Source organism: Ambystoma mexicanum, chromosome 3p, assembly GCF_040938575.1.
Source record: "Ambystoma mexicanum isolate Mex_15411 chromosome 3p, UKY_AmexF1_1, whole genome shotgun sequence".
Taxonomy (NCBI): Eukaryota; Metazoa; Chordata; class Amphibia; order Caudata; family Ambystomatidae; genus Ambystoma; species Ambystoma mexicanum.
Window position 1 is genome coordinate 195064421 of NC_090925.1, and position 266019 is coordinate 195330439.

The following is a 266019-nucleotide window of genomic DNA, read 5'->3' on the forward strand; positions in this document are numbered from 1 at the left end:
CTGAACTATACTCACTTCACCATGGGCACTGTCACATGTTTGCAGGGTGTTCAGGGGGGAGGGGGAGGGGGGTATTGGGTGTGTTGGAGTGTTCAGGGGGGAGGGGGAGGGGGGTATTGGGTGTGTTGGAGTGTGCAGGGGGGAGGGGGAGGGGGGTATTGGGTGTGTTGGAGTGTGCAGGGGGGAGGGGGAGGGGTACTGTTATACCTATTCAGTAGTACAATACACTTTTTCTTTTCTCACAAACTAAAAGTGTGGACATTGCTCATTGCGTATGTGTGCTTTATTGTTACAGTCCACAGTGTTGACATACCAGACACACACAGTGCCCCAAGTGCCATCCATATGTCACACACTCGCTGTGTGTGCTAGAAGTATCGGTCAATGACATTCTGACGCATAATATGGCCCTCCTGTGCATCGCTGCCTCCCTGAGGTGCTGCCCCATCCCCATCATCATCATCCCCATCATCAGGTGGTTGTGGTTCTGCGTCAGGGGGCAGAGGCACGTTTCGTCTGATGCACATATTGTGTAGCATGACACATGCCATGACGATCTTTGCAACCTTCTCATGGCGGTACAGGAGTGCCCCGCCAGACCTGCTGAGGCAGCGGAAACGTGCCTTCAGTAGGCCAAAAGCATGCTCTATCACCACACGGGTACGTGCATGGTTATGGTTGTAGTCCTCCTCATGCTGGTTCGATGGGTTCCGGACTGGTGTGAGGAGCCACCTCTTCAGGGGATAGCCCGCATCACCTGTAAAATGTGAGAAAAGAATGTGTCAGGAACGAGATTGATATGTGAACATGACGCACAACCATGCCTTGATTCTGACTGTTACTGTGCACCAATTGGAGTTTTGGTTATGGATTTACACTGTGCAACCAGTATGTGTTCATGGCTCTCATGTACTGTTTTGCGTGCTAAAACACAATCCACGGGGGACGATTGCCTTGTGAGTGGCCATCCACTGTGTCCGTTCAGGCCGTCATTCATGTGACCTTGCACGTGTCCTGTGAGCTTGAAGCTCACATGATAGCAACATCGATGTCTGGCTCATTATGACCCCAGTGAGCATTACTGGTGTCAATGGGGACAGTTTGTGGGTCTTGTAGTGGTGCATTGATGTCCCTGTCTGTCATGTGCCTCCTTTGTGCGCAGTTGTGGGGGACAGGCCTTTCAGTAGTTGGTGCATGGTGACGTGCATGTTGGTGTTATTCTTTAGGGTCAATGCAGCCACAATTTCCACAATGCACTTGCAAATGGTTGTGTCGTTTTTGGGATGCACTTTCATTCACATGTTGGGATGATTAGGTCAGGCATGATGTGTACACTTCTCTGTTGACGTCAGTGCTGCCACAGGGAATGATCTGGCTACTGCTAGTTGCACCCACCCCCTGTATCTGCCAGATGTAATATGCATTGGTACGTCATTCAACACCCACTTTGCATTTCCATGCTCATGTCATTAGACTCACCGAGTAGGTAGGTTCTTGGGCCTGCATGTCGCTCCATGTAGCGTGGTATTGTTGAGTTCCGAAGGATCATAGAATCATGGGTTGATCCGGGGAATCTGGCACAACAATGTGTGATGATCCTGTTGGAGTCACAGACCATTTGCACGTTGATTGAGTGGAAATGTTTACGGTTGCGGTACGGTACCTCCATGGCATGTGGGACCACCAATTCAACATGGGTGCAGTCAATGGCACCAATGCAACCAGGTATGCTGGCCAGTGCATGGAAACCCACTTTGGTGTTGGCAATCTCCTGGGCAGACCGTGGTAATGAGATGTGGTCATCTGTGTGCTTGAGGAGGGCATCGAGCACTTGCATCAGTGTACGCGAGAATAATGGTTGTGATATGCCATGCAAGTGCCCCACTGTGTGCTGGTAGGTGCCTGTGGCCAGGAAGTGGAGCACGGACACTACCTTCAGTAGGGGGGGGGTGGCAGTGGGTGTATCAATCATGCTGACGATGTCGTTGTGTATCATGTCCACAATGGTGGTGATGGTGTCCCGGTCCAGTCGGTACAGGGTGTGGATCTGCTCAGCGGTGAGGTTGAATGGGCTGGGTCTGATGCGTGGGATTGGGGGCTGCCTGCGTGGTGGCACTGGCTGTGCTGGTGGGGCTTGCTGGGCCTGCCTTGCCCTCCTTCTCCTCCTGCGTCTCCTCTGTGCAGCCTGTTGTTGTTGTTGTTGTTGTTGTTGTAGTTGTGGTTGTTGTAGTTGCTGTTGTAGCACTCGCATTGCTATCAGGTCCTCCAGCCCCAACATTGCTAGTCCTATTGGTATCATTGTGGAGTGTGACTGGGTGTGGGAAGGGGTGGGGTGTGCTCTTTTTGTACTTCCTGTGTCTGTATTGCCTTCACCTGTGCTGTTTCTGTGCACCTGTGGCAGCTGCATTCACTTTACATGGCCCTTTACGGTTGGTTCGCGATGGCGTAATTTGCACCATGGCGGTAAGGTACTTAACGGCCTGGGTGATGGCGTTAGGGGCATGTCCGCTTGGGTCGGCATTCCCGCACCTTTCCGCCATGGCGCTAAGTACGGTGTGGATGTTCGCGTGCGCGCGCCCTTGGCGCAGTCAGCGGCAGCGTTAGCTACGATGCCGCTAGTGACATCGTAGTTTACGGTCACGGGTCGTAATCGGCCCGAGCGGAAGACGATGGCGGTAATCGTTTACCGCCATCGTTTTTCGCTTTGCGCCAGGGTCGTAATGAGGGCCATTGTCTTTTTGTGCGCCCTGAGGCCCATGGGCATGTGGCGCCATACAAGAAATAAAATAAATAAAGTAATTGTCCACAAGGCTTACTTGTGCCGAGCCCGAACTACATCCAATGCTCTCTTCTTAAATACCTTCCTTCCTGAGCCCTTCGCTCAGCTACCTCCAACTCCCTAAGGGTCAGACGCTTCTCCAGACAGAGTGGATGGTAGATCTCTCTCTTCTATAGGTGCCTCCTTCTGTAATGGCCTCCCTGCCCCTCTCAAACTTGTGCCAGACCACCTGAAGTTCCAGAAGCAGCTCAAAACGTTCATTTTCTCCTCTGCTTTCTCTCTCTCCCTCCCCTGCTGACCTACCTGACAACCTGTCTGCTGCACTGACTGGCTGCTTGGCTAGCCTCAGAGTCTCACTGCGTACCAGGCTCTATCTTGATCAGTCACTCCTGCACCGCCACAAGCCTACCATGCACTTAGGTGCTGTAACTTGCCTCCTTGCACTTACCCAGATCCGCGCAGCACTGGCTGCACAACTCAGGGCACTGCTGCCCTGTTCCCCTTCCCTCTCCCAGGCACTTCCCCCACCCCCTTCCCCTTGCACTTCTCGTTCTCGCATTGGTCAATTGGAAGTTGCCTGACTAGAACAGTCAATGCAAATGTCCCTCCCAAACAAGTAGAGGTATTGCGTGGACAGGCCAGTGCATGTTTCCCTCACAAGTGGGTATAGGTACAGCATGGATAAGTCTATGTATTTTTTTGTAACAAATGGGTACATGGACAGCATGGGTAGGGCAAGGTACGCTCCCCTTACAAACAGATACAGTATGTACAGGGTCACTGCAAGAGTGCCTCACAAACAGGCACAACATGGGCAGGGTCAATACAAGTCCCATGAAAACAAGTACTGTCAGAGCATATCTGAACCAATCTAAGTTTCTCTCACAAACATGCACAAGTACAGTTCAATCAAACTGGTGCGTTTATGGTACAAAACAGTGCAAGCTTGTCTCACACACTGGTACAGGCACAGGTACAGTATGTTCAAGGCCAGTGTGGGTTTCCTCTTATACTAGTACTGGCTCAACATGGTCAGACCCAGAGCAAGCTCCCCCAACAGATAACGTGCACAGCATAGACAGTGACAGTACAGGTTTCACTTGCAAAGAACAGGTACAGCACAAGCTCTAAAGCCCTGCAGCCTGTCACCTCCCATGCATGTGGAGAGCTCTTCTTTCATATGACCCTCTGACCCAATCAGCAACTCTTACCAGTGACTGTGCACTGCAGAGGCACTCCTGTACAGGTGCAAGGAGTGCAGTGTGCAAACTTGACTGCTTTCTGCACTCTGTCTCATCATATGTGGCCATTTGGATCGCAAGTGCACTGCAGGCAAAGTGCCATCAGCGTCCTCTATGTTCAATAAGACCCCCACTGAATTATTAGTTGCTCCGACCTTACTTTTAAGTGCCATTCATTTGTAGGGTCAGACCTTTTTGGCAATCCTCAAATTTCTAGTATGGCCTTCCAAAATAATCAACTTATTTATTACTTTTCACCATAGGTTTAATGTTTGACCAGCAGTCTAACATCAGAAGCCCCACATAAAACCTTGACAGGTTGAGTGCAATGCATTTGCCCTCACTGTGCACATATCTCCAGCGAGCATGCTTATCTTGGATTTATAACCTGCTCTATATGTACATATAGTGGCAATGACAAACCTTGACCTTTACGGTTCAGTTTTGCTTTAAATGTTAGCACAAAAATATGCAAATTCATTGGCCATCTATATTAACTTTCCAAGAAATGCTTCATTATGCTTGCAGCTGTGAATTCACCCAGATAACAAAGATTTTCAACTTTCAAATTAGCATGTGCCCAGAATTAACTATTTATTCATGAACTGCGTTTAAAGTTGGATAGATAAATATACAGTACTTCCGCTGCAGTGGAAATGCTGCAAAAAATCAGTTGTGGGGTCAATACTCAGAGTAAGCACAGCCAGCATTGCCTAAAGTCATATCAGGTTGTTCATGATAATGAACGCATTTCAGAGTAAATGTGCTGCAAGTATATCACACTTTGACCTATTCTAAGATCATGTCTATAAGGCCCTTTCACTCCTTTTAGCTGAACTTGCATGAGGCCCCTACAGGCTTTTAACCTGAGTGTTTACTTAAATGGTGTGAGTCCCCCGATTTCGACCACATTGTTTTATCAACCTTTCTTCCGTCTAGGCCTGTGTGCTTTTATTTGAGCTAGATCATGTACTGTGCTGCTCAAAAACATGTGTCAATAAGCAATAGTGTTGAATACAAAATAATAATACTTCTATTTTCCTTTGAATAACCTCAAGACACCATCAAGCGCTAGGACAGTGTGTTGACTTTAAAAACGATCAGAAAGAGACTGGTTTATTTTAACAGCTGCAGCTTCACTCAGTTGATGTAAAGACACCATGTGAGCCCTCTCTCTCCATCTCCCCTCCTCTTTCATTCATAAAGGGAGTATATATACAATTTACAGCATAGATTACAATACATATAGGAATGGTGTGCCCCCAATGACCTCTGCCTTAATGCCAGTAAGACTGAGATTCTACTCATCGCCACACCCACTCCCTCCTTCCCTGCAGCTCTCTGGCCAGCCTCTCTTGGCCCTCTTCCTGCTCCTACCTGCAAGGCAAAAATCCTCGGGGTCATCTTCGACTCCACACTCTCCCTCTCTCCGCACATATCTGACGTATCTAAGAAGTCACACTACCAGCTGCACCTCCTCAGAGGTATTCTTCCTTTCCTCTCCTTCCCCCAGAAGCTCACTGTCTCCAGAGCTCTGGTTCTCTCGAAGCTGGACTACCCTAACAGCCTCTATCTAAATCTGCCTGCCTCTACTCTCCGCCCTCTGTAACTCATCCAGAACAGGACTGCGAGACTTGTCCTTGGCCTCAAGCCCAGGGACCGTATCTCTCCAGGACTGAAATCTCTACACTGGCTCCCAGTGGCTGCGAGGATTAAGTTCAAAACCCTCTGCATTGTCCACAAGGCCTTCTGGGGCCTGGGGCCTAAATACCTTCAACTCTCTCTTCCTAAATATCTTCCTTCTCGAGCTCTTCACTCATCCGCCTCCAACTCCCTCAGGGTCAGCCGCTTCTCCAAGCAACGAGTTGGGGGTAGATCTCTCTCTGCGGCAGGGGCCTCCCCCTGGAACAGCCTTCATGCCTCCCTGAAACTTGAGGAGAATGATCTCCGGTTCCGGAAGCACCTCAAAACCTTCCTCTTTGCTTCTGCTTTCTCTCCCCCTCTCCCCTGCTAAATTCCTGACTGAAACTGCATTGAATCTGCAACTGGGCCACTCTCACCAATCTCGCTCCTTGGCCCAGCCACTCTCCCCTTGCACTGCCTCCCTGGCAACCCCTGCACTGCGGGACTGTCCCTGTATCCCTACAGCCCCCCTTCCCAGCACTTGTCTGCACTTACCTTGCACTTGCCACCAGCTGGCCCTTATTATTTATCTTGTTATTCTACTAACACCGTATTGCATTTCCCCTCTCCCTTTCCCCTTGCACTTTTCCCTTCCCCTCTAGCCATGCACTTGCGTGATCTGAATGACACCTGGCCTAGTAGAATCGTTGTCTGTCTTCCATTTGTTCCCCCCTCCCTGCCTCGTCGCGCCTTGAAACGCTTGTGTATAGGCGCGTTACAAATGCCATATCATATTATATCATACAACAGCCATTGATTTAGCGCTAAAATTGAACTGCAGCCTGAGTCTCACATTTCCTCCTACAGCTGCTCCTGGCTAATTTAACACTTTTCGTATGTGGTCTCAATGGAGGCCCAACAGCTGTCACCTAGCAAGGATATTCTGGGTTCTTGCAGGCTAAGGCATTTTCTAAAACATGTTTACAGTTAACTGTTGTCAGAGAATTTATGTTAAACACTTGCAAAGCCTACAATTGTAATACATATTGCTAACAATAGCCCTAATACCACTGCCATGTTAGAGAATCGTAGATACGTGAGCATCTTCATTTGCATCAGGGCAAACTGTTGAATCAGAGATGATTCCCCCAGAAAACCAGGCCTGTGACCCTTCTCATGTGCCCAGAAAAGGGCAGACGCTTTCTGATCCCAACCCTGGGGGTGGTATTCTGAGGGAGGATCACATGAGGGGGAAGCAGGTCAGGGAGAAGGGGAAACCCCCTTGTTCAACTTCCCCCGAGGCCCCAACCTTCTAATGGCCAATTGCAAAATAGACGAAGTTACAAAAACTGATTTTTGCAGAATAGACTCCACGTACCATAATTCCCAAGGTACTGGGACGAAGAAGAGCGCGGCAGAGGAAAAAAACTGCAGAGTGTAGCTTGTTAATAGGAATAACTTACACCTGAGGGAGACTGAGAGGCTTAAAAGAACCACTCAGGTGCAGGCCATGAGAAAGCAGAAGGGGTGGAGCAGTAGTCATAGGTGAAGGAGTTGTGAACTCTCCATGTTGCAGCCAAAGCAGAAACTGGAGGGCTGAGAAGCAGCCGGGACCACTGTCAAGTGTCAAGCAGTAACCGGTCCTGAGAGGGTCTTCACCTCCAGAAGCCGTAATTGCAGAGTCGCACAGCGGGAAGCATCAGAGAGCCTTTGGAGCATTCGAAGCTCTGTGTGCGAGTGGCATGGGCAGCAGCATACTGAAAGCAGCAGATTGCCTGACCGCACAGAACAGCTGAGACAGAAGACCTGGGAGCAGCAAGGGAAATGGATGTACACGCCATACCTGGTGAGTTTACCAAGCTATTGTGACAGCAGAGCACTCCGTGACCACTCGCGTGCTCAGCGCAGGTACTCCAATGTAGGAAAACAATCACATAGAAAACAAAACACGAACTGAGGCAATTTTGAATACCGAACTGGCAGAAAGCATAGACAGCTTTATTTTGTGACAACAATTGACTGTAACTTGAAGAATGCAAGTTTGTAAGTTTATTTAAAACCCAACAACAAGATTGGGCAATAATTTCAAAACCTAATGCAAACTACAATTACCCAATCCAAAAGAAAGTGAAAGCAAGGCAATTTAAAACCAACAAACATTGCGAAAGACAGAAGGGATACATGAAGATCCCAGAGTTTGTAAAGCTTATTGCCCATGTTTGAAGAAGTGCATAACAATAGCCCACATTGCCAAAGTAAAGGAAAAAGCAGAATAAGATCATATCACCGCCAGCATTTGGTTGATGAAGAAGTGGGGAACCAAAGTAGCAAGAAGGCTGCCCTTCTGGGAAAGGTTATTCAGAAGTAGAGGAGCATAACATGCAGAGGTGTTTGGAAGTTACAAAAGTGTAATAGAGAACACCAATGTGAATCTTGTCTTCCCTGAAGAATTGCTTAAAACCTGGTGTTGTGAAGCAAGAGACATTATGAAGTTGTTGCAAGCTGATCTCAACCACAGAGGCACTTGTTTTTAATCCACTGACCTGGCAGTCGAGTAGATCAGGTCAGAGGTTGGAATAACATTTCTATGCTGTTCGGACAGGAGAGTATACCCAAACAGTGATCATTGAAGTAGTAAGCCTGGCATGGGAGGAAACCAGGTGGAAGTTGATGAAGTGCTATGAAGTGGTGTTAAAGAATCATCCTGAAAAACTTACATTGTTGAAGAAGTGTTGTATAAACTGCTGCAGAAGTATATAAGTGTTTCTAAACCAATATGCAGTTATAAAACAACCCTGACAAAGACAATCTATGTTGATGCTGACGAACTGAGGAAGTATTCTAGGTTTATGCTAATAAGGTTGTTTGAATTCTTACTAACGGGTCATTCCTCAGATATACTACCATGCAGCCATCTCTCGATAAAGACAGACATTGTGCAAGAAAGAAAACAATATCTGTCTTCCCCATGACTAGCCAGGAGCTCTGTTTAATCAACTGTAATACAGGCTGACCAAAGAAAGTCTCAAAATTCTCTTCCAACCAACATATATGTATGGAAAAAATAAATCACACACCAGTTCTTTTCTAATATCAATCTTACAATATAATTTATCATGTTTCTATAAGCAAAGTGCATTGCCTTTTTTCATTGGACATAAATGCTTCCTGAAACACATCATGATTTCCTGTTGCAATTACCTCATCCTATGCTCATCAGCATAAAACATGTTTTTCCCCTTCTCAATGAATCACCAGACATGTTTCGCAACTTCAAAAACTGGATAAAAGCAGTTATGAGATAACATGAGCCTCCGTCAGCCTGCCAAGGACATGAAAGTCACTGTCGCTTTCTTATTGGATCCCTGTATCTTTTATCTATTTCTTACTTTGTGCCAACCTTTAGTCTCAAACTACCTTTCTTCCATGGCACCGCTAAAATTGTATCTTCCTACCATTTAATACTGCTAAATCACTGCACCTGGCATGAGCCCAGGCCTCCCCCTGTTCCCAATAACTTTGGCTTGAGTTGTTATTTGTCTGAGCTCCACACAGCCCTATATTTCTGTGTTTTCAGCAATTGTAATTTTCATGAGGCTTAAAGCCTGCATTCATTTGTAATGCATGCTATGGCATCCATTTTGGGAAAGATGGATACCTTATGCTACAGCATTTCTATGCTAGGGAGCTATATTCTGAGTTATTTATGGTGTATGCATTGTAGGCATATCTTTATATTTGTGTTTTCCTAAATGAATGTAAGCAGTGTAACCTATTCTTGTCATTTTCAATTTACATTTTGCCTATTTCCTAATGCACCTGCCTGGAATAAGGGCAGAATGGACACCTCAATGGACAATGCTTCTCACTTTTACAATGTTATACACAAGGGTGGGGCACGGGCCCTGAGTGACATGTTTACCTGTCCATCAGCAGAGCAGTTGGGTAGTCAATGTGTGTCTATTCATCTCCCAGTGGAAGACAAAGAACTGAGTTGGAACCTTTGTTATCAAGTTGGAACTTTGTTACAAGACAGGATTGCCTTACTCTTTTGAAACTGTTGAACAGAATCCTGCTTGAATCTGGGGGATGGGAATTTGGACAGATTATTAGCAGAGGCAGTTATCCTATTGTGAACCTAACTGTTATACTTGTTGATTCTGACCTGCCATACGTTACCTTGTTGAATTATTGTTTGTATGAGTGTGAAGGACAGAAACCTTTTGTTAGAATGTTTGCTTTAGTTTATTTTAGACAGAGAACCCCTCATCAGGGTAGAGATAGTGAGGTGTTTATCCAACCTTTTGAGGTAATAAAATGGCATATTTTGAAAAACCTTCACAAAGTTCTTCGCCTCACATTTCTGACCCCTCGCAACACCCTAACTGCATGAGGGCATTTTTCAGCTATGTTAACTAGGTTTGGTTTACACCTTTTTTATACTTCATAAAAGCAGAGGCTGCTCTTTTGCATCTCCTGCTGGCCAGCACTAGTTTGCCTAGTGCTTGCACCAGCCTTGGATGCCCAGTTTTCACAGTGGGCTTGAGGATCACTTATGCATTACCTTTGCCCATTACACTACCTTAAAAAATGCACATATTCGAGAAATGTGCACAGCCCCACCTCAACCAAAAAGGGCATAATATAGTGAGGTTTTTAAATTCAAGATCAGTGCCAGTGAAAAGGGGGGTGCTGCTGCTACAGAGGGGATGATATTATTATGCAGACAAATGTTGGCTGCAGCACAGCATTTAAATAAAAGGTGTTCCTGCTCGGTGCCTTTTTAAGTGTTTAGTGCGGTGGTTGTGAAACTTCCCCTGCTGATGGGTTTTATGCGTCATTTGCAGCCTTGCACGATTTGAATAAGATTGTGGCTCAGGCCCATGAATCGTGGGTCAATTGGCAGCTCTGGTGCTGCAAGTGTTGGGTTTTGTGAATGGTAAAAGGGCATTGCGTTTCAACATGTTGGGATATCCGAATGGGCCCAATGGATGTTCTCTGTCATTTGTATTGAGCAACACGTATCCTGACAGTACTCTGTTGACATTACTCTGTAGACATTCCTTTGGACCCGGTGCCCTCACCTAAAGCAGAGAACATACAAATAAGTTTTAAGTAAAATTGCAGCACTCTCATTTAACCTACTATAATGATATATGATATGATAAAGCATTTATAATGCGCCTATACACAAGTGTTTCAAGGCGCGACGAGGCAAGGGAGGGAAACAGAGGGAAGACAGAGACAATGATCTTACTAGGCCAGGTGACGCTGAGATCGTTCAAGTGCATGGGGGGAGGGGAAAAGTGCGAGGGGGGACGGGAAGTGCAATGCATAGGATAAACAGTAAATAAATAAAAACAATAAATAAGAACAACAATAAATAAGATGTGCGGCCAGCTGGTGGCAGGTACAGGGGTAAGTGACAGCAGGTGTCAACTGCTGGTAGGGGGCTGTAGGGATACAGAAACAGACCCAGAGCGCAAGGGTTGCCAGGGAGGCAGTGCAGGTGTGCAACTGGCAGGGAGGGGACCTGGGTCCAACAACAGAGGGTAGCCAGGTGACCAGTGCAGTGACAGTGTCAGCCGGGAGTTCAGCAGGGGGTTCCATTCCATAGTTACACATCAAAGGCAGTTTCCAAGGCACTTGGGTTCATGTTCAGGCTTCATGTCTCATGCTGAAGTGAAGTCTCAAAAGGACCACCCCTATTTTACATCCTTCTGGGGTTGATACATTGTATGTAATTAAAATGGATAATATTAACACTGGCAATCTGAAGCAGGACAGCAAGCACTATAAACAAACTCTTATACTACGATGTGTGAACGGTGCCTTGCACAATAGCATGTGTAACAGAGAACATTTGTAACTGTTGAAACTGGGCTGCCGTCTCCTACTGGCAGCGCGGGCTGCTGGTGGCATCCCAGGCTTCCCCTGGAGGAACTGAAGCCAATGGCCAGCTTCTTGAGCTAACTGAAGATAACCTGCTTGCGCCAGCCAGGGCCCCTGTAAGGAATAGAGAGCACATTCGGAAAATATTTGCACTTCTCCAGGAAAACACAGCAAACAGTGCAAAAGGGTATTAGAGACAACAAAAAGTACAATAAAGTCGTCTTGAAATATAAGTAGCTAACGAAACACTAGACAAAAAATGTTTATTAATAATTCTAGAGAATATTGCGAGCGTTGCTCTACAAGGAGTCTTCAAAGCAGTATAAAAAAAGTGGTTCCGCCCCAATTAAAAAATGGTAAGATGTGTCATCATCTTGAAAGATGGGTAAATAGTTACTGCCTAACAGTGTACAATGAACTGATTCCTCCTGTAGCCAGCTGAGAAGCTTAGAGCGACAATAACGTGCAAACCAAACACGTGCCAAATTCATGCATGTGCACACAGGCCTTGGAGTCTTGGCTATGGCATGTTCCAGCTTGTTGCTTGACCCTAACCGGTGGCCTGTTCCTGCCTGTGTCGATCTGTGACCATCCTTATGTTGGCTCTTGGCCACCTGGTCCTCCAGACCTAGGCCATGGCCGGCCGCCATTGGAGGATTAATCTTTCAAAAGAAGCAATATGACATTGTGATGGGGAGCCTCATGGGCAGAACAACTGCGCATGCGCACTCAAAGCTTTGGGAGAACATCAGTTCAAAGGCCAACAAAATGTGAGGGAACGCTTACAGGCCTAAGACCCAAGTGTGGCCAGTATGTGCAGGGAGGCTCTGCAGCAGGCCTGCGAGCATAGCGCCTCTGAACTGGAAGTGACAGAGTTCACCCGGATGGAATAAGAAACCGAAGTGAGGATTCACCAGTGTAGTCAGGCCTAGGAAAGGCAAAGGGCCACCGGACAAATGTGCTTAGGACCAGGTCCACTCGGCACCAAGGCAATGCTAGCATGGCCTGTAAACTTACTCTGAATAAAGTGGGCTGTTTTTCTTCCAAAAGAATCAAATTGTCTGTGAGTAAATGATTTGAATAATCACAGAGCAGCGCTATGCTCGGCAGTCGTCATCTCCGCGTCAGGGGCTGCTGGCTACTGCAGTGCCAGTTCTGTTCGTCTGCACTGGAAGCACTGGAACATCCGCTGCTTCCCTGGGGCCTGAAGGGAACCCTGGGCAGACAGAACGATTGCCCAATGTCCTGCTGTGACCCCACGCCAGCGGAATATAACTTCCATCACAGATGCACAACGCTAGGGGTCATGCTCATAAGGGGGGAACCCGGGGGAACGCGAAGCGTTTCCCCCCGGGGAGTTTTTGGCGCTGCACAGGGCCAGCGAGTGGCCGTGGGGGGGGCAGAGCGCCTCCCGTGGGTATTTAAGGGCTCAGGGAAGGTTCGGGAGGCAGGCGACGGTTAGGACTTGGTGCGGTTAGGCCTTGGTGATTGAGAAGTCCTGTTGCCTGCTCCTGAGCCTTCCCTGAATTGGGCCTTTGAGGGGTGTTAGCCGTTGAGGTGAGGAGTAGGGCAGTGTAGCGTAGGATTGTTGGGTAGGTAGTTAGTTATAAAAAAAATAAAAAAAATGTTTTAAAATTTTTATAGCGGAGGTACCGTAAATAAGGTACCTCCATTTTCTTACCTGCTGGGAGGAAAGCGCCGCTGGTGGACTGTTTCGGGAGCCGCTGTATAGCGCAGTTGGTTTGGGGTTAAAGTTTGCAGGTTTTGTGGAGCGGAACGTTTCGGCCGCTGCAAAGGGGGGGAGGGGGTGGTGCCGAGCGCCGGTGACAGGCACGCGTATCCTTGTCAAGTTTAATCATTCGGGGCATTGTAAAAGGTGCCGGCGAGCGTTTCTCTTTGAAGCGTTCGTTTATGGCACGGTAGCTGTCTCTTGACAGAGGGGGCAGTGCGGGTTTCTTAAAGGGCCCGCTTATTAGATAGAGTAGCTACAGTGCGGTTCTCCGGGCACGCTGCTAGAGGGCAGTGTCTACAATGATGTTTTCTTCATCAATTTGGAGCCTGTGCGCCCAGTTTTTGGTTTCTTTTGTGGCGGTGGGCTATTTTTAAATTAAGGAAGGGGTCCATCACAGAAAGGGTCATTTTAGGGGTTGAATAAATAATTATTTTTTTTTGTGAGTGCGGTTAGACTTGCAATCCTCCAGGGGGCAGTGTGATAAGTTCGTTTTTGGGGCCTATTTGAGCCTGGGTTAGTTTTATGGGGTTAATTTTTTCATCTGTAGCAGTTTAGGAGCTAGAAGGGGCCTGTTAGGGCAATTTGGGATTATTAAGAGGGGTTTAAAAATTTTTTAAAAAAAATACATTTTTGTTAGGGTAATGATTATTTATAATACTTATACCTTGTATTTATACAGTATTTGATTTCTCAAAGATATTGGCTTTGTAGTGCAATTTTCTTTATTGGGTGTCCCATTTTCCTAGGATATTGTCCACGGGTAGGTGTTGGCTCGGGGGCTTAGCTAGTTAGCTGCAGGGACATAATCTTAGTGCACACTAAGAGTATTAGTGCACAATGGTGGGACAGGGAGCAAGTAAGAAGGGGCTGGTGGATGCTAGGGCTCTGACGGAGGCCCTGGAAATTATTAGCAGGGCATCTAAGGCCCAATTGGAAGGGGCGGTAGGGGAAGTAACAGGAGAAGGGGAGGTAGGTGGGGATAGGCCGCAGCGCAGAGCAGCAGCAGATGGGGCTCTCGCGGCAGTGGTGGCTTGCACCCCCGCGGCGGGGAGAGGGGTTTGGGAATCCAGGGGCAGGAAGAGGAGGAGGGAGATAGATGGGAGGGTGTCCGGGGGAGAAATGATTTCGGGTGGGGAACCAGAGAGGGAGGGAGGCAATGATAGCCGAGGGGAGGTTAGGAGTGCTCAAAGAGAGGTGGGTCAAGGGAACAACGGTGGGGGCGGTGATGGGGCACATAAGGGGGTGACAGGGAAGTGGGGAAAAGGGGGTAAATACCTGCAGAAGAGTGCAGGTGGGAGAAGGAGAGAGAAGTCCCCATCATTTGAGGAGGTTAGAGAGGGGCGCGGAACGCCCCCCCCACCCGGGTAGGAGGAGTGAGGGCGGAGGGCGCTGCGCAGCCCCCGCTGGTCAGGTGGAGGTAGAGGGTTTCAGTACGGCCCCTCCTCAGTCAGCGCAAGGAGAGCCTAGAGGGCGCAGCACAGCCCCTAGCAATGAGGATTCCAGGGTGGAGGACGGAACGCCTCGCCCGAGAGAAGAGGACCAGGCAGGGGTTTCCACAACCCCGCCGAGAAGACGTCAAAGGAGTGGCAGGGCGGACGCCCCAGGCTCGCAAGAAGATCAACAACTCAACTCGGGCATGAGCTTGCATCCGCAATGTAGGAGCCCTCTAAGAAAGGAGAGGAGGAGCATCGGTGTGGACGCCAGATCACAGGCGGCAGGTGTGGAAAGAGGTGAGCGGGAAAGGGAATGGTCATCTGCATGGCAGAGAGGGATCACAAGAAGGGGGACAGGGGATGAAGGGTCTGGACTGCAAGGTGTAAGGAAAGAAGTTGGTGTGCAGGCCATTGGAGCCGCAGGGGCTGAGAAGAGCATTTGCTCAGTGGAGGTCCAAACGGACACGGTGGTGGAGCCATTGGTGCTCGAAGTGCAAGCTGGAAAAGATAAGGAGGTTGAAGTGAAAGGAAAAGAGAAAAAATTGCCATACATGAGGATAACAAAACCATTGGGGGTGCACTTGATGGCAGCGACCAGGGAGAAGATTCAGGCGGGGGAATTTGTGGATGTCTTTAAATTGCTCCATAGGGAAGTGAGAGCAAAGGAGGGGTCTAAGGAGGAAGAGAGGGAACTGGCTTCACGCCCAAGGGTCCCGGTGACTATTGAGAATTGGACATCAGCGTTTATCATTTATGCCAGTGTGTATTGTGAAAAATTCCCGGAGAGTTGCGTGGCCCTGCTTAAATACATGGATGTAATAAGGAAGGCTTTCACGAGTTTTGGGGGCTTTGCCTGGGTAAGGTATGATGAGGAATTCAGAGCGAGAATGGCAAAGGACAGTCAGGCGGTCTGGGGGGGAGATAGACAAGGACCTCTGGCTGCAATGGATGGCCCCAACGAGGCCTGCCCCGACATTGCACACAGCAAGTGGGCTGCCCGTGCCTTTCCGGCCCTTTCTTGGTCGCCCCGCCCATGAGGGGGCAGGGGGAAGAGGCAGAGGACAGCCCTCGACAGCATGTTGGGCGTTCAATAAAGAAGGCTGCACGAGGTGTATGTGCAAATTTAAACACGAGTGCAGCAGGTGTGCGGGTCGGCATCCGGTTACAGATTGTTTTCAGGCAGGGGACAGTGGGTCAGGGCGAGGAGCGGGGCAAGTAGGTGGGGGGGAAGGACTGCATGCCAGGTAAATTGGGGTGTTCTGGTAGGTCGGGCTCAGTTTATCGTAAAAGGAGGGGGGGGGCGCAAGGTTTGATGAAAGGTTTTTTGGGGCAACTTAAAGGGGTAGGAGAAGGGTGAGGAGGAAGACGCGTAGGTAGGAGAGGGCCGCAGGGGGGATGTAACGGTAGAAATTGTTAAGGGGTGGTAGCTGTCGTTTGGAGGGCATGGACGACGGTGGTGAAGCCCTCACGCTTGCCGCACGACAAGGTGAGTAGGCTTCAGGCTGCATGGACGGAGGTACGGGAGCACCTCTGGTGCAGCAAGGGGAAGTGATGAGATGGGTCTGCATGGACGGGGGGTGCACTAGGGCCCCTGGTGCAGCTGGGGGAAAAAAGTGGAGCAATGAAGCAAGGTGCGGGAAGAGGAATTTATGTGGAATGGACTGCATGGACGGGGGCGCAGGTTTGGCCCCTGGTGCAGCGGTGGAGAGGAGTAAGGCAGAAAAGGGGCCTGCATGGACGGGGGTGCACTAGGGCCCCTGGTGCAGGTGGGAAACAGGTGGTAATGGATGCAAGGAGCTTGAAGATTAGTTATATGGAAGGGACTGCATGGACGGGGGTGCAGGTTTGGCCCCTGGTGCAGTGGCGAGAGGAGTAATAAACTAAACTAAAGGGCCTGTATGGACGGGGGTGCACGTGGGCCCCCGGTGCAGGGGGGGCAACGCAGGACTGTAAAGCAATAAACTGGGCACAACAAGTTGAACAAATGGTTTATTGCTTGTAGGGGAACTGTTTGCGACTTGTTTTACGTGGTTATTCTTTGGGGCTTTCAGTGTTTCTGAGTTGGTCGGGGGAAAAGGGGAGGTAGGGTGACTGCAATGGGAAGGTGTTCAAATTACAGAAGAAGGTTTAGACATCAAGATTAAAAGGTCTAAGACGGATCAGAAGGGAAGGGGCTCTTGGGTTCTGCTGGATCGAGGGAGCAAGGTTTATGCCCAGTTCAGGCAGGCAAGGTGTGGAAGGAGCGCTGTGGGGGTAAGACAGGCTTGGTTTTTCAGCATGCGGATGGATCGCCGGTTTCAGCGGCCCAGGTGCTAGGGGTATTGCGGAAGGCGCTGGTGGCAGTGGGAGAAAAGGCAGAGGATTTTGGGACTCATTCCTTTAGGATGGGTGCAGCATCTGAGGGTACCAGGCTGGGGTTTTTCAGAAGACAAGGGAAAAGATTGGGGTGTTGGAGGTCTGGGAAATACAAGGGGTACGTCAGGGAGTTTGATAAAGGGGAATGTTGAAGAAAGGTGGAGTAGGACTTTGTGGGCCAACTGTTGTTGTTGAAACATTTTTGACTTGTCGGTGATTTTGTAATTTCTTTTTCAGATGCTGCGCGAAAGAAGGGGGAGTTGGCGCAAGTTTGGATTGTTGGCCATTCAATTGTTAAGTGGGCTGGGAAAGAGGCGGAGAAAAGGGTGTTTGGAAGGCAACTGGGGTGCAGTTACAAGGAAGTGGTGGTGAGATGGCATGGGTTGGGGGGCCTGCGGTGGGATCAGCTGCTTCCTATATTGGCAGGGATGAGGGAACGCTATGGGGTTTCAGAGGTGGTGATTATGCATGCAGGGGAGAATGACCTGGTGAGAGATACGGGGGTGGCGCTGCTAAAGAAAATGAAGAGGGACTTAGTGTGGGTGCGGGAAATGTGGCCTCAAGCAGTGGTGGTGTGGACTAAGTTGTTGCCGAGAAGAGTTTGGAGGGGAACGAAAAGTGAGGGAGCAATAGAGCGGGCCAGGAAGGGAATAAACAGAGAAATGGTCAAATTTTGTGCCTCGGTGGCGGTGCAGGTCATGGACCATAAGGCAATAACATATGAGGGTCTCCTTATCTTTAGAGAGGATGGGGTACACTTGCCCGTGTATGAGAACAATCACTACCTGGCGGACTTGGGTTCTTGGCTGGGAGATTGAGTAAAAAGTTGGAGGTAGAAAAAAATTGGGGGGGTGGGGCAGAAAGAACTCCTCGGGGGAGGGTTTTTCTGGTGCCGGGGGCATGGCCCCTTTTGATGTGGGGGGAGGGAAGCACAATGGGGGAATGACACGGGAAAGGATGGGGTGGCGCTGTCTGCACAAACAGGTCACCCCAGGGGAACAGGTATTGAGCCTGGAGGGGCATGGTAGGGTCCAAGAGATAATTAGGGAGGAAATGGGTTATTTAATTATTTAATTGTTGGGGGAAAATGAAAATGAAAATGTTTAATTTATTTAATTGGTTGTTAAAATATTTCTTTTGTTCGTTAGGCCATGGAGCCAGTTAAGCGTTTTGATTGTATGCTTTGGCCTGTCACATTAAAGCGACCTTTTCCACTTTTAAATGAGTCTGGGTTTTTGTGCAGTAAGCCAAAAGGGGGGCCCTAGGGGGAACGCAAAGCGTTTCCCCCCGGGGAGTTTTTGGCGCTGCACACGGCCAGCGAGTGGCCGTGGGGGGGCAGAGCGCCTCCCGGGGGTATTTAAGGGCTCAGGGAAGGTACGGGAGGCAGGCGACGGTTAGGACTTGGTGATTGGCCCGCCCTCCCACCCCTTCATTTTGGTTTTAGGTTGGTGTCTGGTTATGGAATATGGGGGGGTCCATTGTTCATGGGATTATGCGGGGGGTTTTAGATGACATGGCGAGTTTTTTATGAGTTTTGGGGCTGTTAGGATGGTAGGGGTGGGTAGTTTTGTGTGACAGGTCAGGGCATTGTGAACATTTTGTGTGTAATATATGTTGCTGATGTGGCAGGTCAGGCTGGCTGCAGGTCATAGGAAGGGGGAGTTTGGTGTAAAGGGGAGTTTGAAGGGTGTTGAAGTGGGTCGGGGCGCCGGGGGCATGGCCCCTTTTGATGTGGGGGGGAGGGAAGCACAATGGGGGAATGACACGGGAAAGGATGGGGTGGCGCTGTTTGCACAAGCAGGTCACCCCGGGGGAACAGGTATTAAGCCTGGAGGGGCATGGCCCCTGGGAGAAAGCGGGACGCCTGGAAAAGGGGCAAGGAGACGGTAGGGTGCAAGGGATAATTAGGGAGGAAATGGGTTATTTAATTATTTAATTGTTGGGGGAAAATGAAAATGAAAATGTTTAATTTATTTAATTGGTTGTTAAAATATTTCTTTTGTTCGTTAGGCCATGGAGCCAGTTAAGCGTTTGATTGTAAGCTTAGGCCTGTCACATTAAAGCGACCTTTTCCACTTTTAAATGAGTCTGGGTTTTTGTGCAGTAAGCCAAAAAGGCGTCGAGTGAAATTCCTGCAAGAAATGTAAGCTTAAACATTGTACACCAGAAGTTTACTCCGCGTCATATTTTCATTCATTTGTACGCTGGAAAGCGGGCACAGAGTGGAATATCTGTTCCTGCCCCCCCCCCACCCCCCATCCTGTCTGTCTTTCAAATCTGACAGCACTGAGGCACTGGGTTCCATCGGCATCCGTTGCAAACACTATCTGCCATGCATAGATGGCAGGCAGCGTTTACTCAATTTGCACATGCGTAGTCTCGGGATGTAGCTCAGGGGCAACGTGCTCGCCTTGGAAGCAAGACGACGACACAGAGCAACACAGTTCGATCCCAGGGTCCGAGCATAGAAACCTCTGGGTATTAAGCACGTTATAAATAACATATCATACCATACACGCGATTACACCTGCATTTCCACCTTGGTTTTCCACTTTTCTTTGCAAATGAGAAAAATTGCAGGAGGTATTTACACTCTTGCTCGGCATCTTTTTCTATATAGTCTTGGGCGTTACTCTTAGCCTTTACCAAAAATGGTAGGTAGATCCTTTCACGACCTAATCATGTGTTATGGGGAAGTCAACCGAAGGTGGCCTTCTTTCATTTGAAATTGTATTCTGGTGAAGAAGCATAGGCTGCTGCTACTTGCCTAAGCAGTGGCATTTAACCGCAGGGTTCCCTTAGTCAAAGGCTCCTCCATTAAAGCCAAGTAGGATTGTGATGTTGTATTTCAAGCTTAAGACGAGGAAGAAGAGGAGATCATTTCCTGTGCATGGGCCTTCACAATAAGTGATAATAGATTGGTGAGCCGAATGTGGCGCCGGTGGTGGATTGCACCACCGGCGCCATCACTTGACGGTACAAGTGGATTGCATGCCCATGGGCAATTACTTCAGCCAAGAAAGTCAGTAAGAAACAGCAGCTACCAGCTGACAAGTCTGGCACAATTTGTAGAAGAGACGTGGTCCTCTTGGAGAACAGGTGAGCTCAGAACTTCGAATGAATCACCCCATTCTTCTTCTTGTATTTTTCCTACACCTCATCTTTCGAGAGGTGAAAGGTCTTGTACTTGAGCGTGACATGCATTCGTTGGTCACCCATGTAACTGCTTCAAGAGCCGCCCATGTTTTCATGCAGACTCTATGGAAGCAGATCGGGGCTTCCACGTAGATAGGCTGGAAGGCAGAAATACTGCCCCACGCAAAGGAAATGCTGCACATTCTTATATAGTCAAGCTGAAAATACTGCTTTCCCGCGGAATAGATATCACTCTGGGCAGGCAGGCACAACCTGTATAAAAAAGCGAAGAAATATAATATAGTATTTGGACCCGGTCGGACCATTGCCGTAAACAGTGGAAAACTAATCAAGAACACCTTGCACCAGGGGGATAAACCCCACAGTGCCCCCTAATCCCTTGCAACAATGTTTTTTGCTGAGATTAGAACAAATGACATTCAATTCGTTAGTATCTGTAGTTTCAAATGAAAATAGGTTTTACAGACTTTTTTCTTTTCCATAAAAATATGTGGTCTTTAATAAATAGATGGCACGGAGAGCATTCAATGCATTTTGGACTTAATCAAAAAAATTTGATATGTGAGATGTGGGTTTTTGGTAATAGATATAAGCTGAAAGGGAATGGGTGGTTGGGGGGACCACCAACAAAAAAAATTGACATTTAAAGCTAAACATTGTAATGATACCTCAACATAATATAACCTGACATAGCATTACCTAGCCAGCTAGTACAAAAGGAAACCAGCATCATACAAGAGAAACAAACAAACAATTCAACCATGCCTCCCTGCAACCAGAATAGATGCATTCAGCTGCTAGCAGGAACCAGGCCTCCCAGCAAACAGAATGGATGCATAACAGCTTTTAGCGCAGGAACCATGCCTCCCTGCAAACACAATAGATGCATTCCAGCTGTAAGCAGGAACCATGCCTCCCTGCAAACAGAATGGATGCATTCCAGCTGCTAGCAGGAACCATGCCTCCCAGCAAACAGAATATATGCATTCCAGCTGCTAGCAGGGACCATGCCTCCCTGCAAACAGAATAGATGCATTCCAGCTGCTAGCAGGAACCATGCCTCCCTGCAAACAGAATGGGTGCATTTTAGCTGCTAGCAGGAACCATGCCACCCTGCAAACAGGATGGGTGCATTTCAGCTGCTAGCAGGACCCATGCCTCCCTGCAATCAGATAAGATGCATTCCAGCTGGTAGCAGGAACCGTGCCTCCCAGCAAACAGAATGGATGCATTCCAGCTGTTAGCAGGAACCATGCCTCCCTGCGAACAGAATAGGTGCATTTCAGCTGCTAGCAGGAACCATGACACCCCGCCAACAGAATGGGTGCATTTCAGCTGCTAACAGGAACCATGCCTCCCCGCAAACGGAATGGGTGCATTTCAGGTGCTAGCAGTAACCATGCCTCCACGCAAACAGAATGGGTGAATTTCAGCTGCTAGCAGGAACCATGCCTCCCAGCAAACAGAATGGGTGCATTCCAGCTGCTAGCAGGAACCATGCCTCCCAGCAAACAGAATATATGCATTCCAGCTGTAAGCAGGAACCATGCCTCCCTGCAAACAGAATGGATGCATTCCAGCTGCTAGCAGGAACCATGCCTCCCAGCAAACAGAATATATGCATTCCAGCTGCTAGCAGGGACCATGCCTCCCTGCAAACAGAATAGATGCATTCCAGCTGCTAGCAGGAACCATGCCTCCCTGCAAACAGAATGGGTGCATTTTAGCTGCTAGCAGGAACCATGCCACCCTGCAAACAGGATGGGTGCATTTCAGCTGCTAGCAGGACCCATGCCTCCCTGCAATCAGATAAGATGCATTCCAGCTGGTAGCAGGAACCGTGCCTCCCAGCAAACAGAATGGATGCATTCCAGCTGTTAGCAGGAACCATGCCTCCCTGCGAACAGAATAGGTGCATTTCAGCTGCTAGCAGGAACCATGACACCCCGCCAACAGAATGGGTGCATTTCAGCTGCTAACAGGAACCATGCCTCCCCGCAAACGGAATGGGTGCATTTCAGGTGCTAGCAGTAACCATGCCTCCACGCAAACAGAATGGGTGAATTTCAGCTGCTAGCAGGAACCATGCCTCCCAGCAAACAGAATGGGTGCATTTCAGCTACTAGCAGGAACCATACGTCCCAGTAAACAGAAAGGGTGCATTTCAGCTGCTAGCAGGAACCATACCTCCAAGTAAACAGAATGGGTGCATTTCAGCTGCTAGCAGGGTGTGTTATGATTATTAAAGCCATTGTTTTCCATGAATACAGAATCTTAAAAGAGAAAAGTATACTAAAACTCCAGGATTGACAACACCTGCAAAAGACTTGATAACTAGTGACCTTCATCAGGTCCAAAAATGCCAGTTTTGAGGCTTTGAAGGATAACAGGAGGACCTGAAAGTAAGGAAATTGGAATAAAAGAAGGCACTGATGGGGAGGTCAATTGGGAGGAATTCCTTATTGCTTTTTGCAGCACCATCAGCCGAGCGTGGTGTGTTAAGATAATTCCCCACGAACGCAACTATTGCGCCAATTTATAAATAGCATTGGCAAAGCCAGCAGCTTGGGCTTTTGTGTAGGCATGTGTAAGGCACTGGCATAATGGTATCAGCTGGCTATAAGATCACAACAGCTGCACAATGAAGCGATTACCTGGGCATATGATGTCCGTGCCTGGCAAATGCCTTTCTAATACCTCTAGTCAAAACTGCTGGCTTTGTTGTTGCTTCTGTTTAACAGGAGTTCAGTGCATGGAAGAGAGATTGCTTCAGACATTTATATCACACCAGTGGCCATTTACAGTGTCAATGAAGCCATAAACTCTCAGCAGAATGCTTCGAAAAAACACTGGCAGGATAGAGTTTGATGAAACTGCTTGATAAAGCGATCTCAAAGATCTCCCAGGAGGATGTGTTTAAGGCAGGGAGGGGAGGATAATGGGGGGAGGGGAGGAAGGTTTGCCATAGGGATCTGCATGGCCATGGGCTGTCAATGGGTGGGTAAATAACCAAACAACATCCACTTTTTCAGGTGGAGCCGTGTGTTGATCCTGGTGGTAGCATACTTGTGTACATGCACGTTATAAATGCCATATCATATCAAAACATATCATAACAGATGGTGCTTCAGAAAGGGCTGAAGGGCAGTGAATGGAGCAGCGCTTGGGTCCCAATGCTAGCGCAGCAGGGGTGCTTCAAACGAGGCTGGAGGGCAGTGAATGGAGCAGCGCTTGGGTCCCAATGCTAGCGCAGTATGGGGTGATGGAGACGAGTTTGGAGCGCCATGAATGGATCAGCGCATGGAGCCCAATGCTAGCGCAGCGGGGGGTGCTTCAGACGAGGCTGGAGGGCCAGGAATGGAGCAGCGCTTGGGTCGCAATGCTAGCACAGCAGGGGTGTTTCAGACGAGGCTGGAGGGCCAGGAATGGAGCAGTGTTTGAGTCCCAATGCTAGTGCAGCGGGGGTGGTTCAGACGAGCCTGAGGGCCATGAATGGAGCAACGCCTGGGTCCCAATGCTAGCGCAGCGGGGGGTGCTTCAGACGAGGCTGGGGGGCCATGAATGGAGCAGCGCTTGGGTCCCAATGCTAGTGCAGCGGGGGAGGCGTCAGACGAGGCTGGAGGACCAGGAATGGAGCAGCGCTTGGGTCCCAATGCTAGCGCAGCGGGGGCGATTCAGATGAGGCTGGAGGTCCGTGAATGGAGCAGCGCTTGGGTCCCAATGCTAGGGCAGCAGGGGGTCTTTCAGACGGGGCTGGAGGGCCAGGAATGGAGCAGCGCTTGGGTCCCAATGCTACCACAGCGGGGGGGGTGCTTCAGAAAAGGCTGGAGAGCCAGGAATGGAGCAGTGCTTGGGTCCCAATGCTAGCACAGCAAGAGGGGCTTCAGACGGCAGCAGGGGGTGCTTCAGACGAGGCTGGAAGGCCAGGAATAGTGCAGTGCTTGTGTCCCAATGCTAGCGCGGCAGGGGGTGCTTCAGACAAAGCTGGAGGTCCAGGAATGGAGCAGCGCTTGGGTCCCAATGCTAGGGCAGCAGGGGGTCTTTCAGATGGGGCTGGAGGGCCAGAAATGGAGCAGCGCTTGGGTCGCAATGCTAGCGCAGCAGTGGGTGCTTCAGACGAGGCTGGAGAGCCAGGAATGGAGCAGCGCTTGGGACCCAATGCTAGCACAACGGGTGATCCTTCAGACGAGGCAGAGCACTGTGAGTGGAGCAGCGCTTGGGTCTCAATGCTAGCACAGCAGGGGTGCTTCAGACGAGGCTGGAGGGCCAGGAATGGAGCAGTGCTTGGGTCCCAATGCTAGCGCAGCGGGGATGCTTCAGACGAGGAGGGAGGGCCATGAATGGAGCAGTGCTTGCGTCCCAATGCTAGCACAGCAGGGGGTGCTTCAGACAAGGCAGGAGGGCCATAAATGGAGCAGCGCTTAGGTCACAATACTAGCACAGAAGGGGTGATTCAGACGAGGCTGGAGGGCCGTGAAAGGAACAGCGCTTGGGTCTCAATGCTAGCACTGCTGGGGGTGCTTCAGACGAGGCTGGAGGTCCAGGAAGGGAGCAGCGCTTGGGAACCAATGCTAGCGCAGCGGGGATGCTTCAGACGAGGAGGGAGGGCCATGAATGGAGCAGTGCTTGCGTCCCAATGCTAGGGCAGCTGGGGGTCTTTCAGACGGGGCTGGAGGGCCAGGAATGGAGCAGCGCTTGGGTCCCAATGCTAGCGCAGCGGGGGGCGCTTCAGACGAGGCTGGAGGTCCGTGAATGGAGCAGCGCTTGGGTCCCAATGCTAGGGCAGCAGGGGGTCTTTCAGACGGGGCTGGAGGGCCAGGAATGGAGCAGCGCTTGGGTCCCAATGAAAGCACAGCAAGAGGGGCTTCAGACGGCAGCGGGGGTGCTTCAGACGAGGCTGGAAGGCCAGGAATATTGCAGTGCTTGGGTCCCAATGCTAGCACAGCAGGGGTGCTTCAGACGAGGCTGGAGGGCCAGGAATGGAGCAGTGCTTGGGTCCCAATGCTAGCGCAGCAGGGATGCTTCAGACGAGGAGGGAGGGCCATGAATGGAGCAGTGCTTGCGTCCCAATGCTAGGGCAGCTGGGGGTCTTTCAGACGGGGCTGGAGGGCCAGGAATGGAGCAGCGCTTGGGTCCCAATGCTAGCGCAGCAGGGGTGCTTCAGACAAGGCTGGAGGTCTGTGAATGGAGAAGCGCTTGGGTCCCAATGCTAGGGCAGCAGGGGGTCTTTCAGAGGGGCTGGAGGGCCAGAAATGGAGCAGCGCTTGGGTTGCAATGGTAGCGCAGTGGGGGGTGCTTCATGCGAAGCTGGAAGGCCGTGATTGGAGCAGCGCTTGGGTCCCAATGCTAGCGCAGCGGGGGATGCCTCAGACGAGGCTGGAGGACGATGAATAGAGCAGTGCTTTGGTCCCAATGCTAGCGCAGCTGGGGTGCTTGAGATGAGGCTGGAGAGCAGTGAAAGGAGCAGCACTTGGGTCCCAATGCTAGTGTAGAGGAGGTCCCAAATAAATCCTGCACTCCAGTCGCCCATGTTCACACCAAAATATGTGATGTATGATGAGCAAATAAACCAGCAGAGACCTGCAGTAGGGCTATGCCTAGTACCCATCAGAAGAGCAACACCTATTGAAGTACCAATACCCAGACAACCATGGACAGTAAGGTATCCATTGAGAAAACCCTACCAACAAATGAGACGAAATGGAGATTGCCTAAGTACCGTCCCAGAAGAAACCAAAAAGGCCTTAATGGAAGACGAATGGTGACGTCACAAGGACACGGATGCACTCGCAGATAGAAGATATGATGACCCAAGAATGATACAAAGAGACGAAACACCATGAATAAAGATATTGTGAACCCAAAGAAAGAGAACGATGTTGAAACACAAAGAAGCTTAAGCTGTAAGCAGGATGAAGATATTCAACCAGCTAACGCCTGTACATATGCTTGGAACCGCAAGAAAGCTAAGAAAACAGTATGGCTTGCTATGCTAAGTAGAAGAATAGCGCGACAAGCGCCATTATACATAATCTACCTCAAAACGAAGCACAGTATCCTAAGTGTGATTCCACTTTGCATGAAAAGCAGAATCAGCTCAGATTACTAGAGGCCAAACAAGACAAGATTCATATTCTAAGCAAAAGAAGAAAAGACGGCTGAATCGAAACTCAGTAGATGCAATGCATGACAGAAGAGCCAAGGTCATACCAATAGAAAGAACGAACAGTAGCTACATATAATTGAAAGTAAGAACAGAATATCCTGTCTTTGAAAGGTCGAGATAAGGAGGCGTGAGCAGGTGGCAAGCCGAATAAGAATGAAATGCACAAATTGAGAGAAACTAGACAAATTCACGGTGTGGGTAGCACATGACCAGACGAGCAAGAAGGAGCACGGGTTCACACCTACGCGTGGCATCCGCCAGACAGAGATATCACAACTTTTCCAGACTGGGTTGCTGAGGGGGCACCCTGCACCTGGCTGACCGTTGTGCGTGCTGCTAAGCAAAGTCGACATTTATGCATGGGGTTGGTGCCAACCCAATCACAATAGACCAAATAATATAGGGTCCTATAGTTAGTAGAACCAATGGGATGTTGTACTTTTAGTGACGTCTACAGTAGTAATTTTTGAAGGAAGGGCATAGACGCCCACCTGACAGTGATTACCCAATCCCCTTACTCCGTTACTATGTACAGATATAGTAGCTATATTAAAGTTACCTTTTCTTAAACAATAGAATTGCATGTTAAACTCTTGAGGGTTACACGTCGATTATGACGCCTTTTGAGTATAAAAGTTATGTTTTGTATGAAGTTCGTTGGAGTTGAAGCGAGACGGACTATTGCATCACTGCTGATTGCCATGACTCCCCGTTTTTTGTACTTGCCATTAAACGGACTCCCTTTGCCAAACCAATGAGTTGTCCTTATTCATTGGTTTTGGAGTAATAAATCTGCACCCCCATCCATTTCAAGGTGCAGCTATCTCGTCTTAAAGTACTTCATAGCAAACCTCAGCTCTATGGGCCGCCCAGGGGTCTCCTGAGTACACTTGGTAGCAGAGGATGGTTATGAATTATCGATTATTGATTAAAGTAAGACACCTATTGAACGTCGACATAAAGTAACTCTAGGTCTTCGGCAATATCACAAGTCCTTTGCCATTCGGCTGAGTAGACCGTGAAGCTCCCCATAGACAGTGGTAGTTTAGAAAAACTGGCAGAAAGGGTCTGAAGGGACCCGTGTTCCCCACACTTCCCTTTCCATTCCTACGGACAGCTGAGCGGGTGAAAAGCAGAAGAAGGCAGTAACAAAGGCAGTGATCCCGAGGGTCCAGAGAGGAACCATGGGAATGTTGAGTGAAACAAAAAATGTAATGTTTTGGCAAATAGTGCATGCCTTAGAACAAATAAAGGGAAAAGATAACGGAGGGAGGTGGGAAAACAAAATATAGTAGAAGTAGAGAAGACTGTATCTATATATAAGGGGATAATGACTTTTGAATAATTAAATAAATAAGTTACCGGGGAGGACACCCGAGAAGTGAAAGGTTACCGGGGAAGACACCGGAGAAGTTAAAGGATTCGCCTTATTCCTACGCTTTAATATAGCGGCTAGAAGAAACGTGTACCCAGCTAAAGGGGGAACGATTAGACTACCACGACAGTTAAAGACATTGTGAAACGGGTACGTTTAGACTCCATGAAGGGGTAATGATTAGAGGCAGAGATAACTGTGTCCAGCTGGTGTTCGTCTAGTCTGTTAAGCGTCTGTCTTACATTTTTTTCTGTTGTGACGTCATATATATTGAACATTTTTCTTGAGAAAACTGATTTAAAATGTACGCGATTCAACAGCTGAGATAACATTATTTTTTTTAGATAATTAGAAGGTATAAAATGTTGTGAAAAATTTGGATCAGAGCTTGCAGTGTTTGGTGCTCACTCATACTGTTGGAACTGTTTAAGGCACACAAAAGCATTGACCAGTGATATATAAAAGGAGAGGGAATAGATTAAAGCATGGAGGACATAACTCCATTGACACACTTATGCAAACAGTTACCGAAACACGCACCCAAACTGAAGAAATATAGTACAGAGCGGGTTAAAGGGACTGCCCACAAGATGTTTATGCCATGGCCACAAGGTGGGTCCTTATCTAAAGCCGTCTTGTAACATATGACGACATATTTGCATGCCACATACACGGGTAAAAAGCTAGTAAAACGCCTCGCTGTTTTGGAGCTTTGGAAAATGTATGAACAGGGAAAGGAGGAAGAGCTGGCAAAAGATTGGATACTTAATGTATGGGTGAGACGCCTACTCGCCACCTGCCCCAACCGAAACGAAAGTTGAAGAAAGTAAGAATGAGGGATTATACCCACTGAGAGAACCCCAAGCAGCCACGGGGTATAGCAACCCCGCATATGAGTCACCTACACATAGTAGTGATGAAAATCAAGGGAAAGATAAGGATAAGAATATTGCCTCCACAATCCCACGGGACAAACAGAGATGTGATGACGAAAGAAAAGATCAGGCACAGACAAGTGCATCTCCCGACAAGGAAAGAGAAGGGAAACGAAGATGGAACTGATGAGATAGCATTTGCAAAAGACGAATGGATGGGAGGACACATTTATTAAAACTTAATGGCAAAGGCATTGATGACGCGAAACCACAGGAAAGGATAGAGGATGTACAGGGAAAGAGAAAAGAGGAGTTAAGAGACAAAAGAATAAGAAAGAAAGACAGACAAAGGTGAGAACAGCTATATCGCGAAGAGCAAGAAAGACAGCTCGTTCTCAACCCAAGAGCAATTAATAACCAAGACAGACAGGAACAGCAGAGGTTAGAGGAAGAGCAACGAATACGGGAGCAAAGAATAAAGAGACGAAGAGAGGAGGAAATTCGAAGGGCAGATGAACGTAGAGATGAAAAGAGAAAGGAAGAAGATAGGGTCAGAGAAGAGGCGAGGACACGCAAAGAATTCGATGACGATATAGAACGTAAGCGAAGACAGAGAGCATGCGATCTTGAATATCTGGGGAGAGAGGTTAAAAAACCTGATCCAGTAGTAGATTGGGAAGACATAGATGAATGATTTCCTGAGTATGATTCAGTACCAGGCACGTCTAGGGCAAATATGGAAGATGACTTCGACACCAGAAGCATTGGAGTAACGATCGATAAAATATATGATGAAATGGGGCTGGAACAAACACCCCCATGGGGTGGGGGGGAGACGTGTGCCTGGAGAGCACTCAGCTGTACGACACTGAGGATGTCTCCCGATGTAGTGGGAATAGAAACCTATCCCTGGATAGATTAGAAATAAGTAGGAGTGAGGAGGACACAAGGAGAGGCACTAGTTGGGACAGACAATGTCCAACTCGGAAAGGGAAGAGCGCAAGGAAAATGAGGAAGAGAGACAGAGTGAAAGACGACTCCCAAGGGAAAAAGGAATAAGATGGTCAGACACTACCTAGTCTGCACCAAGGGTATCAGAGTCAGCCACACAGTCTGACCGGCATGCATAAATATCTCACGGTCAGAGGGGGGTGTCTTCACCGCCCTACGTAGACAGACTTAGATCCCTACCAGGCAGGCGACGATGCGGGAATATTACCCCTGCCTTAGATAGAAGAACCATGTGGGAAGAAAGAGAGAGCTATGCATCCCAGTTTCCATTACTAGAGAAAGGGTGAGTAAGACCGCAATTTATTCCATGGCCACACATGGATCGAGAAAATCTGAAAAACAAACTTCCAATGCTGACGTCGTGAGCCGGCAAGTGGATACATGAGCTAGAGAAAATAACAGGAGGAAACACACTAGCTATGGGGGACATCAAAGGTCTGCTGATCGCCATACTTGGTGAGAGAGCAGATGATGTGTGGGCACAAGCAGGCTACCCTGGTGTAACCACAATGAATTCCTCGCATGACGTAGCTCCATTTAACAATTGTAGAGCCGCAGTATGGAAAGCGCTACAAGTACTTTACTCATATACTTCCGATTTGGGAGCTATAATGACTTGAAAAATGAAGGATTCCGGGGATCCGTTAATTTATATACAGAATTTCCAAGACGCTTGAGTGCTCGAGACTCATGAATCTTTGACGAGATCTATACCTGTGTTTAACCATATATTGTGCTAATGGCTGCCGGGGCCGGTGCAGAAACTACTCAAGAAATTGCTGGGAATTGAGGCCAAGCCTTGGTCTGAAATACAGTTGACCATCGTACACTATTGTAGATTGCTGCAAGAAAAGAATCGTAAAAAGGAGGCTACATTTAAGGGTGAGGAAGTGAAATTGGTGCAAACGAAACTGTCGAAATGTGCTCTTGAGGGAGCCATGATAACTAGCACAGCTGAATCAAGCATGCAGCAGGTGGCTATTCCACAGCAAAATAATCAGGGCAATACAGGGTTTTATCCCAGGGGAAGAGGATTTAGGGGAAGAGGATGGCAGAGCAATCAGGGAGGTTTCCAAAATAATCAAGGAGGCTTTCAAAATATGCAAAATGGTAATCAAGATATGTCAAATGGGCATATGATCCAACCACTGCCAGTATGTTGGTTCTGTAGAATGACAGGGCATTTGGCGTGCACATGCAGAATCAAGGCATGATGCAGAATGGCCAAGGTGCAGGAGCAGTCATGACAAACCCACCTGCAGTTTTACAACAGGGTGTTGCACAGAATCACACAGTGCAGCAACAAGCGTCAGGAATTCAACAAGCCCTGCAACCTCAGAGCATGGGAAATTTTCCACATGGACAATCCCAACAGGCTCCATTGCAATTATCACAGACGATGAGCACAGGGCAGACTCCAAACCCTGGAATGGGAAGTAACAATGGGAATGGGGGAAATCCACAGGCACACAGTGGGCCAAATTTGTACATAAACTAGGACAGCTCACTGGGAACCCTGATGTGTTCTATCCTATCAGTGACACCAGACCCTCACAGGGAACCTAGGGTGAATGTCGTTATAGGGGATAAAGAATATTACTTTGTAGTAGACACGGGTGCAACACGCTCATGCATACGTGAAGGCAAGTTTTCCTTGTCCGGCGAGGCCATAGATACTCCGAATTTTACAGGGGCTACCAGTCGTGTTCCCTTCACAAATGCACTTCCAGTCTCCATAGGAGACTGTGAAATGAATGTATCTTTATTATATTCTCGGCAGACCCCAGTAAACATTTTGGGTAGAGATTTAATGAGAAAATTGAACATGACAATCTCGTTCACGGGAGAGGGCATACTATGTTCCACTCCAGGAATGCACTACTGAAATGTATGAGAAATGATTAGAGCATACGCAGGACATATAGCCATGAGGTCCATACCATTAGAGCCAGAAATGTTCGCATATGGTATGCGCGTGCTTATGGCAGGATTGCCAGGCCTTGCAGACAAAATAATGAGAACCCCTGATGAGTTCTTATTCAGACCCAGAATACCGATGCATGAGGCAAAGCGGCAAGTATTTCCCTTGATGATACACACGGCTGCAGTGCGAGGGAGACTGGCCTTGATTGATGGTTATGACGAGGAGGGCCAACAAAGGTGCGCAGTAATTGCCATTGAAGAAGGATATCAATTGACTGACATCACCGATGGCGATCTGTTTGAAGAACAAGAACAACCAGATATGGGAGAGACAATAGTGGAAGTGAGTCTCAACTTTTGGGTTAAAATGATTAGGCCTATACAACTACGTTAGGGCATGGGTCTTCGACTACAGCTCTTTCACTAAGCCTTTACTTCAGGCCCTAAAGAAGACCCAAGTGACGAAGGAAAAGATTGAATGGTCTGAAAACATGGAGAAAGGGTTTGCTGAACTCAAAAGAGCTATTTGTACAGCTCCAGTTCTCGGGATTCTCAATTATGCAGAGGAATTCTACCTGTTTTTGCACACAAATGGCAGCGTTATGACAGCAGTACTCACGCAGAGAACCACGCTGGGGTACAAGCCCCTGGCATACTATAGTGGGAATTTGGACTCAGTAATGAGAGATCATTTCCTATGCGAACAAAGTTTAGCTGCTGCAGCGTTCACCATAGAGAAGGCTTCAACCATTGTGATGGGATGCTCCATGACGTTGTACGTCGAGCAGTCACTATTTGCCATTCTAGAGACACCAAAGGGCACATTGACATCTCAGAGAGCTTCTGATTATGAAGTGAACATATCAAATCCATCGATTAAAATAATCTGATGTAAGATAGTAAACCCAGCTATGTTCATAGCAGAGCTAGTCACTGAAGGAGAGCCCAATACATGACTGTGCAAACTATGAAGAATTCTATGATGAAATCCCCAAGGCGAAAGAAAATGCCTTGGCAGAAGGAGAGATCGTCTTTATTGATGGGTCTTTGAGTATCGACCAAAGTGATGGACAAAGATACACAGGCGTTGCTGTGATGAAGCACACAGCAAATGGACAATTCTGAGTGCTTCTTAGTGCACGAATACCATCTCATTATTAAGCATATGCTGCATAATTATTAGCGTTGATACTCGCCATCGAGAATCACGCAGACCAGGAAGTCACGGTGTATAGTGACTCCGCCTATGTGATGTTGACAGTGCACGCAGGCCTAGCGTGCTGGAAAAGGAGGGGCTACCTTAGAGCAGACGGCACACCAGTGCAGCATGAAGCCTTATTGGATAGGCTGATTAAAGCACTACAGCTTCCGGTGGGCATAGCGGTCGTGAAATGCACCGCCCACACAAAGGGGACAGATTTTATCTCACGCGGAAATCAAGCAGCAGACACGGAAGCCAAGCGCATGGCATCCAAAAGTGAAACAATCATGGAAGTGGAAGTTATCCATGCCAACGAGCGAATAATGGTTACACGAACTGCACCTGAAAATTACAGTAATTTGGGACAAACACAGCTAATGGAACTCCAAGGGGAGGCAACACAGGAAGAAAAGAACCCGTGGAAACATGGAGGGTGTTCTTTAAACACCTCTGACAGCTTGTGGCAACAAGAAGGCACTGGTAAACCAGTAATGCCTGTAGCCCTATTAAAAATAGCACTGGAGCAGTTACATTACCCGGCACACATGACAAAAGAGAATCTTGCAGCAAAGTTCGCAGAAGACTGGTTCATACCAAATTTAGCTGAGCACGTTGCATTCTTTATGGTAAACTGTATAATCTGCCAGCAATTCACAGCTGGGCACACATTAAAGGTAGTGATAGGAATGATCCCAAGGCAAAATGGGACTTTTCAGCACTTGCATGTCGACTATGTCGACATGATTCAAGTATGTAACAGGTATTTAATTGTTGTGGTGTGTCCATTCTGTAGATGGATTGAGGCAGGTCCATATACACACCCAGACTCTACCTGTGCGGCCACATTTTTAGTGAGAGAAGTGTTCCCCAGGTGGGGTGTGTGCAAGGTCATGAGATCAGATAATGGCCCTCACTGTCAATGCAGTGTTCGAACAGATTAGCTTGCCGCTTGGTATAAAGCACAAGTTCCCATCGGCGTATCATCCGCAAGGTAATGGACTCTGTGAGAAGCTCAATGGCTTGTTAAAGGAAAGGATAGCCAAGTTGAAACTTACTCTAAAGAAGGGATAGTTGCACTGCCTTCCATTGGCACTGTATGCACTTCGGAACCAACCCTGGTCCGACCATCATCTTACGCCACACGAGATAACGACAGGAATAAGAATGAGAACTCTTCTGACACCCCGAGATAGAACTAGATGTGATGCCCAGTCAACAGGAGAGGTTTTAGGGTCTGAAATGCAAAACTATCTGAACTGCATGACATCTTGCCTTACTGTAATTTCAGACCAGCTGCAGCGACGACGAAAAGGGTGCAGAGCAGCACAGAACACAGAAGGAGACACTACAACAGACCAAGTTCAAGGTCTACGTGTTCCACCCATCTTCCCTGGAGATGCCGTCCTTGTGAAGAATCATACAAGGAAAAGTGGGACGAGCCAAAGTTCAACAGTCCTTTTACAGTGGAGGATTGCACTCCATCCGCAGCGAAACTACAAGGCAAGAGAGCTTGGATTTTTCTCTGTGATATTAAATCCTACATCGGAGAAGGCCCCCTGCCTGCACCCCAATGAGAGGAATCAACAAGCGACGGGGAAGAACCATAGCACGTGCAGACGAGATCCATGACGCAGAAAAGGACGCATGACCAGCCAGACAAAGACAAAGAACCTTTTACAAGTTGTGGCTTAAATTGGACACTTCCTCTAAGCAAAAAGGGGATAAGGACATAAAAACGGACACTCTGTGCATCCTAGTTGCAGGGTGAAGAAGAAAATTGCACGTATAAGCCACAACACAGTCTGTTGACTTTGAACTTTGAATTAAGGCACACTTAAGCCTTAAAGAGAAAAGGATATGCCAAACTTCGACCAAGCACACTTACATTGGAAGCAAATACAGTATTCCGATAAGTTTAATACCGAGACACTATTCAGAATCACTTATGGTGTCCCACAGTAGAGACACCACAAAGGACATAATAACCTATTTTGATCTAGTGCTAAGATCATACCCGTCATTGGTAGGGAGGCTCACCAGTGTCACTGACTTTCTTCAAGATCCTGAAAACGAAAAGACAATAAAACAACTCCTCACTGTCATTGCCAAACAATTTCTCCTACTCCCTGAGTACAATGAGAAAGAATCAAATGCTCCCAACAAAGGCGGAAATAGATGAGCTTATCAACACACTGTTCTTTCGTATAATCGAAGCCTGTCCAACTCTTATCGGGAGAACAACAGACACCCTCACGTTTTTTCAAGACCCAGCAAACACTGAACATTTAAGCCATCTTTTAAATAAGATCATAATTCTAGTCACACTCCAAGTGACCGGACAGTTCAGACATTGTTCACATTTAGGAGAAAACATATAATCCTGAATCTCAGCAAGACAGGACCGATTTCCCTGTAATCAGAAGACAGCAGGTTGGCACACAACGTCCTTTTTTGTCTAGTCACTGACTTTCCAGAGCTAGTGGGGAGACCAATCCATGTTGACGTCCTCACATTCATCAGAGATCCAGCTAATGTCACACAGATGGGAATGCTCCTGCATCGAATCGTGCTTCAAGTGGAACTTTCTAACCATCAGACGAGCTATCTGAGGCGATTCTAAAAATCCTTCAGCCGAGGGACAGATCAAGGAAACAGCATCAAAAACTTCACTTGTTAAACCTGTTGTTATTTTCCCCTATTTCTTCAACTGATCAGTGTCCAAATATGTCCTCAGGACTGAAGCTAATCCGAGGAGTGTATTGGGAGCTTACCTATTTTGAACATGCACAGTAAAGGGACTCACTACAGTGTTATTTTATTTTGATTTTTCCTATAGTCTAGCAAAGGAACTGTATCCTGAAATACACTTGTGGAGCACCTGTCACTCTTAAACTCAGAACTCGGAAGACGATATTGGTTAAGGGACTAATAACATTGACATTTGCCGAATGATCGAGATGGGGGTCCAGAGCAGCAATCTGGTCCTCCCACAAGAAGAGAGGCACCCCCGCTTCTCTGGAAGAAAATGCTGCCGCCTGACCTACAGGGGCATAATGTACCTATGCATCGTATTCATTATTGTTTTACTGTCATTAACAGTCAGAACTTCATTCTTTATTGGTGCACAAAGCGTTCCAATTTCAGTACACCCACCTAATGATGCACGCATAAAACCCAAAAAAGCACCCAGACCTTATATAGTCATTCCAGTCCCTAGAAGATATGATGATGGAGTGAATGAGCTTGAAATGAATGTGATTAGCAATGACACACACAGCTTTGTGGTAACAAACAAAAAGGAAAGCCGAAGACAGGGTCGGCACGGAATGAATGAAGTCAAATCACTGACAACTACACGCACGCAAACACTCAATGCACACGAACAGGCCTGCTGTCATTGACTGCAGAACCACAAACCAAAACAGTAGAAAAGAAGAGACTGCCTGCCATAAGAAACTTCACAGAAGATGTTATGAGAAAACAAGAAGAGTTAAGAGGAAAACCAACAGAAGCATTCATATCAGAAGCCCTCAAGAAAACAAACAAGGGCAACCCCAAAGAAACTCTCTGCACGGACACAACTGATAGTAGACTCATTATTTCTGCACATAGCCAGAGCGAAAAAAACTACAAGAGGAACTGAAGAACAGAACCGCAGAGACTGTATTACCAAGCACATATGTTCCAACGCAAGGGACAAGTACCAGTTCTACAATACAACCATACACCGGACCAGTGTCAGGATGGTTGGCATGGGCATTTGTAACCAGTAGGAGAAATATGTATGAGGAGAGGGAAAGAGCTGCCGACCGCCTGTCCACTCAAATGGTTCAGATGAGGAAGCCTGCACCATGGACCGGGATACCTAAGAATCCTCCAGCAAGAAAATGCCATACAGATGCGTTTAAGGATGTAGTTATAGCAAACTACAGGAAAACCTTAAGAATCAAGAGAAGCATGCATTGAGATGAGAACGAACTCAACGACTACCTGGAAAGCACAGCACATCTGGGAAACAACATTTGGTACCAGCACATGAAGGAAGTTGGAAGATGGAATTCAGAAGGGGAATGCTTTGTTTGTGCACTCCTACCATACGGCATGGGGAAATCCAAGGTCTTCATAGCTGTAGAAATCGATGTCCAGACAGCACACTGTCTCTCACACGTAGCAATGTGCAAGACCAGAGCCCAGTTCATGGGTAATGATGCCTCACTGAAGTGGGAAACTGAGGCAACTGATCTAAATGAAGATGATTATGTCCAGGACATAAAGACAAGAAACAATGGAAAGACGAAACACATTGTGATCAGATATGAGAAGCCTCGAGTTAAAGGAGCAGAGAACAAAAGAGAAGCGAACCAGAAGCTAAATGTCCAAGGAAAAACTCCAGAAGAGGCTCGAAGATGGAAGAATCGAGGCCAAATGCAAATTTGGGGAACAGTGCCTTCACCAGATGGATGGGAAAAAGGAGTAGTGATATGCCGAGCATGGATGGTCTTCGGTCACTACAAGCCCACCATCAACATAATGCTTAACGGATGCAAACCATTATGGCCAAAACTTGCAAAACTGCTGACATGGGTCAAAGACAGAGGAGGACCCTTACAGATAGTGCCACTGGAAAGACAAAACTTCTGCTTAAGGAATAATGGCACTAGGAAGATGGGAGAGAATAAGAACTGTGGACAAGTTTTTGACGCTCCAGGAATGGTACATGGAACTGCAGTGATTATGGATCATTATTGGGCATGCGGATCCAAAGCATACATCAGACTGCCAAAGAACTGAGGAGGCATATGCACGATAGTGTACATCCATGTTCCAGCAATGGTGATCCCGAAAAGTGACCTGAATATTGACAGTTTCCTGAAAGCAGATGCTCACCTGAGAAAGAAGAGATCTGTGGAACTGATAACTCGAATGAAGAGAGAAAATTACTCCTCTGCTAAATCAGAAGAAGCATTTCATGCAATCCCATATGAATACAGGCTGTACAGCCTCACCTCATCAGTGTTCACAACGATTTTTAAGCCAAGAATCCAAGTTGGAGCAAATACTAAATGGTTGCAGTTAACCAGATGGGTGTTACTACAGACCATCAACACAACCATAAAAGGATTCAATGCAATCAAGGAAGAGCTAAGAGCCATCCGACTGATGACTCTCCAGAACAGATATGTCCTTGACATGATCACAGCTATGGATGGAGGAGTTTGTGCAAAAATTGGAGAATCATATTGCACATTTATACCATCTCACGACGAGGAAAATTGAACTTTAACAGAAGCCATAGGTATGTTGACGAACCTACAGAACCAGATGATCGATGAGACTGACAAAGTTGATGATGATAGCTGGTTTGGATCACTATTCCCGTGGGTCCCACAATAGATGGCAGACATTTTCAAGTTCCTAAGAGCCCTGCTAGTGATGACATTATTAGGATTTTGTGTTATCAAGATAATAATCTCTCAGTACCAGAAGACTGCAATGAAAGCCATAGGGATGAAGATCATGATTGATGTCAAGCCAGAATGGAAGCCCAAAGACCTGACTGATGAAGAAATAAGAGACTTTGTGAAGATCAGCAGGCATGCACCTGAGGGAACAAAGATTCTTTATCCCAGGAAATGCAGAAATGATGTGGGAAGATGGATTTACTGGAGCCCAAATGGACAATGTCACCTAATGACATGGAATAAAGACGAACATGTAAGGACAGCAGGAAGCCTGAAAGGAGTTATAAAGATATGGATGCCAAAGAGACACTTCTTCAAACCATCATGTACAGCCCCAGAAGATGAAGAAGGAATGAACCCAGAGGATGAAGTGAAGATGAATACAGAGGAACCAAGTAAGATGAATCCAAAGGAGGAAGTGAAATTGGTTGATGTATTGCCCAGAGGGGAGAGAGTAGAGGAGGTCCCAAATAAAGCCTGCACTCCAGTCGCCCATTTTGAAGTACCAGGAACGTTCACACCAAAATATGTGACGTATGATGAGCAAATAAACCAGCAGAGAGCCACAGTAGGGCTCTGCCCAGTACCCATCAGAAGAGCAACACCTATTGAAGTACCAATACCCAGACAACCATGGACAGTAAGGTATCCATTGAGAAAACCCTACTAACAAATGAGACTAAATGAAGATTGCCTAAGTACCGTCCCGGAAGAAACCAAAAAGGCCTTATTGGAAGACGAATGGTGACGTCACAAGGACTCGGATGGACTCGCAGATAGAAGATATGACGACCCAAGAATGACACAAAGAGACGAAATACCATGAACCATGAATAAAGACATTGTGAACCCAAAGGAAGAGAATGATGTTGAAACACAAAGAAGCTTAAGCTGTAAGCAGGATGAAGATATTCAACCAGCTAACGCCTGTACATATGCTTGGAACCGCAAGAAAGCAAAGAAAACAGTATGGCTTGCTATGCTAAGTAGAAGAATAGCGCGGCAAGCGCCATTATACATAATCTACCTCAAAACGAAGCACAGTGCGATTCCACTTTGCATGAAAAGCAGAATCAACTCAGGTTACTAGAGGCCAAACAAGACAAGATTCATATTCTAAGCAAAAGGAGAAAAGACGGCTGAATCGAAACTCAGCAGATGCAACTCATGCCAAGAGAGACAAGGTCATACCAATAAAAGGAACGAACATTAGCTACATATAATTGAAAGTAAGAACAGAATATCCTGTCTTTGAAAGGTCGAGATAAGGAAGTGTAGGCAGGTGGCAAGCCGAATAAGAATTAAATGCACAAATTGAGAAAAACTAGACAAATTCTCGGTGTGGATAGCACGTGACAAGCCGAACGTAAAGGAGCACGGGATCACACCTACGCTTGGCATCCACCCAGACAGAGATATCAGAACTTTTCCAGACAGAAGATGCAGTTTCAAGGCCAACCACAGTAAAATAATTGACACATAGTTGCTGAAGCGATGATTGATTGTAACCTTAATTGGAGGAAGGCCAGGTAGCTGAGGGGGTACCCTGCACCAGGCTGACCATTCTGCGTGCTGCTAAGCAAAGTGAAAATGTATGCATGCGGTTGGTGCCAACACAATCACAATGGACCAAATAATCTACGGTCCTATAGTTAGTAGAACCAATGGGACGTCGTACTTTTAGTGACGTCTACAGTAGTCATTTTTGAAGGAAGGGCTTAGATGCCCACCTGACAGTGTTTACCCAATCCCCTTACTCTGTTACCATATACAGATATAGTACCTATTGTAAAGTTACCTTTTCTTAACCAATAGCATTGCATGTTAAACTCTTGAGTGTTACACGTTGATTATGATGCGTTTGGAGTATAAAAGTTATGTTTTGTATGAAGTTCATTAGAGTTGAAGCGAGATGGACTATCGCAGCACTGCTGATTGCCATGACTCCCTGTTTTTTGTACTTGTCATTGAACGGAGTCCATTTGCCAAACCATTGAGTTGTCCTTATTGATTGGTGTTGGAGTAATATATCTGCACCCCCATCCATCTCAAGGTGCAGCTATCTCGTCTTAAAGTACTTCAGAGCAAACCTTGGCTCTATGGGCCGGCCGGGGGGGGTCCTGAGTACACCAGCGCAGCACGGGGTGCTTCAGCCGAGGCTGGAGGACGATGGAGCAGTGCTTGGGTCCCAATGCTAGCGCAGCAGGGGGTGCTTCAGACGAGGCTGAAGAGCAGTGAATGGAGCAGCGCTTGGGTCCCAATACCAGCGCAGCAGGGGGTGCTTCAGACGAGGCTGAAGGGCCGTGAATGGAGCAGTGCTTGGGTCCCAATACTAGTGCAGCGGGGTGTGCTTCAGACGAGGCAGGAGAGCCATGAATGGAGCACCGCTTGGGTCCCAATGCTAGCGCAGCAGGGGATGCTTCAGACGAGGCTGGGGGGGGTCATGCATGGAGCAGTGCTTGGGTCCCAGTGTTAGCGCAGCGGGAGGTGCTTCAGACGAGTCTGGAGTGCCATAAATGGAGCAGCGCTTGGGTCCCAATGCTAGCGCACCGGGGATGCTTTAGTCAGGGCTGGTGGGCCAAAAATGGAGCAGCTGCTGGGTCCCAATTCTACCGCTACAGGGGAGGCGTCAGGCGAGGCTGGAGGGCCAGGAACGAAGCAGCGCTTGGGTTCCAATGCTAGCGCAGCAGTGGGTGCTTCAGACAAGGCTGGAGGGCCAGGAATGGAGCAGCGCTTGGGTCCCAATGCTAGCGCAGCAAGAGGTGCTTCAGACGAGGCTGGAGTGCCATGAATGGAGCAGCGCTTGGGTCCCAATGCTAGCGCACCGGGGATGCTTCAGACGGGGCTGGTGGGCCAGGAATGGAGCAGTGCTTGGGTCCCAATGCTAGCGCTACAGGGGAGGCGTCAGGCGAGGCTGGAGGCCCAGGAACGGAGCAGCGCTTGGGTCCCAATGCTAGCGCAGCAGGGAGTGCTTCAGACGAGGCTTGAATGGCATAAATGGAGCAATGCCTGGGTCCCAATGCTAGCGCAGTGGGGGGTGCTTCAGACGAGGCTGGGGGCCGTGAATGGAGCAGTGCTTGGGTCCCAATGCTAGTGCAGCAGAGGGTGCTTCAGAGGAGGCTGGAGGACTGTGAATGGAGCAGCACTTCACTCACAATGCTAGCGCAGCAGGGGGTACTTCAGACGAGGCTGGGGGCCGTGAATGGCGCAGCGCTGGGGTCCCAATGCTAGTGCAGCAGGGGGTGCTTCAGACGAGGCTGGAGGGCCAGGAATGGAGCAGCGCTTGGGTCCCAATGCTAGCGCAGAGGGTGGTGCTTCAGACAAGGCTGGAGGGCTGGGAATAGAGCAGTGCTTGGGTCCCAATGCTAGCGCAGCAGAGGGTTGTTCAAACGGGGCTGGAGGGCCATGAATGGAGCAACTGTACACAAGAGCGCGGGGTCCTCTGATGGGCCCATAGGTCAGAGCACACCCTCTAGTACCTGTAAAACAAGATAGCTGCACCTTGAGGAGGTTGGGGTGCAGGATTAACATTCTCCAACACAATTCAATAAGGACCACTCAATGGATCAACACAGAGACTGTTAAGTTCATAAGGGTTTATTTCATGTCATAGCTGACTCAGAGCAGCCCCTGTTCTGTGGTTGAGCCCCCAGCCTCTACTTCCCCCCAGCATTTACACAGAGCTCATTTTATAGCAAAATGTGAGGGAGCAAAATACCCCCACCTTTCCCTGCACAGTCTTAAGCAACTACACTGTCAAACATTAGCTCATTGGGCAATACATTTTAATAGGACTAACTCTTCAGAATGAAATATGCTCTAGCATGCATTCCTGACTCTTCTTCTTCAATTTATACTTGGTGCAGCTGGATTTTTCAGATACGGTTTCAGACACAGCCTAATTAAAAGTCTAAGTTCTGCCCATCCGTCAAGTTTCTGAAAGCATGGTGTCCTCGAACGTCTCAACTTTAAAATTACCTCATCTTTACACACTTCGAGCACTACCCAGTTTCTTCTTATTTTAGCCACATTTTAAGTACATGTATTTTTATTAAAGGCATTTAGCCCAGGCGATTTTCTGTCTGTGTATAGAATATCTCATTGTGCATTCTGTGCCTTGCCACCTTATTACATCATGGTAATGCCATTTTCGACATTATAAACACGATGCCTTTTGATACTAGTACATTGTAACATTCTAAATACCATTTCACATAATTGCAACACCACATAAGTCCCTTTGAATTTCTCTGCTTAGGTTTAAGTGGGGGGGCCCTCCACTTCATTCAGATGTTGATTCAATATATATATAATTCGGGACCTTCATTACACTCCCCCTTCTTTAAAGTTCATTTGTTTGTAAAACAACAACTTTAAACCATATTTGATATACATTCTCCTTAATATTTATCTAAACACATCTTAACACGATCTTATAATTTGGCATATACTAACGTATTGTCATTCTTAAAATAAACATGTGTGTGTCATCTCCTTCCATGTAAGCCCTACTTCCTGTAATTGTGTGCCTTTAATCTAACTGTATGCCTTGGACGATTCACAGCCATTGTGAATCTCGAGAGGTTTGGTCAAGCTTTGAGGTAACCCATTAGTCCATTGTCTCTTGGTATGTCACACCTTGTCTGCAACTCCCACCAAAACAAAGTACAATTTCTCCTTGAGCATCTTCTCCTGGCCATGAATATTATTTCACTTTGTCCTTCCCTCTTGTCCACACTCTTTCCTTTTCTGTATTTTCCGTTGTAGTTGTCTTTTGTTTGGCGTTAGTGGACCGCCTGCGTCCTGTCGCCTTTTCCTTTTCATTGTGCTGTTTTCACAGTCGGTCTCCCAGATTCTTTTGATGCTTAGACCAGAAGTCCATTGTTTTTTCTTTATCACATGAGGTTCTGTGTTTTTTCCAGAGTGTCTCTCTTTCAAAAGGGTTCATGGTTCAATGAGTCCACAAAAGGGGACGGTTTGGCATGGGATACAGGGTTGGGGGAGTCTTTTTGCAGACATAATTCAGTGTCAGGCTTTTACTGGGTTCCTCTACAACCTTCCTCTCACCTCACGCGGTTCAACGTCAATCTCCCAAGGCATACAGGTCCCTTGACGTATACATGTAATATAAAACGGAATGAGTTTCTTTTGTAAAATAAACAGATCTCTGCTATTTAACACATTTCCTACCAACCCATTTCCTTAAAACCTCTTTTCGCATTGATAATACCTTATACCATATTCCCAGAAATTGAGACATTCCCTTTTATTTGACACCCCTGCCTCCTAGACAAGTTACAAAACATTTTCTCTTAAACATTTCCCTTTTGTGGGTCATTTTCATACCATAACTAAAATACCCTCCATTCCTAGCTCTGTGTCAGCTGGCTTAGAAAATGATTTTTGTTTTCAATAACTCACAATACATCACGTCCCTCATGGGACACATTTTCCCCTTCCGGGTGCCACGGGCAACCCTAAGGAGACAAAACAATTAAAGAAAGATGTCGTCTTCTTTCCTGGCCCTCTAGGCATATCCGTAGTAGATGACAGAAACGTCCTTGGGGATCCCCGTTGTCTGTATAAAGTAAATATAAAGGCAAAAGTCATTCGGGCATTTGCAAGGGGTCAGGTTTTCTTCCCGACTTTAGCCCCCTTCCTCCTTTTCTTCTAGCAAAAAATACTCTCTGGGTCATTCTCTCATATTCATTGGTGCACATAAACAACTCATTCCCAACCACCCTGCGGGGATACTTAATTTCAGCTTGGTTCTTTGCTCAGTTTATCTGTATTCTTCCAGGTTAGCAGGACATTCTTCCTGGTTAGCAGTAAATTCTTCCTGGTTAGCTGCACATACTTCCTCGGCTTAGCAGTACATTCTTCCTGGTTAGCTGCACATACTTCTTCAGCTTAGCAGCCATTCTTCCTATTCTTTTTTTTCTTCGTTAGTTGGACCATGGTCAATGCTTGTGCTTTGTGTTCATCCTAAGGAGATAAAACAGAGGCGTTTTGCTGCACACCGTCCCTGTCTAACTTGATCTAGCCTACCCCTATCTTCTAAGACGATTGCACCAATTCTTACTACGTGCCTCCACCTTTATTGTTCCCATTAATATTTGCCTATTCTAATGCTTGCATACCTCTATCATAACTATCCTTTCGACATTATGAACATGAAAATAATTACTCACCTTCAAGTTTACTTCTGTTTTCTGTGGTTGTCTGGAATGGCCATGCTGTTTATCTATTTCTCTACTCTTTCCGCACCTGATTATACCTATCTTGGGAAAACAGCTAACTTGTGAAGACCTTGTGTCTCTTGCTACCTTTTCCTGTTACTCAGCTGGATCCTCTTACCTTTAGCATTGATCAATTGCGTGTTCACACCCTTTTGGGATGAACTAGTACTTACCCTTTTCTCTTTTCTCCCTAATTTAAGGCCATGCAGACAATTTCTTGTGCTTCCACGCAAGAGGTCCATAGCTTGTCTGTAACTTAAATCAAAACTGTTACTGGCATTCACAAGTTGTTTGGCTTACTTCACCACATTTACTTTAAAATGGTTTGTGCGAGTTTCCTTCGCTTAATTGACCCAATTTTATCAGCCATACTCCTTTTCTTGGTCTTCATGGTCTCCCAATGTTTTTTATTGCCCAATGCTCCTTTTTTCCGTTAGTCAGCAAACCTCATAACTGCTATTTGTTTCCACTTTTTGCTCTTTTTTTCTTTATGCTTTTGAGTGTATCCCTTATCCTTTTATTCATTTCTTATTCAAAATAACCACTCACTTTCAGTATTTCCTGATTTATATATTTATTTATTTAATTGTTTATTAATTTCTGTGACCAATCCTTTTGCGCTTCCTCGCCTCTTCTCTGACCCTATTTTCTTCCTTTTTTTTTCTTATCTCTACATTCATTTTTCCTTTGAATTTCCTCATCCCTTCTTTCACATACCTTTGCTTTTCTTCTAACCTTTGCTGTTTCTATCTGTCACGTTCATAGGCTACTCTCTGGTTTGCGATCAAGCTGCTTTTCTTGCTCTTCACGATAAAGCTGTTCTCGCCTTAGCCTAACTTTCCTTCTTATCCTTCCGTCCCTCAACTCCTCTTTAGGCCTCCCATCATCACTTCCTTTCCCATGGAGTTTCAATGAGATTTGTCCTCCCATCCCTTCGTCCTTTGTAAATGCTATCTCACCAGTTCTGTCTTCACTTTATTTCCTCTTCTTTCCCTCTGTCCCCTTGTTGAGAGATGCCCTTGTCTGTGCTTGATCCCCTCCTTCATTTACGCATCATCATGTCTCCCCTTGTCCCTGGTCTAGGGATGTGAGATTCTTGTCCTTAACCTTCCCTTGATTTTTGCTACCATTGTATGAAGGTGACTCATAAGCAGGGTTACTATACCCTGTGGCTGCTTTTAGCTCTCTTTAATGGTTAAAGTCCCTCAGGCTTACTTCCCTCGGTTCCTGTTTATGGGGGGGGGCAGGCGTTGCTGCAGGTGTCTCACCCCCCCCCCCTCAGTGCATATTTTTTAGCATCCAAGCTGCTGGAGGCTCTTCCTCCTGTCCTTGTTTTTCACAATTTGAGAACAGCATAGCCTTTTCAAACCTCTCTTTTTTTTTTCTTTATTCGGCATGCAAGTAAGTTGCCATGTGTGGTAAAAATGGCTTTAGATTAATACTCAATGTGTGGCTGTGGCATAAACATCTTGTGGGCGGTACCTTTAACCCACTCCTCCAATTGGAGCAATGTTTTCCGGGCTTAACTCCGTATTTTATTGATATCCTTATGTGAGTCCAAAACTCCCATTACAATGAGCAAGCATCAAATGCAGCGAGCTCCAATCCAGTCTCTTCCCGCCAAATTATTTATACCGCCAATGTACTCAAGAATATCAATCTATGTGCGATTCCTTCTCAACTGTAGAATCGCATTAAACCTTTACTTGATTTCAACCAACAAGGAGACACAATTCCTTACATTTGACATACGACAGGACATGTATAACAGACACTTGACAGACTAGACAAACACCAGCTGGACACACATATACCTGCCTTCTAATCAATACCCCGACATGGGGTGTAAACAAACCCCATTAGTGCCATCTTTAATCGTCACTGTAGCCTAGTTGTCCCCTATTATGTGGGCTCTGGATACATGTTTCTTCTGACCACTCTTTAAAGCGCAGGAACAAGGCGAATCCTTACGTTTTTTTTCTCAGTTGCCCCCCTGGTAATCCTTATGTTTTCTCTCGGGTGCCTCCCCGGTAATCCTTACGTTTTCTCTCGGGTCCCCCCCAGAATCCTTACGTTTTCTCTCGGGTGCCCCCCTGGAATCCTTACCTTTTCTATCGGGTGCCCCCCCGGAATCCTTACTTGAACCACTACCGTCCTTCATGATTCTTATTTCATTCTGCTTGCTCTTTTATTTATTTGCCATGTTTCCCTATTTTATGGCTGACTTTATTTTCCTGGAGGCCATCTGTTTCTACCTCATGTCTGCAAATGTTCATAATTCGCAGCCTGCGCCTGAATTTTTAATAATATGTCATTATTTCTCCGCTAGGTCATACCACTGGCTATATTCATTATGCTGCAAAAATACTAAAATCTTTTACTTCTCACTCACCCAATCTCATTGGTCTTCTGCTGCGTTCATGCCTTCAAAATTGCTTGTGTTTAACTAGGGCATGCCCTAAATAATCATGCTTTCCTTGGTAACCCCAACACTGTCATTATGCTTTCACGCTTTGTCATAAAAGCCTTTTTTCATTCATCTAATTCCTACGATACCAGAATCTCAACCGCCCGTCTCAAACCAAAAGTGTATCCCTATTCAATAAAAATGTTCTCCACTCCGACTGACAAGGCCTCAAACTTGTAAACTACCACCCCTGATATGACTCCATGCAGACTGTCCCACCAGTCACGGTGGAGCTCCTAGCAAAAGCCCTTAGGAGCACCCCAAAAATCCCCTTCACTACATGTATGCTATCCCCAAAATTCCCCAAAAGCAGGTCACAGATGATCCAGTAACCTCCTTTAATTTCAGGGGGCATTCTAGGTCAAAAATGATAGAACGCATGAATGGCAATGGACCATTCAGCTGCAGGGCAGTGCCTGCCCCTGTCTACACGTTGATTTAAAACCCCATGCAAAATCACTTGCTCCTCATCTCATGAAGTTTATCACTACCTCTTTTAATTCTAACACTACTTGTGTAGCTGTAAAATAACCCTTGCTCATACCATGCCAGGTTACATGCTACACTCTGTTTGTTGCACTTTATCGTTAGAGTGCCAACGCAGGGACGTCATTTGGGGGTAGCCAGGGGTCGCGGCTGCACCCCCGGGGGTATCCCTTGTTGCCCCGCGGTCCCCTTTGCGACCCTAAAAATAAAAAAATGTTTAAAACCATTCCTATAGTGGTATCATCAGAGGTCAAGGGTCATTGAGATGTCACCTCCGCAACCTCTAGTCTTTTCGGTGGGACGACGTCCCGGTGTCATTACTTTCCTTTCAATATCATATATGCTAATGCCTCTGGCCCTTTCCTTTCCCCGCCATACTTACAGAACAACCTGCTCATTCATTTCTCGTGTCCTTATCAGTGTTAAATTGTATTACTACACTGCCATGCTTGCAGGGATCTCACAAAAATCCTCACAGGCTCTAAAAGTGCCGAGTGCCGCAGTATGCAACTCTCAGTATTCTTTGAAAGTATACACATGACTTTGCGCCAGATGAGCTGCTCACTGGCTATCCATGGAGAAAAGGCTACTCTTTTAAATCACAAATGTAAGGCTTACACAGCGCTGGTACTTTTAACTGATGTTGCTGCTAGGGTCAGTTCAGCCCAGTGGCAGCTGGTGACTTGGAAGTTGGTGGGGCGTACATATCTTGGTGGGAAGTCGGGAACAACCAGGCCACCTCACACCAACCAGTGTGTCGGTGGCTTCTCCCTCTGCAAGGCATTTCGGAAAAATGTCTAAACAGTCAGGAATCCACTGAAATGTCTGCAATGGTTTTTTTCCCAGCTCACAGACCTCTGGACTGGACTAATGTGAAGGCATTAACAAATAATACATACGAATACAATTTTTTAAAATAAAGCACCTATCAATACCCACAAAGGCAGTTCACAAAAACTGGGAACACTGTGCCTCTGCCATACAACGCAGATACACAATAAACTTAACTAAAAGTCCACATATCAGAAATACAAGCAATATCTGAACCAAGGTGTCTGCAAACAAAGGGTATGAAAGCCATGTGTCCAACAGCACACCATTGAGTGACATGTATGAGGCTGGTGGCATTCACAGATATGCACAGACACAGACTCTGCCCTTTAAAGGATCTCTGCCAGCCCAGAAAGGGGTTGAGCCCGAGGAGACAGCTAAATTAGACTATGACCTCCATTCTCTAGCTCCTTCAGAGCCGCGCATACTATAGAAAGCAACATTCATACACTGACTGCCATATTCCATTTTCCTAAGTTGCTGGCAGTCCTGTATGTATGTGCCACTGGGACTGCTGGCGCAATGACCCAGCCAGTATTTTCTGTGATGCTCGGCCAGGGCCAGGTTGCCTACCTGCACCAGGCTGCTTGCCATCCCACAATATAAAGGAACAGAAATGGAGCTAAGACCTGTTTCATTGTCATCACTGGTTCCCCCATTGGGTGCGCAGAATGGTCATACACAGCTTTGAATTCCCCCTTCCCATGCGAGGATTAAAATCCCCATTTAACAATTCAGTTATGCGCGCTCACCCTGCAACCTGTGTTAAAAATCACCACTACTGCTGGCATTCTGTTTCCATAGAGCACTTAACGATACATAAACACATACACACACGTCGCTGCAGGGCCTACCTAGCTGAGAAGCTTTTCCGACATGCAATGCGAGGGGCAAGCATTTCTTAAATCCTGCGCTACTCCCCAGTGCTCTTGCTCATGGACTCCTTGTTACCCACTGCTGTCCCTATTAACCAAAGGGACTAATGCCACAGGGCTAAGCTCCCCCCGTCTTGTCCCCAAATCATGGAATGCTTTTCTAGTGAACTTGGCGCAGAACCCTCCCTTCTTATTTCTCGCAAAATTGTCAACCCTGCTTTGGTTACCTACCTCTATCATTTCCCCCAGCAGTGTCTGTACTTATCCCCCTTTTGCTAAATTAACCACTATGCCGTGTTTTACTTAATATACTCTATCCAGTGTGAGCTTAACATGCAGCTCATTCATAGTAACTACAATATATATCTATTTGTCTCATAACCACAGGTGATGCTTCATCGCGCAGCCCCTAGTGTAGGCCTTTTACTATAATCTGCATGCCCCTTCTTTTTAATAGCACCACAATGCCTACGGGCTTCCGCATGCTACTGGGAATCGCTCATTCCTTGCCACACGACAGTAGACCCCAGAGACGTTTTTATTGGAGGGCTCATGGGGTGGCTGCCCAGGGCCCCCACAATGCTGCCTGGTCTAATAGCAAGATTCCAGTTTACATTGGGCTTAAATAGCACATGCCAGGACAATTTGATTGCTTGCTGCCGAGGCTCCAAACCCATTGCCTGTTGGTTTTGAAAAGTACATTCCGCCTTGATCAATTAAAACGTGCACTACCTTTCGTTTTCATTGTGGAATATATAGTTTGGGCAACACGATCTTTGTGGCGTTACTTTCCCCCTGTGGGAATGTTGCTGATCGTGTGCAATAGCCAAAGTTGGAATCCATATTCATTCACGGGGGTTCAGACGTTGTCTCAGTGTGTTAAAGCACTTATTGTAGGGATATGTGTTCATGTGAAGGATCAGAAGGGCACATCCCAGTGAGACTGGCTGAACCGTTTTTAAATCTGAAGGTCGCAAATATACCTGCACAATTACTTGGGTTTGCAGCACAAGCGGTGCGATTAGCAGCAATGTTCCTGCACCAGATAGGGGTTAAAATTAGTTTGCTCAGCCGGGCATTCTTAAGACCTAAGCAATCCCTTAAAAGATATGCATAGAATATCTGTCCAAGTGGCAAACAAGTATGCAAATTCGAGACTGTGCAGCAAAAGTGTTCATGCTTGTATCCTGGCTATGCCAGCAGACGGCACAGTGATCCTAGTCAAAACATATAGGATCCCTTGCATCACTGTGCTGTTTTCTGCAAGGTTTTACCTATTTGCATTGCTGGAACTCCCCTTGATATTTGAGAACTGACGCTAAAATCATTCCCATGTTGTGTAGTCTGTAATATTTTGGGTTTTAGAATTGTCAGGTTTGGAAATACGGGTTGTGTACTCTTGCAAGTCAGTTTTATAACATTAGATTGTTTTAGTTCATGTTGAGAGCTGGAAGAGAAAGTGCTCAACTGCTTGGAATTGCAATATTGGCACAAATCCCAGCTTCACCCCTTAAACGCTGTGTGATCCTGGGCATCTCATTTAATCTTTTATACATTTTAAATGCTTGTCTTAAATGCTGCACGGCTGCATAGTATGTCTCACTGAGAGTACGGCCTCTAGGCAATACTGAATGTTCCCACACAGATGCCTCTCATAAGCCGGGTGAGGCGCGCGCAGGCTATCAGAAAACTAATGCATTTCTTTGCCAAAACACATTGGCACCACTCAAAAGATGTCTTTTCGTCCGCACTCATTTATACTTATCAGAATGAATCACTCTTGTTAGTTCCCCAGACCCTCCAGGTCACCCCAATAATGTATGTCTATTCTTGAAACTCCACAATGGGGACTAGCTTTAGTCATCCGGCTCCTCCGCTTACCGGTACTAAAATGCAAGAATCGTGCAGTGCTTTCCACAACAGGCCGGATGCATTAATATGCAATCAAGCCCTTTTCCTACAATTGCTGGGGCTGCTCTGCTGTGAGACACATTCATTCTGCATGCAATGCACTCTGTGTTAGAAATTAAATGCAATGTATAAAACACCTGCACTCTGTTTTAGAAATTAAATGCAATGTATAACACACATGCACTCAAACATTCTATAGATCACTGAAATAACCTCACAATTACATCAGCCGTTAGCCTGTCTCTTTTTCCATACAGCTTTGCAAGGCAGGGTCATTTGCCGGGCAGTGTTTTATCTCAAAACTGTCTTTGCACATTCCATCCTTGACAAATCACTGCTCACTTTCGAGGGCCATAAAGCAAGCATGTTTTTATTTCGCTTGTCGCACTCTTAACGCACAAGAACAGCACTTCCCTAATTCACTACAACTCAGCCATTTCAATGCGAAAATCCATCATTCTTAGCACGATTTATCAGTTATCTTGCCTGCTATAAGGAAATACAATTTTAACTCCATAGCTGCTGGTTTGAAACACAATGTGTTTGCTTAAGTATACCAGCATTTTTGCACTTTTGACAGGTTGTCTAACTCTTTTTGGGCTGCAATCACCACGAATTTGTGTGCTTTAAACTATAATATCTGAGCACTTATTTTAATGCATTTTTTTGCAATTTCAAAACCTTGGCTTGACACCAATTTTTTATTAAGCTTAAAATATAATTTTTATACTAGTTCCAATGTTTTAACTGCACACACAGTTATGCCACGAAGTGAGCCACATGAACAGCCACAACATACAAATTTAGAACCATACATAGCGTGACATGTAACAAAGTCAGACACAAACCCCAGCCACCTGCATGCATGTCCCTCATTAATATTTTACTCTTGTTATTGATTTTTAAGTGCAGTTAATGTTTTTGGTTTGTTCACAAATCTTGACTGCCATTATTTTTTTTCCGTGTCCCTGTCTCTATCGGCTGTGGCAGCTTTCATTCACCTTTTGTTCTCCCACAGCCGACCCTTTGCGATCACTGCCTTCTTCAGGTTTTTCATCTGATCCGCTGCCCGTAGAGATGGGAAGAGATATGCCGGGTCCCTTCAGGCCCAGACTGCAGTCTTGATTGCTATCATTGTCTATGAGGAGCTTCACAGTCTACTCAGCCCGAAATGGCGAAGGACTCATGATATTGCCGAGGACCTAGCGTTACTTTGTGTCAACGGCCATTAGGTGATTTATTTTAATCAATAATTGATGGTCAATAACCATCCTCTGCTGCCAAATGTACACAAGGGTGCGGGGTCCTCTGATGGGCCCATTGGTCAGAGCACACCCTCTAATAACTGTATAATAATAATAACAAGATAGCTGCACCTTGAGGAGGTTGGGGTGCAGGATTAACATGCTCCAACACAATTCAATAAGGACCACTCAATGGATCAACACAGAGACTGTTAAGTTCATAAGGGTTTATTTCATGTCTTAGCTGACTCTGAGCAGCCCCTGTTCTGTGGTTGAGCTCCCAGCCTCTACTTCCCCCCCAGCATTTACACAGAGCTCATTTTATAGCAAACTGTGACGGAGCAAAATGCCCCCACCTGTCCCTGCACAGTCTTAAGCAACTACATGGAAAAACATTAGCTCATTGGGCAATTAATTTTAATAGGACTAACCCCTCAGAATGAAATATGCTCTAGCATGCATTCCTGACTCTTCTTCGGTGCGCGGTTCAATTTATAATTGGTGCAGCTGGATTTTTCAGATACGGTTTCAGACAGTTTCTGAAAGCATGGTGTCCTCGAACATCTCAAATTTAAAATTACCTCATCTTTACACACTTCGAGCACTACCCAGTTTCTTCTTATTTTAGCCACATTTTAAGTACATGCATTTTTATTAAAGGCATTTAACCCAGGTGGTTTTCTGTCTGTGTATAGAATATCTCATTGTGCATTCTGTGCCTTGCCACCTTATTACATCATGGCAATGCCATTTTCAACATTATAAACACAATGCCTTTTGAATACTAGTACATTGTAACATTATAAATAAAATTTCACATAATTGCAACACTACGTAAGTCCCTTCGAATTTCTCTGCTTAGGTTTAAGTGGGGGTGGGGCCCTCCACTTCATTCAGCTGTTGATTCAATACACAACGCTTGGGTCCCAATGCTAGCGCAGCGGGGGGTGCTTCGGACGGGGCTGGGGGGCCGTGAATGGAGCAGTGCTTGGGTCCCAATGCTAGCGCAGCGGGGGTGCTTCAGACGAGGCTAGGTGGTCGTGAATGAAGCAGAGCTTGAGTCCCAATGCTAGCGCAGCAGGGGGTGCTTCAGACGAGGCTGGAGGGCCATGAATGGAGCAGCGCTTGAGTCCCAATGCTAATGCAGTAGGGGGTGCTTCAGACAAGGCTGGAGGGCCAGGAATGGAGCACCACTTGCATCCCAATGCTAGCGCAGCGGGGGGTGCTTCAGACGAGGCTGGAGGGCCATAAATGGAGCAGCGCTTGGGTCCCAATGCAGGCGCAGTGGGGGGTGCTTTAGACGAGGCTGGAGGGCCAGGAATGGAGCAGCGCTTGGGACCCAATGCTAGCGCAGCGGCGGGTGCTTCAGACGAGGCTGGAGGGCCATGAGTGGAGCAGCGCTTGGGTCCCAATGCTAGCACAGCGGGGGATCCTTCAGACGAGGTTGGAGGGCCGTGAATGGAGCAGTGCTGGGTCCCAGTGCTAGTGCAGCAGGGGGTGCTTCAGACGAGGCTGGAGGTCCAGGAATGGAGCAGCGCTTGCGTCTCAATCCTAGCGCAGCAAGGGGGGCTTGAGACGGCAGTGGGGTGCTTCAGACAAGGCTGGAAGGCCAGGAATAGTGCAGTGCTTGGGTCCCAATTTTAGCACGGCAGGGGGTGCTTCAGACAAAGCTGGAGGTCCAGGAATGGAGCAGCGCTTGTGTCCCAATGCTAGCGCAGCGGCGGGTGCTTCAGACGAGGCTGGAGGACGATGAATGGAGAAGTGCTTGGGTCCCAATGCTAGCGCAGCAGGGGGTGCTTCAGACGGGGCTGGAGGGCAGTGAATGGAGCAGCGCTTGGGTCCCAATGCCACCGCAGCAGGGGGCACTTCAGACGAGGCTGGAGGGCCGTGTATGGAGCAGCGTTTGGGTCCCAATGCTAGCGCAGCAGGGGTGCTTTAGACGGCAGAGAGGGTGCTTCAGACAAGGCTGGAAGGCCAGGAATACTGCAGTGCTTGGGTCCCAATGCTAGCGCGGCAGGGGGTGCTTCAGACAAAGCTGGAGGTCCAGGAATGGAGCAGCAATTGGGACCCATTGCTAGCACAACGGGTGATCCTTCAGACGAGGCGGAGCGCCGTGAGTGGAGCAGTGCTTGGGTCCCAATGCTAGCGCAGCAGGGGGTGCTTCAGACGAGGCTGGAGGTCCAGGAATGGAGCAGCGCTTGGGTCCCAATGCTAGCGTAGCGGCGGGTTCTTCAGACGAGACTGGAGGACGATGAATGGAGAAGTGCTTGGGTCCCAATGCCAGCGCAGCAGGGGGTGCTTCAGACTAGGCTGGAGGGCCGTGAATGGAGCAGCGCTTGGGTCCGAATGCTAGCACAGCAGGGGGTGCTTCAGACGAGGCTGGAGGGCAGTGAATGGAGCAGTGCTTGGGTCCCAATGCTAGCACAACGGGGGAGGCATCAGACGAGGCTGGAGGGCCGTGAATGGAGCAGCGCTTGGGTCCCAGTGCTAGCGCAGCAGGGGGTGGTTGATACGAGGCTGGAGGGCAATGAATGGAGCAGTGCTTGGGTCCCAATGCTGGCACAGCGGAGACGCTTCGGACGAGGCTGGAGGGCCATGTATGGAGCAGTGCTTGGGTCCCAATGCCAGCACAGCGGGGGGTGCTTCAGACGAGGTTGGAGGGCCATGAATGGAGCAGCGCTTGAATCCCAATGCTAGCGCAGCGGCGGGTTCTTCAGATGAGGCTGGAGGGCGATGAATGGCGAAGTGCTTGAGTCCCAATGCTAGCGCAGCAGGGGGTGCTTCAGACGGGGCTGGAGGGCAGTGAGTGGAGGAGCGCTTGGGTCCCAATGCCAGCGCAGCAGGGGGTGCTTCAGACTAGGCTGGAGGGCCGTGAATGGAGCAGCGCTTGGGTCCGAATGCTAGCGCAGCAGGGGGTGCTTCAGACGAGGCTGGAGGGCAGTGAATGGAGCAGTGCTTATGTCCCAATGCTAGCACAGCGGGGGAGGCATCAGACGAGGCTGGAGGGCCGTGAATGGAGCAGCGCTTGGGTCCCAGTGCTAGCGCAGCAGGGGGTGGTTGAGACGAGGCTGGAGGGCAATGAATGGAGCAGCGCTTGGGTCCAAATGCTAGCGCAGCAGGGGGTGCTTCAAAAGAGGCTGGAGGACGTGAATGGAGCAGTGCTTGGGTCCCAATACTAGCGCAGCAGGTGGTGCTTCAAACGAGGCTGGAGGGCCGTGAATGGAGCAGTGCCTGGGTCCCAATAGTAGTGTATCTGGGGGTTGGTGTGGGCCAGGATAGAAGAGCACTGATAAGCAGTGTGAGTCCAAGCACTGAAACACTGCGGCGCCGAAGGCCAACCCAGCGGTGGAGTACTTCGTACAATCCTGCTATGGTTGTAGTCTGTTAGTGGGTTAGCCTGTTTTTATTGTGCTATAGGAAGCTTTGTTCATTGATTCACTGAGGTTAAGTGGATAGTAACCCAGAAAGTGCAGGTTGGAGTCATTTTCAGTTTCCTAAATGCAGGTACTAGTAGATCCTATGGAAGTTTGCGACCTGTAGCTATTAAGGACATAAGGTTTCCAGCAGCAGCTGGCGGCTACATCACTAGGACTGGCTGACAGGATACTCTGGCCACTTGCAGTCAGAGGAAAGAAGCAGAAAATCCAACCAATGGGAGGTGGGAAGGAAGATGCCAGATGCAGTGGGACTTTCAGGGAAGTCTGGAGAACGTGAGCCAGGTGCGCGCCTCTGCCAGATAGCTTGAGCAGAGTCGCTCCGCCCCAGTCCATTCCTCCAGCTAGATGTGTCGTTAGTAGGCCTGAGTGGATCAGTCTAATAGGCAGGTCTTTGGCACGTTCTAGCAACTGCCATGTGTGTTGGTAGGCCTCAGTGAATGTGTCCTTTCTAACTGTAAATAACTACTCTCTGCTCTATCCATCATTTTGGCCTCTCATTAGATACCTTGCCTCTTTTGGCTTTTCACAAACACCTATTAAGATAGTATAGTTTGATTATAGACTAACCATAAACGTTTAGTTTGGCACAATAACGATTCATGCATGTTCCCCCTGATGCTCTTTTGTGTTCAATCAAGCTGATACTTTTTCTTGCTGCAAATGATCTTAACCCCTTCAGAATCCCTCACGGGCCCATTAGCATCATTCCCAAAGCTTTTCAATTGCACAGCCCGCCACTGCAACCCAGCGAGCGGCAAAAGGGCTTCAGATAATCGAATTCCCCACTCCAGAAGTCGCTTGAGAGGTTTTGGGAAGGGTCCATCATCTTCCGCATCGTATGGGTGCCGGCCTTATCTTTTATGCAACTGCTCACAGTCTCCCTTGTTGGTAATCCGAGTATGGTGTGCATGTCTGGAATGCTGATGTCATGTTGGTCTGGAGGCTCTGCCTGCGTCTGCCAATCACATTTGCTTTCATTCCAGATCCACTCAAGCAGGTGTGCTTGGGTAGATCAAGCATATATATTGCAACCAGAACAAATTCTGAGCCTTTTTCTGCAGCCGGCCATCTGCATCATTAAGTACCTATCACCTTTTTCTGCACAAGCAGCGTAAGGACACAACCACCCTTCTCATTAAACTATACAAGTCCAAATTATTGGCACCGAGGGTCTGAAAAAATTAACGCTGCAGGGTGCAGACGCAACTGCAATGGGCAGCCATCCTTCTGGCATCTGAACACTACAGACAATGGCTGCGGAGTGAGGGAAAGTGCTGGGCGGCGACAGGGATTTTAGTGCTGTCGAAAGAGGAATTCTCCTGGAATCTGGAGTCAGGGGTTCTATAGCTGGCAACTCTCCTGATCCTTCGAGTCCGCCCTTGCATTAGGAATTCCCTCAAGCAGGACTTACTGAGGTGATAAGCGTGCTTCTTAGGTGTCTCGTCATGCTTTGGTCAGGGAGGCATGCTGACCATGCGCTGCCCTCAAGTCCATGAAGATCATGGGATGGGGACCGTGCGTGATAGGTGCAAGTTTCCCTCTACCCAGAATCCTTTGCACTCCGTCAATGCTGCAGCTACTGTTCTGCGCATTTCTTTGAAAAAAGAAATACTTTATAGATTTAAAATGATTGTTTCATAAATCAAGTGTTTTATCGCGACGTTCCAATCTTCAATTATGTGATAATAGGGTTGGCATCCTTTAAGTACAGAAATATGTCGCCCATCTTAGAAATGGGGTAAAATGTGGAGGCCATCTTCGAATGGGACTAAAGATAGAGTCTAAGGAAATAACCCTGCACATAGTTGCCTCTCCCACTGGCAGAAAGAGGAAATGAAACATCCTGTGGTTTGTAGTCAAGCGACTGGCCAGGGAAAAGGGAATGGCAACAAAATCTGACCCACTGAATAGGAAGTCACACTTCACAAAATGTAGAGTTTTCACAATGTATGTGATGCATTAATTAGGGTAGCTGCCAACTCAGAGCCGAAAGGGAGCATCTCTAGCTCACTTCCATGTTCAAAACGCATGCACATTTAGGAAAAGTGGTTAGGCTTAGTTAAAACTCCGGAATAAGGGAATACGAGCAAACATGGACTCCTATTTGGAAGTGGGAGGTGCAGAGCCTTTAGCCATCCGCCTCATCACTCAATCATATGGAAACATGGTAGCCATCTTGAAATGGTAATAGATATCACAGCCATCTTGATAGCTGGACTCTTTTACTATGCCCACAGACTTTCGCATCCCGACACCTTAATTATACCACTACATGGAGGCCTTAAATGGGAAGGATATTTGAATGGAAATAAAATGTGGACACCATCCTGAAAGTGCAGGATCCTGGTCATGAAAAATATGTGACATCAGAATTAGCCGTAATTGTGGAGTCCTTATTGTAGATTTAAATAGCTCACTTTGTCTTTATGAATTTCACTCCATACTCCTTATTTAGGGTTATTTTCTTAATAGGTCGCCTGCCTGTCAATTCAGAGTGCATCACCCAAAAGACGAGGGAAAACAGCTGCTCCAGGTTCAAACTGGCATGACTCGTGGCAGTGGGCACGCAGGGTAGGCAACTGTTTGGTTATGCTGACCCGAGGGTTAGAATGTGGTGGTTCATTGTGACAGCAGTTCTATTTATCCTATTTAGTAACATAAGGCATCTCTCTAAGGACTGGTTGAGATTGTTCCAAAGCTGGCTGCCTTATTCTTTTAATGTCTCTAAACCAGGTACTTGTTAGCAGAATAAGGTTGAACGCCTCGATGTGAAGTTTCTCCTGGGAGAAAAGTATGGCCCCAGTGTTAGTCGTGTTACGTGGCGAGCTTGATTCCTCTGTGCATGAGTAATAAGACTTGGAATCTGATCCTAGGCTCCACTGGGCACGCCTTCAGTGCGGGGGTTGAGTCGTCCCGTTCCTTAGGTTTAAGGCAAGGTTGTAATTATTTGATCTGTAGTCTCTAAATGGACTTCTTTTTCATGGAGAACCCGGTGTGGCATGAAATTAGAACAGAATATCTGGAGGGGTGTGAGGCCCTGAAGAGTTGCCTGTATTTTCAGGTCAGATGGAGCTGCTCATCTATCAGTTTTAAAAAATGCTGATTTGGTAGGAGAGGGAGGGATTGGAATCAAAGAAGACTTCCATGTTTGTAACCTTCTGAGAAGGGTGGGTCCTCAAGAGAAGGCCAAGACTTCCATGTTGCACTAGGAATCAAGGTCAAGAACGCCTTGGGAATGGAACTGTGTCCTTGAGAGATAGAGTCTCCACTAAGAGCTTTTTTTCAATCATATCAACCATTAAAACACCTGGGATCAGCACGACAGAACCTCGTCTACATCTGTCTGACCGGATACAAGAAATCTGGGGTCAATCTCTCCACAACCAGTGCTCCTTACGCATCAATTTCCCCATTAGCTGGAAAGCCTTCCCGTGACTACTCTTGGCACCCCCTTGGCCTGCATGCTTCAGAGCGACTCATCAAATAAATTCAACTACATCACCCCGACTCTCACCGAACTGTACTGGCTCCCACTAGAAGCCTGTATCATCTTCAATTCCTGCTGCATTATCTACAAGACTCTCAATGAGACACTCACCATCTCCGGAGGGCTATGATCCACCAGAAGTAAGGGCATGCACGCCTTCACTGTCTATGCCCCAAGACTCTGGAACCTCCTACCCATCAACATCAGAATCACCACCTTGCTTCTACAGTTCAGGAAGGAGCTAAAGAACCTCCTCATCAAGGAATGGCTCTTCTCTAACACCTAGGTCCACACAACCACCCAACCTGAGACTTGCTGATCTGATCCCCACTGTCTCCTCCCCTGGCTGCTTGAAGATATGTTGCTAACAAATGGCCATCCCCTTCCCTGTTATATCCCAACTCCCCTGTTTCTCTGCTTCCCAAACCATGTTCGTCCATTTTTAATAATAATAAATAATAATAATTAGGCATTTATATAGCGCTACGAACCCTCAGGTTTCTGAGTGCTGCTTACACATGGTGTGTGGTGCTCATTTATCAACCTCGGAAGGATGAAAGGCTGAGTTTTGTGTGTCGGGATTCGAATCTGCGTTAGAAGGCTCTGCACGGATGTCAAAGCGAGTGCTCTACTCGCTGTGCCACTTGACCTTGTGATTGTAAAGCACTCTGTTGCATCCCTGAGCTAAGTCCACACTCAATAAATACTTTAATTATAACCCTAATAATAATTTAAAAACTCACCCTTTGCTGTGTGGCTGCCAAATCAAATTCAGACGAGGCCCACACCACCTTCCACTTGGTCAGTGTGAATGACACTTCTAGGGTTGCCAAACACTTAGATCAATGAGTGCCAGTGTTCCCCCACATGTCTCGGGAGGATAGCTCAGCGGCAACGTGCTCGCCCTGGAAGCAACACAGGTTCAATCCCCGGTCTACGATTAGAAACCTCTGGGTATTAAGCGTGTTATAAATAACCTATCATATCATATCCCTGCCTATTTCAGGTCATGGGCATAAAACAAGCTTCCCTCTCCCGGAATAGTTCCGTCATCACCTTTGGAAACACTCCAGGTGTCTGGTCCTCACTATCTGACTGTTGCCTTTGGCCGGCTGATGACACATTCTGAACTCACAGGACCACATTTACTGGTCCACAATTGTCTCCTCCACAACAGTTCTGAATCTACAGACTGGTGGTGTGTAGTTTAAAACTAAAATCTCCCAAATAAATAAATATTAAGCATATAGGAAAGAACATGGCAACTATCTTAGAGGACCCATGGCTGAGTCTCCCTAAACTATAGTCATAAGAACACAAAAACATGGTGGCCATTTTGGAATGCGGGTTCTTGTGATATACTTCAGAATAAAAATCAAAAACACAGCACTTGTTAAATAAAAATATTTTTACCATTCGAAACGCTTTCAAATAATTTCACAACTACAGTTACAGAGAGTTTGATCACTGATAAGGACCTTCACGAGAGCTGCACTTTTTTTCCATAGAGCTATGCTGCCTCTAGGGAAGGAGTGTGGACTTGAGTCTCATTGTTGCCATGCCATAACAGCCCTGAGTTTGTGATGAAAATGTTAGAAGCTGCACTGGGGAGGTTCAGATGAACACCCTTTGCCGTTTAGGCCCGTGTAGGAATGCATTTGCTGCCTGTCCCCTGACGACAGATGTCTAGGACTGCAGTTGCATGCATGCACAGCTCAACTCTTCAGTCTGCCCTGCTTTCTCTCTTGGGACTAGACCGGGCAGTAGAATGTCTGCTTCTGATACCAAGCATCTGTTGAAGCTCAGGGTAATTGCACCCTCATTTACTGGGAGCGTTTCCCATATTGGATATGAAAACTCTGACGTGGTCTCACATCTCTCGAGAGGAATGTGGCACACCCTTGCTGTGGGCTTGTTTGCGTCCAGCGTGCTTTCTGCAGATGATGATCCTGTCCAGCAGTGCTCGGCGACCACCCTTCCATTGTTCACCACGACTTTGCAAGGTCTTCAGCCCTCACCGCAGTCCATCTTTGGTGGACCTGAGAATGTTCACAGTGACAGCTTCTGGGGTGTCATCAGACACAAAGGGAGCACCCTCCCAACCCTTTCACTTCCTGGTTGACCATTTCCGGCTCGGGCGGGTCACACTTTGCCAGCAATGTGGACAATAAGCTCGTAGGTGGTCATCATGATGGCTGTGTTGGGGATCTGCCGGATCATCTGGGCCTGGAGTCCGCGATAGAATGCTCGAAGGCCCTCTTGCTGGTAGACTAGACGTGTGGTTTGGACTAAAGTCTTGTAGCGGGAGCCTTTCTGACGCAACCGGGTGCGGATCACCTCTGAAAGAGAGAACCAAACTATCAATATACAGAAATCATGAGCATTCAAGAGCACGGGCCACTGTGAACGAAGCCAAAGCCATGCCCAAGTTACATTACCAGCAAACAGTAAGACAATCCAAAAATACGCTCTCGTGTATTATCTAGAACATACTACTTAGCTAAGAAGTCGCTGGGCAATGCAATCTCATTTCTCAGGGACGATAAGCGAATCAGTGAACATTTCAACTGACAAATATTGGCTTTTGAGAACACGGACTTAATGGTTTCGATCAACAGCTGCTGTTTGAAGAAACAGTTCATGATAGGTCCATTTGTATGCAGTAGGGTTGACGGAATCGAGGAGTGGGTTGCATTGATATGATATGATATTTTATTTGTATTGCGCTCATACACAAGTGCTTCAGAGCGTGACAAGGCAAGGGAGGGGACCAGGGGAGAACACAACAACGATCTTACTAGGCCCAGTGACATTGAGAACACGCAAATGCATGGGAAAGGAAAAGGGGAAAAGTGCGTGGAAGGGGGAGAGTGGAAAGTGCGGAGCAGAGGAGAAAAAGATAAATTATAATAAATACAAATAAATAGATAAAGGAGGCAATAAGCAGTGGTAGTGCAGCCAGCAAGTGGCAAGTGCTGTGTTTACGGCGGGAGAACTGGGTAAGTCTGATAAGTGCAGAAAAAGAAGAAAATGGGGGAGTGGGGGACTGTATGGGTACAGTTACAGTTCACAGTGCAAGGGGTGGCCAGGGTGAAGTGCAGGAGGGTGGCAGGGTGAGCAGGTACCTGGGCACAGGGGACAGGGGGTGGCCAGGTGCACAGTGCCAAGAGAGAACAGATCAGCAGGGAAGAGGGGGAGCAAAGGCAGAAGCAAAGAGGAAGGTCTTGAGGTGCTTCCGGAACCAGAGATGGTTCTCCTCAAGTTTTAAAGTGGCAGGGATGCTGTTCCAGAGGGAGGCCTCAGCCAAAGACAGAGATCTACCCCCAGCTTGTTTCTTTGAAAAACGACTGACCCTGAGGGAGTTAGAGGTAGAGGTAGAGGAGCGAAGAGCTCGAGAGGGGAGGTATTTGCAGAGGGATAGCTGAAGGTATTTTGGACCCAGGCCCCAGAAAGCCTTGTGGACAATGCAGAGGGTTTTGAATTTGATCCTTGCATCCACTGGGAGCCAATGGAGAGATTCCAGAGCTGGAGAGATACGATCCCAGGGCTTATGGCCAAGGACAAGTTTTGCAGTCCTGTTCTGGATTAGTTCCAGAGGGCGGAGAGTAGAGGTAGGTAGATTTAGAAAGAAGCTGTTACAATAGCCCAACCTAGAGAGAACCAGAGTTTGGGAGACAGTGAGCTTCTGTGGGAATGGGAGGAAAGGCAGAGTACCTCTGAGGAGGTGTAGTAAGAAGTTTGACTTCTTAGAGACCTCAGATGTGGGCGGAGAAGGAAAGTGTGGAGTCAAAGATGACCCTGAGGTTCTTAGCCTCGCAGGTGGGGGTAGGAGGAGGGCCATGAGAGGCCGGCCACAGAGTGAGGGGAAAGGATGGTGAAAGTTTGCCGATGAGGAGGATCTACGTCTTGCTGGCATTCAGACAAAGATCATTGGTGGCACACCAATCTTGAATGGCAGTTAGGCAATCAGAGATGAGAGAGGGAGAGGAGGTGGCCAAGGGAGCCTGAAAATTAGTTGAGTGTGGAAATATTAGGAGAAAATGGCAATGCAGTGGGCGAGAGTTGCCAGGTATTGGTTGAAAGGCCATGGGGCGAGAGATAGACCCCTGGGGAACACCAGAGGTAGAGGAAGATAGATGATAGGAAGGACTCTACATTACACTACAAACACAATACAACAATACAACTACCCTGCAGCATCGAACTGCTTCAAAAACATGAATTTATAACACAGTTTATGAAGTATAGTTTAGATGCCAACCATGCTGCATGAGAAGTTTGGGGAGTGCTGGGGTGGATTGTGTAGGCAGCATAAAATAACTTGTTTGAGGCAATGCTTGCAGTATTGCGCTACCGGAAAATACCATCCAGGCCCTACCGTCACGCCCGCCCACCACCCCTCCACTTTTCCCTTCCTGGAAACTACCAAACATTGCAAATGAGGGAAGGTCAAAGCCCCAAAATCTGCGTTGGTAGTAGTGATTCGGTCGGGTGTCGCAATGAATCGAAGCAAAAGGGATGCTTCCCGAACATCTCTCAACAATTAATGAACATAGATTAAGTTCTACGCCTCCAATGCATTGTTTCTATTTTCGTTTTGATAAGGCACTGAAACAGTTCAATCAGCTACGGGTCAAATGTTAGTCAAGGATTGGCCGTTAAGCCTTCCTTATGGGTGCGTTTACAAAGAACTGGTCCTTTCTCCATCTGGACCTCTATTCAGTGATTGAGCTGTATCAAAAAGAAGATAGAAACGACACATTGGAGGTTTACAATTCGTGAAATGGATATTACGTTGTACTACAGTTGAATTTCAATTGTACATTTAAATATATAATGTTCTAAGTGCCCTGAAGAAGAGCATAGCTTGAAACACGTGTAAGGCTCATTTGTTATTTTGAATCCTATTTGTAATCCAGGAACTCGAGGCACAATAAACCACAATTGGTAACTCTAAAAAGGGAACTGGCTTTGAATCACAAATTGACCACGAAGTAGAGGTCACTACAACATTTTAGAGCAGGTGCTTTTAGAAAACCAAGCTACCAGTGTATGTTTACCAAACAATGCAGTTGGGCAGCTAAAATGTACTCGTGAGATTCCCTCAAACAATTAAGAAAAATAATGGTGGAGTAGGGCGGGGAGGAGCGGCTGGGGAAAGGTCGTCTGTCAAAGGGCAAGCAGGTATGGTGATATGATATACATCATTTATAAAGCGCCTGTACGCAAGTGTTTCTAGGTGCTGATGAGAAACATAGGGGAGCCAGGGATTCTCCTGAGTTAAACTCAAGCACATTTGCTTAAAAGAAAGTATATTTTTTTCCGAAATGTTTTAAGTCAACGCAACACCATTTCCACCGCAAGGATGACTTTTGATATTTCTGGATCAGTTTTCAAATTAAAATGTTCACCTGAACTGGCCTCAACATTAGCAAAATGTCTACATGCCCCATTGTTTGTACGGTTAATTGGGCACATTAAATCGTGATACATCTTCGACTCCCAGCCGGACTGGTCCCAAGAGGTAATGGCTCTGAGGGGCAGGTGGCCGCGGAAAACAGAGTTACTTCCAAACCCTTTCTCATTCTGGGTGGGCGAGCATTTTGAACTTTTTCCAACTTACTGTGGCAGCCCATGAAAGGGTTAAATGGGCTAATGTGCACCACCGGAGACTGCCAAGACGCCACCGTAATGGCTGCGGCAGAAAGCCTCTCCCAAATCCTACCTAGGCGCCTGCAAAGAACACATGTATTAACTATTCTCAAGGAAACTAGACTGGGCCTCCACAGCCACTCAATGGAAAAGGAAAGTGACATCCGCAAGTACAAACCATGCTGCACCCCCTCTTGCTTTGCATGTTTATTTGTGAGCAAATCCCAACACTTCCATAACCCGGATGCGATTTGCCGAAAAGGATTTCTATTTACGAATGTTCTTTTCCACATTTCCTTGTGACTCACAAGAATCGAAGCAATGCCTATGACTTTGTGTATGATTCCTGAAATGATCATTGCATGTATTTATTTATTTATTGTGCATTTTGTGTTTCAAAGCGCCCCAAATTCAAATCATGATGGGTTCTATTTAGAAAGGATGACCACGTTAAAGGAACATTATTTTCAATCAAGTCTCCACATTCCTCGATTTGAGTTTTAGGACATGACAGACTTTCCATCTCTTACAAAGTGCTGCTGTAGGAAGTTATTAAAGTGAAAGGGAACTTTCCCCATTGAAGATGTACAGGAATGAGTAAAGGGAAGACATGATTTGTGGGCGTGGCACAAACACATGCATTCAGTGGCTGCCCCTATCACTCGAGCTGAAAGTCTGTGCGTAAGTGCGTGACTGGCCGCAGAACAAGCAAGACACGTATTCTGCTTCACTGGAGAGCCGGCAAGGGCTTCCTAGCGCAGGTGTGACTGGTGCACAGGAGCAAACTTGCAACCATGGCAAGGGTAGCTGCAAACCCAAAGGACTAGGCATCTCTCCTGGCTATCTGGTCTTCATGAAGCCGGATTTCATGATCTGACTGCTCCAGGCGCCACCCACGATACAGTCTGTGTTTTCGGCGCAGTCTCTCCCTTCTTCCTCTCGGCTCTATTCCCTCGCGCCACGTGCTTCTACGCTCCATTGCTTTCGGTTCGGGGGTGGGAGGTCACGGTGGGAGGATTGATGTTTCTTGATGATTCGTTGAATTTGTTTGTTATGTTATGTTAAAGGTACTTGTATAGCACACCGTCACCAACGGAACTGGTCCGCAGGCGCTCTGGCGGATCTGTAAACAGGAAGGGTGGGTAGGGTGCAGGAGGGGAGCAGGAGTGTGGGAGAAGTGATGTGCTGTTGGCAGCTTCAGCTCGGTATACACCGAGTGCTGGGCTTTGGTGCTAGTATCGGATCGGGCGAGGCCTCGAGTGCTGTGGGTGAAGTTTATGTGTTGTTGATGCGGTGTGGTAAAGTGCGTGCGGATTGCTGGGAGAGAGGTGGTTGTGTGGCTTTGTGTGGTATAAGTATGCAGAAGATTGAGGGTTGGGTTAGTGGGATCTGTGTCCCGATTCAGGTACTTGCGTTATTGATTCAGTCCAAAACATGAGTGCATATCTTTCCTTTATCTAAAAACAGAAATACAATTATTTCAAAAGAAACTGTATTCAGGATTAGTTGAAAGGGACTACTGAGGTTATGACACTGAGGTATTCTATTAATGTGATGAGAACTGGATTACTTTAAAATACCGGGCAATGACATAGGGGTATCCCCCAGAGCGGCGACTTGTTCATACATACCCGGTACAGATACAAATGGAATATATTCACTTCCCCCTCCCCTTCGAAAGTACTATGTTTAATGCATTGGTGCAAGCATCTATAAATTGTCCTATGAAATGATAGTGGAAAGTTGGCCATTTTAAATGCAGGCCCCCTGAAGGGTTCTGCAAATGGCAGCAGCAGACAATGCACTAATGGCTACCGCAAGGCACGTAGAAAGTCAAAGCAGCCTGTGCCGTGCTGGGACGCATAATCACTGCGCCCGCTGGTCCTCCGCCACGGAGTCGGGTGGGCTTGCTGCACCTGCCAGTCTTGAAAGCAGCCATATGATGGCCGATCAGGGGAGTCAAGGGTCGGGGTGACTGCAGACTGCCTCACGTTGTGACGGCTTTCTACGGGGGTAATGCTTTTTGCAGAAGGGGCCTGTACAAGTTGTTCAAAGCAGCCATACTGATGTGATGAACTGGCTCCCACTAACCATTGTGAGTAGCTAGCACACCTCCTACACCACAGCGCGACCACAATGCACTATTTAGAATAGCCAACGAGGGTGGTGACGAGTGTACTTAAAACAATCGCTTGGGTTGCTCAATGGCTGCTACACAATGGGAAGTATGCATGTTGGGTCAGAGCATACGTGGAATAGAAAAGCTGAGTGGCGGAACGTGCAATGTGTGCTGCTCGCCTGGCATTAAATATGCAAATAGCAAAGTGCAAAGCTGCATAGCTCCCGTCAAGAAACCCTCATTTGAATGTTCTCAAACTTTGCCTGATCCTGGTTTAAAATGGGGCCCTTTTCTTGCACTGACCATGCAAAACATAATTCTTTCCAGCACATTTTTAATAAAAAGTTCTGCTTCAACCGGCATTTAAATTATAGAGGACCACTGTAAGCACATTGCAAGGTTGAAAGCTACGAGTGTTCACTGGAGCATTCTGGAATCGCCAATGTATACGTGCTGGGGCACATGGAATTCAAAACTTACACTGTGCACCACAATAAGTGAGACATTTCAGAAAATTGGGTTTACAGAAGATCAAGGGACTTGGCAAATACAAATGTTGTATTTTGGGAAACTGTCATGTCTGTTTAGTGGAGCATTAAGAAAATTGAAAGGTATAGTGTTAGTATGACATTATTTTGGGAAACAGCGCACCCAAAGGACTATAGCATTGATCTACCATAACGTGGCTCAGATGGAGTGCCACTCCCTGTCCAATGTTCATTTTCTTAGTTAAAAACAATTCCAGTTTCCACTGGTACACTCCAAAACATCCATGCAGCCAGCTAAAAGAAGAAGCTCCTGGCAAAAGAGGGCCTTATTTTCCAGTGTTAGGCAGGATTGTATGCAGTATCCTGCAGGAGACTGCACCAGCCTTGACCTCTCGGCAATAGCTAACCCAACCTTTGGTATAGCCATGTACTACACAAGTTGGTAGAGTGACTGAGCAGCCAGGCTTATCTCAAGAGGGGTCAATGTGAGCTGTAGGGTTATCACACAGAGATTCACAGTGACAGGTATCCAAATAAACACTCAGAGACAAGAAGAAGATTGGACTAGTAGACAAAGAGGATGACAGAATACGGGAGAAGTTTTTTTGTATCAACTTGGATTTACATTTCCAAGACTTTCATTTTATTCAAAAAACCAATTCAAAACAAATATTAAACTCAATTTCAATACAACATTGTGGCTCATTCATTTTCACTCATTCACATTCATACTCTCTTTAACACCCTATCTTGATTGTTTTTTCAGAAAATGGTCTATACATAAACAGTCATATGTCTGTTGCATCTATGAACATACACAATTAGTAAAGAGAACTCCCCATCAATTCGGGGTAACAAAAAGTCTGTGTTATGCTGTTCCTACAGATTCTCACGTCGACACGTGTTTTAGTTGCTCTCAACGAGCAGCCTCAATAGTGCTCTCTTATTATGGCAACCTTCTTCAGGACAAACAACCAATTTTCTCGGACATATATCGGCTTGAGCCACACCATCTCCTGTCCAATGGGCAAAGGAGATGAAAGATGTGATTTTTTCGGTATCAGCACATCTTCAATCAAATTCTTGAGGATAATTAGCCTCAAATTCAGCGCAGGAATAACCACGTCTCACACTGTCAGTCTGACTTCTTCAGTGTGTGGATTTTTCAAGTGCGGGTGTTATATCAAGGGGAGACCCCTCTTTATTCAATAGTCCTTTCAGCTGTTTCTGACCCCTAACAGGCTTGGTTTCCTATAATTGCTAAATATTTACAACACAGCACGACACAATGTCATGTATTCTAGTATGCTTGTCTCTGTAAACAATGATGTCTCTGTAACCAGTTATACACCCCTGTAACAGCGCCACGATGCCTCAGGGCTGCTGTGCGCGATACAAATGCTAATAAAAAAATAACTTTATATTGCTCTTGCCACGTACTGGGACGAGGGAGAGTCGGGATCGCACCAGGCAAATATTTTTAGTACCTGCTCGATCTCTTAAGTATGTTGCTTTTCCTTTCCCGCCAGCTTTGTAACTATCTTTTCAACAACTGTTAAGACAATCTTTCATCTTTCTTTACAGACATAAGAAAAACGTCTTGGTTGTGTCTGTTTGTTTTATTGTTGGGCCAGTGCTGTTCTTCAGGAGTTTTGGGTTTCAATTCCCCTGAGGAATGGACTTGTTTATCTTCCTAAATCCCCCACTTGTATTCTTCTTTGCTGTTGAAGTCTTTTGACGTCCCCTCAGTGATTTTATATACTATATTCAGAGGCCAGCTACCATCCTTCCCAGCCTTTACCTGATATTCTGGCGCAAACTGAAATCCTGGTGACCAGTTAGGATTCGACTCTGCAGGCTTTTACGTGCTTGCCTGGTATCCCAGAGTTTTGCCACAAGGATTCCACAGCTGTCGGAGAACTCTGCTATTCTTTTCCGGAGCTCCTCTTCCCGGCTCTACCATCACGCTCTCACACACTGCTTGTCAACGTTCCGCTCCTTCTGAGAAATCTCTCCTGGCAGGATTCTCTTTAAAAGTAGGTTATGAACGCTGCCCGTGTTCGAGTCCCAGCCCTTTCATGCAAATGATCCCTGGGGTGTGGGGCGGCTGCCTGCAGGGTTGTTGCGAATGCCTGCTGGTCTGTCCTGCTGCTCTCTCTGTGAAGTCACTGTTCAGTATGCGTGATACTATAGCATTGCGGTTCCCACGGTTGCCAACTCCTCAGTAAGGAAAGTAGCTATTGGCTGTCCTAAAAGTAGCTAGAAGTAGCTAAATGACATTGCCTAATTTGCATAGTTGGCCATGTGCATGATGGGTGATTGCTGAGGGCACAGTTGTTATAGCCTCTCATTCCATTTTTCAGCCAGCTAGCTGCCCAATTGTACGTGTGGCGTGGTCTGATGATCTACAGCTTACAGTACATAACATAATGCATAAGTGCAGTACAGCATGCATGTCGATATGTCATCGCCTATCAGAAATTATAATAACTATATTTTGTTTCTTTATGAATTGCCAGAAAAAGGTAACAAAGTGTAAAATTCCTCTGCAGGGCCCTTGTCCGCTTTCAAACCAGGAACTATTTTAGCCCTAAATAGCTGTGCAAGTTTGAACACTATGGGAACCTCGAACCACCCGAAATTTGTATTGAATTTCCCTCAAATTGGTTTGAGACTGAATAATTATAATTATCTTCACAATTCTGTCTAGATGTGACGCAATGCTAATCTTCACAATTCTGCCTAGATGTGACGCAATGCTAATCTTCACAATTCTGTATAGATGTGATGCAATGCTAGTCTTTTACAGTTCTACTAATGTGACGCAATGCTATTCTTCACAATTCTTTCTCGATGTGACGCAATGTTAGTCTTTTACAGTTCTATCTAGATACGACACAATGCTAACCTTCACAATTCTGTCTAGATGTGACGCAATGCTAGTCTTTTACAGTTCTATCTAGATGCGACGCAATGCTAATCTTCACAATTCTGTCTAGATGTGACGCAATGCTAGTCTTTTAAAGTTCTATCTAGATGTGATGCAATGCTAGTCTTTTACAGTTCTATCTAGATGTAGCCCAATGCTAGTCTAATTGACTAAAGTAGCTCGATTTCTCGCTAGCTGCTTTTTCAGTAGAAAGTTGCTAGGAGGGGCGTGATTTCTCACTAAATATAGTGAGAAAGTCGCCAAGTTGGCAACACTGCGGCTTCCTGCCTGCCGGAATAGCACTGGACTTCTTCCACTTGCTCTCCAACACACGCGGTCCTTCCTTCATTTTCCTTGCTCCGTCTTCTTCTTTCCAGCCACTGCTACTACCACTCCAACTACTTCCACGACCACCACTACAACCACTACTTCTATTCCAACAAGAACATGTGTTTGGTCTTTCTTCTGGTATTGATGGAACTGGTATTAAACATAAAGGAAGGACCAATGCATTGTGTATGGTTCTGCACCCCCTTCTGTGGCCTCCTCAGTACTAGTTTTTCCTAATGTTGGTGTTTCTCTAGTGGAATGTATGCCGTGTTGTGTGTCACTAATATCACCAGTAGGGAAAGCAGAAAACATTTTTGGACCGGTCTGGCCAACATGGGAGTAGTGCTCGTTGTCCCAGAGAAAGGGGTGATCACTCTAGGTTCATCACAGTTGCTAATGTGCATACCATAGTTGTTTCACAAATGTTGGTACGTGGAGTATGTGAAGTGTCATGTGCAAACAATGCAACTTCTTAACCACCCGGTATATCACGGTCTACAGTGAAAACGTGTATGCAAATATCCCAAAGCAACTGATGCACAGTGCGTTGCCCAGAGACCCAGCATGTGGATTATTTGGAGGCAAAGGTGTGGTATTTCTACGTTTTCTCTTGTTGCAAAACAATCATTGTTGCACGTCCCATCTTCTGAAAATGGTCAAGTGTGTTAGGATGTAGCTACCGCTCATGTGCCTGTTAGATTTGCAAGACAATTCTGGATCCCGGCTATGTCTTCTACAACCAGAATGACCCCTCTGGTGGGATACCGGTGTCTAATTTGTCAAATTTGTTGTGCTACCTGAAGCAGGTGTTGCGAGTAAATTTCCTGTTATGTGTTAATGTTATATATTGCTGTTACATTGCCTGTCCTAACCAGCATGACTTTCCCCTTCATGTGTTTGACAAACTGCGACATGCTATCATCCTAATCCTAATCTCTAAAAACCTTGTTGTCCGTATCCCATGTTGTTGTGACCATGTTACCTGAGCTGTGATAGAAATGAGACCCTTCCCCGTGCCCATTCTGAGAGCAAGGCTGCGATCACTAGAAACAATTTGGGGTTGGGGATTGCAAAGTGTTGTCATCGCTAAAGATTGTCCTTATTCCAGCATCTCAGCAACTGAACAACCTTTGGAGTTACAAGCACTAGATCCTCCCAATTCCCATTGTACCAGTGACCATTGTGCCCTGAGCCATTCTTGCATCCGTCCCATGTGTAGGCGCGCATATCACACTAGATGAATGCATGATTCCATCATTCCCAAAATGCTCATTACTTCAATGTCTGATACATGGTGTCTGGTAAAGGGGAGCCATTGCCACAAAGGTCTGCACCCTCTCCAGTGAACGACAGGCCAGTGCCTGCTTGCAGCTCCACATGGCTCCAGGGAATCTCTTGTTTAGGGTTGGGGAGATACCAGACGTTCCCACATTGCTCATGAATCCCAAGTGATGTAGGCGGCGCAATCTGGCATTTGGGTGCCCCCTTTCAACGAGTGCCTGGTTATCAGCCATTCTTCTATATAGGAGGATGCATACATTACTTGTCACGGTAGATGCGCTACCACCACCAATAACACCGTTGTGAACACGGTTGGTGCAGATGGTATTCTGAATGGTAGTATCCTAATGAGGTGCACCCATCTTGGACAGAAGGTACATGCAAACGCATTGTTCATGTCAGCTCCCTGTTTTAATAATAGTATGATCTCTTGTAGCGTCACCAACCTCAATGTTTGTGTCATCACAATTCTGTTGAGTGGTCAAACATCCAATATTGGTCATAAAGTTCTGTTTTTGTAGCTATATTGCTCTCCTGCCTGGGTACATCCTCTTTTAACACATCTTCTGTCTTGCCTTGGTGGTAGGTGGCATTTTTTTAAAATCTCTATGCAGTGCCTTAATGTGTCCATCACCCACTTGTCTACAGCGATTTCCTCCAACCTGTAGGAAAAGATGTAATTGTTCAACTGGCTGGGTGTATGGGGGGTCACTGGCATTTTTCAGTCACTAGTTTGGGGAAGGAATTCCCCTGGTTAGGCATCCCGATCCTCTGCATCGTGGTCTTTTTGAGTGCCGCTGTTCCTGTGTGTACTGTTGTCAGTAGTATTGCTATGATAGTGCATGGGCCAGAAAGGGCGTAGCTTGTCGCTGAGGTTAGAGCAGTCTGTGCAGGAAGCTCTCCACCTAGCGTTTTCTGGCTCCATTTTGTATCCAGTCTGCTTTCTACTGCCTTGCTACAGAGTGTGGAAGGACTATAAAGACTGCTGGGAGCCGCGGAGCGGCCGCGGAGCTTGTCGCTGAGGTTGGAGCAGTCTGTGCAGGAAGCTCTCCACCTAGCGTTTTCTGGCTCCATTTTGTATCCAGCCTGCTTTCTACTGCCTTGCTACAGAGTGTGGAAGGACTATAAAGACTGCTGGGAGCCGCGGAGCAGCCGCTGAGCTTGTTGCTGAGGTTGGAGCAGTCTGTGCAGTCCGTGCCAGGAAAGCCTAGACATGCTACAACCTGCGACTTTAAACAACTCCCAAGCTACAGTGACAACAACGGAACTTCAACAAATGGAAGGTGAGACGGACAAACGTTGTCTGAGAAGCTCGAAGGCATCTCTGTCCGCTCACCTAGAGGGCCAGCTAGCCGAGAGAAAACAACTTTTATCAGCACCTTCAAGTTTATCTGTCACAGGTTATCAACGTAAGGGGGAACTGCCACCCCCGGGACTTTCAAAAACAACATCTCTTATTACGGCACAGATAAACGGTGCAAGGCTAGAGGCCCCGGAACAAAGTGAAACTAAGGCACGGAGGCAACAACATGCATGGAAAGTGACCGCGGATTCCGAGCGCCCACCGGAGCAGTTGGCGGTTAGATCCTCCCCGTCGGCGGCCAGAGGTGTGACGACGGGGAGTGATTCCGCAGTTGGGACGCCCGTGGCGCTTGAAATCTCTGTGGACAAAGGACTTGGGTGAAACAGTGCCCCCATGAAGACACCAGTGCTATTATCAACAAACTCTGCGCCTATAGAAGAACAAGTGGAAAAAATCACAGGGTCAGGCGATCCCAATTGCCGAGGTGGGGGCCCACTTGCCTCTGCTGCCGTGCACTAGCTGAGGGGTGGTGGAGCTGGGGGTGAGCGAGGCTGTGCCGCTCCGGGCCCGGAGGGAGGAGCCGGGGAGGGCGGAGCGGGGCCTCCGTCGACGAGGAATGGGTGTGTTGCTGCTCCAGACTCGAGGGTTCTGTGTGACAGCGAGTCGGAGGACGGCATAGGAAACACTCTGGACACCAGCGCCGGTTCGCAGGGCTCGCACATGAAGGAAGGGGCTGCGAGCATAGAACGATTGAAGGACATATGCAACCCCGCCAAGAAAGCCGCAGCGCCCGCTAAAGCAATTCAGGTGGAAAAACAAGAAGGCTCCAAACCCCACTCAAGCACTCAGATGCCAGGGCGTATGAACTCTGCCCATAGACGTATGAATAAATATAAGAAGCCGCAATTATCATCAATCAAAAAGTTCTTTCAAAAGACAGCACTCTGCATCCCTGCAAATTACGTGTCAAACAACCTTGGAAAAAGAAGTCACGACCATTTGGAAGAACTCTCGGATGCGGAGATCCTTGAAGCTTTAAAAGAACCAACTCCAGTATCAAAAGTGAGGAAAACGGGGCCAGCTGCAGGTGGTAATCAACCCACTGTAGATCAAATGCCTAACCCTTTGGTGTCTGAGATGGAATCTCCAGCAAAACAAGAGGCAAACAACAAAAATAAAACATATCCTACGGAATGCTTAACCCCCCTCAGAAAGATTTGGAAAAGAAAACAATAAATAACTACACAAGCCCAAATAACTCGCCTCCGATTAATACCATACCACTTGTTTGTTTGTTTGTTTGTTTGTTTTATTTAGTATAGCGCTCCAGACCCAGGGGTAAATGGGCGCTTAAGGATAGGTTACATAATTACAGTAAATAATCAGTTATACAATTGTGGCGTTAAGATGCCAAATATAGAGTATACAGGCAGGCAGTAGGAGCATTTCAAGGTATGTACAATATATACAGTTGGTGCAGGTCTAAGACAATCATCTATTCAAGGTATGTACAGTAAACGCAAGTGGGACTGAGCTTAATTTATCTGGGGATTTCCTTCTCTAGAAGCCAGCTAATGACTGATCTTCTGAACAGTTGGAAGGATTTGGTCAATTTAATACTCAGTGGCAAGGTGTTCCAGAGTTGAGGGGCAAGGACACTAAAGCTTGAGCCCCCCGCTCTTTTGGCGGAGAATCTGGGCACGGTGAGGCAGAGAGTATTGGATGATCTGGTGAGTCTTGTGTTAGGCTTGAGGGAGAATTTGTTGGTGAGGTACTGGGGGGCAAGGTGATTTAGGGCTTTATAGGTGAGGCAGAGGGTTTTCAAGTCGATTTTTTGTTGGATAGATAACCATTTACAAGCTAGTCTTATGTGTGAGATGTGCTCTCTCCTGGGAATGTTTAGAGCTGCTCTCAGCGCATTATTCTGGAGGATCTGAAGTTTCTTGATTATAGCTTGGTTGGCACCAAGGTAGAGGCTGTTGCAATAATCGAGCTTAGATTGTATGAGGGCCCTCGCCAGAATGAGGCAGCTGTTTGTAGATAGAAAGGGTTTACAAGCCCTAATTAATTTCCCCGTGTAGGCGGTAGCCGAGGCGGTCATATTAACTTGTTTGGAGAGGTTGGTATTGGCGTCTAGGTAGAAGCCTAGGGTTTTCACATGGTTTACAACTGGAATGATGTTGCCATCTATGATGAATTTGGAGTAGTCAGGGCTGAGTTTCTGTAGGTTATTGGGGGAGCCGACCAAGAGGAGCTCGGTCTTCTCATCATTCAGGCAGAGGCCGTGTATGGCCATCCATGCCTGAATGATGGCGAAGATTTCGTTGATCCTGGTGGCGTCAGTGTTGTAGTTGCCAGTGATGGTGAGGAGTATCTGGGTGTCATCCGCGTAGTTAGTGTAGGTGACACCCAGATGGTCCAATTTGTCAAAGAGGGGTTTGGTAAAGATATTGTAGAGGGTAGGGGAGACGCAGGACCCTTGTGGGACACCGCATGTGATGGGGATGGGGTCTGCTGCAGCCAAAGATGAAAAAACCCTCATGGTTCTGTTGGCTAGGAAAGATTGTATCCAAGTGACAGCAGAGTGTGAGAAGTGGGCAGCAGATGAAAGGTGGTTACAGAGTATTTTGTGGTCAACCAGGTCAAAGGCTGCTGAGAGGTCTAGGAGGAGTAGGATGGCTGCTTTGTTGTTGTCCTTGATGCCATCAATCTGGCTTTTGAGGTCAACGAGGGCTGTTTCTGTTCCGTGTTGAGGACGAAAGCCAGATTGACGCAGGCCTAACAGTTGATTGGTCTCCAGGTAATCTTGGATTTGCAGGTAGGCGACTCTGTCGAGGATTTTTAGCAGGAAAGGGACCGTAGTGATGGGTCTGTAATTGGTGGGTATGGCCGGGTCGAGAGATTGTTTTTTTAAGAGGGGCAGAACCCAGGACTGTTTCAGGTTGTTAGGTACAGAATTGGTTGAGAATGAAAGGTTTATTAGTTTGGAGATGAAGGGGGCTAGGTCTCGTGCAGCATCTTTGATGATCTGGGCGGGGCAGCTGTCCCCTTTACAATTAGAAGGTTTGAGGGATGCTATGATTTTTTGGATTTCAGGAATAGTAACCGGTTTGAAAGTGAAGCCAGAGGTGTTATGGGTCGGGGTGGGTGCGCTAGGAGTGAGGGCATTACTGTTGGCGAGTTGTTGTCTTTTGGTTTCAATTTTGTTTTGGAGACCAGTAATTTTATTGGCGAGGGCATTTTGGATACTGGTGCACCAAGGCTTGTCCTTCACGCAGGTATCGGTAGGAGGGTTAGGGTTTTCTAGTTCCTTCAGGATGGTGAAGAGTTCTTTAACCGACGATTGGGCATTATTTATTCTAGTATTGTAGGTTTCCTTTTTAGTGCGGATTATCTCTTTCTTATAGAAGGAAGAGAAGGTTTTGAGATTAGATTTGTTTTCTGCAGTGGGGTTGGATTTCCATAAGGCTTCCATCTTGGCTTTCTTTTTTCTTATGGATTTGAGTTCTGGTGTGAACCAAGGGTTCAAGTGGGCTATGGGTTTACCTTTGCGTTCCTTTAGGGGAGCGACAGTATCAATGGCGCTGGTGAGGGCATCATTGTAGGTGTTGACTAGAAGGTTCAGGTCGGCAGTGGCAGGCAGTGTGTTTAGCGAAGGGAGGATCAGAGGTGTGAGGGTCTCTGCTGAGATATTGCGCTTGTTTCTAGACAGGCAGGCTGGTGCACAGGGGCTCTGTTTGGGGTTGGGATTATTTAGGTTGATTTCAAATGATATGAGGGAGTGGTCAGTCCATGCGAGTGGTTGTGGGGCTTTGCAGGTGATATTACAGTTGTGGGCTGCAATCCAATCTATGGTTCTACCTTTCTGGTGGGTGGGTAGTGTAACGACTTGAGTGAAGTCGTGCTCGGATAAGGCGTTGGCCAGGGAGGCAGCTGGAGAGTCGTTAGGGTCATTAAATCCTAAGTTGAAGTCTCCTAAAATGATATTTTGGGAGTGGGGTTTGGTGTTCTCTGCTATGAGAGTGGTAATGTCTTCCTCAAAGGATCCTGTGGGGCCTGGGGGTCTATATATTAGTTGCACAGTAATGGTGCTCTTGGGGGTAGTTTGTACTTTGTAGGTGAGGTGCTCGCAGGACTTTAGCGGGGGGGAGGTGATGTGTCTGAAGTCGAGTGAGGATTTGAAAATGATAGCTACACCTCCTCCGCGAGCATTAGGTCTGTCTGCTCTGAGGATGGAGTAGTTGTCGGGGAGGGCCAGAGTGAGGTAGGGTCCTGCTGCTTCATGTAACCAAGTTTCTGTAGTGGCAAGGAAGTCGAGGTCTCCTGAGAGGATAATGTCAGCAATTTCGGTGGGGTGGGCTACTAGAGATCTAACATTGAGTAGTGCACCTTTTAGAGCAGTTGCGTTAGTGGTCATGGCACTATCCTTAGTGGTTGAAGTTTTAGTCATAGGTTTGGTAGGCAGTTTGCTAGAAGTGGTGGGGAGTCTAGCGCCAAGTCTATTATTGCGGTCTTGGAAGGTGGGGTAAGTTGTGGGACAGTGATCTAATAGGTTGGGAAGGAGAAGGTTGGAGGCAGTATGGTTGGCATTTGTTGAGTTGGTACTGTTAGGTAGGATGTTGGCTGGTGTGGCCTTACTTTTAGCGAAGAGTTGTTGGTGGGGGGTGTGTGAGAAAGGTGGAAGGGAGGGGAGGAAGGGTGTGGGGCAGGGGATGGGGTGGCGCCTAGGGCAGCCTAGTTTGGCTAGTCCATTGTTGTATGGTATGTAGCTGTTATTGCTACATGGAGTGTTATTGTTTAAGATACAGAAAGGGAACATGGTGAGTATGAGCCAATGGATCATAATTGGAATTGAGGAGAGCGTGGGTAGTTTGGTTGTTGGCGCAGTAGGATAGGCAGGGGCAAGATTTGAACTAGCTGGTGTGGTGCGGAGACGGGCAATTTTAATTAAAGCACAGCCGAGGTTATAGATTGAAGTTGCTGTTATAGTGCAGAAAGGGCAGTTTCAGTAATACCGCTACAGATGGCACAGGCTAAAATCGAAATTGTAGCTAGGGTGCAAAAGGGCAGTTCAAATAAAGCCAACATAGGTAGGCACAGGCTAAATGCGAAGTTGTAGCTAGGGTAGTTCAAATGAAGCAAACACAGGTAGGCACAGGCTAAAATCGAAATTGTTGCTAGGTGCAAAAGGGCAGTTCAAATGAAGCAAACACAGGTAGGCACAAGCTAAAATCGAAATTGTTGCTAGGTGCAAAAGGGCAGTTCAAATGAAGCAAACACAGGTAGGCACAGGCTAAATGCGAAGTTGTAGTTAGGGCAGTTCAAATGAAGCAAACACAGGTAGGCACAGGCTAAAATCGAAATTATTGCTAGGTGCAAAAGGGCAGTTCAAATGAAGCAAACACAGTAGGCAAAGGCTAAATGCGTGGTTGTAGCTAGGGTGCAAAAGGGGACAGGGAGCAGCCAAAGCTCCTGCTCTAAGAAGAGGGTCTGACAATGCCGTGACGTTGGCCTGAGCCGGATATATTGATGGGACAGGTTACCGTATTTACTTTGATGCTGAAAAGATCATAACATATCGTGGTAGAGTCATATTTCACAGCGTGCAGAGGTAGTGCAAACAACAAATGAACTATATGAACTAGCATATAACTGGCTAGGCGCGGCAAGAGGCACCGGCCTGATCACCGGTGAGTAGCTATTTGGCGCGACACAATTCAGATGTGGTCTGAAAGCGACCATAAGGCTCAGCATCAATATGGACAAGTGTGAGTGACAGAAATTACGGGTGAATTGACCAGGCAAGTCTCCTGGCTCCGAGATCAGTAATGCTGTTCATGTCCACAGAGTGACGGTAGTCAGGATGGCGTGTAAACCGAAGGATAGTACCTGAGGTGTGCCGCAGGGACGTGCAGGCTGGATAGGGCAAGGCAGGGCCAGTTGTGTCCGTGTTGGTGCGTGAGGCCAATAAGGACAGTCCCGTGCAGAACTCGCCAGAAGGAGACGGTGGTGTTTCTGACATCGCAAACGAGGAAAAAGGGGTGGCTAAGGAGGATACAGTTGCTGGAAAACAAATCCTTATTGAACACCATCTACCAAGGGGGGAGCCCCCGAAACGGAGTGAAACTGAAACCCCATAACGACAAGGAAAGGACAAACCAGAAGAGGATCCTCTAGGGAAATCACGCAAAAATGTACCAATCACATCAAAATCCTATTCACCAACAAGAGCAAACACCCAAGAAGCATTTCGAAATTTATCGAATAGGCGCCAGAGCTACGGTGATCACCGGCCTATGACGCCAAAAGACACTTCAACAAAAAAACATGACCTGACCACTGTTATGTCAGCGCTCATGATTGCTCTGCACCCATTCTGCAAACTTTATGAAACCATCAACGACACCATGAAAGATCAGGCGGCACTAATAGCAATGATGCATACAAAACTTCTATTCGTAGAAGGGTATATAAGTGCCGCAGAACAAAATAAACAAAGAATGGCCAAAGACAAATCTCCGATCAAACCTGCAGGTGGGGCAGAGGGTAACCAAACCAGAACTACGAATGGCAACACAGTGAATAAACCACAAAAAATGGGATTGATGGCTAAGTCAACGCAAACTGAACACATACAGCAAAAAAACGCATTGAGTGAGGATCAAAATGGCAACAACTTCAGCATTGTTTACTTCCACAGCAATAAGGAGGGAGGAAAAGTCAATCTACCGGCGGTCTTCTTCTTTAAAGCAAGTTCGCCAACAAAGAAAAAAGAAGGGCCAAACTCACCGAGAATCCAGAAGGCCGGAAGAACCGACCCCAAGGTTCAGACGAATGAGGTAGAAACGAAAAAAACAGTGGCGAAGGGACAAAGTAAAACAAATAAATCGGACACGACTCAAAAAGAAGTGCTATTGAAACTAACCAAAAGGGCAGAGTCCAGTCCCGGGGGCGTAGCAAATTCCACTACAAAGACAATGGAAATAGTGGAGAAAGAAAGGGAAACCAAGAATGGAAGGTCATTTCGCACCGTGGGTATGAGGAGAAATGATTACGAACCAAGTTCACGCCCTCTTTCTGCCAATTCACCCAAAACAATAAATGACTTTTTAGCGGACAATTCCGCCATGGATCTGTCGCTATACGAAGATAGCGACGAAGAAGAAAGTCAAAGAGGAGCTCAGAAGGAGAAAAATTTAAAGAGAAATTATGTGGAAGAGGGAAAGTGCAGAGATACTTCAAGTGAAAAACAACGCAAGGATCCAGGCTCTGCAAAAAGCACCAAGAACAGTATCACAGCAAAGGCAAATAGCGATGGGAAAGAACATGTAAATAGTAGATCAAAAGTAGCAAACAGGGTGGCACACGACCCTCAAGTAAGAACCGACAAACAGCGAGAGGTTGAAAGGAGGGAGAAAGTAGACACCCGAAGGAGACATCCATCGAAGGAAAGAGGGAGACCTTCCAAGCACAACAGGAAAGAAAAACCCCAAAGCCTTGTAATCTTGAAATTAGAACAATCTAGCAAAAATCGGGAAAATATGGTCCTGAACAGGAGGACTGTAAGAAACATCTTCAGCGTGACCACGTTATTAAAAAGCTTGAGGGCAGAAGATTACATAAGGGTGGAACCTTATCATAGAGGAGAAACGGCAAAGGCATAGATCCATATAAAGGCCACGACCATGCCCCTGTCAATCAGAAGGCGATTACAGAACTTTCCAAAGACGGTTTCCTCCTATCAATATGGGATGACTCAGAAATCAATTTAGCTAGTGAGGCGGATGATCCAAAGCTTTCAAGCAGAACCAGATCACCTTGATACAAATCAAAAACGGAGGAGCTTTATAATTCTCGCAGATTACCAAGGTACATGATAAAGCCGCAATCCTATACCGCCAAAGAAGCGACTAACCCATCGGAGTCAAGCAGGCAAGGTGCCAAAGAAAGAAGAAACAGGTTTGACCCACCTCAAGATCTCACAACCCCAAAAACAGGCAGAGGATCTGACAATAGAGAAGAAACAACCCCGGTAATAGTAAAAACTGCCAAGGCACGAGACAGCCAATTAACGCCTAGTATCAAGAACCAGCAAACATTGAAAACAGGAACAGCACTCCCTCAGATGAAGCATTTATGGGCATGGCTACCAAAAACATATTGGCATATGCCGGGAAATAGCAGCCAGTCACCCTGGGGGAGGATCCTCGAGCAACGTGTACGCAAAAGAAGCAATTATCATATACGTTGACCATGGGATCATGGAACACGCAAGGCCATCAACACCTACTAGAAAAAGGCGATGTCAATTTGGGCAATTTTGACATCTTAGCCCTACAAGAAACATGGCTGTTGGAAAAACCCCCTCTAGATGGCTTCTCGATTCAATTCTCCCCCGCAAAGAAAAGCAAACTGGGTTGCCCGTCATCAGGGATTCTCCTAGCGGTGAGATCAGGTAGCGGCGTCACCATTAAAAACACGCTGTCATCATCAATACACCACTTAGCAATACTAACAAAGTGGACGATCTCAAACCAATATACCGAGTGTACTGTAGAGTTATCAGTAGCAATAATCGCCGTATATTGGAACCCAAAGAGCATCTCAGATGAGGATTTTTTGAGGAGCATAAGCAACATATTGGACCAACTACTAATAGAACTACAAGTAACGCATATCATAATATGCGGAGACCTAAATGCAAGATGCTCCTCTAAAGGGGCCACTGGACAACAACTCCAACAGAAAAAAGGGGTGAGAAATGGCTCGATTTCATGACCTCACGAGGATGCCACGATTTTGACAAGGCCTTTCCGAAGCAAGATCAGGTCCCGTCATGGGAAAGAGACACCTCCAGTGCGACCATTGTTTTTTCTTCGCTACAGACAACATCTTGAGCCTTGCCACAACATTCGATATTGTGAAAACAAAAGCGAGTGATCACAATCTGCTTAAAGCCACATGGGAAATGGGGAAAAGGGAGCAACTCCTCTGTGAATCCCATCTCGAACTAAATGGTCAAGGGAATCGACTTAAATTGACAGCGGAGCGAATAAAATCACTGAATCAAATTTATCATAAAGAGGGACAATGTAAAGACACATTGACAGTCAAAATCCCTGATTACCAACCTCTACTCAGCCCGTTCAAAATAAAAATGAGAAAGAAAAATGTGGTCGGGAAAGACATGCAAACCCATCAATGCGACAAAATCTTAGTGGGAAGAAGAGCCTTATTAAGAAGCCTAACAAAAAAGGCGAAAAAAAGCAACATGGAAGTGGACTTAAAGAATGCATATAAGGCGAGAAATGATTTTCGAAAGTGGCTGAGACAGAACCGAATCTCCTTGTACCAAAAAGACACAGAGGAGATGCTAAAGAAATTAGTAAGCAAAAACACAGGAGACTCTTGGTCTCTTATCAAACAATCAGGGGCGCACCCTATGCCGTCGCAGGCAGATTGCGTGAGTGACGAAGCGTGGGTGGCACATTTCTCAGTCCTATTTCAAGACCCGGACGGAAAAAAGGTAAGAGAGGAAACAGCACAACATCAGGAATGGCATAACTTCTCAGATGAGGACATCATCAAAGGCATCATAAGGAAAATAAAAACTTTGCGCGCACCCGGCCCAGATGGCATTTCTAACATAGACCTTAAATCCTTCTCGGAAGAGTGGGCGCCGTTCATTAGCAAAGTCTTAGAAAACTGTGCCACAACTAAAACAGTGCCGGTATAATGATATGATATGATATGATATGGTATTTGTAACGCGCCTATACACATGTGTTTCAAGGCGCGACGAGGCAGGGAGGGGAGGGACAAGGGGAGACGGACAACGATCGTACTAGGCCAGGTGTCATTCAGATCGCGCAAGTGCAGGGGTGGGGGAGGGGGAAAAGTGCAAGGGGAAGGGGAGGGGGGAAGTGCAGTACAAGGTAAGTGGTGTAAAGTAATAAATAAATAAATAGGGCCAGCTGGTGGCAAGTGCGAGGTAAGTGCAGAGCAAGTGCTGGGGAAGGGGGGGGGAGCTGTAGGGATACAGAGACAGTCCCGCAGTGCAAAGGGGTTCCAGGGCATCAGTGCAAGTGGAGAGTGACTGGGCCCAGGACCGAGGCCTTTTAGAGTGGTCCAGTTGCAGGATCAGTGCAGTTTCAGTGAAGAATTTATTAGCTGTTCAGCAGGGGAGAGGGAGAGAGAAAGCAGAAGCAAAGAGGAAGGTTTTGAGGTGCTTCCGGAACCGGAGATGGTTCTCCTCAAGTTTCAGGGAGGCAGGAAGGCTGTTCCAGAGGGAGGCACCTGGCGCGGAGAGAGATCTACCCCCAGCTCGATGCTTCGAGAAGCGGCTAACCCTGAGGGAATTGGAGGCGGATGAGCGAAGGGCTCGGGAAGGAAGATATTTGGGAAGAGAGAGTTGAAGGTATTTAGGACCCAGGCCCCAGAAGGCCTTGTGGACAATGCAGAGGGTTTTGAACTTTATCCTCGCAGCCACTGGGAGCCAGTGTAGAGATTTCAGTCCTGGAGAGATACGGTCCCTGGGCTTGAGGCCAAGGACAAGTCTCGCAGTTCTGTTCTGGATGAGTTGCAGAGGGCGGAGAGTGGAGGCAGGCAGGTTAAGATAGAGGCTGGTACAGTAGTCCAGCTTCGAGAGAACCAGAGCTCGGGAGACAGTGAGCTTCTGGGGGAAGGAGAGGAAGGGAAGAATACCTCTGAGGAGGTGCAGCTGGTAGTGTGACCTCTTGGCGACGTCAGAAATATGAGGAGAGAAGGAGAGTGTGGAGTCGAAGATGACCCCAAGGTTTTTTGCCTTGCCGGTAGGAGCAGGGAGGGGGCCAAGGGAGGCAGGCCAGAGAGCTGCAGGGAAGGAGGGAGTGGGAGCACCGATGAGTAGAATCTCAGTCTTACTGGCATTAAGGCAGAGGTCATTGGCGGCACACCATTCTTGGATAGCAGACAGACAGTCAGAGATGAGGGAAGGAGAGGGGGAGGCTGAGGGTAGCCTGAAAATGAGCTGGGTATCGTCCGCATAGAACTGGAAATTAGGGCAGAGAGCGGCGATGCGGTGGGCAAGGAGTGCCAGATACTGGTTGAACAGCCAGGGAGAGGGATTAGATCCCTGGGGGACACCACAGGTGGAGAAAAAGATGTCGGAGAGGAAGGACCCCAGTTGGACCTGGGAGGGTCGATTTGAAAGGAAAGAGGTCAGCCACGCCAGAGCCTGACCAGTGATACCCAGGTTTTCCCGGAGACGTTTGAGCAGGATGGCATGGTTGACAGTGTCAAAGGCAGAGGAGAGATCGAGCAGAATGAGAACACAGTGTTGGAATCGAGGTTCAAGAGCAGGTCTTCACGGATGTTCAGGAGAGCAGTTTCCGTGCTTCTGGCAACTCTGAAGCCAGATTGATGGTCATGAAGACTACCAACAGATTCAGAATGGAGGTTAAGCTGGGAGATGGCCAGTTTCTCCAGGAGCTTGCCCAGGAAGGGAGTGATGGAGATAGGGCGATAATTAGCCGGGCAGGAGGGGTCGGAGGAGGGTTTCTTGAGAAGAGGGTGCACAAGGGAGTGCTTGAGGGGGGAAGGGAAGACTCCAGAGGCGAAGGAGTGGTTGCAGAAGTCAGCCAGGGCAGGAGCCAGGGAGCCGATGTGGTCCTTGATAGTTTTGGAGGAACAGGGGTGAACCTGTTTAGACGAGACTTTCATTGATCGGACTTGTCTGGAAACCTCGTCAGCAGAGAAAGGTGGAAAGGCAGAGAAAGAGGGAGGAGGGGTGACCGCAGAAGGGCCAGAGGAAGGGCCGGGTAGGGAGGGAGGGAGGTGAAAGGAGGAGAGCGAGGACAGGATGTCCTGAGTTTTAGAGATGAAGTGAGAGGCCAGTGCAGTGCAGAGGGCCTAGGAGGGGACAGGAGAGGTAGAGACTGCAACAGGGTTGGCAAGCTCCTTGCAGATTTTAAAGAGTTCGGCGGAGTTGTTTGATGCCGCAGAGATGCGGGCTTGGATAAGGGCTCTCTTCTTGGTGAGAACGGAGAGCCGGTACTGCCTTTGGAGCAGGCGGCAGGCCAGTTTGTCAGAGGATGAACATGAAGCACGCCATTTCCTCTCTGCAACCCTGCACTTGCGTTTTAGGGTGGCGAGATCCGAGTCATACCAGGAGTTACATTTGGCTTTGGGCTTCAGGCGGATTCTCATGACGGGGGCAAGGATATCAAGAGTAACAGATATAGCAGAGTGGAGCATGGAGAGGGCTGTGTCAGGGTGGGAGTCAGCCGAAGGGGCAGGGGGGGGCGAGAAGGTAGCAGCGAAAGCCTCAACTGACACACGCTTCATGGGTCGGATGACCGAGAAGGTGGGTGGCAGTGAAGAGGGTGGCTTTGCCTGTGGGGTAGGCAGGGTGAGGTGGGAGGATAGGAGAAAGTGATCACTCCAGGAGAGAGGAGTGGAGAGAGGGACGGAGAGGGGAAGGTCAGAAGAGATCAGAGCATCAAGAGTGTGCCCAGCAGAGTGAGTAGGCCCAGATGGGAGAATAGAGAGTGAGAGAGAGTCGCAGAGGTCACGAAAGAGACCAGTGGGGGGACTGGAGGCATCAAGGTGGATGTTAAAGTCGCCAAGAAAGAGGAGTTGAGTGGTTGAGGACAGGAGTGCGGAGGAGAGGTCAGCCCACTCAGAGAGGAAGGAGGAAATTTGACCAGGTGGCCGATAGATAGTAGCCACGGTAAGGGAATGGCTAGGAGAGAGAGAGAGTCGGCAGACAAGACATTCAAAAGAGGAGTAGGTCTGCGTAGGAGTGACAGTGGCAGGAATCCACTCAGGGAAGATAAGGGCAACACCCCCCCTGCACGGTTGGGCCTGGGCATGGAGAGGATCTTGTAACCGTCAGGTAGGAATGTGTCAAAGCAGGTGGCAGAGCTGGCTGTGAACCATGTCTCAGTGAGACAAAGGACGTCGAGGTCCAGTTCCTCAAGAAGGTGACAGATATTGGAGGAGTGCTTGATGGCAGAGCGAGTGTTTAGAGTGGCAATGTGGAGAAGGCTGCCATCCTTGAAGAACTTCAGGGGAGGGGTACAGATCAGAGGTACGCCCTGCGGAGGTATTAAAGAAGGAGGTGAAGAAGGAGCACGAGAGGGGGCAGGGAGGGAGGGTAGAGGCAAGGTAGCCAAGGATAGAGGAGGGGGGACAGCAGGAGAGGAGAGGAAGTTGATGAGGTGTGGGAAGCGTCTATCGAAGAGGTGAAGGTTGGCCTGAGGGCCTTGGACCAAGACGGTCCCATTAGCGTAGACATTAATGATGGCCTTAGAGGAGCGGAAGGGGGCCAAGAGGACATCCCAACGGGTGCCACCATTAATGAGAGAGGAGGAGAAAGGAGAGAGCACAGAGACCATATGAAGGGTCCATAGGTCAGGCGAAGGCACGAAAAAGAGGATGTCAGTGAGAGTTTCCTTAGAGAAGGCATAAGTGTAGGTGTCAGCGATAGGGAGGCCTGGGTTGGAGACCAGGATGTCCTTTTTAAACTTTTTCCTACCAGATTTAGTGAGGAGAGCAGGATAGTCAATGGAGAAGCAGTTAGAGAAGATAGGCGAGACGGAGAGCACCATGGAGTAGGAGGGAGGGAGGGGGGGGGAGACAGACGAAACGAGAGCACGCAGACAGGAAGTGAGCGGCAAGCACAAGTTACCACAATTAGAGCAAACAAACAGTAATGCGTATTAGGTACCGGGCCACCTAAGTTTGAGAATCCTGCGAGGGGAGAAAAGCACCCTAGTATACCACAAATCAGAGCAAAACAGTAATGCGTATTAGGTACCGGGCCACCTAAGTTTGAGAATCCTGCGAGGGGAGAAAAAGCACCCTAGTATACCTCAACTGTGAATACAGTGCAGCAGGCCACATGGACGTCATCGGTGGTAGTACCCATCTTCAAAAAGGGGAGTAGAACTGATCCGGCCAATTACAGACCGATAGCGCTCCTGGACTGTATAGGCAAAGTTTTTGGCACGCTTCTACTCAAGTTTTTCCAAGCCTGGTTAAAGTCTGCTCCATTGCACAATCCCTTTCAAGTTGGCTTCCAAAAAGACGCGGGTGCATCAATTAACATCATTATTCTCAGCCTTATGAAAAGCAAAGCGCTAGAGAGATCCTCCAACATCTATCTAGCCTTTATTGACCTCACCCAGGCTTTCGACAAGGTGGATCGAGCTTTACTGTGGAACAAACTCGAAGCAGCAAATTGTCCGAATAACATCTTGGCCTCGATAACAGCAGTCTATTCCAATACATGGATGTGAGTAAAATTAAATGGCAAGGGCCTGCTATCGACTAGTATTCCAATCACGAGGGGCGTTAAACAGGGATGCCCTCTGGCGCCAGCTTTGCTCACGGCATTCATCGGTGACTACAAAGAATCAACGGAATTGGTCAGGGCTTTCCCGCCAAAGGTTGGGTCTGTACAAGTCCCGAGAATCCTCTATGCGGACAACATTACCTTGATCGATTAGACTCCAATAGGCCTCAAACGCCAAATGACTAATCTGGTTGAGTACATCAACAAAAATAAACTTCTAATCAACATTGAAAAAACGAAAATAGTGATTTTGGGCAAAAAGAAAAAGTGTGAAACAATATCATCATGGTCGTTGGATAACATGCAGGTAGAAGTGGTCCCAAAATTCAAATATCTGGGGGTCATGCTGGACAACACCAAACAGGAGACAAGCATGCAAAACTTCATCTGGTCCAAAGTCCGTACAATGACCACACAGGCAAGAATGTTGGACAATAAGTTTGGGCGTTTCTCGCTGCTACCAATTGAAATATTACAAGGCAAAGGTCATCCCGTGCTTGACATATGGAGTCGAAGCCATGCCTCTGCTGCCGGTAAAGATTTGGCCAAAGATTGAAGCCTTTTTTTGGAGATTGTTGTTGTCAGTTCCAAACTCTACTTCACTACCGGCAATAAGAAAAGAACTGGGATTGATCTCATTAAAAGCCGCAGTGGAAAACAACACTTTGTCCCTATATAGGAAAATCCTCCTACCAGAATCACCAACCCTATACAATCTGATGGCGATGGAAATCAAAGCAGGCAACTCTAAAACTCTGACAACATGGGTGGACAAAAAGAAGGCTCAACTAACTTCAGTCGCTTGCTCGCAAGAGGAGCTGTTGACCAATCCTCTTAGAGTAAAGAGAAAACTGGAGGAACTGGACTGGATTGCTACCTTAGAGATGGTTGAAAAGAACAAACTCTTAAACCATCTACCCCCTCTACAGAGAAAATACAACGATCCGGCGGAAATCTACAAAAAATTCCCTAGCCAGCCTCTGAGACAGCTCTTTATGAAAGCGAGGCTAAATTTGTTGCCAACCAACGAAATTTTGTTCATCAGAGGAAACAGTCCATCAAATTCATGTAGACTATGCAAAGAGGAAAAGGCGGTAGAAACGATTAGACATCTATTAACTTCCTGCACGGCATTGAGAACCCTGAGAAAGGCCTATTTGTCAACTGTTCTGAGACCTCAATTTTGCGGGAAGAGGAGACTTGCTGGCAACGGCTAATTAGCGGACAAAAAACATCCTCGGCAATTGCCACGGCAAAGATTTTGCAACAGGCTTTCATCTTGATAGAAAAAAGTAAAGAAGAAGAAGTGAAAAGCTAAGCCATACAAGTGCTCCTCTCTACGGCTCTCGTGACGAAAACAGAAGAAATAGACTTTGACAATTTTGTTAAAACCAATGAATTTTTTGGTAAATACAATTTAAAAAAAAGAAAGGGCTATCAATGGCCTAGCGATGGCTGGCCTTTATAGCCTTTTTGAATGCACGGCTCCCAGACGTGCTGATGGCACTAAAGAGTGTTTACTTTTTTTTATCACTTTTTAATGGCCACCATGGAAAGGAAGAAGGGACTATGTGTAGTCCATTATCCCCGTTGCATCTTATTTATTTCATGCGTTAATGACCTTCACTTCGCTCGGCTCTCTAACGATGGGCGCAGGCCATTACCTGAAGCGGTAATGTCCCCCTAGCTTGGGGCTTATTGCTTAAATACACTACTTTCATTCTTAGACAAGCTTCCCCCGGCACAGCCACCTTAAAACCCTGAATCAATATATCAAAGGCCTTGAGGTCATCTTTCACTTTGCTCCCCACTCAGTGACTGAAATCGATGGCATAAAAAACAATCTGAAGAGGGTATCGACTAGAAGGAGCACTGTGGGCAGCATGTACACATCATACATATGAAGCCCTCTCGAATACCAACTTAAAAGCCTGTGTTCCGAAGGGGGAATCCTCACGTGGACAGATATTCCAAAGCAATTTGATTTCATCCTGTTAGAAATACCATAGCCCCTGCACAGACAGAGATAGGCACCAACTCCAACCACTGCTACCCTCAACTTTTTTCTAGAACCCCCTGCCATTCCACGTGACATCAAAGGACAGCTGGGAAGTGTAGTCGTTCAGGGGCCCTCACAGGCCACAAAAACACGCACCCAACAGTTAGCAATTAAACCAACCACTAAATGGTGGACTATGCATAGCATGTGATTCTAAACAGATAGAGAAGCTGCAAAAACGGAGTATCCTTAAGACGAGTAGTAATAAAACCTATTATACCAGCATTTAAAAGAAGGGAGGAATTCGGCACTAAATGATATACTAAAATAGGGATAATGGTTACAAGGGCCTTTCTTGGTGTTAGAAAACACTGTGTGCTGGTTTAAGTTAGCAGGTGGAATCCACTTTGGCTGAATTTACCAATGCGTATACGCTATGATGGACGCACAAGTCTTGACTTTACCATGCGTATACGCTATGATGGACGCACAAGTCTTGACTTTACCATGCAGATACGCTATGATGGACGCACAAGTCTTGACTTTACGATGCGGATACATTATGATGGACGCACAAGTCTTGACTTTACCATGCGGATACACTATGATGGACACACAAGTCTTGAACTTAACAAGCTTATACGCTATGGTGGATGTACAAGTCTTGAACTTACCATGCGGATACGCTATGATGGATGCACAAGTCTTCGACACACCCGCCGCCAGCATCAATGCCAAGAAGTTAATTTGCTGCTGCTGTGGGGCAATGCCTGCCAGGGACTGGAGAGGAGGCGTGAGACCCTGGCCCCTCCCATTCAGTCGCTGCTTCAGTTCCTCGTAGATGACAAATTTGATGACCGTTTCAGAGATGCCCACGTAAGAGGCACTCATGCCCCGGTAAAAGCCTCGCATGCCTTCGGTCTGGAAGATGTTTCTCACACAATGTAATGTGCTCGTCTGGCGCTGCCTGCCGCGACTGCCACAGAGAGGAGAAAAAAGGAGGTGCAACTGAGGCAGGGAGAGTCTCTCAAAGCACAGGGACATGAATGCACAAAATACAACTACTGCTGGAATCCATTGAAGACCTCCGCAGGGAGGCCAACTATGCAATCCGAGCAGAGACTGAACATGCAGGTAAACAACTAGAGTCACAGGGTCAGTGGCACTTTCACCCAGCTGTAGCTGCTGACATCATCTTTGGTAGCCTAGTAGCCCAGTCACCACCCTTTGTACCGCCAATCAGAGCATGCCCACCTGCGATGTCGACTCATGACAGAGGGTCATCTCTTGGAGGGGATTTCCAATTAGGGGTGGAGCTACAGACAAAGAAAATCTCAATGCATAGATTTGTTACTGGTGTGCTAAAGGTGTGCCGTCTGGCCCTACTTGGCAGGCCTAGGCCACACCATCACTGCCTGCCAGTTCACATACAGTTCTCCCTCAACCCTCATGCACAATATGGACCTATATAGTCAACACGCCACGTTGTAAGGGTTTTTGGCACGTGTGAATTTGACTGTGCTATGCCAAGGGTTAATTGGAACTGCTGGGTGGTTTCCGGCAATGAGCAGGCTCTTTGCGGTTAGTTTCAGCCCTCTGCCTGCTGGTGAGAACTCAATTGCTGGGGCTGTGAAGAAAGTGCAGAATGTGGCTGTGTGCTGTTCGCCTGGCTGGAGCGCCTGAAGAGTGTGCGAGTGAGTGCCTCATGAGGTAGTGTGTTGAGACTAGAAAGAGGCTTGACGCATCTCCAGGGAACACAAACCAGCACCACTTGATCGATCCCTTAAAAGAGTTAGACACAGGGCGGGGATTTATCCGTTCTGAGCGAATGCTGGGTTAGGACATCTACAACATCTTCAGAACAATAATGCAATTATGAGTTGGACACTTTTCCAGGAGCCATGAGGATTCACGTACAAGGTGGGATAAGGGGCACCCTAACCACTGCCGATGGTTTGGCAGCTGACTCCGCCCTGCACTGCAAAACCACCAAATCATTATTCTCAGAATAGCTTGTGTCAAGAATAGTGAGGGGCCAAAGAATGAGGTGAGGTCCCTGCCCATGGGGAGTTATAATTAACGAATTAGCATATGCAGTAGCTAATGAGCTTTATCATTAAAGATATGAGTAATGTTAATATTTATCCTAACACGTGAATTGCTCGTGATCAGATATTGAATTCGATTTATGGTTTGGGATTAGGATGGTTTGGGATTAGCAATGTTACGTTCTAGAAATTGAAGATTGTGAGGAATGTGCAACCAGTAACAACAATCGACGTGTGGATCGGATGCGCAACAAGAGGTGTGGTGAGAGGTGGGTGAATCCACTGAATATTAAGAGCAATGTGCAATATGATTAATAGAGAGAGGGGCCATGCACACTAGATTGAATTACTGATTGATTTGATTAAGTCTAATAACTAATTCAAGATGTGTGTGATATATAATTAGTGATTATGAGAGAATTCTACCCCTGATGAAGTTGCGTATTAATGAATTTGTGAGGGAACGAAACGTGTTGTGCTGGGTGTTTCATAAGGTGATCAGGGTTATGAGTAGCCAAAGTCAACATGCTGTGTGTGCAATTTCCAATTAGAGATAATGCACACATGGGACTGAATCTCATGTCTGTAACTTAGTGGAATGTCTGCTAGTTGTTAGTGGATCTGATTGGTGTTTATGCACTAGAACACTCTGAGATAATAAAACTAAAAATTGTAGAAATGAATTGATCAGGTTAGAAATCTTATGTGTTGCTGCATTAGGACTATGTATTATGTTTAGAATTATTAATATTGGATGCCTGTTCATTTAGAATATGTATTTGTGATGTGTTGCTCTAAATCTGCTATTAATATGTGTATTGTGTAAAATATAGATTGAGGGTATTTTACTGAATTTGTTTCTATGATAATAAAATTGCCATACAAACGCAATTCACCTTTAAGAGTTTATATTTATATAAACGTGAGCTTTTTGTCTGTTCTTTTGTATTGCAAGCTGAACACAGATGTCTGAGGGGCATAATTAACTCTATCTAGCCGGTCTGCCAGCAAAAGGAATCCATCGCTGCGTGCATGAAGCATTACCTAATGCAAAGAAGCCACGCTGCTACACTGCTGTACCAGCCCTGTGCATGAGGGAAGTTAGGAGAGTGGCAGTCTGCGCAATCACCCTCACTCTGTACCTCCGTCCAGTTATCCAGCAAAACGTGGAGCTCAGATGTTAGTGGCCTCAGTCAGGGGCGTTGCTGGGGGAGAGAGGTTGGGAGGGGCTATAGCCCTGGATCTTTTGGTTGTAGCCCCAGATTGAAACTCATTGGCTACAACCAAAAAGCTAGCTAGGTCGGAGTCCCGACAGCCCAAACATTAGTGTAGCCCCAGATCTTTTCCAGACCTAGCCACCCCCATGGCCTCAGTAACAACAAGGCCCTGTAGAAAAACGACAATTTTAGGAAGTCTGCTGCTTGCGTTCTCTGTGCGGGTGCAGCTTGCATTGTTGCCCACTCTGCTGTGCCCGATTACCACATGAGTGAAGCACAACATCCCATCAGATGGTCAAAGACCTTGCACCGCTCGCCTGCTCCTATCTCTTCCTCCTCTTTAACTTCCCCCTTTCTCTTGGGATGTTTCATTCTGCATCGAGGTAGATGCTTTCCTATTGACCATCACAATCCTGCTAACTATTAGCTGCACCTCTCCGGAATCTCTCGTCTAAAATCACAGAAAGGTCTGCCGCGGATACGGTTTCTGCATATCTTGACAGGAATGACCACTGTGACCCTCCAGACCCATTTCCACAATGGTCCTTCTACAGAAAAAGCTCTTCCTCAGGTCTCCAATGTTCTGACCAATGCTCAGTATCATAAACTCGCCTCTCTCCGAATCCTTCCAGACCTGTACCGGCTGTCATACAGACCTTCCCTCTCTCCTTCTGGTCCTTGTCAACCTTGGAATCCAGGATGCCGCTCCAGGATAACCCTCCCTCCTTATTGGTGTCCTGTAATGCTCTATTCTTGGTCCTCTCCTTTTCGCCCATTATACGTCTTCTCTCGGTTACCTAACCTCCTCATTTGTGTTCTTCTATGTCCTCTTGGCGCCAGACAATCAAATGTTCTCCTTACCTACTTTCACTCCTGATCTCACTGCATGCATTTCTGGCTGCCCCTGAGAAATCCACTCATTCCATGGGACTTTGGTCAGCGAGGAGTTAAGCATGAGAAAAAGTCCTCTACTTCCCAGGCTTCGGTGCGCTCTATCCTTCTGTTACACATCCCATTTCCCCTGACCTGCCCTCCCCATCCTCTAAGGCATACAAACCTGGTGTCCTCTTCAATAGAGATCTCAAACTACACCACTTTACAAGTACCAGCTGTTCTGCAGCAAGGGTTAACCTGATAAATATCAGGAAAATCCACCCTCTCCTCACCTACCATTCTCGCAAAACCCTCATGCTAGCTCTGGTACGTCAGTCACTTTGACTAATGTGCTAATGTCCTCTTTGGCCTTCTCCTCTACTACTTCGCTCTTGACAAAATACTAAATTTCATCAAATACTTAATCTCCCCATCTCTTCTCCCACTTCCCATCACGTCCTCCATACTGACTGTCTCTCTATGAGAAACTGGTCTCTTTTCAGGCCTCTAATGCTCGTTATAGACTCAGTCTATGAGCTAACTTCCCGGTCCCTTCCACACCGCCACTACCCCTCAAACTCTCTCCTCATGCTACCTCCGCTCTACTGCCCCCCTTGATATTTGTGTTAGCCAATCACCATGCACATCCTTTACCTCATTGCTCCTCACTATCCGCCCCCACGCCAAAAGAATCCACGTGTTTAAATCTGGGCCGGCGCTCCACCTCCTGAGCCTACAATGACCGGTCCCTACTCCCTACTTCATTTAGGATCTTGTACATATACAGTCACCTCAGACTACACTGGTCATGCATTTTGCCATCTCCCTGGGTTATGTATCTTGTATTCCACAACCTGCACTAGGCCGTCACGCATCTTCATTTCCTTTTAGGTAGGTTCCCTGTTCATGATGGCCCCATGTACTGCTACTTCTGTTGCAAGTGATTCTAGTAAAACACCTTCTTCCCTAAATATGAATACAGTAGAACTGTAGGAATCTCCTGATCTTTTGAAAAGTTAGTTCTTTGGGTGAAGGTCTGCTCCTTTTGGTCATGGTTAGAATGGAAGGGGTGTTTATATATGTTGGGAAAAGGAGGTTGGCTGGAATATAACATGGTGCTAATAGGAAGTGCTGAACTACCAAATGAAGCACTGTTGAGCAAGGTGTGCTGGTAGTGCTTACAATAGAGATTGAAGTTCACAATCCTCTTGTGAAACCTTATTGCTGAACAGTGGCAACTTATGGCCATAAGAAATTGTTCTTCTTTTGTTTGAAATAAGTGTATTTGCACGTACAGGGTGCTTCACCCAGAAACACTTAGGAAATTGTCAGTCAACAGGGCACCCCTATACAGGTGGCTCGCAGTAGGGGAGGTGTAAGTGACCAAGTGACCTGCGAGTTATAGGAAATAGGTGGTACAGACACCCGGCATTATACAGGCAATATATGGTACAGAAACCAGGTGGTACGGAAACATGGGATAATACAGATAGCTGACATTCCTCAGAAGGAATTGGTTATTTGCACAGAGAATGCACAATGGTGTTAGCTGTGGGATAACCAGGGAACGAGAGAAATACGGGAGTAAGATGAGGGTGCACCTTCTTGATTAAGAAAAATGGGACTTGTGTGGAGAGTTGAATGAGTGGATCACAGTAGCCTTTTTCATGTGGCAAGAATAGACAATCCAGTGGAGAAGGGAAAAGGGGTTGAAGCCAGAGGAGGCAAAGGGTGGACCCGGGACAGATTAGGGAGTGTGCTCAAGCATAAAATATGAAGAGGAGAGTAGTGGGAGATAGGGTGCTAGGGTGAAAGATCATGCAGGGATTTTAATCCAGGATGTAAGAATTTCAGGAGGCACTGATTCTTCATCAGAAGCCAACCAGCAGAGAGGCAGCGGATAGAGATGGGGTATGAGAGGGGAACATTGTAAAGGGTAAGAGTGCCAAAGTTCAGAACGTTGTCAATGGAGAAAAGGAGCAGAGTGGTGACCAAGAAGAAGGTTTGAACAGTAGTAGAGGTGGCAGAATACATTGAAAATTGTGAGGGTTTTGGTAGCATTGTAATTGATGAGGGATCAGGTTTTTCTGACATTGAACAGGTTAATCCTCAATGAGGTATAAGTAATAAAGTGATAACTGTTGAGGTCTCTATCAAGGAGGACCCCAGAGTTGCATGCTTTAGGGAAGAGGGGAGTGAGTCTGATGGAAAAGTGATGGTTGAAAGAAATAGAGGAAGGACACTGGATGCAGGAAGGTTCATCAGTTCACTTTTGGAAGTAAAATCCAGCCACTGATCGCTGCGACCAAGTATACAAAGGAGAGAGGAGGGGTCTATTGTATCGAAGGCAGCATGGAAGCTTATAAGGATTAGATCAGAGGATAGATTGCAGTGGTGAGAAGAGGTCAGAAAATGTCAGACATGGGTTAGGGCCGATTATGTAATTACGCAAAGTGACAGCTGCAAAATCCTGATTGAATAGTGTAACGGAGGATGTCGATCTCTAGATCGGTGGTGTTACTGTTAATGACAAGTCATTATAGAACTTTAGATCAGTGGGGGTTGAAAGATACAGGCTGGGAGTTGGCAGGGTTTTGGGGTCAGCTGAGGGATTGTTCGGTATAGATAGGACAGTTGCTACCTTGAATGAAGCTCGGAACATCCCATGGGAAAAGAGTACGGTTGAAGAGGGCAAAGAAGTCGGAGCAGGCTAATGGTACAAGCTCCTTCACTCTTTGGGGAGTCAACGGGTCGGAGGGGGCACAGGATCATGGGTGTCATTTAGCTGTCATGGCCCCAACATTTTCAGCACAGTTACTCCTCTGCACAGGAAGGGTGCAAAATAGGGAGGCGTAAAAGAAAATGAGCGTAAGGAGGTGGCGGTAGAGACAAGTGGAGCAGAAAGAAGCAGTAGGAGGCAGATGGAGTAAGGTAGTGAGAGGGTCGCAAATTTTACATTTTAGAAGAGTAATAGTGGGCTAAGACATTAGCAGAGACAAAGGAAAAGAGCAGCCAAGGGTAAGGAGGAGCTAGCAAGAGCTGTAAAGTGGAAGAGAGCTTGCAAGGTTCAGATCATGTGGTATTTATTGTGAAATTGACAGCTTTTACAGAGTCATGAGCCCTGGTGAATGGGAGGAGGGAACTCTTATTAGCAAAGTGAAGAGGGATTCCGGTCTTTACAACAAGGACAGAAGTGACATTGCTTTTCTCTTTTAAGGAGGCAAATCTAAGGGATGATCCCAGGGTGGGGGGGTGTGCCGAGGTTCTGGAGGGACAGTGGTGGTCAAAGGGGAAGTGAATAACTCAGTTGAAGTCTGAAATAGAGGAGGCCTGGATCGGATCAAGAGATGGAGGGAGGACCAGAAATGCAGGTAGGTAAGGGATTCCGTTTTGAAATGTACGGTTGGTGATGGCGGGTTGGGAGGGGGTGATTTCAGCACTCACAGCAACGTTGAAATGGAGGACACATTGGTCCGAGGGGATGATACGAAGTTAGGAAGAGAGGCAGACAAGGTCAAGCGTTACCATGTATATAAGTGGGTAGATTATAATGTGAAGTGAGCGGTCAGAGAGGAGGGAGTTGCAGTTGTGTTGGTGTACGAGGGAGATTCAGAGAGGGTGAATTCTCCCAAGAGAGGTATAGGAGCTTCTGTAACAAATGAGTCAAGGAAGTTGTTTAGAAGAAGGAGTTGAAGATGACTGTGAGCTGATATACTGAGCGGGGAGGAATCAGGGTGTCAGAGGATTGTAGGGGCCGGCCACGCGATGGGCCTTGCTGGTCATAAGGCCAACTCCCCCGCTTCTTTTGGGAGGAATGCAGAAAGGGAGCAGAATGGTGTGAAAGGAGGCAGGGCTAGCATGGATATGGGCAGTGATCCAAGTCTCAGTGATGCGCGGGCTGCCAGGGTGAGGGGGAGAGTGGGAGAATCCGTGTGATGAAGGAGGTTTTCTTACAGATGGACTGGAAATTCCAGAGCCTGACCCTAAGAGTAGTGCGACAGGGTTGGGGGGCATTACTGGATGGGAGGCGAGGAGGATGGGTAGTAAGCAACATAGCCAGGGAGTGATTTGGGGAGTGAGGTGAAGGGCAATTGCAGGGTAAGAGGAGGTGGAGAATGTGGAAGAAGGGATAGACAGATAGTCAGGAGGGAGAGAGTCTGTAGGGTGTGAGAGAGATAGGAAGAGAGTGAGAGTCAACTGGGAGGGGGTGACAGAGAATTGTGGAAGGAGGAATTTGAGGAGAGAACTAAGGGACAAAGATGGGTAATGTGACGGAAAAAGGACATGCTGAACAGGAGGATTCAGAAATCACCCCGCTGCCCCCCCTCACCCCGCTTTAGTGAAAAGACAGTTTACATAATCCCAGTGTTTCAAGCAAAGGACATAGAGGGAATTGTAACACCCCACAATGCACGAAGCACAAACAGTTCACAAGAGTTGGCTCAGCTCAGGCCATGTTTGAATACAGACACATCGAGAAGAAGAGGCTGTAAGTCGGTCCGCGCTCCAAGAAGGATCTCTTTGATCCGAGGAGATGTTGCGGGGACGGAGTGTTCAAGGTGACCATATTTAATTCCAGTCTCAAATGTCACTGCTGTGCCAATCCAATCTTTATCCATTATAGCTTCTTCCACCGCCTATGGTTTTTCAGTGGGGTTTCTATGTGTGCCTACTGTACTTTGATAAAGAGAATTTAACTTATTTTGGGGGAAAAACCTAGTTGTGAATTTTTACATTTAAATAGGAAGCTGTGCAACTTCTGATCCATGGGACATTTCCTGAAGGTGAGCCCCCATGCACACTATCTTCCTAACAGTCCCAGCACAGTGGCTCCGAATTGTGTAACTGAAAGGCAAATTAATTGAAATCTCCTCCCCTTTACCCCGCGCCCCGCCCGCTCTGCCACGCTGCGGCACGCTGAGAATCAGCCACGCGGCGACTGCCTTACCTTTCATCCAGCTGCAGCCTGGTCTTCACCAACCAGATGGGGTTGGTCATTGTGATGGACACGAATCCTGGTGAGTGAAAAGTGAAAGGTTAGAAAATTGGGAGCCCACGGGGTTGCCTTGATAGGAGTTACTGACAGGTCGAAGAAAGGGTACAGTGGGAGGAAACGGAATGCCTGTCTATATTCCTCTGTGTATTCTTTATTAATATTTAAGAAAAGGACATACATCAATAATCCTAAATACAGCTCATATAAAAACATGTGGTCCACCTCGAAGGAACCTCAACATGTTACATTCTTGTAAAAATGCCCAACTTGTTGCAAAGAGTAGAAATATTCTAACCCCCTACCCCGCTCTCCCACCACCACTGCCCTCCTCCTTCTCCAATACCCCAAAGCAACAACAATGCAATCCAGTGCCAGTACTCAAGATGGCTGCTCATCGTCAAATTTCACTGAGGACCATGATATGATATGATATATGATATGATATGGCATTTTTAACGCGCCTATACACAAGTGTTTCAAGGCGCGATGAGGCAAGGGAGGGAGAACAAAGGGAAGACAGACAACGATCTTACTAGGCCAGGTGTCATTCAGATCGCGCAAGTGCAAGAGAAGGGGAATAGGGAAAAGTGCATGGGGGAAAGGGACAGGGGAAGTGCAGTACATGGCATAGTAGAATAAATATGATAAATAAAAAGCAGCCAGCTGGTGGCAAGTGCAAGTTAAGTGCAGACATAGGTGCTGGTAGGGGACTGTAGGGATACAGAAAACAGTCCCCAGGTGCAGGGGTTGCCAGGAGGCAGTGCAGGTGTGCAACTGGCAGGGCCTGGGCCCGAGATCGGAAGGGTGGCCAGGTATCCAGTGCAGTTTCAGCCAGAAATTCAGCAGGGAGAGGGGGGGAGAAAGCAGAAGCAAAGAGGAAGGTTTGAGGTGCTTCTGGAACCGGAGATGGTTCTCCTCGAGTTTCAGGGAGGCAGGAAGGCTGTTCCATAGGGAGGCCCCTGCCAAAGAGAGAGATCGACCACCAACTCGTTGCTTGGAAGTGACTGACCCTAAGGGAGTTGGAGGTGGATGAGCGAAGAGCTCGAGAAGGAAGATATTTAGGAAGAGAAAGTTGAAGGTAACACGGCCCCATGCCCCTGAAGGCCTTGTGGACAATGCAGAGGGTTTTGAACTTAATCCTCGCAGCTACTGCGAGCCAGTGCAGAGATTTCAGTCCTGGAGAGATACGATCCCTGGGCTTGAGGCCAAGGACAAGTCTCGCAGTCCTGTTCTGGATAAGTTGCAGAGGGCGGAGAGTAGAGGTAGGCAGATTTAGAAAGAGGCTGTTGCAATAGTCCAGCCTAGAGAGAACCAGGGCTCTGAAGACAGTGAGCTTCTGGGGGAAGGAGAGGAAAGGAAGAATACCTCTGAGGAGGTGCAGCTGGTAGTGTGACTTCTTAGAGACGTCAGAGATGTGAGGAGGGAAGGAGAGTGTGGAGTCGAAGATGACCCCGAATGTCCATCATTCTCCAAATACTGACCCATAATGCCCCAGACTTTATTCAACTGCATGACACACCCTTGTGGCCAGTGCCTGTGTGAGTGGCGAACCACTATAAAGGCTGAGTGGGTTTTATGCTCCAGGATGGGGTTGGACCCTCACACTAGAAAAGTGAACTAATTAAAATGTTTGGAACAAAACTAGTGACTCATTAAAATATAAATACAAGAGTTTGAAAAACAAGATGTTGATCCTCTATATAAGGTGTTCGAGATTGCAGCAACACATATATTTATTAAATCGAGATTTTGTCATTGGGCCGTTTAATGTTTCCTGGGTACTCCTGAAAAACTCTGGGCAGCAGGTAGCTGCATGCTTTCGGAGAATTACTACAAAGATGTTTGGGGTGCAAAAGAGGTACCAATCGGGAAGATGCAGGTCTTCCAAATGCTCCATGGAGGAATAAATAATTTTGAGAGGGGCACACAAAAAAAGTTGCAGATTTAAGCAACAGTCAATTTATCTTCTTGGCACCCTTACTCTGTCTGGAAAAAAATGGCCCTCTTCCATCTGTCCTTAGGTTCTCATCAGCTTATCCCAGAGATTTAAGACGATAGCATGGCACTCTCATGCTTCATTCTCCTTCATCCTCTGGGCGCCAACTTGATTCCAAACTGTGCACCCGCCACCACTCCCAAGAGTAGTAATTAGCACCCGGGGAAGTGGTGGTGAGCAGTCAGGTGGCCCAGCACACAGAGTTTCATTGCTGGGATAAGCCTGCGTACTATACCTTCTTCCCACTCCACAATTCCAAGCCACCATGTCTGTTGTCCTGCAGCATTTCCCCACCTTGCCTCACCCTCTGTTTCCACTCCACCCATTCCCTGTGCACCCAACCTCCCTCGTCACCTCCTCCCACTCCCACGCACTATCACATCTTTCTTCCATGCAGTCCATGGTGTCCGAAATAGAAAAAGGACTCCTGTCCATCTGGGAACGCCATCCACGCCGCCAGGGTGAGTTAGGAAGGCCAGGGCTTTAGAAAGCTCCTTTGGGCCTATATCTTTTTTTTTAAAAAAGACTCAAGCACACTCGGCGCTTCCAGCCTGCCAGTCCCCATGTTTCCCCCTCCCAAGCAGCCTCCCGACACTCCCGCGCACCCGATTGGACCAACAAAAGAAAACCACCCCCTCGAACTACTATGTGCGCAACGTCCTCGCCGGCACCATCTGTGAATGCCATCCACGTCACCAGGGTGAGTTAGGAAGGCCAGGGCTTTAGAAAGCTCCTTTGAGCCTATATCTTTTTTTTTTTAAAAAGACATCAAGCGCACTCTGCGTTTCCAGCCTGCCAGTCCCCATGTTTCCCCCTCCAAAGCCCACCTCCCGACCCTCCCGCGCACCCGATTGGACCCTCCTCCCCATATCTGGAATCCTCCCAGGCCAGCCCCCTGCCCGGCAGCCCCTGCGGCAAAGGGCCCCAAGGCCAAGGGCGACTCCGACATTGGCGGCTCCGGGATGTGTCTGCAGGTGTCCGCGGGTGAAGCCAGCGGTCAACAGACACCAGAAAAAACTGTGAGTGTGGCATGGGTGGGGAGTACAGCAATTACTCTACTCCAGAAAACCCCTGCCACTCTATCTTACCTTCCAATAACATAGACTGCCATAGACTCACACCAGACATACTCTGAAAGATTTATAACCACCAGACTGAACCTATTCATGACCGGATTGTAGAAATTGCCTTGCATTACATACTAACATACTTGTCAAGGTCAACAAACACTGCACTTAGACGAAACTTTAATGTTAGCATGCCCACACTTAGATAGAATTTGTGAATATTAGCCTGTGTCACATCTAGATAGGACTCTGAATGTAAACATGCCCACACTTAGATGGAATTGTGAATATTATCATGCCCACACTTAGATGGAATTGTGAATATTAGTCTGTGTCACATCTAGATGGGACTTTGAATGTTAGCATGCCCGCACTTAGGTGAAACCTGAAGACTAGCATATGCCACACTTAGAATTGTGAATATTAGCCGGCGTCACATCTACATAGGACTTTGAATGTTAGCATGCCCGCACCTAGGTGAAACCTGAATGTTAGCATGCCCACACTTGGATGGAATTGTGACTATTGGCCTCCGTCGCATCTAGATAGGACTTTGAATGTTAGCATACCTGCACCTAGACAGATTTCTAAACACTAGCCTGCTCCGCATCTAGATAGGATTGTGAAGGTCAACAAGGGCCACACTTAGACAAAACTGTGAATGTTAGCATGCTAAAAGTCAGGTAACCCACTAACCAATATAAGCTCAAACTCTGCAGACTTATCTCACTCAAAAAACTCACACAACCAGCTCTCACACAACAAGCCACACGCACTTCACAACACTGCAACAACACATAAGCCAGACCAACAGCATACGCAGACTGACACCGATCCAATACCCGCACCAAAGTTCAGCACCCGGTGTATACCGAGTTAAAGCTTCAAACAGAACACCACTCCTCTCACTATCCTACTCCCTCTTCACCTTACTAACCCATCCCACCTTATCGTTTACTGATCCGCCAGAGCGCCTGGGGGCCAATTCCGTTGGGGACGGTGCACAGTACAAATACCTTTAACATTTAACATTTACCTATTTGCGACGTTCGGCCATTTTGTTTTGTATTTTTGTAAAGGTATAAAAATGTGTGCATGCATAATAACCCCATGTCCCCCTTTCTTTATCCTAGTATCTCCCCAGATACAATAGCCATATTGCCCTTCCCATAACGCTTCGTGTGGCCTGTTATCATACGGGATAGCCTGCCTGCAAAGGCTTTACTGCCTAAAATGTGAATTAATTAACCCGTTTTGATATGTTATACGTGCATATATGCCCCTGCAGCTGCCTCTACAAAACTCTTCATGCGAGCTGCTACCCAGCTTAAACTAACTGCAGAACTTGGTTGGCTGCTCAAGACTCCTTCGTTCAAAATGCCTGGTGTATCCAGACATGCCAACGTCGTTCAGCAGCGGGGAGGGAGAAGTTGGCACAGAAAGCAGGAGAACTGAATGTTCCCATTGAGTTGCATTGGGTTTATAATTATTTTGGGCGGGAGAAAGAAAAATATAGCAACCTTTTTTAAAGACAAATCGCGTGTCTCCCTCCTAAAACAGGAGGCTTGGCATGTATCCGGTCAGATAGCACAGCAAGCTAAGCACTCGCCCCTGATGTTTGTGTGCAGCCTGCTGTGGTAGGTCAATAAAATGAGTACCACTCTGTGGGATAATAATGCCTTCTGTTATTTGACCGCTCTGAGACCTATGGGTGTGTAGCGCTATATAAGAAATACATTATTTATTTATTAGTATGCATATCCCCTTCATCTCTGGCCATAACGTGCTGCACGGATTGATTATTCTAGATCTTTATATTTTCATTTCGTACATTTCTGCCACTTTCTAAATCACGAGGGTGGCTTGAAAGCCTCAGTCCTAACAATCTTTCTTGCTATGTAAATTATACTGAATCTAATTGATGGTTATTTAATTGATAGTTCCTATCTCCGTTGAAGTTACGCAAGTAATGAATACGGATTTGGGTACAACCGTCAAGGTCATTGAGAATATTTGGCAGACATTTGCTATCGCGCAGCATTCCGCAAGCAGGTGCGCTTAGTTGGCATCCGAGTCACTGCATCTTTGGCAGGCGGCCATTTCTACTCTAATCACCAATGTACTCCTATTAAAGGAAGGTGTGAAAGTGCAGTTTGTGATATGCTGAAGTCTTTCAAATAGTCGACATCAGTTTTCTGTACAAATGTATATCTTTAACTGAGCTGTTTAGTACAAACTAGAATTGGACCAGTTCATACGAGAGAAATATTTTTTCCTAAAGACTTGCGTCAATCGCATTCTCTTCTTTAGAATAGCACCATTTCAAAATTGAAAGTAATTCCTAATTTGAAAATATAATATATATGTACTGTCTGAAAGATTCGAGCGCATGGGTTCAAATCTTGACTAGTGGGCTATTGACCACTGTTATTCTTTTGATTATGGCAGGCTACGTCCACCACTCCACAAAGCCCACCCACAGCCAGTCACCAGGCTTAGTGACAGAGGGATTTAAACCCAGGAGATCGTTGAACACATTTAAAGTGGAGCTGCTGACATTCTATTTGTTCCAGAGATTTTGCCAAAAAGCATTTCAACATCTACCCAACGCCCATGCACAAGCATGGTCTAGAGGTGGCGGTAGGAAGCATGAAAATGAGCTGAGTGTCATCCACATAGTGCTGAAAGTTGGGGCAGAGAGTGGCAATGCGGTGGGCAAGAAGTACTAGGTATTGGTTGAACAGCCAGGGAGAGAAGAGACCCCTGGGGAACACCACAGGTAGAGATGGAGATAGAGGAGAGCAAGGACCCAAGTTGGACCTGGGAGGGTCGATCGGAGACGAAAGAGGTGAGCCAAGCCAGGGCCTGATCGGAGATACCCAGGTTATCAAGGAGACGGTTGAGCAGGATGGCATGCTCTAGAGTTTTTCTTAAATGAGACATAGCTGGAAAACCCCTAAGTCAATTGGCTTCTCCGTGATAAAAAATAAACCCTCCTTCCCCCCTCCCATGCCGGCCCCCTCCCAATAAGAGGGAATGCTGCTACGGGAGCACAATGTGGGACAATGGGAGGTTCACATTCCAAATGCAAACATGTGGTACTGGGGGCAGCTTAGGAGCGTTTGTGGCACACTTTTGGTCAATGGGGCTTCCTTGCCTGCTCGTTCATATTTATTTATTTATATCACACCAAAACAAGCTCAGGGGCATCAGGGCACTCACAAAGAAAACAAGTACACATATCTACACATCAATACAAATAGATGAAAATCTCAGCAATGCATCTACAATGTAGTATGTGTTAGGTTGCCAGCAGTCATTCAGTCAGACAGCTAAGTGTTTAAGGTTTGTTTGTAGGAAGCCAGGGTAGAACTGCTCCTCAAGTCAGGTGGCAGGTTGGTCCACAACCTAGGGGCTACAACGTCAAATGCACAGTTGCTCACAAGAGGCAATTTTGCTGTAGGCTCAAAGAACGAGTTAGTGGAGTTGGAACTCCATGTTCTCCAAACTGGTAGTCGAGAGATCCTCTCGGACAAGTAACTTGGAGCGTTGCCAGATAAACATTTGTACATAGTGGTAAGAAGTCTAAATGATATCCTGGCTTCCACTGGTAGCCAGTGGAGTGCTCGTCTAGCATGGTAGATATGTTCTCTCCTGCCTATCCTTTCAACAACACGTACAGCACCATTCTGAATTACCCGTATTTTAACCAACTCCCCCTTACTGATTCCCAAAAGGTAAGCTTTCACTGCAATCCAGTTTGGCCCCAATAATTGATCTTGCTAATGTAGAACAATCGTTCGTAGATAGGAAAGGTCAAATCGGCCATATTAGCTGAAGTGGATACAATGTTACTTACTTGGGCCTTCATACTCGGCTCCGAATCTAGGTAAACGCCCAGAGCTGTCAAGTGGGGATGGGGCATTCAGCTAATGTAAAGTTTTTATATTCTGAGCTTAGCCTTTTGATCCTAGTGGCAATGCCAGCAAGCATGAGCTATGTTTTCGAAAAGTTCAGGACCATGCCGTTCTGAACCACCCACTGCTGAATGTGAGACTAGACCTCATGGATGGTTTCTGTATTAGTTTTGTAGTCCCGTGAAATGGGAATCAAGCATTGGGTATCCTCAGCGTAGTTCATGTAGGTGATACCTAGGTCATCCATTAGAGTTTATAGGCACCCAGAAAGTTTTTTTAAAAAGAGGCCTTTCAGACAATGATAATTGCTGGGGCTGCATACAGGAAAAAGGTACCTTGGAAAACATGCTATGGAGTTGTACACGTGTTCATGATTTTTGGACTGATGTGTGCGAAGCTTGTGTGAAGATTTTGGTTCTGAATATGAACTTGGACTTCAAAACAATGATATTAGGAGATGACTCTGAATTACATGAACTCAGCTCTGCTCAGAAAAAAATGATCTTCAGGGGTTCGATTGTGGGCAAACGTTTGATTCTCCGGGGGTGGAAGACAAGTATTTCTCCATTGTTTGACGAATGGCTAGAGGAGATGCACAAACTTTCAAAAATGGAAAAGATGAACTATAAATTGAAGAATAAGTTGACTGTGTATGATAGAATTTGGGGAAAGGTTAACGATTTGTTATATTTTTTATTTATTTATTTATTTTTGCTGTGGGGGAGGGCTATTGTCTTTACGTGATATATGATTAAATGTGTAAATTCCTGTTGTATTTTATATGCTTATTTTGTAACTGTTTCCTTATGTATATAAATTTAAAAAAATAAAAAGGAGCGGTTGATACATTTTGTAATAAGAGGAAGCACGGATGGAGCACAGTCTTTAATCGATACAGTCAAACAGACGTCACCTTTACAGGTGGTTGGTTTGAGCTGTGCAAGTATGTCTGCAAGCTCAGTTTCTGTGATGGTTTTAAATACAAAGCAATCCGCCATACTCTCAGGCAGGGCGATGGGGGACATAATGTATATTTGTGGCCCCATTAGGTTTTTCTTTAATGTTGTTCCTAATGTTCTGTACCTTATCGACCATTGCTTCTTGGGTGGATGCATCTCACACGCTCCCTCTTCTACTTGCTCTACTCTCCAGCTCTCTCCTGATCTCGCTCCTCCCCACATTACCCATGTCTACTCTCCAAAACCCTTCCTGCCTCTCATGTCCCTTCTACTCCCACCTCTTTTGCTCCTACTCTCAAGCCTCCTCCTGCTCTCCCTGTAAAATTACCTTACTCACTCACGTGTAGCACACTCTCAGTCCCTACACCTTACGTTCATTCTCTCCAACACTCCACAACGCTCCTCCAGTTCTCCCCCACCTGCTAATGCCTAATGTGTGGCCCCTTGGTCTTTGTCCAGCTCCTCCAACCTCACCCAAATACCACCCACTTCAGACTCACCCTGCTGGACTTTTCCATCCTTCGCCTTACTGCATGGAAACTTCTCTCTGCTCCCATTGGCTGCAGAGGCAGCTGCTTCCCTGTAGAAATCTGAAGCTTCTCGAATCGCAACGCCTGCTATCTTCTCAGCTTCTGGGCCGGGATTTCCCTAGCAAGTCTTCAGAAGAGCTTGTAGTCCAGCCATCTTTCTAGTCTCCCTTTTTCGCCAGCCCGCCATGCAGTGACTGTGGTCGTTTGCTCTCTAGTTCTCTCCTGTCCTCGGTGAGTTGCTATTCAAACAGGGTGTGGAGAGTGTTCCTGGGTCTCCCCTATTTCTATGCATTCCCAAGGCAGTTTGAGTTCCGCTGCCACTCTCCCACTGCTCCACTGTAGCCATTCTGGGGTTTGTTGGATGGTTGTTTTGTCTCCCATTTGGCTCCTGGTCAACCACCTGAGTAGTCATCCGGTTGCAAGCCAGGCTTGTCTGTTGGGCACAGGCACATTCTGGTATTTGGAGTTTTCTGGATGGTGCTGCCTCTCAGGAACCAATATCCATCCCAGGGGGCTGAGGATGAATGGTGCATGCTGGTACTTGAAGTCTCTAGGGAACCACATGTAAGGGAAGAAAAAGAGACCTAACCAGGCCAGAGGCTGATAGGCATCGTGCCAGGGAAAGGGGAACCAATATTCATTCACGGCTCCATGCACACCTAGGAGCTGGTGACAGCGGTCCCCCTCAACTCCCCAATGTCACATCTAGGGCCCCCTTCACAGGATCAAACCCATGACCCTGTCACTAAATAAATGGTGCAGGAAACACCGAACAACACAGGAAGCTCTACAACCTTCTATAAAAAAATATGGAAAATTGTAAAACAAAATTGAGTCCCAAGAGATCAGTAAATAAAACGGAAGCTCTACTGCAGACGAGTAAACAAAGAAGGAACTGGAGCTGAAACAAGGGAAATATCTCATGAAGGTAGTCCACTCCTTTTGTATTTGGGAATCATATTTGACGAGTAAATACACTGGAATCCACAAATAGAAAATGTGAAGAATAAAAGCGAAAAATGACTCATGTTAATGAGGGATTGTGGAGCAGATACGTGTCGTGGCAAGGCGCCGGATAAAGGAACGGCCACAAGCAGAATGAGTCGCAGTAGGGGATACCAGTTGGACTTGTGAAGACAAAGACGAACAGGTGAAACCATTAAGAGCGAGGCTTTAAGAATGTGTTAACACATGATGAAATCTACACCTATAGCAGTATTGCAAGTATTAACAAGGGTTATGTCAATTGATTTGCTACACAACAGTTTACCATAGGATTTTATATTTATTTGGTACTTATATATTATGCACATAATATGGATAAAAGGACAAGCACATTGGATACATTTGGATATCATATACAAATATATTGAACAACTTGAATTGAAGGGCTGACTGTGTGTGCAAGTGACAGTCAGAATCTCAAAACAAGGGGATACAAAGGGAAAAAATAAAAGGATCAGACTATGCCAACAATGGGGACACAGCTTTACATGGATGGCTCAAAATCCCAAATGAGAGAGAGTGGGAATTCTGTATCACACTATACGTCCATGCATGCGCTGTGACGCCAACATCATTGGCAGAAGGGCGCTATATAAGGCCACTTTGTATTACATTAGATGTGTAATAACACGGCAAGAATACAGATGACGTGACCAAATATACGGCAGAACTGCTGGCAATAGCGTTAGCCACGAAAAAAATAATTGGAAAGAAATATATTACATTTAGTATTTGTATTTATATTAATTGAGCTTTTTATAGCGCTTTCGCTAAAGCGCTTTAACATAAAATGACAAAAAAGATGTTACAGACAGTAATGCGATAGTGGATTACAATATGGAACAGTATTTAAAAGCCAGAAAGGACAGACAGAAAGTGGGCCTTAAACCTGGTCCAGAACATGTGATAAATTGCAGAGGAGCGAATGACTAACAGGTGGGGAATTCCAGTACCAAGGGGAGGGAGGGAGGGAAGGAAGGAAGGAAGGAAGGAAGGAAGGAAGGAAGGAAGGAAGGAAGGAAGGAAGGAAGGAAGGAAGGAAGGAAGGAAGGAAGGAAGGAAGGAAGGAAGGAAGGAAGGAAGGAAGGAAGGAAGGAAGGAAGGAAGGAAGGAAGGAAGGAAGGAAGGAAGGAAGGAAGGAAGGAAGGAAGGAAGGAAGGAAGGAAGGAAGGAAGGAAGGAAGGAAGGAAGGAAGGAAGGAAGGAAGGAAGGAAGGAAGGAAGGAAGGAAGGAAGGAAGGAAGGAAGGAGAAAAGGAAAGATTTAGGTACAACAGGGTGCAATGTAGACTGGTGACGAAGGGACCGAGTGGGGGAATAGAAAGAGCCCAGAGAAGAAAGATAGGAGGGGGCAAGACCATGAAGACATTTGAATGCTATGGACAGAAAGTGCGAGAGAAGCCATAATTCAAATGGCAGAATAGAGGCTGACAGCAAAGAGGAGGAGATTGACGCAAGAGGGGGAAGAGAAAAAACAAGGTGAACAGCAAAATTGTAAGGGGTGAGATGAGATGCAGGCATACCAATTAGGAGGGCAGAACAGAAGTCAGTCCTAGAGAACATTAGAGCAGAGATAAGAAGTTTAGAAGGGAGAAAGGATAGAAACAGTTAGCCCAAGATTGAAAAGGCGAAAGCGACAGTTGCGCGCAGTGAGTGATATGTGTGAGGAGATGGAAAGAGAAGAGTTAAAGAAAACGAAAGAGATTACACGCCAAAGGAGAGAAAAAAAGCTGGGAGGGAGGAGAGAAAGGAAGGGGCGGGAAAGGATGGGGAAAAGAAGGGGGTAAGAAAGGAACCTCCGTTTTTAGCAAGGTAAGATAAAGAAAACGGATTGACATCTAAGATTGGATGGCTAAGAGACAGGAAGAAACACAGGAGTGAAGGGCTACAGAGAAATCAGAAAAGGAAAAGAAGATTTCAGTGTACTTGGCGTAGAAGTGAAAGGATAGGTCGAAGGAAGGAATAAGTGAGGAATGAGGAATAGTGTAGAGAGAAAACAAGAGAGGGCCAAGAACGGACCCATGGGGGACACCATAAAGAAGGGGACGAGAGGACGAACAGCCGGAGAGATAGAATTTAAACCAGGTGAGAACTGAACCAGAAATACGCAGGCAGGAAAGAGTAGCAAAAAAGGTGGGATGGTCAACAGTGTGAAAGGCGGCTGAAAGGTCAAGAAGGAAGAGTATAGAAGAAATTGTAGCATGTCATGCAGAGAGAAGCGATTTGAAACGTGTAGGAGAGCGGTCTCAGTAAAATATGCAAGTCGGAAGCCAGACTGAAGTGGTGGGAGAAGAGAGTGAAGAAGTAGGAAGGAAGATACTTGGGCATAAACTACACATTCCAAGAGTTTAGATAGAAAGTGTAGAAGAGAAATAGGACAAAGATTAGATGAGAGAGAGGGGGGTCTAGAGAAGAATACTAGCATGTTTAAATACAGAAGGGAAAACAGAGGAAGAGGAAGCTTAAAAAGAGGGGTGAGATGAGGGAGGATTTGAGGGTAGTTGGAAGGAATAGAATCAGTCGCAGAGGTAGTAGGATGGGCAAGAGAAAGAACATGTGCGGTATAAAGATCAGTAAGAGGGGAAAAGATAGAAAGAGAAGGAGAAGAGCTCGATAGAGCAGACAAGGCGTGGAGAGTTAAAAAGCGGGTAGCAAAAGACGAATGAAGGCTAGCAACTTCAGATGTGAAATAGTTTGCAAAATCCGAGGCTGATAGGGTAGAGGAGAGCAGAGCGGCCTTAGGGGGGGCGAGCCGGGCGACCACCCGGGATGCTACGCCCCCCAGGGCGCCTTTTGCCCACGCCAGCTCGGGGGAGTCTTTCAAGGGCTCCCCCGAGCTGGCGTTGTGGGAGAAGGCGCAGCAGGTGGCCTTTTACTGTAAAAGGTGCCCACAGCAGGGGGTGCATTTAAATGCGCCCCTCTGCCGCGGGCACTTTTCACAAGAAAAGGCACCATTAGGCATTAGCCCCACACCACGCCAGCTCCGGGGAGTCTTTCAAGGGCTCCCCCGAGCTGGCGTGGTCGCAGAAGGCGTGGCAGGCGCCTTATTGCCATTGAATGAACCCGCGGCACTGGGCTCATTCAATGGCAATGGGGTGCTGACGCGCCCTATTTAACCTCCTCGCCAAAGCGAGGAGATAAAAAAAATCATTTAAAAAAGTGGCCCCTCCCGGCCCCGCCCCGCCCCCTTCCGCCCCACCCCCGGTTAACAAGGGGGGCGCCAATTCGCCCAGGGCGCTGCTGCCCTTAAGGCCGGCCCTGGAGCAGAGGGATGGATCAGGGCGTGCGGGGAGAGAATGTCGGCAAGGAGTTGGAAAAGGCAACATGGCTGGTGAGATAGGGCAAGAGTGAGAAAAGAGAAAGACTGTTTTTTGGAGGTAAGAGGTAGAGAGGAGGGCGAGTCAAGGCCAGAGATAGACTTCAGTCTTTTTCCAAAGGCGCTCCACTTTACGGAGGGAAGAACGAAGAGACAGGAGAGATGGAATAAATTATGATTGAGGGGGCTTGCAAGAAGGGATAAAAGACCTAGCAGGGTAGCAAGAGACGAGCTGGGGGATAAGGGAAGAATGCACTGTAGTAGGTGCCGAATCAGCAGAGAGGAGGCAAAAGAACTGAACAGAGGGGAGAGGGCGAGTAAGAAAGGATATAAAAGGTAGAGATGTTGAAAGACCAAACGTCACGATGCGGGGGCTGAAGGGGACAGTGAGACGAGGAAAGAAAAGATAGGAGAAAAAAATCAAAAGAGTAAATAAGATAGGAGGTGCAGAGACTATGGTGTCACAGGGAACAGAGGAAAAGATAAGATCCAAAGAGGATTCAGAGCCATGTGGAGGGGGGCATTTCAGATGGAAAGATGATGGAAATCCAAAAGGCGAGGAAAGGCGGAGCTAGAGGGGGTGGAATCAAGATGCAGGTCAAAGTCACCGAGAATGGAAAGAGGAGAATCCCAAGCAAGAATAGAAGAAAGAAGGGCGTCGAAGTCAGAAATGAAAGTTCAAAGTGCACCAGTAGTGATAAATAGTAAGAAAGGTGAGAGAAAAGGATTTAGGAAAGAGGAAAACTGATATTTTCGAATGAGAGCAAGGTGGAAGAAGAAAGGGTAGAGGGGCGCAGAGTCCAAGAAGAGTGGGATAAGATCAGGGCTCAAGTCGAGGGTACACGCGGGGGGACGGAGTCCCCCTACTTTATTCAGAGGGTGGACTCAATCCCCCCAGCTAAAATGAGAAACACTGAATGTCCTCTTTCAATATATGATTTAAAGGCGACCTCAGGGATCAAACCGCAGTTGTCAGGCGTGTAGGCTGAACACTTCACCACTGCACTATATAACCTGATGAAAAATGAAAAACAACTGAAGGTAACATTTCGCATTTCGGTACTGCAAGTCCCGGGGAAAACATTTGTATTAGTTCTTGGAGTTTAAAACATGCACATGTTATAACGTTTTCAAAAACATTATTAGAAGAAAATATCCTCTCTTCGTTCTGTGTGTGTGTTGATTTTATGAAAGGCAAATGCTATTCGTCCTGCGCAAATTGGGTGGTTGTGCAAAGCCAATTTAATGAAATGTGCATATTTCACCTTGGTATGCTTATTTCTGATGACATCGTATCCCATTGCGTTTGTTGATGAGTCCCCCCACTTTAATTTTTAGGACTTGACCCCTGGATAAGATTCCTACGCCACCACCCTGGCCCGTAAGACGCAAAGTAAGGAAAGAATGAGTCAAAGGAGAGAAGAGAGGCAGGGATGATGGCGTTAGAGGAGGAAATCCAATTTTCAGTAAGGCATAGAAATGGAAGATTCAGTCGCCGAAACAGATCTAGTGGGGAGTGAACTTTATTGCAGATGTAATGGGAATGCCAAACGCCAGTAGAAAATGGAGACGGTGAAGATGGAGAAATAGGTGGGGTGACAAGATCCGAAATTAGACGTGAGGGGGTGTGTGGAGGAGAGGTAGTGTGAGGTGAGAGAGAATATCAGAGCCGGTTGGGGGTAGAAATAGCGAGAGAAGCAAAAGAAAGGTAGGTGACAGCAAGTAATAAAGAGTTTGATGGCATGGTGACGGCGGGATGATATTACATCTGAAAGTATAAAAGGACCGTGAAGAGGCAAGTTCTGTGGTCCGGTTGCCAACAGGGCAAACAGGAAAAGAGAGATTGCCCTTATAAAGTCCGCCCAAGGGCTTCAACGCCCTGAGGAGGGTCAATATAAGAGCTGAGAAGGGGGCGTAATGCGTCACGTGAGACTGGAAACAACGTCCCAGGGGGAGGGATAGGCAGCACGTGGTCGTGGTGGAGATCAGGCACCTCGGGCTGCGAGCAGCATTCCTAAGAACTCTTCAGGTGGAGGCAGGCAGTGCTTTTAGTGGCATTGGAAATGGGGGGTTTGGGTTGAGGTCTAGTTGGGAGGTGTGGCCTAAGGACACGTCCCCTAACGAGAGCCCCCCTCGTTTAAGGGCGGATGGGGGGCTGGTAAAAGAGGTAGAGTTGGGGCACACTGGCATCATTACCTTTGATGCGGCCAGCCCCTCCTTTTAAACAAAAGAAGGGGCAGAGGCTGACCGGCCCCCGTAGGGGGCGCTAGAGGGACAGCCTACATAGCGGGCTGTCCCCTCTGGCCACCCCCTTCCGGGGATTGGTCTAGCCTCTACTCTTTCTCCTTCTAGGCGGAGGAGGCGTCCCCAGGGACCTGGCTTCCGGTCGGGTTTTACTGGGGATGCATTTAAGGGCGGGAGCTGCGGGCAGTCAGTCTTTAGCCCAGCAGCTCCCGCCGTGTGATGATGGCGCCCAATCTTGGAAGGGGTAAGTATGGTAAGTATGGGGAGAAAGGGGGGTTGCGCGCTCGCTGGTCGTCGCACCGGCAGTGCATAATTACATGCTGAAAATGTTTTTGTTGTGCTCAATGGGGTGGCTGGGCACTGTTGCCAGAAGTTGATTTGTCATGTGTGTACCGTCGCGGGGGGTTTACCAGGACGACTCGCCTTCACTATGTGTTCTGTGTGCAGTCGCGTGTCACATGGGTATGAGAGGTATTTCAAAATGTTGCCTTTGCTTTGTGCTCCCGGAGCAGCCGCCGTGCTGCCGGGGGTTTATTTAAATGTAACCTGGTCTGGATGTACCCGGTACGGCCCTGTACCGTTGGAGTTCAATTTAAATGTTTTTGCTTTGGAAAAGTGCAGGCAATTTAATAGCGGGCGGCCCTCCGGGGCATTCTGCATGTGGTCGGAGTCTCTCAGATCGCTTATTTTATATGCGTGCATACAAGGCCTTCATGCTCGGCCACCGCACCGTAATGTGTTTACCATGTTCGGCAATGAAATTAGCATATTTCTGTCATTATTTACATATACTTTTTGCAGGTGCCGTGCAACACTGCTTTAAGCCATGTTTTGAGGTTACAGTGTTTACAGGTTATTTAGTGTTTGGCACATATGGGCTCTTGCAGGCGTTCGTGCTTTCAGCCTGGTTGAATGAGGTTGGGTGTTTTAATGCGCTGCCGGTCACGGTCTCGTCCGAGGCACCTTTAGACATGCAGCATTTCCATTTTGGTTTGCCTTGATTTTGTTTCACGGCAAAATGTGGCCCTGCTTCTCCCAGTAGTGCGTCTGCCGCGCGGCTTGTTTCACGCCCACTGGCGTTTTTCACCGTTTGGGGGCACCTAATTTGGGGAGTGCACGGTCCCAGGGCCAGCATAGAGCAGAGAGCGGTACGGCCGCCGTGCTGACACAGTATATTGGGCAGTAGGCTCATTGTGTTTAATTTAACTGTACATCGGGCGAGGGGTGCGCCGTTTGAATTACAAATGCGACCTGCAAGCTTGCGGGTTCGAGCCTAACCAGTCATGGCAACATTCTGAGTGCAGTATGTTTAATTTAAAAGCACAGTTAGCAAAGGCGGAGTTGTGGTACGGCCGCCGTGCCGATACATTAGAGGGGCCGAGGCTCGTTACGTTTAATTTAACTGTGCATCGTGCGAGTTGTGCGCCATGGAGACAGGCTACTGATGTTTCTGGTATCGGTAAACTACTAACCAAAGCGCCCTTAGTGATTCAGTGCCCTAGTATTAAATAAGCACTACACAAGGTTCCGCACACTATTGCACATCTCCAATTGATCTTTCATTGCCAATTTGTAGAGCTGTGCGCACCCGCGAAATGTTCCACACCCTCGCACATTCAAAATGTATACTGCGTGCCTCCGACTGTTGTCGGGGGAGAGGGGGTGTGGTGCGAAGAACCATTTTGGTGCCTCGGCTGCTGGCCGTACCACGTGGGGCCTTCTTTGATGACTGTAATGTAGCCGTTGTGCCACAGATGGCTGTTACTTACGTTAATATGCAGGCACGCTTTGCATTCTGGGATATGTAGTTTTTGTTTAAGCCTCAGGATTGTGGGCCTAGAGTGCCCAGCAAGTAATGCTTTTAACTCAAGCCGGTCAAGTGGCACAGCGAGTAGAGCGCTCGCTTGAATCCCGGCGGGGCCAAACTCAGCCTTTCATCCTTCCGAGATCGATAAATGAGCACCAAACACCGTGGGTAATAATAAGCAGCGCTCGGATACCCAAGGGTTCGTAGCACTGTATAAATGCCAAATTATTATTATTTGCAGGGTTAGCTGCTTGCCGTCCAGGTCCCACAGCTGCTGGTGAACTCTGACTTGTTTCGTTGAATGAGCATGTTCTATTTTAATGCACGGCATACATTCCTGGGGTTTGCTGGTGCAGTACCACGAGGGGAATGGTTGTGGCACTTTCGCAGTAGGGAGTGGTTTGATATTTTGCAGCATTTCATAAGGAGAGGGGGCACGTTTTGATAAGGAAGCTAGCTCCCGTTCACATTGTAGTGCTTCATCAGTCGGTGTGGCTCGAACTGGTATCACCGTAGGGCGGCTACTTAAAGGTGGGGGTTCAAGCCTGCAAAGTTTGAAAAGATTTATTCGTGAGACGTAGTGGCGTAGAGCTTAATGAGCTAGGCCCGAAAACATGAGGTCTTGAGTTCGATTCTTCTGTAGTACGACGCTGATGTTAACGTGCTATGTCGCGTTGGGATTTGGGTTAGAAGATGATTACATGTACTGAATGGAGTTATGGTTTTGTGTTTTTGCATGGCACACGGTTGGGTGGTAGAAAATGCTTGATGAGGTACGATAAGGGGCCTCCACACGCGCCACACTTTTGTTTCTTTTGTTTGGAAAACAATTTTTGAATTAGGCAAGGGGACATGCACCGTGCATCGGTATATTTCAACCACTTTCCCCTCGTACACGCGGCTTGTGAGGCCTCAGCCGGGAAGAAGGTGCGGGGCCACAGCTTGTGTTGGGGTGAATTACGATTGTATGGTTAAATTGTCTTTTTGGCACGGGGCTCGCTCAGTGGGCCTTTGCCACGCACGTTCTTCTTTATGGTTCAATGCAGGCACCAATTTTTAAGAAAACATTACCCATTCCAGCGTGTTGTTCAAGGCCTCTGTGCCATGCGTTTCTGTGCATAGTTTGATGCTTTGTGTTAAGGACAGGTGTTCTTGTTTTGAACGAGGATGTGGCGCGGTTGCTTAGTTGGTTAAAGCGCCTGTCTAATAAACGGGGGATCCTGAGTTCGATCTCAGCAGCGCCTGCTCTTTAGCCCGAGTGGGTCATGAGCGTGTGCCGCAGTGGTCATTTCGGCATATACTGTGTATTATGAATAGGTCGTACGCGCAACACAATTTTCTTTGATTATGATACAATAGTTCAGCCGGTCAAGTGGCACAGTGAGTAGAGCGCTCGCTTTGACATCAGTGCGGAGCTTGCTAATGCAGGTTCGGATCCCTGCAGGGCCAAACTCAGCCTTTCACCCTTCCGAGCTCGATAAATGAGCACCACACACCGTGGGTAATAATAAGCAGCGCTCGGATACCTGAGGGTTAGTAGCGCTATATAAAATGCAAAATTATTATTACATTTTTCGGAATGGTTGTATTTACGGGGCATCACAGACTGATGGTTTATGACCCTGGCTGAACAGGCTCCCACTAATGACAAGGCTATTAAAGTACAGCGCGCAATTAAGGTATATGGGTTTCTGTATGTTCGTTGAGCCACACAGCAAGTGACACTGTGCCTCTTTCTGGGTCTGCCATGGGAGTGTTTCTAAGGTCCTGTTCAAGGTTGAAGGTCAGAGAACTTTTTGTGTGATAATACTGTTGCAGGCCTAAAAGGCTGAAATACGTTTCAGGGACTAAAAACCGCCCCCGTATGTCATGGCTGCCTTGCTTTGGGCTTACAATTTTACTTTAGTGATTTGGGACGACGGGCCACACGTTTGGTTTCTGGTAGATAAGGAACAAAAATTGGAAGTATGCCATTGACAAGACATGGCAATTTTACATCCTAAGCACGTAGGGCTGGGGTCCGTGTGGCTTTCCGCGGGCAACATACTACAGTTATGCGGGCAATGTCTGATATTTCAGCGTAATTTCCTTGTACGGTCAGGATTACGCGGTATTGCTAACTATGACCCCCCCAACCCCTCCCAGACAAGGTAATGGCCTTCTTTCGGGCGGGCATAAGTTTACCCTGTTGCCGCTGTGGTTCCCCAGTCTCCTTGTAATGCTTCATCGATCGGTGTGGCTTTAACTCGTATTACTGTAGGGTGGCTACTTAAAGGATGCCGCATGGGCATGGCTGTGGCACGTTGGCTTACCTTTCCTTCCTTTGTTTTTACTTGCTGCCAGAGCCTCGGCTTTCAAAAGAGATGGAAGTGGATTTTGGAATGTAAAGTCGGCCTTTTCATCCTTCCTAGGTCATAAAAATGGGCACCACACACTGGTCAATGAGGGTTTGTAGCGCTATATGAATGAAAAAATATGAATTTATTTTGGGGGCTTGCAGCCACAGTTTTTGATGGTGCGGCACAGAGTTCCAGGAACACTTGGTGCAGCACCGAGGTTCACAACCTTGTCCGGCAGTTGCTGTCAATTTGTTTTGTATTTGGTCATGAGGCGATGGTTCTGTAAGGTTGAAAGGGACCAGGCAGCAGCTCTGTCGCCTAGGACACCATTTTAGGTGCAGCGTCCTCTTAAGGGTTTTTGTAAATTCAATGGGTTTTCGATTTCATTTTGGCTGGCCACCGAGCTGCCAGTTGTTATGCCTGAGCAATGTCGTTAAGGCAGGCTGGTCGCCTTACTTGTCAGCTGGTGGAAATAAACAAAGATGGTATTAGGGGTTCATAAAGGGAGTTGCATACCGTAGTTGACACACTACTTGCCGAACAAATTTATGATTTGAAAAGTGTTTTGGTCACTGCAGAGCAGTGGTAATTCCTGCACGGCTTTGAATCATACAGCCCGGGCTGCTGGCATGCTTTATCTACTGACAGGGACCCAGTAGTCACAACATGCCAGGTGGTCAGTAGGTTAATGTGCAATGCTGGTTAACTGCAGATGTTTGCATGCTTCCTGCACCATAGGTGCGCAGCATCTTTTGGGAGGTGTGATGTCCCTCGAGCGCTGGCGGTGCCGCAAGTGGCCAATATGGCACCAGCTTCAGGCATTCAGCTAACTTTTATCTTTTTCTGCCTAATTGGAGCACAGGTTGGACCCATGCAGTGCAGGCTATGGTAAGACTTGGATGTGGCATTCATGCACTGATATTACAGACAATGATAAGTAAAGTGTGATGAAGTACAACCTGAATGTCCTGCCGGCAACACTGCACTATGACCACGTAAGGTGGACAAGCTGGTGACACTGCCACAAGGTACATGCAAACGGTAACACCGGAGGATGGCACAGGCGCACCTATCGTGCCCGCACGGATCTCCAGAGGCAACCGAGTGAAATCAGGTTAAAGGGGTGGGCCCAGTATGGCTCCAGTCAGAGCACCCCCCCCTCCCCCTAGTATGGGGGGTTAATAACAAAGTGATCTTTGGACTCAGAAGTGGAGCATGGGCACTTCTGTGGCCCACACTGATCTCCAAGTGTCACCTAGGCGGAAGGTTGGTACAACTTTAGGAGACAGCAGTCTCGGGACTGGTTGCCATGGAAGTTGGGATGAATTAGAGGAAAGGTTTAAGGTATGAGTAAAGGTGGTAGGGCAGAGTTAGAACAAAAGGAGCAAAGGTATGGGGGCATTGTGGGCAGCGAAAGCCACCCCCAAAGCGTGGCGGAGTATCGGGGCGGTCCTAGCCAATGAGGGACGTTCACGCTGCAGCTTCGGCGGCAGCGGCTCAGGATTGGCCGGGCTCGAGCCAAATCCTTCGACGGACACTGACTTCCTTAGGGCTCTAGGCCAGCAACCTCCTTATCAGTGCCCATAAGTGTCCTACTGGTAGTAACCGGTGTTCTCCTGGTAGTAACCAGAAGCGTTGTCAGCTTGTGCCAGTGGCATATATGGGGCAGTGTCCTACTGGTAGTAACCTGTTTTTCCTGGGAGTAACCAGAAGCGTTGTCAGCTTGTGCCAGTGGCATATATGGGACAGTGTCCTACTGGTAGTAACAAGTGTTCTCCTGGGAGTAACCAGGAGCATTGCCAGCTTGTGCCAGTGGCAAAACATGGTGACACAGTTCACCCTTACCTGACTGTATGTAATATGTGGCTGGGACCGTCCCAAGTTTATTGTTTGCTCCAAATAAACCTGTGACCTTCTATATTCCAAAAAACCTTACAAAAGTTGTCTGTGGTTATTTCATCATGTGTGTATGTTATACTGGCTACAGGAGGTGGGGGTGTCCAATGGGGATCTCCCCGCTATGGGTGCACCAAAGGATGTGACACCAGTGTGCCCAGCTCGCAAGCAGCAGGCAGTCCTTTCCTTCAAGGAGCCCGCTTGAACCACAGGCTGCTTGAATGAAAGGCCTGCCTGCTGCTGGTGTCTACTATTTGAAACAGTAGGAGGGCTGGAGGGCCCAGTCTCTCCCTTTGTTGCGAGTAACTAGTCATGTTGATGACTAGTTACTCGCAACAAAAGGAGAGCTGAGCAGTCCAGCCCTCCTCCTGTTGTTTCAAGTACATACACATCAGGCAGCCAGCACTGCACGCGTACTCGAGCTGCTTGAAGGTGTCAGTACTTTGGTCGCCTTTTCTTTTTTCTAAACCGAAGTACTGACACCTGTAGGCAGCTCATGTAAACGGGCAGCCTCTTACACTGGCTGCCTGAGGTGTCGGCTAGCTGGGGCTAGTCGGGAGTGGGCCACGGGTAGGTCCCCGACTCGGAAGCCCTTTCTGGAGACTGTCGAGGCCTGGCCTTGGCTGGCGTCGGCCCACTTACAGCCCTGGAGGCAGGTGAATGAGAGCAGGCACAGTGTCTTGACGCTTCAGCAGTAGAGTGTGGTGGAAGGAATCACTTCCTGTCATATCACGTGATAAATCACGGGAGCTGCAGGCAACATCCTGGAAGGAGGCAGGGGAGGGCCAGGCAGCATGGGGGCCGCAGTGGACATCAGGCACCTTGGAAGGCATTCCTCAGGGCTCCGGATGAGGAGGCGGGTGAATGTGAGCAGGCACAATGTCTTGGCGCTACAGCGTCAGCCATTTTTCAGATTCATTAAGCTCCTTGGAGGAAATGTATAGTGGAAGCGGCGCTAAGAAATATACACTCCTGAAAATAATGTCATGGGAGTCTGCAATGTCAGTAGGAGTCTGGAAGAAGGGAAAGAAATTTGACTGGCATGTATACTGAGCCACTCTGGCATGATGGGAAATGAATTAGCAGCCAAATGAGCGACCTAGAGAGAAGAGATACATTTGAAATCCCTTTAAGTGAGAGAGAAATTAGACATTTTATTAGAAGGAACCACTGGAATCGCAACAGAAATACTAGGATACGTCTAACAGAAAAAGACCCTGTTACAGATTGCAGAGTTGAGGATAGAATTGAACAGAATAATAATTTGACTAATAGACGATATGTGATTTTGAATAGAGCAGCGTCAGCACATATGCAACTTAATAGCACTTTACAAAAGGTAGGGTTCTATAATGACAGAAGTTGTGACCGCTGTGGGGGACTTAGGCGATGTAGCTTTACTGTCAGGGCTTTGACTGAGCCGGGACCCTACAAAAAAAGACTCCAGGGCCCTGCAGACCCCCCCGCACTAGCCCCAGATATGCCCACCCCCAGCAGCCAAAGAGCTGCGGATGGTTGAAGGGCTGCCTGCAGGTGTTGCGCTTGTGATTAGGAAAAGGGAGATGACCCAGCTCAAGGAGCTGCATGGTTAAAGGCTGTCTATGGGTACAATGAACCCCACAGGCAGCCCTTTAACCAGAGGACTCCTTGAATGAAAGGGCTGCCTGCTCGGTGTTAGCTACTCTCTTTAAGAAACAAAAGAAGAGCTTGGGAGACCTAGAATCATACCCCCATAGGCTCCAACCCCTCACAGGCAGCCTGCCAGCAGGACTCGAAGCCTGTGATTTCGAACCAATAGGAGGGTTAGTACGCACCAATGGTATAATACCAGTGGGCCCAGCTGTCCTGCTTGGCTCCAATGGGGCAACCGCCAGCCCAATGGCTAGCGGGGAGCTCTAGTTAGGTGGGGGGTTTAAGTACGGGTGGGCGTAATCGAGCCACTCGTATTTAACACACCCTAACTAAGCCCCCCCCCCTTGATTCTTAGACTCACTTAAAGCACGGATTACTATATGAAGTGTGAGAGTGATAGAGTTCTAAGATTTGAAATACTGGCAAACTTGGAGATAGAGGTAAACACCAAAGTATAAGTGTTAAATGAGGGGGGAACGGGCAGAATGGAAAAAATGAACTTCTCCTGAAACGTACTGCATAGATAAAGTAGGTGTTCTTAAAAACATGAACGCTAGGGGGCGCCCACCATCACGTTTTTATGTACTGCGCTCCATGGACATTTGAAGACGAGGGTAGAGCGAGATCTCCAGCGGTTAAGGGAAGTCTCCTGTCCTGCCACGTTGGATAGTTCCCGCCCTTCCAAAGTCCAAAGACCTTGCAGCAAGCTATTAGTACTGACGGCAAAGATTGGGAAGGGCGAAATGGGTGTGTTTAGCAGCTTGACCTTAGACAGGGCCTGGCAAGAAGTGCTGACTGAAGCGAACGTCTGTGCCCTAAAGGCATACATGCCAACATGTTGCCACAGCTGGGAGGTAGACTTTTTAACAGAAATCGGGAGAATGGAATCATTTCATTGGTTTGAATTGGGGTTGGGCATATTTTAGGCAGGAGAAAGTAAAAAATAGCATCATTTTTAATTAATAAATCAGGAGTCTCTCGCCCCAAATCGGGACAGCTGGCATGTATGCTTCAAGTAACTCCGGGAAGTCACAGCCCTCGCTCCTGCTTCTAACTGCTTTATGTCTCGGGAGGATAGCTCAGGGGTAACGTGCTCGCCTTGGAAGCAAGACGACACTGAGCACCACAGGCTTGATCCCCGGGTCCGCGCTTAGAAACCTCTGGGTATTAAGCGCGTTATAAATAACCTATCATAACTGTACTGGTGCCGCTACTAGCCAGCTGCACAATGGGTAAGAAAAGACTGTCCAACCCAGGCGACAGGCTCCCTGTTGTACACTAGTCCCGATCTCATATGCTCTGTGTTGTCTTGTTTCCAGGACAAATGCGTTGCCCCTGAGCCATCCTCCCAGCCCTAACATACACAAGTAGGTTTACAAATCATAATATTGTCCAGCTCTATGGCACTCCCAGGTAGGTATTGACTGAATGCTGTTTAGGGTTTGGGGTCATTTTACCATGCGTGGCAGTGTTGCAGGTCCTCCTTGTGTGACACCCATCCTACAGCTCTGACCCCACCGCCCTTTACCAGCCGATTGTGTTTAGAAAATCCTATTATCCTAGTTCCTGGTAGCATGTCTGTCCCACCTGGAAGATGTTCTAGGACAACCTGTCGATTGCACTTGGCTTGACCCGAGGGTAGCCCGTCCATAATGCCTAGAATAACCTACCAAGATAGCTGGCTTTGCTTCCCCACAGAAGATCGGACACAGCGACAGCAAAGATAAGCTGCATCTGAGCTCAAGGCATGTATAAACGCACCACGCATGGATGTATTCTAATGGCAGAGGTGTTGAGGCAAGTCTGGTGTTTCAGTGCTAAAGAAGGTCAGACGAGAACATCTCTTGTCCATGGGAAACTATAAGAGTTAGGATCGTCAAAAGGATGTCACCAAACCGAACCATAGGTAGAATTGCTCTGTTCAGAGCACAACTTCACTGCCGCCTTAATGAGAGTACTTTCCACCACTCAAATTACGCAAATATTTTGGTTCTGCTACTTTCAGAGAACAAAATGGCAAATCTACTCTGCGCTCCCCAAGCCTTTTACTTGGGGGGGTCCATTTGCTTCCCCACAATATCTTTTTCTTTCCCTTCTAACTTTTCTTCCCTTTCCTTCCCCCTACCCATCTCTTTTTCCCACTACTCTCGTCCTTTGTTTCCACCCCCTCTTCATTTCACTTTCTTTTCATTCCTCCTCTATTCCCTTCCCTTCCTGTATCTTTGTGCCTGCATCTGTCGCTAGGGGGATAAACTGCCCAGAGATGTCCCTTGCGTGCCTTTCTGATCGTCCAAACACATCCAGTGCACCTTAGTAAGTGGCTTCTCGGGGCCCAAGCCACCATGCATTGCTAGGAAAGAGCATATCTCAGAGTTCAGAAGACAAAACAATTGGCTATCAACTAATGACAAAATCCTACTCAAAACTGCTTCATTGACGTATACATGCCTAAATAACGCTGCCCCTTGATACCCTGTGGAAAGGATCAACAGAAAAACATCTAGCCAACCCATTAGGTCCCTCAACACTAACTGTCTAGTTGTACCTAGGTTTAGACTGACAAAGGCTGGAGGGAGTAACTTCCCGGTCAAAGCAGCGCAAATATGGAACTCCCTCCCTTCCCCCCTGAGGGCAGATCAAACCTTCTTGAACTTTAGACACATCATCATCAAATGGCTCAAAAATAAAGACCTCTAGACTTTACATTCCAAACGGCTCTAGTTCGAGATTTCCTACGTGTCTAGGACGAACACGTTGACTTATCTTTCACTACGTCATCTGCCATTCCTAACCGTACACAGATTTCATAAAGCTTTAGATGTTGAATCATTTACCGTAATTCCACTTGCTTCTCCTTCTCCACGTTTTGTACATACGCCTTATTGTATTATCAGCGGTAAACTGTTTATATTACCTATGTAACCTAAACTGGTGTATGCACCCACCTTTTTCTAGATATGCCATATTGTATTCTGCAATGTAAATTGTTATATATTACTCATGTAACCTATGTGTGTAACCTATGTAACTCTAAGTTGACAGTATTCTTGTTGATCTTCCTGCGCCCTGATACCTCCGGGTCTGGTGCGCATTACAAATAAACAAACAAAACAAACAAACAACTCATGCTCCCGGTGACCTCAGGAAACCTAGGCACTGGCAGCCCCCTTCTTGACCCAGAGGTGCTGCAGTGTCCCCAGCAAGCAGCTCCTGCCATAATTCTGCTGCAGCCTTGCCAGGTCAGCCCGTCCACATTCCACGGGTTGCCTCAGAGGTCAGAAACGCTACCTCAGAAGTGGGTCTGCTTTCTGCCCGGGCATTCTCTTTTTGCGGTGACCGCCCGTCACTCCAATTTCTTATCTCCATTTTTCACCAGGGACACCCAAAGGACCTGTTTTCTTCTGTGAAGTCCAGTCTCATACGAGCACCGTCTCACCCTGCTACGTCCTGCCATTTTAAGCTTGGAAACCATAGACCTAAAAAGGTGTATCACACCACAAAGTCTGCAATAACTTGACCCGCTCTGCTAGGCAGGACTAGGGCAGGCAAGGTTTCGGTATTTTGTGGGACTTTCCCCAAATTACAGGGCTGTACCCTGTGTCCCACACATAGGCTGTCCGCCGGGGCGGGGGAAAGTCCCAATGTTGCGGCTCAGCTGCAGATCAGCTGTTCGAAGCCCTGCCAGTGCTTGGTTTTTAAGCAATATTTCAAGGTCTGAGCAGCGCTGCATCTCCCATGAGGTCCCTTTTGTGTCAGTAAGCATCAGAAAAAGGAGCAACTGGAGGGCCAGCGACAGCATTGAATGGCCATTTGGGACAGAGCATAACGTTGAAATAATGCCTCAAGCTGGTGCCAGGATATATTGCGTCTTATGTTACTGTGTCTTTTAGACTTCATAATGCTGTTTTAAAACCCAAGGACAATTGTTTAGGCTCACTTTATTTTGCATATTGCTAATGTAATCTTCCATTTAGGATAGGGAAAATAAAGCTCCAACACTACTCCATTGGCTAAACATGTCACTATAACTATATTCATACTGTCAGGTCAGATTGCTATGTAACTTGTGTACTTTTCAAGGCATCTCAAGGCAACAGAATGCCATCTGGCAAGGGCAGGATAGACCAATCCTTTTTGGATTTTCAATTAATAAAACAATGCAGGTAATTATGTTTCTGAATGGGAAGTCTAATAATCAGACCCCACTTTCATAAATGTCCCATGCCATAATTATAGTGCAACCATGAGCCTTTGTCTCCTGGCACCCCCAGCACCAGCTCTGCATTGGCAGCAAGGCAGTGCAAAGGTCAAATGTGCATTCCTGAAAGCTGCTAGAACACAAAGTTATAGCAGGCAGAAGTCTGCACCCCTGTCTGCCCCTCTGATTCTAATTATAATAACGGGGTCTCCTAGTAATCATGGTGGCACGTGAAACTATACATGTAAGCCATGCCTGGCTATGACATGGTGGCTACTAGGGTAACAATATTATACAGCCACAACAATTTGATATCATACTAGTGTCAGCTTGGCGAGCAAGGGTCAGCTATGATGGGGATGTGTATGAGGTATCGGACCTGGTTTTCTCCACAAAAGTCATGTGGGACAATGGCCAGGAATCTACCTTTTGACCCTACTCAATGAAAGGCAACATATTCCTAGCAGTGCACAGAACCCTCTCCAGAAGATTCCCCTGGAATCTACTTGTAAAAGGCAGCACTGTCATTACAAAGACAATCTCACGCCAAGGTGGCCAGAGGAGTCCCTTTGAAGTAGGCAGACATGGGGGGCAAACTTAGAGTAGTCCAAGAACATAGGTGGGCTTGAGAAAAAAGTTCCACCATCTTGGTTTCTGCTAGGGTTCTTGTTCGGGATAATTCTCATTTCTGTGCTAATCCCCTTCAACTTTTTTGCTGGACTTTAGTACTTTTTCATTTTAACCCTGAGTGAGCGAGACCTTTTTATCACTCTCTCATGTATTTTGACCTAATTTGGATTATATGTTTCCTCTGTTTTTGGAGTCTGACAAACTCCATAAGCATCTACATTTTGTATGGTGACTCACAGCACCTTCAGTGCAGTGTCACAGAGAAATCCTTTAGATTTCTCATAAGGTTTAAATACCTTTTCTTGTGACAACTACTGTTGCCAAGAATAGTAAAGTGAAATTGACATTACTTACCTTTTCTCTTTGTAGGTCCAGCACACACCATTTTATGTGGCGTAACGGGGTGGGGGGGTTACCTAGAAGCTCCTTATCCTACATTCTCATGGAACATTTTTTATGTTACCCTCGCTACTTTAAATGGCTGGTGGCAGTGGTTTTATTTTCTTACCATTGTGCTTTTCTACCGCAGGCTGAACCGTCAGCTGCACCCATGGGTGACCATTTTGTCAAAATGGCTAAGGTCTTCTTTTTTTGCCATTTTCTGTTTGTGAGGTATTTCTTGGGTTTTACTCTGTGAGCCAAGCCAGGTGTGAACCCTTTGTTCATTTTGTCTTTGGTGGTCTTCAGTCCTGAAACCCGCCTCTGACTGTAGTGTGTCTGGAAGGGCAGGAAGTGAGGGAGGTTCCCAAAACCCCCCTGTCCCTTGTCTCTCGGAGTCCCTGAACACAACTAGTCCTGATTGGCTGTCTGGCTGCTCTTTGAGTGACGGCCTAGGCTGTGCATGAATGGAAGAAACCTGCTTAAAGGGTGGGGTTTTGGGACTAGAGGCAGAGTCGACCACTGGGAAGAACACCCGACAAAAAAACCATGAACAAAGCTTGCTGCATCCTCCTGGACCTTTGAATTGCCTGGTGAAGCCCTGCTGCTGTGCTGAAATTCCTTTTTCTGATCGACAAGAAAAGCTCCAGAAGGGACGACTTCTTCCCTTGGGTTAGTGGGACGAACTAACCCTGAGATAAATTCCACCGGACCATCTCCCCCAACTGGCTGTACTTCTTTGCTGCTGCAGGAACCGAGTGCCAGGGGTCGAGAAATCCGTAGTCGAGTGCAATGTCTGCAATCCGAACAGAAGCTCCAAGAGTCTCATAAGGACCCTCCAGAAAACGGACGAGCAGAGCTCGAGTCCCCTCACCAGAGTGCAGGACTGAAGGAGTGAAGGAAGCCCAACGGTTATCCAAGACCCGCACTGGTGGTGTTTACAGCAAGCTGAAACCGCGAAGTGCCGCTGATCCGAAAGGAGCCTGTAGCTGCCGACGACCTTCAAATTGCTGCCGCAGGAGTCCTCCAGACGTCCTCCATCTTCCCCCTTCTTGTCCCCACGACTGAGGCTCAGGAACCCAGGATCTGCATCACTGCAACAGGACAGAATCCAGCTGGCTTAATCAAACTAGAGGTACTGTTCAGACTTGGGGTACTTACCTCAGTATCTTAAGCTTTGATCTACTCAGAGTTACAGCGGGTACTTTTGTTAGAGTTGATTTCAACTCTGCTTTCACAAGTGTAACAGCTTGTAACCCTACAAGTGATTTCTACAAAGCTCTAACTTTGTGCAAGACTTTTAGTAGCTACGAAGTGCCTCAGCTCCACAGACTGTGTTCCAATTGACTTTGACTGTCCTGGCTCACTGCAGACTCTTCTAGTCCATTGACTTTGATACATTCGCTGTCCCTCAGAGGTGATAACTTGTTGTTAGACTGTTATTGCTGGGGAAAGCTTTGTCTAGACTTCATTGGAAAATTTAAGTATACTCAAATGCCCTGAGAACCTGTTTAACCTTTTCTTTCCTTTAACCTTTCCTTTCTGCAACCTCAAAATCTGCAAAGTGTACTAGTGATATATAAATGCCATTGCTGTCCTTGTGAATGAAATCACCTGCGGGTGTAGGAAGTGTGTAAAAAGCAGCACTAAACAGTATCTACTAAACTTATGCCGATTCTTGAAAAGTATTTTAAAGTACATTTCATTGTTACATATATTGCCCTTTTTAAAGAGTGCTAATTAAAAAATGGAAATTAAATAAATAAATATTTATAACTGAAACCTTGACTACAAGTGTTACTTGGCTACTTGTATTTGCGAATTTCATTGCTACAGCTCTACAGCTCACAATTACCCCTCTTGGGAAAGGCTGCTCAGTCACACTACCAACTTGTGTAGTACAGCCCTAAACCAAAAGGTAGGTTACCTAATACCAAGTAGACAAGTGTTGTGTAGTCTCACACAGTGTTACCACATCCTTTATTGCCTCACATTTCTCTACAACTTCCCATCCTCCCCATTTCCTTCGGATAGGGCACTATGTGTATGATGTCAGAACGGAAAGGAAAGCTGTTACAAAAGCCTTGATTTGACCCATTGCAGCACAACTGCCTTGGACATTTTATTTTTTATAAGGAGGGGATATTCTACTCAGTTGATTCATCATTTCACTTTCACAAAAAAAAAGGGATTCAGTGGATCTCTGTTGTGACTACAGCCTATTCTGGAGTCCTCTGCCACAGAGGTGATGACAGAAGGCATCCATCGCAGAGGCAAGGTCTACTCCTAACAACCCCTAGAGAAATTCTGGGGTGACTCTGCTGTGGACCAAAGCCTCTCTTCCGCCTGTGCACTGGAACCGGGACCCCCTGCAGGTGCCAGACAATGGAGACCCGTGATTGGGATTTCGATTCCCAACAATCAAGAAGTTCAGAAGCAGCTGGAACCCTTTTTCATTGCCTCGGGACACCTTTGAGCCAGCTCGACCATGCTAAAGGCACTTTGTACCACTACAAGCCCTGGACTGCGGATTCTAGCACTCTACACATCTTTGAACTGCTTTCCTGCATTTCAAGGAATCCAGAGGCCAGCTTAATCCATTGAAGCAGGCCACCTCGTTGTGGCCCAATCACTGGCTTATCTCCATAAAAGCAACGAATTGGAGTCCCAACACAACCTGTTGGAAGCCATCGAGTAGCCCAACTCGAATGCTGACGCGACCTAACAGAAGCATTATTTCACCCCTGATTAGAGCACCACCTTGCAACATTGGAAGCCATTGACTCAGTCATCTCAAACACCGGCTCAACACAACGGGAGCCCCCATACCAAACCGATTTAAGCCAACTCACCAGTGGGACCGCACAACTCGACTATCTTGACATCAGAGTGTTCGCAGTAAAAGTGTCTGGAAGCTCGGCTTGAGAGCAACCAAGACACAAACTAACAGGAATTGTGAACAGACCCCTTAGTCCACTTTAAGGGACCATAGTGTCTTTTTAGTGTCCCTTCTTTACCTTGTGGAGAGCATATCCATGAACATTAAAATCTCTTGCCTGAACACTGCTGCTTATCAGCCCAGAATGCCCTTTCTCTTCAACAGTCGGCATACTCTGCGTTTTTCTTACAGAGTTGGATCTTTAGTGTTTTTAATTCGGTTTTTAATTTTTATTTTGTTGGTTTCATTGATTGTATCAGCTCATACATCTTCTGAAGAAATAGCCTGCCTTCGATCCACGCTACCAAAAGAGGCAAAGGACACATACCTGTTGGGCAGAGCCTGTTTCACCTTTATGATTGGGATCACTGCCTTCTTAATGGTAGTAATGTGAGACTCAGTAGGCGATTTAGCCACTACGCAACCATGTAGTCCTGCAGAGCAGTAGTCATTTCATCACACCCAAAAAACGAATGATTGAAGTCCTTAAAACCCAAACCGTAACAAATAATTAATGGTATGAAATAAAACTGAGAAGTACTTAAACCGCAGGTTGGGCCTAAATCCTGATTTCACCACTTAACCAAAGTGTGTGATACTGGGAACATCTTTTAACCTCACGGTGTCTTATCTTACATAATTCTGGAGCCTCTGGAAGGGATTCAGTTTGCAGCGTTTGCAATTTTAAAAAGCCTCCCACATGAATGACTACACTAGAGAGCTTCTCTATTTATAATAACAGTAGCCGTTTTTATATTTCACATGGTAAAGTGATTTTTCTCATGGCAACTTCTTTTAATTGCACTGTCCATGATGCCCAGGAGCATCACAGAATGCGGAAGCTTCTTGCAATGTCATTTCCTGTGATGTCACTTCTGACAAACGGACAATTAGGGGGCCTGCAAGTCATTTACAGCAATGGGCCACGGAAATCCCAGAAGAGAACCTGGAGAGAAATCTAACAGATGAGGGCCCTGTATGCATGACAGTTTCACAGTTGTGTTATTTGTTTGAGCTGTGTATATGTTAGAATGCCATTCGAGACCTTTTCATTCCACCCACTGGTTAATACCTGCCTTCCTGTGTCCTCCCTTTTGGACAACGTACCCCCCACAACATTTTGCAACATAATTCTTGCGGGTGCTGATGATTTGCATTCTACTTGCACAATGTGACATGTGCCACAGGCAGTTCCCACACTGCATGGCATCGTGGGGCACTGGCATCACAGGATCCTGCCACCTGCTGCAGGTCCATCAGCATTCTGCTGTCTCCCGCACAGCATTACGTGTCCTTATGATCATGCCAGCTGCCCACTCTATTGATAGAATCTGATGCAGGAGACCAAGGATGCCCCAATTACAGAGCAGAGGTGGGCAGAGTTAACTGTTCGAAGTGAGCGGGAACAGTCGGGAGCGGTGTTCCACCACTTTTATTTTTTACTGTTAACAGATAACTACTTTTTGCAACCATTTCCACCAGGGGAGTTGCTAGGTCTGGAAAAGACCCGGGGCTAGGCTGATGCCAGAGCTGTCGGGTCTGGGGGCTAGCTAGTCTTTTGGCTGTAGCTCCCGAGATTCTATCCGGGGCTACAACCAAAAGATCAGGGGCTATAGCCCCCTGAGCCCCCCCCCTAGCAACGCCCCTGATTTCCGCCATTCTGCAACAGTACTTTGTGAAGTTAAAGCACACTTCGCTACTTTACCACTGGATATCAGTTGCAGCTAAACTGAAATCTGTTGCAACTCAATTGGCTGTCAACCAGCATGGCTGCACCTCTTGAGAAATGTGTTGCACATTGCTCCCTTCCTGCCTATTCTGTCCCCTGCCCCGGGGTCACAGTTCCACTACTTTTCTGGTACACTTCTATCACTAGGGCAGAGCGGGACACCGTGATATTAACAGCTCTCAGGACACAAGCATAGCTCAGGGGCAACACGTTTGTCTTGGAAGCAAAACAATTAGAGCAACGCAGGTTCGAATCCGGGTCCCATACTTAGAGACTGGTGTCTGGTAATCAGCATGTTACAAAAGATTAATTAAGCAATTAATTTACGAGGCCTCAATTACTTGGAGGTATCATTGGAAGTTACATTGTATGCAGCTGCCAAGAGAGAAATTACGCAGCAATATATCATGCTCACTATTGATGCATGTACAAAGCAACACTAATGACTATTAAACAAGAGCGGAGGTTTTTATTTATAGCACACACTGAACTAAATTACTTTTAGGGAGTCTCAAAGTCAATACAGCAAGAAGAAATGGTTTGCCTAGGGTCACACACTGTAAGCGGCACTTGACCATATATTTTCTCGCTCTCAGTGATAAAGATATGTGTTGATATTTTGCTACGCAGGGTTTAAAGAATACTCTGCAATACAGAGGATGTGAAAAGTGCACACATCATAAAATAAGCAAACGTGAAAAATACACAAATCCCTCCCAAAATATGTTTATAAAAAAAAGAGCATGATTGGAGTTCTATTTTTCCAATCCTGAATAGTAGACTACAAGTATATGAATTCAAGGTAATACAGGGGTCAGTCAACATTGCAGAGAGCGGGGAGCTATGTATCTTCTGCTTGACTCCCCAGGCCAACCGGTTAAGGCTGTGTGGGAATGTCCCACACTTGATTGTAAATTGCCTGCCTATTATGTATGTAACCCCTAAGTTTTCCAGCACCCAGCTACCTCAGGGTTTGGTGCGCCACATAAATAATAAACAAATACAAATACAAAAAATGTGAATAAAGGGGCAGTTTGGCGCACCTGGGATAATTTAAAACATAATAGGTCATTTATATTGAAGAACGAGTTATACTTGAGTTATACTTTGCATGCCACGTGGAAGTCAGATTTGTGCCAGGCCATGCACTCTCTACTTGCTCCGAAGAAATAGCTCCAACTTAATTGGTGATATACAACACCCAAGACCCAAGGGCTGCTGTCAGCACCTGCTCATCAAATCGTTATTTCGATCCCTTGTAACGTGAGCCTAAAAACTAGTTTGGCAACTCGTAGTTTAAAACTTAACGTCACACAGCAACACAAACGCGGTGATACGGTCACCAGCTTATAGTCGGTGTTGGGTACAGACACGCAGCTTGTTATTAAAAACATTTGAATTTCTAAAATGATGTGAAACTAGCAGACATCATGGGGAAAAACTAACTCTGTTTGGGGGGGTGGTTATTGTGCAATTCACTTTGTCTTGAGGGAAGGCTCAGATAGGGGTTGTGAATTGAGGAATGTGGGGGCCTTCAGATGCAAAAGCGCCCATCATCGTTCTAATCACCTAAGCATTTTGACTTATCAGGGGATATGTCCCAATCAATGGTTACACCAGTGAGCCTTTTCCGTGGTCCATGACACTGGTGTATTTCACCAGCATGCTACCAAGGCATCCTTCTCATATTAGCTCTTGTGGTGGTGAAGGGCTGCAAGGCCCCCCCATGAGCGCAAAGCCCTGTTCTGTCACGCATGCCGCCCATGTCTTGCATGGCTCTACTCCAGGCCGGGAATGGGCCAGTTTTATCAATGATAGCAGATACATAAAATCCAATATTCCCTCTGCAGAGTCCAGACCCTGTTGCAACATGTGTAACAGAGCTATCACTCAGCAAACTCGGCACTCGTTTAGTCAGCCTTTGGGTGGTCAGTTGCTGTGTCAGCATAGCCCTTGTTCGGACCTGTGACTGGCAGGTCACAGGCAAACCTCTGCTTTAACTCACTACACAAATGTACTGGGATGGGTATATGTGACTATCAGGTTATATCATCTCGCTCTAGTGAGTACCTTAACCCACGTAGCTATCTTGCTGGGATTAAAACGTGTGGCCTGAAGGTTACAGACAGATCTTGTGCATCAGTTGCAATGACCCCATGAGCTATCTCATGGGTGGAAATCTGCGACCTGAATGTTCAGACACATCTCAGCAGAGGGTGCGATGCCCCCCCACCCCCCAACCTCAACCCCCAAGTAGTTTCCCCAGCGGTATGGACTCACCAGCGAAGGAGGCAGAGAGCATGTGCACCGCCTTGGTCTCAGGCTCGAGGTGGCTGTTGCAGATCTCTTTGGCACAAGAATATGCACCAAAATAGATGGCCCTAGGAGAGGAAATAAAGATACAAGTTAGAATGTCACGTGTCTCTCTGGCCCCCTCCGCCAACCCCCACACCAACCCTAGAGGTGAGGGCTGGTGTAGTTGCCTACAGTGAGTTAGTGGTGTTCCGCACACCAAGGAAGTGCTAAAACGTTCCTCTTCATTGCGTGATGTGTCGCCGGAGTGTGCGTCTACTGTCAGTGATGGTGGCACCCCCCAAAGGGGAGCATTGGCAGGGAGCTCTGCATCGTGTCCTAGGATTTTATCCATACTGATTATATTAGGTGAGCTTTGCTGGTATTTCCTCCTGGTCATGAGGTTACCCCTGCTGCATGCGACAGCCAGTGGGGCTGTGGGGCTGTGTATCCCCTAACGGTGAGAGATATTTATTTATAGTTGATATATAAGGCACCAACTGCAAAACGTAGTCACGCCAAGGATTAGACTGTCTCGGACAAGAGGTGCATGATATCACATCTCATGAGCCCGCTTTTTTACAACAAATTGCCTCAAAACAAAATGGCCGTCCTCCTGCACACGTTGGCTGCTACTTTGCTTTCCTAGATTAATCTCAAAACAAAATGGCTGTCCTACTACTCAGGCAGACACTTTTTTGCTAAGAAGATATATGACAAAATGGCTGCCCTGCTGCTCAGATGTAAAGTTCCCGGTGAGTGATTTGGTTACAAACAAGATGACTGCTCTGCCACTTCCTTTTTATAGGTTAGGCTGTAAACAGAATGCATGTACTAGCAGTGACGCAATGACTTAATCTTTGGTCGGAAAACTCCTCAGTCACCCACTCTGTACCAATCGTCAAGGTTGATAAAGCTATGGTCAATAGTACATTAGCAGATAAAGGAACCATAAATGTACAACAGGTGTTATCCCCCACCCACCATGCACAGGAAGGCATATTTGGGAGATCCTTACTGACCTGGTAGGCGCCACTCCTATCACGGTCGGTCCCAGACCCCGGAAAAGTGAGCGGTGCCCTTCCTTCTGCAGGATATTCCTGTGGAGCAAAAAAACAAAGGCCAGTGGCCACGTCAGCCGCTTCTAAGCACCTGCGATAAAGGGATTTTTTGTGCAAGTCTTTTTTATTGATTTTATAACAGATGCAAACAACAATGAAGCATATACAACCGGCAACTAAATCAAAATGTATTAGAAATATATTAGCAACAGTAGATCAGTCGCCCTGTATGGAAAAAAGGAAGAGAAAAGAAGGAGAGAGAGAGGAAAAAGGAAGGGGTGAGGATTCAAGCACATCATTCATAAAAAGTGTCCCAAATATCAGAATATTTGCCTTGCTAAAGGACACCTTCTCCCTGCTAGAGAGAACTGATAAATCATGCAACCAGTCATCAACAGTGGGTTTGAGATCACTTTTCCAAAATGTTCAAAGGATTTTCTTGGCCACTAAAAGGGCCCTGTAAACCCCAAAAAGCAGATGATGCAGTGTGATGCCAGCCGGGAAAAGGCCCAGCAGACAGATCATGCGCATACATGGGAGAGAAGAGCCAACACAAGATCAACACACTGAAGGATCCCCCCCAAAGGACTGAAATTGCAGACAAAGGGATTTTTAAAAAACCTTATAAATGAATTGTTTTTAGTTCTACATTGGATTTGCGGGCGGAGCCGTTGCACGCTCCGATTCTCTCAGAAGCGCAACCACAAACCTGCTCCCCTGACACGTGACTCAGCTTATGGCTTATAGACATGCTGGCACGTGAGGGCTTTGGCACAAGACCGCACCTTAGGCCAAGTACCTGGCTCAGCTCCAGGCCTGCCACCTGCCCCCGACATGTGACTAAGCATGTCGTAACTGTGCCATCACATCCAGAGGCTAGCTCACCAGTAAATCATGGGTGTCTGACATGAGGGCAGCCTGTACTATGCAAGGTCTGACATAGCCTTTCTGCATCTTCAGCCTCATCCTTCAGAGGTTGATAAAACCCAGTATCATAAAATGGGGTGATAAGAATAACTATTATTTTGACTCTTAGAAGTTGGGAGTAGTTGAGCACTACATACAGCAGAGGACTGGCCCATAGAGAGCTTAGAGATGTTCTGGTAGGACTCTGCACCCTGGGCCTCTGTCCTGTGCTAAGCTATTTAATTTCGACATTTTCGCATAGGAAAAGGGTTGGGCTTGCTGAATATGGAGCCACTTTGAAAATGAATTCCTGGGACTCTTTTGGCTCCCAGTCCACCCGACTACATAAGAGCATATATTATTCTAATGAATCACCTGTCCTGCTTGTCACTCACACTGCCAGAGCTCTGCGGTGTGGCTGACTCAACGCCAGCCCTCGCGGAACTAAATCTCACACACATTAGGAACGGCGTGTTCATCTGTGTGCGTGGGAAGGGGTGGTGCAACAGTAGTCAGTAGATAATTGCTACCGGTTACTGATTCTTCTGCTCAAGCACGGATCTTTTTTTCTTGAGTCATGTCGTTCAAGTGTCATCCTTTAAGGCGGATGGCCCAAAGCTGAGGAGTGTGTTGTCAGCAGCTACCTTGTCCTTGGTTTTGGGTTCAGAGACCTTCTGGCACTTCCCACATAGGAAGCTTGCTGCAGAGCCTGGCAGGGCACTCTGTGTGCTTGCTGGGTACCTGTTCTGGAGCTGCTGGAGCATCCACTGGATTCAGTATCTCCCTCTGTTCCCTGGGAGATGTTTAGGGGAGGGACCTTGCTTACCTCTTGGAGGTCCTGGCCTTCCTTCACTGGCGGAAGATGTAAGGCAGATTGCAACTTCAGCCAGGGTACAATGATGAGTTCTTCTTGCGACTCCATGCAAAGTCTTCAGATGATCTGCCAAAAGAGAGGCACTGCCCACTTTTAAAGCCAAATGGGCCACAGTGATTGGTGTAGGCTAGGCCTACCTTAATGAACGGATCCTGGGGCCCCCACCACCAATCTCCTCTATGCGTGAGGTCATAAACGGAGTGTTTTGCAACAGGAAAAGTAAAGGGGTGAAAACATGTGATACTAAGTCCCATCCATCTTCCTCTCTGTTGTGGATCAAAGGGTCTCTCTGGTGAATGGAGCTCTCTTTGGTTCCTGATTAAAGCGGCAGGTCTCCTGTGAAGCTGCGAAGAGCCCAGACTCCCTGTATCCTGCAAACCACATTCTCATACCTTATGAATGGGGTCCCCCTGAGGGGTGATCTACTGTAAACACGCAGACCCAGGCATGACAGTTAACTGCCATCGATACTGAGGGCAGGAGCTGGCTTCAGGTTGACACAGTTGCATTTGAAAGGTTGTTGGGGTTTCCTGTCTCCTTTGTTAACCTCTGCAGTCATGCCTCATGTGGGGCTGTTTGAATTACCCTCTAATTGGAATGTGATTCGCTTCCACCAGCTGGAGGGCCCAACAGAAGAGCAGGGTGGATGCATGGAGCCTTTAGTTAATCGTGCTGGCCATGGCAGGGGAAAGATGTGGTCCTCCCCCTTCTGGAGATGCATCGTGTAACCCTGGCTGTCATATTCCAACTAAATATGAAAGGGCGGACAGCGCCTGTAAGCGCCTGTAAGCTATGTCCACCAAGAGTACACGGGTCTATGTATTTGTCGTTCTGTGAGCATAGGCAAATGTGTGAGGATTAGCCCCACACATTTTCCTGAGGTTGGTCTACCATCATTCTATTTTATTAAACATTTCAAAAGAGCCGAGGCGACGCACCCTCTGTATATATAGTCGAAGTCCTAAATTGGTACCCCTAGCTTCAACATGTGAACCACCACCCTACAGAGGGTCTGGTTCATCATCAGGGCAAAAGTACTGGCTGAGGCTATCTGCATTTCCATTCTGGAAGCCTAGCTTGAGCTGGATGTCCAGATCTAATCCCTGTAGGGATATGTCTGTAACGCTCACCTGATTCTCGCAGAGGCGCCGGTCTTGACTGGGCGACTACCGTATCTTCAAAGGTGATGTGTAGCACCCGGTTGGCTCTTTGGGCTGGACCTCTGTGCACTGTATGCCTGACGTGTAGAGTAAGATGTCTTAGGTAAGTGAATGCCGAGCTCTCCATCTGCCTCGGGGCAGGGTGCTGTAACCAGTTTCTTCACTGGATAGGTAGCGCAGGCCTCTTGACTTCAGAGGACTGCTGTCCGTCGTTTACTGCACGAACGGTAAGTTTCGAGTCATTCAAATGTCTTTAAAGTCTTTACTAATGATGTCTCTTGTTTTGCAGGGTTCCGGCGATGGCGGATGACAGGCTGAAGTGAGTTGAAGATGGAGCCCGTGTGATGAATAGAAGCGCCTGGAAGTACGTAAGTAAGCGCTTGTTGCCTGCTTCACGATGCGCTCTAACTGTCTTTTTATTTTGCAGGTACGAGTTCGGAGCGGCTGCAGGGTGCCGGAATACCCACTGGATTAGATGTGGAAAGGAGTAATGGCACGTGAGTATTAAAGTTCCCCAATGTCTTTAAACGCACCTTGTTTTGTCTTTCAGATGCGGGATGCAGCGCCGAAGGCCTCCGGAGCGTGCGAAGAGTTGGTAAGATTTTGCCTTTCAGATGCCGGAATGCTAACCTGTTCTTTCTTGTCTTTATAGGTGTTGCTGAAGACTGGATTCAGGATGGTAAGCCTTTGCCTTTCAGATGCCGGAATGCTAACCTGTTCTTTCTTGTCTTTATAGGTGTTGCTGAAGACTGGATTCAGGATGGTAAGCCTTTTTCCTTAGGCCCAGGACCGGATGCAGAAGACACGATGAGCGTTCTGCTGCAGAGGTTGCAGAATAACGCAAAGCAAGATTCATCCACCGGGTGTGGTTTAAATAGCCTCCTGTAGTGCTTAGGTGTCTCCTTCCACAGCCACGCCTAAGTAAGAAAAGAGTTCCTGGTAAGAAAAGAGTTCCTGCCTTCCAGAAGAGTTCCAGTGTTCTGAATCTAGGGAGTGGCTCCAGCCCCACCCAACAGGAAAAGTAGTTCCAAACAGAAGAGGATTAGAGGCTCAACTGGCAGGCAAGTAAGCAGCATGGTCTGCTGAAGGTAAGTCCACCCAAGCATTATGAGCCCGGCGCTTCCAGCGCTGGGACTGGGCATATTTATGAGCCTTGTGCCACTGGCGCCAGGACTGGGTCCAAAAGGTCCCAATTGGGACTGGTTGGCACTCGGAACCTGGGTTATGGATCTGCTTCCAAGGGAGTTGGGAAAACCCTGACCTTTTGGAAGCAGAGATCATGACAATGACCCAACACAAACGTTTAGGGTTCTCCCTGGCATGGCCATTAACAATTGAAGAGGCCAGTGGTCTGTTTGGATTGTAAAGTGTGACCCAAAGATGTAGGGTGTCAGCTTTACAGCCCACAAGACCACGTAAGCCTCTTTTTCAACAACGGACCAGTTCCTTTACCTTTTTCTCAATTGCCTGCTATTGTAGGCGACAGGTTTCTCTACCCCTTGAGAGTTCAGCTGTGCTAACACTGCTCCAATCCCAAAATTACAGGCGTATGTCTAGATAATGGACTCCTGGCCATAGTATGACACTTTCAGAACTGGGGCCCTGCACAATCCATCCTTCAAATCCTGAAAGGAGGTTTGACAGGCGGGGGTCAAAATTACCTTTTTTGGCATTTTCTTCGCAGTTACATCATTCCGGGGAATGCAATGGTCCCATACCCTTTGATGAACAACCAGTAGTACCCGGTGAGAGCTAGCAGGGATCTCACCTGTGTCCCAATACTTCACAGCATGAACCTTCGCTTTGAGAGGTTGTTTCTTACCCTCACCGACCAGGTGGCCTAGGTAAGTCACTTTGCCCTATGCTATCTGGCACTTTGTGGCCTTGATAGTCAGACCTGTGTTCTGCAGCACCTGACGCACTTGCTTCAGGTGCGATAAGTGATCTTACCAGGTGTGGCTGAACACAGAAATGTCATGTAAATAGGCGACACTGACGTTTTCCAGTCCAGACTGGACCTGGTTAACCATCTTGTAAAAAGTAGAAGTGACATTCTTCAATCCAAAGGGCATCACAGTGGACTGATCATTTCCTTCTGGGGTTAAGAAGGCTGACCTCTCTTTTGCTCTGTCTATCAAGCCGACCTGCGAGTACCCTGCCGTGATGTCAAAGGTACCTATGTACTTGGCTGCACCAAGCTTGTCAATGAGCTCTTCTGCACAAGGAATGGGGTATCATCTGTCTTTGTGACAGAATTGAGATCCCTGTAGTCCACACAAAATCAGACTTGAGTCTTCCCATTACTGGTCTTTGTAGGGACTAGTACTACTTGGCTTGCCTAGGGGGTGTGGGATGGCTCGATCACTCCTAGGGACAACATCTTGGAAACTTCCTCCTTGATGGGGTCCCCGACCTTATCGGACATTCAGTAAATCCTGCTCTTCACTGGCTTACTGTCTCCAGTATCCACATCATTAGGATAACACAAATGTTTCTGGTATACTTCTTTACCATATACGTTGTAAAAGTAAAGGTCTTTCTTTATATAACCTTTACTGCACCTCCTGGTGTACCCCCTGCCAGGAATCCCTTTCTGAGTCTTCTATATCCCCCTGGTATACAGTCCTGCCCGGTATTCTGCCTCCCAATTTTCACTGCCTGGTATGTTCCTTTCACCAGGACTTCTTCTTGAGTTCACTACCCTTTACTTCAGCACAGTTGAATTACTTCACTGCGCTCCACTTGGTTGTCTTTAGGTATTACTTGGCCCAAATTTCCCCACACCGACATCTCATGTATGGAGACTTGCCTAAAATGTGCCTTTTTATACTCTCATTAGCATACATGTTTAGGGTATGCTTGCCCCAGCTTTCCCCATTCTGACATCTCATGTATGGAGATTTGTTTAAGTTCTGTCTTTGTATTTCACTTGGTCGGTATTCAATTGTCTTTAACTGTTCACATGCCTGTCGGTATGCCCAGATGTCCCCAATGGCTCTAGGTGTCCTTAGCGCTCTACTGAAGCGTCCCCGACCCGTGGCACGTTGCAGTGGTGAAGCTCTGCCTTCAGAATGGACTTTCTCGCACTGAAGACACTTTTCTAGCTCTCTGAACAGTTTCGACTTCCCCCGGCAGCATGGCTGCCGCTTCCCTGCACAGCCATGTTCCTGACAGCTCTGCCACTGCTGCCGGTTCCTCCATGGCTCTCTCTCTCTGTGCCTGAGGTGTCTCTTCTGGCCTCACGCCACACTGGTAAGTTAAGCTTGCAAGCAGCAGAGTAGAAGCGCCTGCCTCCCCCAACACGGTCCTTCCCCGTACTGCTGTCTGCCTCGGCTTTGCTTCTCTCGTCTCCGGCTCCGCTTCCTTCTTCTGCGGTTCTGGTGATCTGAATGCAGATACCATATTTAAATGTCCCGCTCGCACGGGCCTCCGCACCACAACTAGTCTGCATGCTTGACTTTGTGTTACTTCTGATCCACATGAACTCCCTACCTCTTCCTCATCTCAGTGCCTAAGATTTTCTGGGAATTGGAGTCCATAGTATTTCTATAATTTCCAATGTGATATTGTTCGCAATTTCTTTTCAGAAAACCTTTAGAGATAGGAGATGGTAAAGGTGTGTTATGAGTGTATGAGGTTTGAATGTTTTGCCTACAGTGATTTTCGAGGAGGGGTTTACTACGGAAAGGATTTCTATAGTGATAACAAACCATCAAGGATTTAGAAATGATGAGAAAGTCAGAATACATCTCTCCTGGTGGGGTCACCACCTTCCCCTGATAGCCATCTCCTCCCATTTGATCCTCCCTCATCATACCACCCCCAGGATTAGGTTCAGGTAGCGGCTGCCGTCCCCTGGCCACATGGGAAGAGATCTTTGTCAGGGAATCAGTGATGACTCCATAGGATTCATCACAGGGGGTAGAAGTCATCTGGGACAGTATCTCTGCCTCCTCAGCCCAAGGTTTAAATACCAGTGGGCATTACCACAACATAGGTAGAAAATCTGCTGTAAAATGATGACATGTGGGACAGGCATCAGAGTTGCCTGGGGAAAATGTAGCTATAATGACCGGGGTACAGTGCAATCGATTGAGGACCTTAAATTGTATCAATCTGAACTGGGCATTTATAGATATCTCTTTGGTAAGAGAATATCGTGCCCATACATCATCCGGTACTGTGTAGCCAATATCCCTCTCCCACAGGGTTTGTATATGTGTAATGTTCCCAGTAGCCTGTTGGGCATTCTGGTATAATTCGGACACCAACCTGCGCCTCATCGAATCTTGGGTGATTCTAGTATTGTGTGTGTTTCTGATTCCACAGGGAACGATGGCCATTTCCGTCAAAAGGCTGCTCTCATGCGTGCATACTGTAACAGTACAATCAGAGTATTCCCTATTTTGGCAATGAGCTATGGTTTAGAGCCAAATTTCCCAAATTGAAACATATCTCCCATCGTAAGCACTTGTTCCGTATCCCATCTAAGTTGCACAGCCCTATCTTGTGAAGGTAGGATATTGGGGAAGCCCCATAGCGTGCATTTCTACAGTAAGGGGCCTCTACTCCCAAACAATGAAATAACCTGACCCAAGTCCCAATCATTGTCATCATACTGTGTCCCCAAGATTACTGAGCGCAGGTTCAGTGCTTTTGCTCCGAATGCCTCAATTTCCACATGGAGATAAGTGAAGGGGGGACACATACCAATATGCAGCAAATTGTGCCTGGGCCACCAAGTAGTACAGTACAAAGTCGCATGGTTTCACCATGTCAGCCCGTGCAAGTCTAGCATCGCCCATTCCCCAAACGTACCCAGAAGCCAATGAACGGATCTGTTTAAAAAGCACTTCACCAAGCCATATTGGTATAGAAAAATAATAAAAGGAGTTTCGGGCGGATAATCATTATCAGGAGGGATAGGCTTCCATATAGTGATATAGGAAGCTTCGACCCAGAAATCCAGTTTGTCACTCAGAGCAGATAGGTATGGCACCAGGTTATCAGCAAACAAGGTGGCAGCAGATCTCGAGACCTGAACCCCAAGGTGAGTAACAATCATTGGGGTCCATATAAAGCCTAACACATCCCCTTGAGGGTTTGAGATGTTAGTAAGTGGGCAAACTTCTCTGATATAGAGCGGTTTATACAGTACCCAGAATAGTCGGAGAAGGAATGCATCTCCTCGAGCAGTGGATGGAAGTTCAAGTTTGGATTGTGGAGGAACAATAGTGTGCCATTGGTTTAAAAGGATATGATATCTGGAGGCCCCGACATACGGAGACTACGATGTCCATGCCGTACCCGGATCATTTCTGCTAGGGGTTTGAGGCATAGGCCGAAACGGGGAGGGGCTAGAGGGCGACCCTATCTAGTGCCTCTTCTGAATGGAATGGTGGCAGAGAGCCTGCCATGTGCCCGTGCCCTGGCGAGCAGAGAAGCATAAAGTAATTTGACAAAGTTAATAAAAGAAGAGCCCAAATGAAATGCATCCATCACTAAAAACAAAAACTCCCAGGAAACTGAATCAAAAGCCTTTTGAGCGTTGAGGATTGCCGCCACTGTGTTTGCTTGAGGAATAATTTGAGAAAGGATACAAAATAGGCACCTCTGGTTGAGGGCTGTGGACCCGGAGGGAATGAAGCCAGCCATCAGCCATCAATGGCGTGAACCGTATTGACGGGAACTTTCATCGCCATACTGTGCCCCCATTTTTGCATTGATATTACTCAGAGATAAGGGGCAGTAAAAGAGACCAGTTTATCAGGAGCCTTATGAGGATTTAATAAGACCGTGATAGTAGCCTCTCATAAAGTGGGGGGAGAGGGTGGGGTATGCCTCGTTCCATACCTGCAGTAGCAACGGTGCCAGGGTATGCCTGTAGTCTTTATAGAACTCCGCCACAAAGCCATCCGACCCAGGGGACTTTGCAGATGGGAGATCTGAAATCGTGGTTAGCATCTCCTCGAGAGTGAACATGGGGAAGTAGAGGCATTCAAGATTGCTGCAGATTCTGAAGAGGGGATAGGGAGAGTAATATCGGAAAAATATGTCTTCATATCTGTCAAAGATTTCACGTCCTGGATCGAATAAGGCAAAAGACGCGCAAATGGAAGCGGTATCCGTGTGGACCACTCCATCCAGGGCCTGTATGCTCGCAATAGTTTTCCCTTTGGGCGTTCTCGCACTGTAGACCCCTTTCCCGCTGTACAGTGCGGGCTAGAACTCTGCCCGGGCTCTCAGGGGGAGCGTTCTAATGTGGCGCTGCCCAGGATGCTACAAATAGCCTCCCGTTTAAGTTTCCAGGCTCCCATCTTCGTAGGGTGGTCCTGTAAGCCCTGTACTACCCCTAGAAATAAATGAAGGTACCGCCCAACCCATTCCATCGCTCTGGACTGTACCTTGATTAAGCCATCCTGACAGGAGGTATAAGGAGGGGAGGGAGAGGGGTGTATGTACATTTCATGGCTTCAGAAATAGAAAATGAGCATAATTTCCTCTCACACTGTCCCAAGTACAGAAATATCTGAGAACCCTAGTTTCTAACCGACTGCGAAGGATAAAAACGTTCCTACAATAAAGGGAGTAAAAAAAGTCTTGTTCGTATCTGTAGACGGGCGAGGACTTCAAGAAACACGGTAAGCAGCGGAAGATACTGTGCGCCTTCTCAATCATGTCTAACAAACTATGTTTAGATGTATATCTCGTGTCAAAAGTGCTAATGTACTGAGCCTGCTCCTTTCTTTCTTCAATGTATTAACGTACACAGCGCTGATACTCCAGCAAGTGGTGTCTCATGAGCGTGGACGGGGCCTCGCGACAGTCACAGAGGCCCGGCCTCCCTTCTGCCTTCAGTGGAATGCGGCACTACTGGTTGGGGCAGTCATGAGTGTACGAATTCGGGGAATTGGTTAAAAAATAAATGAAACTCGGAATTTCAAACACTTTAAGAATGTTAGCTTCTGCCAGGGGAGTGAATGACGTGACTGGGAAACAGAAGGCCCCAATGGGTGGGTAAGGCACTGAGGCACCACTGAGCAACTACGGAAGCCCCGAGGGATCAAGAGGAGCACTGAAGTACCATAGCAAGACCTAGGGCAGCCAGGCAGGATCCGTCCTTGCTCGTGAAGAAATATGCGAGGTCCGGAGGAATCACGGGTCACATGAGTTCTATGTTTGCCCCAAAGAACAATGCAAGCCCCCGGAGACAGACAGTCCCAGAGGAACCATGCGAGACCCTCGGAAACCTAGCGATCCCCTCAGGACACTGCATAAGAGGGTTACTGATACGCATAAATGAATGTGGTACATGATAAATGCCTAGAGGGAAAGAGAGAGGGAGAGAATGAGAGAAAGAAAAAGTGGGCGAGGAGAGAAAGGGGCAGAGAAAGCTAGCGACAGAGAAACTCAATGAGAGACAGAGAAAAAGCGAGATCGAGAAACAGTGATACTTGACTCTTGACTGGCCAAGAAATTGGAGTAGGTAAGATGCTCCTACATAGACTGACACTGGGTTCCACATTATAGAGAATGTGGGACCCGTTTATGCCAGTTGCAGAGAGGGGTCCCCTTAAATACATCTGGAGACACTGCTTGGTGTGAGCCACTATGGAGCGCCCCTCCCCCGTCCCTCCGAGAGAGATGGAAGGAGGTTAGCTAGCTTTTAGCCTATGCATGGATTTGGGCGTCATAGTTGTCCAGGGACCAATGAGAGGCTAGGTGAAGGACGTAGGCAATTCTCTGCATGTTTATCTCCCGGGCTAGTCTGCTACTGGATCTGCAAATGGGATCTGAAAGTGGCTCTCTTGCAGGGTATCCTAAACAGATGACTCTTCTTTATTAGAAGGGGGTCTTGTAAGAGGATTCAATTCAACACTACAGCTAAGTCAATGCCTAGTCTGGGATACTGAATGGAAACCCTTATTGATATATCTTTATGTCCAGTTCATGCGTTCTGGATGACTACCCCTATATAACACCCCTCTCTTGGAATCCCCCTGACCCCACTGAGCCAAGAAGTAGTTCTGTTTTGCAAGTTTAAAGGTTTATTTGATAATTTAAACAATATATATATATATATATATATATATCACGCTTTATAATAAATTAATAATTGAATATCACACTGAATCTGAGCAGTTATCAATAATGGATAGTCTGGCACTAGCACACTTGTGAATAGGAACAGAAGAATAAGGTGGTAGAGAATGCTTTATATAAGTTCAGATGGATGTAATGTTGAATGAAAATGCAATACAGAAAATACTCAATATGATTTCAACAAAACAATGTAATCACTTTTCTCTGGCAATCCCCTCCCCCCTTTATGCAATGCAATGAAATGGAAGGAAAGCACACAGTTCTCAGAAACGCAATCAAATGTAATTCAGTTCACCCCAGCAAGCTTAGACTACAGAAGTTTGAAACACAGGCCCAAAATGCTTTTATATGTGCTAGCAATGAAGTGAAAAATATGCTAAAATGCTTTTAATTCCCCCCTAGAGGTTCAGGGTGAGTGGATTCTAGTTAATATTAGTCCAGGCTCACTCTAGCAATGATTCAGGGATGGTTCTTAAGAGGCAAACGAATTTTTAGCAAGGAAACTGCTGTTTTCACACATGGAGAAATTTGCAAATCGCTGCAAAATTCCCGAGTGCATTTTTCGCGATTGCGGCAAAAGTGTATGGAATAGGAATGCGGTTCTAGGTTCGTTGAAAAGCCAAGATTCCCAGCTTTCAGATGAAAGTTACTGCAAGTCTCTAAGACAAACGGTCACGGAGATATGAGCGATATGGTAAAGGTCGTTTTTCAGATTTGAAATTTTAAAGTTCAAAGTGACAAGTGACAGCTAGCAACTAGAAATGACAGGTGACAGCTTTACAAAATGACAGGTGACAGTTAGGAGGCAGTTCTCTTTAGATTGAATTATATTATTTTAATTAAGAGATTGGTTCTGCACAGTTCTGCTAGGTACTCACAATATATTTAGAAATAGAATGGGCCTCGCCACGGATCTGGTCAGGTTTTAGACTGGACTCTGGTCTGGTCTCGGCACTTCACAGTGATCTGGGTCAGCTCTCTGGTTCTGCTAACAGTGGTCTGGGTCAGCTCCGCTCTCTCTGGGTACAGCACTGCTTCTGGATCTTTCTGCACAGCTTTCTCTGGAGATTGATGGATTTGAAGTCTGGATCTTTGGATGTGGTATGGTCCGGCAGCATGCTCCGCAGCAAATGGAATTGAATGTCCCTATCTGTCCTGACTGTCTGCTTTTATGTGTTTTGAAAATGGGTGGAAAGGCCAGCTTCCTAGGCCCTACCCCTCTCCACTTGTCATTGGCCACTTCATCCTCTTCCCCTTGATTGAGGGAATGAAATGAAGTGTCATCATGATGATGTCTGTTTATGGTACAGAGAACCCACCCCTGTCAAATTACACACAATCTATATTTTGACCCAAAAGACATATTTGCACAGGTACACATTTGTTTAAAATTACATGCACCCATCACATATCACAGGAGGTATACCCTGTCCAAATCTGCTCTTCCTGGGAGCTTGCATTCAGAAATGGCAACATATTTCACTTTTTGGTCAGGTTACCAATATCAGATTCTTACTCAAATTTACCCAGATGTGTGCAAGGCATGCAGGCATTAATTGATGAAGTATCAGACTTTTCACATGCAGACATTTTAAGTAATACCCTCTTAACTGCTAGTTTGCCCCCAGATCATGCCATCGGTTCTAAAAACCTCTTAAAATGTGGGCAGAAAAATCACAAGAGTTATGGTATCATTTAAATAATTATGACAAGTCCGTACTATGAGTTATTCATCTTTTTCTAAAACCATATTCTGGCTCCAAAGGGGTGTGGTTTCCCCCCAGCACAAGGTTGAATTTCTGGTTTTTCCAGTTCTGCCAAGCCAGCTTGCTCTCACAGGCAGTGCTCCTCCCCTTTTCTTCCAGGAAGAAGCCACTTTTACGGCCCCCATAATAAACCATCTGCCTGGGCCCTGGAAGGCCCATTGTTCAAGAGGAAGCCATTTATGGCCACTTCAATAAACCCTCTGCCTGGGTCCTATGTTTAGTCTCTAGCAGTCCCTTGATAATCCAATCAGAGAAGTGTCATATCTCTTTTGGTGGGAACAGCAAAAGGCAGGTAGGCCTCGTAACACAGCTGTTGCGCAAGTCTCAACTCCTGTCGGGGGTAGCTGGTGGGCAGAATTCAGTTCCTTAAGCCAGGCCCCAGCTAATGTCACTTTTAGTTACCCAGTTTTCTGCATTCAAATAAAACTAACCATTTTACATATGCAGCTAGAATGCTGATTCTAAGTTTAAAACTATGACATTTAAACAATTGCAACCTATGTGACACTCAAAAGTAGGTCACTCATTTCTTTTAAACATTTAGGTTTTTAGTGTCTTTCAGTCCAAATTTACTTAAACTGCTGAAATCCACAGCTCAGCCAGTCTTGTTATAAACCTTCAAGTCACTTCAGAATATAACTTTACATTGGATCCACCTCTCAGTAAGTCTTTCTTTGGCATGCTTTGGGTTCATTTATTCAGTTTTACGCGAAAAAGAAAAAAGTCTGGTGTTGTTTTAAAACGCCGGCTTTCTGATAGTGGTGAGTACTGGTAATGCACCCATTTTTGGGATTTAAGAAAATGAATTCCCCACAATTCTAGGTTGCTTTTGGCAATCAGCATTGCCATTCCCAATGGTTTCAGACTACTGTGTGGGTAGTCCAATGGTGGTTTTAGGCAGTGCCCTTCTGTGCCCATAACATCGGCAAAATGGGTGGCAGCCTATTCTTCATGCACTTCCCTGGGCATTTTCTGGGAATCTCTGGCCATCATGATGTTTTCCATGTCAGTACTGCACAGTTTTTGAGGTAGGGCTCGGATGTATGGGTAAAAACATCCCACAGTCTGGATACTGCAAAGACCCTCTTTCAGCTATTCTTAAGGCCAGTCAGCCTGTAGCCCTGACATGGCGGCACCTTCCACTTAACATGAGCTGGTTGTCCATTAATCCTTTGCACAGGGTGCACACAGTGGCTAGTAGTTTCATTCAAGCGACTAGGGACACCACTGAACGTTTAGGAAGCGGTCCCAAAAACTTAAACGTTAGCCCCCCCTGTGGGCTCTGGGTAGCATGCATATCTCGCACAGGCTCACGGGTATGAACTAAACTGCTTAATCAAAGTGTAGATTGGACCACCATGGAAGGTTCACTGCAATGAAAAGCATGTACCCCCAATGGCCAAGCCTGACCATGACTTAAGCAAATCGAGAGATGCATAATGGAGTTTTCATTCACGTAGGGAGTAGGAATGAGTGATTTAAAGGTTAAATGGTGAAAATTAAGGGAGAAAAATGGTATGAGCTAAAAACACAGGACCGGAAGAAAATGTCATATCGCCCATCAAACAATACAGTAGCTTGGTTTCCAGATTTCTTTCTGAATCTCATGTAAATTAGTGAAGCTAGATGACAATTGTGGGCAGTTGTTTGTCAGCATTATTAGCCTTCGTGATGCTTCCTCAAATGTTGCTTGCATACACTACTATGCAGCTAACCAATCCAGCCTATACCGCTTCCCCAAGCTGCCTGTTGGGAGATCTTATCATATTTACACCCTTAAGGTGTCTACATAAAATATGCCCCTGCCAATAACTTGCTACCCAGTAGACTATGATCACCCCTTCTTTGATCCCCCATGAGCATGGAGGGTAGGTCTGCAACCAGCGGCTTTCCAGAAGTTGTGTACTAAAGCTGCCATCATCCCTCACCATTGCCTATGCTGGGTAGGGCTGATAGGAGTTGTAGTTTAAAACATCTGGAAAGCCAAAGGTTGAAGACCCCTGATAGCAGGTGGATGTTTGTGGTAATTATTTTGCATTAGTGTAGCAACATCATGTGTGCATATTATAATCCAGAACCAAGTTTGTATTATCTCTGCATGTCATCAACAGCTGTTATAGTTACTTGACATGATAATTGTTTTATTGACCTCCGAAGGATCAAACATCATGTCTTTCCTACCCAGATTTGAATCTGTAACTTAAATCTCTCTCTCTCACTCACACACACATCTCTGCAGCAGGCCCTCAATCCACTGAGCTAGCCTGCCATAATGTTCCTGAATGATAAGGTACATGGTGCTGCATGCCTCTGTAAACGTCACACTAATGAGTCACCAAGTGCTATATAACCAGTAAGATAGCTCAGCGGGTTGAGTGCTTACTGTTGTAATCTGTGTGTGACATGAAGGTCACAGGTTTGAATCCCAGCAATGCCAACTCAGCCTTTCATCGTTCTGAGGTTGATAAATGAGTACCAACTTCAGTTGGGTGATATTGTATCTACATATGTCCTCTTTAAAGCGCTTTGTCGTAAGTGCTGTATGAATAACACATAATAAGGACAGTTTTTCAGCAAGTTTGCCAACTTCCCAAATAGTTACTCATGGCAAATCAGAGTAGTTTGATGATTTTAATATATACTCAGTTGTTTGCCTTCTTTGCATTTGACATTTTGATGTAGAGGACAGCATAGATTCATTTCAATGCTCGCATTTTGCTGAGTTGCCTTGTATTCATTTTGCAGATAAACCCTCTCTGCTGTTTTCGTCTGCCCTTTCAGAGTGAATCATACCACCCACACATGTTTCTGTAAAAATATCTGCTATACTGTTAGGTTGATTTACCATGTGGTTTGTTGCTTTGCAAGTCAGCTTTATTGAACAAATGGTACTAGTGTCACTTTTGAAAGACAACTATACGGGAAGCTTTGAATGGTGATGTAAATCTAAAGATGGGAGGAGACAGTCTATTGCATGAATTACAAACTGTAGAACCAGTAATCCTGAGCTGAAATCCCAGCTTTTCGACAATAGCAAAGTATGTGAGAAGTGATTCCTTTGGGTGTGAACTGCACATAGAGAGTCACTTATGCATAGTTTAACATATTAGTGTTACAATGTATATAATAATAACCATTTGGTTCTCCAGTTGTCTGCACTAGAACTCCAATGATCCGTCACCAGTGACTATGCTGGATAGGGCAGATGGAAATTGTAGTTCAAAACATCTGGAGAGCCAAAGGTTGCAGCCTCCTGCTTTATATAGTGCAGGCTGGAGTCTTTCTAGTGTCACTCAGGGTGACATCATTTGGTAGGGTTGAAGGCACGAAAAGAAGGGATTATGACAGCGATTCCAAATAGCCATGCCCTCCCTTTTTAGATGAGTACACCACATGGCTTGTTGGATAACCCTTGACTCACATGCTTTTGGCCAGTGTCACCCACCTTGCAATTAGCAGACTCACATGTATGTCAACATTTTTCCGCACCCTGGAGGGAAATTTTGTAACAAAATGCAGGAGATTTAAATGTTCCCATTGGGGTGAAAATTATTCTAGTAGGAAGAAGATAAAAAAAAATAGCAATAATCTTGATTTTAAAAAAATCAGGAGTCTCCCACCTAAATCGGGAGGGTTGGCATATATAGGGGGTCATTACGACCTGGGGGCAAAGGGATACCGGGCACCGGTAATGACACCGGTGCCGGTTACCCGTTTGCGCCCTATTCCGAGGTTCCTTTGCGGGTCCCTCCCTTAACATCTGGTTTTACCAGGCGTTATGGGCGGGTCCCGCAAAGGGATACCGGGGTCAATAACGGTACCGCAATTTGCGGTACCGTTAATTGACGCCTTCCCATTGAGCCGTATGGGGGTTCAAATGGGAATGGTGAATAGCTTTTCAAATGGGGATTTACTGGTCCCGCAATGGTCGGAATAGACCGGTAAGTCCCCATACCACCAAGTCGATGGCGGTACCGGTATTGGTGCTAGTCATGGTGCTAATAGCGCCATGACTAGCCCCATCCTCGGAATGAGGGCCATAGTCTCACCTGCCAAGCCTCTTATACACCCATTCACTTAAATTGATGCTCAAGCGCCCGAAAAAGAATTGTATGTTTTCAACAGCAATGGTGACACAAAAGGATGTGAGCCATGATTGTTGTGAAAAACTCAGAATCTCCACCCACAATCGCGCCATAAAATCTACGCCCCATGTGTGCACGTCAATCACCACCTAAGCTCCTGTGGAACTAGGTGGGTGCCGTGAAACCTGGGGGACTGCTCCAGTGACTTTTCAAGTCCTCCCCCACCCCAAAGCAGCTACCCCCATGTTGGCAGTCTTACATAACAAAGCAGACTGGTCAGTGGAGCACATAGCTCTCAACTCACCCGCTTTTGGCGGGTGTCACCCGCCTTGAAAGCAGTGGAATCACCCGCCAAGTCCCTCATACGCCCATTCACTTCTATGGGCCTCTCACCCGCCAAAAAAGAAAATCGGGTGTTTTCACCCACCTTGCTGACAAAAAAGGTTGAGAGCTATGGTGGAGCAACTTTACTGAAAATGTTGGGGGGGACATGACAACTGTAGAAAAGGTGCCCCGGCCAAATGAATGGGGACAAAATGGTGAGACATTAAAGCTTGGGGGGGGGGCAAACACCCCTGTCCACCCCCCCTAAAATTACACCCATGAGACTGGTCTTTCCAGCTGTAGGGATGGGGTAACCAAACATCATTTTGAAATGGGTTAGGCAAGAATCTCGACACAGCGGTGGGCAATCGAGTACACTATTATCACGAGTCGCCTTAGCTGTGCGTTCTGGGGTCTTGAGATTTCGCGCCTCCCGTCATGCTCTTGAGCACGTGGTGCGTGTTGTTGCAGGGGGTCACGTGACATGAGGCCGCTTGGCAGCTGTCAGCACCAGGCCAGCCCCCGAGGCGCCCCACGTCAGGCCCGCAGCTTAAGGCGCGTTGATGGGCCCGCCCCCATGAACTTTCCTCTAGATAGCCAGCGTAGGCGGGGATCAGGGCCTGCCCCACTGCCCTGAAGGGGCTGGGCCTGTACGCGGAGTGTACATTCGGGGAACTCTGTATGGAGACTGATGCCGGATCCTTACAGAGAAAAAGGTCATCGGGGGGTCACCACTCACCAGGCAGGGAGGGAGGACACCTCTGACGCCTGAACCACGCGCGCAGTCAGTGTGGTCGAGGGAAGGCTCCAGCCGTGCTGCCCAGAGCCCGGCACTGCAAAAACTACAGAGCGTGGCAGCAGCCCTGCTCCTTCGACAGTCAGCCTGACTGTAGTATCCACGGATAGCGCCGCTGTGTCCTGCCAGGGCCAGCCAAGGGTCGGATGAGCCCTGCTGTCTGCAATGGGAGTCTGAATGCTCAATAACAGAATAATGTCAATAATCATTTAATGCTAGAATGAATCAGTCTTTCTAAACATACAAAGAGCCCGAGTCTACAGCAACACACAGTTTATTACATATGAAAAATTGGCCCACGGCGCTAACAAAAGCACTTCCCCTGCTCCAATATATACTCATAACAAAGTACATGTCACGCCATGATCGTTAAAGCCTCGGTTGGATTCATGCTCTAGTTCATCCATGCATCCATTCTTCAACTAAGTAAAAACCACACCTTGGAAAATATGTTTAAACAAGTCAATACCCAGCCCTTCAATAGCTGCATCGCCATGCCAGCTGTACAGTACAATCGCCAAGTGTTCACAGACACGTGTGTATCCATTAGGTAAAGAAGCTAGCTACAACGTCATATATTGTTAGAGTGCCCTGCACACATGAGTCAGGCGACTGCCTATACTTGATTTACTGATTGTAATGTACAGCTGGCATGGTGATACTGCAATTGAAGGGGTATTGACTTGTTTATATATAATTGTTGTGTGGTTTTTGTCTAGTTGAAGAATGGATGCATGAATGAGGTATTTATATGGAATAAATTATTAGTTGCTTCGGACTCTTTGCATTTTCAGAAAGATTTATTTGAATGATTATTGGTCTATCCCATGCGACATTATTCCGTTGTTGAGCATTCGATTACACCCCAACATTCTGTGAAATGGGAGCTTGAAACATCCACGTGTGGCGAGGGATAGTTGTGCTGTCTCAGACCTGAGCCTGTAAGATCCCGTAACCGGAGGAATGGCTCTGCTGCCCCCCCCCCCCGGCCTGGAAGGTCTGCAAACCCATGGTCAGATTAGTCCAGCTGCCTGAGGTTGAAGCCTGCAAAATCTGCAACGGGCAGTAACGCTAGTCTGTTTTGGGCCTGTGCCTGCGGTGTGTGTGTGTGTAACCAGTAAGATGAGTTTGCTCCCTATCTTTATAAAACGAGAGATAGCTCTGCTGACCCTGCGAGGTGCCCAGAGCGATAGTTCTGTATCTGATGGGGTAAAAGTCACATGCCCCAAATAAGACCCCAAGCAAGTGGCATTTGAAACGGAGCAATGCTTCTGCTGTTTAATAATTTATTAACGATTCACGAGGAATAGCTTTGCTGTTTGATGCCTGAAATTGAAGGATGGGTATCTTTTGGGCCAGCACTACTCTCAGAGACCTGAGGCACATCTAATCGGACCTTAATATCCATATGCCTGGAGGAACCAGGAACCTTTATTTCTGTATTCTCAGCTCTGTTGTGTGGGGATCGGCAGGGCTCTGCCCTGTCCCCAACCCTCTTCAACATCTACATTCGGCCTCTCATTGCTCTCGTCCGTGCCCACGGCTCCAGATGTTACTCGTATGCTGATGACACGCAGATCTTGGTTAGGCTGGATCTTTGCTATCCAGCCCATGCCGCTCAGCTGCGAGACTGTCTGGAGGCCGTGGGTTGCTAGATGGGCCGGAGATAAGACCAAGGTTCTGGTGGTGGGTTCCTCTTCTGCTTCTTCTCTGTGGGCTTCTTCCTTTTGGCCTTCTTCGTTTGGTCCTTTTCCTGCTGTTGTTCCAGTGGTCAGGAACTTAGGTGTTAAATTCTCTGTCTATGGCCCCTCAGGTTGGTGCGGTTTGCCAAACAGGCCACTACCAACTGAAAATTCTTAGCAAGGTCTTTCAATTTATTCCTGTCCATCTGCGAGCCCCAGTTGTCTCTGCTTTAGTCTTCAGTAAAATAGACTACTGCAACTCTCTTTATCTGGCTCAACCAGATTACTTTATACAGTGCCTGGTGGTTCTCCAGAACTCGGCCGCTCGCCTCGCCACCGGAACCGTTTTTAGGGAGCATAATTCTCCTGCTCTGAGATCTCTCCATTGACTGCCGGTGACCAGGCGTGTTTATTTTAAATCTCTGTGCCTTGTGTATCGGGCGTTCTATGGTATCAGCCTGGAACACCTGCAGCAAGTGTTTCCGCCATATGCTCCTGCCCGCGCCTTACAATCCTGTGGCCGCTTTATTTTGGCTATCCTCAGGGTCCATTGCGCGAGAACTGGGGGCCGCTCTTTTCGATCAGAGCGGCTTCTCTGTGGAATGCGCTTCCCATCACTTTACATATTGTCTTGCCACATTTGCAATTTAGGAAGGCCCTTAAAACTCTGCTGTTCTAGGTCCCCTGTTCTTCCACTTGATTTGTTGGTTCGGCTTTAGCACCAAGTTGCCTTTGGGTGTTTGGTTGCGCTACAACAGTCGAGGTGTGAAAAACTATAACATAACATATCACAACATAGCTCTGCTCGGAGAAGACTGCACGGTTGACGTGTGAGTGCATCTTTCAGCTCTCTAAAGCACTTACCTCAGGACCTCGAGGACCCCCGTGGCGGAGACTCGGGCTGGTCTGGAGAAACTGCCTCCGTTCACGGCGTGGAGGTTAACCTCGCGGAAGCAGATGGTTCGCAGGCTGAGCGGCGACGCCTGCAGCCTCGTCTTCACCACTTCCAGTGGGCAGGTGACGATGGCCCCCACAGTGCCCCCACACCTGGGAAGAGACAGAAGAGCAGAGCATTACATGACTTACCATCAAGGACACATAACACAGTTCTGCCTGCTTTGCTTCTACTATTCCAGCACAGAAAGCCCACAACTTCAATGCTTCTCAATCTGCACTCACTTAATGGAGCCAGGAGCTATGCATTTATCACTGAACATTGATGGAGACTAGGACCCCAGGGCCAACATAGCTTGCCTACACATAGTTTGTCCCCAGCTTTGTCTTTGCTCTTACACTATAGAGGTCCATTTGCTCTCCAAATCCACAGACTCCCCACCATTCTTGCCTTGAAATGGCCACCAGGCGTTTCTGTTTCCATCACCTGTCTCTGGGGTCTAGCCACTTATTTTCCGTTTCGGCTCATGGAGGTGGCACTAGCCGCCAGTATGAGGAAAATATTTCGGTACAGAAGGTATATGTGGGCGTGACACTTTCTAGCATCTGGGGGGTAATCAATTTACAGGAAGCAAATTTGAGTGGGCACCACAGGGTTATCGAATCTTCGTGGCGTTCTCAAAGGTCTCTGGTATAATGAGTCTTTTTTAGGAAGTTAGGTCCTATGTACATGAGCTGGCTGAAAAAGGCCTGGAGACACCCAAACCCAGAAAAACAGCAAGAGCAAAAGATTAGGTAAAAACCCAATCATACAGCCGCTCTCTGAAATCCCAAACTGGGTTTTGTGTTAGTTGTAATTTTACTATGTCCAATTACTGCGATCCAATCTTGGAAAAAATTCGAAAGTCAAATATATAGTGGTTTTTCAATGTTGGTTTTATCCATCAAGTAGAACATTTTTAAAGAAAAAAGTGACAAGTAGCCACTAATAATGTTCTTTGTGAGGAAGAGATTGCCATAAATCACTCTATCCGTAGACTTATATTGTGCCAATGCATTTCGGAATACAACAAATTCCTTCATCAGGGCAAGTCTGATGTAGGTGAGTAATGGCGAGATCTATGTTTCAGAGGCCAGGCTGCTTCACCGTGTGCGGCGAGCAGGTACATTTGTAGAGAATGGAGCGGAGAAGTTCTCTCTGCGTCTGCCGAAAGCAGACTGCCCTCGATGAAGGAATTTGTTGTATTCCGAAATGCATTGGCACAATATAAGTCTACGGATAGAGTGATTTATGGCAATCTTTTTCTTTAAAAATGTTCTACTTGATGGATAAAACCAACATTGAAAAACCACTATATATTTGACTTTCGAATTTTTTCCAAGATTGGATCGCAGTAATTGGACATAGTAAAATTACAACTAACACAAAACCCAGTTTGGGATTTCAGAGAGCGGCTGTATGATTTGGTTTTTACCTAATCTTTTGCTCTTGCGGGTAATCAATTTACACCAGTCTCATAGGCAGCAGCAGGTTCTTTGTTATTAAATTTGTGTTGCATTAATGTGCTTTGAGCACCGATCTCTGCCTGAAATAAAAGCAGCTGCCTGAAAGGTAATGGGTTAATTGAAGCCATTCAGCTACTCTTTATCTAAATTCTTGTGGACATAATGTGATTTACAACATTCATTTCTGCCTGCAAAAGCATCTGTCTGAAAGGTAATGGGTCATTTGCAGTAATCAAGCAGCTTATGATGTAATACACAGTTCATAAACAAAGTAGGCTTTCAGCCAACTCCTTTTAAGCAATACAGCATCCCAGAATGCAGCCATTGGTGAGTCCCATTTAACGTTTCCATTTTATGCATTAAATATAAAGACTTGTAGTGACATATGATTGTTTTATACAGAGAAGGCAAATACCAATAGAATCATGTTATACATATTATTGTGATTATTCTTTTGAAAAGTGTATATAGATGATGTAATGTTAAAAAATATCTAGTAGCGGAAACGTGCCTGCATATAGCAACTCTGGGACTGGCTATTTTTCTAGTACTAGTTTCTGTTGCTGATTCTAAAAAAATGCTAAATTAGCTGTGAATTCAAATACAAAAGCTTTCTGTACCATTGGCATCATTGAGATTATATGAGAACATGTTACTTCTGTTTTGTTGTTACACAAATAAGACCCTTTATAAATCGCTCCCTGCAAATACACGTTTTCCACACTTCTGTTCTTACCATATACCAACACAAATATTTTTGTTCTCCACAAACAAACCTTTCTCACTATAAGCATTAAGCCAGGTTCTCTGTGCAAGTGTACATATATCATGAAATGTAATGTCATTGGCATATAGTGGCCATTACCACCCTGATTGTCCCCCGGGAAGGAGGCGTCTCAGAGGGGCTATTATGCATTGTGCCCATGAAGGCAACTACAGTCTTACTGTCTGTTCCAGGTGAACAGGCAGATTTAGATAATAGCAGTACTGCGCGCATCAACTGAGCGGCTTGTGGCCGCAGTAGTACAGTCTGCACCAGGTGTACAGATACATTCTTACATCAGTTTCACTACCAGCACAAGGTGTACAAACACTTGTATTTCTTTGTATTTATTTGAGGAACAGGGATGTCAATTTCGATCAGAAATTACTTACAATCACACATTTACAGGTGGCGGGGGCATTCCCACGAAGGATGCCTGTACAATAGCATAAGATGACAACAAGCCGTGAGCCAGTTTATCAGGGTGTATAGGGCTATAAACCAGAGACAAAATAAACAGGAAAAAAATAATAATGTATCTTGCAAAAGGTAACAATATCCTAAGGGGGCAAGTGCTTCAAAATAAAGAAGAGTGCTATAATGATTATAAAAAATTACATTATTAAGCATCACTGGAGACGGTGGTGGGGTCAGGTAGGGGATGGGGAGAGGGCAGGGATAGCTCGCTCTTTAGCAATTAAGTGAAGTTTAATCCGAGCTTTGAAGAGATCCACAGTTGGACTGGCTTTGTTATGGGCAGTGCGTTCCGGTGGAGCAGAGCAAGTAGGAAGAGGAGGCACAGGGAGGATATTCGACAGTGCGGTTGAGTGCAGAGGAGGGTTGGGGGGAACGAGATGGTGAGTAAACTAAGATACAATCAGACAGGTACTGAAGAGCAAGGCCATTGCTAGCTGTGTAGACTAAGAAAGGGGAACTTAAAAAGAGAGCAGTTATGCATGGAGAGCCAACCAACGTGTTGCCAGTAATTGTTGCAATCAGAGGTCGCTGTCAAAGAGGACACTCAGATTGCGCGCTTTGGGTGAGGGAGTAAGATGGTCAGGCGGGAAGGAAATAGGAGAGCGCAGGGGAGGGGATGGATGGCATTGGAAGCCAGGAGAAAGATGACATTTGTTTTGAGGAGTTCAGCATGTGGCAGCAGAGAGCCATCCAGTGACAAATTGTAGTGCAAGTTTGTAATCCATTCTGAGATGGCTGAGGTGAAGGAAGGAAAGGAAAAACATATTTGAGTGTCATCAGCAAAAAGGTGATAGTGAAAGCCAAATGATGAACGCAGAGGTACAGAGGGTCACAAGCAGAGGTCCACGGACTGATCCTTGGAGGGGGAGGGGGTAACCAACAGGGACAGGGGTGTGATCAGTAATTTGAGAGGTCCAAGAGATTTTAAAGGTTTTACCGTCCAGGTAGGAAGTGATCCAGGCAAGAGCAGATTTCTGAAACCCATGGTCTTGGAGTGTGAGGAGTGGTTGAAAGTGGCAGAAAGGTCCAGAAGGATGAGTAAAGAAGAGAGTTTGAAGTGGTGAGCATTAGAAAGAAGGTTGAAAACATGCATGAGTGCAGTCTCTGTGGAGTGCTTACTACGGAAGCCAGATTGAAGTGGATCTCCAAGCCGTCATCCTCAAGATACTTACTGATCCAAATGAAGACCACCCACACAAAGACGTTAGAATAATGGGGAGGGGAAGGAGTGAAACTGGGTGATGGTTTGCTGGGATGTTTGGGTCAGCAGAGTGTTTCTTCAATAGGGGTAAAACAGTTGCCGATTTGAAGGAGGCTGGGAAGAGTCCAGTGGGGAGAGAGAGAGGTTAAAGAGCTCAGGGAGACAAGGGCATGTGATTGAGAGCATGTGATTGGGGAGCAAATCGGTCAATGGAGTGCGGGATGGGTTAGCACATTGAAGGATTGGTGCCAAATCAATAGGAGAGGTAGGGGAGAAGTAGAGAGTAGAAAGTTAGTGGACAGAAGGAGGGTTGGGGGGATGGAGGAGGACTTTGAGAGTGTCATGATTTGAGAGGACAAGTAGGGAGCAAGGTCATTAGCAGTAAGAGAGGAGGTAATGGACATTGACTTGGAGGTGTGAGCAAAGATCAGAGGGTAGATGAAAGTTGGCGGGGGTAATTGCGAAGAGAGGGGATTAGGTTTGTGGAGTAGAAGGATTTGGAAGAACAGCAAGGGAGTTTTCATGGGCTAGGAATAGGGTAGGTGTCTTATTTCTGTGTAGGTCATGGTTCATGTTAGGGTCTGAATTTCAGAGGTGATCCAAGACTGAGGATGGGGATTGTAACGTTTTGATGTGCAAGCAGGATTGTGTTGGTTAAATGGAATTATACGTGCATAGTGAAAGCCAGCAAAAGCACAGATGTTGGAAGAGGCAGTAAAAGGGGAAGGTGACGGGAGAGAGGTCCTAGCATTATCAATGTAAAGGACAAGAGACTCCTGCCTGAATTTCCTTAGTCATTGAAGAGGTGAGATGAGTAGAAGGCAGAGGCAACGAGATGTTAAAGTGAACAATGGAGTGATTAGTGGAGAGGGGGTCTATGGACAGGTCAGAGGACGAGAGCCAAGTAGAAAGAAAGACAAGATCAAGAGATGTCCCACCATAATGGGTAGGCTGGTCATAGAGGGAGTAGTCAGATAGGAGGGAGTAAGTTCAAAGCAGGTGGCTGCAGAGGGCTTGGCAAGGTTAAGACCCCCAGCATGACAATGGGGATGTCAGGTGAGTCAAAGAGAAGGACCAAATCAGGGAAGAAAGAGTTGAGAGGACCAGGGGGTCGATAGAGATCCAGAACTGTGAGAGGAGTAGGACGGAGGAGTTGAATAGTAGCACATGCAAAATAGGAAGAGGTACCATCAGACAGGGTAGTGGGGCAGTGTTGAGGGCCTTATTGATAAAGAACCCCACATCGCTGCCCCTCCCAACAGATCGGGGATAATGGGAGAAGGTTGCAGAGTTAGTGAGAAGATCTACTAATGTAGCAGTTTCAAGAAAGGAGTTCCAGATTTCTGTGATCGCAAGACCTGAAAGTTGAGGGTGAGAAGAGTGATCAGTGATGTAGGAAGACTTGTTGCAGAGGGATTGCGCTGTCCAGAAGCCAAGTGAAAGAGTGGTAGGAAATGTGGGAGAGGAGCAAGAGTATTGCGGTAGGTGAGGAGGACAGATGAGGTTGGAGAACGGGAGTGTCTTATTTGAGTGCAGGTGCAGGGGGAAGGAGGAAGGTGGGGAGGCCAGAGAGTGATGCAGAAGTTAGACCAAGTTTTATGCTGAAGGCTATGACAGAAGGGAAGGAGAAGAGTGAGTAGAAGGAGGAATGGCGCTATGTCAAGATGCACGATGAAGGGCAGAAGAAATAGGCAAGTGAAGACCATGAAGAACGTGTGCAGCCCAGGCGAGAGAGGGGGGTGGGATAGGTGGATGAGCAGAAAGGGAAGAGGTTGAAGGTTGGCTGTGAAGCAGCAGGTGTACGTTCTGAGTTGGGCTGAATTGGGTATAGATAGCCAAAAGACAGTTAACAGGCCCAGAACAGTAATGTTCCTTGGTCCTGTGAGCTAACAGACGCTATGCAGTGAAAAGGTAGTGAATGGATGTAGGGGTCCAAATGCATGGTAGCAGAAGTCAGGCAAAAGGTGACCTCAGCAAAGTCCTACCTTGAGCTGGGATCCTGGCCCAACGCCCTTTGCAGCCCTCACTGGCCCAAACAGGGACCCGACCTGGAGGCCCAGGGGAGACTGAATAAGGGAGGTAGCATGTCACATGTACCTCTGGGTGCCAATCCCAGTGCTCCAGATGGCTTTCAGAATTGTAGGAAGTTGTGAGTTTTGTAGGCCTGGGGAACTTTGTTTTTCAGTCAGTGTTTTCAGGCAGGACCATTAGATGGTGCACAGGATCCTCTTGCAAAGGAGAATGTGGCCAGGAGAAAAGAAAAACCATCCAGACAGTCACATGTCCCTCTGGGAGCCAAACACAGTGCTCCAGATGGCACTCCACTCATAATTCCAACAGTACCCCCCTAACCAGATGTGAAGCAATAGTGCAGGGTTCAGCAACTATTGACTCGCCAGTTGCGTTGCACTATAACTCCCCTCAGCCATAGCCACCATAGCCAATGGCGAGGTCGATAGGCGGCGTAGTTCAAAACATGTAGAGCCGCAGGTTTCTGATCCCTGCCATAGTGTCTCACCACAAGTAGTCCTAAACAGTCTCATGGGCCACAATGGCTTTAATGGAGTCTCACACCTCGGAGCTCCACTTTGTTATGTTGCTTGCTTGTTCAGTGGTCAGGTCACAGATGTTGCATCAGGGCCTGGAGAGGAAACGGGAGAGAATAAAGGAGGAACAAGAAGGGGCGGGGGCAAGAGAGTCAAGATGGAGCGGGAGAGGCAAGGAAAACTGTTGAGGCAGAAGGAGAGGGACGATGGGAACAGGAGAGAGGAGAGATCAAGAGAGATGAAGAAGAGGCTCCCTGCAAGGACACAAGTGCATGAATAATGGAAAAGAGAAAGGAAAGAAATGGCAAAAGAGGGAACACAAGAGGGTAAAAGTAGCAACAGGAGAGCAGGATGGAGGCAACAGGAGAGTTGGGGTGAGGAAACAGGCGATCAGGAAAGAGGGAGCAGGAGTGCAGGAAGGAGCAGGGAGGAGTAAACAGTGTGGAGAGTAGGAGAGCAAGAAGGCGGGCTCACACGGGGAACAGGATATGGGTCAGGAGGGAGGAAGGGAACACGAAAGCATGAGAATGTTATTTTGGTTGCTTGAAACTGGCTCCTCTCCAGTTAAAGCCACAAGACCTGATAAAAACATAATGAGTGCAGATAAAAGGCCTACGGATCACAAAGGAAGAGGAATCGGGTGAAAAGATTTCTTTGGGAGGAGGTTATGAAGCAGAGAAAGTTGCAAAATAGGGACATTTCTGGTTAAAGGCGAGAAAGAGTGACCTTTGGTAAAATGGGTCATGCATTTGCTAAGAGAGTTGTAATCGAGAAGGAAGGGGGACTTAGGCTCGCCTGATCAGCAGGTAAGAAAACTATGTTTACGCTGCTGGGACAGAAAAGGGGGGCTGTTCTCTTAGCATGGAGGATGACTAAGCCCTGCTCCTACAATCACCCGGCTCCCTCATCTACTACTCCCTGTTGGGACTGGACTTGTGGTCATACAGGACAATCCCTGTTAGTTATGGGGGCACCCAGCAGACAGAGTATCGTGGTCACACGGCATGGACCATTGCAGAGATCACCCTGATTGCTGTGATCACACGGCTGGACATCAGCTGTCGGGCGATCCAGGACTAGCAGCTGTGATCACACAGCAGGACAGTGGCCTTGGGCTCCCAGGTTACACATGCTGATCTGCGGGCACCCAGATCAGCAGGACAGTGGTCACATGGCATCAGCCTGCAGGCCCAATAAAGAGATAAGAGACAGAAGTGCCATTCAGGGAGTCTGCCATCGTTCTGAGGCACGTGCTGGCTGAGGCTCCTTTTATTGACCATCAGTTATGATGTCATCAATGCATATGCTATTAAAGGGGCAAACCCCACACTCCCCATTATCCGATCTAAGATTCTGCCCCCTTCCACCTAGCCATAACAATCTCGGCTCTGCCCTCCCTTTGACCTCACTTCACCCATCACTCCGCCCCACCAACCATTACTTTCTTAATTGCTAGACCCACAAAATGTTCTCACCTGCCCCAATAATCCACAACCTGGCTTCCAACTCCAGTACTACCATGCAGTTTTCCCACTTTCAACTCACCCTACCGCCCCCCCCCCTCCAAACCTGGGGCCCGTATTAGAAGGATACACGCAATAGTCCAGTACACGTCCAGGGAAATGGGTTACTTGCTGCTTCAGCATGGGGGCAAACACTGCAAAGCAAACCACTGTTTGTCCTCTGCCTCATAACTGAAGTTGAGGGGCCAACCAGTTCATGAAAGAAATCCTGCGACTAATAAAATCAAGTCTTACAGTCTTCCAAGACATAGTGCAAGGAGCCTAGGACTAGGAAGATCAAGTGTTACAGTCTTCAATGATGCAGTGGGAGGACCCTGTGACTCGCAAGAACAAGTGTTAGTCTTCCCAGACACAGTGCAAGCAACCTGTGACCAGCACTATGAAGTGTTACAGTGTACCAAAACGCAGTGCAAGCAGCATGTGACTAGCAAGATCAAGTGTTAGAGGCTTCTAAGACGCAGTGCAAGGAGCCTGTGACTAGCAAGATCAAGTGTTAGAGGCTTCCAAGACGCAGTGCCAGGAGCATGTGACTAGCAAGATCAAGTGTTAGAGGCTTCCAAGACGCAGTGCAAGGAGTCTGTGACTGCAAAATCAAGTGTTACAGTCTTCCAAGACACAGTGCAAGCAACCTGTGACCAGCACTATGAAGTGTTACAGTGTACCAAGACGCAGTGCAAGCAGCATGTGACTAGCAAGATCAAGTGTTAGAGGCTTCCAAGACGCAGTGCAAGGAGTCTGTGACTAGCACGATCAAGTTTTATAGTCTTCGAAGATCCAGTGCAAGGAGGCTGCGAGTAGCAGGATCAAATACAGTCTCCCAAGACACAGTGCAAGGAGCCTGTGACTGCAAAATCAAGTGTTACAATCTTCCAAGACACATTACAACGTGCGCCATCTTAGATCTTCTAGTACAGTGATATGATATGGCATTTATAACGCGCCTATACACAAGTGTTTCAGTGCTGCTCATTGGACTGGATTTTTACAGATCTGGGATCCAGCAAAACATGTCTCCTGGGATCTCAGAAATCTATTTGCACCTTCAAGTGTTTCAGTGTTTTTGGCCTGCTTAAACGCTGCTGAGACAGGATTTCAACCTCGACGTTAGGACCGGTGTCGAGACACTTAACATATGATCGGGTTGCCTGTTATGTTATTTTGCTTTATACCATGCACCGCTGCCATTTGCATGGTCTCCAGGTGCTCCTGTGAAAGTGCTTGTTAGGATGTGTGGCCAGGTAGACGAGGATTGGACTGCTGCTTACACCACTACTTTGGGGAGAATAAAATCTACATTTTTCTTTGTAAAGTTTAACAGTGATAACTCGCGCACAGGTCTCGTGGGGCGTGTCCACAATATTCATATTTAGCTTTGTTAGGATAGTACTCTGCAGAAAATATTTAAATCGTCTTTTTAGGTTTGAAAGGCAGGCAGCATTCAAACGTTGCTTGCAACATTATAAGATGACTAACCTCTCCTGAAAGGCACGTTTTTATAAAGTTGGGGGCAGGGGGAATCTTGTAGGTGATGGACATGGGCTCGTTGCACCATAAATGTATGGATGCTTGGATCCCCTAATCTAGAAGAGCATCCCAAATTACTAATTTCTCTAGCAAGGGGCTCGTCTATTATACTTCTTAGCTACCGCCAGTGGCGGATTTAACAGCCGCCAGGCATAAAAATGGGGAGCGGGCCCCTGTGCCCTGCCCCAGCCCAGTCTCTCTCTGGGACACACGTGGCAGTCAGACCCGGCATTCAGCAGATGCTCCACTGGTTTGTTTGCTTATCGTGCCGCTCTGGGAGTGGCTCATTCAGTTCGTGCTATGTAGACTGCCCTCTGGTAGCGTGGGTGTAGATACCCCACTGGGAGTGAGTTCTTCAGTACCTGCATTTTGTGGGTTGATATCTCTCCTGGGGGGAAGGGGGGACTCTTTAGTGTCTAGCATACAGTCTGCGCTCTGGCAGTTGGTTGGTAGTTTCTTGCCGCTCCATGAATGGTCACAGCGCGCTGTAATGGAGGCAATGAATCTATTGAGCATTAACGGGCTTTAAACGCCTGCCGCGCGGTGCACAATGCCCACTATTACTCTGCGTTCATCACTTCCGAGTTGTCCGCTGCAGCTCGGTCCAGGGTGTTCAGTTCACTTCTCGCCATGTCCCCTCTCCAGAAACGCACGGTGCTCTGCTCTAGCAAGTGTTTAAAGTATTATAGTTAAGAAATAATGCAGATTTAAGCAGACCTGAATTCTGCTTGTTGTAATATTAGTGTTCCTTTGCAGGGCTCAAAAAAACGCGTTTGGACGCTTTTACTTTCTGCCAAGCCAGTTATAGAATGGGCTCAGGCCGGACATTCCAGCACTTGTTGCAGTTGCCCAGGTCTCAGCTAGGCGGGCACACACACAACGCTGTGGCTCTGCAGGTCGTTAAGTGCTCAGGTTACAAACACATTTCTTTTATCAGAAAAGATAGAAAACTGTAAAAAATCACAACTTAAATTAAATGAATCATTTATCCCTAAAGTTCATCATTGCGCAACTCCGCCCACTCTAGGCCCCGCCTCCATGACCCACCCACTTGGGGCCCTCTGTCATTTTTGCCCATGGGGCCCTTTGCCTTAAATCTGCCACTGGCTACCGCTCGGGTCATCACTGAATTGTTGCCTAGCAGGTTTGGCACGCTAATTAATGTCATTCTCCTTCTACAACGACCCGTTTTTCCATTTCTGCCCCCTCTTCACCTTCTCACATGGTCAACACATGACCCACCCGTGATAGCCTAAATCACTGTAATCCCAGGATTTCAGAGCCTGGGCGCTGGGCTGGGAAAATCCCAGAAAATTAGTACATCTCAAGCCCATCACACATGCACTCCCTAATCACTTGCACTACAAAGAAGTCTTAATATGGGGGGACCACTATGACGGCAGATGTCCCAGTATAAATGACTACTTACTAGCATGCCAACATGCCCGATGTCATTCTGGAGATGCCTAGCCAGCCCTGTTTTTTGCTTGGCATGCTGGGACTTGTAGTTTTGCTTTTCCCATTACACATCCAAGACCATAAGCCCTAGAATGCAAAGGAAAAAAGCACAGGTCTGAACGAGCATCTCCTGAATGTATGAGCTATGCTGGCATTCATGAAGAAGTGCTCAGAGAATAGACCGCACTGCAAGTGCAGAAGTACTAGGACCCACGGTTCTATGTTGTTTTTATGTTCATTTGCTTTTTACTGTGTCAAATCACCACTGTATTAGTTTAGGAGCGCATAGGCTTGTCCCTGAAGTGGCAGACTGTGTCCAGGCAAGAGCATCCAGACCTTACTCTGCTGGTGGAAAGAATGAGCAAGGGGCAGAAAAAAAGATGGGGAAAGGTGTATAAAATGCTACAAACACAGGGAGGTTGAAAGGGATTCAGCAGGGGAAGAGTTTTGTGATTGCCTGGGAAAAAGGGAGGAGGCAAGTATGTCTTAAATGTCGCCACATAGAGGCCCTTTCAACGCCCACCTACACCATAATGACCCAGTACTAAAATAGGGACAGCTGTCAAGAGCAGACAAAACAGAAGAATAGCTTTTTTTCCCCATCCATTTCTCCCTCCAACCATTTCCACTTTCTCCAACATTCTGGCCTACTGCGCTGATCAATTCTGAGAAGAGAGGAGACTGGGGAGAGGGGAAGGCTTCTGACGAGTTCCCAGATTAGTAATAAGAGTTCTGCCGGCTTTTTAAGGCCAAGCCCAACCTCTGTTTGCATACAGGTGCTAGGTTCAGGCTGGCAGGGGTCTCAGGCCTCATCGTGCATTGTTCCAGTGCCACTCTGATTTAGGTTGCTAACAAGGCTTTCCAGGGCAAAGACCAGAACTCCAAAACGTCTTGGCATAGAGTTTGCCTCAACAACTGGTGATGTAACTGTTAAGAATTCGACCATCCACACGGTGGGTGTGCGCTCGCTTGGGCTTTTTTGAAAACTTGAATGAAATTGAATGATGGTAGATCAACCTCTGGAAAATGTGTGGTGCTAATCTGCAAACATTTTCCTATGCTCACTGTACAACATATGCATTCTCTGGGTTGACACAGCCTACAGGCGCAGCCCCACGTCATAGTTAGTTGGGACCTGACAGGTGGGGTTCACAGTGCATCTCCAGAAGGGAAGGATCTAACTTTCCCCTGCCACGGCCCGCCTGGATCCATGGATACGCCATGCCCTTTTGTTGAGCCCCCGTAGCCGGTGGCAGCATGTGCATACTAACCAGAGTTTAATTCAAAACAGAAAGGAGACAGGAAACCCCAACACCCTTTAATTTACACTGTGTCAACCTGAAGCCAGCTCCCTTCCTCAGTAACGATTGACAGTGAAATGTAATGTCTGGGACTGCGTGTTTACAGTAGTTCTCCCCGCAGGGGGACCCCATTCAGGCGGTATGAGTATGTGGTTTGACGTAGCCAGAAAGTCTGGTCTCACTGCAGCTTCAAGGGAGACCTGCCACTTGAATCAGGAACCACAGAGAGCTCCATTAACCAGAGGGGCGCTTTGATACACAACAGACAGGAAGATGGGTCGGACTTAGTATTACATGTTTTACGTGTTACCTTTTCTGTTGGTTATGACCTCACACTTACCGGAGATTGTTCGTGGGGACCTAGGACTGGTTCATTAGGCTAGGCTTAGCCTCCACCAATCCATGTTTTTAAATTGGCTTTAAAGGATGGCTGAACCCCTCTTTTGGCTGATCATCAGAAGACTTTCCAAGGAGTAGCAAGAATAACTCATAATTGGACCCTGGCTGAAAGTAGAGTATGCCTTACATCTTTCTCCATTAAAGGAAGGCCAGGACCTCCAAGAGGTAAGCAAGATCCCTCCCCTAAACATCTCCAGGGAGATACTGAATCCAGAGGACTCTCCAGCAACTCCAGAACCAGTACCCAGCCAGCACAAAGCGTGCCCTGCTGGGCCCTGCATCAAGCTTCCTAGGTGGGAAGTTGCAGAGAGTCTCTGAACCAAACCAAGTATAAGGCAGCTGCCTGCAACACTCTCTTCAGCTTTGGGCCGTTCGCCTTAAAGTTTTGCACAAGACCAGTGAAGAAGCTAGGAGGAGCACGTGGACAAGCATTTACCGAAGTCCGCCTTAAAGGACATTTTCGAGCCAATCAATCCCCTCAAGCTGCAAATGACTGCACGGCTGACAGTTTTATGCCACAGTCGTAAGAGCCATCAGAGACACCTCGACCAGTGCTTCAGAACCGCCGACCAGCACTGAGACGATTCCTGACCCTGAGTCTCTGTGCAGGCCAGCCTGCAGCTGTCCGACCAACTGCGCCCGCTGAACTGCCCTATACCTGCAGCTATCTCCCATCTTGAACTATGTTGCAGAAGCTGCAAAGCACCCTGAAACCGACTTGACCCTGTTGAGCACGAAGAACTCCTACAGCACAAAGTTCATTGCGGTTCTGTCCCCCTGGTATCCAGAGTGCATCCCTTTCCTTCTTTTGAAACTGCCTGTCCTCTGCATTCCTTTACAGGGTGGGTTATATTTTGTAGTGTGCTTTAGCTGAGCTGTCTGTTGTGATGATAATAAATTAGATATTTTTATACAACCTTGACTGGACAGTCATTTTTATCATTGGGTAATAACTGTATTTTTGCTGTGTTGCAACTAACCAACGATCCACAAGCTTTCGGAGATAAGCCTGCGGTTCGATCCACGTTACCAAAATTGGACAAGGAGGTTTATAATTTTCTTGTATTTCCAATCTGTTTGGATTCCTTCTGGTGTACTAGAGGTGTGGGGCTGATTCATGGTTTAGAAACTGATATTCATCTCTCGACCACTGGTGCCCTGGAAGTTGATTTGTCACAGTAACACTAGCGTTTCCTGGCGCTGCAGCAGGTGGAGCCACTCCTTGCCTCTCAGAAGGTGCTGCAAGCAGAAGGCTTCCAAACCCTGAGACAGAAAGGTGCCAGGGCATGTCCTCCTTGCTTAACCAGGAACACAGGAGTCAGTCTTTAAGAGACATGTTTCCTATGCAAAAACTACACAATTACCCTGGTGAGAGGAATGGGAAGTTAAAAGGGCACTCTTCCCTCACCTGCCTGCATTTCTCATTAGTTTCCAAATCTTTGCTATCACTCCATATAGATAGCTCATGCCTTAAGCGGTTGCCTCGGACACGGGTCATCCTGCACATGAATAGTTCAGATCCCAGCAGGACTGGCTCGTCTGAAATTTTGTGTAGGCAAGCAGAGTGCTAATAAATTAGTGGCGGAAAGCAGGCCTTGTTAATGCATTTGTATTACACCAGTAGCAGGTTTATAACTCCAATTAAGTGATTAACTCTGAGAACACTGCTTTGAAAAAACACTGGCAGGCACTTTGAGCACAAAATGTGATGGCAAGACTTGACAAAGCTTCAAAGACTTCCCAGGACGAAGTGTTTTGGGTAGGGAGTGGCAGCACTGGGTGTGAATGGCCATAGGGATAAGCATGGCCATGGGCAATAAATGGGATGTGTGAGAAACCGGAGGCATTTGTCTCAGGTTATTCCAGAGGAGCCTTTTGTTCAGGCAGCATGGGGAAGGCCATTGCTCTTGGATCCTAACCCTGGGGGTGGATGAGTGGGGGAGGATCACCTAGGCAGGGGGTCCTTAGAGACTGCGAGAGGAGCGCCCTTGGGCGAGACGCGGTATTCCATTTTTTCCAATGCACCCGATATCCCAGCAGTCTTTATGGGATGTTGTCACCCAATCATATCCTCCCCCCCCAACCCCAGCACTGTCCCTTACGGAAATGACAGAGAAACGGGGAACTCCAAATTATCTCTAAAACCCAATATGAATTTTACCTCTCCACAACACTACAACTCCCATAATTCCATTCCCCCATTAAAAGCACAAGGACTGGGACGAAGAAGAGGCAGTTATGAGGATTACCCATAGGAATCAATGGGAAATGGATCCCTACGGGCAGTCTCCATGTTGTCCCAATAACGAGGTCTGGCAGACTCAGGCAGGGAGGGACACCTATTCACACCTGACTCCAATTAACTCTAGCTGGGAGTATAAAAGCAGCAGCCAGGGAACAGCACTGTGAGCTAATTGGGGATGTTGGAAGGTACCAGAGAGCAGGAGAGAGCCCATGTGAGCTGGAGAGACCCTGGGATGCCTGCAGGAGAAGAAGAAAACCGCCCAAACTCTGGCCCTGCTACCAGAGAGGAGAGTGCACTGTGGAGGAGGAAACCATCCCTCCAGAAGGCAAGACCAGGGGCATCGGGGGTGGCCTAGATGTACCAACAGTTAAACTCCTCCCCTAGGCCAGGCAGGTGAACCCAGGTCTCTGAGGGCCAGAGGGAAGAGACCCTGGCCTACTACAAACATCTCCTTTTAGCTCCTGCAGCTCCCAATGATAAAGTGCCATTTCGGGGAGCAAAGGAAGTGGGAGCAAAATTAGCCAAGGGCATTCTGGGACTAGAAGTCCCACAACCATTTAATTTTTTTAATTGTGACTTTTGCAAGCAGGGTCTGTCCTTGAAGAGGGAGGCCTTTGTAAACCTAGAAAGGGGTCCGAGCCCGACCAAGGGAGAACCTTTAGGAGCATTAAGAAGGTTCCGAGCCAGACCGATGGAGACCAAGTGGTGAAGCTATAAGACACAAATCAAACCTTCAGGACCAGCTGCAGAGTGTTTCGGCACCATGTGGGTGCTCGTGTGAAAGACTCTGGCTGATTCCCCCCTTTGTTTTTCATTGCAACTACAGATACCAGAAGGCCGGAGTGCCAGCGAAATAGGTCATAGTGGTCATACAGAGGTTCAAGCAAAATCCCCATACAATCGAAAGACTTTGATCTACAAACATGGTGAAAGTAAAAGGGGAAAGTGAATCCCGTGAACATTACAAGTGACAGTGAATGTGAACCCAGAAGAGGGGTGGTAACGAGAAGGGGCATAGTCTAAAGTCCAGAGAAACAGTGTGTCTGTAAGGTATGTCCTCTATGAACTGTTTGAAAAGACATTGAGATGCTAAGGAGGGGATAGGAGAAGTACACTGTACCGCTGGTCGTTTTGGAATCCGAGTCTGATGCTGTAAGACAGGAGAATTACACTGTCCCACTTGTCTAAGCGAAAGGTCAGCCCCAGAAGAGGGGGATCCAGGGGTGAGCCGTTATCACCCTGATCATGTGAACCCAGGAAAGGTTGAACAGACTTTTTGAAAGAACAAATACCAAAGACGTGTAAAAAGCCATAGGGAACCCTGCGAAGGGAGGCCAAGAGTCAAGTCGGGTACGATCCCGAATGAGGGAGATCCAATGGTGAAGTCATCACACAACACCTATTAAGAGAAGGAACTGTTCTTGAAGGGTCAGCCCCAGAAGAGGGGGACAACTGCAGAGAGAAGCCGTAGTGAACCCAAAGAAGGGAGGTTGAAAGTAAAGCAGGGTCAACACCCAGAAGAGGGGGATCCAGGGGTGAACCCATCACCCAGTGAACATTGGAAACAAACTTTCATTTGTTAAAGGAACTTTGCTTTGGAATCGGGGAGGCCCTTGAAAGCAAGAGCGCATAGCTATCTGGGGTCTTGATAGAACTTTTTAGGGACTTGAACCCCGAACAGGGGAATCCCAGGGTGAAAGTCGTCACCCTAAAGCCCATGGAAAAGAGACACTGTATTTGATTTGTCATTTGAACACGTCAGGCCCGACTTTCAAGTGAATCGAGACTTAGCCATCAACGGCCCTGATAGCTGAAAGCCTGAGAATGTGTCCTGAGAGCTGCCATTGGAACTGTTGTCTCGTGCTGGAGAAGCCCGAGACTGCACTGTGCTCCAAGCTCCCACCTTACCCTGTGTCCAAAACGTGGGGAAGGGAGACCCAAGCTACTGCATCCTGACATTTTATTTGCGAACACTTCTTTCTTTTCTTGAGAATTATCCCACACCCTTTTTTGTATTAGTTGTGAGGTTTGGCAATAGGTTTCTTAGTATAGGCCCTTTTATTTTGATAAAACGCCAATAGGACTGCCTTATCTTTCATTTGATGGTCGACGCTTGCTCCCATCTTTAGATATATGTTTAGATTAGCGTTTTTCCAACCTCCACCATTCATTGTTTAAATAAACACCCTTGAACTGTGATCAGTTGTATCTGTTGTCTTACTGTTGCCACCATGAGTTCCTCACAGTGCGCAAATAACCAAACAGCACCTACAAGATGTGTGTCCCTCCTCATACGCCATTTCTCCCTATCTGTACTAATGCAATAGTTCGGTTTATAGGTGTTGCAAGCGACACCCAATACCCCACACTAAAAATGGAATATGGTCATAATGGATAATAACACCTAGTACTACAGCGCTTAGAAGCTGAGGAATTCAGCATGAAGAAACACATATTATTACAATCTGGGACAAAAACAAGTTGCAAACTATTAGCCAGGCATAAAATGTAACTTGTCCCCACGTTTCTCCACATGCAAGAAGCACAACATTTTTTACTTGCCAAGAATCAATAAATCACTAGCCAATGACGAATGGCGAGTCGAAAGTTTGAGGCTTGTGAGAAGCTAAGATGGCGAAGTGGAGGTCAAAGGTGCAGTCATTGAGTGTGTAATGCCATCTGAGGAGATTAGTATGGGGTGGTGAAAGGGGCCTGAGAGGAGACTGCAGGAGGCTGTGTGTGGGGAGGGGGGCGGCGGAGGGTGTAGGGTGTTATGCAAGGAACTAAGGAACTATGAGGGGCTGTGTTATTAATAAGGCCAAATAACTTTAAAAGTATGAAGGGGGCACAAAAGGTTAAGAAAGCAAGAGCGTATTCGAGAGATGTCGGCCTGGTTATACTCCTATCGATCCTGAATGGCCCCGTGTATTTTAAGGGCACACCCAGGCCTCGATTTTGAGTCAAATAAGCCTCAAATATCACTCGTGTGGCTTCTTAGCCCTTGGGCTATCTGTCCTATGCCAGCAGACAATTGGCCGCCACCCTATCGTCGCACCTTCGTATGCAGCTGCCTGGCTCCTGGCAGGGCCCGCTGGGTGCATGACCTCAGTGGAGCTCATGCCAGGGACGTGGGGTGTGCCGGACAGTCTCGCGGCCAGGAGATGACGCAGGGGCACATCATCGGCAGGTCACTGGGCTCAAAGGCTTAACGCTGACCCTACAAATATTTCCATTTCACCACCATGAACATTGGCTCGGTCCCAGAATGCTCTGCCCCCGACACACCTCTCGCACACCTCCAAGGGGGCAAACTCCAAACACGTCAGAAGCCAGCGTAGAGCTGGCGTTGCAGATGATCTTCAATGAGGGGACGTGCCGGCTCGTATCAAGGCCTATGGCCAGTGGGTGACGCAAGTGGGTGTCGCAGATGCACCAGTGTCTGCGCCCTCCAGTACCACAGCCAATGCCGTGCTTGTTAGTTAGCAGAGCTTTCCCAAGTCTTGTGCGCATGCGCAGGAGGAGTGACCCGCAGCTAGGCTGCAAGGCCTCCCTCTTAGTTGCCCGACTCCCCTTGGGGTAGATGTGAGTGAGCAGTCAAGGGAGCAGAATGGTCAAGTTGTACAGTGTAACATACACAGCACACACTCGCTCACCACGCATGGCCAAGTTTATTTCGGAAATGCCATTAAAAACATACACAATACAAGTTTACATAAACAAATAACCAACCATAAAAAAACTGCATTAGCGCTGGAGCTATTTGAAAATCAGATGAAGGGCGGTAGGGAGCTTCCGGAGGGGGAGAGGGGCTGATCTTATTAAAAATAACAATTAAATAGAAGAAAAGGAAAATAAAACAACATCTGCATATTCTTACATGGTGTTAATGAGGAGCTAACGCACGCTATTGTGGCTGGTTTTCATTTGTTCTGTTTAGTGTGAGTTATATCAGAACAAAGAAAGAAGGCACCATCAGAAATGTATATCGCAAATCAACATGGAGGGGGGCGCAGCATATGAGAGGAGGAACTTTAATATGGCCGTAAAACCGCCTATAGCATTTTTACCATCTCCAGGGAACCCCAGCATGAAATGGGAACTGTGGAGAGAATTTTTGAGGCCTACTTAGATGAACAGAATGGTGAGGAGTTAAGAACTTCCAAGAAACTATCATTGTTGACAACTGCGATTGGAGCGGAAGCTGTGAGACTCATAAAACACTTACCTCTGGGTCGGGAGGAGGGAGATAAAGATCTATTTAACATAGGGATGTCGAGGCTGGAAGAACGGTTTGCAGAGAAAATCAGTGTAGTTCTTGAACAGTTTAACTTTTATTCAAGAAAACAGATGCCTGGGGAAGGTATTGATGACTATGTGGGAGCATTAAGCTGTTCGGCGGCAAAATGTGAATTTGAAAAAATAACTCCAGATCCAGTGCTGCGGGATCAGATTTTGATGAATGCGCTGAACAAGAAGATTAGAGAAAGACTTTGGGCAGGTGCCAGTTTGGATTTGCATTCTACAATAGAGCTAGCAAGGAGCATAGAGGCGTCAGAGCTAAGCATTAAGGCGCTTGAAGGAGAGAAGAAGGATGATTTGGATGCCAGTGGGCCAGTGCAGAAGGTGATGATACAAAGAGGAAGAAGGGATGTGCAACGTTCATATGTGCAGCAACCAAGAGAAGAGAAGAAACATTGCTTCAGGAGCGGGATGGAGGATCATCTCGCTAACAACAAGAACTGTCCTGCCTTGGAGAAAGACTGTTTGAATTGTGGTCACAAAGGACATTTCTCAAGGATGTGTTTTGTGAGGCATAAGAACATGGTGCATTACATTGAAGGGAATGCAATCAGCAATGAGGATGGAACATCTGATCATGAATGGAGGTCTTGATCAGGGCGATCGTGAAAATACCTTGGTGCTGGGTCCATTTGATGGCCATAAGAAGAAAGTAATGGCTGACTCATGTACACCATACTGGGGTTAGAGGACTTTACGATGTGTTTGGGGGATGTAAAATGTTCAAACCAGACATTAATCCAGGAGGCAACATTGACATTGTAGGTTATGTGCTCTGAGACATCTAATACAATGGCAGGAAAACGAGGGCTAAAGTATATATGGCAGAATCTGGAGCACCTATTCTAGATCTATGGTAAGAATGAGAAGGAGCATGACAGACTCTCAAGGATGCTTTAACAATATTTGACGGTAGCGGCATGACCCTAAAAGGGGAAAATGCAAGTTTGGTGTGAATGAAGTATAATATTTAGGCCACTGCATTTCAGAGAACGGCATCATACCAAAACAAAATCATATTTGATGCAATACAAGGAGCACCCGATCCAGTGAACGTAGAACAGTTGAGGTCATTTGTGGGGTTACAGGATTTTACTCAAGATTTGTGGATCTTTTTGCAGACAAAACAGAGCCTTTGAAGAAATTGCTTAAAAAGGGTACAGTGTTTGAGTGGACTCAAGTGGAAGAGAGATGTTTTCAAGATATTAAAGAAGAAATTAAAATGGCCTTACCGCACAAAACCTTTGAGAGCGGAAAAAGATGTGTGTTTAGCGTGGATGCAGGCAGTTACGGTTTGGGTGTCAAGGGTTGGCCTTCAGAGAGAGCTTTTCGAGGTGACCTAAGCTCAATGAGGAAAACTGCAGATGACATTTGAGTTCAAGGTGATTGTGTAGTGAGGGTTGAGGTGTTGATTCCCCCCCAAGTCATTGAGAGCGAGAATAATCAGAGTTGCACTTGGAGGCCATCCAGGCATTTTCAGCTACCAAAAGAAGAATAAGGGCAGACTTTTGGTGACTGACCATGGACTCTGAAATAGAAAAAGTTTGGAGATTATGCATTCTATGCCAAAATAGTGACAAGGGCCTAACTACAAGAGTGATTCTGATGACTTCTGTGGATTTGCCTGCAGGGCCATGGAAAAAAATAGCGATAGACATAGCAGGTCCTTTCCAAGTATTGCCAGAGGAATGCAAATATTTGGTGTGCGTGATGGACTATTACTCAAAGTGGCCTGTTGTTCAACCCATGAGGGAGGTGAATACTATGAATGTGTTGACTCTCTTAGAGAAACTATTTGCGAATTAAGGTGCACCTGAGAAAATTGTGTCAGACAACGGTGTGAGTTTAAATCGCGAGAGATGGGGGACGTTTTTGAGTGAGCATAATGTGGAACATGTGTGTACATCCTTATATCATCCCCAATCTAACGGTGTGATTGAAATATTTAACAGTCGAGTGGAGTAGTTGGTCCAGATGTGTGTGCAGAATAACTGGAACTTTAAGAGAGAGTTGATTACATTCCTTGTGTCTCACCGAACTACTTCCCCACAGTGTAACAGAAGTCTCCCCTTTCCAATTAATGAGGGGAAGACTGCCCTGCAGTCGGTTGTGTCCTGGATGGGTGAGAGATGAAGGAAGACGATACAAGTGGGACAAAGTAATGCAAAAAGGGTTACGAGAGAGAGTAGAAGTTAAACAGGGTGAGAAGAAGAAGTATACTGATGATAAATGTGTTGCCAAAATGATTGGTATAAAAAAAGGAGATTAGGCCAGAATAAAGCTACCAGGGAATACAGTCACGGGGTTATCGAGATATTCAAGTCCCAAAAGAGTGAGCAAGTGTAGGGGTTTGTCCGTGTATTTGTAAAATGGGGAAAGGTGGAATATGAATAGGATTACATCTTGCAAGGGTTTAAAAAGTGCATTGGATGAAGGAATGTGAGGTTCATGGCAAGACTTGGTGGATGATCACAGAGAGAATGCACAGAAGGACATTCCTGTTGTGGAGGAGGATCACGTACAAGGTAATGGTTGTGTAGGTGTATCAGAGGAAGGGAGTGATGAACCTGGATCGCAATCCAGGGGAAGATCCAAGATCCTTGTTCTGGGGTTCACCTGTGAAGTTTAAAGATTACGTAATGTACTAAGTTCTGTTCTTACTTGTTTTTAATTTAAAAGAAGATGTGTCACATCCAGGCTCATGCTGGTCTCGCCCTGCGTGAGCTGCCGAACGTTCTGAGGAAGACGGTTGGGGCTTACATAGAGGCTCCCGCTCTGCTGCGTTGAAGCCTCTGCCCCCCCGCTCCTTACCTTTAATAAAGTGTATATATATTATCTTCTCCGGCTATTCTTTCCTCTTCCACACTCACGCTTGTAGGGGGAAAAGGAGCGGTCAACGTTTCTAGAGACAGTGCAAGTCGTGGTTCAATGAAAGAGATCAATGGTATGTAGGCAAAGAGTTCTACGCAGATAGGGCAATCAAAGTGCCCCGGATGAGGTTGATCGACCAAAGAGAGGCGAACCAGAAGCTGGGTTAGGGTGCACCTTCCCTGGTAGCTAAGGATACAGTCCCAGCAGCCAACTGATGCTACGTGTTAGGGTGCAGCTTCCCTGGTAGCTGAGGATTCAGTCCCAGCAGCCAATTGATGCAAGTGGTGCGCCAGTGGTTCAAACAAGGAAGTCTGGGATTTCTAAGAGTTTCGTGAGGATTCCTAAGGGTGTTGTGAGGTAATGTCTGTCTCGTTTAGCAGGTGTGGGTCGCAGACACCACCCACTGTCAGATCTTCATGTTATGCAGTGCTCCAGTAGCTCAGTCGGTCCCGCCAGTCAGGGGAAGGAAGCGCTAATTCGGCTGTTTCTGGTCAGTGAAGAAATCTAGATCCTGCAGACTCCAGCAGCACGTTACCTTTGGTTTCAGACTGCAGCACAGATGCCACATAAGAGCTTCAGTCGCCTCCCTCGGCTAAGCCCCATTCCAGACTTTTTAGGCAGCATCCCCGTGATTGACAAATCATGGGATCTGAATGTACATTCAGCTTCCAATCACATTCATTGCACCTTTCAAACTGTCGGTGGACACCCAATCAATGGTGGTCTCTTCATTCAAACCTTCCTGTGCAAACACGCTAGATTTGGATTCAGCATTGAACCCCAAACACCCCTTTTCAGGCATCAACTCCCATCAGCCCCAGCGAGCATAGGCAATGGTGCAAGTTCATATGAGTTGCAGTCCAAAAACATCTGCAAAGCCAATGATTGCAGACCTCTACCCTATTCATACTGCCAGCCCAAACCTGGAGTCTCAGGATGGCCATTACCACATAGGGGCGCACACGTATACATACAGACATGGTAAGCAAAGCCCAGCTGTGGAATCTCACTGGACTTCCAAAACATGGTTGCCATTTCACAGGAAACAGGCCATTGTACCCTAAAAAAGATAAATGGCTGTGCAACAGTGGAATCGTCTAAAAACATACAAAGGGCGCTGACCAGCCAGTGAGCTAATCAGCCAGCAGAGTTCAAGGGTTGCTCGGGAAAAGATTACAGGACACCTTTGGGTCACCTTGCCTGGAGGTTGCAGTGCCCACAATACATGGAGTTGCATTTCCAGTGAGGTCTTGGATTGAGACTCACCAGGGAATAGGTGGTTGATGAACTAGGCAAACATTTCAGGGGACTCCAACATGATCACCATTTAGGACTTTTGCCCAGACAACATCCTGACTGGCCATGTAATGTCTCTCCTGACACTGTGTCTGCCTGCTCTCAGCCTGACTCACCGTAGGAGGTCATAGCGCAAGAGTCTGCAGCCTTTGGCTCTCCAGATGTTTGGACTTGAAGAGAGGTACATTTAGTGTCCACAAGAGGGGCGTGCACGTACCAGTTATGAAAATGATGCAATGACATAAGAGTAGCGTGTAGGATGATGTCAAAGCAACGAGCTGGGGGTAGATCTCTCTCTGCGGCAGGGGCCTCCCTCTGGAACAGCCTTCCTGCCTCCCTGAAACTTGAGGAGAACCATCTTCGGTTCCGGAAGCACCTCAAAACCTTCCTCTTTGCTTCTGCTTTCTCTCTCCCTCTCCCCTGCTAATTCTTCACTGAAACTGCACTGAACCTGCACCTGGGCCACTCTCACCGACCTCGGTCCTTGGCCCAGCCACTCTCCACTTGCACTGCCTCCCTGGCAACCCCAGCACTGCGTGACTGTCTCTGCATCCCTTACAGCCCCCCCTCACAGCACTTGTCTGCACTTACCTTGCACTTGCCACCAGCTGGCTCTATTTATTATTTATTTCTTATTCTACTTACCCTGTTCAGCACTTCCCCCTCTCCCCTTTCCCCTTGCACTTTTTCCCTTCCACCTACCCCTGCACTTGCGCGATCTGAATGTCACCTGGCCTAGTAGGATCGTTGTCTGTCTTCCCCCTGTTCCCTCCTCCCTGCCTCGTCGCGCCTTGAAACACTTGTGTATAGGCGCGTTACAAATGCCATATCATATCATATCATAATGCACGTACATTACACCTAGAGTGCCACATGTCAGGGAGCAGGAACATAGAAGTTATATGAAGTAGGTATATTGGGCTAGATTGAAGAGCCTGGCTACAGCAAGTAATAACACACATGTAGCAAAAGCTATATCTATAGGCTTTCCTTCTGTTTGTTTCTATCTCTACAGCACACATATGCACACTCATGGTCTAAGTTCAAAAATTGTCCCTCCTATCTCCTTTACCTCATGGTGGAGCATAATTAGGCCATTTAGCTAGAGGTAGTGGTAGCAGTAACATAGAAGTACAATAAGGATTAGCACCCGGGCGGGCGGGGGAACCAGCCAATCAGATGGCTAAGAATGAGGGCTTGAACTGTCGGTACAAGCCCACGTTCCAAGCTGCCCAACGGCCGGCCCCACCCCACCGCCATCTTCCCCCCCCTTGATGGTCAGCAGAAAAACGGAGGGGTGGGGTATGTTATTATGATGTCATGAAAGGGGTGTTAAAGGGTTTTGTTCAAGGAAATGTGTTTGCCCAATCAACGATAAGCAAAGTAGGTAGCATTAGGGCGTCAGGATGTTTCACCAATCATTTATTTTCACTTGCCCCAGGAAGCAAGTAATGTTTTATGGAATTGTTGTCGTTTTTCCTTATAAAAGTTGTAACTGTAGTGGGTGAAGTTTGAGAACTTTTCAAACAGTTCGGCTTGCAGGACTGTCTGAATTGCTGTTCTCCCATCCGTGGGGACTTAATAACATGTTTTTTCCTGCAGTGTCACTCTTCTGTGGAAAAGTGTTTGCACCTTTTTTCAGATTACTTCACTAAAGTAGTCCCTGTTTACAGACTCCTACTTACAGCAGCTCTAGCCAACATAGGCAACGGCGAGGAATCATAGGAGTCGTAGTCAAAAATATCTTGCGAGCCAAAGATTGCAGACTCCTGCCATAGGGTGCCACTGCTGTACCGGCGACAGTTTGCTTCCCCTAGTACCTCTGCCCGTGTGTAACGGGCCACTGGTTGACAGTGGTGCACTGGTGCCTCTTCCAGGACTTCATCCAGTGCCATTCCAACTGCAGCACATGTGACTGTCAGACTAATCTGATTGTATGTTCAGCTTCCTATGTGACACACCAGTTATGCTCATTTGCAGCTGTGCGTGGTTGTTACACAGCTTTGCGTGGAACCCCGTTACAATCATTGGAGGTGGCTTTGGCCCTCAAAATACAGCTAGACTGCAAGGAAACAAGGCCAGGCCTTTGGTAACAGTCAATGACTGGAACCAAGAACTGGCCTACGTGTGAGAAAGGTCCACTGCACTAGGGGGTGAACTATGTAAAGAGATAAGAAACATATGTTAAAGCATGGCAGATATTTGGTGGTAGGGACTCTCTGGTATGGTTCAATCCTTAATTCTGTGATATTCGATGGCTTATACTCTGGCCCCCTTTAAACTATCTGCACAAAACGTTGCAATAATGTTCTAGCCAACTAACAACGATTACCAGACGAGTGCTTGGTTACGAGTTAGGCCCTTCAGTTAGAGATCTATAGGCAACCTGCAGTGACAGGTACAAATCTGTCCTTTCTCCTGTCGAAGCCCATGCCTCCAGTACTGATGAATCAGGGAAGTCCATCACCTACTATCACTATGCTTGCTATAAAATAATATTGTAAAATGTTAGTAAAGTTTCCTGAAGGACATTTTTGTTCTACGAAGGGGCTGCACAGTTAAACACCAAATTGCCCATGCAGAAAGTGAACTGATTTGATTGTTTAAAGCATGGAGCTAGCATCAGAACAGCAGAGCAATGTACAGGGTGTGGGTACCCAGTGTTTGGTCTGACATCTTTTAACAGTAGCGCATTACAGTGAGTTGCGATCTGCATGAGGGTCTGTACGTCCATTGGGATTAGTTTCTTGGTCAGGTGTTTTTGAAAAAGCCGCGTTATGAGAGATTTGCAAAAAATGAGAATTGTGGGGGCATTCCTAGTCGGTAGCAGGATCAAGTAGCAGACAAGAGAAGGGTTGTTTGCAGGTCCTCTCTTTGCAGATGAGTTTTGATTCGAACTGGTTGGTCAATTTCCTGTACGAAGAGCGTGTTACAAAGGTTGGCAAAAAACACATTCTTTATAAAAGATTTGCCGACCCACTTGCAGATCTGTTTATACCAAAAGGGCGGTGTAAATTTGACACGGCCATGAGATATGTAGCGAGAAGTTACAGTATCCCACTGAATCTGCAAATCTGTATCGAGTTCTCCACAAATCTCAAAGTCAAGCCATGCAACCGACTGTGCACTGTGTGCAATGTATACAAGGTAAGGCTGCAGTGTGAAATGCATGCATGGGGCAGTCGTAGGCCGTATCCTGTAGGCAATGCTGTTACTGGAAACAATTTACTCCAAAAACACCCACCCCCTCTCTTTGGGGGCGTCAGGGGGGGTTTGTGGACAGAGCTAAGGGGCGGAGCCCCAGCCCAAGTTGAACAGCACCAGATCTTGGGGACTGCTGTGGGCTAGCCTAGACCAAGTGGTAAGGGTCTCGGAACGGCGCTCCGGCAAGACAAACTTTGTGGAGCACAGATCCGTCTTGTTCTGTCCCATTTCCTTCCCTGGTTGTAGGCAACATGCACATGACATGGCTTGTCCGCACTGAACACAAGACCTGTGCGGACCCATCACGACCTTGTCCTGAATTTAGTGTGCGGCCATGGCCTGTCCGCAATTCTCACACGGCATGGCCGCACTTCCTGTTCATACCTGACACGGAACATGGCCAAAGGAAAGCCCTGTGTTAACTGTCTCTAATATAGTGTCCAGTCAGAGGGCAGAGGTTCGGGTGACCAGGTTTAAAAAGTAAAAAACTGAGACAGGGAAACTAACATAAAAGTAGGACTATCTCTTGAAAGTGGCAGTCAAGGCAGTACACTTCAGTAGTGTTTGGATGAGAGGGGGGTTTAAGTATTACTGTTCAAATAAACACATATATTATAATGAATTCATCACTAACTACGACTATCTTAATTCGTAAAACGCAGCATTTCTTCTGTGAGAGATTGTGCATTCCTGCCGCCAGCTATGAAGACCTACTACCAAAAACCGGGACCACTGCAGTTTCCAATGAGAACATAATCTTGCACAAGTGGGACAGAGCACCAAATACCAGGACAGTCCCGGCAAAACCGGCACGTCTGGTCACCCTAGCAGAGATGCATTACACACAAGGCACAGACTGGCCATACTTAGCATGTGGCTTGCCCGGTTAAAAGTCTGTCCAGGACATGGTCAGAGGCCATGTCCTGTAGGCAAGGCAAGGACGGGGGTCTTTATTCTGTATGCACTCTGTGAAGCTGTGCCATGTACACACTTTAGTGCTGGCAAGGTAAGAGCAGAGACTGTTCCCAGCATACACTACAACAGGGTTCTACACAAAACGCATACATGCACCAAATGCAGACGGTGGTCCAAGTTCCCTGACCAAATGCCGGACCACAACATGTCATACTAAAGCAATGATGTTCATAGATGTAGTTGAGCAATAGTTACGATTCCCTGCCAAGCAGAACGACCGGCGTGTTCTATTAGACCTTGGTAAACGTAAATTAAATCAATTATGTTTAACAAAAGCCCGGAAAATAAGTTATGGTTAACAGCAAAGCTTCTGCCATTGCAAATGGCTGATTCCCCACATAGGACATGCCCGACAGCAGCATCGATGCCATCACATATGACGCCACCAATCACATCATTTTGGACCATTGACATCAGTACACAGCGACCACCTGGGCTCAGCCTGGTCCTGATGGCCCCTCCCTTACAGCCAGTGACCCAGGATCTGCATCGCCCAGGCATGCACGTGTGCACACGTGTAGTAGACAGATAGGCACGCCCTCCCCTACTCTTCAGAGAACATTTCACCAATTGCTCTACTGAAACCTAGCCCCCCCCCTACAGCCCTGCCCACCCCAGCGCCTCTGCTCCCCCCTCCCCCACCGCACCTTTCCTTGTAACCCCATGGGTGCGCTCCCCTCTGTGCAGTGCTCTGTTACTTCCCAGCTAAATTGGCGCTTTATACCTCCCGTGCACAGAGATGCACACACTCTCTCCCACTCAACCATCCTCTGACCCCTCACTCTTTCATCTACCCTATTCCTCCCTCACCCAACTTGAAGTGGCCCCGAGCAGCGGCCCCATTGTGGCTGTCCTACTACACAGCATCCTGTTTCTTGAGTTCATCACATTCTATGCACGCTGAGGAGCGCGCGCACATTACAGGAGAGCGGCTGCCTTTCCTGGCGCCCAGCATCCGGCAGCGTTATCAACTGGTTGCCGTTGACTCTGGTTTAGTCCACATTATTCCTTTGCTGACAAAGAACAATGACTAGCTTTTCAATGGACATTCAATGTTTCGGCTCCTTGTTGGCTGCTTGTCCCGAGATAATCTGCAGCGATTAATATCCTTGCTGCATTCCTTTGTTAAGCACCATGTGGTACCTTGCACTGCTTCCCCAAACAGAAGGCAAGGGGGCCACCAAACATCATATTGAGAAATAGTGAGAAATTAATTCTGTGGGATCAGTCCCTGACGGTGCGCTAGTGACCACCCTGGATTGATTCCAAAACTTAACCTAAGAAATAATTCCAAATGCCTGGCAGCGAGATGATCCTACCCCCTCAAACTTCCCACAAAGTTTGTGAATAGCTGTACAGAATAAGACTGAACTTCGGAGGAGTATCTAGCGCTCAAGGTCAGTGTTCCCTGTGTGAGCACTGAAGTAGGTCAAACAAATGTTCCAAATGTCCAAATCATATAAGATATGATAATTTTATTCTCCAATAAGAAAAACAGCCGACACGTGTTTCGACCCATTGTCGTTATCAAGGCCTAAAGTTAGTTCAAACCAAACACTTCTATTGGCAATTGATGCGGTTCATGGACCTAGGTGAATACCAATTTCTGTTTCCAAACATGTTGGTTGTTAATCCATCTTGCTTTCAAGTATTGATGCTGGAAAATGTTTGAGTTTCAACAAAACTTGAGTTTCATGGAACCATTTCTGGTATATGTTTAGTTAAATGCCCTTCATAAATGGGATAGATCCCATGCACCAGTTCTCCATGACCTACTTCAACGCTCACACAGGGAAGACTGACCTTGAGTGCGAGATACTCCCCCGAAGTTCAATCTTATTCTGTACAGTTATTGAGAAATACTATGCTCTGCAACTATAGGTGATATGGAGGATAGCTCAGGGGCAACGTGCTCACCTTCGAAGCAAGATGACACGGAGCTACACAGGTTTGATCCCCGGGTCCAGCACTTAGAAACCTCTGGGTATTAAGCGTGTTATAAATAACCTATCACATGTAACCAAGCTGACCATCTGATTGGCTGGAGAAGGTGTGTCTAAACATCTATCCACCTGCCAAGTTTCCCAGTTCCATGTGTGACACCTCGAGCAAATCCTTTTTTTTGCTTCCAATTGAATGCTGGACGTTGTAGTTTCATTTTTCCCAATCCGAGGATAGGCCTACATGTCCAGGCGTGCAGTGTGAAAAGAAACAGAAACAGGACTGCCCCGAGAGTCCTGCATGGGACTTGGAAACTTGGCATCTATAGAAGGATAGGTACAAGATTGCCATGCTCATACATAAGGGTGAAAGGCGGAGAGGTCCAAGACATTGGATTCTTAGAGTCACTACATCTTCGGATCCCAGCAAGAGTTGAGAATACAAACAGGTGTTGCACAAATTAGCTGGACCCCGTAAAATGATTTGCTAAGGGAAAGAAAGGATGGGGATAAGCACATTTTCTGAAATAATAGGGCCGCATTCTGAATGGGAGACAAAGCCCAAGTACCAAAAGGCCTTGCTTGGTGTATGAGGGCAGCAATCACATCACAAAGCCCGGTCTGAAACGGGCTGCAGTGCGGTAGCAGTGCTGCACAGACAGCAGGCCTGCCATCCAGGCACACCGCACCATGCGCTTCATGCTTGCTGTGGGTGAGTGCACGCCTACTCTAGACCAAAAAGGAGCTGTGCCGTAAGTGTATCTCACGCACATAGCTAAACCTGGTTCCAGACTACAAGTCCCACAATGCAAAGAACAACACAGGATTGGGCTACCATTTTACAAATGTGTTAGTCAGTTATACTGGGCCCCTTACAATGCTAGTGGTCTCCTGCGCTGAAGGTTCTCTGCGTGGAAATGTAGTTTTGTATCCACACCTGGGTTGAAATGGGGCATGGTGGCATGTATAGAAGAGAGTGACTGTCAAGGGTTGGCGGCCATGCAGTCTGTGTACCACAGACCCTCCACTCCTATTGTTTTTCCTTTTAATTCTGGAACTTGTATTTTCTTTCCCTATTTTGCACTGAAGAAATCTACAAGTCCCAGAAATCCAAGAAAAACAGGAGCGGGGTGCCTTCCCTCGCATGGCCAGGAGAAAATTGCAAATGTGAGTACATTCATTTCCCATTACAGCCAGGAGATGCTAGTTCAGTCTTAATGTTAACCTTGCATTCTGGGACTTGTAGTCCCAGATGTCCCCATTACGAACCCAGGAGAACAAGTCCATAATGCAAAGTTAAAACCAGTTCTGGACTAGCCTCACACGAAGGGAACGGGCATGTTGGCATGTATGCGAGTGGTAAGCACACGGTGGGCACTTTCCCATCCATACCAGCTAAACACGACGCACTATCGAGGCGGGCGCAGTGCCTCTGGGGTTATCTTAGAGCCGCACGCGTTACTGCTGGCACGCACACACGCAGAGTGTACAGCTGAAGGCCGGCAGGCTGCGCTCTCTCTGGCTACTGCGCACGCGTCCTAAACAGCTGATATCGGCAGGCTGTCTGTGGCCTTATCTCAATGGCGGACGTGCACGGCGCGTGCCACGCACCTAGCCAACACAAGACGTGAATTCACAGACGTCAATTCTCAATAGGGTGGCCAACTTTACAAAATGGTTTCACAAAACACTTTAGACAGATAGAAGAGGCCTGAAGTGCGCGTGCGTGCTTCATGCTGCCCCCCGCCCCCATATCAGTTTTTTTGTTAACATTCGTGGCAGATGACATTTTAACATCTACAGATAACCAAAAAGAAAACTGTAGGTCCAGTACAGATGCAGCAAATTCACCCATTAGGTCAGGCTCTGTGGGGCAAAATACATACAAACCTAAATTTCAAAACCATTGACAAAAACAGAAGTGACACCGCAAAAAAGGTCATTGTATCTTTGATACTTAGAGGCAACATAAGAAATGACAGGTTGCCATAATGAAACCAAATGCTGAATGACTGTGGAGCGAATGAATGGCAGAATTATTGTGTATGACACAACTCCAAAGCCATTAAGCTTTTTTTTATTTTTTATAAAAGAATGATATATTAAAATAAGCTATGAACTGAATCCCCTACAGAGGCTCCAGATAAGGCACCGTGAGATTAAATGATCTGCCCAGGATCACACACTTTGGTTGAACGGTGGAACCGAGATGTGGACTATTTAAGCATCTGAACTCGCATCTGCCCAGGTTTAGCTGATATGAACGCTTATGAAGCAGTTGCTTTGGTTTGAATGCGCTTAAATAATACTTGGTTTTTAGCAATGGTTTGAAAAACCCCCACAGTATATAATAAACTAACCTTTCATAATTGTATGGCTTTAGTTTTTTACGGTTTTGCTTCTGATGTCATGTGCTTAGATTATACTGTGGCAATACTGTGGGTATTACCATGGGTGGTATTGGCCTGCCGCCGAGGGTCTTATTGTCATTAGTAACCCGACCCGTTAGACCAGGGTACTAATGGCATTTTTTACTGTTTCGAAACAGGAAAAAAAAGTGAAAAAAATGGCCGCCAGGAAAGGGAAAACGTAGTACGTTTTCCCTTTCCGTGGCGGTCATCGGGAACAGAAGTGTTTCCAGCGTGTTCGCTCCCAAGACAAGAAGAAAAAAGAAGGTAAGTGGGGTTGGGAGGTCGGAAGGTAGGGAGAGGAAAAAAAAGCAAAAACTTACCGTGGTCTCCGGCGGGGGACGATGGAAGCCTCCAGCCATGTTGAGGCTCAGTGCGGGGATGGCCCCGCTCTGAATCTCCACACCCTGGGGGCTTCCATCGTCCCCCACCGCAGACCAAGGGATAGAAGGTAAGTGGGGTGGGGAGGGCAGGGAGGTGGGAGGGAAAAAAAAAAGTCTTACCTGAGTCTCCGGCGGGGGACGAAGGCAGCCTACAGCCATGGGGAGGCTCGGAGCGGGGATTGCCCCGTTTCGAGCCTCCTCATTGGCTGAGAGGCTGCCCCACCCCTCGCTGGGCACAGAGTACCCGGCACGTGCAGGACGCACCGGCGTACAAGGGAATACTGTGTGGTATGGCTTGCAAAAGAGCCAATCCACACGTTGTATTCCCGGTGCGGTTCTTTTTAGCAATGCTTGAAAAGAAGCTGTATTATATAATAAATTAGACTTTTATAATAAACTAGGCTTACAGTGAGCAATGAGAGTATGGCTTTCGCTTCATTCTCCCCTTGCTGTATGGGAGGTAACATCAGCACATGTAAATTAATGTGAGCCTAAACCGATGCCACCCTGTGTTTTAAAACCATAGTCATTATTTCATAAATCGTACAGCATTGTGCACCCTTCTCATTTCTTATCACCCCTTTTCGGTGTCATGCTCTGTTGACGTAGCAAAGTGTCAGGTCCCTGGGAGAGCCGCTCTCGTGCCCAGCACTCGTACTTAGAACGAAAGTCTGAATTGACAAGTTTTGTCCCCAGTCTTGCACACCCCCTCTCAGGCTGCCCGAAGCAAAAGCAGGACTTTTGCTGTCAGTACCTTTGCTGAAAATGTGTGGTGGGGGGGTCAAGACATCTAAATGCAAGGGGCCCCTGCCATTTCGGGTCAGTCCTGCAAAAAACAGGACGGTTAGTCACCCTAACCGCCGTGACAGAGACGTCTTTATGGGAGGGCAAAAGGGGCACTTGCCCCGGGCCCCCATCTTGGAGGGGGCTCCCAAGAAGGAGCCTAATTAAAAAAAAAAATCAGTTTCCCCAAGTCAACAAAATTACGTATCACACATCAGGATTTTCTATGGTGTGCTGCTAAGCCTAAACCTGTTTTCTGTCTGTTGTTGACAAGTACATTTTGTTCTGATCTTTTCACCCTATAATGCTATGTTCACTGCTGTATACATAGTTTGCGCGGCACAACACATGTCACATTCTAACCTTTCTGTGGAGATTATATTGATCAAGTGCAATAGCCAATGTTGAAATACATATTGATGCATTCGAGTGTCCCGATGGTTCAAAGGATAGCTCGGTGCGTTAAGCACTCATTGCAGAGATATGCCTTCTCATGCAAGATTACAATACCAAATACCAGCAAGGCCGACTCAGCGTTTCCAATGTATGAAGTTGTTAAGCCTGCATGTATATGTACTTTGTTCTATAGCACTCCAGGTGTTATCATCACCAATGTACCTGCAATAGATAGCGGTTGCTATAGAAACTAACATAGCATCAGTTTGGTGATGGTCTAGAAATTGGTTTGTTTAAATGGGGAGTTGTAAAACCTAGGCAGGCACCTCCAATGATGACAAAGTGTTAGAGCTGTTTATGTATCCAAACTCAAGACTGTGGAACCAAAGCATTCATGCTTGCATCCTGGCTTTGCCAGCAGACGATCCAGTGATCCTGGACAAATCTTATATCACTGACAGTACTGTACTGCCTTCTACGGAAAGGTTTTCTTCTCATACTAGTGGCATTGTTTGGCCAATTACCTGATCTTTCCTATCATGTAGGCCATTTGAGTGGAAGGAGTTCTAGACAGAAGAGAGCAGACCAGATATTGCAGGCTTCTTACCAGCATATTTTAGCATCTGCTTATGTGACGACAACAAAACGGTTTGCTTTTTTGTACAATTCAAAGGTTTTTCTGCAAGTTTTTAAATACCATTGCAAAAGCCTGTTTTTGGGGTGTATTTAAAGCTTTACAATACAAAAAGAGAAACCTATCTGAAATCTTTTAAGATCACATCCATTAGTATACTGGTATTTATATACTTTCCTTGATGATGGAGACAATGGGCCTCATTATGACACCGGCGGCAGACGTTCCTGTATTACAGGCACGGCTGCCGCTGGTGTCCTTTTTTTCCCGGCACCGGCGAATGGGCAATTAACAGGTCATTACGGCCCTGTCGGACCTGGTAATTGCCCATTTACGGGCGCGGGGAAAAAGATGCTCCCCATTCGGCCCCATAGGGCTGAATGGGGAGGCCGGATGCCCCGGCACCGTTTATAACGGTGCCGGGGCATCCGACATAAAGTGCTCGCTGGTGCCTTTCTGCCCGCCAGGTCTCACCTGGCGGGCAGAAAGGCACTTGCGAGCACAACTCATAGTTTGCTGGTCCGGGAACTACGGTACCAGCAAGATTACTGGTACTGTAGTTCCCTGACCGGCAAACTTATAATGACGCCCAATGAAGCTAGAATCATTCACATTTTGCATAATATGTTTCCATAACGTTTTGTTTTATAAAATGTTTATATTGGATTACGTGATTTTCATATTTTCCAAGTCAGTTCTGTAAAATGGGATTATTTTAGTTCAAGGTAAAAACTAGAAAATAAATTGGTAAAGAGCAGAAATTATGGGTACAAATCCCATCTTCACCTCTTAATCAATGTGTGATCTTGGGTATCTCATTTAATCTTGTATTTCCTCACCTGTCAAAATTGCAAGTTGCTAAACCTTTCAAAACTGTCCGTTTTTCAGAGTGATTTCATTCTCAGGGTATGATCTTTAATAAATACTAATTCATGCTTTTGCTGGCTATTTATAGTATTGCTTCCTCTATAATGATAGTGAGCATTGATATATTACACACCACAGCCACCTGTTTCTTTGCTCTCGAATGGCAACACTGCTTGAAAACCATGTCCCACTTCTAATCTCAGTCTGTCTAAATACAGTCACCTTCCTGGTATCTTCACATCGTCATCCACTCTCTATCCAATGGTATGTGGAGTTTTATCCTTGCTTCCCATTGGTCGTCTGTATCCATGCTTGAGCACTTTTGCTGTCTCTGAGGCAGCTAATCTCAGACTATTCTGGATTATGTGTACCTTTGTCATAAAATGTGTCTCCTGCAGTTATACTATGTCTAGTATACCTTACCCGTGGCTGCTATTGATGAAATGTTTGCTGTACCTAAGCTTGAAAGCAAGTACCCTGTCGTAGACTGTTAATGTTGCTCTTGAAATGCTACTTGTTTATCACTCCGATTGCAACATGAATGAAAAGTGTAAGGTATCTGAAAGGAAGTTTACCATGCTTATTTTGATCTCTGTGAGGCAGCATATCAAGCTACAGGTTGTTATCGTCACACGGGGTGCGGTGCACTAGATATTCTATGGGCCTCATTACAAGTATGTCAGTAAGTCAACAATGGTGCCGGTAGCGTTACCGGCTCCATTGCTACCGTACCGCCATACTAGGAGTTCTGCTCACGGGTGCCCTTTCAGCCACCAGGTCTGACCTGGTGGCCGTACCGGCACCCGCGAGCAGAACAGGACTGTAGCACCGGTACCGTTATTAACAGTACCAGTGCTACCACCTTCCCCATTCCCATTCAGCCCTATGGGGACGAATGGGGATGAGGAGTCCCGTATTGCCGGCACCAGCGAACGGGTCCGCCGACCTCGGCATGACCCGGTAATTGCCCATTCCCTTTGTTACAGGCACGGCTACCGCCAGACGCGTAATGAGGCCATATATCCCTTAATTCCTTTGGTCTGTTGGAGGGGGGCCCCAGAGGTGTCCATGCCCCGGGCCCCCAAAATGCTTAAGATGGCCATGCTCCTTGAAGCTAAACATTACAAAACTTCACGTTCACAATCGGTCTCTGCTGTGCTTTATGTTAAGTCGCTTCCTTGCCACGCAGGACACACAGTACCGACCTCTCTTTGGCATACCTGCCTACATTCCAAAATGAAAAACCCAGAGACCTACGTCACCGCAAGGCCACGCACACACTTTCGCAAGGGGGCAGAGATGTGGAAGTTTCACGGGTCTAAAGTTAAATGTTAAAGGTATTTGCAGAACTTTCATTTTTAAATTAGAGTGGAAATACTTGTAATCCTTCTTTAAACATGGGCAGTATTTATAAAGATCTTCGGAATTTACTAAGATCCCTTTCACCAAATGTTTATTTTAAGTCAAACAGCACAGTCACATAAAAAGGGTAGCGGGTGCCCCTCTCTAGAAAGAACATGGCATGATAACCTGTTAAGTGCTTTTTACCCACTTTCAGAGCATAGTCATATGTTTAAAATTATTTTTTATTTATTTATTGTTGTGTGAATTGGTTACAAAAATAGAACCTTTCACACATATGCACATTAAAACCAGCAAACATCATTACATATATAATAACAGACTCGCAAAAACAAACCTAAAATCGTCATACATATTACATTTTACACTTTACGAGCACACAGATTCATTACAATCTTTCACACACAATGGATACAAATTCTAAGATTGCAATTAATAAAGACATTTCATACGTGTTTAGGATGCGTACGCGCAGCTATTCGAGATCATAGCCACAGCCGGCCTTAAGGGGGGAGAGCTGGGTGACCGGCCGGGGCGCCACGCCCCCCAGGGTGCCATTAGCCCCCGCCACTCCAGCTCGGGGGAGTCTTTCAAGGGCTCCCCCGAGCTGGAGTTGTGGGAGAAGGCGCAGCAGGCGGCCTTTTACTGTAAAATGTGCCCGCGGCGACAGGTGCATTTAAATGCGCCCATTCCCTGCAGGCACTTTTCATAAGAAAAGGTGCCATTAGCCACCCAGCACAGCAGCTTGGGGAGTCTTTCAAGAACTCCCCCGAGCTGGCGTAGTAGCAGAAGGCGTTGCAGGCGCCTCATTGTCATTGAATGAACCCGTGGCGGCGGGCTCATTCAATGACAATGGGGTACTAACGCGCCCCATTTAACCTCATCGCCGGAGCGAGGTTAAAAAAAAAATGTTTTTTTTAAAAGTGGCCCATCCTGGCCCGCCCCACCCCCTGTTAACCGGGGGCGAGCGCCAATTCGCCCAGGGAGTTGCTGTCCTTAAGGCCGGCCCTGGTCATAGTCCTCCACATTTTGCAAAACCTTCCCCAGTTTCTCCACCCGCGGTTCTACCCGGGCCGAGCAGTCTATGTATAATGTCTAAGTGTCTCTTGATGTTGCCCACAATGGTGGCATTGTCTCTGTGCTATTGGAATCTTCCGTTTTATACCCGGGTGATCCAGTGTAGACAAAAGATTCAATTTGAGTCTTAAAATCATCGATCGGAAACGTTTCGATGGATGTTTTTTAAGATAAGGTGCCACTGTCCCAAAGTGTTTTATATTCCATTTAAAATGGTCATCAAAACAACGATACACCATTGATAATCCCCTGGTCTCAATCAATTTATGCCTATAAAATTTTGATGGCTCTATTGGGGTTCGCAGTGAGCCCCTTCACCGAGGATTCTATCTTAGTCAATAACTCCTCGCACTCGTTTTTCCACCATGCAAGGGGATTATAGGAGCCCATACACAGAACCGTCCTTAATTTTACAAACAGAGAATCACTTGGGGGTGAGTGACACAGCTTGTTTGCAGCACCCTCCAGTCTACAAACTAATCCAATGGCAACAGGCCCAATTCATACCCTATTCCGGCCATTGGGACCGAATTTGGGAGTCATATGTTTAAAATGATGATTGCAACATAATAAACTGAGCTGTTTTTGCTAGCAACGCACATTGTGTATCTAGTTCTCTTGTGTTTTCTGGAGCGTTTCCCCGCAGTAGATTTTCGGAGCAGGACTGTAACAAGAAGGTACATGTATTCTTGGAAAGATTGCTCTATTGATGAGAGTCGTCGCCCTCCCTCCCCTCGGTGTCCTCAGCTCCATGCACCGGCCTCTCTCCTGCCATCCCTAGCCTCCATTTTGCACCCGTCCTTGCTATGCCTCATCTCCCATAGCCAGTTCTGGGGATGGTGCGAGGAGACATGACGGGGCGCCGGAAACCCTGGAGGCTCTGTGTAGACCGGGAGAAGAGCGGAAAAACCCTAAGTCTCCGGGCTAAACCAGGAGGTTAGGCAGGCATGGTGTATGGGGGTGCCCAGGCACAGCTCCCACTACTTAGCGGGTTCCACAGCTTTGTGAAGCTCCTCTTGGCACTTGGCCTACAGAAATAATGTTCTGCTTAAGACACATGACTGCTTGGCAGAAGACGCTTGTTTTTGCCCTGCATATATATTTATAGAGTGCACACAGACACACACCCCAACGTTGTACCCAAAGCTAGAAAAATGTCATTAAAATGTATATTATAATACTATTGTACTCACCCTCCAGCAACGAGATGAAGCAGCACACTTTGGTGAGGCATGGCTTTGCTGATAGACACAGGACAGGCTGGGTACCTGGTTCCCACTGGTGACCTTTGCCAGCAGACGATGCCACTCCAATCCTTAGTCGAGCACTTCAGCGCTGGCTCACCTAGTGTCAGCCTCAGCCTCGCGGAGAAATCTAGAGTTAGTCTTGACCTTTGATCCACGTGTGGCCTTGACCTTTTGGCATTGATATGAACTGTGCCCTCCCCTTGAGCTTTGGTCAAATTCTAGCCTTGATGCCTGGCACCGATTTGATACAAGGTTAGCCTTAACCTGCAGCACCGATCCTTGGCAATGGCTATAGACTTAGCCTTGACTCGTAGAGTTGCCGTAATGTAGCCTTTGCCTGGTTGCCGGCTTAGCCTTGACCTGTGGCGTTGATGCAATGTTGGTCTTCACCTCAGCAGTGGAGACAGACTTGGCCTTGACCTCTGGCGTTGATGCAATGTTGGTCTTCACCTCAGCAGTGGAGACAGACTTAGCCTTGACCTGGGCGTTGGCCTATCTTAGCCTTCGCCTCAGCAGCGTATATAGGCTCAGCCTTGGGTCCAGGCTTCACCTGGCCTCAAACACTGCTGAAATCTTACGATGACTTCTAACGCCAACGTAATCCAAACGCAGCCTTGAGTTGAAGTCTTCGATACAGATCCAAAATGTGCCTTGAACTTGAACTTTGCCCAAGTGCCAACGTAGATCCAGTGTTTGCCTCGGCTTTCTGAGTGGGTGGAAAGTGCCGCCTTCCCCGCACTTGGCCTTGACCTTCCACAGCGCCCGATTCCCCAATCAGGATTGGCCGTCGCCACTCGGGACACACAGAGGCAGCCTGTATCTCGGGCACCGCCTCCCGCCTCAGGTACGGGGCCGGCTCCTGGCAGAGCTGGTGCCTTAAGTGCAGGGGGCGGTGAAGGAACGCCTTCCTTGGCACCAGTGCCCGCCCTCCTGAGGAAGCGGGGAGACTAAACCGTGTGTCTGCCTCCTGCCATGCCCCTCGCTAGCGCTCTCTCCCCTCCTATATTCCTGTCAGTGCCCCCTCCCACTCGCGCGCACCCCTCTTCGTCCACTCTCCTCTCCTGTACTCACAGTATGTTTTTCTCAAGGTCTACCCTGCTCCTTTTGTTTTGCGCCCCTCTCTCACTTGCAAGCCCCCCACCACCCTTTGTCTCTCCTCCCTGGCTGTGTATGTGTTTCTCTGTACCTTGTCTCAGTGTTTTCCTCCTCTCTCTGTCCTGCCCGCCCTCCCCCCCCACCCGGCCTCCCCACTGTGGCCCCTCTACCCCTAGGTCTCCCACTGTCCCTTCTCTGTTGTTGCGACTCTTCTGTGAAGTATCTTCCTCGCCCCTCTCTCGCCTCCTAATATCTGCCCTCCCGCTGTTTTCATTTGTTTTCTCAGCTTTTCCTGCCCCCCACTTTTCGCCGGCTGCACTGTCTCCTGGCTGCTGCAGCCCCACTCTCTTGCGTTTCAGCCCCTCTGGTCCGGGACCCCGGGGGACGCAAGAAGCCTCTCCTCTGCGGCCACGCTGGTCTCTGGACAGTCTCGTGGCAGGCAGCTGGCGCTCTGAGATGTTTCTTGAAAAACAACTTGCCTGAGAGAAAAGGTGGGGGCGAGGGGGGTTGGGGAGGAGCCGGAGGCCAAGCACCTCCTCCCGCTCCTCGCCCTTGCTGCTCCTGCCTAGGGTCTGGCTGGCACCGGTCTACACAGGTCTCGTGCTGTCTGTCCCGTGCACATGCCACTGGCTACTGTATGGCCGGTCTTTGCATTCTGATATTTGTTGTTTTGATTTTTTAATCATAATTCTTGAGGTATGTATCCCCTCCACCCTGCCCTCATGCCTGCTGGGCGCAAAACAACGCGTGCCCCCTCCGAACATTAGTACAGAGACTGGCCAAACACAATGGAGCTAAGCAGGAAAAGGGCCAGAACTTCTCGGAACGGCGATCCAGCAAAGTTGGTAAGCCGATTGAATTTGCTATTCCTTGCTGAGGAAAAACATCTTTCCTTCGACCCCTGTTCCTACTATTAGACCAAACTGTTGTACCAAGAGAGACACTAAGAATGGGAAGGAGAGACACAACATCAACGTAGCACAGACCTAGCACTGTTGTGCCAATAATAGAGAGACACTGAGCAATGAATACGAACGGATAACACTGCCATAGCACAGTTAGGAGAGACACGAGTTCGGCAGTGCAGGGAAAAAAACGAATGGTCATTTGATTCTGGTACCGCCACTTTTTTTGGTGGTAACGGAATTGGCAACTTTTTTTATCCTTCCACCAAACAGCAAATTTGGCTTTGAAGTGGAGGATTTTGGGATCTATGTGATCAATGCGTGGCCTGTAATTTCGAGGACAAGAATGCCAAATCCGGAAACGGCACCACGCAGTGATCACATAGATCACTTTTTCTCGTATCGCCCAAACCCTTTACCCCTTTACCCCTATTTACTTTTTGGCATTCATTGTATCACTAGCCGACGCGAGGAGCATTACTGGCCATTACGAAGGGATTATCCCAGGATATACAGTCAAACACAGATTGGAACATGGATATAGTACTTGCCCAATTGTTATGTTTTGAGAAAGGCTCTTGAGTAGGCGAAACACGTGTAAACAACTGGAAGGCTTTGAATCATATGAATTACACGTTTCCTCATTTTTCTGTTTTGATGCACTATTATAAATCACATGAAATTCAAACTGGATTCTATGTGTGGCGCAGTCAATTTGTGGTGAATAAAATTCTTTTGCTTTAAACCAGGGATGCAGGGGTACTGGTGCCTCCACAAATCACCACACTGACGCGACACGGCTCGAAGGCTACAATTAATAAGGTCGCCAACAGAAGAAGTTGTACCCCGAACTCACCCCAATAATCATTTCTTTATTACTTTTTGGCAGCACACTTCTTTCCCATGCCTCGACTCCCCCCTCACCCTGCGACGTCAGTTCCCTATTCCCAACGCATCCGCCGCTACCCTCATTCAGTAATAACAGATTCGGTACTTTCGTAACAGCCGAATGCACAGTAAACGCGCATTCAGCATTTATTCCCCAATATTTTCTCGGAGTACCAGATTTTTCACCAGCATCATGCTGGAAGTATATTCACAAACTTAATTCTGCCAAAATCCCCATGGAGACAGCCCTATGGATTCCAAAAATGAGGACTTACAATGCCTTACAACCACTGGTAATCCTGTGGTAAACTCACAGGGCCAAGTGGCAGTAAAGGGAAACGAGTTGGCAAGTAATTTGGCGAGCTACCACCAAACGTGTAATGAGCCCATGCAGTGCGGTACCAAACAGGGGAAATAAAATAATGAGTTGGCGCTGCTATCGCAAACACAGAGGTACATCGGGCAACTGGAGGGAGGCATAACATTGTTTTACCAATACATGGAGACACATCAAACATAATGAGAGATAGCATTGCTGTACTAAGCAGAGGAGCCACAGAACTGTTGAATAAAACACACACGAGCTAGCACAGTGGTAACACAATCAGGCTGGCGCTTCTTCGCAGGGAAGGCAATAGGCAGTGTGCAAGAGGGGTACCAAAAATGAACTAAGCAGACAGTCTGAGTAATGAGCATACGAGACACAATGATCGGCAGCAGACATTACACGGCTGTCAGGGGTGGACTGGACTGCAGGAAGCGCTGGAGAGTTCGCTATATTACCACATGGATATCATTATTGACCTCATCTCAACCAATCAGAATGTTTAACATGAAGTCAGCAATAACTGGTCTTGACTGCATTCTGAACATTCAGTCTTCAAAAGCAGACCGGGAAACATCGAAATGTCCAAGCAAAGTTGCTTTCAGTAAGACGCTTCCTTATTCAACAGTGCCTTTTGTTTGCTGCAGAATCTGATTCAACACATCAAAGAGAAAGCTAAACTTTAGTAAAAGGCTTTCACTTTCTTATAGAGAACCTGTTTACTTTTACATAACACTTAATGAATGTTCCTATTAAACCTGATCCAGATTTGACAAGTTTGCAATTATATTTCTTAATTTATGAACCTTGTTATTTAAAAACTTCAAAACAAGACCACATTTAATTTACTCAGTTGGTCTCACTATTAACGCAACCATTTTTACTTTACCACCAAAATTTCAAAGCATGTATTGCTACTAAAACACCGTGCTAATAGAGCCTTAGCCCTCGGGAGTGGTCATTATCACTTGGGATAATGACCCTTCTCCAACTTGCTGCCCTCAGTGAACTTGGTGGGGGGTAATTTATCCACTGATAATGACCGCTCCTTTGGCCTGTAAACTATAATATGGGGCCACTTTGGAAAACATTTCCAGGCCACATTTGGTTCCAGTCCAGCCTTGACTGCTGTTAGAAAATATTTCTCTTGAAGCAACATTTCCTCCAGGGTCTATGGACCCCCAACCTTTTTACATTTGTTTCTGTATTCTGAGCTGACTTCTTACAGTGGAGCGCAGCCCCCAGCTGCGCTCCACTGGGATTTAGCTAATTGTTATGGGGAAACTGGCACGTCCTTCAGGCTGTCAATACTGAGAAACATTGTTTCTCTTAGTCTAACGACTTTGTTGCCACTTGTTGGTAACAATTTATCATTGCGTAAAGTACCTTATATTTATTTATCTATTTATTTTGTTATTTATATAGCACCTAAAGGCATCTATGCGCTTATAGCTCAAAGGTTTGGTTACACATGTTGCAGAGGTTACATATGAAGGTTCAGATAGGTAGCAGAATGTAGTTTACAACCTTATCACATTTGGTTACAAATCATGTACAGCGCAGGCTGCAAGTGTCACATTAGGTAGTTGCAGGTAAGAATCATGTACAGCGCAGGCTGCAAGTGTCACATTAGGTAGTTGCAGGTAAGAATCATGTACAGCGCAGGCTGCAAGTGTCACATTAGGTAGTTGCAGGTAAGAATCATGTACAGCGCAGGCTGCAAGTGTCACATTAGGTAGTTGCAGGTAAGAATCATGTACAGCGCAGGCTGCAAGTGTCACATTAGGTAGTTGCAGGTAAGAATCATGTACAGCGCAGGCTGCAAGTGTCACATTAGGTAGTTGCAGGTAAGAATCATGTACAGCGCAGGCTGCAAGTGTCACATTAGGTAGTTGCAGGTAAGAATCATGTACAGCGCAGGCTGCAAGTGTCACATTAGGTAGTTGCAGGTAAGAATCATGTACAGCGCAGGCTGCAAGTGTCACATTAGGTAGTTGCAGGTAAGAATCATGTACAGCGCAGGCTGCAAGTGTCACATTAGGTAGTTGCAGGTAAGAATCATGTACAGCGCAGGCTGCAAGTGTCACATTAGGTAGTTGCAGGTAAGAATCATGTACAGCGCAGGCTGCAAGTGTCACATTAGGTAGTTGCAGGTAAGAATCATGTACAGCGCAGGCTGCAAGTGTCACATTAGGTAGTTGCAGGTAAGAATCATGTACAGCGCAGGCTGCAAGTGTCACATTAGGTAGTTGCAGGTAAGAATCATGTACAGCGCAGGCTGCAAGTGTCACATTAGGTAGTTGCAGGTAAGAATCATGTACAGCGCAGGCTGCAAGTGTCACATTAGGTAGTTGCAGGTAAGTAAAAAATCATGTACAGCGCAGGCTTCAAATATAGTATTGCACAATGGGGCCATTGTGTTTTTCGGCCCTGGACACACTCTAAGGAATTTCTGGTGGTTGTGCAATGTGCCTTAGGACAGACTGGTGGCAGCAGTAGCCTTTTGTTATATTTGTGTAACATTTGTACCGTGCAGGACAGACTGGTGGCAGCAGTAGCCTTTTCTTATATTTGTGTAACATTTGTACCATGCAGGACAGACTAGTGGCAGCAGTAGCCTTTTTTTTATATTTGTGTAACATTTGGACCGTGCAGGACAGACTAGTGGCAGCAGTAGCCTTTTCTTATATTTGTGTAACATTTGTACCATGCAGGACAGACTAGTGGCAGCAGTAGCCTTTTTTTTATATTTGTGTAACATTTGGACCGTGCAGGACAGACTAGTGGCAGCAGTAGCCTTTTTTTTATATTTGTGTAACATTTGGACCGTGCAGGACAGACTAGTGGCAGCAGTAGCCTTTTCTTATATTTGTGTAACATTTGTACCATGCAGGACAGACTAGTGGCAGCAGTAGCCTTTTCTTATATTTGTGTAACATTTGTACCATGCAGGACAGACTAGTGGCAGCAGTAGCCTTTTGTTATATTTGTGTAACATTTGTACCATGCAGGACAGACTAGTGGCAGCAGTAGCCTTTTGTTATATTTGTGTAACATTTGGACCGTGCAGGACAGACTAGTGGCAGCAGTAGCCTTTTGTTATATTTGTGTAACATTTGTACCGTGCAGGACAGACTAGTAGCAGCAGTAGCCTTTTTTTATATTTGTGTAACATTTGGACCGTGCTGGACAGACTAGTAGCAGCAGTAGCCGTTTCTTATATTTGTGTAACATTTGGACCGTGCAGGACAGACTAGTGGCAGCAGTAGCCTTTTCTTATATTTGTGTAACATTTGTACCGTGCAGGACAGACTAGTGGCAGCAGTAGCCTTTTTTTTATATTTGTGTAACATTTGGACCGTGCTAGACAGACTAGTGGCAGCAGTAGCCTTTTCTTATATTTGTGTAACATTTGTACCATGCAGGACAGACTAGTGGCAGCAGTAGCCTTTTGTTATATTTGTGTAACATTTGTACCGTGCAGGACAGACTAGTGGCAGCAGTAGCCTTTTGTTATATTTGTGTAACATTTGTACCGTGCAGGACAGACTAGTGGCAGCAGTAGCCTTTTGTTATATTTGTGTAACATTTGTACCGTGCAGGACAGACTAGTAGCAGCAGTAGCCTTTTTTTATATTTGTGTAACATTTGGACCGTGCTGGACAGACTAGTAGCAGCAGTAGCCGTTTCTTATATTTGTGTAACATTTGGACCGTGCAGGACAGACTAGTGGCAGCAGTAGCCTTTTCTTATATTTGTGTAACATTTGTACCGTGCAGGACAGACTAGTGGCAGCAGTAGCCTTTTGTTATATTTGTGTAACATTTGTACCGTGCAGGACAGACTAGTAGCAGCAGTAGCCTTTTTTTTATATTTGTGTAACATTTGTACCGTGCAGGACAGACTAGTAGCAGCAGTAGCCTTTTTTTATATTTGTGTAACATTTGGACCGTGCTGGACAGACTAGTGGCAGCAGTAGCCTTTTCTTAAATTTGTGTATCATTTGGATCGTGCAGGACAGACTTGTGGCAGCAGTAGCTTTTTCTTATATCTGTGCCATAGCACGTTTATCGCGTTTAGCCCAAGACTGTGGCTGGTGTCCAAGATGGCCGTGCCACGAGATCTTTTGTCTGTTCCTTTGGCCAATTTGTCCTCTGACATTCCCTCCTGTCTTTCCAGGTGCGGGACTTCCCTATTAGGGCATGCACTTGCCCTCGAAAGCTGCTTCTTTCGTGGGTCTATACAGGTCACATGGGTAGGCATCGAGGAAGTAGGCTATGACTGTCATGTCCCAATCCACATTACTGGTGCCAGGGTGTCTGGTGTGCATGAGAGCATGAGGACCCGAGTGGTCCCTGATTGGACCACTGCTGGCGTTCATGCATGGGACTGATCTCATTGGTGGGCCGGGTGCAAGCACTCGCCTGACTTTGGCTATCAGGAGGGGTTCTGTGTCCATTCCAGCACATCAGCAACAGATTCGAACAAGTCTGCAGAAGGAACCAAGTATCCCGAAGAGCCAAGCAGAACAAAGAACAATCCTGTGACGCACTGAAGAGGGCTGGCACCTGAATCCCGTTGTTGTACCGGTGAAGCCCTGCTTTGTGCTTGATGTCAGAAGACCAGTGAAGGTGCTTCTAACCTTTGGAGTGGTGGGACCAATCACTCTAGATGCCTCCTGGCAACTCTGCAAGAAAGCCTTCTCGGAAGTGTCCCTGGGCCATCCAGTGGTCTGACCAGCTGAAACCTTGGGTACCACCCATGAGCACCGACATTTCCAGTTTCAACTGAAACTGTGGGGAAACGCAGCTTACCCTACAAAGAAACTTTCTACTGAATTTCTCTGTCCCAGCACCTTTGGGTCGTGAGATAGGAGTTTGTTCAGTACCACGAGAGTTGGGTGGCCCAACGTCACTGTTCGACAGTGACGGTCGTTGAAGGCAGTTATCCTGCGTTCCTTCTAGTGCCCTGGGGCCTGCTGCATCCATGTTTTCTTCATTCTTCAACCATACTGGACCTGTGTCAACAACCGCAGCGCCTGTGCATCTGGGTAGCAAACCGAGGGCAGGAAATCAAACCTCGGACGACCACCTCTAGTCCTGCCAAGTCTGAACCAAAACCAAGCAAAGGACAGTGAGTAGTGAAGTCACTTACTAGTGTCCCTTTTTTTCCTCCAAGCGCATTTATGCACATAATGCTATTTTGGTCTTCCTTTTGGCTTTGATAGTATCCACTTCGTAAAGCCCTAGAAAATCAGGAATAGGTTTGATCACCTTAGCATATCCTCTCCTAAATTTTGGAACCCATTTCACCTCTTCAGAATTCTTCCCCTAACTTTTTCCTGCATCCTAAGAAGTACTTTGTGTTCTTTACGCATGACCGAGTGCTTTTATGCACGCATCGAACATTGAGCACAAGGCTCCATTCATCTTAGGGCTGGACTTATAAAGTTTGGGCTGCCATCTCTGAAGGTTGTCTGTGCTATAGAAGTGCTTGTGTGGTGTTTTACTATTGCATTTCATGATTGATTGTGATGTTATTGGGCCCAGGGTAGGACTGGGACAAGAAATAGGCCCAATCACCCAAAAAAAGTGGCCGACCCCTCACCTCAAAAAAGTGGCTCATCACTCGCCTCACGACCATTGACCTATGATGACATCACCGGAAGTGATGTTATTTGACCCCACCCCAAAGTGACATCCCGGGAAGCAATGAAACACGACCTTTCACCCCTTGACAAAACAGGAAGTGTCATCAAATAGCATTGTTCCTAAGTACACTAAATTACTGTGAATCCAAGCAGACGTCCAAGGCCAAATGATAATATGTTATTGTAGGTAAAAGAACTTCCGAATTGTTCTTAAAGTTTAGTAAAAATTGATGTGCAATTAAATCAAATAAAAAATATATGTTATTGTATAGCGCTTACTCTTAAACTCTTTTTTATAGAACAAATGTGCATACAATATCACCCAACCAGTGTTGGTACTCATTTATCGACCTAAGAAGGCTTTTTGAAGAAAAAAAATGAAAAAAAATATGTTTTTTGTCAATTTTATTATCAAACCGGCCCAGGCATGGCCAGAAACCAGCCCCCACACCTCAGGGATGATTTTGGCCCAGCCACAGGCCGAAAGGCCGAGGGTCCAATCCGATCCTGATGGGCCTATAATAAATAGTGTATTTTTGTGTACTACTAATTGTAATTCTTGGTGTTTCACTGTGTGCGCTCATTGGAGATCCATGATCACTCTGACCCCTTGCTTACGAGTTCTGCATCACATGTTTAGAGACCATGAATCTGTCAATTTCAACGGTGTATTTAACACTATTGGATTTAATTATACTGAGTGCAGTTGCTTCTCTTGGCCTTTTGAGACTTGCTCACTATATCCCATAGTAAGTTTATACTCTTTTAATTGTCCAATACTTGGCATCTATAAAATGTTCTTGCTTCTCCTAATCTTGAGAAATATATCCTTTGCACATGTTCTGCTCGTTTGACTCCCTTCGTACTTTGCCTTCATCTCTCGAAATAGCATCCTTGGTCTTAGGCAAATGTACTCCTTTATTTTTCAAGGGAAAAACAGCCTCTTCATCGTCCTTTCACTTCAGGATCCTGGGCTTCTATTTTGAGGTAGCTGGGTTGATTGACATGAGCCGTCATCCATCTTGTCCTAATGGCCGCCCTAAACGTTGAATATATACCTCTTATAATCAAGCTTCTATGTATTCTTTCTACCTTGCGTTACAGCATATTTACAGTTACTGACCAGTGAGTCACTTCATTCTTCTTCATGTTCATGATTACTGTATCATTGAATACATGTTTCTCTTAGTACTTCAGTTACATCGACATCCTTAAGTATTTTCATATCGTTTCAGCATAATAATAATCATTTATATAGCGCTACGAATCCTCAGGTATCTGAGCGCTGCTTATTATTACCCACGATGTGTGGTGCTCGTTTATCAACCTCAGAAGGATGAAAGGCTGAGTTTGGCCCTGCCGGGATTCAAACCTGTGTCAGCAGGCTCTGCACGGATGTCAAAGCGAGCACTCTACTCGCTGTGCTATCGTACCGGCTTATAAGTTCATATATCTTCTTCATGACATTCTTTTACTGTTGTCAGAAGTTTGTTTTAACATACATCCATTCTGGTCATCGCTGTATTTCAACAGCTCGGCAAAGGATAACCTTCTTGGTAGCTTTCCTCTACTATGTCAGCTTGCGGGTACACCCTAAAGGGTTGCCTCAGTGCACTTCGTCTCTCATATACTCAACGTGGTACAGGAATATTGCAAGGATTCATGCACGGGTTCCCAATTGTGGCTCTTTTTCTGTCATTCTAATAGGACAGTGCTAAGGGGGCGGAGACCAGGGAGAATGTGTTCACCTGCCTCTCTACAACTACACAAAGAGCATCAGGATATGAGGCGATCATTTCAAGCCCAGCGATCAAAACTGTTAGATGTAGAGTAGTGAACCCATCGACATTCATAGCAGAGCCAGTAGAGAAGGGGGATTATTTACATGATTGCACAACGTAGACTGAGTTTCATGCCGATATTCCCCACGTTAAAGAAAACGTTCTAGGAGGAGGGGTGGAGGGGGCAATTCTATCAATTGATGATTCTTCAAATATGTATCAAACGACAGGAGAAAGGCATACAGGATTGGCAGTACTGAAGTTAAAAAAGAATGGTGAATTTGAAGTAGTGACAAGCGCAAGATTGCCTACACATTGTTCAGCACAGGCTGCAGAATTAGTGGCGCTTATTGCCACACTTCAGAGATATGAGGATGAGGAAGTAACAGTGTACTGTGACTCTGCCTATGTGATGTCAACCGTACATGCAGGGTGTCACATTGGAAAAGGAGGGGCTTCCTCCATGCAGACGGCACACCAGTGCAACATGTGCTGCTATTGGACAAAAATATGAAGGTACTAAAGCTCCCATTGGTTATCGCTGTGGTGAAATACGTAGCCCATACTAAGAGGGCAGACATGATTTCTCGCAGTAACGAAGTAGCAGATGTTGAAGTGAAAAGAGCAGCATATTTTCCCAATATTTCGAATTTTTAAGTAGAAAGGGTTAAGCAAATGACAGAACGATATATGGCGATGAAGGAAGGCTTTAATATGTTACACATTGTACAGTTAATGTAGCTGCATGGTCCAGCTCCACAAGAAGAACATGATTTATGGAAAGACAGGTTTTCAAAAAAAAATCCCCCACAGAAGCTATATGTGCTTGTAAATATAAAGTTAATATAAAGATCATCTACTGGTGTTTACCGCCTTACTCGTGCTGACAGTGTGATACCTTTTGAAATAACAGTTACATGCTTATAGTACCCAATATGTGTAGTTTTTAGTGTATGAAATCTATTTCTATCATCTGGCTTTGTTCATGCTTTTTTCTTACCTGTTTGTCCTCAATATGTTTTTCTAACCCCTTTCGGTTTTATTGCTGTATCAAGTTCGGCGTGTTAACAGCTATGAAATTCAAGATGGACACTTTTTAAAGTCGGTATGGTGACGTGGACGCGTGTCCTATTGTGGATCTGCGTCATCGCGTTGCATGTCATCTTGGATTGGTTTACAGTTTTAAATATAGAACGAACATGCTCTCTTATATGTGCGCTGTCCATATTGCTACAAGGCACATACATCATTATTGCAGCTGTAATAACTGTGGTCATATTAAGGGATAATTCAAACCAGCATTAGTATGTCATCAAACTTATAAGGTGCACGAGGCTGAAGTGAAATGATATACTTTCATCATAAAAAACATGAGCATGCCAAAGTTATCCACACTTTCTGAAGTGATTATAGACACTTATGTGCTTTGTTGAACATCTTCTGTCATATCTTCATAAAAATGGCTAATTTCTGTATCAGAGTTTAACCCTGTAAGGCAACCGTCCATCAGACAAATCAACATTGCATTACACTGTCTCAAGATTTTCTCACAATTACCTCCTCTCGTGGCATACTTACTCTTTCCAAGACAAAATATTTTATATTGTCAATCCTTTCTTTCGCATGTTCTTGATGGAAGTGATAAGCCAATGGGTATGTTGTGTCTTTATTTTTAATGGGCCTTATATGTACTGCATTAAAAGAGAATAGGGATCTTCCAACTCATGAGATACACATTGCTAGCAAGAAGACCGATTAATATGCAGAATGTAGTATGACACATGCATTCTTTTGCAATATTTCTTGTAGCCACATTTTGTACAATGTGTAGTGTTTATTTCCTTATTCTTATAGCACTTTGTCAAATGATGTTTTACAATATAGATGACATATCCAACAATGAGACATCTGTTTCTATACCTAACAAAAGCACAGGTGATATTTTCCCTGATATTTCCAAACAAAGTAACCGATTTAAGAGGGATGTTAGAGAAGATTATCAGGATATAAATACATACCTTGATAATTCAGCCCATTAAAAAAATAACATGTGGCATCCAGTCATGCGTGAGGTGGGGAGAAGAATGTCAAATGAGAGCTGCTATGTATGTTCTCTCATTCCTTATGCGATGAGCACAGCCAGAACATTTATAGCAAGAGAAATTCCTAAACATGATGCTAATTGTCTCAGTCATCTAGCAGCAGGCATGACAAGAGGACAATTTGAAGGGAAGTGGGCAACCCTACGATGGATGTCAATGGGAACATTTCCATATGAAGATGCTGACATAAAAATGCAGAAGATAAAAGACCCGAATTGGAAGAGCAGAATGCACCTGTCCTCATCTAGTGGTCTGATTGTAGGAGAGATGAGAATTGTTGAACAAAAGAGACTGGATTGTGCAGACACATGGGAAACACCAGGATTGCCTGGATGCTGGGAGCGACCTCAGCTATTGGTATATGGACAAGTAGCCGCCAGTACAGGATAGGAAGAAGAAATGATGGAATGCAGTGCACACCTATTGATGGCAACACCAGTAAAGATAGTGCAAGTAGTAAATGATGGATGCCTTAAGGAATGGGCCAAGTATTCAAAGTTACTAACATGGTTGAAGAGGAAGCAGGAACGGTATCCATACTACCGATGAAGAATGTGACACTGTGTTTCAGAAACAATGGTCTGACCAAAATTGATATGCTAGGAATGAAAGAAGGAACTGCCATCTTAATGGAACACTATTGGGCCTGTGGATCCAAAACGTATATGAAACTACCTGTACATTCTGGAGGAATGTTTTCTATAGTGATAATACATGCTCCTACATTGGTGATCCCCCAAAGTGATCCCCATATCACTGACCTTCCGAAAATGGATGCACACCAAAGGAAGAAGAGGTCACTCAACCTCAACCGACGGAAGAGAGAGAACAATTTTTGACAAAATCAATGGAAACTTATTACGACATTCCAGGTGAACACAAATTGTTCAATCGTACAGCAATGATATTTACAGCTATATTCATTCCAGGAATTAAGGCTGCAGCAAATGCCAAGTGGTTACAAATCAACAGATGGGAGCTCACCAGTTGCTACAAACAATTAACACAGCGATAAAAGTATTTAATGTAATTAAGGAAGAATTGAGGGCATCAGACTCGTGACCCTCCAGAACAGGTATGTCTCAGACTTAATTTCAGCAATGGATGGAGCCGTGGGAGCCAAGATTGGCCCTTCTTACTGAACATACTAACCTGCCCATGATGGAGAAAATGGAACACTGGCAGAAGTAATAACTATGTTGTTAACCCTGCATGTTGGAAGAAGTGGATGAGACCGAATGATGAAGATTGGTTTCCATCTCTATTCTCGTGGGTTCCAACCGGGATGGCGAATGCCTTCAAAATGTTGGGAGCAATACTAGTGTTAGTATTGCTGGGATTCTGTCTTACAAGAATAATAATAGGACAGTGTAAGAAGACCGCGAAGAGATAGCTATTCGGATGAAGCGGTGTTCAAGGACTGGACCAGAGAGGGGAATGTAGAGAAGCAGAGGTACACGTCATCTATAGAGCCCACCCCCTCACCTCTCTCATATCGAAAGAACAGCAAGAGAACACTATGCATGACACCTGGTATTATCCAAATACCACATCAAAGGTAAGAGAGATGTTATGCACTTAGACAACCGTATGGAATGCACCCTAAAATTGATGCAGTAGACATGAGCCTACAGACATGGCTGGAAATAGAAGAACTATAAGTAAAGTCTGACAGGTTTGAAGTGACGTCATGAAGAAAAGAAGTCACGTGGGTGCACTAAACCTGATGTATGGATATCTAAAGAAGATGTGACGAAAGCTATGAATTAATCATAAATGCAAGAAAAGCATATACACTTAGAAGATAAGTAGCAAGAGATGCAGTAGATGTATTTATGCAGAAACGCAAGCCAGATAAAACAATGTAGAAGTTTGTTAAAGTACGAAATATAACGGCAGTAAAGTAGTCATTTTGAGAAAATTGACATTGGCATTGTATAATAGTAAGTGAGAAGCCTCAAGGAGAAAGAACAAGGCTACAAAGCTGACAGGTGCCAGAATACAGATTTGAGCAAGAACAAAGGATATGTGTTTGGCTCCGAATCAAGGATGCCGCAGCAAGAAGCAACTGCAAGGCACAAAAGGAGCCGAAGAGCATAAGCTACATACTCAGGACACATTTCTCTTAGATTAAGTAAATGAGTGAACATTTGTGAGTGCCAAGTATTGAACAAATATGCAGAAAGCATATGCAAGACGGAGCAACCAAGTCTCCAGAGGCAGAGGAAAGTAATAGCACCCAACATAATTGAATCAAATAGCACTAAATAAAGGGACAGAATGGACAAAATCATGGTCTCCTCACACGTGGTACAACACCAGAAGACAAAGCCTATTGATAAAGCTCCAGATGAAGATAGCAATGTACCTTGATTCTCTTAAAAGTTCAGAGGAAGAGAACAGTGAGCAAGGTCATCTACAGAGAAGAAGCCTTGGCTTAGGGCTAACTGATGGAAGATGGTAAGCTATAAGCTAAGAAGGGCAGTTGTCTGACGTTCCCCTGCACCTGGGTTTCGTAGCTGACGTGCTGCTAACAAGCCGAATGTCCAAGGTTGGAGGAGCGTGCCAACCAATCATGAGGGCCTATGTAATGGTGGACCATTGCCTGTGGTTATGATTAATTCAAAACCTTCCAGCCATCACCTTTTTGTTTTGCTAAAGTCACCCCGAGTCTGCCCGGCCTAGAGACCCAAGCTACGCCTCACGGATGATGCCCAACAAGGCTGAAACATGTCTGGGGATGCGTGTGGTCTCGTGCAGAAGGGATGTGACCTAGCAGTTTGGGCTGGACTGCCTTTTTTGGGGTAGGACCAAGCCTGATTTGTATATGGGTTTTCCCCTTCTGTAATGGCTTGGCAGGCTGAAAAACAATGGTCTGGAGGGTTGCCCAGACCTATGACCGTGGTTATGATTAATTCAAAACCTTCCAGCCATCACCTTTTTTTTTTTTTGCTAAGGACCACACATTGTTCCAGAAGCCTATCCACTGCTGTTCCTATGCTATTATCAGTATTTTACATAGTTAGAGGATGGTCAAGACATGCCTACCAGATAAGGGGCAGCCAATGATGATACTAGCACGTATAAAAACTATAGGTATATATGTTCCCTTAACCAATCTTTCCGCCCAATAGGTTTTTACTATATGCCACGTAGGATGATGTCATAGCTGATGTACGTCGAGGTACAACGCCTTTTGCGTAATTGAAATGCGTTGAGACTGTGTGAGCTACAATCTGTTTGTTCGCCAGTTTTCCCTGCTTTATTAAACTGACAATAAAGTAGTATTTTGCGATATTCTTTGAGTCGGTCCAGTTATTTTGGCCTGAGATTATTTATTTTGTATTCCAATTCAGCACTTGGAACGCTCCAGGTGCTACTTAACACCAACGTCAAGGCCTGTTTGAAAACGCGTTTAGACTACTTTCGAGTGCACCCAGTGGCACTGCCACAAATTCCTCAGCTGCAATTCCCTATAGACCTTTGAGCTTGCAGGCCGCAGTTTCCTTACAAATGCCGAGGTGATTGAACAATGCAGAGCCAGCTCAACACCTTCAAATAAAAGCTCAAACTCATACAAAAGAGCCTTGAAGACAGATGTCAACTGTCAAGACTTCTAAAGAGACTACGGTGAAGAACCTGTGTGGTTGGTGACTTTTCAAAAGGCATCCTAGGCACTGTCTGGCCCCCTGGCCTAACGATGGCCATTAGAGACTGGTAAGGTCCCTGTTCCCTACCTAGACACAGACCCATATCCAAAGTCATCTCCCCACGCCACACCTTTGCTCCCTATCTACTTTTCAAATCTCTCTTGACATTCCTCATTGCTCTCCACAACCGTTCTTCAGACCACCATCATTATGCTCACAAGCCTGTGGGCCAGCAGGGCTCACTAGAAAGGGCTGCATGCTTTTTCTCTAGAAGACCTAGAAAGAAAGACGCAGACACCAGGGTTTAATAAAAATGCTTCAATATTGAGGTGTGTGTGTTTGTTTTACTTTTGGACTAGTCCATCAGCCCACCATGGGGCTGGATAGAATGTTGGAAGAAAGGAAAAAACAAAGAGATAAACTCTTCTGCCCAGGAATGGTGCGGGCAGGGGGAAAAGGCATCCAAAGAAGATTTGAAAAAGGAACAGCTCAAAGGGGGATACAAAAAGGAGAGAAGAAAGAAGGAGAGGGGGAGCAAAGAAAACTCTGTGCCAGGCCGCAGTCTCAAGCGGCCCCTCAAGGACTACAGAATGTGTAGCATGCAGTGGCATGTGGGAATCCTCTCAACAAGTGAACTGTGGGGCTGGGCTACACGGCAGGAGTTTTCCAGCCACCCACTGGGCCGTGGCAGGTATCTGCCTGTCCGAGGACCACAATGGATGGGCCTAGAAATATTAAAGGACCTGTGCAGTGTGCATGGGGCTGCCCGGGTTGAAGATGGACCACCCTGTAAGGAATAATGTAGCCACGGGGAACGGTGGAGAGTGCAGTTGGGCCCCCCAGGGAACGCGCAGGGTTAAGATGATCATGACTTTCCACATCCACTGAATTTCAAGGGTTTTGTTACGTTAAACCTGCACAGCTTAACTGCACCTTAACTAAGGTTTTTTCAGTGAATTTCAAGCTTTTTGTTATACCATATTTTTTTACGGGCCACTAGCCATGGCCTTCGGCTGTATCCACTGTATATTTTAAGGGGGTCGAGAAATTGATAATGAGAATTGAGCCTGAGAAGGTAAAACACGAGAAGGGACATAAAAGGACACAAGACATGAGAGGTACATGGGCGCAAGTCCATAGACAGCTTTGAATACAATACAAAGAAAATTAAATTCAAGACATGAGTGAAAATATAACCATCCGAGAGAAGATATTGACAGTCAAATAGAGTCACAAGAAGAGAGCATTTATTTATTTATTTGTGTATTCATAGCAGCGCACAAGACCCTCAGGCACCTAGGTGCTAGTTACAGTAAGTGCAAAGTGACATTCTGCAAAGTGCAAGAACACGCATATGGGTTACAACATGCAGGTGGATCGTGAGAAGCATAATCTGGCAGCGCTGCATCTCATGGTACGGGGGGCTACTGCAGGTTTAAAGCTAAGCATGGAAGAAAAGATTAAAGTAGGAGCACAGTCTGGCCAAGTCACGCCTCATAACAAACAAACAGAAGCATTAAAGACAGACTTTAATGGAGCCAGACAAGAAACAGGGAGACCAAAGAGTAGGGTAAAACAGTAGAAAAGACGTGAGAAAATTAAGGAAGAAATCAGAAGTTTAGTAGAATTAAACTTAAGAAAAGGACGAGCTTTCTGAATATTGAAAAGATGATACCGACAGGAGGCAGATATAATCAAGATACGATTAGAAAAGATTAAATCAGCGTCGCGATAAAGACCAAGATTGTGAGCAGAGTCAGCAATAGCAAGAAAAGAAGGTGGGAAGGAAACAGAAGAATAGGGAGAAGAAGGAGGAAAAGTATTAGCTGGGAAAAAGATAACTTCAGTTTTGGAAGTGTTGAGTACAAAGTGATCAGACATACAAGTGTTGATGGCTGACAAACAAGCAGCAAGATTATCATGAATAGAAGACGTGAAAGAAGAGAAAGACAGAAAGAGTTGGGTATAATCCACATAAAAATGATGAGAGATACCAAAGGATGAGATAATATCTGCCGAAGGGTAGTATAAAGGGAAAAAAGAAAAGGTCCAAGAACAGAGTCCCGAGGAACACCATGAAGAAGAGACAAGATAGTAGAAGAGGTCCCGCCCAAGTAACCGTGTATGTGCGATTAGATAGATAGGAATAAAACCAAGATAGAACAGAACCAGAGAAATCAAAAGAAGGAGAAGCTAAAAGCAGAGCATGATTCACCATGTCAAAAGCAGCCACGTCCAATAAAATAAGAAGAGCAGAATGTTTAGAATAGTGAGCAGAGAGAAGAGAGCCACACACTGAAAGAAGAGCAGTTTTTGTGGAATGAATAGGACAGAAACCTGACTGGAAACAAGGAGAGCATTCGCAGTCGCAAAAACAGAAACCTGAGAATAAACAAGATGTTCAACCAACTTAGAAAGAAAAGGAAGAAGTGAAGTTGGAAAAGGGTTTGCTGGTAGAGAAGGATCTTTGCAAAGGCTTTTTCAGAATAGAAGAATTGTGGCGTGTTTAAAAGACAAAGGGAAGGTGGGTGTAAGAAGAGAAATATTGAAAAGAGCAGTGAGGTAAGAAATCAACAGAGGATAAACTTTTGGTATTAGCGAAGAAGGAATAGGGTCAGATGGAGAGGCTGTAGGGTGGGCATGGGCTAGGAAAGAAAGTATCAGAATTAGAGATAGGTAAACATTATGAAATGGTTGAAATAGCAAAAGGAAGTGAGGAGGAAGAAGAACAAGAATAAAGAGAGGAAGAACAGTGGCAGCTCAAAGAGCGGCCACTTTTGAAGAAAAATAAGAAAGAAAGTCTGAAGCAGTTAAAGTAGAATCAAGAGAACAGTTAGGCGAGGGAGGAGAGAGAAGACGAGAGAGTTTGAAATAAGCACAGAGGGTGAGAACACAAAAGATCAGAGCAATACCACAGTTTAGCTGCCAGAAGAGCCTCATAGTATAGTGCATGGTAAGAGGAAAAGAATGAAAGATCGGAAAGAAAGCAGGGTTTTGCAACAGTGTCTTTCAAGACGACAAAGAGCTTGATGCATAGAGCAAAGATAAGAAGTAAGCCACGGCTATAAAGGATTCTGAGATGGAGAAAAGGAAGAAGTTGGGTATAGAGATTCAAGAGAAGGAGAGAGTGAGGAGGACAGAGTAGAGGCCACGCCATCGACAGACAAGCAGCAAAGAGTGAGACGGGAGACTCTCAAAACAAGATGAGGCGAAAAGAGGAGTATTGAAACCATGAAGGTCCCGACAAGTGCAGATGGAGTCATTAGACCACAGTATTTGAGTTAGAGGAGAAGGAGGGAGAATAGACAAAAATAGAAGATAATGATCAGAAGAGTAGCTAGGTTGAGAACAACAGAAGAAGTAAATATCGGTTATAAAAAAATAAGATCCAAACAGGATCCAGATACATGAGATGAAGGAGTAGGCAGAGCAGACAGATAATAGCAAGAAATGGAAGAGAAGAGTGAGTAGAAGAAGGATGTAGATTAAAATCCCCCCCAAACTATAAACACAGTTGGGCATGGCAAACCGACAGCTGATAATGCTTTCATGTCATCACAAAACGTGGTAACGGGGACAAGGGGATGATAAACAAGTAAGAAAGTCAATCAATAAGGTTTAACAAATGCAATCAAAGAATATTGAAAATAAAGAAAAGTCGGAAGCGACAAAGAAATGGGAGTAGAGGTAAACGAAGTATGAAAAAGAAACCAGTTCCTTGGTAAGGGCCTTTGCCTCAGCAGTCCTGCTGTTTGAGAGAGTTCCTCACTTTGAGCCCACCTTGCCACTTCCACCTCTTGAGTGGGGGCTCACATCCCATAACCCACCTTGCTGCTGCTGACTTGAGAGCCCACCCATACCAGTCACAACTTGTTCGCACCACCAGCTCATCCCACTTCACACTCTCGCTCCCCCTAAATGTCCCCTCTTCTGACCTCTGACCTACCACCTCCATGTTACTCCTATGCTTCTTTCGACACAGTGGACCATTCTTTGGTTCTTGACTCTTTCCTCTTTTGTTTCCACGGTTCTGTGCTATCCTGGTCTTCTTCCTATTTATCTAATGAAACATTTGCCGTATCCTGGGGCGGCAACACCTCTCCTTCTCTCCCTCTCGATCACAGAGTCCCACAAGGGGATGTTCTTTCGGAGTATCACATCACTTCTATGCTGATGACACTCAGCTCTTTCTTTCCTTCTCATCTTTCCCACCTGACATCCGTCTCACCCTCTCATTTTGCCTCACTGCCATTAAATCATGGATGACATCTCATTTTCGACTCTAAACGCTGCAAAGACCGAAGTCCTTTTCTTTCCCCCTAATGTTCTTCCATCCTGTCTCCTTCTCCCTCTATCTTCTTTCATCCCTCTAATCTCTCTTTCTCCCCCACTGCTCGCAATCTTGGTCTTTACTTTGACCCTAATCTTTCCTTCACCCATCATATCCCTCTCACCTTATGTGCCTGTCGATTCCATCTATACAACATATGTAAAATTCACCTCTTTCTTACTTTTCATACCACTAAGCTTCTGGTTTCTTCATTAGCCTTTTCTCAACTCTTTTACTGATCCATTTTATTCTTTGGTCTTCCCTGTTCACGCCTTGTCAATCTCAAATCAATCTATCACTCTTCTATTCACTCACTTTGTCTGCTCTCTTACCGAGACTCAATTTCCTCTTTTCTTGACTCTCTCGGATGGGTTTGTGTTCACTCTCAGCTCAAATACAACTTCCTTTGTCTAGTGTTCAAATCTTTTTATGGTCTTGCCCCCGATTATCTTGCTTCTCTTCTCTCATTCTATTCTCCTTCTCGGCCTCTCCGTTCTGCTGGTCTTTTTCGACTTAATGTTCCTCGTGCCCCCTGTGCGCAATCCCATGGGTGTAACTTTAGGGGGGACAGAGAGGGTTGTCCCCCCCAACTTTCATGGCTCACCATTTTGTCCCCATTCATTTGGCTGGGGCACCTTTTCTACAGATGTCATGTGCCCCGCCAACATTTTCAGTAAAGTTACTCCACTGCGCAATCCCGCTTCCGATCCTTCCAACTTCTTGCCCCTCCACTGGAATCTTCTTCCTCTATCTCTCTGCTCTATTACCTCCTATTCTCTGTTTCGCTCTGCCTTAAAAACTCATTTATGTCAATCATCTGTTTGATTGTTACTGGTTGACTCCGAACACTGCTTTCTATTGTACTGCTGATTGTTCTCTGTGAAGCGCTTTGGATAAAAGCACTATATAAAGTATAATAAAATACAAATGATACACACTGTTACCCACACCCATCACCACCTGCCATACGTCTGCATCCTGTTTTGCATTAACTGGACCACATCACAAAGATTCCATGACTGTTTCCCTGCTGGCGCAATTGCACTGATTTAAGTGTGCACCAGTGCAATTGCACCTTTGTAAAGACATGTCAATACAGAACCCTATCACACCCGAGCACCATAGATGTCACACACACTCACATCTGGAGTCATAGATGCTACACACCACCTGCTCATCTCACAAGGAGTCCCGGGAGTTGCAGAAGGCCAAGCCTCACCGCCCTGAGCCACGGACCCCATTCCCAGGTGATGCACAGACCCACCTCTATACTGACACCCAGGAATCACAGGAGGCCCCAGTGCCTGACCACCCCGAACCAATAACCGAAACCCACTATCAACTTCAAAGGTTGGGAGACGGTAATGCTGCTTCATGTTAGGTTCCTCCATGATGGCAACCTCACCATGGAGAACTGAAACTTTCCCACTGAGACCATCAATGGCATAGCCAAGAGGTCATGCTAAGGGGAAACGCTGCACGATATAGCAACGGCTTAATATTATATAAGCTTCAATTCAAACAATGCCTTTTCCGTAATCGCGTTCTTTTGACTGCAATATTGAGAGTGTTCCAAGTCTCATTACTGAGCAATTTACACCCCCGACATCCTGCTCAGTCAGGCACATCCCCTTGTTTCTGGCATAGTAACAAGCGTCCTGCATATTTCAAGGGTGTGTGCGGCTTAGTGACTTCAAATTATATAAGATTTGGCATGTGTTGCAGATTCAATAAACCCATGACTCACACGTAGCTATGAAGAATAAGGTTTCATAATCTAATATGTAAACCTCCCTCGCTCAGGTTCTCTAGTCTATTGGCCAATCGCCGTGGAGCAGCATCTGGCACACCCCACGGCTCCAGTCCAAAAATAGGAAAAGGTTGGGATAAACACATATAGGGCCTAGGAGTTTTTCTACAACATAAAAGGGATTCTCTCCTTCGGATCCTTTTTTCCCCAGGAGCATCAAACCATAAAGTGTAGGGGTGTTGCTATCATGGGGATACTGGTCTCTGCCAGGATCTCTTAGCCATAGCATAGTCGTAGGTTTATTGTGTCGGACTGCTTCTTGACAATTTCGCCTCAGCCAGTATCTGAAGCATACCTCTCCCAGCAAGCTCTCCATTCTCCCTCTCGGTAACGAGAGGTTTGGCCGCAGTAGATTTCATCGAGGGAGAATTGGTTGAATGTGTTCTGTTGCATATTGCCACAAATGTATGTGGGGGTGGGTTAGGGTAATAATAAAGTATTGTGGGATTGGGTGGGTGCTCGGGAGTCTCACCCCACATACATTTGTGGTAAAATATCCTTAAAGAAATACAATAAATCGACCAATGCTCCCTCTCAGCTTGATCGGTTTATGATCGTTTCATCTAAAACCATTGCATCTAATGCCATTCCATCAACAAATTTCCATCTAAAAAATGTCAATCTAATGCATTTTTTTTCTTTTTTGGGGGCGGGGCGATGGTCCCCCAGCCCCCTGTTTTTTACCCTTTAAAATACACCTGAACAAAAATTAACCCTTTACCCCCCCAAAACAGACATTAGATGGACATTTTTTTAGATGGAAACATTTTGATGGAATGGTATTAGATGGAATGGTTTTAGAAGAATTGACTAGATACCAGCTTGATCTACTCCCTCAGTAAAGGTGATGTGCTCAGAGAATCATAGCATTCATTATTATTTCTCTTCTACCAGCAAGTGCTTCTCCCCCTTGCCTAGGGTCTGTCAGAGGCCCAGCTATTTTTGCCCTTTAGCCAAGGGTCTTCAGGAGTGTAGCGGGTATACAGTGAAAATGTTGCAAATGAGAATGTAGCCAGTGGAAAAATGCTGGTGAAAATACCTCTGCAGGGAAAATGTAGCCAATCAAGAAGTACTCAGACAAAATGCAGCTGAAAATAGCAAAAAAAGCAGTGCTGCTGGGTTGAGTGTTATGGTTAAGGAGGTTTTAGTGTGCTTGTGATTACCTGATTTAGGGTTAGGATGAGGACAGGGGTTATGGTTAGAGTAAAGCTTTGGGTTAGAAATATGGTAAGTGTTAGGGGTCAGTGTGATGTTGGGAGGGCTGTTGATGTTGGAGTTTGGTTAGTGGTCAGGATAGATTAAGTGTCAGGGTAAGTCTTGGGATAGAGGTTATGGGAAGGCTAGGGTTAATAGATCTGTGCTCTAGCACCTTGAAGCATCTGTTGTGCTGGATGGAATTACCAGTAAAATACTTCAGACCCAATAACCAGACAGACCCAAAGGAGATGGTAAAATACTGCTTTAATCTCAAGAAGTAAAGCACGGCGAATAAACACTCATCAATTTGACCCATGCAAGATCACAATATCTTGTTGATCATTTGTAGCTTATAAAATGCTAGATGCGTCATTTATGATGTCATCCTATGTGGCAAATTTCAAAAACCTATTGTTGGGTGGGATTGGATTAGGGGATTGTTTCTATTTATAGGATATACGCATGTTATTCCCTCATTGGCAGTCTCTAATCTGTAAAACAAACCCTGAGCTACTTCTAATCACACGGTATAGGGTACTCCACATAGAAAAAAATGTGCCAGCAGACTAATACTTTGCAACATTGTATGTAAAAGTGCATGGCAGGCTATTCTAATTGGTTGGCAACCCAAATCCAACCTTGGACATTCGGCTCGCTAGCAGCACGTACATAGAAACAAAATCCAGGTGGCTGGAGGTACGTCAGCTTTACCTTTGTTTCCCAATTAGGCCACCCTCTCTCATTGGTAGGCTTCATGCCAGTGGCTTCTGTTTGAAGACTGACCTTGCCAGTCTGCATTGTCTTGGGACATTCGAGGGAGTGTAGACGCACCTCTATTTTAGCTCCAGGCCTACTGAATAGCCCTTGTTTGCAAGCTCCTCATCATGTGTTGCAAGACCATGACATTGTTCAAATCGATGGTGATTCAATTTCAGCTGGGTGCAGTTTTATCCTTTAGAGACTTGCTCACTCTATCCCATATTGACTTTATGCCTTTTAATAATCATTCTAAAGAAGCCCTCGGCCGATCCTTCCTCTCTGGCTAACTATCGTCCTATCTCCAACACCCTTTTCATGGGCAAGCTCTTGGAAAAGCTGGTCATCTCCCAGCTTAATCTACATACTGAATCTGTTGGTTGCCTCCATGACCACCAGTCTGGCTTCAGAGCTGCCAGAAGAACAGAAACTGCTCTCCTGAACACCTATGAAGACTTGCTCTCCAATCTTGACTATAATCTCCCTTCTGTCCTCATTCTCCTCGATCTATCCTCTGCTTCTATGCCATCCTGCTCAATCGTCTCTGTGACAACCTTGGTATTACTGATCAAGCCCTGGCCTGGTTGACCTTCTTTCTCACTTGCCGACCCTCTCAACAGGGGTCTTTCCTCTCTTCTATCTCTCTCTCTCTACTTGTGGTGTTTCCCAGGGCTCTAACCTCTCTCCCTGGCTCTTCAACCACTACCTGGTACCGCTTGCCTACCACATTGCAAAAATCTGCTTCAATTTTCAGTGTCATGCAGATGACACTCAGCTCTCATCCAGGCTGTCCTCAGCCACCTCTGCTTCTTCTCTCATACCAGACTGTTGGGCCGGAATTCAAGAATGATGTGCCACCAATGATCTCTGCCTTAATGCCAGTAAGACTGCGATCCTCCTCATTGGGACACCCACTTCATCCTTTCCTCTCTCTCTCTGGCTGCCCACTCTGGGCCCTCTTTCTTCTCCTTTCTGTGAGGCTAAGAACCTTGGTGTCATCTTCGACTCTACCCTCACCTTCTCTCCTCACATCTCTGAGGTCTCTAAGAAGTCAAACTATCAGCTGCACCTCGTCAGACGTATACTTCCTCTTCTCACTTTCCCCCAGAAGCTCACTGTCTCCAGAGCTCTGGTTATCTCTAGGCTGGACTATTACAACAGCCTCTTTCTAAATCTTCCTGCCTATACTCTTCGACCTTTACAACCTATCCAGAACAGGACTGCAAGACTTGTCCTTGATCTTAAGCCCAGGGATAGCATCTCTCCAGCTCTGAAATCTCTTCACTGGCTTCCTGTGGCTGCAAAGATCAACTTCAAGACCCTCTGCATCATCCACAAGGCTTTCTGGTGCCTGGGACCGCTCGACCTCTAACTTTCTCTTCCAAAACATCTTCCTTCTCAAGCTTTCTACTCATCCACCTCCAACTCTCTGGGGGGTAGGAAGCTTCTCCAAGCAGAGAGTTGGGGGCAGATCTATCTCCTCGGCTGGGGCCTCCCTCTGGAACAGCATCCCTGCCGCTCTCAAACTTGAGCAGAACCACTTCCTGTTCCAGAAGCAACTCAAGACCTTCCTTTTTGCTTCCGCTTTCTCTCTTCCTCTCCCCTGCGGATCTATGTGATCACTGCGACCGGCATAATTACGATGGCTGAAAATGGCGATTTAAAAAAAAGTTTTTTACCCCCTTTACACCACATATATATGCGGCGGGAGACCCCCCCGCACCCCCTCCCTAGTAATATTATATCATATACCCTCCCACATATATATGTGGTGTGAGGGGGGTCTAAAAAAACCCAAAAAGTCAGCATTTTCCTCTGTCGTGATTTTGAGGGCGACATTTTGGGCCATTACTCTCCCCTGCTGATGCACCTGACTGCTCCACGCACTGGTCACCCTCTGAACTCGGGCCCAGGCTCCTGCATGTCCAGTTGCCCCTGCGCTGCCTCCGGGCTCCCCAGCACTTAAGGGTCCGTATCTGAAACCCTACAGTCCCTTCTCTCTGCACTTATGAGCCACCCGCTGGCTGAACCTGTGAGTTAACTGCACTTCGCCCTTCCCCTCCCCTCTTCCCTGCACTTACGCAATCTGAATGACACGAGGCCTAGTAAGATCGTTATTTTGTCCTTCCTTTGTTTCCCCCTCCTTGTCTTGTCGCGCTTAGAAACACTTGTGTACAAGCACGTTTTAAATGCCACATCATATCATATCATCCAATATTTGTCAACAGTAAATGTTCTTGTTCCTCCTAATCCTTGGGAAATATGTCCTTGCGCATGGTCTGCTCATAGACTCCCTTTGTGCTTTTTCCTTCACCTCTTGAAATAGCATCCTTGGTTCAAAGCCAATGTACTCCCCTATTTCGTAAGCAAAACAGCTTCTTCATAATCTTTCCAAGTTAAAACTCTGGGCTCATATTTTGAGGTAGTTGGGTTGATTGACATAAGCCGTCGTCTGTCTTACTCTGATGGTAGTCCTAAATGTGGAATATACCTTTTACAAGCAAGCTTATATGTATTCGTTCTACCTTGCGTTTCAGCTTATTTAGTTATTGACCAGTGAGCATTTCATTCTTCTTTGTATTCGTATTGTTTCAACATAGGTTCATATATCTTTTTTGGGACATTCTTTTGCTGTCATTAAACTTTATTTAATGTACATCCATGTCGTGCACCATTTTATTCATGTCTGCCTTTCCTCAGTTAGGCTGGGGACATCCTTCTTGATAGGTTTCCTCCAGTGTTTCAACGTGAGGGTGTCTTCTGAATGGCTGCTTGAGTGCATATTGACTTTCATATTGTCAACGAGATATGGACATATCACATAGACTTGTGCATGGGTTCCCAATTGTGGCTCCTCGTCTGTCATTCTAATAGGGAGGGGGCTAGGGGGAGTTGACTAGGGAGAATGCGTCCACTTGCTCCTCTACAGGGTAATGCTTTCGGTGAGTGTTGATGATAAGGAGAGGGAAGATGCAGAGGGCTGGTGATGTTGGCAAAGATAAGGGTTAGGGTGAATATATGGGTTAGGTTAGAATAAGGGTTAGGGGAAGAGTTGCAGTTAGACTAAGGCCAAGGTTAGGATAAGAGCAAGGGTTTGGGCTGAGGAAAGTGCTATGGAATTTGTGGAGAGCTGGTAATAGGGTTGGAGTTAGGTTAACTTCATTTTCGATTTATTTGGTGTTTTTACTCTATTTGGAGTCACATACAAATAAAATACGTTAGCACGCTGAAGGGTTAGTGTTAGGTAGGTGTTCTGTGCAGAATAAGGGTTGCAATTAGAGTTACGGTAAGGTTTAGGAATGTAGTTACGGTGATAGTGGAGATTTTATTAGCAGATTTGGTCATTGTTAGGCTTTACTGACTTGTACTTCTGTGTATTTAAAAATAGATTTTTTTAGCAAACTTATTACTGGCAACATTTTCACACTTTGCATTGCTTGCATTGAATGATTGAATGACTGTATTTTTGAAAACAACATTTTGCTGACTACTTTTTTACATGGCAAGTCAACAAGCCCCCGAATTATATTAACATCACTAAATGTGCTACCCAAGCATGATAGCGCTCCCGGACGTTGCTCTGTTGAATATTTAGGAGTGTCTTTTGGAAAAGTAATTTATTGTCATCTTGGTATCGTACCCCTGAGATTTCCACCTTTTACAGAATATTTTTATGATTTTATTTTTGCTAATCCAAGGACTCACCAGAGATGCGAATCCCACGTGGGTCCAACGTGAGGCTTAGGTGTATGAGGTCATAATGCCCTATGCACCTGGCTTTCCAAAGAGCAGGCTGTGGGCGCTACTCTGGTTGGTGGCAGTCTTTTCATAATTGTAGGGTGATGCAGTCCTGCAGAGAACCCTGCTGGCTTTGGAGGTCACGAAAGTTGCCCAGGTTGTCGCAGGGAGCGAGAGAAAGACCCAAGAGAAAAGCAGTTGTGTAAGGAAATACAATACGAATCCTCCCCAGAAAGCCAAGATACAGGGAAGTGGTTGCAGGGGAGGGTGGAAGAAGAGAGAGAGAGAGAGAGAGAGAGAGAGAGAGGCGGGGGACAGAGAGAGAGAGAAAGAGAGAGAGAGGGAGGGAGAGAGAGAATTAAGGACACTCTAAAACCGAAGATCAAAACAATCTGAAATCTGACTTGACATTCCATAGTCTCTAAACGGGGCAGGGTTCCTCCTGAGGCGATGTGGCTGAGCACAGTCAGAGCTTAATGACACACCTGCCGATTCCTCATGCTGTGTCATACCACTGGGAGCCAAACCCTCTTCCAACAGTGTACAGTCAGGCTGATCTACTGTCTCATCAGCCAGAGGTGTACACACCCCATCCAAACCCATTTTTCTGTTGGAGCTCGGCCAGACACCATCACACAAATTCTGGTAATAGTTTTGTTTGTCACAGCATATAGTCATACCACCACCCACAATTCCAAATGAGTCCATTCTTCAACCTCACAGCCTTGCGGAAAAACTATGTGAGCCTCTTGCGATCTGAGAACTTGGAGTCAACCTTGGTGGTCACCCCACTTTTCCGAACTCTCACAAACTCTACAGGGGCAAGCTTAACTTTGTTACCATGCATTTCTTCTTGATACCTATTGTATTTTTCCAAAGCTCTGCTGATATGTTCCTTATCATCTTGGGCAGAGACCTCCTTACCCCCCACCTTGGTGTTAACCAAACCTGGGTTGAGCTTAGCAGTGAAGTCAATTTCAAGCATAATGGGGAATAGGTACACTCTAGAGACCCAGCGGAGGACTGATCTCATACTCCACATCCTTGTTGAATCCTTCACATCCTTGTTGTTCCTTAACGCCTGCTCGCTAGTGCCTAATCTCACCCTTTGAATCTTTCAAACAACCCATTGCAGTCCGGGTGAAAGTTGGACGGGAACTGCCCTTCCTCCTGGAATAAACCTCGATTTCTGCTCCTCTGAATGGAGGCCCACTGTCTCTTCAGTGATGAAAATGTAAAATAATAGGTGGGGGATCCCACAAGGGCCGGGGAGGGGGGCAGAGTTGGGGGGGGGGGGGCGCGGTGTCCGATGAGGCAGGGTTAAGGATGGCAGAGCTGGCAGTTGACCTCCGATCAAAGTAAATGTCCAATATATTAGTTTACAACGGCACTATTTCCAAACTATATATCAATTCCACTTTAAACCACTTCCATGGCACTGGTGATGAGTTACTTCACTGTGCAGGTAATAGTTTTGACCAGCGTTGCTGAGTAAATATTCTTTAAAATGCACAATTTGCATTCTATTTTATAAAACAAAAAACTTCCCATTGGGTGCTATTCAAACACAGTGATTTTCATAAGCAACTTTTTCCTTTACTTGAACCACAACCAAAAATAATCCGGGTCCATGTATCCGACAAACATTGCATAAATAAATGAACAAACCAGGTCGTTGCTGAGGAATGTAACTTCCTCTTGTGACCTCTTGCATGCGGTCACCAGAGGAAGTTACAGTCTGCTCGCAAGCGCTTCTTTTTTTTCTTCTCCCCAGCGAAGAGCATGGGTTTGGGGCGGACGACTCTGGCTGGATCCCGAGATCCGGCTACACATCTGGTGCCGGATCTCGGATCCGGCAATGACCAGACCTGTGTCTCTTAGTATTTCCAAGGGGTACCCTTCCATCCTCAAATTTGTTCTAGCAACTGTATGATAGAATTGCCAGCTCTGCACTTTACTTATTTCACCTCCAGCCACTTCGGAAAGAAATCCATCATCACAATATTATAACTGGATTCTAGCCGTGGTGTGTTATATGGGCCCAATATATCAATCCCCAAGTGTTTGGGGAGGGGGATGATTGGACATAGCAACTAATTTTGTAACTTCATGCACTTGTCTGAGTTGAGGCAAGGTCAGCACTCTCATATGCTGCGTTCAATAGGGGGTCCACCCATGGCCACCATCACCTCTTGCCACTTACCTCTTTGTCCTGGTAATTCCGGGAGGTCTTTCATGACTGGCCTGGATAAGTCTCTGAGAGACATTGGTGGTACTAACTTGTGAATGCATAGTAATACACTCCCTTCTAGTGACAGCTCATCTCTTGTCTTCTAGTATAGGGAGATGTTGCTGTCAACATTTCTTTTGTCAGGCCATCCCTCTAGAGTCCATTGAATGACCTTGCTAAATAATGGATCTAGTTTCAATTTTCACTGCCACTCTTCCTGAGAAACCATGGAATCAGGACACTGCAAGCTATTATGGTAATACTTGTCACAATGTGTTATTTCCACCAATGTGTTGTACACACACCAGCCGTTCTATTGTGTCTTTCCTTTGCTCCCTGCGGCAGCCTCTGGAATACTCACCTGTCATGCACACCCTGGATCCCTAATGTTATGGTAGCCCCTGGTTTTCTGGCCCTGGTCTGTGTAAGGGTTTACTTCCCTGGAGAAGGGACAGTTACATGGATACCACCACCCCACCTTGCAGTCCGCTGGGTAGGGAGGGGCGCTGCACCTGCTAAAATAAAATTGCTCAAAACAGGAGATGAGCTACACCAGGAGTTCTTTGATGACTAATGGGCACAGACACCAGAGTGAACTTTTATAGGGATCCCCACGGGGACCCCTCTTTATTGAATATACCTTACCCCTTTATCTACTACACTTTAACTCTAGGATTCACCAGTCTTGAGCTCCATCAAAGCGGGACCAGCTACGTCAGCTCACCCTTCCTTGGAGGGGGTCTCGGGGACCTTAAGGATGAGCTTGCCGCAACCAATGCCCTTCCCAAGCTCAGGTACCACCCACATGGAATGTGAGGCCAGAGGATGGCCACTGTGGGTGGTCACATCTTACAAGGTGCCAACCTATCCCACCACCTCATACCAGGGTGCCTCCTTCTACCCCCTACTTAAACTAGTGGCCATCTATATAACATCTTATCTATTCCTACTTAACAATTACCCTACTTAGCAGTCCCACTAATTATTACCCCAACTCCCTAACCTCCCCATTTTAACATTTACCGTATTTGACGGTACATAATTATACACATAACATACAAATATATAGACATACTACACAAACACAAAAACCCAATGTCACAGTGGGGTGACTGATGCACATAGCCACCCCTTTACAGTACCTTTAGGTCTGTCCAAGGTGCAGGGTTGCTACTGATGGAACTGACTGATAAACTGGGCCCTGCCCCAGCGATAACGGGTAAGGCCTGGCCCCCTCCTCTTCTTCCTCCATGGTGGCCCTGTCCACCGCGTGGGGCCACTGCACAACCTGCACCCTTCACACTGTCCCGGGTGGCCCCTATCCACCTGAGGACCGCCCACACTCACTGCCGCAACCTGTAGTATATATATTTTTTTAGGGGAGTTCCCGTTGGCTGGTGGAACACACTGTAGAGGAGGTCCCAGACATGGCCTGCACCCCTTCCCCTCATTTCGAGGTACCAGGAGCGTACTCACCAAGGTATGTGACGTATGAGGAGCAAATGAACCAACAAAGAGCTGCACTGGGACTCTGCCCAGTATACATCAGAAGATCCATACCTGTTGAAGCGTCCATAATCAGACAACCCTGGGCAGCAAGGTACCCTATCAGACAGCCGTACCAGCCGCTGATACGAAACGAAGAGTACCTACAGACGGTCCATGAAGAGACCCAAAGAACCCTAATGGAAGGCCAGTGGAAATGACTCAAGGACCTGAACAGACTTGTGAATGAACAAACGCAGCTATCGAAGATAGCACGCCAGTGCGAGTAACTACGAAAATAAATATAATGGACACATTGAAGAGACGATGTTAAAACGTGAGGAAACGTTGCTACAAGACAAGATGGGAGCAACCGACCTGTCAAACGTGTGTACATAGGCTTGGAACGCAAGAGGCAAAAGAAACAATACTGCTTGCAATGCTTAGTAGAAGATTAGAGCGGCAAGCGCCAACCATATATCTACCTCAATAAGGCACATTATACAAGTGTGACTCCATTTTGTGAAAGCAGAAATATACCCAGACTGCCAGAGGCCCGACAGGCCAAGTTTCGTAACCCAGCCAAAGGCAAGAGGAGTGGAATCGAAACTCAACAAAGGGCGGCTCATGCCTAGGAAATCGAGGTCAACCAGAGAAAGGGAGGAGAGCGTCAGCTAACAAGACTCAAACTTCAGAGCATACCAGCCTGCCTCATGAAGGTCAAGATAAGGGGGGCTCATGCAGGTGGCGAGGCTGAAACAGAATTAAATGCACTAAAAGCTGGAAACTGAAACAGATTCATGGTGAACTAACACGTGACCAGCCAGGCGCGAAGAAGTACCACTGCCTGATGTCACCCAGGACCCGAGGATGCCATAAGCTTTCCTGATAAGAGACTACAGTCTTGAGGCCATCCTTAGCCAACTAATTGACACATCACCCTAAAACACTGATTGATGGAAAGGAGGCAGGGTGAATCCTGGGCGTCCATTCTGCATGCTGCTAATTAAAGTGTAGATTTATGCTTAGTGGTGTAACTTGCCCAATCACAACGGACCATGTAATCTAGGGTCCTATAGATACTGTAACCAATAGGATGTTGTAGTTGTAGTGACGTCCATCACGCATGATGTAGAGGGATGGGCGTAGACGCCCACCCGATAAGAGTTAACCTATCCACATGCTCTGTTACCATATACAGATATAACACCTATACTTAAGTTACCTTTCCTAACCAATTATATTGCATGATGATTTTGTATAGAATTAGACGTCAGTGATGACGAGTTTTGCCTATAACAATGACTGTTTGACTGAAGTTTGAGTAAGTCGGAGCGAGACAGGTGATCGCAATGCTGCTGATTTCCATTTGTTTCTCTGTTTGATGTACTTGTCATTAAACAGACTTCCCTTTGCCAACTTACTGAGTCCTCATTATTGAGTCGTGTTGGAGTAAATGAATCCTGCACCCCCTGTCCTCACATGGTGCAGCTATCTTGTTTTACAAGTTCTAGAGGGTGAGTGCTGACCTATGGGCCCGTCAGTGAATTCCTCTCCTCTTGAACACTTGGTAGCATGAGGATGGTTTCGACCATTAATTATTGATTATATAATACTAAGACACCTTAGACCGACGGCATGAAGTAACTTCGGGCCTTCGGAAATATCACGAGTCCTTTCGCCATTCCGGCTGACTAGACTGAGAAGATCCCCGTGGACAATGATAGAGTAAGTCCATAAAAAATCTGCAGTGGGTCTAAAGGACCCCGCCTTTCCAAGCATAACCCTTCTCATTCCCACGGGCAGCCAATCGGACTAAAAAACCTTAAAAGGCTGGAAGAGGAAGGGGCGGTGATCCCGAAGTTCCAGAGAGGAAAAGATGTGATTGGTGAGTGAAACAACAAACTTGTTACTTTGGTAAATGTCGTGTAGGCATTAGAGTCAGTAAGGGAAAGGTAAAGGTGGGTGGCGGAGAAAAAATTAAATAGTCAGAAGTAGAGAAGACTGGATATATATTTATATATAGGGTGTAATGACTCGAGCATAAGAGATAAAGAGTGGATACCGGGGGGACACCGAGAGAAAAACAAGGGGTACCGGGGGGACACCTGAGATAAAAACAAAGGATTACCAGGGGGGCACCTGAGATAAAAACGGAAGGATTACCAAGGGGGCACCTGAGATAAAAACGTAAGTATTACCACAGGGGCACCTGAGATAAAAACGTAAGAATTCGCCTTATTCCTGCGCTTTAATACAGCGGTCAGAAGAAACGTGAACTCGGAGCCCACAGTGGGGGGACAATTAGGCGACGGTAACATTGAAAGACGTCATCAAGGGAGTTTGTTTAAATCCCATGATGGGGTATTGATTAGAAGGCAGGTATACGTATGACCAGCTAGTGTTCGTCTAGTCTGTCAAGTGTCTGTAATACGTGTCTTGTTGTATGTCAAATGTAAAATAATTGTATTATTGATTGTGGGAAATGAAATTTGGTTTTACGCGATTCTGTAACTGAGAGGGAATCGCCAATGAATTGATGGTTTTGAGTTAATTGATAGTAACATTTTGGCGGGAAAAGCTTGGATCGGAGCTTGCGTATTTGGTGCTTGCTTATACTATTGGAAGGATAAAACACTGTATAAACATTGTTGGTGGCGGAATCAAAAATGTTGGAGGTCACCCCACTTGCGCATCTGTGCATGCAACTACCTAAGCATGCACCAAAACTCAAGAAGTATAGCACAGAGTGGGTTAAGGGTACCGGCCACAAAATGTTCATGCCTTGGCCACAGAATGGGTCCCTTTCTAAGGCTGTTTTACAGCATATGATGACCTTCCTACACGCCACATATACAGGCAAGAAGCTAGAGAAACATCTTGCTTTTCTAGAATTGTGGAAGATGTTTGAAGAAACGAAGGTGGAAGAACCTACCACAGACTGGATACTAAATGTATGTACGGAGGGGGGTGAGACGCCTACTGCGCCACCAGCCCTGCCCGAGCCAGTCATTGAAGGGAGTAAAACAGAGGGGCTAAGAGAACTTAAGGCAGCCACGGAGTATAGCAACCCGCATATGAGTCGCCTACGTACAGTAGTGATGATAATAAGGGAAAGGAACAGGAAAACAATATCGCCTCCGCGGTCTCAAGGGACAAAGAGAGATGCGAAGATGAAGGAAAAGATTGGGCACGGAGTTGTGCACCTCCAGATAAGGAGAAAGAGGGAAATAAATGTAAAGGAAATGAAGGTAGAGTTGATGAGATGGCATTCGCGAAAGACGAATGGATGGGAGGTCAGATATTACTGAAGTTGGATGGAAAAGGAAGTGATGATCTGAGGCCAAGGGAGAGGTCTGATGAGACGCAAAGGAGAGAGAGAGAGAGAGAGAAAGAGATGGAAGTAAGGGATGAAAGGACAAGAAAGAAAGATAGGCTAAGGAGAGAATAACTATATCGCGAAGAGCAAGAGAAACAGCTCGATCGCAGACATGAGGTAGCCTACGACCGGTACAGACAGACTAAGCAAAGGATGGAAGAAGAGCAAAGGGTACGTGAGAAGAGATCGAAGAGACGAGAAGAGGAGGAAATTAGAAGGGCAAGGGAACGTAGAAACAAAAGAATGCGGGAAGTAGATAAGGCTAGAGAAGAAGCGAGGAAGCACAAGGAAGTAAATGAGGAATTGGAACGTAAGCGCAGACAGAGGGCACGGGATCTTGAATATCTGGAGCGGGAAGTTAAAAAACCCAATCCTGTTGTAGAATGGGAAGACATAGAAGAATTCTTTCCTGCACATGACTCGGTGCAATGTATAAGTGGGACAAATATTGAAGATGACTTCAACACCAGAAGCATCAGGGAAACGATTGATAAAATATACGATTGATGGGGCTAGAGCAGATATACGATGGGGGAAGGGAAGATGAGCGCTTAGAGAGCACTCCGCTTTATGACACTGAGGATGTCAACCGAAGTAGTGGGAGCAGGGGACTGTCCCTAGACAGGCTGGAGATTGGGCAGAACAAAGAAGATGCAAGGAGTTGTGTAAACTGGGAGTATTCAGGATCTGACTCCGGTGGAGAAACGGAGGATGTGGCACTCGAGGAAGGGAGACGGTGCGAAAAACATCTCCCAGGGGACTGAGGGGTACGATGGTCAGACACTAGCGGGTCCACAAGTAGGACACCGAAGTCTGCCACGCAGTCCGGCCAACAAGAAGGAACAACCCACGGTCAGAGGGGGCGTCAGCACCTACCTATGCAGACAGATTAAGGGCATTGCCAGGAAGACGGCAAGGTGGGAATGCCACCCCAGCGGTAGATAGAGGAGCTATGAGGAAGGAAAACTGCACATTCCAATTCCCTTTGCTAGAAAAGGGGGGAGAAAGACCACAATATATTCCATGGTCACACATGGACCGAGAGAACCTTAAAAATAAGCTTCCAGTGCTGACATCGGGAGCCAGAAAGTGGATACATGAGTCAGAGAAAATGACAAGGGGTGTTACCCTATCTATAGGGGACATTAAGGGTCTCCTAATTGCCATACTTGGTGAGAGAGCAGATGATGTATGGAAACGGGCAGGCTACCCTAGGGTAACCATAACTAACACCTCCCATGACGGAGCGCCATTTAATAACTGTAGAGCAGCAGTGTGGAAAGCGCTGCGAATGCTATATCCAGACACGTCTGATATGGGGGCTATAATGACTCGGAAAAGGAAAGAGTCAGAGGATCCGTTGATTTATATCCAGAAATGTCAAGACGCGTGGGTGCTCGAAACGCATAAGTCATGGACGAAATCTATCCCTGTATTCTACCATATATTATGCCAAGGGTTGCCTACACCAGTGCAAAAACAGCTCAAGAAATTAATAGGAATAGAGGCTAAACCATGGGCTGAAACACAGTTGACAATTGCCCATTACTGTAGATTGCTGCAAGAAGAGAATCGGAAAAAGGAAGCAACCCGTAAGGGTGAGGAGGCAAAGGTGGTGCAAAAGAAACTCTCAAAGTATCCTCTCGAGGGAGCCATGCTGACAAGCCCAGCTGAACCACACGCACAGCTGGCGACTAACCCAGCGCAGGATAACCAAGGCAGCGTCGGATTTTACCCGAGGGGAAGGGGTTTTGGAGGAAGAGGATGGCAGAGTAATCAGGGTGTGTTTCGAGGTAACCAAGGAGGCTTTCAGAATAATCAAAGTGGCTTTCAGAACACGCAGATGGGCGGTCCAGCTATGCCAGATGGACAGATGGCCCGACCACCGCCAGTGTGTTGGCTGTGTGGAATGACAGGACATGTGGCGCGTGTGTGCAGAAGCCAAGGCATGTGGCAAAATAGCCAAGGGATGGGGGCAGGCATGGTGAATCAGTCTGCCGTCCCACAGCAGGGCACTGCACAAAATCACACAGTGTAGCAGCAGGCGCCAGGCCTGCAGCAAGGTGCACAGCAAGTGGTTCAACCCATGCACATGGGGAACGTACCGCAGGGACAATCCCAGCAGGCACCACTGCAAATGTCACAGGGCACTAGCCCCGGAGGGGGAGTCAACCCTGGGGCTGGGGGAAATCAACAAGTATACAGTGGGTCAAATTTATATATGAAATAGGACAGCTCACGGGGGACTCTGATGTGTTCTATCCTATCAGTGACACCAGACCCTAATAGGGAACCAAGGGTGAATGTCGTCATAGGGGTAAAGAATATTCCTTCTTAGTTGACACGGGTGCGACGCGCTCGTGCATACGAGAAGTCAAGTTTTCATTGTCCGGAGAGGCCATAGATTCTCAGAGTTTCACGGGAGCTCACAATAGAGTTCCCTTTACAGACGCACTCCCAGTCTCTGTGGGAGAGCGCGAAATGAAAGTACCCTTATTATACTCATGTCAGACCCCAGTAAACATCCTGGGTCGGGACCTAATGACTAAGTTGAATATGACAATCTCGTTTACCGAGAACGGTATAGTGTTCTCTACTCCAGGAATGCATTATTCGAACGTGTGCGAAATAATCAGAGCATACTCTGGATGTATAGCCATGAGAGCTATACCGTTAGAGCCAGAAGTCTTTGCATATGGGGTGTGGGTGCTCATGGCGGGATTGCCAGGCCTCGCAGATAGAACTATGAGGACACCTGATGAGTTTTTATTCAGACCAAGAATACCTATGCACGAAGAGGAGGGACAAGTATTTCCCTTAATTATACAATCTGCCGCAGTGCGAGGGAAAGTGGTATTGGTAGAAGGATATGATGACGAAGGCAGACAATGGTGTGCTATTATCACTATCGAAGAAGGGTATCGAGTGACTGACGTCACCGACGACGATCTGTTCGAAGAACACCCTGACCTGGAAGAAACGAGGGTGGAAGTAAGTCTCACATTTTGGGTCAAAATGATCAAATGGGAGGTGCCACAGAGAATGATGTTGGCGCTGATACGTCGAGAATACTTGGATGATGACATGGCCCAAGTGCCTGCCGCGGTATGCACTACAGGGCCCTATGACGTAGGCCTCCTGAAGGGGGCAGGTGAAGTGAAAATTAAACTGAAACCAGGAGCAATTTTACCACGAGCGCGACAATATCCCATGTTCAGAGAGGCAGATGAGGGGATTGCAAAGACAATTTCCGCCATGATGGAGCAGGGCATCCTAGTGACGTCAGAATCACCTTGCAACACGGTTATTTACCCTGTCAAGAATTCAAAGGGAGGGTCTTAGTGTTTAATCCAAGATTTACGAGTAGTAAACGATATAGTTGAAGCTGAATTCCCTCTAGTCCCTAATCCATCCACAATTCTGTGCAACATACCAAATGAGGCAAAATATTTCACGGTGATTGATCTGAAAAATGCACTTTTCTCAATCCCGTTGCACCATGACTCTCAAGATCTGACGTCATTTACTTTCAGACAAATGCGCCTGAAAAGCACGAGGTTGCCACAGGGGTACTGTGAGTCTCCATCCATTTTCAACAGAGTCTTGCAGATGGACCTAAACAATATTGCAGTAGACAGTGTTGTTTTGCAGTATGTGGATGACATTCTGATCTGCAGCACCACTGAGGAACAATGGAGGCGCGACTCTGTCCAGCTACTGACAATCCTGTCTGAGAAAGGATACAAAGTTGATAAGGAAAAGTTACAATACTGTCAGCGAGAGGTGCTGTACATAGGCCAGCTAATCTCACACGAAGGGAAAAAGGTAACCCCAGAAAGGGCTGAAGCTATCATGAACACGGCTAAACCACTCACGATAAAACAAATGCAAAGCTTCTTAGGCCTGTGCAATTATGCCAGAGCATGGCTTTTCGACTACAGCTCGTATACCAAGTCCCTGCTTCAGGCTTTTAAGAAAGCCCAGGCAGCAAAATGAGAAATTGAATGGACTGAGGCAATGGAGAAGGAGTTTGCAGAACTTAAGGGGGCAATTTGTAAGGCCCCAGTTCTCTGGATTCCTAATTATGCAGAGGGATTCTACCTGTTCTCACACTCCGATGATAATTTTATGCCGGCAGCGCTCATGCAGCGAACCTCGCTGGGGTACAAGCCTCTAGCATATTACAGCGGGAGTCTGGACCCGGTCATGAGGGGCCACTTCCCATGCGAACAAAATCTGGCTGCTTCCTTGTTCGCCATTGAAAAGATGTTGTCTATTGTGATGGGGTGCTCCATGACATTGTACGTCGAACACTCGTTATTCGCCATACTAGAGAAGCCAAAGGGCACGCTGACATCACAGAGAGCATCTGCCTATGAGGTGATTATTTCCAACCCATCGATGAAAATAGTTTGGTGTAAAACTGTGAACCCTGCTACATTCATAGCTGAGCCAGTCGCAGAAGGAGAACTTATACATGACTGTGCAAATTATGAGGAATTCTATGATGAAATCCCCAGGGTAAGGGAAAATGCCCTGGTAGGTGGCGAAATCGTGTTCATTGACGGTTCTTCAAGAATCGATCAAGAAGACGGACAAAGATATACAGGCGCGGCCGTGGTAAAACACCTAGCGAATGGAGAGTTCCAAGTACTGGTCAGTGCGTGAATACCCTCTCACTATTCTGTGCAAGCTGCAGAACTGTTGGCGCTGATACTCACCATTGAGAATCATGCAGACTAGGAAGTAACCGTGTACAGTGACTCAGCCTATGTGACGTCCACAGTACATGCAGGTCTAGTGCGCTGGAAAAGGAGGGGCTACCTCCGAGCGGACGGCACGCAAGTGCAACACGCAGCCTTACTGGACAGGTTGATAAAAGCACTACAGCTCCCAGTGGGCATAGCGGTCATGAAATGTGCTGCCCACACCAAGGGGACAGATTTCGTGTCACATGGAAACCATGAAGCAGACACGGAAGCCAAGCGCATGGTATCCAAAACTGAAACAATCATGGACGTGGAGGTGGCACGCACCCATGAGAGGATGATCGTAGCGCAAGCCACACCTGAGGCCTATAGTAACATTGTTCAGCACAGGCTGCAGAATTAGTGGCGCTTATTGCCACACTTCAGAGATATGAGGATGAGGAAGTAACAGTGTACTGTGACTCTGCCTATGTGATGTCAACCGTACATGCAGGGTGTCACATTGGAAAAGGAGGGGCTTCCTCCATGCAGACGGCACACCAGTGCAACATGTGCTGCTATTGGACAAAAATATGAAGGTACTAAAGCTCCCATTGGTTATCGCTGTCGTGAAATACGTAGCCCATACTAAGAGGGCAGACATGATTTCTCGCAGTAACGAAGTAGCAGATGTTGAAGTGAAAAGAGCAGCATATTTTCCCAATATTTCGAATTTTTAAGTAGAAAGGGTTAAGCAAATGACAGAACGATATATGGCGATGAAGGAAGGCTTTAATATGTTACACATTGTACAGTTAATGTAGCTGCATGGTCCAGCTCCACAAGAAGAACATGATTTATGGAAAGACAGGTTTTTAAAAAAAAATCCCCCACAGAAGCTATATGGAGACAAGATAGTACTGGAAAGCCAGTTATGCCTCTAGCATTATTGAGAGTTGCGCTGGATCAGCTTCACTATCCTGCGCATACAACCAGAGAGAATCTTGTTGCCATGATTGCAGAAGACTGGTTTTTGCCAAATTTATTAGAACATGTTGCACAGTTTATTGTGAATTTCATTGTCAGAAATTCACAGCACAGCAAACCTTGCGAACAGTGAGAGGAGCAATACCCTGCCCAAATGGTCCTTTTGAGCATCTGCATATAGATTATGTGGAAATGTTGCAAACATACAATGGCTACAGATATATGTTAGTAGTAGTGTGTCCTTTTTCCTGATGATTGAGGCAGGTCCATGCATGCACCCCGATGCCACATGTGCTGCCACATTTCTCGTACTTGAGGTGTTTCCTAGATCGGGTGTATGTGAAGTCCTGCAGTCTGATAATGGGCTGCATTTTGTAACTGATATGTTTCAACAAATCGCTCTTCTATTAGGCATGAAGCATACGTTTTCATCAGCTTATCACCCACAGGTGAATCGTATTTGTAAGTGTTTAAACAGACTACTTAAAGAGAGGATAGCCAAGATAAAAATGACTTTGAATAAGGGATGGCTACATTGCCTACCCCTTGCCTTGTTTGCCTTAAGAAATCAGCCTGGCTCAGATCACCACCTGACTCCTCATGAGTTGGTGACTGGACGCTGCATGAGAGTACCCCTTGCTCCTGCCACGTAAATAGAAAATGATGCCCATAGTGTAGCAAAAACATTAGGGCATGAGATGCATGACTATTTGACAAATATGACTGCTAGTTTTTCTTTTATTTCCCTCCCAACAGATCAGCAATCGGAGGGAAGGGTCAAAGAAGACTGATGAAGACAACAGCCAAACAATCAACCCTATTGAACTGTTAAAGCCACCTAGTTTGTATCCCGGGGAAAAAGTGCTTAAAAAGAGTTTTGTTCACACTTGGTATAAACCCTGTATAAGGACCATAGCTAGTGGAAGGGGTCATCCCCACTGCTGTGAAAAGCCAAAGAAGATGAGCTTGGCTGCAGCTGGATGACATACAGCCTTACAAATGAGAGACCCTTAACCCTCTGGTACCCGTTGACAGTGAAGCAAGAAAAGAAGCTCCTTGTATGCAGACTAGATCGGTTTCCAAGAGCCAAAAAGGACAGATGAAACAAAAACAATTTGAACTTCGATCGTTCCTAAATTTAAAGGGAAGCAGTATAACTTTTCAGTGTTTACAGAACTATTCTCATTAGGCTAAAGAGACAATGTTTTGAAGACAGAAAAAGAAGAATGCAGACATTCTTGTATGCTGTTTTCACTTATATACTTCGATCCAATCTAGCTCTAGTGAGATGAAACGTTAATATTGTCACCTTTTTTATAATCCTTAGACAGCCCCCATTATTTGCAGGATCATCATTGCAATACTATTACAATTTCTGTTATAAAAAAGTGTGGCTGTTATAAAGAATAACAAGAACAAAACGTTGATTAGAAGAGTAGAAAAAACCTTGAGTAACCTTTGATTTTGTGGCCCAAATATTGTTTGTTGATTGACACACAAAAGAGTCTCTTTATAGTTTCAATGGATTTTAATTTCCTCTTCAATGTGTGCAATGGAGTGTTGTTTCACATCTCCCATTCCAATTTGAACAACAATTTGTATTTGTTACTGATTTGATGTTAATTCACATCTCCCTTGACACGTATTTCTCCATTATCTCTAATGGTTCATCAGGAGGGTTAACCATTTATATATCTGAATATTTAAACAAAAAAACATAGAATTAAACGTTGTGATACCCTTACATTGAATCAAGACATTACATACTGGTTTGTATAATTTGTCTAGAGAGGGCATGTTTATGTGCATGATGTGGACAGTAGATTTTAAATTACTCACTTATTTGCTCCATGTGCTTGTAAATATAAAGTTTTGGTACGGATCATCTACTGGTGTTTACCGCCTTACTCGTGCTGACAGTGTGATACCTATTGAAACAACAGTAACATGCTTATAGTACCCAATATGTGTCGTTTTTAGTGTATTAAATCTATTTCTATCATCTGGCTTTGTTCGTGCTTTTTTCTTACCTGTTTGTCCTCAATATCTTTTTCTAGCCCCTTTCGGTTTTATTGCTGTATCAAGTTCGGCGTGTTAACAGCTATGAAATTCAAGATGGACACTTTTTAAAGTCGGTATGGTGACGTGGACGCGTGTCCTATTGTGGATCTGCGTAATCGCGCTGCCTGTCATCTTGGATTGGTTTACAGTTTTAAATATAGAACGAACATGCTCTCTTATATGTGCGCTGTCCATATTGCTACAAGGCACATACATCATTATTGCAGCTGTAATAACTGTGGTCATATTAAGGGATAATTCAAACCAGTATGTCATCAAACTTATAAGGTGCACGAGGCTGAAGTGAAATGATATACTTTCATCATAAAAAACCTGAGCATGCCAAAGTTATCCACATTTTCTGAAGTGATTATAGTCAATTCTGTGCTTTGTTGAACATCTTCTGTCATATCTTCATAAAAATGGCTAATTTCTGTATCAGAGTTTAACCCTGTAAGGCAACCGTCCATCAGACAAATCAACATTGCATTACACTGTCTCAAGATTTTCTCACAATTACCTCCTCTCGTGGCATACTTACTCTTTCCAAGACAAAATATTTTATATTGTCAATCCTTTCTTTCGCATGTTCTTGATGGAAGTGATAAGCCAATGGGTATGTTGTGTCTTTATTTTTAATGGACCTTAGATGTACTGCATTAAAAGAGAATAGGGATCTTCCAACTCATGAGATACACATTGCTAGCAAGAAGACCAATTAATATGCAGAATGTAGTATGACACATGCATTCTTTTGCAATATTTCTTGTAGCCACATTTTGTACAATGTGTAGTGTTTATTTCCTTATTCTTATAGCACTTTGTCAAATGATGTTTTACAATATAGATGACATATCCAACAATGAGACATCTGTTTCTATACCTAACAAAAGCACAGGTGATATTTTCCCTGATATTTCCAAACAAAGTAACCGATTTAAGAGGGATGTTAGAGAAGATTATCAGGATATAAATACATACCTTGATAATTCAGCCCATTAAAAAAATAACATGTGGCATCCGGTCATGCGTGAGGTGGGGAGAAGAATGTCAAATGAGAGCTGCTATGTATGTTCTCTCATCCCTTATGCGATGAGCACAGCCAGAACATTTATAGCAAGAGAAATTCCTAAACATGATGCTAATTGTCTCAGTCATCTAGCAGCAGGCATGACAAGAGGACAATTTGAAGGGAAGTGGGCAACCCTACGATGGATGTCAATGAGAACATTTCCATATGAAGATGCTGACATAAAAATGCAGAAGATAAAAGACCCGAATTGGAAGAGCAGAATGCACCTGTCCTCATCTAGTGGTCTGATTGTAGGAGAGATGAGAATTGTTGAACAAAAGAGACTGGATTGTGCAGACACATGGGAAACACCAGGATTGCCTGGATGCTGGGAGCGACCTCAGCTATTGGTATATGGACAAGTAGCCGCCAGTACAGGATAGGAAGAAGAAATTATGGGATGCAGTGCACACTTATTGATGGCAACACCAGTAAAGATAGTGCAAGTAGTAAATGATGGATGCCTTAAGGAATGGGCCAAGTATTCAAAGTTACTAACATGGTTGAAGAGGAAGCAGGAACGGTATCCATACTACCGATGAAGAATGTGACACTGTGTTTCAGAAACAATGGTCTGACCAAAATTGATATGCTAGGAATGAAAGAAGGAACTGCCATCTTAATGGAACACTATTGGGCCTGTGGATCCAAAACGTATATGAAACTACCTGTACATTCTGGAGGAATGTTTTCTATAGTGATAATACATGCTCCTACATTGGTGATCCCCCAAAGTGATCCCCATATCACTGACCTTCCGAAAATGGATGCACACCAAAGGAAGAAGAGGTCACTCAACCTCAACCGACGGAAGAGAGAGAACAATTTTTGACAAAATCAATGGAAACTTATTACGACATTCCAGGTGAACACAAATTGTTCAATCGTACAGCAGTGATATTTACAGCTATATTCATTCCAGGAATTAAGGCTGCAGCAAATGCCAAGTGGTTACAAATCAACAGATGGGAGCTCACCAGTTGCTACAAACAATTAACACAGCGATAAAAGTATTTAATGTAATTAAGGAAGAATTGAGGGCCATCAGACTCATGACCCTCCAGAACAGGTATGTCTCAGACTTAATTACAGCAATGGATGGAGCCGTGGGAGCCAAGATTGGCCCTTCTTACTGAACATACTAACCTGCCCATGATGGAGAAAATGGAACACTGGCAGAAGTAATAACTATGTTGTTAACCCTGCATGGTGGAAGAAGTGGATGAGACCGAATGATGAAGATTGGTTTCCATCTCTATTCTCGTGGGTTCCAACCGGGATGGCGAATGCCTTCAAAATGTTGGGAGCAATACTAGTGTTAGTATTTCTGGGATTCTGTCTTACAAGAATAATAATAGGACAGTGTAAGAAGACCGCGAAGAGAAAGCTATTGGGATGAGGAGGTGTTCAAGGACTGGACCAGAGAGGGGAATGTAGAGAAGCAGAGGTACACGTCATCTATAGAGCCCACCCCCTCACCTCTCTCATATCGGAAGAACAGCAAGAGAACACTATGCATGACACCTGGTATTATCCAAACACCACATCAAAGGTAAGAGAGATGTTATGCACTTAGACAACCGTATGGAATGCACCCTAAAATTGATGCAGTAGACATGAGCCTACAGACATGGCTGGAAATAGAAGAACTATAAGTAAAGTCTGACAGGTTTGAAGTGACGTCATGAAGAAAAGAAGTCACGTGGGTGCACTAAACCTGATGTATGGATATCTAAAGAAGATGTGACGAAAGCTATGAATTAATCATAAATGCAAGTATGAAGAAAAGCATACACACTTAGAAGATAAGTAGCAAGAGATACAGTAGATGTATTTATGCAGAAACGCAAGCCAGACAAAACAATGTAGAAGCTTGTTAAAGTACGAAATATAACGGCAGTAAAGTAGTCATTTTGAGAAAATTGACATTGGCATTGTATAATAGTAAGTGAGAAGCCTCAAGGAGAAAGAACAAGGCTACAGAGCTGACAGGTGCCAGAATACAGATTTGAGCAAGAACAAAGGATATGTGTTTGGCTCAGAATCAAGGATGCCGCAGCAAGAAGCAACTGCAAGGCACAAAAGGAGCCGAAGAGCATAAGCTACATACTCAGGACACATTTCTCTTAGATTAAGTAAATGAGTGAACATTTGTGAGTGCCAAGTATTGAACAAATATGCAGAAAGCATATGCAAGACGGAGCAACCAAGTCTCCAGAGGCAGAGGAAAGTAATAGCACCCAATATAATTGAATCAAATAGCACTAAATAAAGGGACAGAATGGACAAAATCATGGTCTCCTCACACGTGGTACAACACCAGAAGACAAAGCCTATTGATAAAGCTCCAGATGAAGATAGCAATGTACCTTGATTCTCTTTAAAGTTCAGAGGAAGAGAACAGTGAGCAAGGTCATCTACAGAGAAGAAGCCTTGGCTTAGGGCTAACTGATGGAAGATGGTAAGCTATAAGCTAAGAAGGGCAGTTGTCTGACGTTCCCCTGCACCTGGGTTTCGTAGCTGACGTGCTGTTAACAAGCCGAATGTCCAAGGTTGGAGGAGCGTGCCAACCAATCATGAGGGCCTATGTAATGGTGGACCATTGCCTGTGGTTATGATTAATTCAAAACCTTCCAGCCATCACCTTTTTGTTTTGCTAAAGTCACCCCGAGTGGGACGGGTATGCCCAGATGTGGGTCCCGAGTCTGCCCGGCCTAGAGACCCAAGCTACGCCTCACGGATGATGCCCAACAAGGCTGAAACATGTCTGGGGATGCGTGTGGTCTCGTGCAGAAGGGATGTGACCTAGCAGTTTGGGCTGGACTGCCCCTTTTGGGGTAGGACCAAGCCTGATTTGTATATGGGTTTCCCCCTTCTGTAATGGCTTGGCAGGCTGAAAAACAATGGTCTGGAGGGTTGCCCAGAACTATGACCGTGGTTATGATTAATTCAAAACCTTCCAGCCATCACCTTTTTTTTTGTTTTGCTAAGGACCACACATTGTTCCAGAAGCCTATCCACTGCTGTTCCTATGCTATTATCAGTATTTTACATAGTTAGAGGATGGTCAAGACATGCCTACCAGATAAGGGGCAGTCAATGATGATACTAGCACGTATAAAAACTATAGGTATATATGTTCCCTTAACCAATCTTTCCACCCAATAGGTTTTTACTATATGCCACGTAGGATGATGCCATAGCTGATGTACGTCGAGGTACAACGCCTTTTGTGTAATTGAAATGCGTTGAGACTGTGTGAGCTACAATCTGTTTGTTCGCCAGGTTTCCCTACTTTATTAAACTGATAATAAAGTAGTATTTTGCGATATTCTGTGAGTCGGTCCAGTTATTTTGGCCTGAGATTATTTATTTTGTATTCCAATTCAGCACTTGGAACGCTCCAGGTGCTACTTAACACCAACGTCAAGGCCAGAGCCTTCTGTTTGAAAACGAGTTTAGACTACTTTCGAGTGCATCCAGTGGCACTGCCACAAATTCCTCAGCTGCAATTCCCTATAGACCTTTGAGCTTGCAGGCCGCAGTTTCCTTACAAATGCCGAGGTGATTGAACAATGCAGAGCCAGCTCAACACCTTCAAATAAAAGCTCAAACTCATACAAAAGAGCCTTGAAGACAGATGTCAACTGTCAAGACTTCTAAAGAGACTACGGTGAAGAACCTGTGTGGTTGGTGACTTTTCAAAAGGCATCCTAGGCACTGTCTGGCCCCCTGGCCTAACGATGGCCATTAGAGACTGGTAAGGTCCCTGTTCCCTACCTAGACACAGACCCATATCCAAAGTCATCTCCCCACGCCACACCTTTGCTCCCTATCTACTTTTCAAATCTCTCTTGACATTCCTCATTGCTCTCCACAACCGTTCTTCAGACCACCATCATTATGCTCACAAGCCTGTGGGCCAGCAGGGCTCACTAGAAAGGGCTGCATGCTTTTTCTCTAGAAGACCTAGAAAGAAAGACGCAGACACCAGGGTTTAATAAAAATGCTTCAATATTGAGGTGTGTGTGTTTGTTTTACTTTTGGACTAGTCCATCAGCCCACCATGGGGCTGGATAGAATGTTGGAAGAAAGGAAAAAACAAAGAGATAAACTCTTCTGCCCAGGAATGGTGCGGGCAGGGGGAAAAGGCATCCAAAGAAGATTTGAAAAAGGAACAGCTCAAAGGGGGATACAAAAAGGAGAGAAGAAAGAAGGAGAGGGGGAGCAAAGAAAACTCTGTGCCAGGCCGCAGTCTCAAGCGGCCCCTCAAGGACTACAGAATGTGTAGCATGCAGTGGCATGTGGGAATCCTCTCAACAAGTGAACTGTGGGGCTGGGCTACACGGCAGGAGTTTTCCAGCCACCCACTGGGCCGTGGCAGGTATCTGCCTGTCCGAGGACCACAATGGATGGGCCTAGAAATATTAAAGGACCTGTGCAGTGTGCATGGGGCTGCCCGGGTTGAAGATGGACCACCCTGTAAGGAATAATGTAGCCACGGGGAACGGTGGAGAGTGCAGTTGGGCCCCCCAGGGAACGCGCAGGGTTAAGATGATCATGACTTTCCACATCCACTGAATTTCAAGGGTTTTGTTACGTTAAACCTGCACAGCTTAACTGCACCTTAACTAAGGTTTTTTCAGTGAATTTCAAGCTTTTTGTTATACCATATTTTTTTACGGGCCACTAGCCATGGCCTTCGGCTGTATCCACTGTATATTTTAAGGGGGTCGAGAAATTGATAATGAGAATTGAGCCTGAGAAGGTAAAACACGAGAAGGGACATAAAAGGACACAAGACATGAGAGGTACATGGGCGCAAGTCCATAGACAGCTTTGAATACAATACAAAGAAAATTAAATTCAAGACATGAGTGAAAATATAACCATCCGAGAGAAGATATTGACAGTCAAATAGAGTCACAAGAAGAGAGCATTTATTTATTTATTTGTGTATTCATAGCAGCGCACAAGACCCTCAGGCACCTAGGTGCTAGTTACAGTAAGTGCAAAGTGACATTCTGCAAAGTGCAAGAACACGCATATGGGTTACAACATGCAGGTGGATCGTGAGAAGCATAATCTGGCAGCGCTGCATCTCATGGTACGGGGGGCTACTGCAGGTTTAAAGCTAAGCATGGAAGAAAAGATTAAAGTAGGAGCACAGTCTGGCCAAGTCACGCCTCATAACAAACAAACAGAAGCATTAAAGACAGACTTTAATGGAGCCAGACAAGAAACAGGGAGACCAAAGAGTAGGGTAAAACAGTAGAAAAGACGTGAGAAAATTAAGGAAGAAATCAGAAGTTTAGTAGAATTAAACTTAAGAAAAGGACGAGCTTTCTGAATATTGAAAAGATGATACCGACAGGAGGCAGATATAATCAAGATACGATTAGAAAAGATTAAATCAGCGTCGCGATAAAGACCAAGATTGTGAGCAGAGTCAGCAATAGCAAGAAAAGAAGGTGGGAAGGAAACAGAAGAATGGGGAGAAGAAGGAGGAAAAGTATTAGCTGGGAAAAAGATAACTTCAGTTTTGGAAGTGTTGAGTACAAAGTGATCAGACATACAAGTGTTGATGGCTGACAAACAAGCAGCAAGATTATCATGAATAGAAGACGTGAAAGAAGAGAAAGACAGAAAGAGTTGGGTATAATCCACATAAAAATGATGAGAGATACCAAAGGATGAGATAATATCTGCCGAAGGGTAGTATAAAGGGAAAAAAGAAAAGGTCCAAGAACAGAGTCCCGAGGAACACCATGAAGAAGAGACAAGATAGTAGAAGAGGTCCCGCCCAAGTAACCGTGTATGTGCGATTAGATAGATAGGAATAAAACCAAGATAGAACAGAACCAGAGAAATCAAAAGAAGGAGAAGCTAAAAGCAGAGCATGATTCACCATGTCAAAAGCAGCCACGTCCAATAAAATAAGAAGAGCAGAATGTTTAGAATAGTGAGCAGAGAGAAGAGAGCCACACACTGAAAGAAGAGCAGTTTTTGTGGAATGAATAGGACAGAAACCTGACTGGAAACAAGGAGAGCATTCGCAGTCGCAAAAACAGAAACCTGAGAATAAACAAGATGTTCAACCAACTTAGAAAGAAAAGGAAGAAGTGAAGTTGGAAAAGGGTTTGCTGGTAGAGAAGGATCTTTGCAAAGGCTTTTTCAGAATAGAAGAATTGTGGCGTGTTTAAAAGACAAAGGGAAGGTGGGTGTAAGAAGAGAAATATTGAAAAGAGCAGTGAGGTAAGAAATCAACAGAGGATAAACTTTTGGTATTAGCGAAGAAGGAATAGGGTCAGATGGAGAGGCTGTAGGGTGGGCATGGGCTAGGAAAGAAAGTATCAGAATTAGAGATAGGTAAACATTATGAAATGGTTGAAATAGCAAAAGGAAGTGAGGAGGAAGAAGAACAAGAATAAAGAGAGGAAGAACAGTGGCAGCTCAAAGAGCGGCCACTTTTGAAGAAAAATAAGAAAGAAAGTCTGAAGCAGTTAAAGTAGAATCAAGAGAACAGTTAGGCGAGGGAGGAGAGAGAAGACGAGAGAGTTTGAAATAAGCACAGAGGGTGAGAACACAAAAGATCAGAGCAATACCACAGTTTAGCTGCCAGAAGAGCCTCATAGTATAGTGCATGGTAAGAGGAAAAGAATGAAAGATCGGAAAGAAAGCAGGGTTTTGCAACAGTGTCTTTCAAGACGACAAAGAGCTTGATGCATAGAGCAAAGATAAGAAGTAAGCCACGGCTATAAAGGATTCTGAGATGGAGAAAAGGAAGAAGTTGGGTATAGAGATTCAAGAGAAGGAGAGAGTGAGGAGGACAGAGTAGAGGCCACGCCATCGACAGACAAGCAGCAAAGAGTGAGACGGGAGACTCTCAAAACAAGATGAGGCGAAAAGAGGAGTATTGAAACCATGAAGGTCCCGACAAGTGCAGATGGAGTCATTAGACCACAGTATTTGAGTTAGAGGAGAAGGAGGGAGAATAGACAAAAATAGAAGATAATGATCAGAAGAGTAGCTAGGTTGAGAACAACAGAAGAAGTAAATATCGGTTATAAAAAAATAAGATCCAAACAGGATCCAGATACATGAGATGAAGGAGTAGGCAGAGCAGACAGATAATAGCAAGAAATGGAAGAGAAGAGTGAGTAGAAGAAGGATGTAGATTAAAATCCCCCCCAAACTATAAACACAGTTGGGCATGGCAAACCGACAGCTGATAATGCTTTCATGTCATCACAAAACGTGGTAACGGGGACAAGGGGATGATAAACAAGAAAGAAAGTCAATCAATAAGGTTTAACAAATGCAATCAAAGAATATTGAAAATAAAGAAAAGTCGGAAGCGACAAAGAAATGGGAGTAGAGGTAAACGAAGTATGAAAAAGAAACCAGTTCCTTGGTAAGGGCCTTTGCCTCAGCAGTCCTGCTGTTTGAGAGAGTTCCTCACTTTGAGCCCACCTTGCCACTTCCACCTCTTGAGTGGGGGCTCACATCCCATAACCCACCTTGCTGCTGCTGACTTGAGAGCCCACCCATACCAGTCACAACTTGTTCGCACCACCAGCTCATCCCACTTCACACTCTCGCTCCCCCTAAATGTCCCCTCTTCTGACCTCTGACCTACCACCTCCATGTTACTCCTATGCTTCTTTCGACACAGTGGACCATTCTTTGGTTCTTGACTCTTTCCTCTTTTGTTTCCACGGTTCTGTGCTATCCTGGTCTTCTTCCTATTTATCTAATGAAACATTTGCCGTATCCTGGGGCGGCAACACCTCTCCTTCTCTCCCTCTCGATCACAGAGTCCCACAAGGGGATGTTCTTTCGGAGTATCACATCACTTCTATGCTGATGACACTCAGCTCTTTCTTTCCTTCTCATCTTTCCCACCTGACATCCGTCTCACCCTCTCATTTTGCCTCACTGCCATTAAATCATGGATGACATCTCATTTTCGACTCTAAACGCTGCAAAGACCGAAGTCCTTTTCTTTCCCCCTAATGTTCTTCCATCCTGTCTCCTTCTCCCTCTATCTTCTTTCATCCCTCTAATCTCTCTTTCTCCCCCACTGCTCGCAATCTTGGTCTTTACTTTGACCCTAATCTTTCCTTCACCCATCATATCCCTCTCACCTTATGTGCCTGTCGATTCCATCTATACAACATATGTAAAATTCACCTCTTTCTTACTTTTCATACCACTAAGCTTCTGGTTTCTTCATTAGCCTTTTCTCAACTCTTTTACTGATCCATTTTATTCTTTGGTCTTCCCTGTTCACGCCTTGTCAATCTCAAATCAATCTATCACTCTTCTATTCACTCACTTTGTCTGCTCTCTTACCGAGACTCAATTTCCTCTTTTCTTGACTCTCTCGGATGGGTTTGTGTTCACTCTCAGCTCAAATACAACTTCCTTTGTCTAGTGTTCAAATCTTTTTATGGTCTTGCCCCCGATTATCTTGCTTCTCTTCTCTCATTCTATTCTCCTTCTCGGCCTCTCCGTTCTGCTGGTCTTTTTCGACTTAATGTTCCTCGTGCCCCCTGTGCGCAATCCCATGGGTGTAACTTTAGGGGGGACAGAGAGGGTTGTCCCCCCCAACTTTCATGGCTCACCATTTTGTCCCCATTCATTTGGCTGGGGCACCTTTTCTACAGATGTCATGTGCCCCGCCAACATTTTCAGTAAAGTTACTCCACTGCGCAATCCCGCTTCCGATCCTTCCAACTTCTTGCCCCTCCACTGGAATCTTCTTCCTCTATCTCTCTGCTCTATTACCTCCTATTCTCTGTTTCGCTCTGCCTTAAAAACTCATTTATGTCAATCATCTGTTTGATTGTTACTGGTTGACTCCGAACACTGCTTTCTATTGTACTGCTGATTGTTCTCTGTGAAGCGCTTTGGATAAAAGCACTATATAAAGTATAATAAAATACAAATGATACACACTGTTACCCACACCCATCACCACCTGCCATACGTCTGCATCCTGTTTTGCATTAACTGGACCACATCACAAAGATTCCATGACTGTTTCCCTGCTGGCGCAATTGCACTGATTTAAGTGTGCACCAGTGCAATTGCACCTTTGTAAAGACATGTCAATACAGAACCCTATCACACCCGAGCACCATAGATGTCACACACACTCACATCTGGAGTCATAGATGCTACACACCACCTGCTCATCTCACAAGGAGTCCCGGGAGTTGCAGAAGGCCAAGCCTCACCGCCCTGAGCCACGGACCCCATTCCCAGGTGATGCACAGACCCACCTCTATACTGACACCCAGGAATCACAGGAGGCCCCAGTGCCTGACCACCCCGAACCAATAACCGAAACCCACTATCAACTTCAAAGGTTGGGAGACGGTAATGCTGCTTCATGTTAGGTTCCTCCATGATGGCAACCTCACCATGGAGAACTGAAACTTTCCCACTGAGACCATCAATGGCATAGCCAAGAGGTCATGCTAAGGGGAAACGCTGCACGATATAGCAACGGCTTAATATTATATAAGCTTCAATTCAAACAATGCCTTTTCCGTAATCGCGTTCTTTTGACTGCAATATTGAGAGTGTTCCAAGTCTCATTACTGAGCAATTTACACCCCCGACATCCTGCTCAGTCAGGCACATCCCCTTGTTTCTGGCATAGTAACAAGCGTCCTGCATATTTCAAGGGTGTGTGCGGCTTAGTGACTTCAAATTATATAAGATTTGGCATGTGTTGCAGATTCAATAAACCCATGACTCACACGTAGCTATGAAGAATAAGGTTTCATAATCTAATATGTAAACCTCCCTCGCTCAGGTTCTCTAGTCTATTGGCCAATCGCCGTGGAGCAGCATCTGGCACACCCCACGGCTCCAGTCCAAAAATAGGAAAAGGTTGGGATAAACACATATAGGGCCTAGGAGTTTTTCTACAACATAAAAGGGATTCTCTCCTTCGGATCCTTTTTTCCCCAGGAGCATCAAACCATAAAGTGTAGGGGTGTTGCTATCATGGGGATACTGGTCTCTGCCAGGATCTCTTAGCCATAGCATAGTCGTAGGTTTATTGTGTCGGACTGCTTCTTGACAATTTCGCCTCAGCCAGTATCTGAAGCATACCTCTCCCAGCAAGCTCTCCATTCTCCCTCTCGGTAACGAGAGGTTTGGCCGCAGTAGATTTCATCGAGGGAGAATTGGTTGAATGTGTTCTGTTGCATATTGCCACAAATGTATGTGGGGGTGGGTTAGGGTAATAATAAAGTATTGTGGGATTGGGTGGGTGCTCGGGAGTCTCACCCCACATACATTTGTGGTAAAATATCCTTAAAGAAATACAATAAATCGACCAATGCTCCCTCTCAGCTTGATCGGTTTATGATCGTTTCATCTAAAACCATTGCATCTAATGCCATTCCATCAACAAATTTCCATCTAAAAAATGTCAATCTAATGCATTTTTTTTCTTTTTTGGGGGCGGGGCGATGGTCCCCCAGCCCCCTGTTTTTTACCCTTTAAAATACACCTGAACAAAAATTAACCCTTTACCCCCCCAAAACAGACATTAGATGGACATTTTTTTAGATGGAAACATTTTGATGGAATGGTATTAGATGGAATGGTTTTAGAAGAATTGACTAGATACCAGCTTGATCTACTCCCTCAGTAAAGGTGATGTGCTCAGAGAATCATAGCATTCATTATTATTTCTCTTCTACCAGCAAGTGCTTCTCCCCCTTGCCTAGGGTCTGTCAGAGGCCCAGCTATTTTTGCCCTTTAGCCAAGGGTCTTCAGGAGTGTAGCGGGTATACAGTGAAAATGTTGCAAATGAGAATGTAGCCAGTGGAAAAATGCTGGTGAAAATACCTCTGCAGGGAAAATGTAGCCAATCAAGAAGTACTCAGACAAAATGCAGCTGAAAATAGCAAAAAAAGCAGTGCTGCTGGGTTGAGTGTTATGGTTAAGGAGGTTTTAGTGTGCTTGTGATTACCTGATTTAGGGTTAGGATGAGGACAGGGGTTATGGTTAGAGTAAAGCTTTGGGTTAGAAATATGGTAAGTGTTAGGGGTCAGTGTGATGTTGGGAGGGCTGTTGATGTTGGAGTTTGGTTAGTGGTCAGGATAGATTAAGTGTCAGGGTAAGTCTTGGGATAGAGGTTATGGGAAGGCTAGGGTTAATAGATCTGTGCTCTAGCACCTTGAAGCATCTGTTGTGCTGGATGGAATTACCAGTAAAATACTTCAGACCCAATAACCAGACAGACCCAAAGGAGATGGTAAAATACTGCTTTAATCTCAAGAAGTAAAGCACGGCGAATAAACACTCATCAATTTGACCCATGCAAGATCACAATATCTTGTTGATCATTTGTAGCTTATAAAATGCTAGATGCGTCATTTATGATGTCATCCTATGTGGCAAATTTCAAAAACCTATTGTTGGGTGGGATTGGATTAGGGGATTGTTTCTATTTATAGGATATACGCATGTTATTCCCTCATTGGCAGTCTCTAATCTGTAAAACAAACCCTGAGCTACTTCTAATCACACGGTATAGGGTACTCCACATAGAAAAAAATGTGCCAGCAGACTAATACTTTGCAACATTGTATGTAAAAGTGCATGGCAGGCTATTCTAATTGGTTGGCAACCCAAATCCAACCTTGGACATTCGGCTCGCTAGCAGCACGTACATAGAAACAAAATCCAGGTGGCTGGAGGTACGTCAGCTTTACCTTTGTTTCCCAATTAGGCCACCCTCTCTCATTGGTAGGCTTCATGCCAGTGGCTTCTGTTTGAAGACTGACCTTGCCAGTCTGCATTGTCTTGGGACATTCGAGGGAGTGTAGACGCACCTCTATTTTAGCTCCAGGCCTACTGAATAGCCCTTGTTTGCAAGCTCCTCATCATGTGTTGCAAGACCATGACATTGTTCAAATCGATGGTGATTCAATTTCAGCTGGGTGCAGTTTTATCCTTTAGAGACTTGCTCACTCTATCCCATATTGACTTTATGCCTTTTAATAATCATTCTAAAGAAGCCCTCGGCCGATCCTTCCTCTCTGGCTAACTATCGTCCTATCTCCAACACCCTTTTCATGGGCAAGCTCTTGGAAAAGCTGGTCATCTCCCAGCTTAATCTACATACTGAATCTGTTGGTTGCCTCCATGACCACCAGTCTGGCTTCAGAGCTGCCAGAAGAACGGAAACTGCTCTCCTGAACACCTATGAAGACTTGCTCTCCAATCTTGACTATAATCTCCCTTCTGTCCTCATTCTCCTCGATCTATCCTCTGCTTCTATGCCATCCTGCTCAATCGTCTCTGTGACAACCTTGGTATTACTGATCAAGCCCTGGCCTGGTTGACCTTCTTTCTCACTTGCCGACCCTCTCAACAGGGGTCTTTCCTCTCTTCTATCTCTCTCTCTCTACTTGTGGTGTTTCCCAGGGCTCTAACCTCTCTCCCTGGCTCTTCAACCACTACCTGGTACCGCTTGCCTACCACATTGCAAAAATCTGCTTCAATTTTCAGTGTCATGCAGATGACACTCAGCTCTCATCCAGGCTGTCCTCAGCCACCTCTGCTTCTTCTCTCATACCAGACTGTTGGGCCGGAATTCAAGAATGATGTGCCACCAATGATCTCTGCCTTAATGCCAGTAAGACTGCGATCCTCCTCATTGGGACACCCACTTCATCCTTTCCTCTCTCTCTCTGGCTGCCCACTCTGGGCCCTCTTTCTTCTCCTTTCTGTGAGGCTAAGAACCTTGGTGTCATCTTCGACTCTACCCTCACCTTCTCTCCTCACATCTCTGAGGTCTCTAAGAAGTCAAACTATCAGCTGCACCTCGTCAGACGTATACTTCCTCTTCTCACTTTCCCCCAGAAGCTCACTGTCTCCAGAGCTCTGGTTATCTCTAGGCTGGACTATTACAACAGCCTCTTTCTAAATCTTCCTGCCTATACTCTTCGACCTTTACAACCTATCCAGAACAGGACTGCAAGACTTGTCCTTGATCTTAAGCCCAGGGATAGCATCTCTCCAGCTCTGAAATCTCTTCACTGGCTTCCTGTGGCTGCAAAGATCAACTTCAAGACCCTCTGCATCATCCACAAGGCTTTCTGGTGCCTGGGACCGCTCGACCTCTAACTTTCTCTTCCAAAACATCTTCCTTCTCAAGCTTTCTACTCATCCACCTCCAACTCTCTGGGGGGTAGGAAGCTTCTCCAAGCAGAGAGTTGGGGGCAGATCTATCTCCTCGGCTGGGGCCTCCCTCTGGAACAGCATCCCTGCCGCTCTCAAACTTGAGCAGAACCACTTCCTGTTCCAGAAGCAACTCAAGACCTTCCTTTTTGCTTCCGCTTTCTCTCTTCCTCTCCCCTGCGGATCTATGTGATCACTGCGACCGGCATAATTACGATGGCTGAAAATGGCGATTTAAAAAAAAGTTTTTTACCCCCTTTACACCACATATATATGCGGCGGGAGACCCCCCCGCACCCCCTCCCTAGTAATATTATATCATATACCCTCCCACATATATATGTGGTGTGAGGGGGGTCTAAAAAAACCCAAAAAGTCAGCATTTTCCTCTGTCGTGATTTTGAGGGCGACATTTTGGGCCATTACTCTCCCCTGCTGATGCACCTGACTGCTCCACGCACTGGTCACCCTCTGAACTCGGGCCCAGGCTCCTGCATGTCCAGTTGCCCCTGCGCTGCCTCCGGGCTCCCCAGCACTTAAGGGTCCGTATCTGAAACCCTACAGTCCCTTCTCTCTGCACTTATGAGCCACCCGCTGGCTGAACCTGTGAGTTAACTGCACTTCGCCCTTCCCCTCCCCTCTTCCCTGCACTTACGCAATCTGAATGACACGAGGCCTAGTAAGATCGTTATTTTGTCCTTCCTTTGTTTCCCCCTCCTTGTCTTGTCGCGCTTAGAAACACTTGTGTACAAGCACGTTTTAAATGCCACATCATATCATATCATCCAATATTTGTCAACAGTAAATGTTCTTGTTCCTCCTAATCCTTGGGAAATATGTCCTTGCGCATGGTCTGCTCATAGACTCCCTTTGTGCTTTTTCCTTCACCTCTTGAAATAGCATCCTTGGTTCAAAGCCAATGTACTCCCCTATTTCGTAAGCAAAACAGCTTCTTCATAATCTTTCCAAGTTAAAACTCTGGGCTCATATTTTGAGGTAGTTGGGTTGATTGACATAAGCCGTCGTCTGTCTTACTCTGATGGTAGTCCTAAATGTGGAATATACCTTTTACAAGCAAGCTTATATGTATTCGTTCTACCTTGCGTTTCAGCTTATTTAGTTATTGACCAGTGAGCATTTCATTCTTCTTTGTATTCGTATTGTTTCAACATAGGTTCATATATCTTTTTTGGGACATTCTTTTGCTGTCATTAAACTTTATTTAATGTACATCCATGTCGTGCACCATTTTATTCATGTCTGCCTTTCCTCAGTTAGGCTGGGGACATCCTTCTTGATAGGTTTCCTCCAGTGTTTCAACGTGAGGGTGTCTTCTGAATGGCTGCTTGAGTGCATATTGACTTTCATATTGTCAACGAGATATGGACATATCACATAGACTTGTGCATGGGTTCCCAATTGTGGCTCCTCGTCTGTCATTCTAATAGGGAGGGGGCTAGGGGGAGTTGACTAGGGAGAATGCGTCCACTTGCTCCTCTACAGGGTAATGCTTTCGGTGAGTGTTGATGATAAGGAGAGGGAAGATGCAGAGGGCTGGTGATGTTGGCAAAGATAAGGGTTAGGGTGAATATATGGGTTAGGTTAGAATAAGGGTTAGGGGAAGAGTTGCAGTTAGACTAAGGCCAAGGTTAGGATAAGAGCAAGGGTTTGGGCTGAGGAAAGTGCTATGGAATTTGTGGAGAGCTGGTAATAGGGTTGGAGTTAGGTTAACTTCATTTTCGATTTATTTGGTGTTTTTACTCTATTTGGAGTCACATACAAATAAAATACGTTAGCACGCTGAAGGGTTAGTGTTAGGTAGGTGTTCTGTGCAGAATAAGGGTTGCAATTAGAGTTACGGTAAGGTTTAGGAATGTAGTTACGGTGATAGTGGAGATTTTATTAGCAGATTTGGTCATTGTTAGGCTTTACTGACTTGTACTTCTGTGTATTTAAAAATAGATTTTTTTAGCAAACTTATTACTGGCAACATTTTCACACTTTGCATTGCTTGCATTGAATGATTGAATGACTGTATTTTTGAAAACAACATTTTGCTGACTACTTTTTTACATGGCAAGTCAACAAGCCCCCGAATTATATTAACATCACTAAATGTGCTACCCAAGCATGATAGCGCTCCCGGACGTTGCTCTGTTGAATATTTAGGAGTGTCTTTTGGAAAAGTAATTTATTGTCATCTTGGTATCGTACCCCTGAGATTTCCACCTTTTACAGAATATTTTTATGATTTTATTTTTGCTAATCCAAGGACTCACCAGAGATGCGAATCCCACGTGGGTCCAACGTGAGGCTTAGGTGTATGAGGTCATAATGCCCTATGCACCTGGCTTTCCAAAGAGCAGGCTGTGGGCGCTACTCTGGTTGGTGGCAGTCTTTTCATAATTGTAGGGTGATGCAGTCCTGCAGAGAACCCTGCTGGCTTTGGAGGTCACGAAAGTTGCCCAGGTTGTCGCAGGGAGCGAGAGAAAGACCCAAGAGAAAAGCAGTTGTGTAAGGAAATACAATACGAATCCTCCCCAGAAAGCCAAGATACAGGGAAGTGGTTGCAGGGGAGGGTGGAAGAAGAGAGAGAGAGAGAGAGAGAGAGAGAGAGAGAGGCGGGGGACAGAGAGAGAGAGAAAGAGAGAGAGAGGGAGGGAGAGAGAGAATTAAGGACACTCTAAAACCGAAGATCAAAACAATCTGAAATCTGACTTGACATTCCATAGTCTCTAAACGGGGCAGGGTTCCTCCTGAGGCGATGTGGCTGAGCACAGTCAGAGCTTAATGACACACCTGCCGATTCCTCATGCTGTGTCATACCACTGGGAGCCAAACCCTCTTCCAACAGTGTACAGTCAGGCTGATCTACTGTCTCATCAGCCAGAGGTGTACACACCCCATCCAAACCCATTTTTCTGTTGGAGCTCGGCCAGACACCATCACACAAATTCTGGTAATAGTTTTCTTTGTCACAACATATAGTCATACCACCACCCACAATTCCAAATGAGTCCATTCTTCAACCTCACAGCCTTGCGGAAAAACTATGTGAGCCTCTTGCGATCTGAGAACTTGGAGTCAACCTTGGTGGTCACCCCACTTTTCCGAACTCTCACAAACTCTACAGGGGCAAGCTTAACTTTGTTACCATGCATTTCTTCTTGATACCTATTGTATTTTTCCAAAGCTCTGCTGATATGTTCCTTATCATCTTGGGCAGAGACCTCCTTACCCCCCACCTTGGTGTTAACCAAACCTGGGTTGAGCTTAGCAGTGAAGTCAATTTCAAGCATAATGGGGAATAGGTACACTCTAGAGACCCAGCGGAGGACTGATCTCATACTCCACATCCTTGTTGAATCCTTCACATCCTTGTTGTTCCTTAACGCCTGCTCGCTAGTGCCTAATCTCACCCTTTGAATCTTTCAAACAACCCATTGCAGTCCGGGTGAAAGTTGGACGGGAACTGCCCTTCCTCCTGGAATAAACCTCGATTTCTGCTCCTCTGAATGGAGGCCCACTGTCTCTTCAGTGATGAAAATGTAAAATAATAGGTGGGGGATCCCACAAGGGCCGGGGAGGGGGGCAGAGTTGGGGGGGGGGGGGCGCGGTGTCCGATGAGGCAGGGTTAAGGATGGCAGAGCTGGCAGTTGACCTCCGATCAAAGTAAATGTCCAATATATTAGTTTACAACGGCACTATTTCCAAACTATATATCAATTCCACTTTAAACCACTTCCATGGCACTGGTGATGAGTTACTTCACTGTGCAGGTAATAGTTTTGACCAGCGTTGCTGAGTAAATATTCTTTAAAATGCACAATTTGCATTCTATTTTATAAAACAAAAAACTTCCCATTGGGTGCTATTCAAACACAGTGATTTTCATAAGCAACTTTTTCCTTTACTTGAACCACAACCAAAAATAATCCGGGTCCATGTATCCGACAAACATTGCATAAATAAATGAACAAACCAGGTCGTTGCTGAGGAATGTAACTTCCTCTTGTGACCTCTTGCATGCGGTCACCAGAGGAAGTTACAGTCTGCTCGCAAGCGCTTCTTTTTTTTCTTCTCCCCAGCGAAGAGCATGGGTTTGGGGCGGACGACTCTGGCTGGATCCCGAGATCCGGCTACACATCTGGTGCCGGATCTCGGATCCGGCAATGACCAGACCTGTGTCTCTTAGTATTTCCAAGGGGTACCCTTCCATCCTCAAATTTGTTCTAGCAACTGTATGATAGAATTGCCAGCTCTGCACTTTACTTATTTCACCTCCAGCCACTTCGGAAAGAAATCCATCATCACAATATTATAACTGGATTCTAGCCGTGGTGTGTTATATGGGCCCAATATATCAATCCCCAAGTGTTTGGGGAGGGGGATGATTGGACATAGCAACTAATTTTGTAACTTCATGCACTTGTCTGAGTTGAGGCAAGGTCAGCACTCTCATATGCTGCGTTCAATAGGGGGTCCACCCATGGCCACCATCACCTCTTGCCACTTACCTCTTTGTCCTGGTAATTCCGGGAGGTCTTTCATGACTGGCCTGGATAAGTCTCTGAGAGACATTGGTGGTACTAACTTGTGAATGCATAGTAATACACTCCCTTCTAGTGACAGCTCATCTCTTGTCTTCTAGTATAGGGAGATGTTGCTGTCAACATTTCTTTTGTCAGGCCATCCCTCTAGAGTCCATTGAATGACCTTGCTAAATAATGGATCTAGTTTCAATTTTCACTGCCACTCTTCCTGAGAAACCATGGAATCAGGACACTGCAAGCTATTATGGTAATACTTGTCACAATGTGTTATTTCCACCAATGTGTTGTACACACACCAGCCGTTCTATTGTGTCTTTCCTTTGCTCCCTGCGGCAGCCTCTGGAATACTCACCTGTCATGCACACCCTGGATCCCTAATGTTATGGTAGCCCCTGGTTTTCTGGCCCTGGTCTGTGTAAGGGTTTACTTCCCTGGAGAAGGGACAGTTACATGGATACCACCACCCCACCTTGCAGTCCGCTGGGTAGGGAGGGGCGCTGCACCTGCTAAAATAAAATTGCTCAAAACAGGAGATGAGCTACACCAGGAGTTCTTTGATGACTAATGGGCACAGACACCAGAGTGAACTTTTATAGGGATCCCCACGGGGACCCCTCTTTATTGAATATACCTTACCCCTTTATCTACTACACTTTAACTCTAGGATTCACCAGTCTTGAGCTCCATCAAAGCGGGACCAGCTACGTCAGCTCACCCTTCCTTGGAGGGGGTCTCGGGGACCTTAAGGATGAGCTTGCCGCAACCAATGCCCTTCCCAAGCTCAGGTACCACCCACATGGAATGTGAGGCCAGAGGATGGCCACTGTGGGTGGTCACATCTTACAAGGTGCCAACCTATCCCACCACCTCATACCAGGGTGCCTCCTTCTACCCCCTACTTAAACTAGTGGCCATCTATATAACATCTTATCTATTCCTACTTAACAATTACCCTACTTAGCAGTCCCACTAATTATTACCCCAACTCCCTAACCTCCCCATTTTAACATTTACCGTATTTGACGGTACATAATTATACACATAACATACAAATATATAGACATACTACACAAACACAAAAACCCAATGTCACAGTGGGGTGACTGATGCACATAGCCACCCCTTTACAGTACCTTTAGGTCTGTCCAAGGTGCAGGGTTGCTACTGATGGAACTGACTGATAAACTGGGCCCTGCCCCAGCGATAACGGGTAAGGCCTGGCCCCCTCCTCTTCTTCCTCCATGGTGGCCCTGTCCACCGCGTGGGGCCACTGCACAACCTGCACCCTTCACACTGTCCCGGGTGGCCCCTATCCACCTGAGGACCGCCCACACTCACTGCCGCAACCTGTAGTATATATATTTTTTTAGGGGAGTTCCCGTTGGCTGGTGGAACACACTGTAGAGGAGGTCCCAGACATGGCCTGCACCCCTTCCCCTCATTTCGAGGTACCAGGAGCGTACTCACCAAGGTATGTGACGTATGAGGAGCAAATGAACCAACAAAGAGCTGCACTGGGACTCTGCCCAGTATACATCAGAAGATCCATACCTGTTGAAGCGTCCATAATCAGACAACCCTGGGCAGCAAGGTACCCTATCAGACAGCCGTACCAGCCGCTGATACGAAACGAAGAGTACCTACAGACGGTCCATGAAGAGACCCAAAGAACCCTAATGGAAGGCCAGTGGAAATGACTCAAGGACCTGAACAGACTTGTGAATGAACAAACGCAGCTATCGAAGATAGCACGCCAGTGCGAGTAACTACGAAAATAAATATAATGGACACATTGAAGAGACGATGTTAAAACGTGAGGAAACGTTGCTACAAGACAAGATGGGAGCAACCGACCTGTCAAACGTGTGTACATAGGCTTGGAACGCAAGAGGCAAAAGAAACAATACTGCTTGCAATGCTTAGTAGAAGATTAGAGCGGCAAGCGCCAACCATATATCTACCTCAATAAGGCACATTATACAAGTGTGACTCCATTTTGTGAAAGCAGAAATATACCCAGACTGCCAGAGGCCCGACAGGCCAAGTTTCGTAACCCAGCCAAAGGCAAGAGGAGTGGAATCGAAACTCAACAAAGGGCGGCTCATGCCTAGGAAATCGAGGTCAACCAGAGAAAGGGAGGAGAGCGTCAGCTAACAAGACTCAAACTTCAGAGCATACCAGCCTGCCTCATGAAGGTCAAGATAAGGGGGGCTCATGCAGGTGGCGAGGCTGAAACAGAATTAAATGCACTAAAAGCTGGAAACTGAAACAGATTCATGGTGAACTAACACGTGACCAGCCAGGCGCGAAGAAGTACCACTGCCTGATGTCACCCAGGACCCGAGGATGCCATAAGCTTTCCTGATAAGAGACTACAGTCTTGAGGCCATCCTTAGCCAACTAATTGACACATCACCCTAAAACACTGATTGATGGAAAGGAGGCAGGGTGAATCCTGGGCGTCCATTCTGCATGCTGCTAATTAAAGTGTAGATTTATGCTTAGTGGTGTAACTTGCCCAATCACAACGGACCATGTAATCTAGGGTCCTATAGATACTGTAACCAATAGGATGTTGTAGTTGTAGTGACGTCCATCACGCATGATGTAGAGGGATGGGCGTAGACGCCCACCCGATAAGAGTTAACCTATCCACATGCTCTGTTACCATATACAGATATAACACCTATACTTAAGTTACCTTTCCTAACCAATTATATTGCATGATGATTTTGTATAGAATTAGACGTCAGTGATGACGAGTTTTGCCTATAACAATGACTGTTTGACTGAAGTTTGAGTAAGTCGGAGCGAGACAGGTGATCGCAATGCTGCTGATTTCCATTTGTTTCTCTGTTTGATGTACTTGTCATTAAACAGACTTCCCTTTGCCAACTTACTGAGTCCTCATTATTGAGTCGTGTTGGAGTAAATGAATCCTGCACCCCCTGTCCTCACATGGTGCAGCTATCTTGTTTTACAAGTTCTAGAGGGTGAGTGCTGACCTATGGGCCCGTCAGTGAATTCCTCTCCTCTTGAACACTTGGTAGCATGAGGATGGTTTCGACCATTAATTATTGATTATATAATACTAAGACACCTTAGACCGACGGCATGAAGTAACTTCGGGCCTTCGGAAATATCACGAGTCCTTTCGCCATTCCGGCTGACTAGACTGAGAAGATCCCCGTGGACAATGATAGAGTAAGTCCATAAAAAATCTGCAGTGGGTCTAAAGGACCCCGCCTTTCCAAGCATAACCCTTCTCATTCCCACGGGCAGCCAATCGGACTAAAAAACCTTAAAAGGCTGGAAGAGGAAGGGGCGGTGATCCCGAAGTTCCAGAGAGGAAAAGATGTGATTGGTGAGTGAAACAACAAACTTGTTACTTTGGTAAATGTCGTGTAGGCATTAGAGTCAGTAAGGGAAAGGTAAAGGTGGGTGGCGGAGAAAAAATTAAATAGTCAGAAGTAGAGAAGACTGGATATATATTTATATATAGGGTGTAATGACTCGAGCATAAGAGATAAAGAGTGGATACCGGGGGGACACCGAGAGAAAAACAAGGGGTACCGGGGGGACACCTGAGATAAAAACAAAGGATTACCAGGGGGGCACCTGAGATAAAAACGGAAGGATTACCAAGGGGGCACCTGAGATAAAAACGTAAGTATTACCACAGGGGCACCTGAGATAAAAACGTAAGAATTCGCCTTATTCCTGCGCTTTAATACAGCGGTCAGAAGAAACGTGAACTCGGAGCCCACAGTGGGGGGACAATTAGGCGACGGTAACATTGAAAGACGTCATCAAGGGAGTTTGTTTAAATCCCATGATGGGGTATTGATTAGAAGGCAGGTATACGTATGACCAGCTAGTGTTCGTCTAGTCTGTCAAGTGTCTGTAATACGTGTCTTGTTGTATGTCAAATGTAAAATAATTGTATTATTGATTGTGGGAAATGAAATTTGGTTTTACGCGATTCTGTAACTGAGAGGGAATCGCCAATGAATTGATGGTTTTGAGTTAATTGATAGTAACATTTTGGCGGGAAAAGCTTGGATCGGAGCTTGCGTATTTGGTGCTTGCTTATACTATTGGAAGGATAAAACACTGTATAAACATTGTTGGTGGCGGAATCAAAAATGTTGGAGGTCACCCCACTTGCGCATCTGTGCATGCAACTACCTAAGCATGCACCAAAACTCAAGAAGTATAGCACAGAGTGGGTTAAGGGTACCGGCCACAAAATGTTCATGCCTTGGCCACAGAATGGGTCCCTTTCTAAGGCTGTTTTACAGCATATGATGACCTTCCTACACGCCACATATACAGGCAAGAAGCTAGAGAAACATCTTGCTTTTCTAGAATTGTGGAAGATGTTTGAAGAAACGAAGGTGGAAGAACCTACCACAGACTGGATACTAAATGTATGTACGGAGGGGGGTGAGACGCCTACTGCGCCACCAGCCCTGCCCGAGCCAGTCATTGAAGGGAGTAAAACAGAGGGGCTAAGAGAACTTAAGGCAGCCACGGAGTATAGCAACCCGCATATGAGTCGCCTACGTACAGTAGTGATGATAATAAGGGAAAGGAACAGGAAAACAATATCGCCTCCGCGGTCTCAAGGGACAAAGAGAGATGCGAAGATGAAGGAAAAGATTGGGCACGGAGTTGTGCACCTCCAGATAAGGAGAAAGAGGGAAATAAATGTAAAGGAAATGAAGGTAGAGTTGATGAGATGGCATTCGCGAAAGACGAATGGATGGGAGGTCAGATATTACTGAAGTTGGATGGAAAAGGAAGTGATGATCTGAGGCCAAGGGAGAGGTCTGATGAGACGCAAAGGAGAGAGAGAGAGAGAGAGAAAGAGATGGAAGTAAGGGATGAAAGGACAAGAAAGAAAGATAGGCTAAGGAGAGAATAACTATATCGCGAAGAGCAAGAGAAACAGCTCGATCGCAGACATGAGGTAGCCTACGACCGGTACAGACAGACTAAGCAAAGGATGGAAGAAGAGCAAAGGGTACGTGAGAAGAGATCGAAGAGACGAGAAGAGGAGGAAATTAGAAGGGCAAGGGAACGTAGAAACAAAAGAATGCGGGAAGTAGATAAGGCTAGAGAAGAAGCGAGGAAGCACAAGGAAGTAAATGAGGAATTGGAACGTAAGCGCAGACAGAGGGCACGGGATCTTGAATATCTGGAGCGGGAAGTTAAAAAACCCAATCCTGTTGTAGAATGGGAAGACATAGAAGAATTCTTTCCTGCACATGACTCGGTGCAATGTATAAGTGGGACAAATATTGAAGATGACTTCAACACCAGAAGCATCAGGGAAACGATTGATAAAATATACGATTGATGGGGCTAGAGCAGATATACGATGGGGGAAGGGAAGATGAGCGCTTAGAGAGCACTCCGCTTTATGACACTGAGGATGTCAACCGAAGTAGTGGGAGCAGGGGACTGTCCCTAGACAGGCTGGAGATTGGGCAGAACAAAGAAGATGCAAGGAGTTGTGTAAACTGGGAGTATTCAGGATCTGACTCCGGTGGAGAAACGGAGGATGTGGCACTCGAGGAAGGGAGACGGTGCGAAAAACATCTCCCAGGGGACTGAGGGGTACGATGGTCAGACACTAGCGGGTCCACAAGTAGGACACCGAAGTCTGCCACGCAGTCCGGCCAACAAGAAGGAACAACCCACGGTCAGAGGGGGCGTCAGCACCTACCTATGCAGACAGATTAAGGGCATTGCCAGGAAGACGGCAAGGTGGGAATGCCACCCCAGCGGTAGATAGAGGAGCTATGAGGAAGGAAAACTGCACATTCCAATTCCCTTTGCTAGAAAAGGGGGGAGAAAGACCACAATATATTCCATGGTCACACATGGACCGAGAGAACCTTAAAAATAAGCTTCCAGTGCTGACATCGGGAGCCAGAAAGTGGATACATGAGTCAGAGAAAATGACAAGGGGTGTTACCCTATCTATAGGGGACATTAAGGGTCTCCTAATTGCCATACTTGGTGAGAGAGCAGATGATGTATGGAAACGGGCAGGCTACCCTAGGGTAACCATAACTAACACCTCCCATGACGGAGCGCCATTTAATAACTGTAGAGCAGCAGTGTGGAAAGCGCTGCGAATGCTATATCCAGACACGTCTGATATGGGGGCTATAATGACTCGGAAAAGGAAAGAGTCAGAGGATCCGTTGATTTATATCCAGAAATGTCAAGACGCGTGGGTGCTCGAAACGCATAAGTCATGGACGAAATCTATCCCTGTATTCTACCATATATTATGCCAAGGGTTGCCTACACCAGTGCAAAAACAGCTCAAGAAATTAATAGGAATAGAGGCTAAACCATGGGCTGAAACACAGTTGACAATTGCCCATTACTGTAGATTGCTGCAAGAAGAGAATCGGAAAAAGGAAGCAACCCGTAAGGGTGAGGAGGCAAAGGTGGTGCAAAAGAAACTCTCAAAGTATCCTCTCGAGGGAGCCATGCTGACAAGCCCAGCTGAACCACACGCACAGCTGGCGACTAACCCAGCGCAGGATAACCAAGGCAGCGTCGGATTTTACCCGAGGGGAAGGGGTTTTGGAGGAAGAGGATGGCAGAGTAATCAGGGTGTGTTTCGAGGTAACCAAGGAGGCTTTCAGAATAATCAAAGTGGCTTTCAGAACACGCAGATGGGCGGTCCAGCTATGCCAGATGGACAGATGGCCCGACCACCGCCAGTGTGTTGGCTGTGTGGAATGACAGGACATGTGGCGCGTGTGTGCAGAAGCCAAGGCATGTGGCAAAATAGCCAAGGGATGGGGGCAGGCATGGTGAATCAGTCTGCCGTCCCACAGCAGGGCACTGCACAAAATCACACAGTGTAGCAGCAGGCGCCAGGCCTGCAGCAAGGTGCACAGCAAGTGGTTCAACCCATGCACATGGGGAACGTACCGCAGGGACAATCCCAGCAGGCACCACTGCAAATGTCACAGGGCACTAGCCCCGGAGGGGGAGTCAACCCTGGGGCTGGGGGAAATCAACAAGTATACAGTGGGTCAAATTTATATATGAAATAGGACAGCTCACGGGGGACTCTGATGTGTTCTATCCTATCAGTGACACCAGACCCTAATAGGGAACCAAGGGTGAATGTCGTCATAGGGGTAAAGAATATTCCTTCTTAGTTGACACGGGTGCGACGCGCTCGTGCATACGAGAAGTCAAGTTTTCATTGTCCGGAGAGGCCATAGATTCTCAGAGTTTCACGGGAGCTCACAATAGAGTTCCCTTTACAGACGCACTCCCAGTCTCTGTGGGAGAGCGCGAAATGAAAGTACCCTTATTATACTCATGTCAGACCCCAGTAAACATCCTGGGTCGGGACCTAATGACTAAGTTGAATATGACAATCTCGTTTACCGAGAACGGTATAGTGTTCTCTACTCCAGGAATGCATTATTCGAACGTGTGCGAAATAATCAGAGCATACTCTGGATGTATAGCCATGAGAGCTATACCGTTAGAGCCAGAAGTCTTTGCATATGGGGTGTGGGTGCTCATGGCGGGATTGCCAGGCCTCGCAGATAGAACTATGAGGACACCTGATGAGTTTTTATTCAGACCAAGAATACCTATGCACGAAGAGGAGGGACAAGTATTTCCCTTAATTATACAATCTGCCGCAGTGCGAGGGAAAGTGGTATTGGTAGAAGGATATGATGACGAAGGCAGACAATGGTGTGCTATTATCACTATCGAAGAAGGGTATCGAGTGACTGACGTCACCGACGACGATCTGTTCGAAGAACACCCTGACCTGGAAGAAACGAGGGTGGAAGTAAGTCTCACATTTTGGGTCAAAATGATCAAATGGGAGGTGCCACAGAGAATGATGTTGGCGCTGATACGTCGAGAATACTTGGATGATGACATGGCCCAAGTGCCTGCCGCGGTATGCACTACAGGGCCCTATGACGTAGGCCTCCTGAAGGGGGCAGGTGAAGTGAAAATTAAACTGAAACCAGGAGCAATTTTACCACGAGCGCGACAATATCCCATGTTCAGAGAGGCAGATGAGGGGATTGCAAAGACAATTTCCGCCATGATGGAGCAGGGCATCCTAGTGACGTCAGAATCACCTTGCAACACGGTTATTTACCCTGTCAAGAATTCAAAGGGAGGGTCTTAGTGTTTAATCCAAGATTTACGAGTAGTAAACGATATAGTTGAAGCTGAATTCCCTCTAGTCCCTAATCCATCCACAATTCTGTGCAACATACCAAATGAGGCAAAATATTTCACGGTGATTGATCTGAAAAATGCACTTTTCTCAATCCCGTTGCACCATGACTCTCAAGATCTGACGTCATTTACTTTCAGACAAATGCGCCTGAAAAGCACGAGGTTGCCACAGGGGTACTGTGAGTCTCCATCCATTTTCAACAGAGTCTTGCAGATGGACCTAAACAATATTGCAGTAGACAGTGTTGTTTTGCAGTATGTGGATGACATTCTGATCTGCAGCACCACTGAGGAACAATGGAGGCGCGACTCTGTCCAGCTACTGACAATCCTGTCTGAGAAAGGATACAAAGTTGATAAGGAAAAGTTACAATACTGTCAGCGAGAGGTGCTGTACATAGGCCAGCTAATCTCACACGAAGGGAAAAAGGTAACCCCAGAAAGGGCTGAAGCTATCATGAACACGGCTAAACCACTCACGATAAAACAAATGCAAAGCTTCTTAGGCCTGTGCAATTATGCCAGAGCATGGCTTTTCGACTACAGCTCGTATACCAAGTCCCTGCTTCAGGCTTTTAAGAAAGCCCAGGCAGCAAAATGAGAAATTGAATGGACTGAGGCAATGGAGAAGGAGTTTGCAGAACTTAAGGGGGCAATTTGTAAGGCCCCAGTTCTCTGGATTCCTAATTATGCAGAGGGATTCTACCTGTTCTCACACTCCGATGATAATTTTATGCCGGCAGCGCTCATGCAGCGAACCTCGCTGGGGTACAAGCCTCTAGCATATTACAGCGGGAGTCTGGACCCGGTCATGAGGGGCCACTTCCCATGCGAACAAAATCTGGCTGCTTCCTTGTTCGCCATTGAAAAGATGTTGTCTATTGTGATGGGGTGCTCCATGACATTGTACGTCGAACACTCGTTATTCGCCATACTAGAGAAGCCAAAGGGCACGCTGACATCACAGAGAGCATCTGCCTATGAGGTGATTATTTCCAACCCATCGATGAAAATAGTTTGGTGTAAAACTGTGAACCCTGCTACATTCATAGCTGAGCCAGTCGCAGAAGGAGAACTTATACATGACTGTGCAAATTATGAGGAATTCTATGATGAAATCCCCAGGGTAAGGGAAAATGCCCTGGTAGGTGGCGAAATCGTGTTCATTGACGGTTCTTCAAGAATCGATCAAGAAGACGGACAAAGATATACAGGCGCGGCCGTGGTAAAACACCTAGCGAATGGAGAGTTCCAAGTACTGGTCAGTGCGTGAATACCCTCTCACTATTCTGTGCAAGCTGCAGAACTGTTGGCGCTGATACTCACCATTGAGAATCATGCAGACTAGGAAGTAACCGTGTACAGTGACTCAGCCTATGTGACGTCCACAGTACATGCAGGTCTAGTGCGCTGGAAAAGGAGGGGCTACCTCCGAGCGGACGGCACGCAAGTGCAACACGCAGCCTTACTGGACAGGTTGATAAAAGCACTACAGCTCCCAGTGGGCATAGCGGTCATGAAATGTGCTGCCCACACCAAGGGGACAGATTTCGTGTCACATGGAAACCATGAAGCAGACACGGAAGCCAAGCGCATGGTATCCAAAACTGAAACAATCATGGACGTGGAGGTGGCACGCACCCATGAGAGGATGATCGTAGCGCAAGCCACACCTGAGGCCTATAGTAACATTGTTCAGCACAGGCTGCAGAATTAGTGGCGCTTATTGCCACACTTCAGAGATATGAGGATGAGGAAGTAACAGTGTACTGTGACTCTGCCTATGTGATGTCAACCGTACATGCAGGGTGTCACATTGGAAAAGGAGGGGCTTCCTCCATGCAGACGGCACACCAGTGCAACATGTGCTGCTATTGGACAAAAATATGAAGGTACT

General features: G+C 46.4%; 1 protein-coding gene across 1 annotated transcript; it reads right to left on the minus strand.

The window, feature by feature from the left end:
* Positions 1–61200: 61200 nt before the first annotated feature.
* On the minus strand, positions 61201–194189 carry LOC138580238 (solute carrier family 25 member 36-A-like). The gene is made up of 7 exons (XM_069650616.1): positions 193925–194189; positions 155264–155446; positions 134665–134742; positions 133631–133731; positions 98724–98790; positions 90312–90613; positions 61201–61540 (listed from the first exon to the last, which is right to left on the minus strand). The coding sequence occupies exons 1-7, from the start codon at positions 193963–193965 to the stop codon at positions 61344–61346; spliced, it is 969 nt and encodes a 322-aa protein (XP_069506717.1). The 5' UTR covers positions 193966–194189; the 3' UTR covers positions 61201–61343.
* Positions 194190–266019: the final 71830 nt, after the last annotated feature.

What these genes read in the sequence shown, in the direction of transcription:
- LOC138580238 (XM_069650616.1), bottom strand. Translation starts at nt 193,965, where the DNA reads ATGCCTCACCAAAGTGTGCTGCTTCATCTCGTTGCTGGAGG. An exon ending in AGGCTGCAGCTGGATGAAAG is followed by an intron (nt 90,614 to 98,723) that starts GTAAGGCAGTCG and finishes TCTCTGTGGCAG; the next exon opens with TCGCGGCAGGCAGCGCCAGA. An exon ending in CATCATAGCGTATCCGCATG is followed by an intron (nt 61,541 to 90,311) that starts GTAAGTTCAAGA and finishes TCTCTCTTTCAG; the next exon opens with AGGTGATCCGCACCCGGTTG.